Raw genomic sequence first — 237,500 nt, 5'->3', positions numbered from 1 at the left:
TCGATTGATGTCTAGATAGATGTCTAGATAGATAGATAGATAGATAGATAGATAGATAGATAGATAGATAGATAGATAGATAGATAGATAGATAGATAGATAGATAGATAGATAGATAGATAGATAGATAGATAGATAGATAGATAGATAGATAGATAGATAGATAGATAGATAGATAGATAGATAGATAGATAGATAGATGTCTAGATAGATAGATAGATAGATAGATAGATAGATAGATAGATGTCTAGATAGATAGATAGATAGATAGATAGATAGATGTCTAGATAGATAGATAGATAGATAGATAGATAGATAGATAGATAGATAGATAGATAGATAGATAGATAGATAGATAGATGTCTAGATAGATAGATAGATAGATAGATAGATAGATAGATAGATAGATAGATAGATAGATAGATAGATAGATAGATAGATAGATAGATAGATAGATAGATAGATAGATAGATAGATAGATAGATGTCTAGATAGATGTCTAGATAGATAGATAGATAGATAGATAGATAGATAGATAGATAGATAGATAGATAGATAGATAGATAGATAGATGTCTAGATAGATAGATAGATAGATAGATAGATAGATAGATAGATAGATAGATAGATAGATAGATAGATAGATAGATAGATAGATAGATAGATAGATAGATAGATAGATAGATAGATAGATAGATAGAAAGAGTTCAGCAGGATGGGTTTCTGGCGAATACTAATTGGGGTACAAGAAAGAGCTTCATTGACATACACAACAATGGCTGAGCGACACAAAAAAGACTCCTATTATTTCCTCTCGTGTCCTCCTCAGTTGTGTGTCTCTGTGTGCGTTTATGTGTTTGTGTTTGTGTGGGAATCTGTCCACAGCGAGTGTCACAATGTGTCCCTTGTGTCCCCGAGCCAACACAGCTTCCCCTCACTGGGCGGCCATAAAGACGCGTGAATGCCAGCTTCAGCGAAAGCTGACAAAACTGGAACTCACACAAACATAGACAGAAACACACCAATGCACTAAGACAGGACTTGTTGTCCCCTCTTTTTGTCCACCTGTGTCAAAAAACTGCAAGCTCAGCTTTTGTATGACAGAGAAGAGCCATCTTGGGATTCACTCACTATCAAATATTTATAATCCAGCTCGGAACCGACTGTGTCTTTTATAACATCGAGTTTGAAAAGTCAAACTGGGAGGTCGTCAAAGAGTCATGACCAGTATTCCCTCTAAGCTGCGCGCACAAGAAAATCTAGCCAGCGCACAAAAATGAGGGCTCAAAATTACTAGTTAAGAAGCGACTTAAGTCGAAGTTACAGTGCATGAAGGTCAAAATACACAGGTTCCCATGACGTTGTGTCCTAAATTCGGTATTTTGAAGCTTAGTTGAAGTAGAACGAAGTTGAGTAAAGTTAGTAGAGTTTTTCGAGAACCGGCTTCTTCGGCTCGGCTCACTAAAAGGAACCGGCTCTTTTGGGTCCTAAACGGCTCTTCGGGTTGTTTTTGCTTCTTTAATCCCAACATGACCAAATATTATGTAAAATGATGCACAAAATGACTTAAAGGAAGGGGGGAATAGAACAAAAAAGAAAAAAATACCAAAATGAAAAAGTAGTGAAAAGCTGAGAAAATAAGAAACAAAAGGAAGAGAAAAAAAAGAAAGGGAAAATTTAGAAAAAGCCAGAAAAAAAAAAGAAAGAAATGTAGGAAAAAATTAAATAAAGAACAAAAAGAAAAAAAGGAACAGCTCGGAATAAATAAACACCGTGAGATTTTTTTTAAAGGAATTTAAAAAAAAGTAGAAAAAAAACACGGAAAAAATAAGAAAATGTTTGTGTTGCATTCAAATAATGTAACTTGATGTCGAGTTGCCACATTTGGGATTGCCGTTGCTCACTGTTGTTTCAAGCGTTGCTCACCGACTTTGTGTGAACGCTCAGACCCGTAAGGAAAATTACAGGGAACATTGGTCATGACACCATCTAGCCCACAGGTGTCAAACAGGCGGCCCGTGGGCCGGATCAGGCCCGCTAGGGGATTGGATCCGGCCCGCGAGACAACACTCAGAGAAGCGCAAGAGAAAGAGAGCTGTAGGTTGAAATAGGTCCAATGGATGTTACCAAAGCCAGGTGCCTCTCACAAACACGGTACTTGTATTTCTCTCTCTCTAATCTCTCTTTCTCTCTCCCTCTCTTCCTCCATTTTTCTCTCACTCTCTCTATCTCTCTCTCTTTCACTCTCTCTGTCTCGTTTTCTCTTTCTTTATTCCATTTTGTCTCTTTCTCTCTATGTCATTTTTTCTTCTTTTGCTCTCGCTTCATTTTTTCCTTTACTCTCTTTCTCTCTCTCTCTCTTGCTTTCCCTGTCTGTCTTTCCCCTTTCTTTCTTTCTCTCCTTCTCTCTTCTCTCCTCTTTTTCTCTCTTTCTATTTCTCTTTGGATTTCATTCTTTCTCTTTCTTTCCCACACTCTCACTATTTTTGTTTTTATCTCGTTTCTCACGCTCTCTCCCTCTCTTTCTCTCTGTCTCTCTTTCTCTCTTTCTCTTTTTTGTCCCACCCTCTCTACCTTTCTCTCCCTATCTTTCTCTTATGTCTTTCTCTCTTTTTTTCTTTCTCTTTGATCTACTAGTCCCATTTTGGATTTCAAAACTCTGTGTAGGGAAAGTGTATGTGTGCACGCAATTTAAGTCAGGTTAGGTGTTGTGGCCACTTTTCAAGGCAAGGAGGTCTTTCTTTGATAGGGTTTTTTTTTTTAAGGAAACTCTCGGCCGTATGAGAATACCAGTTTCAGAACGCAAACCGTAGTGTCAAGTCAAGTCATGTTTATTTGCGGGGTTGGGTAGGGTTACTTTAACTGGATGACTTTCAATGACTTTTGGATGACTCCAATACCAAATATGCTAATTAAAGACAAAAGAAACTAAATAGGAATAAAATGACTAAATTTGGTGCAGGCTTGGGGAGTAACGGAATACATGGAACAGCAAAAATGATGTTGGAAAGCTCATCTCATCTCATCAGCCGTACCGCTTATCCTCATTAGGGTCGCGGGGGGGCTGGAGCCCATCCCAGCCATCTCCGGGCAGTGGGCAAGGGACACCCTGAACTGGTTGCCAGCCAATCGCAGGACACACGGGGACAGACAACTCACTCACTCATTCACACCTAGGGACAATTTGGACCGGCCAATTCACCTGAAATGCATGTTTTTGTTGGAAAGCTGTTTGGATTTATTTTCATTTTGTTTCTGTCGCATTTTATGTTTGTTTTGTCGGAGATCAAAGAGATCAAAGCCAGGAGAGAAAGCTTACCACGTGTTGTGAGTCATCATTTGATTCATATTTAGTTTCTTTTGTCTTTTATTAGCATATTTGGTATCGGAGTCATCCAAAAGTCATTAAAAGTAATCCAGTTAAAGTAACCCTACGCAACCCTGGTCATGGGGAAGACGATTTAAACTGGGGGGAGATTCCCAGACCAAGGGAATCACTTTGTATCCTGAAACGCCTTTGTAAGAAGAGGCAATAGTTTCCTGTTCAGGTACTTCGTAACCTGAAACCTTTGTATGGTGAGCAGGGTTGGGTAGGGTTACTTTAACTGGATTACTTTCAATTACTTTTGGATTACTCCTATACCAAATATGCAAATAAAAGACAAAAGAAACTAAATATGAATAAAATGACTCAATTTTGTGCAGTAACGGAACACATGGAACGGCAAAAATGATGTTGGCAAGCTGTTTGGATTGATTTTCATTTTGTTTCTGTCGCAATTGATGTTCGTTTTGCCGGAGATCAAAGAGATCAAAGCCAGGAAAGAAAGCTTACCACGTGTTGTGAGTCATCATTTGATTCATATTTAGTTTCTTTTGTCTTTCATTAGCATATTTGCTATTGGAGTAATCCAAAAGTAGTTGAAAGTAATCCAGTTAAAGTAACCCTACCCAACCCTGGTCATGGGGAAGACGATTTAAACTGGGGGGAGATTCCCAGACCAAGGGAATCACTTTGTATCCTGAAACGCCTTTGTAACAAGAGGCAATAGTTTCCTGTTCAGGTACTTCGTAACCTGAAACCTTTGTATGGTGAGCAGGGTTGGGTAGGGGGACTTCAGGAGACCGGAGAGTACTACAGTAGCCTAGATGGTAAGGCGCCCGCTTTGAGACTGGGAGGTCGGTGGTTCGCGCCCCGGCCGAGTCATTCCTAAGACTTAAAAAGTGGTCGGCGGCGCCCTCTGTTGGCTGCGGCTGCATCGGCTCGCTACAACGGGTCAGGTGCAATCGACATTTCGTTCTGTGTACATTGTTACACAGAATGACAATACAAGGAAATTATTATTATTATTATATTATTATTACAGCATTACAGTAATCGAGACGGGAGGTAACAAACGCGTGAATTATAATCTCCGCGTCCGACTGAGACAGCATAGGGCGAATTTTAGCAATGTTGCCAAGATGGAAGAAAGCTGTTCTAGTTATATTCTTCACGTGTGTTTGAAAGGACAGATCGGGGTCAAATATGACACCTCCATTTTTAACTGAGTCACTCTGGGTGATATTACATCTGTCAATGTTCAGAGCTGTTTTTGAGAACAAGTCACTGCATTTAGATGGACCAATAACTAAAATGTCAGTCTTTTCAGAGTTAAGGCGCAAGAAGTTGAGTGACATCCACTCTTTTATCTCAGTGAGGCAGGCAAAACAACACAGAGACGTCACAAACATCCCGCCCCAGTGGTCATTAACATCTGGGAGATAACAATAGCGCTAGTCTGACCACAAGACCAGTTTGAGGAGAGAAAGACACTGGACTGACATGCTTGACAGCAGCTAAACCTTCTCGACTTCCACTGCAACCACAGTACGAATAGACTACACCGGAGAACTTCCTTTTGAGAAGATCCACCTCTGTCAGGTAAGACCATCAAATTTGAGTCCATCCATCCATCTATCCCAGGAGTCGGGGACCTGTTTGACCCAAAGAGAGAGAAAAGAGAGCCATACCATATATTTTAAGACAAAATTCAACAAAACAGTCTAACTCACTCACCAAACAAAAGTTCTCATCTCATTAGCCGTACCGCTTATCCTCATTAGGGTCGCGGGGGGGCTGGAGCCCATCCCAGCCATCTCTGGGCAGTGGGCAAGGGACACCCTGAACTGGTTGCCAGCCAATCGCAGGGCACACAGGGACAGACAACTCATTCGCTCATTCACACCTAGGGACAATTTGGACCGGCCAATGCACCTGAAATGCATGTCTTTGGAATGTGGGACGAAACCGGAGTGCCCGGAGGAAACCCACGCAAGCACGGGGAGAACATACAAACTCCGCACAGGAAGTCTGGAGCTGGATTTGAACCCACGACAGGTTCCCATGACATGAACTGTGCCGCACAAGCGCTAACCACTGCGCCGCCGTGCTGCCCCAAACAAAAGTTAATTTTATCTATTTAGATCAGGGGTGTCAAACTCATTTTAACACGGGGGCCACACAATAGAACAAACATTCTGTCGGGGGCCAGACTAGTAGATTAAAGAGAAAGAAAAAGAGATACAGAAATAAGAGAAAGAGGGAGGGAAAAGGAGAGCGGCCAGGACAAAAAAAGAAAAAGAGAGAGAGGGAGAGAGAGCATGAGAAACAAAAGAGATACAAAGTCGTGAGAGAGGGGGAAAAGAAAGGGAGAGGAAGAAAGAAATCTGGAAAGACAGAAGGAGAGAAAAGAGAAAAGAAAGCGCGAAGAGAAACAGAGAAAAAGAAAAAAGGAAGTTAGAGCAAAAGAAGTTAAAAAGACACAGCGAGAGAAAGAAACAAGGAGCAACAAAGGAAGAGAAAAAGAGAGACACAGGAAGTGAAAGAGACAGAGACAGAGAGTGGGAGAAAAGGGGTGGAAAAGAAAGAGAGAGATAGAGAAAGAAATACAAGTACAGTGTATTTGTTCGAGGCACCAGGCTTTGGCAACATCAAGTTTACATATTTCAACCTGCAGCATGTTTTTCTCTTGCGCTTCTCTGAGTGTTGTCTCGCGGGCCGGATTCAATCCCTTAGCGGGCCTGATCTGGCCCGCGGGCCGCCTGTTTGACACCTGAGATTTAAATGATTTGATAAAATGTATGAAGTTATAATAACACCAGAGCCTGGGTCCCATATCAACAAGTACACCGCTTTAAACATGAAATGAAAATACCTCCCTCCAGTGGTCCCTCTAAGCTGCGCGCGTGCGCAATTGCGCACTGCTGGCACATTCTCAGCGCACAAGAAAATCGAGCCAGCGCACAAAAATCAGGGCTCAAAATTTCTAATTAAGAAGCCAATTAAGTCAAAGTTACAGGGCATGAAGGTAAAAATATACGGGTTCCCCTGACGTTGTGTCCTATATGCGGTATTTTGAAGTCGAGTCAAGTTAGTAGAGTTTGTCAAGAACTGGCTTCTTCGGCGCGGCTCACTAAAAGGAACCGGCTCTTTCGTGTCCTAAACGGCTCTTCGGGTTGTTTTTGCTTCTTTAATCCCAACATGACCAAATATTATGTAAAATGATGCACAAAATGACTTAAAGGAAAGGGGGAATAGAACAAAAAAGAAAAAAAAAATACCAACATGAAAAAGTAGTGAAAAGCTGAGAAAAAAATAAACAAAAGAGAAGAAATTTAGAAATAAAACAGAAAAAAAGAAAAGGAAGAAACAAAGGAAAAAAGTAAATAAAAAACAAAAAGAAAAAAAGTGACAGCCAGGAAAAAATTAACACAATGAGATTTTTTTAAAGGAATTTAGAAGTGGAAAAACAAAATGGAAAAAATAAGAAAAAGTTTGTGTTGCATTCAAATCATTTCCAATGATATCAAGTGAATCTTGTTGCCAACATTGTACTTCCACTAAAAAAATGTGATTAAATACAATTGTGTATCGTGCAATTGACTAAATAAGCCCCCAAAAATGTTAATATTATGCGACAAAAGATACCACGAAAAAAAAGAAATGGAAAATACAGGGAACATTGCCTCCTTCCAACAGTTACTTCATATCTTTGAGGCCAATGTTGACCCTGTTTGTAAATAATGGTCTCAAAACAAAGTGATTTTGTAAATATGTCACCAAAAACTGCAAACAAAAGGTTTACGGATGTATTTCCCTTCAGCGCAGTGGGAGAGGAGCGTGCTGTCTGTGCATAGCTTTGCCCATCCCTACCACATACCTCATCATTGTTCAGTGTGCTTGGATAGGGCTTTTGGGTGATTACAGTTTGTTTTTGGTTTTTAATCATAAAGTGTCTCAACAGTGAACATAAATCATTTAAAGGGCTACCATAAAAAGGATTATTTAGCGATGTCTGGGGTCTGTTGGTGTGACACCTTGACTGTAAACTGTAGTGCAAAGTATGCCCTTTATATATTAGACTGACTTGTGTTGGAATTACCGTTTACCAAATTAATTCGAGTTCGAATTAGTTATCTGACTCCATTAACCAAACACAACCTACGTTCACCCAACAATTTATGCGCGCTTGTTTCCTGAGGGAATAGATGAACAGAAGGCCGACAGTTTAACTAAGTGTTCTCCATCGAAAAGGGCCGAATTAGTGACGTTGGAGTCTCTGGGAAGCCTTTTTCTCAAGTCCTTTAGCTTTCTCCTATTGGCCATCTTCTCCCCGCATAATGGCGTGCCGACTCCTCCCATGGGCGCGCCAAGGAAGCCCCCTGGGCTTCACCATCTCGTAGAAGAGCGTCCCGATGTCTGGGGTACTCAAAACAACACCGAACGTTTCTACGTCATCAGGGCCTTTCTGCGTCAACAGCGTCTGGGTGTGCTGATTATCTTATCAGCCGTAGGTCCCGTTCCCGCCGTTTCTGTAAACAACATTTTCCACCAGGTTGCCCTGACCTCGCACCACAGCACAGTCAGTGAATATCTTTTGCATTAAATATAATTTGTAGTCAATCAAATAAAATCCTTTATAGTCAAATGTATAAAATCCTTCACTTGACAAAGAAGCTTCAGCACTGAGCCATACGACTCATCAAAATAGCCATAGATGGCTCGCGAGCCATAGGTTCTCGACCCCTGATCCATCCATTCTTTTATTCAACCGTCCATTCATCTTTTACCAATGTTTGCAGCCGTTTCTGGAAAAATCCTCAAAGAAAATGCTTGACAGTGGACGGGACATGGACGAAACATCAACAAACCAGGAGACCACTTGAGATGCCTTCGCCATGTAAGATACCTTCATGTTAATAGTCTTTAATACGAGCGCCAAATATCACTTTTTCGTATGCCAAAAGGTGACTTGACTGCGAAGTAGCTTTTCCAACACCATGATTGCCATCTTTATTCTTCTCGTGAGCTGCCAGATCTTCACCCTGGCTCTGCTTTCAGGTAATCTTGCTGGATATAACCAATAAATGTGAATAATAATTATAAATCTTGTTCCATTAACAAATAATTTTGCTAGATATAATAACTTTATACCTTTAATTCATAAATATGACAACTCTTGTGATTTTGTATGGAAAGAATAAATGAAGGCTGTTTGACCCTAACCCTAACCCTAACCCTAACCCTAACCCTAACCCTGTTGTGACGTAGTGTGGTTGTGAAACCGCAAAGCACTGCGTTTTGTAGTGAGTGATGGAGTTTTGGCCAACCACAATTGTTACTGTTCGAGTTTTAGAAGCCACGACCAATCAGAGACAAGTTTTAATATTGGCACAAGCCAATAAACGTGATTCAAAGTTTGCAAGCACTACACTCTGCCACACCCAACGTCATTGAGCTCATTGAGTGTTATGGCGGACTCCGTAAACATAGTCCCAGAGTCAACAACGAGAAGGAAACAAAGCATGCACCGAAGAACGGCGGTGCATCTGTCATGATTGCCGATTGAGCGCACCTGCGACTGCTTAATTGGCGCCAACAGCCTGGACAGCTGATTGGCTGATGCACTCTTTTTAAACCCCCGGCTTCCAAGCAGAAGTCGTCAGATAGTTATGCGAACTGTTGCCCCCAGTTCAGTAAGCCCTTACATCCGACCTGTTCCTGCCCTGCTTTTCTCTGCCTGATCTTCGTTGCCAACCTGTTTCCGGACCTGACTTTGCCCCGTTCTGCCTGCCTGTTACCTGATCTGTTTTGCCCCGTTACCTGCCTGCCTCCTGTTGCAGACCTTGTTTCCGAACTTGACACTACCTTTGCTCTCCAGTCCCAGCCAGCGACTTGTAATTCCCGCCTGTCTTCGAAGTTTCTCTTCCGCATCTCCTGCTCCCCTTGGTCCATCGATCCTCGGATCGTGGAAGCAAGCCCTTCTCCCCTGCCTATCAATAAAACCGAGTAAACGAACGCTACTGGGTCCTGTTTCCGTTCCTGGGTCGTGACAACATCACTTGTTTGGACCTATTTTGGTTTTGACAAAGCGGACGTGGAACAGAAAAAAAAACGTCCTTTCCAGAATTTGCTTTCGCGTGGTTGCTAGGAATTCACTGGGGAGCCGAGGGGGCGCCAGCCTGCAAAAGTTTGGGAACCATTGATTAAGTGGATGCAAGGGTGTGTGCCAGGGATAGATGGGAATGGCTGATATTGACGCAGCTCGAACTGGCTAACCAAGGCCCCCGGGTAGCCTACTTGGGCCAGCGGGTGGTCGGGGTCAAACCATATGATGCAGAGGGGGTAAACCAGTGTATGCCTTCGGGCTGCTCTGCAACTCAACTCAACCCTTTTAGTGCTGTGGGCAAAATGATCAGTGTCAGGTTGGGAAGAGCGAATTTGAATGAATTTTTGGTGAATGTGAGTGTGTTCTTGACTCTAGCCACATCCTAATAGGGGATATGGCTTCGCTATATAAATAGATAGTGACTTGTAGTATCTATGACTTGTTTTTCTAGTTTTTCTACTGATTTCTATTTTTTTCTGCTCATAAAACATACAATTCTTAATAAAGATGGTATTGCTCGTTTCAGTTGTTTTTTTAATCTTTTTATTAATAGTAATTGTAAAATTAAATTGTGTATCCTAATAAATAAATCGAACAAATAAAAAAATAAAATGAAATGATATGATACAAAAGATAATAATAATAAAAAACAAGATTTAACTATAATTAACAAACAACAAAAATGATCAATAATAAAACACTTAATACTTGTTTTTTTTTTATTGTTGCTATCATTTAGGCTTGTTTTTTATGTTTATTTTACTAAAATAAAAAGCAAAATTACAGAATTTTTAGAGTGAATATATACTTTTGAAATAATTTGTTTTCCGCAGCAACAGAAACGCAAACATTTTCTTATTTTTTTTTAGAGAGCCACACCCTACATTTCAAGACAAAATTCAACAAAACTGCCATACATGCTAATTCTTCAGAACATTTTATTTTACCGTGTGATGTTTAAATATTTGATAAAAATGTATGAAATAAAGATAATGCCATATCAATATACATACGCCACTCAAAATTTGTTTCTCTCCTGCAGTTACTTAAGAGTGTTAAGGCTCATCTTGACTGCCATTTTTGTCCTAAAAATGGTTTCAAAACAAGGTGCAAGCAAAGTCCTTTTGTAAAGACGTCACAAAATACTGAAAACAAGGATACCAACGTATTTAGCCTCAGTGCACACGGCGCTGTGTATAGCTCCGCCCATTCCTACAGCTCACCCAATCAAATCGCTCTAGGTGCGTTGCTAGGGCTTTTGGGTTAAAGTTTGTTCTGTGGGTTTTCATCATAATGTGTCTCAACAATGAGCATAGATTTTTAATGAGCTTCCGTATAAAGGATTATTTAGCCATTTACAGCCACATCGGGCTCTGTTAGTATGACACCCGAACTGTAAACTGCTGTAAAAATTGTGTCCTGTATATACACGATTGAACCCTTGTAAACAATATCTATAACAGTTGCAAAAGTTTATTTTATCTCCAAGTCATGTGTACTCATGAAAGGAGACATATATAGCTTGCGAGCCATGGGTTTCCCCACATCTGGGTTAGCTTAACACTAAGAGAAACGAAGACAAATTGATTAAAACATCAAAATACGGGAAAAGAATACAACATGGTTTATGGCATCCATGATTCACCATTGTATAGTAAGGGATCCTGTAAGTAATTTTTCACAAAAAAGGAAAACTTTTCCGCGGTGTGAAGGTTTGTAGCATGCCACCCACATACATGCATCCATCCATCCATTATCTGCACCGCTTATCCTCAGTAGGGTCGCGGGGGTGCCGGAGCCCATCCCAGCTATCTTCGGGCAGTGGGCAGGGGACACCCTGAACTGGTTGCCATCCAGTCGCAGGGCACACACGGACAGACAATTCGCTCATTCACACCTAGGGACAATTTGGACCGGCCAATTAACCTGACAGGCATGTTTTTGGAACGGAAACCGGAGTGCCAGGGAGGAAACCCACACAAGCACAGGGAGAACATGCAAACTCCACACAGGTGGTTCGATCTCATGACCTCAGAACTCTGCCGCACACGCGCTAACCACTGCGCCGCCGTGCTGCCACCCACATACAGTCCCGATAAAAATGAACACGCTATCAAAAAGTGCCTTGTTCTCAAAACAACGCCTGCCGTCCTCCGTCAGAGTCCTGTTATCAAAATTCCCGAGTCAAATTCTGCATTTGGAACAGCGTGATCCGTCATTGAGCTAAAGCCCAGTCAGTGAATATCTTGCGTTAAACTCAATAAACGTAACTTGTATTCAATCGTACAAAATCCTTTATAGTCAAAGGTATAAAATCCTTCAACATGAAAACAAGCGAATGTATCAAGACACCAGAGTTTCTTGTTATGTACCCTTCCCAGGCCAAAGGATCCCACCCCCCACAAGAACCCCTCCGAAGCTAAAGTACCTCTTGGAGCCTCCCGTCTACGCAGAAGTGGTCGGCCGCCGTGGCGAGAACGTCACTCTGCCCTGTATCCTGAAATTCAAACCCGAGGGCTACAAAATCAAGTGGAGCAAACTGGAGCCGGGACGGGTCGGCCCGGAAAACATCGTGATGATATCCGACGCCCGCGGTTTCAGGCGGCACGGTCGGCTCGGCCCTCGGGCATCCCTCCGAGGGGCCCACGATATGGACGCCTCCCTGCTGCTCACGAAACTGGAACTGCGTGACGGCGGCGGGTACCGATGCGAGATCATCGACGACATCGAGGACGAGAATGTGGTGGTCACGCTCAGGATCCAAGGTGAGCTACTGACAGGGTTGGGTAGGGTTACTTTGACTGGATTACTTTCAATGACTTTTGGATTACTCCGATAGCAAATATGCTAATAAAAGACAAAAGAAACTAAATAGGAATAAAATAATGACTCACAACACGTGGTAAGCAATGATCCCTGTAATTTTCCTTACGGGTCTGAGCGTTCACCTAAAGTCAGTGAGCAGCGCTTGAAACAACAGTGAGCAACCGTAATCCCAAGTGTGGCTGGATAATTAATTATCAGACACGTCCAAAACTTGACATTAAGTTACATTTTGCTGAGTTTCCGGCAATGCAAAATTATTTTTGCACTATTGCAAAGGTTGTACGGCCTACAAACGTCGTTTGTTCTTACAATTCTTTCACAAGATATCCTTTTTTCTAATTTCCTGATATATTTTGTCGCATAACATTAACATTTTGGGGGGCTTATTTAGTCGGTTGTAAGATACAGAACTGTACTTAATCTCATTTTTTAGTGGAAGTACAATGTTGGCAACAAGATTCACTTGATAGAATTGGAAATTATTTGAATGCAACACAAACTTTTTCTTCTTTTTTCCGTGTTTTTTTCTTTTAAATTTCTTTAAAAAAATCTCATTGTGTTAATTTTTTCCTAGCTGTTACTTTTTTCTTTTTGTTCTTTATTTACTTTTTTCCTTTGTTTCTTTCTTTTCTTTTTTTCTGTTTTTTTTTTCCTAAAAATGTCCTTCTTTTTTCTCTTCCTTTTGTGTCTTTTTTTCTCAGCTTTTCACTTGTCATGGTCGCCTTGGCGACCGGTCTGCCCGCCCCCTGGACCCAGCTGAAGCAGTTCAACTAATCGAGTGTCTGCTATTTAAGGCTGGATTGTGGGTTTGCGGGTGCGGGCTCATTACATATACACACTCCCGGTCTGTTATGCCTTGTCCTGTTTTAGTTTAAAACATTGTCCGTTCTGTTATGCCTTGTCCGGTTTAGTTGAGTTGGAAGAACCAACTGTTTGTTTTGTCATGTCCCAGAGTTTTGGACAACTTTTATTTTGTTAAATAAAACTTTTGGATCGTTACGCAATTGAGTTCTCCCTTCCTGCCTCCTGCCCCCGTTCTGGTCCGATCATCCCCACTCCACGCCACCACGCCTCGTGACATCACTACTTTTTCGTTTCGGTATTTTTTTTCTTTTTTGGTCTATTCCCTTCTTCCTTTAAGTCATTTTGTGCATAATTTGACATAATATTTGGTCATGTTGGGATTAAATAAGCAAAAACAACCTGAAGAGCCTTTTAGGACATGAAAGAGCCGGGTTTTTTTTGTGAGCCGAGCCAAAGAAGCCGGTTCCCCAAGAAACTCTATTAACTTTACCTAACTTCGTTCTCCTTCGACTCGACTTCAAAATACCGCATTTAGAACACAGTGTCAGGGGAACCCGTGTATTTTGACCTTCATGCACTGTAACTTTGACTTAAGCCGCTTCCTAATTAGTAATTTTGAGCCCTGATTTTTGTGCGCTGGCTAGATTTTCTTTTTTTGTGCGCTGAGAATGTGCGAGCAGTGCGCAATTGCGCACGCGCGCAGCATAGAGGGAACACTGGTGGTAAGCTTTCTCTCCTGGCTTTGATCTCTTTGATCTCCGGCAAAACGAACATAAAATGCGACAGAAACAAAATGAAAATCAATCCAAACATAATTTTTGCTGTTCCATGTATTCTGTTACTCCCCAAGCCTGCACAAAATGGAGTCATTTTATTCCTATTTAGTTTTTTTTGTCTTTTATTAGCATATTTGGTATTGGAGTCATCCAAAGGTCATTGAAAGTAATCCAGTAATCCATTGGACTGATTGACTGCGGTATTTTTCTTCTTCAGGTGTGGTTTTTCCATATCAGAGTCCGAAAGGTCGATACAGGATGACTTACCACGAGGCTGAGGCTGCGTGCGAGGAACAGGACGCCATGCTTGCCTCTTATGAGGAACTCTATAGAGGTAGAATAGAATTATCCATATTTTATTGATAATAACTCAGTGAGCATCGTTTAAAGCAGGGGTGTCCAACTCATTTGAACTCGGGGGCCACACGATAGAACAAACATTCTGTCCGGGGCCGGACTAGTAGATTAAAGAGAAAGAAAAAGAGAGATAAAGAAATAAGAGAGAGAGGGAGGGAAAAGGAGAGAGGGCGGGACAAAGAAAGAAAAAGAGAGAGAGGGAGAGAGCGTGAGAAACAAAAGATAAAAAGTCGTGAGAGAGGGGGAAAAGAAAGGGAGAGGAAGAAAGAAATCCAAAGTGAAATAGAAAGACAGAAGGAGAGAAAAGAGAAAAGAAAGTGCAAAGGGTAGGAAGAGAGAAGGAGAAAAGGGAGAAAAGGAAAAAAGGAAGTTAGAGCAAAGGAGGTTAAAAGACACAGAAAAAGAGCAACAAAGGAAGAGAAAAAAAGAGACACAGAGAGTGAAAGAGACAGAGTGGGAGAAAAGGGGTGGAAAAGAAAGAGAGAGAAAGAGAGAGAGAGAGAGAGAGAGAAGAGAGAGAGAGAGAGAGAGAGAGAGAGAGAGCACTCAAGGGGCAAACAAGGAGAGAGGAGGAGAAACAAAGAGAAAGAAGAGATAGAAAAAGACAGAAAGAACACAAGATAGAGAGTGACAAAAAGTGAGAGACAAAAAAAAACAAGCAGGAGGAATGAAAGAGAGAGAGAGAGAGAGAGAGAGAGAGAGAGAGAGAGAGAGAGAAAGCGGGAGAAAGTGAGAAAACGAGAGAATAAGACATTTTAAAAATATATAAAAAAATGACAGTGAGGTTAAGAAAGAGAAAGAGAAATAAATACAAGTACAGTGTCTTTGTGAGAGGCACCTGGCTTTGGCAACATCATTGACATATTTCAACCTGCAGCTTGTTTTTCTCTTGCGCTTCTCTGAGTGTTATCTCGCGGGCCGGATTCAATCCCTTAGCGGGCCTGATCCGGCCCGCGGGCCGCCTGTTTGACACCTGTGGTTTAAAGAGATTATAAAAGACCATTTTTCTTTTTACAGTGAGCTAACAGGCGCCAAACCAGCCAGGCTTAGCCATCTGCTAAACAGGGCTAACCGGGACCGAGCAGCAGGCTAGCTAGATAGAACGTGTAGTGTCTATCCCCAAAATCATTCAGAAATGTTGCAGCGTGTGTTCCTTTTTTGCTTTCGCCTCCTTTTAGGTAGTTGATTGTGACTTTTGTGTCTTGGGCAGCATGTCTTGCAATTCATATAATATTGTCCTGATAGCTTCCTGTTAGCGTCAAAGCTAAGGATTCCAGTTTTGTTTGGTCCAGGATATGTTTAAAGGGATTATAAAAGACCATTTTTCTTTTTCAATTCGGCACAGAACGTGTAGTGTCTATCCCCAAAATCGTGCGGATATGTTGCAGAATATTCCACACGCCGCAGAAATTTGACTTTAAAGTTCACTGATTTGGGTCATATCCTGTAGAGCTTCTGTAGAGGTCACCATGAACAAGAAATTAGAAACAATGGCTGGCGCCTTTGAAAAAATAATGGAGATTGTAGGAAACAGCAATTCATTTCTGCTTGGAGAAATTGGAATTCTGGGGATTTCTTTCTGTTTTGTCCGAGTTGCGTGCTTTGATCTCCCAAATTTGTGATGTATCTTTACGTGCATGTCGTGTACAGCGTGCGTTCCTTTTTTGCCTTCGCCTCTTTTTAGGTAGTTGATTGTGACTTTGTGTCTTTGGCCGCATGTCCTGCGATTGATATAATATTGTCCAGATAGCTCCCCGTTAGGCTAAGGATTCCAGTTTTGTTTGGTCCAGGATAGCCCTGTTAGCAGTCAGCTAGCTAGCTAGCCTGCTGTGTGCCTGTTGTTTTTATTCCGGCTGGGTTAGGGTTTATTGCTGTGGCTGTTTTTCATTGTAGGTTCTTGGATAGCCTGGCTGCTTACTGCATGTTTTGGGTCCACCAGTCTCCTATTTTTTCGCCAATCAGTCCTGGTTAGCCCTTTTCAGTAGCCGGCTAAGCCCGGCTGGTTTAGCGCCTGATAGCTCACTGTATGTTATTATTAATAATAATAATAATAATAATTTCCTTTGTATTGTCATTCTTTGTAACAATGTATTGCCAGTTCGTCCCATTTTGGCTGCTTGTTATGCCATTGCTGCACGGACCTACGACCTAACGCCGAGGCATTCTCCACAAACACTGCCAAAACTTACCAAAACACTCAAAATCTTTTCGACTAATTAATTTGGACACCAATATGATGACTGGCTTGCTAGGTTGCTAGTGTTCTTCACATCACGACACAGCCCAAGAAGTCAAAGACGAGACATACTGTCTTGAAAATGCATTATCTCGGAAAATAATTGTAATACTGTATTTTCCGCACTATAGGGCGCACCGGGTGATTGGGCGCACCCCCAAAAAATAGTTTTTGGTCCTATATCTTCCATAGATAAGGCGCACTGGGTTATAAGGCGCTACAATGGGAACCTCGACAAAACAGTCAGATGATTCAGTCCAACTTCTTACCCCCTTAACATTCCCAAAGCTTGCAAAGAAGCAAATACGTGTCGTAGACACGTGCGGATGCGGTGTCCGTACGATGTCACTCAAATGCATCGTTTCAAATATCATTCGGAAGGTTAAAGTCTTGGGATTCAAGAAATGCCAACCATTCCTTAGTTTCTATTTTCTTTTTCGCCGAGTTTGAGTTGAATTCACTCAACTCATCACAGCAACATCAAGATCGTTCTAGAACAAGATACCGGGAAAATATAAAGCCGCATAGCTCACCTAAGTTCTCACGTTCAATAATAATACGCAACAATGGTCTTCTTACAACCGTGAGTGAAGTAAATCCAGGAGAGTCAAATATTTACAAATACAGACTAATGAAACATGTTTCTTTATGGTGTAGTTTAGCAAGCTTGCTATTCAGTCATCTTTTTCGGCCAATTGCAGGGTTTGTTTTGGGCCTCTAGCCTATCCGAGGCTCCGAATAACTTCAGCCAATGTTGTGGAAAATAGACTTGCATTTGTAGAATAGATTTGTATATATTTAGAAAGGAATGTAGAAAGACTTGCTTACAGTTGTGAGAGAATGTTGACATCATTTCGGGAAGGTCCTTGGCAGCCTTAAAAGGGCATGGGACCTGCAAGGACTCTCTGAGCAAACTGAGGCGAACAACATGTCCTAATAAGGGTACGACAGCATCTTCCTTGTTGTTACGTGAGATCTCGGCCGCCTCTTGGGTTGTACTCAAATTGAAGCTATAAAAGCATTGTTATGGCTGGAGTTCTCTGAGTTCTTTGGGATGAGGCAATAAAGAGCTCCCCCTCATGGCAAGCCTCCGTGTACTTGATTGAATCACGTAAGAGAAGACTTAAACGAATAACGAACCTGCATTTTCTCCAACACCAATAGCGATCGATTTAGCTGATGATTGACACATCTTTTTCGGCCAATCGCAGGGTTTGTTTTGGGCCTCTAGCCTATCCAAGGCTCCGAATAACTTCAGCCAATAGCGATCAATTTAGCTGATGATTGACACATCTTTTTCGGCCAATTGCAGGGTTTGTTTCTGCCCTCTAGCCTATCCGAGGCTCCGAATAACTTTAGCCAATAGCGATGGATTCAAATGATGATTGACACTTTGGTTAGCTAATGAAACGCCGGTATATAAATCCCAGAATACACCGCGGACTACTCCACGTTCGGGGGAAATTCGAGTCGGCGGCTGTTGCGTAAGTTGCGAGACCTTGCGATTTAATATTGAGCCATATATAAGGCGCACTGTATTATAAGACGCAGGGTCAGGTTTTGAAAAAAATTAAGACTATTACGTGCGCCTGATAGTGCGAAAAATACGGTACTCTTTACCAATGTAGACAACATGCATGTATTATTTTCTCACATTTTGTATGTTTTAGAATATTTGGGTATCCGTCTAAACAAAACTGGACAAAACTTCTATCATTGTTGACTGGGGGCTTTGTTTACGTTTTTTTTTTTTTATATTTTAGAATGTGTATGGCGGAGAAGAAAATCTGTACGGATCATGGATATATATTGAGTGGGGCTAACAAGTATTTAGTCAACCCCTAATTTTGCAAGTTTTCTTACTTGGAAAGATTAGCAAGGCCTGTAGTTGTCAACATGGGTAAACCTCAACCATGAGAAACAGAATGTAAGAGAAAAAAATAAAAATAAAAATTGAAAATGACATTGTTGATTTTAAAGAATTGTTTTGATAATAAAGAAGGGAAATTATCACGGTTGCCATGGCGCCCAATTGGCCCCGCCCGTGTGGTCAGCTTGTTGACAGATTGGCTCCCTGTCAGTATGTAAACTCTGACCTGTCAGTCCCCTTTTGGTCGGTCCGTCTGCGAATCTCTGTTTTTACACGGCAAGCCCTTTTTCGCCCGTTTTTTTGCTCCTGTTTGTCTCCCGCTACGATCTGTTTTGATCTCTCTCCCTCTCTCTTTTTCTTTCCACTTCCGTATTCGGTTTTCGATCCGATTGCATGAGCGGCTTGCTTCCTGCGTCCAGCGAGCATCGGATCACGGGTGCTGCCCTTCCTCTTTCCATCAACAAACTTGTGGTTAGCGCTGCGCATTTGGGTCCTGATCTCGTTCTGGTCATTGCAGTTTACCCATGTTGACGAATACAGGCTTCTCTAATTTTTTTGTGTAGAACTTTCACAATTGGGGGTTGACTAAAAACGTATTTGCCCCAATTTATAACAATTTGATATGCATTTTTAAATTCCAATACTGTACGTCACTGTCTGGCACATCTTTGCTGTTGCTATACACAATTTTCCAATGTTTATAGCCCCCCTCCTCACTTTTTTACAGGGGCATTGAACCTACAGTATGTTCACACATTCTAAAGTGTATCTCTAGCTCGGGTTTACTCAATAACCCAGCAATACACAAAAATTAAATTTTGGTTTTAAATTTGTCACGTTAACCCGTAATGGAAAATGTTGAAGACCGGCTAACGCTGCAAGATTCAAAGTGGGACTAGCATGTCATGCCGCCTAGCTCCCGGATGCTAACGTGGAGCTACCCGGAGCTACCTGGCTTCAGCGTTGTTAGGGACAAAGACACAAAAGCCTGCGGGAAGCGGAGAGGAGGCGGACTCGCTATCTATGTGAACACGAGGCGGTGTAACCCTGGGCGCAAAGATTTCTATCTGCTGCAGGGACGTCGAACTTTTGGCCTAGCGTGTGACGTCATCCACTCCGCTGTTGCTAAACTACGACACAGCACCCGGAGGCCATCCTGTTAATCTGTTAATAAACAACAAAAGGATACTGCTGGAAGTGTGAATTTCCCCACGAAGATGAATTAAGTGTCTATCTCTCTATCTATCTAGCATGGACGGAGGGTCTGGACTGGTGCAAAGCTGGCTGGCTCCAAGATGGAAGCGTCCGCTACCCCATTATCAAGCCCCGACCCCCCTGTGGAGCCCAAACGCACCCCGGGATTCGCCAATACTCCCCGAAGAGCAAGAAAATCGACCGCTTCGATGCCTTTTGCTTCACTTCCATGACTGAAGGTCAGTTTAGATAACACGCGTTAAACAGGCGGCCCGCGGGCCGGATCAGGCCCGCTAGGGGATTGGATCCGGCCCCCACGCTCAGAGAAGCGCAAGAGAAAGAGAGCTGTAGGTTGAAATAGGTCCACTGAATGTCGCCAAAGCCAGGTGCCTCTCACAAACGCAGTACTTGTATTTCTCTCTCTCAAATCTCTTTCTCTCTCTCTCTCTTCCTCCATTTTTCTCTTACTCTCTCTATCTCTCTCTCTTTCACTCTCTCTGTCTCGTTTTCTCTTTCTTTGTTCCTTTTTGTCTATTTCTCTCTATGTCTTTTTTTCTTCTTTTGCTCTCGCTTCATTTTTTCCTTTACTCTCTTTCTCTCTCTCTCTTGCTTTCCCCTTCTGTCTTTCCCCTTTCTTTTTCTTTCTTTCTTTGTTTCTTTCTCTCCTTCTCTCTTCTCTCCTCTTTTTCTCTCTTTCTATTTCTCTTTGGATTTCATTCTTTCTCGTTCTTTCTCTCACTATTTCTGTTTTTATCTGTGTTTCTCACGCTCTCTCCCTCTCTCTTTCTGTCCAACCTTCTCTAACTTTCTCTCCCTATCTTTGTCTTATTTCTTTCTCTCTCTTTTTTCTTTCTCTTTGATCTACTAGTCCGGCCCCCGAGAGAATGTTTGTTCTATCGTGTGGCCCCCGAGCATAAATGAGTTTGACACCCCTGGTTTGGACTAAACTCAACTGAGTTGGAGGCCGCAGATGCTAGGGTCCGGGTAAGGTTGGGCAAATTGAAGTTTTCCACCAAAACAGCGTTAAAAAAAAAACTAATTAGTCTCTTCTTAAAGGGACAGTATCTTATATTTGTTGAGTAGATGTCGCTGTCATGTGTAGTGTAACCAAAAATGAGTCCAGGGAAGGTTACAGACTACGGAGACTGAAAGTGTGCAAAAAGTACCTATTTACTCCCAATTCTACCCAGCCTTTTGTAAATACAGACAAAGATAACGGTTTTTTTCTTTTTTTTGCTTTATTTCAAAGGAACTTGATCCACAGGGAATTCATTTTTTCCCTCAAAATGTGAAATGTTTCAGCCCTCTTGTTCAAGAATTTTAAATGTACTCACTTTTTCTAGATAGATGTCTAGATGTCTAGATGTCTAGATAGATAGATGTCTAGATAGATAGATAGATAGATAGATAGATAGATAGATAGATAGATAGATAGATAGATAGATAGATAGATAGATAGATAGATAGATAGATAGATAGATAGATAGATAGATAGATAGATAGATAGATAGATAGATAGATAGATAGATAGATAGATAGATAGATAGATAGATAGATAGATAGATAGATAGATAGATAGATAGATAGAGACAGATAGATGTCTAGATAGATAGATAGATAGATGTCTAGATAGATAGATAGATAGATAGATAGATAGATAGATAGATAGATAGATAGATAGATAGATAGAGACAGATAGATGTCTAGATAGATAGATAGATAGATGTCTAGATAGATAGATAGATAGATGTCTACATAGATAGATAGATGTCTACATAGATGTCTAGATGTCTAGATAGATAGATAAATAGATAGATGTCTAGATAGATAGATAGATAGATAGATAGATAGATAGATAGATAGATAGATAGATAGATAGATAGATAGATAGATAGATAGATAGATAGATAGATAGATAGATAGAGACAGATAGATAGATAGATAGATGCTTGTCTAGATAGATAGATGTCTAGATAGATAGATAGATGTCTAGATAGATAGATAGATGTCTAGATAGATGTCTAGATAGATAGATGTCTAGATAGATGTCTAGATAGATAGATGTCTAGATAGATAGATAGATAGATAGATGTCTAGATAGATAGATGTCTAGAAAGATAGATAGATAGATAGATAGATAGATAGATAGATAGATAGATGTCTAGATGTCTAGATAGATAGATAGATAGATAGATAGATAGATAGATAGATAGATAGATAGATAGATAGATAGATAGATAGATAGATAGATAGATAGATGCTTGCCTAGATAGATAGATGTCTAGATAGATAGATAGATGTCTAGATAGATAGATAGATGTCTAGATAGATAGATAGATGTCTAGATAGATAGATAAATGTCTAGATGTCTAGATAGATGTCTAGATGTCTAGATAGATAGATAAATAGATAGATGTCTAAATAGATAGATGTCTAGATAGATGTCTAGATGTCTAGATAGATGTCTAGATAGATGTCTAGATAGATATATGTCTAGATAGATGTCTAGATAGATGTCTAGATAGATGTCTAGATAGATAGATAGATGTCTAGATAGATAGATAGATAGATGTCTAGATAGATGTCTAGATAGATGTCTAGATAGATAGATAGATAGATAGATAGATAGATAGATAGATAGATAGATAGATAGATAGATAGATAGATAGATAGATAGATAGATAGATAGATAGATAGATAGATAGATAGATATGTGTCTAGATGTCTAGATGGATAGATAGATCGATGTCTAGATAGATAGATAGATAGATAGATAGATAGATAGATAGATAGATAGAAAGATCGATGTCTAGATAGATATGTGTCTAGATGTCTAGATGGATAGATAGATCGATGTCTAGATAGATGGACCGACGGACGGACAGATAAATATATAGGACACAGATCCCTCATTTTCATTGAAAAAGAAAATTTTCTGAAATGTATGATTTGAAGTATTTTTTTCCCATTCATTTCTGTTTTCTTTTCCCCTTCTTTCCGAGGGCACATTTTTCCTTTTCTTTCATTCTAATTTTCCTTTCCTGTTTTCTTTCTCTCTAAATATGGCGCGTGTCCTGCCCCAGGTTCCGTCTTCTACATCCAGGGCCCCTTCTCCCTGGGAGAGGCCGGAAGGGCTTGCGTCGGCAAGGCGGCCGAGCTGGCCTCGGTCGGCCATCTTTACGCCGCCTGGCGTTTTGCCCGCTACGAGCGATGCGATGGCGGCTGGCTCCGAGACGGCAGCGTCCGTTTCCCAGTCAGGAATCCCAGGACCCGCTGCGGGGGGGTCCCCGAACCCGGGGTCCGCTTTCTCGGCTTTCCCGATAATGCGACCCGGCTCTATGGGGCTTATTGCTATAGGTAATGGGACAACTGCTGAAAACAGGAATTAGCTACAGTTAGAATAGAATAGAATAGAATATACCTTTATTGTCATTCTTACAACATGGGTTGAAGATATTGTGACAACGAAATTGGACGTGGCACTCCAGGTCCACATTTTAAAGTGAGGATAAACAAAACAAAGAGATAAAGGAACAAAAGATGTTTGTACTGTCCTTGTTGCATAGGCTTTGTTTTCCTCCGGAGGGGCGTGTATGAGGGGGTCAGGGTTGGGTAGGGTTACTCTAACTGGATTACTTTCAATGACTTTTGGATTACTCCAATACCAAATATGCTAATAAAAGACAAAAGAAACTAAACATGAATAAAATGACTAAATTTTGTGCAGGCTTGGGTAGTAACGGAACACATGGAACGGCAAAAATGATGTCGGTAAGCTGTTTGGATTGATTTCCATTTTGTTTCTGTCGCATTTTATGTTCGTTTTGCCGGAGATCAAAGGGATCAAAGCCAGGAGAGAAAGCTTTCCACGTGTTGTGAGTCATCATTTTATTCAGGATTGTGATCCCAACACGAAAGTGGATCTTCCGTAGCAAGCGATGGCGGTGTCAGGGACAGAAAAACGGGTCGATAGCCGGGACAGGAGAGCAAAAATGTGGCCGGGGTCAGAAACAGGTCGTAAGCCGAAACGGGAGAACAGACGTGGTACGGATCAAAAATGGGTCGAAAGTCGGGACGGGAGAGCATACGTGTTCAGAATCAAAACATGTCGTAGCCGGAGACAGACGGGAGCAAAAACGGGACAGGTGTGAGTCAGGGTCGAAAAAAGGCTTGCCTAGTATACACTGAGGTTCGCAGACGGACTGACAACTGGGGAAAAACAGGACTGGGTTCAAATAGTGACAGGGAGCCAATCAGAACCCAAATGGCGCCAAATAAGCGGTGATTCGAATCTGTAATCATGACAACCTTTGCCAATCTTCTTATGGTTTGTTTCCTGGTTTATTGCGATAAGAGCAACGTGTCCATGCAAATTATCTGTGCTTTACTGCTAGCTCTGCTAATGCTATCCTCCTATTGAATTCCTGGAAAGTATAGATCTAAAGTTTACGCGAGGTGGGCATTTCACGCCGAAGTTGCGCGAAGCAACGCGTACCAGTTATGAAAACTGGTAAGCATCCAGACTTTTAAAAGCTTTTAGATCAGCACCTGTGTATGGGGATACTCCATTTACAATATAGTGGTACAGATTGTGTGGACTGAAGTCAGTCAGACTGGACAAATTTGTCAAGACCAGGACGGAGACATGACCCAATTGCGTTACGTTTCTCACAAGTTTTATTAAAGGAAAGAAGAAGGGCTGCGCCCACGATCCGGAGTTCGCTAGGCACGAGAAGCAAGTCGCTCTCATACTCAGTTTGTGATCCGAACACGGAAGTGGATCTTCCGTAGCGAGCGATGGTGGTTTCAAGGGCGGAAAAACAGGTCCATAGCCGGAATAGGAGAGCAAATACGTGGTTGGGGTCAGAAACGGGTCGTAATCCAGGACGGGAGAGCAGACGTGGTCGGGATCAATAATGGGTCGTAAGTCAGGACGGGAGAGCAGACGTGGTCAGGATCAAAATGGGTCAACGCCGGAGACAGACGGGAGCAAAAAATGGAACAGGTGGGAGTCAGGGTCGAAAAAGGCTTGCCTAGTATTCCCTGAGGTTCGGAGACGGACTGACAACAGGGGACTGACAGGATTGGGTTCAAATAGTGACAGGGAGCCAATCAGAACCCGCGGCAGCTGAGTCACATCAGTAATCATGACAGATTTGCTTACATCTGTGAATGTGTCAGAGGGGAAATGTATGGGTCAGTAGCTAGCTCTGCTAATCCTATTCTCAATTTCTCTAAATAGCGCTCTAATGCTAATGTGCTTTCCGACATGGAGACCCATCTCATCCGACACCTGCACAATATTGGTTTGACTAGTCTGCCACGGGTTCTAAATGGTTCCTTGCCACTATTTAAACCCATTCCTGTCACTCTCCTTTTCTCAGTCTGTCTGCAAACCTCAGAAAACACTAGGCAAGCCTTTTTCAACCCTGACTCCCACCAGTCCCGTTTTTGCTCCCGTCTGTCTCCGACTACGACCTGTTTTGCTCCTGACACCGTCTGTTCTCCCGTCCCGGCTTACGACCTCGTTTTGTCCCCGACTACGTCTACTTTCCTGTTCTGGCTTACAACTCGTTTCCCACCCCGACCACGCCTTGCTCTCCATGTCCCGGCTACTGACCTGTTTTTCCGTCCCTGACACCGCCATCGCTCGCTACGGAAGATCCACTTACGTGTTCGGATCCCAGTCCGAACCCCGTCCAGCAAACACCGGATCGTGGGCGCAGCCCTTCCTCTTTCTTTCAATAAAGCTTGTGGTAAACGTCACGCAATTGGGTTCTGTTTCTGTTCTGGTCCTGACATCATATATCAAACCAATACAAAGTCATAGCACAAATGCCAGGCCTTAAATGCTTTAATAAAATACACAAAATAAAAACATCATTCATCAATAAAAGCAATGCTAAAAGTTCTCGTTGGCTCCGCTGTATTATTATTTGGGTATCGGCATTTTTTTCAGTGTGTCGACTAAGGTTAGTTTCAGGGCAGGAGACGTTTCAAGAGGAGTGACATTCTGTTTAATGTGCCGGGAGTGGGGAGCTTCTTTGTGTGTGGACTTCTGTGGTGCCCTCCTCCGTCACTGCCGAATGGGGAGTCGGACCCAAACGCAGGTCTGCACGTGAAAAAAGAAAGGGAAAAAAACCTTGAGTCATTCTTGAATGAAATTTCGTTTTTTGGGATCTGTCTTGAAATAAAATCCAACCGTCCAAAGATGGTTTCCTGTCAAATCCAATAACCACAAAATAAACGATGTTTTCAGTGATAGACCATTTTGCTTGATATAATCGTTTCTTGGTATCATATTTGACTTGGTTTTCCATTTTTCGACTTTTTAAATACCGTATTTTCCGCACTATAAGGCGCACCGTGTTGTAAGGCGCACCTTCAACGAATGATATATTTTTAAACTTTTTCCATACATAAGGCGCACCGCATTATAAGGTAATTGTGCAATTTTGTAATTGTAATCCTGTGCAGTCCTTCGAGACATTTTTGTGATTAAGGGCGTCATAAATAAATGTGACTTAACTTGACTTGGCTACTGTAGAGGATGTAGTTACGTTATGCAACCGTTAGATGGTGCCGTGCTAAAGGGAATGTTAACAAAACAGTCAGATAGGTCAGTCAAACTTTTTTAATAGATAACAAACAAGCTTTCCACAACTCCATTCACTCCCAAAATGAAAAAAACAGCCGTTTTATTATTTTCTCTGAGGTAAAGCATTTTCGTGACACATCTTTGAACAACAGCAAGGCATAACATTTTACTTTTCCTCCATTTAGTCAACACGCAAAAAAACATCCGATACTGTTAGGGTAAATTAAACGTTAGTGCAATCGCAATATAGTGACACTCGTAATGTGCAAAAACAACAAGTGCAAAACAATAACAGTAAAGCAATAACATAATAACTGTAAAATGTAAAACGTTGTAGTGGGTTTTACATAATTCACCCATGGAACCATTGTTTAGTTAGCGAGTTCCTAGGGGGACTCTTAATTCTGCCGGCTCGAGCCACTCTCGTGTTCGATTCATTAATGTTGTACTCTCTCGCTTCTGCTCTATTCCCGTGTTCTACTGCGTGACTGATCGCCTTGAGTTTAAACTCTGCGTTGTAAGCGTGTCTCTTAATAGGAGCCATTTCAGGGTCTTTATACAAACGCACAAACAAAAGAGAATCGTTGTTTAATATTTCCCAGTATGCACAGCGCTCTTCTTCTACGCGAAAAATGGAGTTGGTGGCTGCTTACCATAAGTTGCGAGACCTTGTAATTCAATATTGATCCATATATAAGGCGCACCGGATTATAAGGCGCATAGTCAGCTTTTTTTAAAAAAATTTAGATTTTATGTGCGGAAAATACGGTATTTTTTCTCACAAAACAAACAAAATGTTGTGATTCTGCGTTGGACCCGAAAGGAAGCATCGCAAGGTGGTCAAAACATGGCACTTAATGACAAAATATCAATAAAATAACCAAAATTGATCAAAACCACAATTAAACTGTCTAAAAACGGAGAACAAAAACCAAACCTCAGTAACCAGGTGGAACTGCAAAAGAGTGATGCATATTGACAAAAACCTGACTTCAGGTACTGTCCAAGACGTCCTTATGAAGGGTGCGGCTAATTAGGGACAAGTGTGGGGTGATTGGACACACTTGTCCCAATTACAATCCAATTAGGCGCCCCCTGGTGGCGCGCCAGACCCTTATTGAGAGATACCCTCATATAAGCAAAACTAACTTAATGGTATTAATCATTTCAAGTTGTATTTTTTTCATGTTTTTGCAAATACTATTTTTTTAGATATTGTGAAAATTGCATAGTCTGTATAAATCACAAATACAAATAAAGAATACAATTATAAACCAAATGCAAAAACTAAAAAAAAAAAAATTAAGAATAAGTATTTTGAGCAATATTTTTTCATGCTTTTTCAGATATCGTCACAAAAAATGTGAAAAATGTAATAGGTATATAATTAACAAACGAAAAATAAAATTTGCAAAAAACAAAATACAAAGTTAAAAAAAGGCTAAAAATATTGTGTCAAGAGCTTTTTAACTGAAAGAAAGATGAAAAGAAAGAAGGACAGAATTACAGACAAACGGACGGACGGACGGGCGGACGAATGGACGGACAGACAGACAGGCGGACAGACAGACAGACAGAAAAAACAAACACGGAAAGGAAAAAAACACAGAAAGAAAGACAGAAAGAAAGACAGAAAGAAATAAGTACATAATTACAGAAAGAAAGACAGAAGGAAAGAAAGAAAGAAAGAAAGAAAGAAAGACAGAAAGACAGAAAGACAGAAAGACAGAAAGACAGAAAGACAGAAAGAAAGTCAGAAAGAAAGTCAGAAAGAAAGTCAGAAAGAGAGACAGAAAGAAGAAGGAAAGAAAGAAAGAAAGTCAGAAAGAAAGAAAGTCAGAAAGAAAGAAAGAAAGAAAGAAAGAAAGAAAGAAAGAAAGAAAGAAAGAAAGACAGACAGAAAGACAGAAAGAAGGAAGGACATAATTATAGAAAGAAAGAAAGAAAGACATAAAGAAAGAAAGTCAGAAAGACAGAAAGTCAGAAAGAAAGAAAGACAGAAAGTCAGAAAGAACAAAAACAGACAGACAGAAAGAAAGTCAGAAAGAAAGACAGTCAGAAAGATAGAAAGACAGAAAGTCAAAATGGCAGGAAGAACAAAGACAGAAAGAAGACGGAAATAAGAAGGACAAAATTACAGACAGACGAACGGACGGAGGGACGGACAGACAGACGGACAGACGGACAGACGGACAGACAGACAGACAGACAGACAGACAGACAGACAGACGGACAGACGGACAGACAGACAGACGGACAGACAGACAGACAGAAAAAACAAACACAGAAATAAAAAACAAACACAGAAAGAAAGACAGAAAGAAAGACAGAAAGAAATAAGTACATAATTACAGAAAGAAAGACAGAAGGAAAGAAAGAAAGAAAGAAAGAAAGAAAGAAAGAAAGAAAGACAGAAAGAAAGACAGAAAGAAGGAAGGACATAATTATAGAAAGAAAGAAAGAAAGAAAGACATAAAGAAAGAAAGTCAGAAAGACAGAAAGTCAGAAAGAAAGAAAGACAGAAAGTCAGAAAGAACAAAAACAGACAGACAGAAAGAAAGTCAGAAAGAAAGACAGTCAGAAAGATAGAAAGACAGAAAGTCAAAATGGCAGGAAGAACAAAGACAGAAAGAAGACGGAAATAAGAAGGACAAAATTACAGACAGACGAACGGACGGAGGGACGGACAGACAGACGGACAGACGGACAGACGGACAGACAGACAGACAGACAGACAGACAGACGGACAGACGGACAGACAGACAGACGGACAGACAGACAGACAGAAAAAACAAACACAGAAATAAAAAACAAACACAGAAAGAAAGACAGAAAGAAAGACAGAAAGAAATAAGTACATAATTACAGAAAGAAAGACAGAAGGAAAGAAAGAAAGAAAGAAAGAAAGAAAGAAAGAAAGAAAGAAAGACAGAAAGAAAGACAGAAAGAAGGAAGGACATAATTATAGAAAGAAAGAAAGAAAGACATAAAGAAAGAAAGTCAGAAAGACAGAAAGTCAGAAAGAAAGAAAGACAGAAAGTCAGAAAGAACAAAAACAGACAGACAGAAAGAAAGTCAGAAAGAAAGACAGTCAGAAAGATAGAAAGACAGAAAGTCAAAATGGCAGGAAGAACAAAGACAGAAAGAAGACGGAAATAAGAAGGACAAAATTACAGACAGACGAACGGACGGAGGGACGGACAGACAGACAGACGGACGGACAGACAGACAGACAGACAGGCAGACAGGCAGACAGACAGACAGACAGACAGACAGACGGACAGACGGAAAGACAGACAGACAGACAGACAGACAGACAGAAAAAACAAACACAGAAATAAAAAACAAACACAGAAAGAAAGACAGAAAGAAAGACAGAAAGAAATAAGTACATAATTACAGAAAGAAAGACAGAAGGAAAGAAAGAAAGAAAGAAAGAAAGAAAGAAAGTCAGAAAGAAAGTCAGAAAGAGAGACGGAAAGAAGAAGGAAAGAAAGAAAGAAAGTCAGAAAGAAAGAAAGTCAGAAAGAAAGAAAGTCAGAAAGAGAGACGGAAAGAAGAAGGAAAGAAAGAAAGTCAGAAAGAAAGACGGAAAGTCAAAATGGCATAAAGAACAAACACAGAAAGACAGAAAGAAAGACAGAAAGTCAGAAAGAACAAAGACAGACAGACAGACAGACAGAGACAGAAAGAAAGAAAGAAAAAAAGAAAGAAAGAAAGAAAGAGAGGCAGAGCGAGCAAGTCCGGGTGACAAGAGAGAAAAGAGTGAAGAGAGAGAGAAAGAAAGAATCAAACATGCGGGGAAAAAGAGAAGAAAAAAAGTAAAAAGAAAAACATGAGAGAGAAAACAAAAATTCTACGAGAAAACGACGGTAAACTATTTTCAGAAGAGGCTTGAAAGTCGGAGGCCGATGCGCCGGCTCCTTACCCGGGAGGCACAAGATGGCGGGCTCCTCCCAGTGGCCCCCGGGCAAGCAGGAAACCAGGGGGTCCCGTTTTTGCAGGAAGCCCGGCCGGCAGCCGTAGCGTACCTTGGCCGAGGTCTGGTAGCGCGTTTGGGTCTTTCCAAAGACACGGGCGTTGGCAACAGTGGGTGGTTTGCCGCAGGAGGCTGATGGGAATTCACAAGCGAGAGAAGCACAAGAGAAAAATGGGTCAAACAGTGACTCAGATGGCGCCAGTCTCAAATTACCCCCCGATTACCATTAATCGACAGCAAAAAAATCAGTTTTGGCTATGGGGCTGCATGCCCCGACAACCTCGCTCAAGTAGAATGCCCGACAACGACATCAAGCCCGGCAACCCCGGGCCATTATGCTTTCTTTTAAATAAAAGCAAAAAGAAAAAGGCATCGTGGGAGGGAGTTTAGCCAATAGCATAAATGTAACTTCATGATGCTGTGTCTCCAAGTGGGACAAAAAAAGATATCGTGATAATATTTCTGGACATTTTTACAATTAACACTAAAATTCATATTTAGTTTAGTAGTATTACTGTAGTTTTTTTGATTATCTTTGTATTATTTTGGATTTTTTTGTGTATTTCTGTAGTATTTTGTTGTATTCCTGTAGTGTTACTTATGTAGTGTTTTGTAGTGTTTCTGCAGTAGTATTATTCTAGTAAATCAATATTTGTAATTTTGTTGTATTTCTGTAGTATTTTTGGAGTTTTTTCATAGTAGATTTTTAATATAACTTGTATTTCTCTGTTTTCTAGTATTGCCATATTTTTTATTATTTCTGTAGTATTTAGTTGTATTAATGTAGTTCTACTTTTGTAGTATTTCGTAGTATTTTTGTAGTGAATACATATTTGTAATTTTGTTGTATTTCTGTAGTATTTTTGTACTACAATATAATATTTTTGTCGTTTTTTCATAATAGATTTTTTTTATATAGCTGTAGTATTTCTCTTAAAGGTTTCTAATATTTCGATATTTTGAATTATTTCTGTAGTATTGTGATGTATTGTTGTAATTTTACTTTTGTGGTATTTCGTAATATTTTTGTAGTAAATCCATTTGTAATTTTGTTGTATTTCTGTAGTATTTTTGTAGGTTTTTCATAGTAGATTTTTAATATAACTGAAGTATTTCTCTTAAAGTTTTCTAGTATTTCCATATTTTGAATTATTTATGTAGTATTTAGTTGTATTAATGTAGTTTTACTTTTGTAGTATTTTGTAGTATTATTTTAGTAAATCCATATTTGTAATTTTGTTGTATTTCTGTAGTATTTTTGTACTATAATATTTTTGTTGTTTTTTTAATAGTAGATTTTTTTTATATATAGCTGTAGTATTTCTCTTGAAGGTTTCTAGTATTTCGATATTTTGAATTATTTCTGTAGTATTTAGATGTATTATTGTAGTTTTACTTTTGTGGTATTTCGTCATATTTTTGTAGTAAATCCATATTTGTAATTTTGTTGTATTTGTGTTTCATTTTTGTAGTATTTTGTCGTTTTTTCATGGTAGATTTTTTTTTATATAGCTGTAGTATTTCTCTTAAAGGTTTCTAGTATTTCGATATTTTGAATTATTTCTGTAGTATTTTGATGTATTATAGTAGTTTTACTTTTGTAGTATTTCGTAGTATTATTGTAGTAAATCCATATTTGTTATTTTGTTGTATTTCTGTAGTATTTTTGAACTATAATATTTTTGTTGTTTTTTTCATAGTAGATTTTTTTTATATAGCTGTAGTATTTCTCTTAAAGGTTTCTAGTGTTTCGATATTTTGAATTATTTCTGTAGTATTTTGATGTATTATTGTAGTTTTACTTTTGTGGTATTTCGTAGTATTATTGTAGTAAATCCATATTTGTAATTTTGTTGTATTTCTGTAGTATTTTTTGTACTATAATATTTTTGTTGTTTTTTTCATAGTATATATTTTTTATATAGCTGTAGTATTTCTCTTAAAGGTTTCTAGTATTTCGATATTTTGAATTATTTCGGTAGTATTTAGATGTATTATTGTAGTTTCACTTTTGTGGTATTTCGTAATATTTTTGTAGCAAATCCATATTTGTAATTTTGTTGTATTTCTGTAGTATTTTTGTACTATAATCTTTTTGTTGTTTTTTGATTAGTAGATTTTTTTTATATAGCTGTAGTATTTCTCTTAAAGGTTTCTAGTATTTCGATATTTTGAATTATTTCTGTAGTATTTTGATGTATTATTGTAGTTTTACTTTTGTAGTATTTCGTAGTATTATTGTAGTAAATCCATATTTGTAATTTTGTTGTATTTCTGTAGTATTTTTGAACTATAATATTTTTGTCGTTTTTTTCATAATAGATTTTTTTATATGGCTGTAGTATTTCTCTTAAAGGTTTCTAGTATTTCGATATTTTGAATTATTTCTGTAGTATTGTGATGTATTATTGTAATTTTACTTTTGTGGTATTGCGTAATATTTTTGTAGTAAATACATTTGTAATTTTGTTGTATTTCTGTAGTACTTTTGTAGTTTTTTAATAGTAGATTTTTAATATAACTGAAGTATTTCTCTTAAAGTTTTCTAGTATTTCCATATTTTGAATTATTTATGTAGTATTTAGTTGTATTAATGTAGTTTTACTTTTGTAGTATTTCGTAGTATTATTGTAGTAAATCCATATTTGTAATTTTGTTGAATTTCAGTAGTATTTAGATGTATTATTGTAGTTTCACTTTTGTGGTATTTCGTAATATTTTTGTAGTAAATCCATATTTGTAATTTGTTGTATTTCTGTAGTATTTTCGTACTATAATATTTTTGTATCACTGTAGTGTTTCTGTGGGAGTTTTCTAGTATTTCTGTTTTAGAATTTTTGGAGTATATCAGAAGTATTTTGTGGACTTACTGTAGTACTGTAATACTGTCGTATTCATGTAGTTCTTCAGTAGTATCGTACTAAATCAATATTTGTAATTTAGTTGGATTTCTGTATAATTTCTGTAGTATTTTCTTGTATGTTCATTTTTTCTGTATATTTGTATTATTTTCTTGTATGTTGGTTTATTTTTTTTTCTATTTCCATTGCAAAATCTTTGTAGTATGTCCAGTATTTCTGTAGTATTTTGTTGTATTACTCTAGTTTTACTTTTGTAGTATTTATGTAGTAAATCCATTTTTCTTAATACATCAAAATCTTCTCATTTTATTTGTTTAACTAATTTCTTAAAAATAATTATCAATACTGGAATCGATTGATTTGGGTCCATGAATTGAGATTTATCTATTCAAAATATCAACTTATCATGTTAATACTATGTTATTACCAGGTTAGTTATTAAAATTGGGTTAAATAGACTGTACTAAAAAATTTTTTTTACTAGAAAATCTCAATGACACAGCACTGGTGAGATATTTTAATAACAGGTCTGCTGGCATCTCAACTGTCCCTAGGGGGCACCCCGGAGGCGGCAGGCACCACCTTGAGGACTTCTGATCCATACCAATATTTAAATTCCGATTTTCGTATTTTTTGTGTTCGTACGTTGCTTATAGGTTCCGAAACAGCTCAATCGATTTTCGTGAAAATTTACACAGGAGTACTTTGGGCTCCTGGGAGTGTTTTTAGCTAGGTTTGGTGTCAAGACACACCCCCGGTAAACACTGACAAAATCGAAAAACATCTAAATGAATAAAATCAGAACTGACAGAGGCCCTTCTTGCAAGTGAAGGAAAGATGATAGTTGCAAGGCACGTCGCTCCAGCGTCCGCCATCACGCCAAACCATGGCAACGCAATCTTCGCCGGACAGGAAGTAACTGTCCGGCTGTCCTTTGTGCCAGTTGTCATAAATCTGAGATGAAAATAAACGATGTTAACGGAAAAATTCCTGAGAAAAAAAAACATCCTTACCATAAGGTTCCCATCAGACCAGCGAAAGTCCCCCTCGATGGTTTTGTCGTTCAGGCCGATCCACTGGTATTCTTTGTATTTTTCTATCAACAAAAATAGAAAAGGGTAAGGTTTTGTTTTGTTTTTGAGGACTATGTATAGTGTCACGGTTGCCATGGCGCCCAATAGGCCCCGCCCTTGTGGCACCAGCTGCGGCTCATTGACAGATTGGCTTTCTGTCTACTTAAGCTCAGTGCTGTCACGCTTCCTTGGTCAGCCCGTCAACGAATCTCTGCCCCACGAGACGTGGGTTTCGACTCGGTCCTCTTCCTGTTGGTATTTCCTGCCCGGTATTGTTCCCATTTAGGGACATAGGCAGCGAGAGAGAGAGAGAGAGAGAGAGAGAGAAAGAGAGAGAGAGAGAGAGAGAGAGAGAGAGAGAGAGAGAGAGAGAGAGAGAGAGAGAGAGAGAGAGAGAGAGAGAGAGAGACATAGTGAGAGAGAAAAAAGAGAGAGAGAGATAGAACGTGAGAAACAAAAGCAATAAAAGGAGAAATAGTGACAGAGGGGGGAAGACAGAGAGGGAAAGAAAGAAAAAAGTAGATAAAAGAAAAGGAGAGAAAGAGAGAAGGGGAGAAAGGGAGAAAAGAGTGACAAAAGGAAAGTAGGAGGCGAGAACAAAAAAGTTAAAAGACAGAGAGAGAGAGAGAGAGAGAGAGAGAGAGAGAGAGAGAGAGAGAGAGAGAGAGAGAGAGAGAGAGAGAGAGAGAGAAAGATAGAACGTGAGAAACAAAAGCAATAAAAGGAGAAATGGTGAGAGAGGGGTAAAGAAAGAGAGGGAAAGACAGAAATCCAAAGAGAAATAGAAAGAGAGAAGTAGATAAAATAGAATGAGAGAAAGAGAAAAGGGGGGAGAGAGAAAAGAGAGAGAAAAGGAAAAAGGGAGCAAGAACAAAATAAGGTAAAAAATACACAGAGAGAGAGAGAAAGAAAAGAGAGAGAGAGATAAAACGTGAGAAACAAAAGCAACAAAAGGAGAAATAGCGAGAGGGGGAAAGACAGAGAGGGAAAGATAAAAATCCGAAGAGAAACAGAAAGAGAAAGGGAGATAAAAGAGAAGGAGAGAAAGAGAGAAGGGGAGAAAGAGAGAAAGAGTAAAAAGAGAGAGAAAAGGAAAAAAATGGGAAGCGAGAACAAAATAAGGTAAAAAGACGGAAAGAGAGAGAGAGAGAAGAGAGAGAGAGAGAGAGAGAGAGAGAGAGAGAACGTGAGAAACAAAAGCAATAAAAGGAGAAATAGTGAAAGAGAGGGAAAGAAAGAAAGAAATCCAATGAGAAATAGAAAGAGAAAAAGAGAATAGAGAAAAGAGAAGGAAAGAAAGAGAGAAGGGTAGAAAGAGAGAAAGAGAGAAAAGAGAGAGAAAAGGGAAAAAAGGAAGCAAGAAAAAAATAAGGTAAAAAGACACATAGAGAAAGAGACAAAGAGGAACAAAGAAAGAGAAAAAGAGAGACAGATAGCAAAAGAGACAGAAAAAAATACAAGTACAGCGTCTTTGTGAGAAGCACCTGGCTTTGGCACCATCAACTGAACATATCTCAACCTGCAGCTCATTTTTCTCTCACGCTTCTCTCAGCGTTGTCTTGCGGGCCGGATTCAATCCCTTACTGGGCCTGATCCGTCCCGCGTGCCGCCTGCTTGACACCCCTGGTCTATAGTAAGCGAGTCAGGTATCCAAAAGTTAATGCTTATCTGAATAACATTTCAATATCCACATGCTAGCTAGCATACATCAAAAGGCCACCATTGTGACATCCCAGTGTTGGGTTGCATAACATCAGATAGCATCTGAGCTTCCTGAGGTGTAGACCAAACACCAACGGCACCATAGTTCCATCAAAGACAGATGTTGGGTCTCCTGGACAATATTCCCAAAACAAAATCTTCATTTTCAGTACAACTCTGTCACATGCAGAAGTTTGCTGTCGACATTGCTATCGTGGGAGGTATCAGAAGTGGGCAGGAGGAGGAGTACAGGAAATGGATTCAGGACTTTGTCCAATGGAGTGACGCTAACCACCTGCACCTGAACACCACCAAGACAAGGGAGATGAAGACCATGGAGCGGTTGCTGCTACACCACCTGAGGCCACAGGAGGATGCTATAGTCTACATGCTACACTGATCCCTCTCTCACCTGGACAGGGGCAGGAGTGCTGTGAGGATGACTTCTCCAGTGCCTTCAACACCATATAGCCTATGCTACTTAGTGGTAAACCGACAGAGATGGGAGTAAGCTCACACCTTGTAGAATGGATTACGGACTACCTGACAGGCAGACCCCAGTGTGTGAAACAGGGGGGCTGTACATCGGACACTGTGGTCAGAAGCACGGGAGCGCCGCAGGAGACCGTGCTCTCTCCGGTCCTGTTCACCTTGTATACGTCGGACTTTCAGTAAAACTCTGAGTCCTGTCCAGAAGTTTGCTGATTGTACTGCTATCATGGGATGTATCAGAAGTGGGCAGGAGGAGGAGTACAAGAAATGGATCCAGGACATTGTCCAATGGAGCGACACTAAACACCTGCACCTGAACACCACCTAGACTAGGGAGATGGTGGTGGACTTCAGGAGCACTAGACCTCACCCGGACCTGTAACGATCAAAGAGGATATGTAGAGTTTGTCCAGGCCTACAAATACCTGGGTGTGCAGCTGGACGATAAACTGGACTGCCAACACAGAAGCTCTGTGCAAGAAAGGACAATGCCGACTGTTCTTCCTCAGAAGGCTGGCGTCCTTCAACATCCGCAAAAAGCTCCTACAAATGTTCTGTTGTGGCAAACGCCCTCTTCTATGCGGCAGCGTGTTGGGGAGGCAACACCAAGAAGAAGGATGCCTCTCGTTTTAATAAACTGGTGAGGAAAGCGAGCTCTGTTGTGGGCACAGAGCTGGACAGCCTGACAACAGTAGCTGAGAGACGGGCACTGGAAAAGCTGCGGTCAATCTTGGACAATTCATCACATCACTCCACAGCATCATCTCCAAACAGAAGAGCAGCTTCAGCGACAGACTGCTGTCACAGTCTTGTTCCACGGACAGACTGAGGAGATCATTTCTCCCTCATGCCATGAGGCTCTTTAACTCCACCCGGGGGAGTAAAAGCCCACGTTAAACCCCACCCCCCACATTTGCATATTACCCTATTTTTATTACAGTGTGTATTTTCCGGAGAACTATTTAAATATTCTATAGAAAAACGTTATATTGGGTATTTTTGTATTCTGTATCTTTATTTTATTATTTTATTTTTCAACACAAGGATCCATCCATCTATCTAGACATCTGTCTATCCATCTATCTAGACATCTATCTAGACATCTATCTATCTATCTATCTATCTATCTATCTATCTAGACATCTATCTATCTATCTAGACATAGATCTATCTAACTAGACATCTATCTATCTATCTATCTAGACGTCTATCTATCTATCTATCTATCTAGACATCTAGATATCTATCTATCTATCCAGACATCTAGATATCTATCTATCTATCTAGACATCTAGATATATATCTATCTAGACATCTAGATATCTATCTATCTATCTATCTATCTATCTATCTATCTATCTATCTAGACATCTAGACATATATCTATCTATCTATCTAGACATCTAGATATCTATCTATCTATCTAGACATCTAGATATCTATCTATCTATCTAGACATCTAGATATCTATCTATCTATCTAGGCATCTAGATATCTATCTATCTAGACATCTAGACATCTAGATATCTATCTATCTATCTATCTATCTATCTATCTATCTAGACATCTAGATATCTATGCATCTGTATATCTAGACATCTAGATATCTATCTATCCGTCTATCTAGACATCTATCTATCTGTCTATCTAGACATCTAGATATCTATCTATCTATCTGGACATCTAGATATCTATCTATCTAGCCATCTAGATATCTATCTATCTAGACATATATCTATCTATCTAGACATCTATCTATCTGTCTATCTATCGACTTTCTGGACTGGTTTGCAGGCTGGGGGCGTCGTTGATGTCATGCACTTTCCGGACATTTTCAACATCTTACCTAATGTTTACTATTATGTGTACAGTAATGCTAATTGTAATTCACCCTGGTCAATCCTGGAAGGGGGATTACCACATGTGAGGTCCTTTCTCAAGGTTTCTCTTTTCTCCTCACACTGAGGTTTTTGAGTTTTTCCTTGCCCGCATGCTGGTTTAAGATCAGGTCATTGTGTAATTTTGTAACTGTAATCCTGTGCAGTCCTTTGAGACATTTTTGTGATTAAGGGCTATATAAATAAATTTGACTTGACTTGATCTAGACATCTAGATATCTATGCATCTGTATATCTAGACATCTAGATATCTATCTATCCGTCTATCTAGACATCTATCTATCTGTCTATCTAGACATCTAGATATCTATCTATCTATCTAGACATCTAGATATCTATCTATCTATCTAGACCACTAGATATATATCTATCTAGACATCTAGACATCTAGATATCTATCTATCTATCTATCTATCTATCTATCTAGACATCTAGACATATATCTATCTATCTATCTAGACATCTAGATATCTATCTATCTATCTAGGCATCTATCTATCTATCTATCTATCTATCTATCTATCTAGACATCTAGATATCTATCTATCTAGACATCTAGATATATATATATCTAGACATCTAGACATCTAGATATCTATCTATCTATCTATCTATCTATCTATCTATCTTTCTATCTATCTATCTATCTATCTAGACATCTAGATATCTGTGCATCTGTATATCTAGACATCTAGATATCTATCTATCCGTCTATCTAGACATCTATCTATCTGTCTATCTAGACATCTAGATATCTATCTATCTATCTAGACATCTAGATATCTATCTATCTATCTAGACATCTAGATATCTATCTATCTATCTAGACATCTAGATATCTATCTATCTAGACATCTAGACATCTAGATATATATCTATCTATCTAACTATCTATCTATCTAGACATCTAGACATATATCTATCTATCTATCTAGACCTCTAGATATCTATCGATCTATCTAGGCATCTAGATATCTATCTATCTATCTAGACATCTAGATATATATCTATCTAGACATCTAGACATCTAGATATCTATCTATCTAGACATCTAGATATCTATCTATCTATTTATCTAGACATCTAGATATCTATCTATCTATCTATCTAGACATCTAGATATCTATCTATCTATCTATCTAGACATCTAGACATCTATCTCTATCTATTTATGTAGATATCTATCTCTATCTATCTATATCTATCTATCTAGACATCTGTCTAGCTATCTAGACATCTATCTAGACATCTATCCATCTATCTAGACACACATCTATCTAGACACACATCTATCTAGACATCTATCTCTATCCATCTATATCTATCTAGACATCTATCTCTATCTATCTATCTATTTTCGAGGTTGTGAAACAGAAGAATGAGTGAAGCGAAACAATGTTTCAAAGCGATACAGAGGTTGACTTTCGTTCCGTCCCATTAAATGGGGAGTAAAACTACTACGTTACTTTCTCCAAATGTCTCTACCGTTGATGTGGCGTTGCTCCTCAGGGGTCATGATGGACATGAGGTGTCCTCCAATCAACCGGCAGTGTTGTTCCGCTCCCTCCCAGCTCTGCCGTGAGCTCACGTGACGGTAACAGAAGCTTTGGAACTTCTCCCACCCAGCCTCACACACTTCCATATCTGCAAGGGAAAAGGGCAGTAGAACGTGGTCTTCGGATTTGGGTGTGGCGGTCCTTTCCTACCTGACTGGCAGAAGGCGCCACCGTACCCTGGCAAGCAGAGGCACTTGGGCGTGTCGCCGTCGTGGCACGTGCCGCCATTCAGACACGGGCTTTCTCCACATAGTTCTGCAGAGGAAAGTTCAGCCATGGCTGTGGGTTCTTTCCTGGCCAGAGTCTGGTCGCCTGAGGTCTTGGTGGTTTGGTGTTCAAGGTGGCACCCGGAACACTTTTGAACTGAGGCTATGTCAGTGCTGGTCTCCACTAGCCCTCCTTTTGGGTTGGTCCTGGTGGTTCCACTCTTTGCATAAGGAGATCTAGTGCTGGACCACATGCGGAATCTAGTAGTCGTCTCAGATGGAGGAGATGTTCTGGAATCAGTGTCGTGGTCCGGGTTTGACGCAACTTCAGATTTTACTTCTAGACTTTCTCCCGACTGGTGTCTAGATACTTTGGAAGATGTTTCAGTTGTAGCCTTGTCTCCATCTTCATATGGCACTGTGGTGGCTACTTCTTCCTGGCGTCTCATACTGTCTGATATGAAAGCAAACATCTCGAGTAGGGAACTAAATGCCATCCCGGCAGAAGAAGTCCAAGAAGAAGGGGTACTCTCTGAAATGAATTCTGTGGTTTTGTGGACCTCCAGGGTCTGGGTCTCGGGTGTCACTGAGGTCATGGACGCCACAGACAGTTCCTCACCTATCAAGAAAACCGCATTTGTTTTTTGTCTTGCAGTGTGAGTCTACCAACTAGAGCAGTGGTCCTAAAGTGAGGAGAGCAATGGTTCTAAAGTCGGGGTAAGGCAATTTCTTAAGGAACATTTTGTGCATATTTTAAAATCTATATATTTGAGAATTTTGGAGAGGACGTCGTTGGGCGTTGCCACAAAATATTGTTGTGGAAAAGAGACGTGCTGACATCAGACTTTCGGGAAAGTCTTGGCAGACGAATTAGTACAAACAATCCTCCTTAAGGGAAGCCTTTCTGGGAAAATTGAGGGAAAAACCTATATTTCTCCAACAATATACGCAGAGAAGGAGATATGGCAAAAAGGGAACGCTCTTTATTGCATAACGCGGTTCACCTTTCACAGTCTCACCACTTCATTTTCATCATGTGTTGTGTTCTGCCTTGTGATTGGCTAAACAGTAAAAACAATTGTGTTTACAGGTACAGTATATAGTACTTTTATTTGTGAAACAAATATAAATAGTAATCCTGGTTAAAAGGGTTTGTTCTTTGGTTTTAATGTATATAAAAGTACTGTAGACTCCGGTGATTCAATATTATTCTACTCTAGGAGGGGATCACAATGTGAAATTGCCGTGAGGCGGCAAAATGAGAAACCTGTGGTAACTAGCTTTGAAACTTGGTACCCCAGGTAAAAACTTGTGTATACTAAATACTCCTTACATAATATGTAATATGTGTCTCTGATTTAATACGTTTTGAAATAAATACATGTAAAGGAAAATGAAATTGTGTGACATGGGTTGAGCTGGCACAGTGGGGATAGAGGGTGGATGCATAGGCAGTGAATACAGCAGATTAAAAATTAAGATAATTATAAAACTTCCACAGTATTGTTTTTAATGATAGTCCTGATCGCCGATAAGGTTATGGCCATGCAACTCGGCGAGGGTAGTTTATTGTGTGCCTTCTTTGAATTTCGCATATAATGGCTATCTTCGTTTCCATGGTTATCATGATTTTGCCCACCAGTTAAGGCGTGTAAAACTCATTTTAACTCGGGGGCCACACAATAGAACTAACATTCTGTCGAGGCCGGACTTGTAGATTAAAGAGAAACAAAAAGAGGGATAAAAAAATAAGAGAAAGACGGAGGGAAAAGGAAAAAAGAAGAAATAAAGGGAGAGAGGGAGAGAGCGTGAGAAACAAAAGAGATAAAAAGAGAAGTCGTGAGAGAGGGGGAAAGAAAGGGAGAGAAAGAAAGAAATCCAAAGAGAAATAGAAGGATGGAAGGAGAGAAAAGAGAAAAGAAAGCGCATAGGGTAGGAAGAGAGAAAGAGAAAAGAAAAAAAGGAAGTTAGAGCTAAAGAAGTTAAAAAGACACAGAGAGGGAAAGAAACAAAAAGAGGGATAAAAAAAATAATAGAAAGAGGGAGGAAAAAGGAAAAAAAAGAAAAAAAGGGAGAGAGGGAGAGAGCGTGAGAAACAAAAGAAATAAAAAGAGAAGTCGTGAGAGAGGGGGAAAGAAAGGGAGAGGAAGAAAAAATCCAAAGAGAAATAGAAAGACAGAAGGAGAGAAAAGAGAAAAGAAAGCGCATAGGGTAGGAAAAGAGAAAGGGAAAAAGAGAGAAAAGGAAAAAAGGAAGTTAGAGCAAAAGAAGTTAAAAAGACACCGAGAGAGAAAGAGACAAAGGGCAACAAAGGAAGAGAAAAAGAGAGGCATAGAGAGTGAAAACAACAGAGACAGAGTGGTAGAAAAGGGGTGGAAAAGAAAGAGAGAGAGAGAGAGAGAGAGAGAGAGAGAGAGAGAGAGAGAGAGAGAGAGAGAGAGAGAGAGAGAGAGAGAGAGAGAGAGAGAGAGAGAGAGAGAGAGAGAAAAAGAGACTGAGAGAGAGAGAGAGAAATACAAGTACAGTGTCTTTGTTCGAGGAACCTGGCTTTGGCAACATCCAGTTGACATATTTCAACCTGCAGCTTGTTTTTCTCTTGCGCTTCTCTGAGTGTTGTCTCGCGGGCCGGATTCAATCCCTTAGCAGGGCCTGATCTGGCCCGCGGGCCGCCTGTTTGACACCTGTGAGTTAAGCCTTGGCACCCATTGTAAATGAATACGGTACAAAAACATACAGTATTGTATCGTCGATTCGGAAAGCACACGGGATTCTGAACTTAATGAAGAACGAAAAAGGCATAGTGGGAGGTAATTCAGTCATTTCATATATGGTACAGTAATTAACAGGTTTTAGGGATGGGGCATTACATGCAACACAGGTGAAGCAGTTCAAATGACTTACTTGCATGGAAAGGTTGCTTTGAGGAGGTTTCAGTGGTACCTGAAACCGTTGTTAGGATCTTCTCACCAGAACCTTGATGGTCTTCCATTGTGTTGTTAGTGAATGACACAACGGAGGCTGGTTCTTCAGTGTGAGATAACATCAAATCCACATTTCTGGTCCTAGCACCAGAGACGGAATTGTTCTGATGTTCTTCTGAGATGCTGGTGACGCCCTCTGGTCTAACTGTTGTCTTTGTGTTGGAGATATCAATGCTCGCAGGAGTTGCTGATGGACTTTGAGACTCAGTGTGAGCATCTTGTGAGGACCAGAACTCGATGTTCTGTGGGTTTTTTGCCATGGTCTTAACATCCTGATTGGCACTGGTTGTTGTGGAAGAAATCCGACTGACGTGCTCTGGTTTGTGGGTGTGGGGAAATAGCTGAGATTGAAGAAGGTCACCTGAAGAACACACAAAACTTAAGAGTTATTACCTATCTAGAACGGACGTCGCCAATTTTTTTGAAGATGACAGCTACCGTAAATTCCGGATTATAAGCCGCTACTTTTTTCCCAAACTTCCAACCCTACGGCTTATTCAGTGATGCGGCCGATTTATGTCATTTTTCTAACGGCCGCCAGCGGCGCTCGAGTACAAAAGGTAAGATTTAGACCGGTGGAATATATGCGCAGAGGAAGACTGCAACTTCTTGGCTTGTGCATAAATTAAATTAGCGTAAACATACCCTCATCATGCAAAATGCAAAAAGAAAGGCACATGAAGACGATTTACCGTGATTTTTACAAGTACGGTATGTTTTTTTAACAGACCCGTTTACTGTGTTGCTAGCGTGTTGCTACCATTAACTGCCTTGTCACAGGCACCGTTTGGGATGAAAGTTATATTATTATTATTAAAGCTTTGATAACTCTCTCGGTGTACCGTCTTTCTTTGTAAATATGTCTAACCATGTATGATATGTATTTGCAACTGTATATTTTTGTAATGTATCTATTTGTATTTATTTGAGACACTTATTCTGATATGTTTTGCACGAGCGAATGAAAAAGGGGCGGAACAAACGCGGGGTGACGGGAAGTGGGGTAAAGGCGAGACCTGTTTGTGGACGCGGCGGACAATAGTGGATATATATTTTTCCCACCCTTACCTTTGGAAATATACACTTTTTTCCTTGGATTACTTTCAACGGGACCCGGACTCTGCAGGTCTGCATCAAACCTTAAGTACCAGTATCATTTTCCGTTCATTTTGCCGGCTGTGATTTTTAGACCGTGTACTTTAATGAAGGACATTTAGTATCAATCGCAGGACTTGAAGTCGGGTTTGGGTTAATTTTGTGTTTGTGTTATATTTTTGAATGTGGGTGCATGCGGCTTATATACAGGTGCGGCTTGTGTAAGTACAAAATCGGTTTTCCTCTTAAAATGTGGTGGGTGCGGCTTATAATCAGGTTGGCTCTATAGTCCGGAATTCACGGTACTTTTTTTTTAATGGGTTAGCCGCTAAAGTGGCCACTCTACTAGCTAGCTACTCTCATTTGGAGAAATTTGAGATACGAGCTGTCTTTGGAACATACAAGTTACAAAAATATCCAGATGCTACGTGCTTCCGCTAACATTAGCTAGTCCCGGTTAGCATGTGCGTCTCCCACCGTTCACACCTGATCCCGCGCTCTTGTGTTGTGTGTTTCTTTCTTTAATCATGCTCTTTCGTTCTCCATCACTCATCCACCACCACTTATACCAGGGGTGTCAAATTCATTTTAACTCGGGGGCCACACGATAGAACAAACATTCTCTCGGGGGCCGGACTAATAGATTGAGGAGAAAGAAATAATACAAAGAGAGGAAGAGAAAAAGAGAGAGGGTGGGGCAAAGAAAAAGAGAAAGGGAGAAAGAGAGAGTGAGAGAATGTGAGAAACAAAATAAATAAAAAGAGAAATAGTGAGAGAAACAAAGAAATCCAAAGAGAAATAGAAAAAGAGAAGGAGAGAAGGAGAGAAAAGTAAGGAGAGAAAGAGAGAAGGGGAGAAAGAGAGAAGAGGAAAGAGAGATAAAGAAAGAGAGAAAAGAGAAAGAAACGGAATAAAGGAAGAGAGAGCAAAGAACGTAAAAAGACATGGAAAGAAAGAGACAGAGGAAAAAAGAAAAAGAAAGAGACTGAGTGAAAGGGAGAGAGATAGAGAGTGAGAGAAAAAGGAAGAGAGAGAGAGAGAGAGAGAGAGAGAGAGAGAGAGAGAGAGAGAGAGAGAGAGAGAGAGAGAGAGAGAGAGAGAGAGAGAGAGAGAGAGAGAAATAAATCCAAGTACAGTGTCTTTGTTTGAGGCACCTGGCTTTGGCAACATCAAGTGGACATAATTCAACCTGCAACTTGTTTTTCTCTTGCGCTTCTCTGAGTGTTGTCTCAGACATGTATTTCAAGCTAGATCTGAGAACGAATTGATCTCGTATGTGGAGAAGGCCATTGTCACGGTTGCCGTGGCGCCCAATTGGCCCTGCCCGTGTGGCGCCAGCTGCGGCTTGTTGACAGATTGGCTTTCCGTCTATTTAAGCTCAGTGCTTCCTTTTGTCAGTCCTTCAACTAACCTCTGCCCCGCAAGATGTGGGTTTTGACTCGGTCCTGTTTCCCGTTGGTATTTCCTGTCCGGTAAGGTTCCCGTTTATTTTGTCCTGTTTAATATGGGTTTCCAGTTTCGTTCCCGACTATTTATCCTGTTTCATTTCGATACCCTGTTTTGATATCAATCCTGTCTGTCCCGTTGTTTAATATCGGTTTCCAGTTTCGTTCCCGTCTAGTTTGTCCTGTTTCATTTCGATACCCTGTTTTGATATCAATCCTGTCTGTCCCGTTGTTTAATATCGATTTCCAGTTTCGTTCCCGTCTAGGTTGTCCTGTTTATTTTCGATATCCAAAATCATTATCTATCCTGTCTGTCCCGTCCTGTCCAGTATCGACCCCATCTGTCCGATATCTGCTCGGGCAATTGGTATCGATCTCGTCGGCCTCTGGCTTCCGATCACTCCGTGCCAAACTGCTGTCTAACGTGCACGACGTAAAATAAAAGGCTTGTGTGAGAAACGTCACGCATTTGGGTCCTCATCCTGTTCCGGTTCTTGACAGCCCACTGTATTAGAAGATATTTCTATTTTGTTATCAATTTTAGTGGTGATCATGATTTCTCATGTCAGTTAGAAATCACATTTCCTAGGAAACCACAATGACCCGACACTTTTGAACTGTTTTCAGAACGGTCCACGAGCTACTTACAGTGGCTTGCGAAACTATTTGGCCCCCTTGAATTTTGTGACATTTTGCCGCATTTAGGACTTCAAACGTCAATATATAAAACTGTCGTTTCTTGTAAAGCATCAACAATAAGTGGAACACACTTGATTGGATATTTTAAACTTTTTTAACAAATAAAAAACAAAAAAGTGGGTGTGCAAAATGCTTCAGCCCCTTTACTTTCAGTGCAGCAAACAGATTCAATGTTGATCTAAATGACTCACTATGATAAATGGAATCCGACTGTGTGTAATCAAGTCGCTGTATAAATCCACCTGCACTGTGATCGTCTCAGAGGTCTGTTTAAAGCGCAGAGAGCATCATGAAAAACGAGGAACACACCAGGCACGTCCGAGATACTGTTGTGGAGAAGTTTAAAGCTGGATTTGGATACAAAAGATTTCCCTAGCTTTAAACATCCTACAAGCAATAATATTGAAACGAAAGGAGTATCAGACCACTGCAAATCGACCAAGAACTTTCAGCTCATACGAGGAGAAAACTGATCCAATAAAGTGTGTTCCCAATTATTGTTGATGCCCCACAAGAAATGACAGTTTTATATCTTGAAATCCGAAATGTGGCAAAATGTCACGAAGTTCAAGGGGGCCAAATACTTTCGCAAGGCACTGTAGGGTGTTCTTAGAGAGCTACCGGGTGCTCACGGAAACTACGTCTAAGAAAACATGGCAAGTTGATGGATTTTTTTCACACTTCTGAAGCAGTAGACATCATGGCGGGTATGAGGATCAGGGAAGTGCGTTTTGTCTCCAGGTGCCTCCTCACAGCGCCCCCCAGAGGTGGTCTTGGGGCGGCGCACACTGCCGTCCTTCAGCCACCCTGAGCCGCAGTGGTTCAATCCGTGGTTCTGGACTGCGTACAATTGAGCCAGCGTGGCAAGTTGGGCACCTTCACGCAGACAGTATGCTCCGGCCTCCTCCAGGGTGAAACCGTGAGGAGCCAAGCCGTGGAACACCTCACCTGGTAGAAATGTTTGTGGAAATGTTTATCAGGGGAATTTGCTTTTGGATGGAGAAGAATGAGGAGCAAATGATATAAAAAAACCTGCAATGTGGCCGATGTAGCAGAAGACATCAAACAGCTGCTCAGGGTCCATGGTTCCGAAAGTTCTCACTCCAGGAAGTCCTTCTGCGATGCCCAAACAGTCCTCTCTTGGCTTCTGGACAGCATATCTGACCAGATGATGGGATCAAAGAGGTTTCAAACCAAGGTTTGATTACTTTTATATCAAAAGGGTTGATTTACATCAAACTCGCGGCCTGTGAGCCAATTGCGGCCCACGGGGTGATAGTTTGAGGCCCCAGCCTCAATATAAAGTCTAAAGCACAGGCGTCAAACAGGCGGTCCGCGGGCCAGATCAGGCCCGCTGGGGGATTGAATCCGGCCCGCGAGACAACACTCAGAGAAGCACAAGAGAAAACCAGGCTGCAGGTTGAAATATGTCCACTTGATGTTGCCAAAGCTAGGTTCCTCGAACAAAGACACTGTACTTGTATTTATCTCTCTCTCTCTCTCTCTCTCTTTCTTTCTCTCTCTCTCTTCCACCCCTTTTCTCCCACTCTCTGTCTCTTTTCTCTTTTACTCTCTGTGTCTCTCTTATTCTCTTCCTTTGTTGCTCTTTGTTACTTTCTCTCTCTGTGTCTTTTTAACTTCTTTTGCTCTAACTTCCTTTTTTTCCTTTTGATGCTCTCTCTCTCTATCTCTCTCCCTCTTTTCCACCCCTTTTCTCCCACTCTGTCTCTTTCAGTCTCTGTGTCTCGATTTTTCTCTTCCTTTGTTACTCTTTGTCTCTTTCTCCTTCTGTGTCTTTTTAACTTCATTTGCTTTCACTTCCTTTTTTCTCTTTCTCTTTTCTTTCTCTCTTCCTGCGCTTCGCGCTTTCTTTTCTCTTTTCTCTCCTTCTGTCTTTTCTATTTCTCTTTGGATTTCTTTCTTCCTCTCCCTTTCTTTTCCCCCTCTCTCACGACTTTTTATCTTTTGTTTCTCACGCTCCCTCCCTCCCTCCCTTTTTTGTCCCACCCTCTCTCCTTTTCCCTCCCTCTTTCTCTTATTTCTTTCTCTCTCTTTTTCTTTCTCTTTAATCTACTAGTCTGGCCCCCGGCAGAATGTTTGTTCTATCGTGTGGCCCCCGAGGTAAAATGAGTTTGACACCCCTGGTCTAAAGAGACAATGTGTAAGTGCTTCCTGGCAGGAAAAATAGGATTCATTAAAAAAAACGAATACTGATTTGAAGAGTAAGCATAAATACATGAACCTTGAAATACATGTCCATGTTTTAAAATATTCCTAGGTACAGATGTGTCATGGTTGCCATGGTGCCCAATAGGCCCCGCCCGTGTGGCGCCAGTTGCAGCTTATTGACAATTGGCTCCCTGTCAGTATTTAAACTCCGTCCTGTCAGTCCCCTTTTGTCGGTCCGTCTGCGAATCTCCGTTTTTACACGGCAAGCCCGTGTCTTTGCTCCTGTTTGTCTCCCGCTACGATCTGTTTGATTTCGACTACGCCTGCTCTCCCGTCCCGACCTACAACCAGTTTTGATCCCGACCATGTCTGCTCTCCCGTCCCGACCTACGACCCGTTTTGATCCCGACCACGTCTGCTCTCCCGTCCCGGCTTACGACCCGTTTCTGACCCCGACCACGTTTTTGCCCTCCTGTCCCGGCTATCGACCTGTATTTCTGTCCCTGACACCGCCATCGCCCACTACGGAAGATCCACTTCGGATCTTTGCCGCACACGCACTAACCACTGCGCCGCCGAACTGCCACAAATGACCATCCATATCTTACATCATTATTGCTTTTGTCATAAAATGATTTGAGAATAGATTTTTCAGATATTGATTTAAAAACTAAGAGTGGCATAAAATGATTTTACATAGTTTTGGAGACTTTTACATATTTCCTATGGCTTCATATTGTCACGGTTGCCATGGCGCCCAATTGGCCCTGCCTCTGTGGCGCCAGCTGCGGCTCGTTGACAAATTGGCTTCCCTTCTATTTAAACTCAGTGCTCTCACTCTTCCTTTGTCAGTCCGTCAACGAACCTCTGCACTCCGCAAGACGTAGGTTTTGACTCGGTCCTGTTTCCTGTTGGTATTTCCTGTCTGGTATTGTTCCTGTTTATTTTGTCCCGTTTGATATCGGTTTCCAGTTTCGTTCCCGTCTAGTTTGTCCTGTTTAATTTCGAAATCCAGTTTTGATATCAATCCTGTCTGTCCCGTCCTGTCCGGTATCGACCCCATCTGTCCGATATCTGCTCGTGCATTTGGTATCGATCTTTGGCTTCCTGTCGTTCCACGCCAGACCGCTGCCTTACGTCTTCCACCCAGCGATCGTTTGGATTAACGTGCATGACTGTCCAATTTCCCGAAAATAAAAGCTTGTGTGAGAAACGTCACGCATTTGGGTTCTCCTCCTCTTCGGGTTTTGACACATATTTCAAATTCAAATAGTTTATCCACATTTCAATTGATTTCAGATTGCTTTTATATTGATTTTAGCCAATGTTTCAACTGAATAACTAGCTAGCTTCACATTGTTTTTATCATCAAATTAGTTGAAAATATATTTTGGGGAATAAAATGTGATTAAAAAACTGAATTTAAAAAAACCTGTTTTTTTTTACACTTTTCGTATGGTTCTACATTAATTTAACATTTGTTTTAGTTTATTTTCAATTTAGCTTCACACGATTTCAGAATTATTCAGAAATCATTTAATTTATTCCTTGTATCAAAAAATTCCGATTGCTTTTACACTGAAGGATCTAAGTAGTTTCAATTTTTCACTATAACTGTCACGGTTGCAGTGGCGCCCAATTGGCCCCGCCCGTGTGGCACCAGCTGCGGCTCGTTGACGGATTGGCTTTCCGTCTATTTAAGCTCAGTGCTCTCACTCTTCCTTGGTCAGTCCGTCAAGGAACCTCTGCCCAACAAGACATGGGTTCTGACTCGGTCCTGTTTCCTGTTGGTATTTCCTGTCTGGTATTGTTCCCGTTTATTTTATCCTGTTAAATATCAGTTTCCAGTTTCGTTCCCGTCTATTTGTGTCCTGTTTATTATTCTCTCCTGTTTTCGTTCCTGTCGAGTGTGTCCTGTTTAATTTTCTATATCCTGTTTCAATATTGTTCATTGACAGATTGGCTTTCCATCTTTTTAAGCTCACAGCTCTCATTTTTCCTTTGTCAGTCCGTCAACAAACCTCTGCCCCGCAAGACGTGGGTTTTGACTCAGTCTTGTTGGTATTTCCTGTCCGGTATTGTTCCCGTTTATTTTGTCCTGTTAAATATCGGTTTCCTGTTTTGTTACCGTCTATTTGTGTTCTGTTTATTATTCTCTCCAGTTTTCGTTCCCGTCAAGTTTGTCCTGTTTAATTTTCTATATCCTGTTTCAATATTGTTCATTGACAGATTGGCTTTCCATCTTTTTAAGCTCACAGCTCTCATTTTTCCTTTGTCAGTCCGTCAACGAACCTCTGCCCCGCAAGACGTGGGTTTTGACTCAGTCTTGTTGGTATTTCCTGTCCGGTATTGTTCCCGTTTATTTTGTCCTGTTAAATATCGGTTTCCTGTTTCGTTACCGTCTATTTGTGTTCTGTTTATTATTCTCCCCAGTTTTTGTTCCTGTCTAGTTTGTCCTGTTTATTTGGATATCCTGTTTCAATGTCAATCCTGTCTGTCCCGTCCAGTCCGGTATCGACCCCATCTGTCCGATATCTTCTCGGGCAATTGGTATCGATCTCGTCGGTCTCTGGCTTCCTGTCTTTCCACACCAGACCGCTGCCTTGCGTGTATGACTGCCCATTTCCCGTCAAATAAAAGCTTGTGTGAGAAACGTCACGCTTTTAGGTCCTGACAATAACCTGTTTTTTCAAATTGGTTTAAGTGATTCAAAAACTGTTTTAAAAGCGCTATAGAATATAATTGCAATTTCTATTTGCATTCCATCGAGCAGCAAAAAACATTTTGCATTACAACTGGCAGATATCCATTTTCACAGTCTTATGCGCTTGTTTAGGTGATGATGGTCCTGGGGAAGAAACTGTCCCTAAACCTGGTAGTCCGAGTCGAGGTATTTTTAGGTGGTTTTGTCCGATTCTTACCGAACTGAACGGTCCGAGAGCCAGCCTGCACGGCAGTGCTCGTAGCCACTATGGTAAGCCGCCGTTAGCTGCTCCGGCGTGGCCATTTGGGCCCCGATTTCCGCACAAGCCTGTTGGGCCCGCTCGAAGGTGAAGGCGTAGGCGCTTTTCATCGGGTCCCCGAGATGGAACACCAAACCTGATGGATCCGAAGAAACATCATTTTGACACAATGAAAAGAAGTCTGTCAAGAAAGACTGATGAGACAAAGATGAATTGATTTGGGTCAGATGGTGTGAAGCATGTGATGCACAAACATGTTTGTGTCAAGCATGGTGTTGGGAATGTCATGGTTTGGGGCTTCATGAGTGCAACTGGAATTTGGGAGTTGCACTTTTCGTTTGGGAGTTGTAAGATTTCGTTTTCCGAGATCGGCGTGCAGACGAAAACTTGAACCGCGAGACCAAAACAACAATGGCGGATCTGCCTCACGAAAAGTTTGGAGTGCAGTAAATCTTTGTTAAAAAAAAGTAATCGGGTAATAATGACAATTTTGTGGCAAAAAGATTGCGTCCCGGGGACGCACGTTGATTTGAGACTATGCGTCCCCAGCAAAAAGGATGCATCTAGGACGCAGGGACGCGGGCAAACCAGAACACTGAGCAATATCACTGGCCAAAAGTGCATAATAGTTAAATTAACAAACTGGCATCTTGTGCAATCTTCCTTGCAGATGTCTCTCATCTCATCTCATTAGCAGCACCACTTATCCTCAGTAGGGTCGCGGGGGTGCTGGAGCCCATCCCAGCAATCATCGAGCAGTGGGCAGGGGACACCCTGAACCGGTTGCCAGCCAATCGCAGGGCATACAGGGACAGACAACTCGCTCGCTCATTCACACCTAGGGACAATGTGGACCGGCCAATCTACCTGAAATGCATGTCTTTGGAATGTGGGAGGAAACCGGAGTGCCCGGAGGAAACCCACGCAAGCACGGGGAGAACATACAAACTCCGCACAGGAAGTCTGGAGCTGGATTTGAACCCACACAGGAGGTTTCCAGAACTGTGCCGCACACGCGCTAACCACTGCGCCATCGTGCTGCCCTCCTTGCAGATGTCCAATATCAAAAACAGGAACAAACCTACCAGTACGTGGGGACAATTCTAGCTAGTAGTCTACCTCGGACTTCAACCTGGGTGACGTCCTGGCCGTGATCCTGTCCTTGCTGCACGTGGCACCGATACCGGCCGGCATCGCCGTCCCTCAGCCTCTCCAGTCGGAGCGTCAGATCGGCGGGCGAGACGGCGTAACGTGGCAGGTAGGCCCGGCCCCGGTAGGCGCTGTTCACCTGCACGACGTCACCGCGGGTTACCAGAATTTCGGTTTCTTCTTTATCTGGGCCGGCCAGGCTCCACCTGACGCGCGGCAGAGACAGGACGGCGTGCCGGCCCTTGGTGGTCGGTGTCGGCGGCGGACGGGTTAGGGACACGAGACACGGGATTATGAGGGATGCGCCCAGTTCACCCGTCGTGTTCGGGCCCGACGTGATGGTCACGTGAAGCAGGTTTGCATCATCTGCAAAGAAAATATGTGAGTTTTTGATGGTGTGTATTTGTGACACACTTCATTACAAGGACTCTCAAAGGGCTGCACAGATCACAGATTATTGCAAACTACAGACTATAATGAAGGATTTTATACATTTGACTATAAAGGATTTTATACATTTGACTATTTCGAGAAATTCTTGCTTCGCTGTTCGGTCAAAAAATCGGAGTTCGAACGCCGGTAATGCGTGAGTGCCTACGCTAGAGTGCCATGCTGAGCGGCGTACGGGTGTTTTAGCCCCTAATTATGCCTCCGAAGAAAGTCAGTGCAAGCAGCAAAGTTGCTACAGGTGAAAAAAGAAAAGTAGTGCGTACAACTATTGCATTTAAGAAAGAAATAACAGCAAAATATGAAGGAGCGCCTTCTGCTGACCACCACAAAGGTAAGAAATCCTATTCATTACGATAACGCAAACGTACGATTAGCCTGGGTTAGATTTAAGTTTACGTTAAACATTCAGGGTGTTGGAACGGAGCCCAACATTGAGGGTGTTGGAACGGAGCCCCCTTTCCAATAAAGCGCTAGCCACTTGTGGTGCTAAATGACTTGTAAACGACCTGATTTTTTTATTGTTACACGTTTATGCGTCATCAGTTCTGAGGTCGTCGGAACCTCCTGCGTGGGTTCATCTTTCGTACAGAAGATTACGATAACGCGAACGTACGATTAGCCTGGGTTAGCTTTAGTTTACGTTAAACATTCAAGGTAAACATTCAGGGTGTTGGAATGGATTAAAACGATTTACATTATTTTTAATGGGAAAAATGATTTCGGTGATCGAACAAATCGGTTTTCGAACAGGGTTCTGGAACGGATTATGGTCGAGAACTGAGGTTCCACTGTACAGGATTTTATACGATTGACTATAAAGGATTTCATACATTTGACTATAAAGGCGGCAGCACTGCGGCGCAGTGGTTAGCGCGTGTGCGGCACAGTTCTGAGGTCGTCGGAACCTCCTGCGTGGGTTCAAATCCAGCTACCGGCCTTCCTGTGCGGAGTTTGTATGTTCTCCCCGTGCTTGTGTGGGTTTCCTCCGGGCACTTCGGTTTCCTCCCACATTCTAAAGACATGCATTTCAGGTGAATTGGCCGGTCCAAATTGTCCCTAGGTGTGACTGAGCGAGTGAGTTGTCTGTCCCCGTGTGCCCTGTGATTGGCTGGCAACCAGTTCAGGGTGTCCCCTGCCCACTGCCAGATGATTGCTGGGATGGGCTCCAGCACCCCCGCGACCCTACTGAGGATAAGCGGTGCAGATAATGGATAATGGATGCAATTGGTAAATTGACTATATTATAAAGCGCATTAACCAGTCACTGAGTAACTCCAAAGTGCTTTACGATGTACTTCACACAATGCCCATTCACACACCGATAGCGGAGTCATGCAGAGCCCCTACTTGCTGATTGAGGACCTTATGTGTTCAGAGTCTTCCCCAAGGACATTTTGACATTTAACTTGGAGGAACCGGGAATCGAACCTGCGACCACTTTGATCCCACGACAACCGCTCTACCGTCTCCTATTATTCCTATCCTGGCCACTAAGTAATTGCACCCTGGTCATCCTGGAAGGGAGATTACCACTTGTGAGGCCCCTTCTCAAGGTTTCTTTTTTTCCTCATGCTGACGTTTTGAGTTTTCCCTTGCTCGCATGTCGGTTAGAGATCAGGGGACGGTGTCATTGTAACCTGTGCAGTCCTTTGAGACATTTTTGGTTTAAGCACTATCCAAATCAATAGGATTAGACTCAATTGAGATTCATGCATGACATTTTTATTTATATTGTTAATTCATCAACATTGTGCATCGTGTCAATGATGAGGAACACTACTTAAAAAGGAGAAATAATCTTTTACTTTGGATTCCTCAAACGACGTCATCCTACCTGGACGATGCTGGTCTGCAGACGTGAATGGAAGAACAAGTAGAAAGCTGGCCGCCAACATGGAAGTGAGACACACCTGTCTGTCAACACAATAACAACATTAGAGCGGCGCTGCCACGAGCGGCTGCCTTTTCCAGCAGCTGCCCTATTGTTTTATTGTCTGCTCCTATCTTCGGTGTTTTTTCTTCCCGTTTTGATAACTACACTATGGATTACTTCTATCCCATGGACATGGGTGTTAGCGCACAAAAATGCATTTATTCAAGGAATCAACTCCTTGCCCTGAAGAATTCTCCTGCCGGCATGATGAAGGGGCCTATCGTGGGAGAAGAGCCGGAGCTAGCGAAGCGGCTAGCGGCGTTATAAGTCTTCGGTACCATCCGTACTCATGGTAAATGCGAACTCACTACCAAATAAGACCAACGAGTGCGGGTGGAAAACATCGAAGCGCACAGGGAGCGCAGTTGCTGTGTTTTGCGGAAACGTGGCTCACGTTTAGCATTCCGGACGCTAACGTGTAGCCACCCGGAGCTACCCGGAGCAATCCGGCTTCAACGCCGCTATATAGAGACAAGAAAGCCGGGGGGAATCGGAGAGGAGGCGGACTTGCTAACACGAGGTGGGGTATCCCTGGATTTTCACAAAGAAAAGATTTCCATCTGCCGCAGGGATGTCGAACTTTTGGACTAGCGTGACGTCATCCACTCCGCTACAAGCACCCCTAGGGCATCATGTTAATCTGTTAATAAACAACGGGGTAGAATCTATCTATCTATCTATCTATTAGCATACGGCAGTGTCTGAAACTCATGAGAAAAAGTTAGCGGACACCGGGGCAGACAACTCTGAAAAGTTGCCTGTCCAGCCATAAAGTTGCCTGGCCCATTTTTCACAATTTGAAACACAATAAGACGACAAATCGCAAGAAAAAACGTTGTTGCAAAGTATTAAGGATTGATAATCACAATATATAACAGAACAACACTTTTAATTTAAGTTTATTATAATTCTACTTATAACATTCATTGCATGTATATGACATCGCTGTTTTCCATCTGCCATCAGTATGTACCTGTATTGACTCATCTTCATTCGTGCAATATTTGCGTTGCATCGTCTGCTACAAGCCACGTGAACTCCTCTTTCCACGATGCTTTTAATGTACGTTTACGTTTTGTAGCGTCATACATTTTGTTAGCTTCTTTTGAATCTTTTTCTGGGGCTGAGGTTTTTGTTTGATTTCTAACCACTTCTCCATTTTTCTTGTGTTCTCTGTGCAACTACTTTGGGAAATGATATGCAAATGCATGACCTTATAAGGCTCGGGAAAGTCCGGAAGCACGAAGTTATTCGATGCAGGCTTCTGATTGGCTGCTGAGTATGCAAATTGCCAAACGAACCGAGTTTCCAAAATTTCCATTTTCTTTTCTTGGAAAAGTCGTCGGCCATCCGTTTTGTAAGTTGTACGCCCGACTTAAAAGATGCTGCGGTACCTTGATTTTATGAAATTCTGACATGAAAAGGCGATAAACCATACAGACCTACAAACGCCAACCGACTTTTCGGAAAAATGGCGCGGCAGCGTCGGGAGTGTGTGCTGTGAATTCTAATGGTCCGTAAAAGTTCTCAGGAAGAACGAACCGAAGAGTTGACTCGACCGAAGGGCTGACAAAACTTTTACTGAGCTTTTGTTCTTTTAACTCTCGACTTGTCACAGAAAACTTACCGTCAAAGAAGTCTTTCCCAGAAGTACCGACCCCCTCCCCTTTACAGACCCTCCCTGCAGTTTGTTCTCTTGGACTGAAAGAAACTCAACTGCTTCTTTGTGCTTTTGTGCAGAGAAACACATTCATTAGTTGTTGTTTTTTACTCTTACCACTGGTACTAGAATCCTATTTTCAGTGTCATAATATATACTGTATTTATATGTATCTGGTACATAGTTTTTTCAAATTGATTCATATAATCCACTCTTCATAATTTTAATGTGTCTAAATGTAAAAATTCAGTTCTTGGGGAACACAAATAGAACTGAAAAGGTGAACTGACATCAATTTCTTATATACAATACAATACAATACATATCCCTCACTGTAACACGGTTGACATTGCACGGTCTCGCTTCTTTCTAGATTTTTATCATAGATAGCTAGATGTCTAGATAGATGACTAGGTAGATGTCTAGATAGATAGATGTCTAGATGTCTAAATAGATGTCTAGATAGATGTCTAGATAGATGTCTAGATAGATGTCTAGATAGATAGATGTCTAGATAGATGTCTAGATAGATGTCTAGATAGATAGATAGATAGATAGATAGATAGATAGATAGATAGATAGATAGATAGATAGATAGATAGATAGATAGATAGATAGATAGATAGATAGATAGATAGATAGATAGATAGATAGATAGATAGATAGATAGATAGATAGATAGATAGATAGATAGATAGATAGATAGATAGATGTCTAGATAGATAGATATATGTCTAGATAGATAGATGTCTAGATAGATGTCTAGATAGATGTCTAGATAGATGTCTAGATAGATGTCTAGATAGATGTCTAGATAGATAGATAGATAGATAGATAGATAGATAGATAGATAGATAGATAGATAGATAGATAGATAGATAGATAGATAGATAGATAGATAGATAGATAGATAGATAGATAGATAGATAGATAGATAGATAGATAGATAGATAGATGTCTAGATAGATAGATGTCTAGATAGATAGATGTCTAGATAGATAGATAGATAGATAGCACTTACTTACCAACTTATGTACCAACATACTTGCGTACATATTTACTTACGTCCTCACAGACGTACCTACTTACTTACATGCATACTTAACCTACATACGTACATACGTACTTACTTAGGTACCTACTTACTTACATACCTATGTACATACGTATGTACCTACTTAAATTGAACTTACTTACATACGTACTCATTTACTTACTTACGTACGTTCTTACCTAGTTGTGAACTTACTTACTTATTTACCTACATACTTACGTACTTATGTATCTACTTATTTACATACCTACTTACAAACGTACTTATGTACGTGCCTACATACTGTACATACCTACGTACTCACTCACTCACGTACGTACCTACCCACTTACTTACCTACTTATGTACCAACATACTTGTGTGGGTTCTACTTATGTACGTACTTGCGTAGTTGTGAACTTACTCATTTACCTACATACTTACGTACTTATGTATCTACTTATTTACATACCTACTTAAGAACTTACTTATGTACGTACCTACGTACTGTATGTACCTACATACTCACTCACTTACGTACCTACCCACTTACTTACCTACTTATGTACGGAATTACTTGTGTGCGTTCTTACGTACTCACTTAGATACCTACTTACTTACGTACCTATGTACATACGTACTTACTTGCATATGTACTTACTTACATATGTACTTACTTAGATACGTACATACGTACTTACTTACGTACCGACTTACTTATGTACCTATGTACGTACGGACTTACTTACATATCTACTTACTTACATATGTACTTACATACTTACGTACATACGTACTTACTTACGTACCTACTTATTTACGTACCTATGTACGTTCATACTTACTTACATATGTACTGACTTATGTACGTACTTACGTACTTGTGAACTTACTTACTTAATTACCTACATACTTCCGTACTTATCTATCGACTTACTTACATACAGTACCTACTTACGAACTTACTTATACACGTGCCTACTTACGAACTTACTTACATACCTACTTACGAACTTACTTGAGTACGTACCTACGTATGTACTCACTCAATCATTGACTTATGTACGTACTTACATATTTATGAACTTACTTAGTTACTTAGATACCTACTTACTTACATACGTATTTACTTACGTACCTACTTACTTACGTACCTATGTACATACGTACTTACTTGCATATGTACTTGCTTAGATACGTACTTACTTATGTACTTACTTACGTACTTGTGAACTTACTTAATTACGTACATACTTCCGTACTTATCTATCGACTTACTTGCATACAGTACCTACTTACGAACTTACTTATGTACGGATCTACTTACGAACTTTTACATACCTACTTATGAACTTACTTAAGTACGTACCTACGTATATACTCACTCAATCATTGACTTATGTACGTACTTACATATTTATGAACTTACTTAGTTACTACGTTACCTACTTACTTGCATACTTATGTATCTACTTATCTAAATATGAACCTACTTACCAATGTACGTACCTTCGTACGCATCTACGTACGTACTTACTCGCTCACTTGCTTATTCGCTTACTTACTTACTTATATATTTGGGTCAATCTTTACACAATACCTTGTATATATTTAGTGTACTTATTTATGCTAAAATTATTTTGTATTTTATTTATCTCTTTTAAGTATCTTATTACGCGTTTATCCTGGAGTGCCACGTCTAATTTAGTTGTAAATAAGGATCACTGTGTTGTAAGACAATTGTAATACTAATTCTAAAAAGTTTTTTCTTTAATTTCAACGTACTACGCTGTATTTTCTTGCATAATATTTGTTGACAAATAAAGGTTACTGCTTCATGGATTTCATGTATCATGGGATTCCTGTCTTCTCTTTTGGGAGTTAAATCACTAAAATAATTCAGCACATCCAGACCACCGGGTGGCAGTAGTATAGTTATCAAATACCGTAAATTCCGGACTATAAGCCACTACTTTTTTCCCTAACTTTCAACCCTGCGGCTTGTTCAGTGATGCGGCCAATTTATGTAATTTTTCTAGCGTCCGCTAGCGGCGCTCGAGTGTTGCTACCATTAACTGCCCTGTCAAAGCTATATTATTAATATTAAAGCTTTGAAAACTCTCTCGGTGTACCATCTTTCTTTGTAAATATGAGTAACCCATGTATAATATGTATTTGCAACTGTATATTTTTGTAATGTCTTTATTTGTATTTATTTTAGACACTTATTCTGATATGTTTTGCACGGGTGAACGAAAAATGAGGGGCGGAACAAACGCGGGGTGCCGAGTTTAAGTGGGGACCGCTAAAGGTGAGGGACAGACAAGGAAAGAAGAGGGGGTAAAAAGTTGGTTAAAGACAAAGAAGTTGCGTGAGTAAATGTGTTCATCTGATATATTTTTCCCACCCTTACCTTCGGAAATATACACTTTTTTCCTTGGATTACTTTCAACGGGACCCGGACTCTGCAGGTCTGCATCAAACCTTAAGTACCGGTATCATTTTCCGTTCATTTTGCCGGCTGTGATTTTTGGACCGTGGACTTTATATTTAGTTTCAATGGCGGGACTTGAAGTCGGGTTTGGCTTAATTTTGTGTTTGTGTTACATGTTTAAATGTGGGCGCATGCGGCTTATATACAGGTGCGGCTTGTGTATGTACAAAATCGGTTTTCCTCTTAAAATGTGGTGGGTGCGGCTTATAATCAGGTGCGCTCTATAGTCCGGAATTTACGGTACTTGGAAAACAACCCATAAGAATGTCAAAAAGAACCTGAAATAGAAAGAAAGAGATGTCCAACTTGTCGAAATGTCTCTTTTTTTTTTGTTTTAATGAGACAAATGCTGCGAAACGAGGCCCGGTGGTCGCATCCAGGCAACATGGGAGCGCACACAAACATGACGGCAGCTTCAATAGAGCTTTTTGGTAAAAGGCAAAAGGCCAATCGCACATTGCCAAGACGTGTCATGTGAGGACAAATGGGATGAAACAAAATAAAGGAATATATATGACCTCATTTGTACAGTTTAGTATTGCAGTCTTTCTTTGCTAATAGGATTTATTTACACGATGAAGCCGTGTGAGGACAATATAGCGGGTCGCCAAATTTTTAGTGGGTAGCGATTTCTTCATATTTGACAAAAACGACATTTCCTGGAAAACAAACCAAAATAAAACTTCGTATAAATTAGCAGTCGTGGGTTCAAATCCAGCTCCAGGCATCCTGTGCGGAGTTTGCATGTTCTCCCCGTGCTTGCGTGGGTTTCCTCCGGGCACTCCGGTTTCCTCCCACATTCCAAAAACATGCATGTCAGGTTAATTGGCCGGTCCAAATTGTCCCTAGGTATGAATGAGCGAGCGAGTTGTCTGTCCCTGTGTGCCCTGCGATTGGCTGGCAACCAGTTCTGGGTGTCCCCTGCCCACTGCCCGGATATGGCTAGGATGGGCTCCAGCCCCCCCCCCGCGACCCTAGTGAGGATAAGCGATATGGCTGATGAGATGAGATGATGAGATGAGATAAATTAGCAGTGTTCATTTTACCAGAGAAAAGTGATGGGTCCCTGTCAGATTAATTTGGGATATTAATCTCTGGCTGATATGAGAGTCAAGGAAGATGCAGATTTGATATTTCCAGGCGGCCTCCAGTTACCGCGGGGAGGAAAACGGACCCACTGTTCAGGACTGCCTACAACACATAGCTTCTCCATTTCTTATGTTTTTATGATTTTATGTCTTGTTTTTATTTATTATTTTGTTTACAACTTTTTAAATTGTATTTTTTTTTTTTTTTTTTTTTTCTTTCATTGTTTGTACAGTGTCCTTGGGTGGCCTGAAAGGCGCTTTTAAATAAAATGCATTATTATTATTATTATTACTCCTCTGAATGACTCCGCTTTCTCACCGTGGCCCTGTGACGCGATTCTTTTTATTAGAAGTCAAGCAGTTGTAAAAACATACCATGATGAGTTTCCTGTACCCTTCAAAATAAAGACTGAAAGTATGCGTGTTTTTGAACAGAATCATATAAAAGAGTAGAAAAATAGAGAACAGAGAATAAAAAACAGTATGAAAGCAAGTATATTCCATCAGAGCCATTTGTAACGTGAGTAACTGAGAAAATTACAAATAACTCAATGTAATATACCTTACATCTCCCCCCTGTTGTAAATTTCGAAGAACATCAGTGAAAACACACTTTATTGGTAATACAAATCAGTTATCACTTCAAGATTTTTCAGTTCACAACAATATTTTACATTATACAAAATAATACTCCTGAAATAATTATATTAATCTATATTCTTTTGTTTATTCTCTTTTGTCGAATCGTTCGCTTCATGTCAGGTTTTCAATGTAAATCTCTTGAATTTCTCTCTCAAGGTAATTAGCTTGTTTTTATATTACTAAATATAAAAACGTTTCTCATACACACACACACATACAGTAACGTTTCAACAATGAGTGTAATTATATCTCTTGTACGTTTATCAATCTTGTATTCTTTTATTTTGAAGTCATGTTCTTGTCTGTTCTGATTTCTCTGACGCAAAATAAACCACTCCCTCTCTCTGTTTGGGACCTCAGCCAGGAAGGACGTAAGTTCTTTGCTTCCACCATCATGTAGAATTAAACTATATACATGTATTTTATCTGTGCAAATATAGCCACTAAATAGTCTTAATATCGTCAATCCCTGACAAAATGGTGCCGATTACCGGTTTGTTCCGCGTTTTTTGTTCGATTCTACTGGATTGGGATGAAAGAGCACATGGGACCACACGGTTAGCATACCGAGGTTAGCATCCAAAATGCTTTGGAATCGAGTAGGAACGGGCTTCAACGAACCAGAGTGGTGTGCTAAGGTAAAATGCATGTATTTAAATACAAATTTGGAATAATTTTGAGAAAAGCCATAAAATGAAAGAAGACGTTGACAATTGGGGATTTCGTTAGCGAGTTATTAAATTGGTTCGAGGGTGTGCCTCACTAAGTCAAATATGATTGTGTATGTCCATATATATATATATATATATATATATATATATATATATAGGGCAGCACGGCGGCGCAGTGGTTAGCGCTTGTGCGGCACAGTTAATGTCTCGGGAACCTGTCGTGGGTTCAAATCCAGCTCCAGACTTCCTGTGCGGAGTTTGTATGTTCTCCCCGTGCTTGCGTGGGTTTCCTCCGGGCACTCCGGTTTCCTCCCACATTCCAAAAACATGCATTTCAGGTGAATTGGCCGGTCCAAATTGTCCCTAGGTGTGAATGAGCGAATGAGCTGTCTGTCCCTGTGTGCCCTGCGACTGGCTGGCAACCAGTTCAGGGTGTCCCCTGCCCACTGCCCGGAGATGGCTGGGATGGGCTCCAGCCCCACCTGCGACCCTAATGAGGAGAAGCGGTACGGCTAATGAGATGAGATATATATATATATATATATATATGTGTGTGTATGTGTGATACATATATTGACGAGCCGGTATCCTGGTTCGAGGATTCGCCTCACCGTTAACGGGATCGGTAGCCTGTAGGTTTGAGTACTAGTCTCAAACCAACAAAATTCGAAGGCGTGGGCCTCATTTCAGTAGCCGGTAACCGAAAAGGAAACGGCAGTCTATGATATTGCTAGAGGAAATAGCCTCGTAAATCATAGAGAGAGAAGACAGGCTCAATCCCTGACACTTCAACACACGTGTTTTCCTTGCCGCCGCGATCTTCCGAAGAATTTCTCCGCCGTTTTTTCGTGCCAGAATTATTGCCGTTGTTATCACTTTCTGCATAATGTTTCGACTGACACTGAAGAAATTACCGATTTTGTGTCGATTTTCACCTAATACTAAATGTTTTTTCGGAGGCATACTCATACCTGTCAACCTCCACGGCTCCATGCCCTTACTAACTGTCCTATTTTCCCTTACAAAATACAAAAAAATCTTACACCATATTTTTTTTTAAACATGTTTATTTATGTAGTTTAATATGTTATATTGTACATGTGTTTCCTTATATCATATATATTGTTAATGAACATTTTGTTGTGAGACACTGAGTTGCTCGACATGAATGAGCTTTATTATAAAAAAAAAGGTTCAAAAATGAAGTCGCTTAGACGTTCACTGCAGAAGGAAAAAATACCTACAAATATAATTAAGTAGAATAATACATATTCTTATTCAAATTATTTATTTATTTTCTGCATTAAATTGTTGTTGGTAATATACTAATTAAAGGGATAACCTCAAACCTGTCTTTTTTCATTTTCTCCTTTTATACTTCCTTTTTTTCTTAACTTCTTTATACAACATCATCATTCGTAATATAATGCATCAAAGCAAGTGAGCCGTTTGAGAACCGGCTCTCTTTGATGAGTTGAGCCGAAAAAGCCGGTTCTCTAAAAAGAGACGGACTTTCACTACACAACTCAACTGGTTTGACTTGATTGATTTGCCGTTTTCGTGATAGTCGGTGTTTACCGGATGGTACCCATGATTGACAAATTTGCGTTTTTCTTGTACGTCGTACACGTCTTAAAGTGCATAACAAACGTACTTTGTACGGCAAAAACGTACAGGTTGACAGGTATGCATCCTTAACCTTCCCTCGCCGACAAGCACCACAACAATGACGTCATCTCAAAGCAACGACATCTCGTTTTCCGAGATCGGCGTGCAGACGAAAACTCGAACGGCGAAACCAAAACAACAATGGCGGATCTGCCTGACGAAAAGTTTGGAGTGCGGTAAATCTTTGTTAAAAAAAAAAGTAATTGGGTATTAATGAGAATTTTTTGTCAAAAAGAAGGCGTCCTGGGGTCGCACGTTGATTTGACACGATGCGTCCCTAGCAAGAATGATGCGTCTAGGACGCAGGGACGCGGGCAAACCAGAACACTGAATTAGATGACACTGTGATAAATAGATTGAGAACCAAAGTTTCTGTGGGGTGTTCATTTATTTCCCCAATTTCTTTTTAACCAGTGTTCCCTCTAAGCTGTGCGCGTGCGCAATTGCGCACTGCTCGCACATTCTCAGCGCACAAGAAAATCTAGCCAGCGCACAAAAATCAGGGCTCAAAATTACTAATTAAGAAGCGACTTAAGTCAAAGTTACAGTGCATGGAGGTCAAAATATACGGGTTCCCCTGACGTTGTGTCCTAAACGCGGTATTTTGAAGTCAATGTCGAACGAAGTTGAAAAGTAAAGTTTGTAGAGTTTGTCGAGAACTGGCTTCTTCGGCTCGGCTCACTAAAAGGAACCGGCTCTTTCGGGTCCTAAACGGTTCTTCAGGTTGTTTTTGCTTCTTTCATCCCAACATGACCAAGTATTATGTAAAACTATGCACAAAATGATTTAAAAGAAGGGGGGAATAGAACAAAAAAAGAAAAAATACTCAAATGAAAAAGTAGTGAAAAGCTGGGAAAAAAAGAAACAAAAGGAAGAGAAAACTTTAGAAAAAAGCCAGAAAGAAAAAAAGAAAAGAAAGAAACGTAGGAAAAAACTAAATGGAGAACAAAAAGAAAAAAGTAACAGCTCGGAAAAAATAAACACAATGACTTTTTTTTAAAAGAATTTTCAAAAAAGTAGAAAAAAAACACGGAAAAAAGAAGAAAAAGTTTGTGTTGCATTCAAATAATTTCTAATTATATCAAGTGAATCTTGTTGCCAACATTGTACTTCCACTAAAAATGTGATTAAGTACAGTTCTGTATCTTACAACCGACTAAATAAGCCCCCAAAATGTTATATTATGCGACAAAATATATCAGGAAATAAAAAGAAATGGATATCCTGTGACAAGCTTTGCAATAGTACATGAGTCAATTCATTCAAAAGAGAAAAATCATTTTGCATTGCCGGAAACTCAGCAAAATGTAACTTGATGTCAAGTTTTGGACACGTTTGATAATTAATTATCTTGCCACACTTGGGATTGCTGTTGCTCACTGTTGTTTCAAGCGTTGCTCACCGACTTTGTGTGAACGCCCAGACCCGTGGAAAATTAGAGCGAACATTGTTTTTAACACAGACCTTGACAACATTTCTTCATAAAATTAAAAAGCATCATAAAAGAGACTAATAAATGATTTAAGATTCATTTTAGAGATGAATGGATCCTCATTTAGAAAATGTTACATTATTTGACGTACCAGTCTCTGAAAATAATATTGTAACCATGCAAAATAGTACTCACTCCATCCTGTTCAGGTGCAGCCCAAGATCCAGTCCACCGAATGGGAGGGTAGCTTGTTATGCCCACTTGGGCAGCTCTGGCGAGAGGGGATAAATAAAGGAGGTGCAGTTGGGGTGAGGGCAAGAAGGACCACTAAAACTCCTCGCCCACCCCACTCTCCAGCTTCTCATCATTCCTGCATGACTTCTTGCCCGGAAAAAAAAAAAAAATGCAAATCTCTGCTGGTTTACAGGAAGACAGGGGGAGGTCAACTAATCTAGGTGGAAGCAGGGTTGGGTAGGGTTACTTTAACTGGATTACTTTCAATGACTTTTGGATGACTCCAATACCAAATATGCTAATCAAAGACAAAAGAAACTAAATATGAATAAAATGACTCCATTTTGTGCAGGCTTGGGGAGTAACGGAATACATGGAACGGCAAAAATGATGTTGGCAAGCTGTTTGGATTGATTCTCATTTTGTTTCTGTCGCATTTTAGGTTAGTTTTGCCGGAGATCAAAGCCAGGAGAGAAAGCTTACCACGTGTAGTGAGCCATCATTTGATTCATATTTAGTTTCTTTTGTCTTTATTTGCATATTTGGTATTGGAGTCATCCAAAAGTCATTGAAAGTAATCCAGTTAAAGTAACCCTACCCAACCCTGGTCGCCAACAAGCATTTTGGTGGATTTCAAGCACCCGTATGTTTTTGGTGTTGGATTTTATCAAAAAAAATTCCCCCACAATATATATTTTTCCCTTTTTGATTATTTTTGGCCAGTGCGACTTACTCGATTAGTCAACATTGTGGACAACAATTGATGATAAAAATAGTATTATATTTTTGGGAATTTTACATGTGCATTATCTTCTGCAGCAGACAACACACAACAAATGCTATAATGGGAGTAGATCGCCAACAGGGTTGGGTAGGGTTACTTTAACTTGATTACTTTCAATGACTTTTGGATTAATCCAAAACCAAATATGCTAATAAAAGACAAAATAAACTAAATATGAATAAAATGACTAAATTTTGTGCAGGCTTGGGGAGTAACAGCAAAAATGATGTTGGCAAGCTGTTTGGATTTATTTTCATTTTGTTTCTGTCGCTTTTTATGTTAGTTTTGCCGGAGATCAAAGCCAGGAGAGAAAGCCTACCACGTGTTGTGAGTCATCACTTTATTCATAATTGGTTTCTTTTGTCTTTTATTAGCATATTTGGTATTGGAGTCATCCAAAAGTCATTGAAGGTAATCCAGTTAAAGCAGGGGTGTCAAACTCATTTTAACTCGGGGGCCACACGATAGAACAAACATTCTGTCGGGGGCCGGACTAGTAGATTAAAGAAAAAGAGAGATAAAGAAAAAAGAGAAAGAGGGAGGGAAAAGGAGAGAGGGTGGGACAAAGAAAGAAAAAGAGAGAGAGGGAGAGAACGTGAGAAACAAAAGATAAAAAGTCGTGAGAGAGGGGGAAAAGAAAGGGAGAGGAAGAAAGAAATCCAAAGAGAATGAGAAAGACAGAAGGATAGAAAAGAGAAAAGAAAGCGCAAAGGGTATGAAGAGAGAAAGAGAAAAGTAAAAAAGGAAGTTAGAGCAAAAGAGGTTAAAAGACACAGAGAGAGAAAGAGACAAAGAGCAACAAAGGATGAGAAAAATAGAGACAGAGAGTGAGAGAGACAGAGTGGGAGAAAGGTGGTGGAAAAGAGAGAGAGAGAGAGAGAGAAAGAGAGAGAAATACAAGTACAGTGTCTTTGTTCGAGGCACCTTTCTTTGGCAACATCAAGTTGACACATTTCAACCTGCAGCTCGTTTTTCTCTTGCGCTTCTTTGAGTGTTGTCTCGCGGGCCGGATTGAATCCCTTAGCGGGCCTGATCTGGCCCGCGGGCCGCCTGTTTGACACCTGTGAGTTAAAGTAACCCTACCCAACCCTGTGTATAACGAAGTTAAGAAAAAAAAGTATAAAAACAGAAAATGAAAAAAAAGACAGGTTTGTGGGGATCCCTTTAATTAGTCTATTACCAACAATAATTGAATGCAGAAAATGAATTAATAATTTGAATAAGAAAAATGTATTATTCTATTTAATTATATTTGCTGTTGGGACCCATAGATTTTTGAGCATGCGAGTCCCCGGGACCCATCAGGTTTCAGAGCAAGCGTAGGAAAAAGTTAAAATGTTTAGTGTATAAATGTTCTTCCTCCATGAAGTTAATTTGACAAACAATGCGCAACATAAGCACATTCCTTCGAACGAGTAATAAAAAGTGAATTAGAAGCTAATACTGGGCTATACACTACATGTGGTGATTATATTAATCAACCCAGCAGGAATGCATATAGTACTTAAATCGCGTACTTTATTGAACGCAGCAGGCAAGAACTTAATCTGCTTTACTCTCCCCATGAGGGGGAAAATCATCAAAGAACAATTTCTTAAAAAGACACCGAGTGATATTAGGCCACTAGATGTCGCTATATTGTGTAATGCAATTCAAAACGAATGCGCAAAGCACAAGAATTGTCACGGTTGCCATGGCGCCCAATTGGCCCCGCCCGTGTGGTGCCAGCTGCGGCTCATTGACAGAATGGCTTTCCGTCTTTTTAAGCTCAGTGCTCTCACCCTTCGTTTGTCAGTCTGTCAATGAACCTCTGCCCTGCAAGAGGTGGGTTCTGACTCGGTCCTGTTTCCTGTTGGTATTTCCTGTCTGGTATTGTTCCCGTTTATTTTATCCTGTTAAATATCGGTTTCCAGTTTCGTTCCCGTCGAGTTGGTCCTGTTTAATTTTGATATCCTGTTTCAATATTGTTCATTGACAGATTGGCTTTCCATCTTTTTAAGCTCACTGCTCTCATGTTTCCTTTGTCAGTCCGTCAACGAACCTCTGCCCCGCAAGACGTGGGTTTTGACTCAGTCCTGTTGGTATTTCCTCTCCGGTATTGTTCCCATTTATTTTGTCATGTTAAATATCGGTTTCCTGTTTCGTTACAATCTATTTTTGTCCTGTTTATTATTCTCTCCAGTTTTCGTTCCTGTCTAGTTTGTCCTGTTTATTTTGATATCCTGTTTCAATATCAATCCTGTCTGTCCCGTCCTGTCCGGTATTGACCCCATCCGTCCGATATCTACTCGGGCAATTAGAATCGATCTCGTCGGTCTCTGGCTTCCTGTCATTCCACGCCAGACCGCTGCCGACTCCCCATTTCCCCGTAAAATAAAAGGCTTGTGTGAGAACGTTACGCGTTTGGGTCCTGATCCTGTTCCGCTTCATGACAAGAATACAGAGTACGGATCATCAAAGTGATGAAAATCGCACCATTTTTCTTTGCTTCTTTTTTTTCCAGCCTTATACAATGTTTTGGGATTTTTGGCTACCCGTAGCAGCAACATGGCGGACAATGGTGTCTGTCACATCTAAGAGAGACTCATCTCATCTCATTAGCCGTACCGCTTATCCTCATTAGGGTCGCGGGGGAACTGGAGCCCATCCCAGCCTAGGTGAGACTAATGTTACGTAAAAAAAAACACCAACATCCTCGACCTGGTATCGCACGAAACCCAAATAAGGGATTAAGCCAGGATGTATTGTGTTAGCTGAATTTTGACGCAAGTCAATTGCATGAAAGCAAGCTAAATTTAGCTCAGTTGCTATTGTCTTTTTCAGAGAATAAGCAAAATAATATACTAGAGCCCTATTTTTAAGCACTAAAATAGATATCTAGTCTTGTAGTAATTTGGTAGTATTTCTGTAGTTGTATATTTATTGTACACACACACGAGTTCTCATCTCATTAGCTGCACCGCTTATCCTCAGTAGGGTCGCGGGGGTGCTGGAGCCCATCCCAACAATCATCGGGCAGTGGGGAGGGGACACCCTGAATTGGTTGCCAGCCAATCGCAGGGCACACGGGGACAGACAACTCACTCGCTCATTCACACCTAGGGACAATTTGGACCAGCCAATTAACCTGACATGCATGTTTTTGGAATGTGGGAGGAAACCGGAGTGCCCGGAGGAAACCCACGAAATCACGGGGAGAACATACAAACTCCGCACATGAAGTCTGGGGGGATAAAGTTGGCACCAAAAAAAAAAACATTTTCTTAGTCGTACTTTACTTACTACAGTAAAATTTAGATTATAAAGGCGCACCTGATTATAAGCCGCACTCAATAGATTTTTAAAGGAAAAAACATTTGTACATTCACAAGCCGCATCTGACTTTAAGCCACGTGTGCCCTCATTAAAACATGAGATATTTACAAAGAAAGACGGCACACAGAAAGTTTTAAAAATATACAGTACCTTAAACCCATAAGGTTTTGACTTTTGCACATTCTCAGCGCACAAGAAAATCTAGCCAACGCACAAATATTTAGGGCTCAAATTTACTAATTAAGAAGCGACTCAAGTCGAAGTTACAGTGCATGAAGGTAAAAATACACGGGTTCCCCTGACGTTGTGTCCTAAATGCGGTATTTTGAAGTCGAGTCGAAGTAGAACGAAGTTCAGTAAAGTTAGTAGACTTTGTCGAGAACCGGCTTCTTTGGCTCGGCTCACTAAAAGGAATCGGGTCCTTCGGGTTGTTTTTGCTTCTTTAATCCCAACATGACCAAATATTATGTAAAATTATGCACAAAATGACTTAAAGGAAGGGGGAAAAGAACAAAAAAGAAAAAAATACCAAAATGAAAAAGTAGTGAAAAGCTGAGAAAAAAAAAGAAACAAAAGGAAGAGAAAAAAGAAGGAAAAAAATTGAAAAAAGACAGAAAAAAAGAAATGTAGGAAAAAAGTAAATAGAGAACAAAAAGAAAAAAGTAACAGCTCGGAAAAAATACGAAATAAGCCCCCAAAAATGTTAATATTATGCGACAAAATACATCAGGAAGTAAAAAGAAATGGATATCTTGTGAAAGAATTGTAAAAACAAACGCCGTTTGTAGGACGTACAACCTTTGCAATAGTACACGAGTCAATTCATTCAAAAGAGAAAAATCATTTTGCATTGCCGGAAACTTGATGTCAAGTTTTGGACATGTTTGATAATGATTTAGTTGCCACGCTTGGGATTATGGTGGCTCACTGTTGTTTCAAGCGTTGCTCAGCGACTTTGTGTGAACGCTCAGACCCGTAAGGAAGATTACAGGGAACATTGGTCATGCCACATATCATTGGAAAGCTTAAACTCTTGGGATTCAAAATATGACCATTTCAAAATATACTCATCAGAGAAACATCACCATCAGTCTGAAGGTACCTGAAAACCATATAGCCGGCGTAACTCGCCATTACGTCCCCTGGCTGTCTTCGACTTATTTAAATGTCCGCAAAATGGCTTTGTTACATCAAGGACAATCCATAGAATCCAACTTTGTCAAATATTGACTCCAAAACACACGATAATGCCGACAAACGGCTTTGAACATTTACAAATGTAATATCACCCAGAGAGACTCAGTCAAAAATAAAGGTGTCTCGTTGGACCCCGATCTGTCTTTTCAAACACACGTTAGGAATATTACTAGAACAGCTTTTTTCCATCTTCGCAGTATTGCTAAAATTCGCTCTATGCTGTCTCAGTCGAATGTAAAGCTAATTAATGTGTTTGTTACCTCCCGTCTCGGTGACTGTAATGCACTACTCTCCGGTCTCCCGAAGTTCAAACTCAAGAGTCTTCAGCTGGTACAAAATGCCGCAGCGAAGCTTTGAACTAAGACAAGAAAGTTTGATCACATGACTCCGATTTTAGCGAACCTGCATTGGCTCCCTGTTAGCTTAAGATGTGATTTTAAGGTTCTGTTGGTAGTATACAAAATCATGCATGAACTTGCTCCCTCATATCTTTCAGATTTCATTTCGCCCTATGTTCCGGTCCGAAGCCTTCGCTCTGAAAACGCTGGTCTACTAGTGATCCCAAGAGCCAAGAAGAAATCCGCAGGTTGGCATTCTCCATTCGGGCACCGGTCCTGTGGAATGCTCTTCCCTCTGAGATTCGATCTTCAGTGGAAATAGATAGCTAGATACTTTATTCATCCCCGTAAGGAAATTCACACTTCCAGCAGTCTACCCCGTTGTTTATTAACAGATTAACATGATGCCCTAGGGGTGCTTGTAGCGGAGTGGATGACGTCACGCCAGTCCAAAAATTCGACATCCCTGCGGCAGATGGAAAACTTTTCTCTGTGAAAATCCAGGGATACACCACCTCGTGTTAGCAAGTCCTCTTTCTCTCCGATTCCCCCCGGCTTTCGTGTCTTTGTTTAGCGGCGTTGAAGCCGGATAGCTCCGGGTAGCTCCGGGTGGCTACACGTTAGCGTCCGGAATGCTAAATGTGAGCTACGTTTCCGCAAAACACAGCAACTGCGCTCCCTGTGCGCTTCGATGTTTTCCACCAGCACTCGATGATCTTATTTGGTCGTGAGTGCGCATTTACCATGATTACGGATGGTACCGAAGACTTATAACGCCGCTAGCCGCTTCGCTAGCTCCGGCTCTTCTTCCACCATAGGCCCCTTCATCACGCCGGCACGAGAATTCTTCAGGGCAAGGAGTTGAAATTCCTTGAATACACGCATTTTTTGTGCGCTAAAACCCATGTCCCATAGGATAGAAGTAATCCATAGTGTAGTTGTCAAAACGGGAAGAAAAAACACCGAAGATAGGAGCAGACAATAAAACAATAGGGCGGCTGCTGGAAAAGGCAGCCGCTCGTGGCAGCGCCGCTTTGAACTTGTTAAAATGTTAAATGAAATGCTAAAATCTAAGCTTAAAACACACTCCTATTCTATAGCATATGAATAACCTAGATTTTATGTTGACAATATATGAGTATTATTTGCCCTCATGTAGGTTTTAGATCAGGGGATGGTGTCATAATAGTCTGTGGTTTGCAATAATCTGTGGTCTGTGCAGCCCTTTGAGACTCTTTGTGATTAAGGGTGTCACAAATAAACAGGACTTGACTTGACTGTACTTGTATATGTATATGGCGGGCCGGAATGAAAAAGCCTGATGGGCATGTAGCCCGCAGGCCACGGTTTGCCCACACTTGCTTTAAACAATGAATAAGAAGAAAAAAAAAATTTCCTATTTACACATTTTACTACTGAAATCTAGTGACCATATATAAAGTAAAGCTCAACGAGAATCATAACCATTTTTATGATCAATCGAACAATGTAAATTTCTAAAGGAGTGGTGAATTGTATTCACTCTGATAACCTACATCTTAAAATAACGTAAAAAAAATATATTTTTTGTACAGTATCATATCAATGGAGCTAAATATAGAATTCTAAAGAACATTGTTATTTTGCTCCATCTCCTTGTCCATCTTGGCACTATATCAGTGAAAAAAGGTGAGCTGTGATTGGTCTCCTGACAGAAAAATAACCTGACACAAAAGGCAAACTGGTGTTTTTTAACCACTGTGCCACGGCAGAGTAATTCTTTCTCATATTGTGCCACCAATTTGTGCGCCTGTGCGGTCTAGCGAAAGCTATCTTTCTTTTGGATATTGTGTAAAATTATAACTATAACCTTATCCTCCTTGTTTTACAAACCTTATCTTCTTTGCTCCTTTATCTTCTTGTTCTCTTTCATCCTCACTGCTAATATTTGAACCTGGAGTGCCATGCCCAATTTCGTTCACAATATGTTCAAACCATTTTGTAACAATGACAATAAAGGTGTATTCTATTCTATTCTATTCTTCTACTTTAACCGGAATGGTACCGGCACCGGCACCGGCTGGTGGTGTACTACTATTTTTAACGAAAAGAAATGTGCTTTGGCTCAAATAAGGTTGAAAAACACTGAAGTAAACAACCCATCACTGATTCAGTTAATACTTTGTAGCTCCACCTTTTGCTGTGATGACAGCTGCCAGTCGCTCAGGGTATGTCTCTATCAGTTTTGCACATCGAGAAACTGATATTTTGGCCCATTCCTCCTTGCAAAACAGCTCGAGCTCAGTGAGGTTGGATGGAAAGCGTTTGCAAACAGCAGTTTTCAGTTCTTTCCACAGATTCTCAATTGGATTGAGGTCTGGACTTTGACTTGGCGATTCTAAAACCTTGATATAATTTTTGGTGAACCGTTCCATTGTAGCTTTTGCTTTGTGACATTGACTTATTGATCATCCTCAGCCAAATAGGGTCAGTGGTTAATTTTGGAAAAAGTGTGTAATGAAACACTGAGGTCTTGAGTTTTTCCTTGCCCTCATGTCAGTTTTAGATCAGGGGACTGTGTTTTATAAAAGTCTGTACAGCCCTTTGAGACGTCTTGTGATTATGGGCTATACAAATAAACATGACGTAATAAGTCAATCGTCCATTTTTCTACAACAATTTCTCCCACTCGTCCTCAGCGTGCTTGAATAGCTCCATAGTAGCTTGGGCATCTTCGACCGAAGAGTGGCCCTTGTTCCCCGTCTAAGGACAAATAGATCCATCTCTATATCAGTTACTCGATCTCGTCGAATTACCGTATTTTCCAGACTATAAGGTGCACCTAAAATCCCCAAATTGGCCATGATTTTAAATTGTCTTATACTGTAACCCAGCGCGCCCTATATAGTGGCTTGCAAAACTACTTGGCCCCCTTGAACTTTGTGACCGTTTGCCACATTTCAGACTTCAAGATATAAAACTGTCATTTCTTGTGAAGCATCAACAGAAAGTGGGACACAATGATGAAGTGGAACACACATTATTGTATATTTAAAAAAAACAAAAAAAACAAATAAAAAACAAAAAAGTGGGTGTGCAAAATGATTCAGTTAATACTTTGTAGCGCCACCTTTTGCTGCGATGACAGCTGCCAGTCGCTCAGGGTATGTCTCTATCAGTTTTGCACATCGAGAAACTGATATTTTGGCCCATTCCTCCTTGCAAAACAGCTCGAGCTCAGTGAGGTTGGATGGAAAGCGTTTGCGAACAGCAGTTTTCAGTTCTTTCCACAGGTTCTCAATTGGATTAAGGTCTGGACTTTGACTTGGCCATTCTAAAACCTTGATATAATTTTTGGTGAACCGTTCCATTGTAGCTTTTGCTTTATGTTTTGGATTGTCCTGCTCTCTTAACAGACCTCTGAGACTATCACAGTGCAGGAGCATTTATACAGAGACTTTATTACACACGGGTGGATTCCATTCATCATCGTCATTTAGATCAACATTGAATCATTCAGAGATCCTCACTGAACTTCTGGACAGAGTTTGCTGCACTGAAAGTAAAGGGGCTGAATCATTTTGCACACCCACTTTTTCGTTTTTTATTGGTTAAAAAACTTTAAAATATCCAATAAAGTGTGTTCCACTTCATGATTGTGTCCCACTTATTGTTGATGTTCACAAGAAATTACAGTTTTATATCTTGAAGTCTGAAATGTGGCAAAAGGACACAAAGTTCAAGGGGGTCAAATAGTTTCACAAGCCACCGTATACGCAGTATTACGGTATTCTTCGGTATTTGAGCAATGATTGATGTATCGATAATCATCGCTAGCCCAAATCGAAAAAGATTGTATGCAACGGGATTCGAAACCTGGAAGTGTCAGGGAGAGCACCGACACTACCAGTAGTACAGTACCAGTAATACAGATGTCATTCGAAAAAACACGAGAACTTATCGCATTAGCACACTATTTTTACTCTCGTTGCCAGAAACAGTGATTTGCATAGTGCATTCTAATTGGTTAAACAGTCTCTCCACCTCATCACCTGTGCATCAATAACGTAGCGAAAGCCAGAAACAGAAAACAAAAAGTCTTGATACAGAACACTATACAATCTCTTTTACCAACTGAAGGATTTTATATTCTGTACGATCAAATACAAATTACATTTATCGAGTGCAATGAAGATTGTCACTGAGTGAGCTTCAGGTCACGCCGTTCCGAATGCGAAAGTTTTGTTTAGTTCAGTTGATAACAGGACTCTGTCGGAGAAGGCCGAGACGCAGGACGCCAGGCACTGATTTGATAATTGCTCGGGGTCCAGACATCGAGGCGAGATGATGAAGCCACGTGGGGGCTTTTCCTGGCCTGCCCATGGGAGAGTCCGAAACGCCAGCTTGGGAAAAAGGCGTGGGTTGGAAGGACTTCAGAAGAACAAGAGGGACAATCGAGAGAGAGGCTCGACGAAAGCTTGAGCGACAATAATTCAGCTAATTCGATGGAATTCTCTTAGTTTATTATTTAAGAAATTAAATCTGACCCCATGTGGAAATGCCGGTCTCTTGTCTTGTCTTTTCACTTGTCTTTGTTTGGTGAATGAATGTTAATGGAGTCAGATAACTTTGTTACCAGCTCGGTAGCCTAGATGGTAGGGCGCCTGCTCCGAGACTGGGAGGTCGCTGGTTCAAGCCTCGGCCGAGTCATACCTAAGACTTACAACATTGGTACTCATTGCCTCCCTGCTTGGCGCTCGGCATTAAGGGTTGGAATTGGGGGGTTTGGTCACCTAATGACTCCCAACACAGCAGTTGGGTCTAAAATGGCTGCGCCCTGTTTGGCTGCGGCTGCATCGGCTCGCTACAGTTTATCTGTACAGGTCAGGTGTGTCGACATTTCGTTCTGTATGCATGGTTACAAAGAATGACAATAAAAGTAAATTCTATTCTTCTATTCTGTTCTATAACTACAGTGGAACCTCGGTTTTCGAATGCCTCTCAGTTCGGACAAATCGGTGTTCGACCAAAAATTTCGAGAAATTCTTGCTTCGCTGTTCGGTCAAAAAATCGGAGTTCGAACGCCGGTACGCTAGGGTGCGATGCTGAGCGGCGTACGGGTGTTTTAGCCCCTAATTATGAAATGAAATGAAATGATCTGCATTTATATAGCGCTTTTCAAGTCAATGACTTCCCCAAGCGCTTTACAGTGTGCTTCACATTTCCCAATAACGGCCGTGATCTGTGCAGCCATGTAAGGCGCTAACCTGCTTATTGGGGGTATTGGGGGTTCAGTGTCTTACCCAAGGACACTTCGACATGTAACACGGACAAGCCGGGATTCGAACTGGGATCCCTTAATCCTAAAACGATCGCTCTACCTCCTGAGCTACTGCCTCCGAAGAAGGTCGGTGCAAGCAGGACAGGTGAAAAAAGACAAGTTGTTCGTACAACTATTGCCTTCAAGAAAGACATAATAGCTAAATATGAAAGAGGTGTACGAATTTCCCATCTTGCTAGTGAATACAGCATGGCTAAATCTACTATCAGTACGATAGTAAAGAATAAGGAGGCTGTGAAATCGAGTGATGCGGCTAAGGAAGTTAGCGCGATAAGCATGCAACTGCCGCAAGTTTTGGAAGAGGTTGAAAAACTTTTGAGGATTTTTCTCTCCCCACCGTCCACCACAAAGGGAAGAAATCCTATTCATTTTTATTTTTACACGTTCATGTTAGCATAATCTTTCGTACGGAAGATTACGCTAACGCGAACGTACGATTAGCCTGGGTTAGCTTCATGTTTACGTTCATGGTAAACATTCAGGGTGTTGGAACGGATTAAAATGATTTTACATTACTTTTAATGGGAAAAACGATTTGCGGTGATCGACCAAATCGGTTTTCGAACAGGGTTCTGGAACGGATTATGGTCGAGAACCGAGGTTCCACTGTAATTCGAACAATTTGGTAAACGGTATACATTTTAATAGTTTATTTCCCAACACAACTTCTACATATCAAACCAAGACGTTACTGACGCACAGGTAAATAAGTGGAGAAACTGTCCAACCTATCAGAATGCACTATGCAAATCTGTGTTTCTGGCACCGTGGGTAAAAATAGTGTTAACGAGATACGCTTTGATGTCTTTTCATAAGTCATGTGTACCACTGGTGGTCAAGTGGTAAAGTGTCAACACTCTCACTGCCACGGTTCGATCCCCGTTGCAGACAATCTTTTGCAAATTGTATCATTGCTATGTATCAACTGATTAATCATTGCACAATTGTATGTTGTAAGTGTATAAAGAGACAAAAGATTATACACACGGTAGCTCTTACTGTAGACTCAATTTGATGAGCTTTATAGTTTCCATTATAAATCAAAATATATGACAAAAAACATTTTTGAGTGGGGTGCCATTTATAATCTCGTGCACCTTATAATGCCAAAAATACAGTATCGGTCAATTAAGTGCAATTCATACCTGGATGTCACGATTGAAGAGGGCTTTGGTGAGTTTTTTGAGCGAAGCATTCCCGGGCGTCGTAATGCCGGCCCACTTCTTGAGCAGGGGGAAAAGCGAGGTGTCCCGGATCAAGGCGGGTGGATGCTCGTATTCTAGAACTCGAAAGTCCTGGTGGATAGCGTGGCCGACCACCACCTTGCCCGATAGCAGCTTCAAGATCTGTCGGTTGGATTGGGGTTGATGATAAAGGTTTATTGTGGAGAAAAGCAGTCAACGTTGTATTAACTTTAATAAATGTCATACTGTAACCCTTCAATGAATGATGGTGTAACTAACCGATGGAGGTCGAGATGCCCTGCTTGTCAAAATTTGCTGATGTTCTCAGGTTGGAATTCCCTCAGGATGAAATGTTACACAACCAGAGCATGTACTATATCGAAGCCTTGTAATCTGCAGAATATGATTTTCTTTCCTGTGCCATTTTTGTTCAGCTTTTCTCAGTTATTTTTATAAATTTCTGGTAAATTATCAACACAGGCCTAGAGCGCCGTCTTGCAGTTTAGTGTGAAAATAACATGTAAAATGAGTTTCCTCCGCAGGGTGTCTGGGTTTTCCCTTAGAGATAAGGTGAGAAGCTCAGTCATCCGATAGAGCCACTGCTCCTCCGCATCGAGAGGAGCCAGTTGAGGTGGCTCGGGCATCTGATAAGGATGCCTCCTGGGAGGTGTTCCGGGCATGTCCCACCGGCAGGAGGCCCCAAGGGCGACCCAGGACACGCTGGAGAGACTATGTCTCTCGGCTGGCTTGGGAACGCCTCGGGATCCCGTGGGATGAGCTGGAGGAGGTGGCTGGGGATAGGGACGTCTGGGCTTCCCTTTTAAGGCTGCTGCCCTCGCAACCCGACCTCGGATAAGTGGAAGATAATGGATGGATGGATGATGTAATACTGCATTAATAATTTCACACACAAGGTTTGGCGTGAATATAAGATGTGAAATGATATAGTATGTGAATAATTTTACACATAAGTCGCATCAGGGAAAAATTCGCATCCATGGCCAAAAATGAAAAAAAAAAAAAGTGACTTAAAAAGTCCGGAAAATAAGTTAAGGTAAATTATTCTCCCATATTTGGCTGATTTTAAAGCACCAAAACTCAGCTAAATTATTTGGTTGGAACAAAAGTTAAGATATCTTTCATCTTTGGCTGCGAAGTACATGGTGGAGGAGTCGAGTATGCTATCTATTTTCTCTATTAAGTACGTGTTAACAATGTCCAAATAGGAGACCCCATGCTTTATTTTCCATTGCACCCACCCACCCATTATCTGCACCACTTATCCTCAGTAGGGTCACGGGGGTGCTGGAGCCCATCTCAGCTAACTTCGGGCAGTCGGCAGGGGACACCCTGAACTGGTTGCCGGCCAGTCGCAGGGGAAACAGAGACAGACAACTCACTCGCTCTTTCACACCTAGGGACAATTTGGACCGGCCAATTAACCTGACATGCATGTTTTTGAAACGTGGGAGGAAACCAGAGTGCCCGGAGGAAACCCATTCAGGAAGGTTTGATCTCACAACTTGAGAACCGTGACCACACGCGCTAAACACTGCTCCACCGTGCTGCCCTTCCATTGCACCCATCTCCTTTTATTTTACTTTTATCAGAGCTGTTCGGGGTGGACCACATTAAGTTTGATAAATGGGGCCTGGAAGGAATGCTGGAGAGTGCTGTCCTGTTCGTCCCTGCGTGTTTTTTTTAATTTTTATTTGTCAGTGTATTATGAAAATGGTGAACTCAAGTCCAAACGCCAACCCATAACCCCAAAAAGATTGAAACAAAGACTTGTTTTGAGCGCATCTTGGAAATGCAGGTACTTGCACGTGCATCATAAATTAGCTGACTGAGACTGCAATCATGACTTGAAGCCAGCAGAAGGCGGCAGAGACTAACAAAGTTCCAAATTCAGTACAGCTCCTTTAAGAAAAATAGGCTGGCATCAGTTTTTGTCTAAAGAAAATAACCAGTTTGAGTGAAACATTGTAAATATGAATTCTTGCAAGCTTACGATGCAAAATTTGAAAAAAAAAATCCTATTTGAGAGTCAGTGGGCACAATCATAAGCAAGCAAAAATCCAATCTGAGTGTTTTCCCCACCTCTGTTCTGGCCTGGGAGAAGGGTGTAGCCGTCAGAAGGTCACCAGGACGGATGCCACTCCATTTCGTGCGGTAGTCGGTGACAGGCACCGGGGGCTTAACGAATTTGTCATAGACCACGTTGCCCTCGTAGGAGACTATGCTGCAGCGTGCCAGCCTTCCGACCCTTCCTTTGGGACCTGTGCCCACCATCTCGCAGTCCAAGGCGAGGTACTCCAATGATCGGCACTTGCTCACCGAACTTGATTCATAGGTTTGCTTTGAGACTTTTGTAGCAGCGTGTGACGAATTTGACGTGCTGTCCGAGCTTAACTTCCTCTTTTTGCATTTGCTGAATTCATCCGTGTTGGAGCTCGATGCCTGGGATGAAACAGGGTTTGGTGCTGCAGATGGACCCGTTGTAAAAATGGCGGCTCGCTCCAACTTCCTCTTCCTCTTCAACTTTTTGTGTTTCTTGCTTTTGTTTCGAATGAATTTTTGTTTACTGGTTAGATGATTTGTTTTCAATGATCCCGCTGATAAAGAGTCTTTAGGCAAGGAGAGATTTAACAGGATGCCAGACATCTTGACAGCTATTTGGTCATATCACGCCAACTGGAAAAATCAAGGATTTTGAGCTGGAACAAAAACAAAAAAGGAAAATACATAAATACAAGATATCAAATTTCAAATAACAATACACCCTTTGACCACCAGGGGTAACAGAGAGCTCGTTGAAACTTAACAAAGCCTTTTAAGTTTACATTTTCGAAGGTTCGAAAGGCTCAATCCATCTCATAACTGCATTCAGGAATTTATTTATTAATAGCTTTAGAAATAACTTTGACACTTACTTGACTTACTTTGTCAACATGTTGAGATTTTGATGTTTACCAGCACGGCGGTGTTGCAAGCAGACGTAATAACACGTATTATTACAGTATAAATCGTCGGATACGACGTGTGGGTACCCTGGAACCACTCATCATTATTTGTACATAAAGAAAAAACTAATTTGACAGTGTTGATATTAACTAGTAATTATTATAAAAAAGAAAATAGAAACCAAACCTTTAGCATAGTGTGGGTGTCAACGTGGGGCTGCTGCAAGAACACGTTTACTTCCGGGTTGTTTCATTTATTTATTTTTTTACAGTTTTTTTTGCCACATAAGTTTATTAATTTTACTTATTTATTTTTGTGTGTGAGTATTTTGAATATTGTAAATTTAATGAAGTGCTTTAATTGTATCTACTTGAGTTGTATTAAAGTATATAAAAACCATCTACTTCCTGGTTGTGTTGCCTTCAGGATGAATCAAGTAGCATAGACAGTATAGATAGATTAATACCAACTATTGGACGCATGGCGATGATATAAATCAGAAACATTATCATTTAATAAACTATATAATCACTAGACATATTCTACTTGCATTAAACCCCTTATGTTTACCATATCAGCTGAGCCTCTCAAAATTACCTGAAGATCTTGAACACAACAATGTTTGTTTGGGAAAACCTAGCTAGCTAGCAAGTAAAAAAAATCCATCATCGTTATTCTTTCAAATGTTACTTGTCTACTATACATATATATACGAATTTAATTTGAAATTAATGGTTTTAAGTACACCCCAAAATTAAATGCTCGCTTACTTTCAAACTTTCAGCGTTTGTATGTTGGTATTTGCTAGCTTCGGACTGAACACAACCAAAACAAAATGTGGGAGACTTCAAGTCTCAAGCTTTCACCAGAGGATCAAAAAGGACTGGCCGAGAGAATAATTTCCTTTTTATCACAGTACACATACTTGTCTGAGTCTTATATCATTGTGAGTAACATCGATCTGACTAATAAATACTGTGTAGAGGCGCTCCAAATTGGCTACATGCTGTTTTTACTTTGTATTAAAAGGAGTTCTTCACTGAAGATTTGTGGTTCAAGTTGCCTGAGAGCTGGCAGTCTGTTCTGCAGGATTTGTCCTATCCTCAAGTGGCCGAGTTGCTGCTGCTGGATGCTGGACAGGGACAAAGGAGGTAGAAATAAATGAAATGAAAATGAAATGATCTGCATTTATAAAGCGCTATTCAAGTCAAGACTTCCCAAAGCGCTTTACAGTGTGCTTCACATTTTCCCAATAGCGGCCGTGCAGCCATGTAAGTCGCTAACCTGCTTATTGGGGGTTTTAGGGGTTCAGTGTCTTACCCAAGGACACTTCTACATGTAACACGGAGGAGCCGGGATTCGAACTGCGATCTCTTGTGTAACGACCCTCTTTCATGCGCGACACAAGGTTTCACAGTCACTCGGTTTATTGCCTGCATTCAGTAAACAAAACAATACAAAAGTCAGGACATCTGTTCACGACTGCAATTATCTTCAGCGCGGTGCAAATTGGCTGACACTACGGCAAGCGCTGAAGCCCATAAAGTGCCAAACGAAAAAGACAGTCGCAGACGCCCATGACTTAACAATTGAATGAGGTACCGGAATATTAACAGTAATACAACAAAAACACAGATTTTGTGAGAATTCAAAAAAAAACATTCAAAACAATCAAATTCCTACTCTGTTACTCTTGATCCAAAGACGAGCGCTCTACCTCCTGAGCCACTGCCGCCCCATAAAATAAACTATTAAAATGAATCGTTTACCAAATGGTTCGAACGAGTTCGATCTGACTCCATTAACCAAACAACCACCTAACATTGCATGCTCGTTTCTTTTTGTGAAAAGACGGACAAGAGAACGGCATTTCCACACGGGGGAAGATTTAATTTCTTAAAGTATTAAACTAAGTGTACTCCATCGAATTAGTGTCGCTCCAGTCTTCGTCGAGCTTTCTCTCGTTTTTCCCTCTCGATCGATCTTCTCCAATCTTCTGAAGTTCTTCCTCTGCCCACGCCTTTCTTCCAAGCTGGCGTGTCGGCTCCTCCCATGGGCGGGCCAGAGAAAAGCCCCCACGTGGCCCCACCATCTCGGAGAAGAGCGTCGCTATGTCTGTCCTTGTGCGTCTGGCCTCCTCCGTCAGAGTCCTGTTATCAACAGAACTAAACGAAATATTTGCATTCAGACCGGCGTGGCCTGAAGCTCACTCAGTGAAAATCTTCATTGCACTCGATAAATACTTCAAGCTACACCAGGGTTCTCAAATTGATTTCATTTGGATCCCATTGGAGATAGGGTCAGTGTGACCTTAGGCTGCACTGGGTTTCACAATAGAAAATCTCTGGAAACAAAAGAATTAGTAAGAAAATACATCCATCCATCCATTATCTGCACCGCTTATCCTTAGTAGGGCCGCGGGGGTGCTGGAGCCCATTCCAGCTATCATCGTGCAGTGGGCAGGGGACACCCTCAACTGGTTTCCAGCCAGTCGCAGGGCACACAGAGACAGACAACTCACCCGCTCATTCACACTTAGGGACAATTTGGACCGGCCAATTAACCTGAAATGCATGTTTTTGGAATATGGGAGGAAACCGGAGTTCCCGGAGGCAACCCACGCAAGCTATGGGAGAACATGCAAACTCCGCACAGGAAAGTTCGATCTTATGACCTCAGAACTGCACCGCACACGTGCTAACCCCTGCCCCGCCAAGCTGCCCTAGTCAGCAAATCAATCAGTAATAAGGCGGCATTAGCTAGGTAGAGCGCTCGTCTTGGGATCAAGAGGTCGCAGGTTTGATTCCCGGCTCCTCCTATGTCGAAGTGTCCTTGGACACTGAATCCCTATTGCCCCCAATAAGCCCCCAAGTGGCTGCCTTGCATGGATGACTCCCTTTTGCTGTGTGAGTGTGTGTGTGTGAATGGGTAAGTGTGAAGCACATTGTAAAGCACTTTGTGAGGTCTTCATTGACTTGAAAAGCGCAATTTAAATGCATTTACCATTTAATACGTAAATATACTAATAACAGAGCTGGCAATATCCACCCCCTTCCCTGATGACCAGGCCAAAATGGATGTTGCAATAACAAATAATACCCAGATATTGTCAACCTAAAATATAGGTTATTCATAACTCCACACAGGAAGGCTGCGGTAGCTGGAATTGAACCCTGTACCTCCGCACCGTGGGTCTGCGCACTAACCACCCTTATTTTACAGTTTTGTGCAAAAACCAAAAAAATTGTATATTGTATTCTTTTTGCTTTACTATTGTATTGTTCTCAGCTCAGGGATGCTGCTGGAAATGTGAATTTCCCTTCAGGGATGAATAAAGTATCTATCTATCTATCTATCTATCTATCTATCTATCTATCTATCTATCTATCTATCTATCTATCTATCTATCTATCTATCTATCTATCTATCTATCTATCTATCTATCTATCTATCTATCTATCTATCTATCTATCTATCTATCTATCTATCTATCTATCTATCTATCTATCTATCTATCTATCTATCTATCTATCTATCTATCTATCTATCTATCTATCTATCAATCAACAAAAGTGGCAAGATGTGTTTTGTGTGTTTGTTTTTGGTGGTGATGATCCTGGGGTTTAAGCTGATTCTTAGCCTGTTTGTCCTTGTTTTGAGGGACCTGTAGCGCCCTCCAGAGGGCAAAGGCTTATAAAGGTAATGGTTGGGGTCCGCAGTGTCTTTTATAATGTCGATGGCTCTGCTATGCTATCGCACGCCAATGCATGACAAAACTTGGATTTGACCTCCTCGGTTGCAACTATTGTCCCCAAAGAGACAAATCTGAGTAACGTAAAACCGTATCTTCCTTCAGGTATCCTACAGTGTGGCCACTGTCTCTCTTGGCGTTCCAGGCGACCGCTCACTCTCTCGCCTTTCCCAGAAAGTCCCGGCACTCACAAACGTGCCCGAACAATCGGGCAAAACCAGAAGAATTCCATGAGAACCTGAACCAGAGCTCGCTACTGGCGCACGCCTTCCGCAAGCATGTCAAGCCCAAGAAACAGCACGAGATCCGTGAGCTTGGCAAGGTACTCTATCAAAAAACTGTCTTGGAAATCAAGTGCCTCATCGTTTTCTCTGGTTTTTGCATTGTAGCTGGTCAAAGAACTATGTGAGCAGACCGAGTGCCACCAAGTTGTGGATGTTGGTTCTGGACAGGTAGCTTGAATTATTCAAATAACAAAAGCAATGTTCCCTCTAAGCTGCGTGTGTGCGCAATTGCGCACTACCCAGAGAGTTTGCGCGCACAAGAAAATCTAGCCAGCTCACAAAAATGAGCGCTCAAAATTGCTAATTAAGAAGCGAATTAAGTCAAAGTTACAGTGCATGAAGGTAAAAATACAAGGGTTCCCCTGACGCTGTGTTCTAAATGCGATATTTTGAAGTCAAGGTCGAAGTAGAAAGAAGTTGAGTAAAGTCAGTAGAGTTTTTCGAGAACCGGCTTCTTCGGCTCGGCTCACTAAACGGCTCTTCAGGTTGTTTTTGCTTCTTTAAGCCCAACATGACAAAATATTATGTAAAATTATTCACAAAATGACTTAAAAGAAGGGGGGAATGGAACAAAAAAGAAAAAAAATACCAAAATGAAAAAGTAGTGAAAAGCTGAGAAAAAAAAGGAAGAGAAAAAAAGGGAAAAATTCAGAAAAAAAAAAGAAAGAAACAAAGGAAAAAAGTAAATAGAGAACAAAAAGAAAAGGTGACAGCTAGGAAAAAATAAACACAATGAGATTTTTTTTAATGAATTTAAGAAAAACGAAAAAAAACACGGAAAAAGAAGAAAAAGTGTGTGTTGCATTCAAATAATTTCCAATAATATCAAGTAATTGTTGTTGCCAACATTGTACTACCACTAAAAATGTGATTAAATACAGTTCTGTATCCTGCAACCGACTAAATAAGCCCACAAAAATGTTAGTATTATGCGACAAAAGATATCAGGAAAAAAAGTAGAAATGGATATCTTGTGAAAGAATTGTAAGAACAAACGACGTTTGTAGGCCCTACAACCTTTGCAATCGTACATTAGTCAATTCATTCAAAAGTGAATAATAATTTTGCAATGCCGAAAAACTCATCAAAATGTAAGTTGATGTCAAGTTTTGGACAGTTTGATAATGACTTAGTTGCCACACTTGGGATTGCTGTTGCTCACTGTTGTTTCAAGCGTTGCTCACCAACTTGTGTGTGAATGCTCAGACCCGTGGAAAATTAGAGGGAACATTGAACAAAAGTCAACACTGCATAAAGATATATGGTCGTAAATCAACATTTTTTCAAAATTTAAAACAGGGTCACCTGACTCGCTATCTGTCATTCGGTCTCGGCTTGCCAGTGACGGCCATCGAAGCCGACCCCAACCTCGTTGCTATGGCGAATAAGTTCGATGGAGAGCTGATGTGTGCTTTGGAGAAAGATCGGCGGAAAAAACTGGTAATTTCAATTAAATATGTCATGTTTACTGAGTGTAATCAAATTCACTTTTGAGTTTTAACAAAACTACAGTAGACCCCTGGGATACGACCATAATCCCTTCTTAGGTGTGGACTGTCAAAAAGGGAATAGAATCCGACGATAATTAGTCCTTCTTCCCCGGTACCCGACATAAAAACAAAGTAATAAAATAGTATATAGCCGTGTTTTTCAAACAACTGCGCCGCAGATATTGTCAGTTGTGCCATGGGAAGTAATCCAATTTGTATGCCAGTGCGGTCTAGCGCCTGACAGAGTAAGCGCGTAGTATTCTTTAATACCATAAGCGGCATCCGCTGCTTCTCGCCTTATGCTTGGAGACAAGCGAATTAGTGAGAGAAGAAATGAGAACTGTGTCTTCCATCGATTCCTGCCAGGATATCGACTCCGCGTTCATCTAAACAAGCCCGGGTTTCACAATGAGTGAGTATACATATAAAAGATTATAAAATGTTTTATTCTTTGTGTTTTTTTAATTCCTAATTAAGGCATTATCATATAACATTCTTCTTCAATGTTAAAATACTTACTGTAAATTCCGGACTATAGAGCGCACCCGATTATAAGCCGCACCCACCACATTTTAAGAGGAAAACCGATTTTGTACTTACACAAGCCGCACCTGTATATAAGCCGCATGCGCCCACATTAAAACATGTAACACAATCACATAATTAGCCCAATCTCGGCTTTGAGTCCCGCGATTGTAACTAAATGTAAAGTACACAGTCCAAAAACTACAGCCGGCAAAATGAACAGAAAATGATACCGGTACTTAAGGTTTGATGCAGACCTGCAGAGTCCGGGTACCCGTTGAAACTAATCCAAGGAAAAAAAGTCTATATTTCCAAAGGTAAGGGCGGGAAAAATATATATCCACTATTGTCCGCCGCGACAACAGGTCTCACTCACCTTTACCCCACTTCCCGTCAGCACAAAGTTCAAGGGGGCCAAATAGTTTCGCAAGCCACTGTATATATACATGTTGAGGAAAAGTCAAATTTGACTGATCTTTGGTGTGATGTAATTTGAGGCAGTTGAGTGGAGTAGCAAGTGCATATGGGGGCGAGGAGACAACCCCAATGGATTAAAAATGAAACTGATTTTGAAACATCCACTTGCAAGGATATCTTTGCTCATTTACTTCCTAATTTAAATAAATGTCCCAATGATGGATCGATTACGGCCATGCAACTTAGCAAGTGTAGCGATTTGCTTGCCTTCTTCGTATTCCTTAATAATCGCGAGCTTTGTTTCCATGGTTATCATGATTTTGTTTTTCTCTTTAGCGTTACTGCAAACCTTTGGACCCATAGCAAATACAGTCCATAACACAAACAGCAATGTACATTTTCATGACGCACACAAAATTCTGAACAAATGAGAAAGCAAAGAAAGAGAAAGGTCTTTTCATGATGCCAACCAATAGCAGACCACCATTTTATGACTTCATCCAATACCAGACAGGCATCTTAGATGCATAACTAATTTTGAATTTTGTAGATTTTTCGGCAATGCAAAATCATTTGTGTAATAGTGGAAAAAATGCCATCAAGAGGGGCAGAACAAACATCTTAGTCCACACCGTTAAGTGGAAAAATCATAAGCCTGGTATGACGTATCCCTGGGGTCTACTGCACTGTTCAATATAAATTAGGAGAATCCATTCATTTAAAGGAGTTGTACGGAATTTTAACCTTTTCACTCGCGGCTGCCATCTCCTGACTTGTGTCATCATTGCAGCCCCTGTCAAGCTCCTTATGTTGCGCGTGCTAGTGCGTGCATTTATTTAATGCGCTCTAATAAACTCTTCTTTTTTCATATTTCTTTGGGTTTGGTTGGTGTTTGGATTGTACTTGGAGTAGGCTTTTATCACTTACACTATTTTCATGCTACATTAACACATAAAAAAAAAATACGCAAGTCAAACTCCAATACTCCCCCCGCCACCCATTTTTCCTACCTAATGTGTTCCGCTTCAAACGGCTTTTCTGAAAGTAAAAGAAGAAATGGGTGGGGTACAAAAATATTATAAGGGCCCTTTGAACTCAGTTGGGCAATGTGAACACATTGTTAAAGTTCCCATGTGTGATATTAGGTGCCACTTATTTTGGAGAGGACGTCGCCCCAAAATATACGCAGAGACAGAAATATGGCGGAGAGGGAACGCTCTTTATTCAGCATTCGTTCAGCAACGTTCATCGTTTCTCTTTTCACGTGTGCATTTATAGTGTGTTCAAAACAAACTGAATGTTTTTTCCGGCCGGCTTGCTCAGCATAACAACTTCCTGCAATAACATCTTGTCATGACTTCCTACACTCCAGTACACCCCCCCGCCACCCATTCTTCCTACCTAACGTGTTCCGCCTCAAATGGCTTTGCTAAAAGTAAAAAAAAACGGGCAGGGTACAAAAAAAATACTGTAAGAGCCCTTTGATCTCAGTTGGGAATTGTGAACACATTGTTAAAGTTCCCATGTGTAATATTGGGCGCCACTTATTTTGGATACGACGTCGTTGGGCGTCGCCCCAAAATATACGCAGAGACAGAAATATGGCGGAGAGGGAACGCTCTTTATTCAGCATTCGTTTAGCAACGTTCATCGTTTCTCTTTTGCATTTGTAGTGTGTTCAAGACAAACTATGTGTTTTCCGGCCGGCTCGCTCAGCATAACAACTTCCTGCAATCAGATGTCTGCACACAATAGGCTATTGTCAACTCCAAGGCTGCTGACTTACAGTTAATCCACAACAGTATTTAAATCAATGTTTTTGTTTTTACTGGATAAAAAAAAATTTGCACCACTAGGAGGCACTAAATATTACACACTCTCTTTAATATAAAAAATATTCTACTTTCAACTTTGCAAGGACACCTCAAACAATTCACCGTATTATTTTCGTCCTGTGATCTGTCTTCTCAAAAATTGCATCCTTATTAGACGTCTCCATCTGAGTCTCCACCCTCCGTAGCGTCTCCTCGCCACGTGACCGGTTGGGTCGACCCCAAGGCATCCTGGGAGATCTTCATGCAACAACTGGCCATGGACAACTCTGATGGTGAAGGTCCAGTAACTCCCTGCAAAAAAAGACACCGATCCCCAGAAGCGGAGGTCCTCAAGTGGCAGGACACGGTCCTCACTGGTCTTCATGCATGCGGGGACCTCAGCCCCACCCTCCTTCGTCATTTTGTCAAATGTCCACACATACGCGCCATCACTTCTGTGGCATGCTGTTACATGAAGCTGACCACCAAAGAAGAACCCGCCCCACCGGGAATGCTCAGACCCTCCCATCCGTCACAGTTGGACACCGAGACGCTCGTCCGGGACTTCGGATACCCGATGAGCGTCCACGTGAGGGATCTGCCGGGACATCAGTTGTCCTACAAGGCCCGAGAAGCAGCATGTCACGCTATGGAAGACTACGTGGAACGGCTACGTGAGGAAAGCGCTCTTCTGAGGACGCACTGCTACCGTGCCACGCTGGAGGTCTTCATCACCGACTACCGGCCGGATTTGCGTAGGGCTGGAATACAGACGGTGAAGAAAGCTCACTTGTTGAGCTTCAGAGAGTGAGTTGACTAAACACTACCAAATTAAGTATTGATTGATTGATATTTTTCTTTTTTTCCACTGGTCATCATCAGTGTTCTCTCTAAGCTGCTAACTGCTTGCACATTCTCAGCGCACAAGAAAATCTAGCCAGCTCACAAAAATCAGGGCTCGAAATTGCTAATTAAGAAGCGAATTAAGTCAAAGTTACAGTGCATGAAGGTCAAAATACACGGGTTCCCCTGACGTTGTGTCCTAAATGCGGTATTTTGAAGTCGAGTCGAAGGAGAACGAAGTTGAGTAAAGTTAGTAGACTTTGTCAAGAACCGGCTTCTTCGGCTCAGCTCACTAAAAGGTTGTTTTTGCTTCTTTAATCCCAACATGACCAAATATTATGTAAAATGATGCACAGATAGACTTAAAGCAGGGGTGTCAAACTCATTTGAACTCGGGGGCCACACGCTAGGACAATCATTCTGTCGGGGGCCGGACTAGTAGATTAAAGAGAAAAAAAAGAGATAAAGAAAAAAGAGAAAGAGGGAGGGAAAAGGAGAGAGGGCAGGACAAAGAAAGAAAAAGGGAGAGAGGGAGAGAGTGTGAGAAACAAAAGAGATAAAAAGTCGTGAGAGAGGGGAAAGAAAAAGGCAGAGGAAGAAAGAAATCCAAAGAGAAATAGAAAGACAGAAGGAGAGAAAAGAGAAAACAAAGCGCGAAGGGTAGGAAGAGAGAAAGAGAAAAGGACAAAAGGAAGTTAAAAAGACACAGAGAGAGAAAGAGACAGAGAGTGGGAGAAAAGGGGTGGAAAAGAGAGAGAGAGAGAAATAAATACAAGTACAGTGTCTTTGTTCGAGGCACCTGGCTTTGGCAACATCAAGTGGACATATTTCAACCTGCAGCTCATTTTTCTCTTGCGCTTCTCTGAGTGTTGTCTCGCGGGCCGGATTCAATCCCTTAGCGGGCCTGATTTGGCCCGCGGGCCGCCTGTTTGACACCTGTGACTTAAAGGAACAAAAAAGAAAAAAATACCAAAATGAAAAAGTAGTGAAAAGCTGAGAAAAAAAGAAACAAAAGGAAGAGAACAAAAGAAGGACAAATCTAGAAAAAGCCAGAAAAAATGAAAAGAAAGAAATGAAGGAAAAAAGTAAATTGAGAACAAAAAGAAAAAAGTAACAGCTTGGAAAAAGTAAACACAATGAGGGTTTTTTTAAAGTAATTAAAAAAAAAGTAGAAAAAAAAACACGGAAAAAAGAAGAAAAAGTTTATGTTGCATTCAAATCATTTCCAATGATATCAAGTGAATCTTGTTGCCAACATTGTACTTCCACTTAAAAAATGTGATGAAATACAGTTCTGTATCTTACAACCGACTAAATAAGCCCCCAAAAATGTTAATATTATGCGACAAAATATATCAAGAAATAAAAAGAAATGGTAATCTTGTGACAGAATTGTTGTAAAAACAGATGACGTTTGTAGGCCGTACAACCTTTGCAAAAATACATTATTCAATTCATTCAAAAGTGATTTTTTTTTTGCATTGCCGGAAACTTGATGTCAAGTTTTGGACATGTTTGATAATGATTTAGTGGCCACACTTGGGATTATGGTTGCTCACTGTTGTTTCAAGCGTTGCTCACCGACTTTGTGTGAACGCTCAGAACCGTGGAAAATTACAGGGAACATTGGTCATCATATACAAAGTTTTAATGCATTTAAGATCAACAGCTTTAATAAACAATTGACAAATCAAAGGGAAAAGGGGATTATAGAAAAAAAGGCGGGGTCTATCTAATTGACAATCAAAACACTTTTTGCATTAATCACTGCATGTCAGGCACAGTGACGTTCATCATTTGGGACGGCAGTAGCTCAGGAACTAGGTGCAGGTTCGATTCCCGGATCCTCCGAATTAAATGTCAAAGTGTCCTTGGAGCCTGAACGCAGTTTTAAGAAGGAAATGAAATGTTTTTGAGATGAAGTGTTTGAGGAGTATGTTAGGAGTGACAAGATTGGATAGATTGAGAAATGAAATTGTGAGAGACAGAACTGGAGTAGTAGTGGAACTGAGCAAGCGTGTGGATAAGAGAGTATTCGGTTGGTTTGGACACATGGAGAGGATGGATGAGGAGCGAATGTTGAAGAAGATCTACAGAGCAGGAGTAAATGGAAGGAGACCAAGAGGAAAGCCGCGATTGACGTTAATGGATAGTGTTATAAGTGCTCTGCAGGAAAGAGGTCTAAATTAATTGGAAGTTAGAGCTCTTGTTGGTGCAAGGAATGAGTGGAGAGGTGTTGTAAAAGGATAGTGGGATGTTTGGACGCGTTCTAAGGGATGGGCAGGGCACCCGTATGATGCAGCAGGGGTAAACCAGCGAAAGCTGTCGGGCCCTGCTGTTGGACAGAAGAGTGTATTCTGTCACCCTGACCCGAGTGACACGACCACTTTCTAGTGTCTCGTTTCATCTGGAAGGACGAAAGCATGACCAACTTAGGTGCCGAGGTGCCTAACTTGTTTGGGCATTTGGGTTGGCCATGGTCCAGATTTTTTTGTGTGTGTTTTTTGCTATTTTTTTCTTTTTTATTTCCTTTGTTATTGTATGTTTGTCTTGCTGTCCGTCACCCCTCTCGAGGCATATGACCAAGATAGATAGATAGTCCCTAGGCAAGACACTGAACCCCGAATGCTCCTGGTAGGCAGCATTGCATGGTTGACTCTCCTATCGGTGTGTGAGAGTGTGTGTGAATGGGAATGATGGAAGTACATTGTAAAGTGCTTCAGTGACTGGTTAAAAGCACTATAGAAATGCAGTCCATTTATGATTTACTAGTAACTATTTGATTGGCACAGTTGCTTCAGTGCTATATTTTGTATGTTTAAGGTTTATATAAGTATGCTTAAGGCTCGGATACTCTATAAGGAAAAATAAAGTTAAGTTTGACTTACTTTTGGAAGATGGGCTTCAAGAGTTAGGCGACCAACAAAATCCATAATTATCTGCTTTTGTGTACAAGCAACTCTGGAGATGCATGCGGCTATGCGGATCTATGGCACTCCCTATTTGTTTCCCGGTGCTTTTTCAAATAACCACGGCCCCAACAACCTCGCTCAAGTAGAATGCCCGGCCATCATGCTTGTTAGATATCAAAAAAATCATATGTATATACAAACACTCCTTATGGTTCCCTCTATGTTATGTGTCAGGTACGCTCAATTGGGTCTGGCGCGCTTGGGCCTCCCCTCATCACTTCCTTTTGACGAGGAGCGCTTGAATGTCATGCTAGCGCAGCAGGGTCGGGTGGTGATCTTCTTCAGTCTGGCACTGCTACTGGCTCCTGTCGTGGAGACTCTCTTGCTGCTGGACCGCATCATCTACCTTCAGGAGAACCGTGAGCTAGCATAAACGGCTATGTGCAGAAACACGATCAAGTTCTGACTCCTGGTATCGTCTCCACAGAGGTGCAGAGTCAGCTGATTCCTCTGTTCGACCCAAGTTTTTCGCCGAGGAACTTTGTGCTGGTGGCTCGAAAGATTCCATCATAAAAGTCCTTAAATGATTACTGTATTTTCTGGACTTTATGTCGCTCCGGAGTATAAGTCACACCAGCCAAAATATACACGATTAACTCATTCAATGCTAGAAAGTTCTCTCATGGGAAGAGCTGGTGCCAGCCAATTTTTGCCATTTGGCTTATTTTTGAAGGCCTCCCGAAAATTTTGCTCTGTAGCTGTATAGGAATAGGACACCTCAAGAGAAATCTTGAACCCTCTCCTTCATTGAAAAAAAAATGTGCTTCTAGCTTTAACCATTGTGTAGTAAACAACAGTTGAAGATTTCTTGAAAATACTCACTTCCAATAAAACTGAGAAAAACGGCTTTTTTTGGGGGTAAAATAACATTTTATTGCAAGAACCCTCAAACTTCTGGTCGTCTGGGCAGATGTTATTTCAAACACTGCAATACAGCAAACTGGTGTTCCGTTGTCTAACGCTGTGTTTCTCAACTTTTTTTGATCCAGAGCTCACTTTTTTATCAAAACATTTTCGAGGCCCACGCTCCGTGAAAAATGTTTAGAAATAATTTCCCAGCTCAAGTTTCTTGTTTTTTTATTTATCTTATCACCATATTTTTATGTTTATTTTATATTTAAATGTGTTTTTAGTGATCGCATCTTGCTCTATATCTATTTGGGGTTAACTTGCATGGTTTTGTGAGGCCAGGAACGGATTAATTGGTTTTCACTTATTTCTTATGGGGAAAATTCACTCAAAATACAACAAATCCTAGATGCCGGCTCGATCCGGGAATACATCATCATCGTTTGTAGTGGAGCCAAGGTATTTTTGTTAATGTCTTTTTCACATAGGGTCAGATGGGCCTTGTTTTTTTTTGTGCCTCAATAAATGTAACTAACATTTTAAAACTGCATTTCATCATGATTACTGATGTGACTCAACTGTGCCTGCTCTTTTGGCGCCAACCGCCGCAGGTTCTGATTGGCTCCCGATCAGTAATTTAAACCCAGTCCTGTTTGTCCCCTTTTGTCAGTCCATCTGCGAACCTCAGTAAAAACTAGGCAAGCCTTTTTCAACCCTGACAATTAGAAATGTAGTGTTAAGAACACAACTGGCAGTTTGTGTCATGATTACTGATGTGACTCAGCTCTGCACGCTCATTTGGCGTTAGCTTCCGCGGGTTCTGATTGTCTCCCTGTCACTATTTGAACGCAGTCCTGTCAATCCCCTGTTGTCAGTCCGTCTGCGAACCTCTGGTTTTACATGGCAAGCCTTTTTCGACCCTGACTCCCACCTGTCCCGTTTTTGCTTCCGTCTGTCTCCGGCTACGACCTGCTTTGCTCCTGACCGCGTCAGTTCTCCCGTCCCGGCTTATGATCTCTTTTTGTCTCCGACTACGTATACTATCCTGTTTTTGCTTCTGTCTCCGGCTACGAACCGTTTTTGACGTTTTAAAATGCATCATAAACGTACTTTGTACGGCAAAACCGTACAGCTTGACAGGTATGTGCAGACCCCCACCGTTAGCCCCCTAGTTCAAACACTCTCACATGATGCTCTACAGATGTTGCAAGCAGGTTGAAGTCCACCCAGGGAAAGAACCGTTCTGGTGTTGAATGTTTTTCTAGACTTTGTATTCACTCAAAGATGATGCTGCGTTTTTTCCTAGCGGTTTTGGTTTTCTCTCCGGCCTCTCAAGCGGCCTCTGGCTCCAGAGACGATCGCCCGAGTTGCCGGCCCCTGACCGCCTCCTTCTGCCGGAACGTGGGCTACAGCACCAGCCGATACCCGACCGGAGTTTCGGGCTTTACCGCGCAGCAGCTGAGTCCGATCGTGGAGACGGCCTGTTCGCCGGACGTCGCCACGCTGATGTGCCGCGTGGCTTTTCCGGAATGTTCGGAAGATGAGGCTCGAGTGAAGCCGTGCAAGGCCTTGTGCCACAAGGTGAAAGGCGAGTGCGACGCCGCCATTAAAGCAAGGCGATTGGCCTGGCCCAGCAGGCTGCAGTGTGACTCTTTGCCCGAGTTCAACTGTGTGCAGGTTAGTCACCGATGATGCCAAATAGAATAGAATAGAATATACCTTTATTGTCATTGTTACAACATGGATTGAGTATATTGTGACAACGATATTGGACGTGGCACTCCATGTCCACATTTTACAGTGAGGATAAAACAAAGAGATGAAGGAACAAAGATGTTTGTACTGTCCTTGTTGCATAGGCTTTGTTTTCCTCCGGAGGGGGGTGTATGAGGGGGTCAGGGTTGGGCAGGGTTACTTTAACTTAATTACTGTCAATTACTTTTGGATTACTCCAATACCAAATATGCTAATAAAAGACAAAAGAAACTAAATATGAATAAAATGACAAACACATACAATAACATAAAAAATAAAAAAAAAATCATTTCATTTCATAAAAAAGGGAAAAAAAAATAGCAAAAACCACACACAAAAATTTTTTGACCATGGCCAATCCAAATGCCCAAACACCAAAACAAGTTAAGCACCTCGGCACCTAAGTTGGTAATTCTTTGGTCCCACCAGATGAAACAGGACACAAGAAAGCGGCTATGTCACTCGAGTCAGGGTGACACAACACACTCTTCTGTTCAACAGCAGGGCCCGACAGCTTTCGCTGGTTTACCCCTGCCGCATCATACGGGTGCCCTGCCCATCCCTTAGAACGCATCCAAACATCCCACTATCCTTTCACAACACTTCTCCACTCAATCCCATCACCAACAGAGCTCTATCTTCCACTATATTTAGACCTCTTTCCTGCAGTGCACTCATAACACCATCCATCCACGTCAATCGCGGCCTTCCTCTTGGTCTCCTTCCATTGACTTCTGCTCTGTAGATCCTCTTCAACAGTCGCTCTTCATCCATCCTCTCTATGTGTCCAAACCAAACGAGTACTCTCTTATCCACACGCTTGCTCAGTTCCACTACTACTCCAGTTCTGTCTCTCACAATTTCATTTCTCAATCTAACCAATCTTGTCACTCCTAACATACTCCTCAAACACTCCATCTCAATAACATTTAATTTCCTTCTCAAATCTGCGTTCAGGCTCCAAGTCTCTGCACCATACAACACAGTCGGCACAATCACACTCTCATACGGTCCCCTCTTAACATCTAACTTAGTAACACATTGTGTTTAAACACATTGCGTTTAAAATGCGGGGGAAAAATTAGCAGCTTGTAGTCCGGAATGTTGTCAAGTATTTATTTTTCTGTTCCTGCTTTCAGGCTCAAACACAATCCACTCGAACCCCGTCCTCTCCCGCTGCGTTTCCAGGCGGGGCATGCCAGGCCATTACGGTTCCTCTGTGCAAAGACCTCCGCTACACCCAAACGATCATGCCCAACGCTTTGGGCCACGCCACTCAGGAGGTAGCCGGCATGGAGGTGCATCAGTTCTTCCCACTGGTCAAGAGCCAGTGTTCGGCACAGCTCAAGCCCTTCCTCTGCTCCGTCTACGTTCCCGAGTGCAGAGCAGGAAGTCCTGCGTCTCCGTGCAGAAAACAGTGTGAGCAGGCCCGCTCTGGATGCGAATCCCTGATGAACAAGTTTGGCTTCTCCTGGCCAGAATCTCTCAATTGTGACAATTTTTCAACCTATTCTTGTGAGCAGGTGAGGAGTAACTTGTTTTCACAAGTGTCTTTGATACATAAACTGGAAGAAAGCTTCCTTCGCTTTTTGTTTATGCAATAACAGCAAGTACAAACCGAAAATTGCATGTGTCTGAGCAGTCTTACTAAAGTGGATGTCACATACCTGCAGGGTTGGGTAGGGTTACTGTAACTGGATTACTTTCAATTACCTTTGGATTACTCCAATACCAAATATGCTAATAAAAGACAAAAGAAACTAAATATGAATAAAATGATAGATAGATTGATAGATAGATAGATAGATAGATAGATAGATAGATAGATAGATAGATAGATAGATAGATAGATAGATAGATAGATACTTTATTCATCCCCGTAGGGAAATTCACACTTCCAGCAGTCTACCCCGTTATTAACAGATGAACATGATGCCCTAGGGGTGCTTGTAGCGGAGTGGATGACGTCACGCCAGTCCAAAAGTTCGACATGCCTGCGGCAGATGGAAAACTTTTCTTTGTGAAAATCCAGGGATACACCACCTCGTGTTAGCAAGTCCGCCTCCTCCCCGATTCCCCCCGGCTTTCGTGTCTCTGTTTAGCGGCGTTGAAGCCGGATAGCTCCGGGTAGCTCCGGGTGGCTACACGTTAGCGTCCGGAATGCTAAACGTGAGCCACGTTTCCGCAAAACACAGCAACTGCGCTCCCTGTGCGCTTCGATTTTTTCCACCAGCACTCGATGATCTTATTTGGTCGTGAGTTCGCATTTACCATGATTACGGATGGTACCGAAGACTTATAACGCCGCTAGCCGCTTCGCTAGCTCTGGCTCGTCTTCCACGATAGGCCTCTTCATCACGCCGGCACGAGAATTCTTCAGGGCAAGGAGTTGAAATTCCTTGAATACACGCATTTTTTTGTGCGCTAAAACCCATGTCCATAGGATAGAAGTAATCCATAGTGTAGTTGTCAAAACGGGAAGAAAAAACACCGAAGATAGGAGCAGACAATAAAACAATAGGGCAGCTGCTGGAAAAGGCAGCCGCTCGTGGCAGCGCCGCTTTGAACTGATAATCTTATAGTTAAGATAATCCAATATGCCAAGAGGAAACAAAAATAAGAAAAGGTCTTGTGTGACAAACTGAGTCTTTTGAGGTTCCTTCTTTTGGGCAGAGTTTGTGTCAGGAAAAGGGAAAGGGGGGTTTTGTAGCAAGGAATTCCTCCTACAAAGCTATAATAAAACCCCGTACCTGTTTACTCACAGCAAGAAAGACTATACGGGTAATCTCGATATTTGCGTGTCCCAATGCAGGAACCCAACAGCAATTCCGAGACCACCACACCCGGAACCTGCGAGACCATCACAGAGCCTCTCTGCAAAGGACTCCCTTACACACAAACCATCATGCCTAATATCCTGGGTCACAAGTCGCAGAAAGACGTCGGAATCCAGGTGGAGACTTACCAGAGTCTCGTCAACACGGGCTGCTCGCCTCACCTCAAGACCTTTCTGTGCTCCCTGCTCACCCCCGAATGCAAAGGGGGGAAAGCCCAGTCGCCCTGCAGGACCTTATGCGAGCTGGTCCGCTCCAGCTGTGAACCGCTCCTCACGGCATATGGCTTCCTTTGGCCTGAATCCCTCAAATGCGATGCTTTGACCACCTCCTCATGCCAGCATGTGAGAAACCAGAAATGTGATCGTAAAATCCGAACACACTGATGAAATTCGACCTTTTTTTGCAGTTCGGCATAGGCGAAGAGGGTGGCATTTGCGAGCCCCTGACTATCCCCCTGTGCCAAGGTCTGTCCTACAACCAGACCATGATGCCCAACCACCTGGGCCACGAGAGTCAACGGGACGCCGCCGTCAAGATGTCCTTCTTCCACTCCATCGCTCAGACCACGTGCACGGCCGACATCCGACCCTTCCTTTGCGCCGCTTACGCCCCGCGCTGCTCGTACGGCCAACTCCGCCGGCCTTGCCGTCGCTTCTGCCAGAAGGCTCGGGACAGCTGCGAGGCACACTTGGGACGCTATGGGGTCTCCTGGCCCCAAGAACTGCGTTGCGAAGCTTTCCCGCAACATGCTTGCGTCACCGTAAGTACAGTATTTACAGCATTCATGTCAAACCTACGGCCCGCGGGTTGTTTGATGAATAAACATGGCCGACCATAGTATTCTGGGTATAACCCAAAAGAAGTCCCTCGGCCATCTCATCTCATCTCATTAGCTGCACCGCTTATCCTCAGTAGGGTCGCGGGGGTAACGGAGCCCATCCCAGCAATCATTGGGCAGTGGGCAGGGGACACCCTGAACTGGTTGCCAGCCAATCACAGGGCACACAGGGACAGACAACTCGCTCGCCAATCCACCTGAAATGCATGTCTTTGGAATGTGGGAGGAAACCGGAGTGCCCGGGGGAAACCCACGCAAGCACGGGGAGGACATACAAACTCCGCCCAGGAAGTCCAGTAGCTGGATTTGAACCCACACAGGAGGTTCCCAAGACCTTAGAACTGTGCCGCACACGCGCTAACCACTGCGCCGCCGTGCTGCCCTCCCTTCCACAAAAACTACCAAAACTTTGCTTAAAACACTCAAAACCTTTTTGACGAGTTAAGATGTCAACCAATATAGTGACTGCCTAGGGTGCTGGTGTTCTTTACTAGGGTTGGGTAGGGTTACTTTAACTGGATTACTTTCAATGACTTTTGGATGACTCCAATACCAAGTATGCAAATAAAAGACAAAAGAAACTAAATAGGAATAAAATTATGACTCACAACACGTAATTGAAAGTAATCGAGTTAAAGTAACCCTACCCAACCCTGTTCTTTACATGGCCCATTTTTTTTCTTACCTAAAAAAGAATTCAAAGTTTGAGTGTGCATTATATACGAGGTTTTAAATTATGATAATACTGTATTTGTGCAATGATTATTTAGCAAAACAATAGGAATAGAACCCGGGTCCCAGAGGTAAAGGCTCCATATCCTAACCACTAGACCATCAGTAATATAGATAATATGTGAAAAGGCTAGATTTGATCTCATTATCACATTATTGTTACTCATGGTACCAGAGACACATATTAGAAACCGGAGACATTTTCTCCGGTTTCTAATATGTGTATCTGGTAGTCCTGAAAGTGTCACGGTTGCCATGATGCCCAATTGGCCCCGCTCGTGTGGCACCAGCTGAGGCTCGTTGACAGATTGGCTTTCCTTCTATTTAAGCTCAGTGCTCTCACTCTCCCTTTGTCAGTCCGTCAACGAACCTCTGCCCCGCAAGACGTGGGTTCTGACTTGGTCCTATTTCCTGTTTGTATATCGTGTCCGGGGCGGCACAGCGGCGCAGTGGTTAGCGCGTGTGCGGCACAGTTCTAAAGTCTTGGGAACCTCCTGTGTGGGTTCAAATCCAGCTACCGGACTTACTGTGCGGAGTTTGTATGTTCTCCGCGTGCTTGCGTGGGTCTCCTCCGGGCACTCCGGTTTCCTCCCACATTCCAAAGACATGCATTTCAGGTGGATTGGCCGGTCCATTGTCCCTAGGTGTGAATGAGCGAGCAAGTTGTCTGTCCCTGTGTGCCCTGCGATTGGCTGGCAACCAGTTCAGGGTGTCCCCTGCCCACTGCCCAATGATTGCTGGGATGGGCTCCAGCACCCCCGCGACCCTACTGAGGATAAGCGGTGCAGCTAATGAGATGAGATGAAATATCCTGTCCGGTATGGTTCCCATTTATTTTGTCCTGTTTACTATTGGTTTCCAGTTTGGTTCCCATCTATTTTTGTCCTGTCTATTATTCTCTCTAGTTTTCGTTCCCGTCTAGTTTGTCCTGTTTAATTCCGATATCCGGTTTCAATATCAACGTCACGATTTAAGGAGTTCAAGACGAGACAGACTGTCTTTAAAATGCATTATCTCGGAAAATAATCGGAATACCGTATACCAATGGAATATACTGTATATGATATTTTTATGCTAGCAGTGGAATTGATTATACTTGTACAAAAGTAATACTACACAGCGTGTTGTGTTAACTTTGACATTTCTAATCATTTTCTATCTTTTACAGGATGAAGACAGGTCAGAGGTAAACACAAACACGTAAAACATGCACTCAAAGATCAATTATTTGGAACGAAAATATTGTTAAAGTTGCTTCAATAGAGAAGTGAAGAAACTTGAAAATGGTTGAGACACTGAAAGGATGTTACTAAAGTGAGATGTTTGTAAGTACCGGAACACTTACAGGAAGTAAATAAAGCAAATTTGGGTTCTTCAAAAGTAATGGGACACTCAAAGGGGAAAATAAAGAATTTGCAATGTTGGGCCGTCAGGGCCTGCTAGGCCTTGTTTGCTGGCCTAAAAATGATCTGAATCATTTTATGTAAGTATATTTTGTCCATGAATACTTCCAAATCAGATTCCAAATTGTCTGTCAGCTTCCTTCCATTTCTTTCCCCCTTCTTCTTCACTTCTTCCTGTTGTGTGCTATCAAATGTAAGCACCAATCACATTTCAGCCATCACTTGTTGCCTGGGTCACAAATCTACCAGGAGACCTTCATAATCAGCTATGCAGGCCGCAAGGCATAAAATCGGGGCGGTAGTGGCTCAGTAGGTAGAGCGCTCGTCTTGGGATCAAGAGATCGCAGTTCGAATCCCCGCTCCTCCGTGTTACATGTCGAAGTGTCCTTGGATAAGACACTGAACCCCTAATGCTCCCAATAAGCAGGTTAGCGCCTTACATGGCTGCACAGCCGCTATTGGGAAATGTGAAGCACACTGTAAAGCGCTTTGGGAAGTCTTGACTTGAAAAGCGCTATATAAATGCAGATCATTTCATAAAATAAGTGAAGATAAAACTGTCGGTCGAGCGACAGATTCCAAGTTTGCGATCCAGGGCCTGCTAGCAGGCCTTAGGAAACATCACTGTTTTGACAAACTATGATTGGCTAGGAAGTATTACAATGAAAAATTGGGGGGGGGATCCCGTGATCACTGCTTCTGGAACAGACATTTTCACCCCTAAATCGAACAAACATTTATGCCAGAAATAAAACAGGACAGGATCGATAGAACTGAAACGCACAGATAATCTGTACGATCGAAAAATGGAAATGTTCTAGAGCACAGGTGTCAAACAGGCAGCCCGCGGGCCAGATCAGGCCCGCTAAGGGATCGAATCCGGCCCGCGAGACAACAGTCAGAGAAGCGCAAGAGAAAAACGAGCTGCAGGTTGAAATATGTCAACTTGATGTTGCCAAAGCCAGGTGCCTCGAACAAAGATGCTGTACTTGTATTTCTCTCTCTCTCTCGCTCTCTCTCCCGCTCTCTCTCGCTCACTCTTGCTCTCGTGCTCTCTCGGTCTCTCGCTCGCACTCTCTCGTGCTCTCTCGCTCTCTCACTCTCTACTTCTCTTTCTCTCTTTTTCTCTCTCTCTTTCTCTCTCTCTTTCTCTCTCCATCACTTTCTCTCTCTTTCTCTTTCTCTCTCTCTCTATCTCTCTCTGTCTGTGTCTTTTTAACTTCTTTGGCTCTAACTTCCTTTTCTCTCTTTTCTTTTTCTCTCTTTCTACCCTTCGTGCTTTCTTGTCTCTTTTCTCTCCTGTTTTTCTATTTTTCTTTGGATTTCTTTCTTCCTCTCTCTTTCTTTTCCCCCTGTCTCACGACTTTTTACCTCTTTTGTTTCTCACCCTCTCACCCTTCTTTGTCCCGCTCTCTCTCCTTTCCCCCCCCTTTTTCTCTTATTTCTTTATCTCTCTTTTTCTTTGTTTTTAATCTACTAGTCCGGCCCCCGACAGAATGTTTGTTCTATGGTGTGGCCCCCGAGCTAAAATGAGTTTGACACCCCTGTTCTAGAGGAAAGAAATGAGGATGGATTTTGTACACAATTAAAGATTTTTTTCCGTACGTAAAATGTGGCGATGTTCCTCAATATTTATGAGGTTATTATCGATGCCTATTTTTAATGTGTCACAGCCAGGGTTTGGGTAAGGTTACTTTAACTGGATTACTTTCAATTACTCTTGGATTACTCCAATACCAAATATGCTAATAAAAGACAAAAGAAACTCAATATGAATAAAATGACTACATTTTGTGCAGGCTTGGGGAGTAACGGAATACATGGAAGGGCAAAAATGATGTTGGAAAGCTGTTTGGATTTATTTTCATTTTGTTTCTGTGGCATTTTATGTTCGTTTTGCCGGAGATCAAAGAGATCAAAGCCAGGAGAGAAAGCCTACCACGTGTTGTGAGTCATCATTTGATTCATATTTAGGGGCCAATTGGGCGTCATGGCAACCCTGACACTTTCAGGACTACCAGAGACACATATCAGAAACCGGAGAAAATGTCTCCGGTTTCTAATATGTGTCTCTGGTACCATGAGTAACAATAATGTGATAATGAGATCAAATCTAAAGCCTTTTCACATATTATCAATATCACTGATGGTCTAGTGGTTAGGATATGGAGCCTTTACCGCCGGGACCCGGTTTCTATTCCTGTTGTTTTGCTCATAATTTAAAACCTCGTACATAATGCACACTCAAACTTTGAATTCTTTTTTAGGTAAGAAAAATGTAAAGAACAGGGTTGGGTAGGGTTACTTTAACTTTCAATTATGTGTTGTGAGTCTTAATTTTATTCGTATTTAGTTTCTTTTGTCTTTTATTAGCATATTTGGTATTGGAGTCATCCAAAAGTCATTGAAAGTAATCCAGTTAAAGTTACCCTACCCAACCCTGGTCACAGCTTTAGCTGCAATAAAATATGTATATCCCACAAATAGTTATTGAAGGCCTAGGTGAGAAATACATGCTCATTTGGTATATTTACAGCTCAGTTCACCACTGTTCTTTATATATTGCACTCAAAACAATCTTTGGGTTTTATTATTTGCAAAAAGTTTTTGCTATTTTGGTTGTTTTTATTTCTCGCATCAGATGCTGGATGCTGAAGACATAGCGGCCAGGCTGCAGGCAGGAGGACACTCTGTTGGCGGGAGATGTCAGTTCACACATTTACAAGATTTGAATTTTGTTTTTGTGTTTTTAGCACTCATTTTGCTGTTTGTCTTCCCAAACAATAGCGCTGACGCTCAGGACGACGCGTTTACTGCTAACGCTAGCTGATGTATCCTTCACGTTGGCGAGTGACATTTTCAACTTCTGGGAGTGTTTTTAAGTGACTATACTTTCTACTTTTACTCTAGTAGGTATGTGAAGAAGAAACTGTGCTCTTACTCTGCTGTCACGTCCAGAACAAAGAGTAGACCCAATCGCGTAACGTTTACCACAAGTTTTATTGAAGGAAAGAGGAGGGGCTGCGCCCACGATCCGGTGATCCGAGTACGGAAGTGGATCTTCCGTAGAGAGCGATGGCGGTGTCAGGGACGGGAAACCGGTCGGTAGCCGGGACAGGAGAGCAAAAACGTGGTCGGGGTCAAAAACGGGTCATAAGTCGGGACAAGAGAGCAGACGTGGTTGGGATCAAAAAACGGGTCGTAGCCGGAGACAGACGGGGAGATCAGGAACGGACAGGTGGGAAAATGGGAGCAAAAACATGACAGGCGGGAGTCGGGGTCAAAAAGGCTTGCCTTGTATCAACAGAGGTTCGCAGACGGACTGACAACTGGAGAGTGACTGGGCTGGGTTTAAAAAGGGACAGGCAGCCAATCAGAACCCGCAGCAAATGAGTGGGCACAGGTTATTCACATAATCATGACACTCTGCTCCATTAGGCTACTTTGAACCCGTTACTTAAATCCCTTCCACAGAAGTACGAGCATATCCCCTCCGCTTCTTTTCTTCCCTTCTGTGTCCCCTCAGTCAGAGGCTCTCACTGAGAGTCGAGCTGTGCGAACCAAACCCCGCCCCTTTTAAAGGGGCCGCGTCACAGCCAGAAAGGTAGCAAACCTGCGTGTATGTGTGATCCGCCATGGTAAAAAGAGAAAAATAACTGCAAAGAAATCAAACTTAAGCTGTATTAATGAGATGTTACTTACTTTAGCTTTTCAAATGGTTGATGTTAAAACTAAAAGTATTGGGGCTTTAAATTTGCAATTTGTTTATTTATTCTTTTAATTATTCTGTATATTAAAGTACCTCGAATTTACCTTGATTATTTTAGGTTTTTTTCCAATTAAATGTATTTTTCTGTTGATTGGATGGACTTTGGTGATTTAATAATCTGGTTGAATGGTTGTTTAAAAAAAGTAATACTTTACTCACTACTTGAGTACATTTTTCACCAAGTACTATTCCACTTTTACTCAAGTATTTGGATGACTACTTTTACCTCTACTTGAGTCATATTATTCTCAAGTAAGAGTACTTTTACTTGAGTTCAATTTTTGGCTACTCCACCCACCTCTGCTAGTTTGTTGTCGTTTCCTGAAGCGAGCATCTCAGGCAGACAAATCCGGGGACCTGAATGTAGTGGAATTTTTCCAACTGGATCACTATGTGGCGGCGGCCAGACGGGAATACGTGGACAGCTACGAGAGGAGGCAGCCGCCTTCTTTTACTCGTTCGAATATGAACGAGGCCCTTACAGTACGGGGTAATGTTTATTTGTTTTACCGTTTTTTGTCTATTTCCACAAATCAAAAGGTATTTCTAGGTGAAACTGTGTTTATTTTCGGACAGTGATATTAATGTTTATTTACAAAAGTCATCTAAATAGGACATGATCCACCTTCCCTTTGTGATATTTATTTTAATACATAACAAGCATAAAGGCAATGCCGGGGATTCTACTTGAGTGAGGTTGTCGGGGCCGTGGTTTGTTGAAAAAGCGCCATGGAGCCACTAGGGAGTGCCAAAGAGCAGTATGACTGCAAGCAGCTCCAGATTCGCTTGTACAGGAAAGTAGATGTTTATCGATTTTGATGGTAGTTTTTGGGGGTGCCTTGACACAAAATATAACTAAAGACAATCCAAGAGGCCTAAAGTACTATTGTGTAAATTTTCACAAAAATCAGTTCAGCTGTTTCGGAGAATATAAGCCACATACAAACATGCACACACGCAAATCGGGAATCATATGATAGTCTAGAGCTAGAAAGACTACTTGCAAAATCGGAAAAAAATTTAAAATGGGCAATAATCTGACATTTGCAGTGTTATATACTTTTTCTCATTTAGAGTATTGTTTTTTCCTATGATAAAATATTCAAAAAACAATAAAAATAATTTATTGTTAAATATGGTTAAAACAATAAATAATTTATTTTCTGTTATCCACTGTGTCAGAAGATTTTGCTAGTTTTTGCTCACTAGTATTATTTTTTATTATTAAAAATAAAGTATTTTGTGACAAGAAAATTTGTTGAAATATATTTTTAAATATTAGTTTAAAATAGTCAATTTAGCAGCAGGTGAAAAGGGAATTTATTGTTTGCCATTTGCTGTGTCAGATCAATTTGACATTTATTTTTGTACTTTTTTGGTAATATTTTAAAGCAACTAAAGAAATTTAATCTGATATTAAAAAATTAAAACATAGTTTAAAGTAATCGACAATGTAGACAAAATTTGGTAGCAGGCGAAAACATTTTATTTTTTTATTGTATTTGATCTTTTTGCTCATTTCTATTATTTTTTTTACTGATAAATATAGTAAAAAATAATGCAAGAAAAAACAATTTGTTACTAAGAAAAGTAATTAAAACATAGAAAAGAAAAAATGGGAATTTAAATATTCAACTTAAATTCACCAAAAGTAGCAGAAGGTGGAACAAGAAATTATGTTTTGCCATCCAACGTGTCAGATTATTTTGTTCATTTTAACTATTATATTTTACTATTATATACATTTAAAATTAATTAAAATTAGTTAAAATGTAAAAAGAAAATCTACTTAAAAATCAGCAAAATTAGCAGCAGGTTATTTTTTGAAATATTGGCGGTTGATTATGAAAAAGGCAAAGTTTGAAAGCTAAGAGGGCCAAGTTTGGGACACCAGGTTGAACAGTTCAGGAATATACATGTTTTTATCAGCAGGTTATTTTTTTGTAATATTGGCGGTTGCTTATGAAAAAAAGGGCAAAGTTTGAAAGCTAAGAGGGTCAAGTAGTGACCCCTGTGGGACACCAGATTGAACAGTTCAGTAATATACATGTTTTTATCAGCAGGTTATTTTTTTGTAATATTGGCGGTTGCTTATGAAAAAAAGGGCAAAGTTTGAAAGCTAAGAGGGTCAAGTAGTGACCCCTGTGGGACACCAGGTTGAACAGTTCAGTAATATACATGTTTTTATCAGAAGGTTATTTTTTGTAATATTGGCGGTTGCTTATGAAAAAAAGAGCAAAGTTTGAAGGCTAAGAGGGTCAAGTAGTGACCCCTGTGGGACACCAGGTTGAACAGTTCAGTAATATACATGTTTTTATCAGCAGGTTATTTTTTTGTAATATTGGCTGTTGCTTATGAAAAAAAGGGCAAAGTTTGAAAGCTATGAGGGTCAAGTAGTGACCCCTGTGGGACACCAGGTTGAACAGTTCAGTAATATAGATGTTTTTATCTTCCCCACAGGATTTGAGTTGGATAACGACAGCTTAAGGACGCTGTGGTTGGAGTACAACAACCAAGGGAAACTCGAGTACGACGACTTCATCGCTTTGCTGACGCGAATGCAAATCCTTAAAGGTAACAGATACTTTCGTATCGATCATCTGCAAAAGGGAACCCTCCTGGGGCGGCAGTGGCTCAGGAGGTAGAGCGCTCGTCTTGGGATCAAGAGATCGCAGTTCGAATCCCGGCTCCTCAGTGTTACATGTCGAAGTGTCCTTGGGTAAGACACTGAACCCCTAATACCCCCAATAAGCAGGTTAGCAGCCTTACATGGCTGCACGGCCGCTATTGGGAAATGTGAAGCACACTGTAAAGCGCTTTGGGAAGTCTTGACTTGAAAAGCGCTATATAGATGCAGATCATTTCATTTTCATTTCATTTCAAAAGAATTCCACACAAACTCAAATTCCACGTTTTATTCGTCTTTTCATTCTAGATTTCAGAAACACGAATACATTTCATTCCATGAATAACGTTTAACTGTTATCTGCTTACCATTTAGTACATAATGCCTAATTAGCTACTTATTTCGTATGTCAATAGATCGGTTCCGATCGCACCTTCTCAGTTTGCCGTGCGACTGCGAAGTGGCCAGCTTCTCTTTCAAACAGGTGGGTTTACTCTACCCAGACACTTTTTGGCAGTGGTTCCCAAAGTGGGGTCCACAGACCCCAGGGGGTGAAAAACGTCTTTCCAGGGGGTCCGAGACAGAGAACAGTAATAATACCATATTTTTCAAAAAAAAAATTGCGCACTGCTCTCACATAGAAAATCTAGCCAGCGCACAAAAATGAGGGCTCAAAATGACTAATTAAGAAGCGACTTAAGTCAAAATTACAGTGCATGAAGGTCAAAATACACGGGTTCCCCTGACGTTGTGTCCTAAATGCGGTATTTTGAAGTGAAGTCGAAGGAGAACGAAGTGGAGTAAAGTTAGTAGAGTTTGTCGAGAACCGGCTTCTTCGGCTCGACTCACTAACAGGAACAGGCTCTTTCGGGTTGTTTTTACTTCTTTAATCCCAACATGACTAAATATTATGTAAAATTATGCACAAAATGACTTAAAGGAAGGGGGGAATAGAACAAAAAAGAAAAAAATACCAAAATGAAAAAGTAGTGAAAAGCTGAGAAAAAAAGAAACAAAAGGAAGAGAAAAAAAGAAGGAAAAATTTAGAAAAAAGCCAGAAAAAAAGAAAAGAAAGAAACGTAGGAAAAAAAGTAAATAGAGAACAAAAAGAAAAAAGTAACGGCTCGGAAAAAATAAACACAATGAGATTTTTTTTAAAGGAATTTAAAAAAAACAAGGAAAAAGAAGAAGTTTGTGTTGCATTCAAATAATTTCCAATTATATCAAGTGAATCTTGTTGCCAACTTTGTACTTCCACTAAAAAATGTGATTAAGTACAGTTCTGTATGTTAATATTATGCGACAAAATATATCAGGAAATAAAAAGAAATGGAAATCTTGTGAAAGAACAAACAACGTTTGTAGGACGTACAACCTTTGCAATAGTACATGAGTCAATTCATTCAAAAGAGAAAAATAATTTTGCATTGCCGGAAACTTGATGTCAAGTTTTGGACATTTTGCTAATGACTTAGTTGCCACACTTGGGATTATGGTTGCTCACTGTTGTTTCAAGCGCTGCTCACCAACTTTGTGTGAACGCTCAAAACCGTAAGGAAAATTAGTGGGAACATTGGGGAGGATATTCTGTCTGGCTATGTCCCACATCCTATCTATCCTATTTGGAGCCCACCCCAGATGAGTGATTCAGGCAGCACGAAGCCCCAGGCTACAGTGCCGGTAGTTTAGCAGAGAGAGTGAAAGAGAATATGCATGGCACAAGAGGCAGGAGTGAACTTGACTTTGATTGTGGTTTGCCTGGCACGTATCGTTTTGAAGTAACAACTGGAACGTGATTGAAGTGGTAAAGTAAAAGAGAAGCCTGGTCATTGAACCTTTTGGTGCAAAGAGTAAGAACTGTTCCCTAAAACTCGCCGTGGAATACCATGTTAGTACGTACAAGGATGAAGCGGGGTTTTCAACTCTATTAGACGCGAAGACAAAACATAACATGGAGCTACCCGGCTTCAGCGCTGTTAGACAGAGACAAAAAAGCCTGCGGGAAGCGGAGAGGAGGTGGACTCGCTATCTACGTGAACACGAGGTGGTGTAACCCTGGGCAGAAAGATTTCCATCTGCTGCAGGGACGTCGAAATTTTGGCCTAGCGTGTGACGTCATCCACTCCGCTGTTGCTAAACTACAACACAACACCCCGAGGCCATCCTGTTAATTTGTAAATAAACAACACAAGGATACTGCTGGAAGTGTGAATTTCCCCACGGGGATGAAGAAAGTATTTATCTATCTATCTAGCTATGTAGCTATCTATCTATATCTATATCTAGCTGGCTACCCAGCTATCTATCTAGCTGTGTACAGCAATACATTATTGGCCATAGTTGAGGTCCAGGAGCTTTGTGAAGGACTCACTGAGGGTCTGGGCCCAGGTTGACTTTGGGAACCACTGCTTTATAGGTACAGAACATGCAAGTTAGTCCAAACTACAACCTTACTCTGATTGGTCCATCCATATTCCGATGATATGGTTCGTTGAAACTATGACAATGACAAATCGGAAAAAGTATATATCAAAGAAAAAAATAAACCTAATGGTCCCTTTTCATGTACTTTTACTCATCGATACTGTGTTTTCCTATTCCAGTTTATGAAAGCTGCTGTGGTCTGAAGAAACAAGGGTTATAGCACCGAATCTCCATTTAAATGTAAAGTGAGTGAAAACATGAATACAAAAACATGCAATGCATTTATCGTGTGCAGTATATTTGGGTGTTAAAAATAATGGTGAGCAGGGTTGGGTAGGGTTACTTTAACTGGATTACTTTCGATGACTTTTGGATTACTCCGATACCAAATATGCTAATAAAAGACAAAAGAAACTAAATAGGAATAAAATGATGACTCACAACACATGCTAAGCTTTCTCTCCTGGCTTTTATTTTCATTTTGTTTTATGATCGTTTTGCCGGAGATCAAAGCCAGGAGAGAAAGCTTACCACGTGTTGTGAGTCATCATTTGATTCATATTTAGTTTCTTTTGTCTTTTATTAGCGTATTTGCTATCGGAGTAATCCAAAAGTCATTGAAAGTAATCCAGTTAAAGTAACCCTACCCAACCCTGGTGGTGAGATACATGATTGCACAGCAGAACCTCTAAAGTCAAACGTCATATTTCCTTCAAATTCGCACTGCATTTCCATATTCCTTTCAAAAAAATTAAGCAGTACCTTTTGATGCCAAAGGGTGGCGGTAAAGAGTTCATTTTAAATCCGACCTGTTCTTCTTCTGACTATAAACATATATATTTTTAAATTTGGATGAAAAATAAAAATGTCTGACAAGACCGTGGAGGTTTGTGGTTAAAGTAAACTTGTACCTAAAATATTTTTTTATCCTCATTGTAAAATGTGAAACTGGAGTGACATGTCCAATTTTGTTTGTTCAAACCATTTTGTAACAATGATAACAAAGGTATATTCTATTCTATTCTAAAAGCAACTCCTGCTGGTGTTTTTAAGGATTCTAGGAATGTAATGAAATTGTCAAACACGTGTTACTATATTGATTTTAGCAACGGTTGATATTATCAAATTCATTGGCGCCAACTGATTGGCTCTCTGCCACTTTTTAAACCCCCGTCTTTCTGTCACTCGTTGTCAGTCCGTCTGCGAACCTCAGCTCACGCTAGGCAAGCTTTTCGACCCTGACTCTCTCCTGTTCTGGTTCCATCTGACCCATTTTCTGATATCGACCACGTTTTTGCTTCTTTCCCGGCTACTGACTCGTTTTTTTCCGTTCCTGACACTGCTATCGCTCACCACCGAAGTTCCATTGAGCAACCTACTCCCCGCGACCAGCGATCTCCGAATCGTCTGTGCATTCCTTTCCCTTCTTCCCAATAAAACTGTGAGAAACGTTACGCAAGTGGGTTCTGTCCCCGTTCTGGTCCTGACAGTATGGACCGACCAAACAGGTCTGACAGGACAGAGTTTAAATCCTGACAGGGAGCCAATCTGTCAACAAGCTGCGGGTGGCGCCACACGGGCGGGGCCAATTGGGCGCCATGGCAACTGTGACACACGGGCGGGGCCAATTGGGCGCCATGGCAACCGTGACATCAAATAACCATCAGAATTAGTATCCAGTTGATCGTTTTAATTCCATTTTTTTAGTGTTTTGGGGGACTTTGGAAATTCTGCTGTTTTAATAAAGACATTCTAATAAAAAACGATTCCAAGCATGGATAAAAGAGGTTCTTCTTGTGTATCCTTCCTCACATGCTCATGGTCACCTGGATAAACTGGAAAAGGGAGAAAGGCTGAGTTATTACATGTACTGCAAGCTGATTTATTTGCAATTTTCTTATTTCAAATGTAAATTAATATCGCACACGCCTTTTATGTACAAAATGAGGAAATTATTGTACTTTTTATCCTTATTATAGCACATATTTGCATCATGCTTGGACAAAATACACATAGGTGTTGTTCTGCCCTTGCAATTTTTGGCCGCTAGATGGCAACATGACCTCGGTTTAGACCAGGGGTCTCCAACGTTTTTGAGGCCGAGGGCGCGGAAAACACAAAGAGCACCTTAATAACGCGTCACGAGAGGTTTCATCTAATTAATAATATACAGAAACTATTTGGCCCCCTTGAACTTTGTGACATTTTGCCACATTTCAGACTTCTAGATATGAAACTGTCATTTCTTGTGAAGCATCAACAATAAGTGGAAACACACTTTATTGGATCAGTTTTCTCCTCGTATGAGCTGAAAGTTTAGGGGGATGGCCCGATCTTGGTCGATTTGCAGTGGACCGATACTCCTTCCATTTCAATATTATTGCTTGCACAGTGCTCCTTGGGATGTTTAAAGCTTGGGAAATCATTTGTATCCAAACCTAGCTTTAAACTTCTCCACAACGGTATCTCGGACCTTTCTGGTGTGTTCCTCGTTCTTCATGATGCTTTCTGCGCTTTAAACAGACGTCTGAGACGATCACAGTGCAGGTGCATTTATACAGAGACTTGATTACACACAGGTGGATTGCATTTATCTTTGTTAGTCATTTAGATCAACATTGAATCATTCAGAGATCCTCACTGAACTTCTGAACAGTTTGCTGCACTGAAAATAAAGGGGCTGAATCATTTTGCACACTCACTTTTTCGTTTTTTATTTGTTAAAAAAGTTGGAAATATCCAATAAAGTGTGTTCCACTTCGTGATTGTTGATGCTTCACAAGAAATGACAGTTTTCTATCTTGATGTTTGAAGTCTGAAATGTGGCAAAAGGTCAAAGTTGAAGGGGGCCGCATAGTTTTGCAAGCCACTGCAAATTTCTATCCTACTGATATTTTATGTGAGAAATGATTTGTAATGATTAATAATTATTCGGAATGACTCAACAAGGTAGGAAACGGATTCAAGTCATGTTTATTTGTGACAACCTTAATCACAGAGTTATGATTATGACACCATCCCCTGATCTAAAACCTACATGAGGGCAAGGAAAATCTCAAAAACCTCAGGAAAATGAAGAAACCTTGAGGAGGGACGGCACACGAGGTCATACCCCTTCCAGGATGCAAAAGATGTTGCATTAACAAACAATAAAATTAAAAATAAAATATAAAATCATTAAAGTATAAAACAAAATAATATAAAAAGGATGACCAGGTCGCAATGGATGGAAGCATCAACACGGTCAATGAATAACACCAATTACACCAATGCACACCAAGCACACTCCCCTCTGTAAAACCTCAGTGAACATTTTGTTTGCAAGTTTTTGTGACATTTTCACAAAAAACTCTGCTTGTTACTTTTTTTGAAACCGTTATTTACGACAAAAAAAATGAAGGTCAAAATGAGCCTCAATGATCTTAAGTAACTGCGGTTGGGCGACAAGTTTAAAGTGGTGTGTATGTTGATTTGGGACACAGGTTCTGGCATTATTATTTTTTGCAGAAATTTAATCAAATCAATTAACATTACACCGTGAAATAAAATACGGTGGAATTTTTTTGTCGAGAGGTGGTTTGGCAGTTTTGTTAAATTTTGTCTTAAAATTTACAGTGTGGCTATCTAACATAAGAAATTCCAAATATTTGGCTATTATAGCTCTTATATAAATGTCTAGATGTCTAGATAGATGTCTGGATGTCTGGATGTCGGGATAGATGTTTAGATGTCTAGATAGAAAGATGTCTAGATGTCGAGAGATAGATGTCGAGATGTCTACATAGATGTCTAGATAGATATATGTCTAGAGAGAAAAATATATGTCTAGATAGATGTCTAGATAGATAGATATATGTCTAGATAGATGTCTAGATAGATAGATATATGTCTAGATAGATGTCTAGATAGATATATGTCTAGAGAGATAGATATATGTCTAGATAGATGTCTAGATAGATAGATGTCTAGATAGATGTCTAGATAGATAATGTCTAGATGTCTAGATAGATGTCTAGATAGATGTCTAGATGGATAGATAGATGTCTAGATGGATAGATAGATGTCTAGATAGATAGATAAATAAATAGATAGATACTGTGGAATGCTCTTCCCCCTGAGATTTGATCTGCAACCTCAGTGGAAATGTTTAAATCTAGAATTTAAACACACTTCTATTCTATAGCATATGAATAATCTAGATTTTATGCTGACAATATATTTCTGTTATTTGTTATGGTCATCCTGGACGCGGGCTTACTTCATGTGAGGTCCCTTCTCAAAGTTTCTTCATTTTCCTCATGTTGAGGTTTTTTAGCTTTTCATGCCGGTTTTAGATCAGGGGATGGTGTCATTATAGTCTGTAATTTGCAATAGTCTGTATTCTGTGCAGCCATTCAGACTTCTTTTGATTATAGGGTAGGCTTATAAACATGACTTGATGTAACTTGACTGAAGTTTTTGAGTTTTCTTTTGCCCTCATGTAGGTTTTAGATCAGGGGATGGTGTCATAATAGTCTGTAGTTTGCAATAATCTTTGGTCTGTGCAGCCCTTTGAGACTCTTTGTGATTAAGGGCGTCTCAAATAAACAGGACTTGACTTGACTTGAGGTTTTTGAGTTTTTCCTTGCCCTCATGTAGGTTTTAGATCAGGGGATGGTGTCATAATGGTCTATGCAGCCCTTTGAGACTCCCTGTGATCTAGGACGTCATAAATAATCATAACTTGACCTGTTCAAACGATAAAACAGCCCGCTTACATCATCGTAGTTGAAGTTAGCGTTGCCGTTTCGAGATGTGTCACGGCGCTGGAAATGATCTGAAAGGACAGACAAAAATAAGGACAATTTTGTCACCAAGTGATTGTTATGAAATCCAAGACGCGTCGATGAGTTTCTCTCACCGGTCAATCCGCGGAGTCGAACGCAACAGCTCACAAAATCGTCAAAGGGGATTCTTCCGTTGAAACTGTAGCGCTTCATTATCATGTTCATGGCATTGGGGCTCAGGTTGTAACCTAACACATGGTAAATCATCACAAAAGGTACAGAGATGACATTATTTATGTAACCGCCAGGGTTGGGTAGGGTTACTTTAACTGGATTACTTTCAATGACTTTTGGATTACTCCAATACCAAATATGCTAATAAAAGACAAAATAAACCAAATAGGAATGAAATGACTCCATTTTGTGCAGGCTTGGGGAGTAACGGAATACATGGAACGGCAAAAATGATGTTTGGATTTATTTTCATTTTGTTTCTGTCGCATTTTATGTTCGTTTTGCCGGAGATCAAAGCCAGGAGAGAAAGCTTACCACGTGTTGGGAGTCATCATTTAATTTCTATTTAGTTTCTTTTGTCTTTTATTAGCATATTTGGTATTGGAGTCATCCAAAAGTCATTGAAAGTAATCCAGTTAAAGTAACCCTACCCAACCCTGGTAACCGCGGTGTACCTGTCCCACCAAAGATCGTGTCTTACCGTTGGCAGCTCTTTGTAGACCTAAAAAAACCCCACCCCACCCCCCTTTCCTGTCGCAAAGTCTAAAGCCAAACCAAACCTTACCCCATACCAGCAGGTGGCACTGTTGGACTCATCATTGCAGGACACTTATACAGAAACTATACAACATATTTCAGCAGGGATTTCAATAAAACAAAAGTTATTATTACACCCGTTACATTTACACCTTGACACACTTCCTTCCCACTCGTTTGATTTGCTATCTATAGCAGTTTTTTCCAACCTTTTTTGAGCCAAGGCACACTTTTCGCATTCAAAAATATCGAGGCGTGCTGACGGTTGATTTATTTAAAAAATGATTCCATTCTCAGTTTATTTTTAAAGCGACATTTTGAAATCTTCCTTATAGTTTGTGGTCAACGTGCCTCAGGAAGTAATACAGGGGAATCGTTTTGGTTAATAATTTTGCTGTATTGTGGGATTTTATTACATCTTTAACCTGTTTTTCAAGTTTTACTGTAATATGATTCGGTGTTCTGGTTTGCCCGCGTCCCTGCGTCCTAGACGCATCATTTTTGCTGGGGACGCATCGTGTCAAATCATCGTGCGTCCCCGGGACGCAACTTTTTTGACACAGAATTGTCATTATTACCCGATTACGTTTGTTTTTAAGCAAAGATTTACCGCACTCCAAACTTTTCGTCAGGCAGATCCGGCAGATGTTGTTTTGGTCTCGCGGTTCGAGTGTTCGTCTGCACGCCGATCTCGAGTTGTGTAGTGAAAAGTCCGTCTCTTTTTAGAGAACCGGCTTTTTCGGCTCAACTCATTAAAGAGCCGGTTCTCAAACGGCTCACTTGCTTTGATGCATTAAATTACGAATGATTATGTTGTATAAAGATTTTAAGAAAAAAAAGGAAGTATAAAAGGAGAAAATGAAAAAAAAAGAGGAAAAAAAGGTTTGTGGTTATCCCTTTAATCGGTATATTACCAACAATAATTTGATGCAGAATATGAATTAATGATTTGATGATTAAAACTGAATGAATATATAGATTATATATTTGTCACCGATTTACAATTTCAACCTCGATAAGACTAAATTTTGGGGACGCATAGATCTCTGTTGGGACCCATTGATTCTTGAGCATGCCAGTCCCCGGGACCCATCACTTTTCACAGCTCAAATGAACACTGAGGATTTTGTTTTTTCCCCATAAAAATCAGAAATACATAGAAAGCGCAAAAAAAAATTCTTTTTCTTAAAAGCGTAGAATAACAAGATAATAATTGAACAGCCCGAGAAGAAAGATTCAAAAGAAGCCAACAAAATGTATGACGCTACAAAACGTAAACGTACATTAAAAGCATCGTGGAAAGAGGAGTTCACGTGGCTTGTAGCAAACATTACATGAATGAAGAGGAGTAATTACAGGTACATACTGATGGCAGATGGAAAACAGCCATGTCATATCCATGCAACGAATGTTATAAGTAGATTTATAATAAACTTAATTTGAAAGTGTTGTTCTGTTATATATTCTGATGATCAATCATTAATACTTTGCAACAACGGGGTTTTTTTCGCGACAAGTCGAAAAATGGGGCAGGCAAATTTTCAGAGTTGTCTGCCCTGGTGTCCTGTAACTTTTTGTCATGAGTTTCAGACACTGTCTAGAGTCTTTAACAACGCTGAGAAAGGAATTTCAGCCCACTCTTATTGGCCAAACGGTTTAATCTGCCATATTCAAGGGTTTTCTAGCATTAACTTCCCATTTAAGGTCACACCACAGCATCTCAATTGGGTTTTAAATCTAGACTTGACTTGGCCACTACAGAACTTTCATTTCGTTTTTGTTTTTTTATCCCTTTCAGACGTGGATTTGGCTTGTGTGTTTCAGACCGTTGTCCTGCTGCATAATCCTAGATCGCTTGAGTCTCAGAGCACCAACTATCGTTCTCCTTCAGGATCTTCTGCTACATACCAGGATTCATTCAATAACCACGGCAAATTGTCCTGATTTCTAAGACCATCACACTGCCACCACCATGCTTTACAGTTGGCATGTTTTTTGTCAAATGCTGTGCCATTTTTACTCCATTTGCATGAGCTGGAGCCCTTACACAAAATGTAAAATTGGCGCAACATTTGATAAGAAACATGATGCCAACTGTAAAGCATGGTGGTGGCAATGTGATGGGCTGGGGCTGCTGACCAGGACAACTTGCTGTGTTTCTCGGAATCATGAATTTTGAGGTCTACCAGAAGATCATGAAGGAGAACATCCAGTCATCAGTTTGTGTGTTCAGACTTAAGCGCTCTTGGATCATGCAGCAGGACAACGATCTGAAACAAGTCCACCCCAGAATAGCAAAAAATGAAGAAGAAGGCTTTGGAGTGGCCAAATCAAAGTATGGATTTAAATCCAATTGAAATGCTGTGATGTGACCATAAACGGTTAGTTCATGCTAGAAAACCATCCAACAAGGGATTTGAGACACATTTGCAAAGAAGAATGGGCCAAAATTTCCTCACAGCGTTGTAAAAAGACTCATTACCAACAATCGTAAATGTTTGATTTCTGTTAATGCTGCCAAAGGTGGCTAATAGTTTCAGGGGGCAAAGATTTTTGCACACAGGGCCAGATAAGTTAAATATTTTTTGCGCTTTAATAAATGGAATCGGGGCGGCACAGTGGTTAGTGCGTCACAGTTCTGAGGTCATGGGTTCAAATCCAGCTACCGGACTTCCTGAGCAGAGTTTGTAAGTTCTCCCCGTGCTTGCGTGGGTTTCCTCCCACATTCCAAAAACATGCATGTCAGGTTAATTGGCTGGTCCAAATTGTCCCTAGGTGTAAATGAGCAAGTGAGTTGTCTGTCCCTGTGTGCCCTGTGATTGGCTGGCAACTAATTCAGGGTGTCCCCTGCCCACTGCCCGAAGATAGCTGGGATGGGCTCCAGTACCCCCGCGACCCTACTGAGGATAAGCGGTGCATATAATGGATGGATGGATGGATAAATGGAATGGACATTTCAGAACTGCATTATGTATTCCCTTGGGTTGTCTCTGTAAGAAATTTAAATTGGTTTGATGAACTGAAACCTTTGTGAGTGATACATATGCAAAAAACACAAAAAACAGGAAGGGTGTGAATACTTTTGCATACCCAAAGATTTGATGGCCTGTTGCATCTCCTGGCCCTCCACCGTGCCGCTGCGGTCTCGGTCGAAGGACATGAAAATGTTCTTCCAGGCGTTGAGCGCCTGCCACAAGTCTTTGAACTCGGCGAAGCCCATCGTCCCCGACATGTCTCGCTTACGCGCTTCAGTCAAGGACACCGCCGTGGTTATTTTTCGCTCCTGAAAAAGTGCTTACCCTCAGGAAGGATACGTCCAACATGTTGATCATCAGTCTGCACGTGTCCATGTTGAAGGCTTTGTGAAAAAATGGGAAAGACAGTAAAAACATTTTGATAAGTTTGATACGTTTTTAGAAGCATTGTCCCTGAGTGCCAAAAGGTAAAAAACAAAGATTTTTGTCCACACATCATTTCCTAGTGCTGCTTCCTGTATCCAGCGTTTGAGAGTGTGTAGGCGGCCCCCGATTGGGCATAACAAAGCAGTGTGGTTATAAAAGTGAATATATAAAAAAACGACAGACTGAAGCTTCAACATAGCTCTTTCTAAAAAGATGACGTCAGGGCAGAGAGGGTTGACGTTTTGTGCACGTCCGCAGGTTTCGCTTGTTCAATTAAGGCGATGCAAATTATACGTTTGTTAGCGAGCTGGCAAGAGCTTGGAATCACCTTTATTGGAGCAGAGAAACTACAAAAACTAGGTAGGACATGTGGCACTAGAGCCCAGGTTTGGTTTAGATATTGGAGGTATCACAGATGCAAAAAACCACCCTAGTGGAAGTTTTACTTGAATTGCATCCTTTCCAAAAAAGCTGTTTTTCTCAGAGGTTTTCTTGAAAACAAATAGTTTCAAGAAACCGAATTTTTAACTGTTGTTTACTAAACAATGCTAACAGCTAAAAACATACTTTTTCTAATGAAAGATGAGGGCTGAAGCCTTTTGACGTGTCCTTTGGCTTTATTACTACAGAACTAAATCTACTAACTAAATGAGACAAAATGGCAAAAAATGGCAAAAATATTTGAGAAAAAAATCTATCAATGAATAAGTTAAAATTGAAAACCAGCAAAATTTCGTTATTTTGACTAACATTGCACACTGTTGTTCGTTGTTTTAACTATTACACTGCGTCGCTATCGGCCAATGATGTTGCTGTTCATTGATTTCCACACCCCTTACAGATGAACTGCTTTTCATAACCTTGAAGATTTAAAAGAGAGATTTCAGGGGAGGGCTTTCAGAACAGGTTGGATTTCCTTATCTAAAGGCTTCTCTCCCTGTCCTCCTTGCCAGTTCAAAATCCAGCTATGTCTTCTCTCTTTATTATGAGTGTCTACTAGAACTTAAGCATATCATTTTTGGTCCTTTTCATTAAGTTTATAAAAACATTTTCTATGGAGAGAGTTTGTGCGTTGAGCCAACAAACAAGGAGTAAGATTCCTGAGTCGAACTAATTCGATTTCGTAGGAATGCGCGCGAGTGCTCAAATTCCACACAGGAAGGTCAAAGCAACCGCTTATCCACCGTACAGAAATGAAAGATACTGTTATTAAATTCTTACGCTGATAACTGCCGGAGATGCCAGACTGAGTGAGGCACCGCTGCAGCTCATCTGCAGAGATCTGGCCATCCTATTAAGACACATAACAAAACAGCGGATTAAATAATGCTTTCTTAAAGGGACAGTGTGTATTGTTTGACCAAGAGATGCTGGTGTATTACATAATGTAGTGCAACTGAAAACAAATACTAAAAAGTAGAAGGAGGAATAAAAACTGTGGAGACTCAAAGTGACCGCAACATTTTACTTCTCAATGTTTTGTCAAGTCTTTTTGAGGTTTATGGATACCCGTAGCAGCAAGATGACAGACAATCATATCAGTGCCATTCGGTTGAGCCTCATGTTATGTAAAATACAAATTCCTCCAACAAAATGCAAGTTGATATGATAGGCATAGAATACATGAGTTATTTTTCAAATAAATATAGTTGTTTTTTTTAAATCAATGAAGTTTTCTTGACCAGAAAGAGATGCTAAATAATACAAACTGTCCCTTTAAAGTAACATTTTCTATTTCAATTTGCACGGACAATAAAGACAATTCAATCCACTCACTTGCCCGGCGACTGCCACAAAATATCCATAGAGAGGGTCTTGCTGCTGCTACAGAAAACACAATTGAAAAAACTTTGTACCATATGCATATGTATTAAGTAGTAACAAGTATCATTTACTCCAGTAGTAAGTACACTTACTTGAGTAAGTTGAGACATTTTGAATTTCTAGCAGTATTTTTAAATCACTATTTACTTTTACTTGAGTAGATTTGTGAAGAAGAAAGTGTACTCTTACTTCGCTACATTAGGCTACATCGAAGCCGTTTGTTAAATCCCATCCTTCTAAGTCCGCTTCTGTCTCTGCTAAGGCACATTTATTTTGTTAGAGACAAATACATTTAAATTGTGATTTTTATTTTATTACATTTTTTTCATATTTTTCTGTTTGTTAATAGATATTTGTACCTGTTCTGTCTCATGTTCAGGGAATTACTTTCTAAAAAAAGAGAAAGTAAATGCTGCCACCTATCGGTGTGGATGAATGTTACTGTGGGATGATTATGGCAAAAAACTATGTTTTATTTAAAAACTGAGGGATTGTAAACCTTTTACTATAAAGGATTTTATACAAGTTACAATTATTGAATGCAATGAAGAAGGAGGTAGAGCGCTCGTCTTGGGATCAAGGGATCCCAGTTCGAATCCCCGGCTCGTCCGTGTCGAAGTGTCTTTGGGTGAGACACTGAACCACTAATACCCCCAATAAGCAGGTTAGCGCCTTACATGGCTGCAAGGCCGCTATTGGGAAATGTGGAGCACATTGTAAAGCGCTTTGGGAAGTCTTGACTTGAAAAGCGCTATATAAATGCATATCATTTCATTTCATTTTTCACAGAGAAGGCTTAAGTTCAATGACCGGTTACGCCGTTCCGAATGCGAATGTTTTGTTTAGTCCTGTTGACAACAGGACGCTGACGGAGAAGGCCAGGCCCTGATTTGATAATCAGCACTTCCCGGCTCAAGAGGGGCCTTCGTAACGCACCGGTCCAGACGAGGTGGCGACGAGGTGGAGCCCACATGGGCGTTCCTGGCCCGCCCATGGGGGCGGCCGACACGCCAGCGTGGGAGAAAGGCGTGAGCTGAGAAGAAGAACTTCAGAAGATCGGAGAATGAGAGGGACAGTCGAAAAGGTGGCTCGAGCAAGCCTCCAGCGACAATAATTCGGCTAATTCGATGGAATTCACTTAGTTTATTATTTAAGATATTAAATCTGCCCCCGTGTGAGAATGCCGGTCTCTTGTTAATTTTCTCAAAAAGGTGAATGAAGGTTATGTTTGGTTAATGGAGTCAGATAACTAATTTGAAAAAATTGGTAAACTGTACATTTTAATAGTTTAATTCCAAACAATACAAATAAAACAAGAATAAAATTTTAAATTTGGGTAATTTCCTGTGGCACACTAGTCTCACGGCACACTAGTGGAACACTGGTTGAAAAACACTGATTTAGATAACTACCTATTACTTCTTCTTGAGTCAAATATTTTGAAGTAAAAGTACTTTTACTTAAGTAATTTTTTGACTTCTATAATGGTGAAATACATAATCACATACAAAGTGTGTCAACGATAAAGCTGGTAAGTTGGAACAAGCTTATTGTTGATGACTTTTAAGGAGAAAATGAGGAAAATATACATAATAGTAGCATACTTTCGACCCAAAGTGGTTATTCATTTCCGGTAAAACATCGATTGAACGATATCATGAAAAACAAACTAGTGCCATTTTGTTTGATTTAATGCATTTTGTACGCAGAAGAATCTTGCAAGTTTCTACTTCCGCGAAGAACTCGCACACCCACCGAAAACCTTGCACTTTGGTCGAATGTTATGCTTTTTTTCCTCTCCCATTTGAGTCCCCTTACCGTTCCTCCGGGGGCAGCACCATATCCTGCAAAAGCCATGTTCGAACTCCTCCGAAATAAATACAAATTAATGTTGATTTGAACTTGGAAGAATATCTGCAGCCCCTCCCAGTGTTTTCTTTTTCTCCCCAATTTTTCCTCGCAGCGTTCGGTTTCAGCACTGCTCCGTACAGAACACGAGTGACGTCAGAGCACTGGAGCAGCCTGCTAACTAGTGTGCCTACGGGGCGGCCGTATTGGTCGGGTCATGAAGGCAATGTATTGTGATGCCCCTTGATGAGTAATCATGTACTCAGTTGCTAATTTCTATCTATCTATCTAGACATCTGGACATCTATCTATCTATCTAGACATCTATCTAGACATCTATCTAGACATCCACCTATCTTTCTAGACATCTATCTATTTCTATCTAGATATCTATCTATCTAGGCATCCATCTATCTATGTACCTATCAATCTATCTATCTATCTATCTATCTATCTATCCATCTATCTATGTACCTATCAATCTATCTATCTATCTATCTAGACATCTATTTCTATCTAGTTATCTATCTATCTAGCTATCTAGACATCCATCTATCTATCTATCTAGACATCCATCCATCTATCTAGACATCTATCTAGACATCTATCTATCTATCCAGCCATCTATCTATCTAGACATCCATCTATCTATGTACCTATCTATCTATATATATATCTAGACATATATCTATCTATCTAGACATCTATCTAGATATGTATCTATCTATCTAGACATCTATCTAGATATCTATCTATCTATCTATCTATCTATCTATCTATCTACCTATCAATCAATATCTATCAATCAATATCTATCTATCTATCTATCTATCTATCTATCTATATCTATCTATCTAGACATCTATTTCTATCTAGTTATCCATCTATCTAGCTATCTAGACATCTATCTATCTATCTGGACATCTATCTATCTATCTAGACATCTATCTAGACATCTATCTATCTAGACATCCATCTATCTATGTACGTATCTATCTATCTATCTATATATCTAGACATCCATCTATCTATTTAGACATCCATCCATCCATCTATCTAGCTATCTATTATAGGTTAAAAAACAACCAAACATAATATAAGCTGTATAAAAATATTTCAAAAAAAAGAAAAGAAAAATTAAAGGAAGTTTTTCATCTAGTTTTGTCTACTGTATGGTCACTTCCCACATAAAGGGTTGAAATGGTTCTAGAAACCCTAAAAGTGGATCATTTTACAAGGTTTTTATCTTGTGCTTCCACCCTATAAATCAAAGGAAGCGAATCTGGCGATGCGGTGCAGCCTTATTTTCTGAAAAACATTCAAACGATGTAAGCAACCAAGAGGTACTAGAGCTACTGTAGGGCTAAACAAGATTAAATAATAAGGAAATACGAGCCAAAAACATTTTTGCCCATGAAAAGTTATTCCAGCTTTCTGAGACTCTGGTACTGTGGATCTATAGGCAGCACAATGAGCTGGCATTCTCTTGGATTTTATTCGCTTCGTCCACATGTACTGGAAGAGTCTGACAATTTGACCCGACTAGCTTAGACTTGCAGGAGGCACGCTGATCATAGGAGCTTGTTCTAGCTCGTGTCTGTATACAAAGCGAAACTTGCGTGCGCATGCGCAGCTACCTTGTGTTATTTGCTTCTTAACCTACGGCAAAATTTGAATCAAGATACATTATTTACCTCTGATGCATTTCTCCGCGTCTTCCTGTCAACTGTTTTGTTTTAATGTTGTTGCCGTAGTTTCCTCCTCCCGATAAAGACGAATCTGTTGCGCATGCGCATGCGTTCCCTTAGCGCCCACAAATCGTGTATTAAAACCAACCAATGTAAAAGCTAATATAATTTTCTCCTTCGAGGGCGTGTCACGATAAAACATCAACAAAACATCTCAGTTACTCGATAAATCGATATTAAAACTATTAATTTGGTTAACGTTTGGAATTGGTGGACCTTTAATACTCTCAAGAATGACAGAGAAGAAAAACTGACGAAGACCTGTAATTGAACAACCTTCCTGTAGAGGGCGTGCTTAACACCAAACAATGATAATAACACAGAGAGAAGAAGCTTCAGATGTGTGCTGAAAACATGGCTGGTTTTGCATGAACATTAACTAAACATTTTTTTGTATTACGTTTTTACCAAATATGTCAGACTCTTTGGAAATCACAACCCTGCAGGAACGGATGGAACATCTGCAGGAGTTGGTGGATTTTACCGAACAATGCCAAAAGCAAATACAAGAAATGTACGACGCGCTGGGATGGTCACAGGACGACCCGAATCAGGTAAACAGCTTGTTGTTATTACAGCTACTTTTTTAAATAAAAATCACATTTGACTGTTTCCTTGGGATTTTCTAAGTTAACTTGGACATTATTAGAAGTGGCTGCTAAATCAATGCAAAGTCAAGTCAGTTTATTTGTATAGCCCTTAATGACAAAGATGAGGGCAAATAATACACATATTATCAACATATAATATAGGTTATTCATATGCTATAGAGTAGAAGTATGTTATAAGCTTAGATTTCCACTGAGGTTGTGAATCGAATCTCAGGGGGAAGAGTATTCCACAGCACCGGGGCCCGGATGGAGAATGCTCTCGAGCCTGGAGATTTCTTCTTGGCTCTTGGGATCACTAGTAGACCAGCGTTTTTAGAGTGAAGGCTCCGGACCGGAACATAGGGGGAAATTAAATCTGAAAGATATGAGGGAGCAAGTCCATGCATGGTTTTGTATACTACCAACAGAACCTTAAAATCACATCTTAAGCTAACAGGGAGCCAATGCAGGTTAGCTAAAATCGGGGTCATGTGATCAAACTTTCTTGCCTTAGGTAAAAGCCTCGCTGCTGCATTTTGTATTAGCTGAAGGCTCTTGATTTTAAAAAGAATAATTATAATAGGCTCTTAATTTTGGACTTCGGGAGACGGAAGAGTAGTGCATTACAATCATCGAGACGGGAGGTAACAAACGCATGAATTATAATCTCCGCTTCTGTCTGATACAGCATAGGGCAAATTTTAGCATTGTTGCGAAGATGGAAAAAAGCTGTTCTAACATTATTCTTAACGTGTGTTTGAAGGGACAGATCGGGGTCAAATATGACACCTTAATTTTTTGACTGAGTCACTCTTGGTGATATTACATTTGTCAATGTTCAGAGACGTTTTTGAGAACAAGTCACGGCATTTAGATGGACCAATAACTAACATTTCGGTCTTTTCGGAGTTAAAGCACAAGATGTTGAGTGACATCCATTCTTTTCTCTCAGTGAGGCAGGCCTCCAAGTTTCCACAATTTAATGTGGCAGATTCCTCCATCGGAAGATATAGTTGAGTGCAGACATGGGACCAAGTCACACATGTGCAAGTCTCAAGTAAGTCTCAAGTCTTCACCTTCAAGTCCCAAGTAAGTCCCAAGTATTTTTTTCTTGGGCAAGTCAAGTCACAAGTCAAGTCCCGAGTCTTAGATTGCCAAGTCCAAGTCAAGTCACAAGTCATAAAAACAGCGACTCGAGTCGACTCGAGTCCAAGTCACTAAGTCTCAAGTCCCCATGTCTGGTTGAGTGTCATCTGCGTTGCAATGGAAACTGATATTATACTTGTGAATAATATCACCTAATGGAAGCATGAAAATGCTGAAAAGAAGGGGGCCAAGTACTGAACCCTGCGGAACACCACAGGTAACACCAAAGGGCTCAGATGTCATTTCACCATAGTTAACACAGTGAGTCCTATCTGAGAGGTAGGATCTGAACCATAAGAGGACGGTTCCTGAGAGACACATCAATTTTTCCAATCGTTCTTGTAAGAAATTAAGGTTGCAAATAACTAAAATACTTCCCACAATACACCCTTCAGTACGTTTTATCTTAAATGTTAAATGTAAACAAAGGTTTTTTTACATGAACTGTTGGATTGTCTTTTAATCCAGGAACCCATGGAGCAGTGTCCCTATGATCCCAGCCATCGCGTCCCTGTGCGCAGCATGGAGAGACACAAAGCTTCGTGTTTCCTCACAAAGATGGGTTACTCTTCTGAGGAGCAGGTGAAACTATTTTACTTGGTTTGGTGTTTGGAAAAATAACTAATAGCTTGCTTTCAGGCGGAAATGTGCGACACTTCTGCGTCTTATGTGAACACAAGCGTCCGCAGTTTTACAATGGGTGAGTTTTAATTTCCCAGAGCAGAACATTTTAATTGTATCAATAGTAGACCCTTGGGATTCATCTCATCTCATCAGCTGCACCGCTTATCCCCAGTAGGGTTTGCAGGGGTGCTGGAGCCCATCCCAGCAATTATCGGGCAGGGGACACCCTGAACTGGTTGCCAGCCAATCGCAGGGCACACAGGGACAGACAACTCACTCGCTCATTCACACCCAGGGACAATTTGGACCGGCCAATCCACCTGAAATGGATGTCTTTGGAATGTGGGAGGAAACCGGAGTGCCCGGAGGAAACCCGCGCAAGCACGGGCAGAACATACAAACTCCGCACAGGAAGTCCGGTAGCTGGATTTGAACCCACACAAGAGGTTCCCTTGGGATTCAACGCTTATCATTTCTGGGATCAAGTCCAGTTTATTTGTGACGCCCTTTATCACGTCTCAAAGGGCTGCAAAGACCATAGATTATTTTAACTTTTTACACACTGAACAGAATCAAAGTTAAATAAAAAACAATACAAAATCCCTCAAAATGCAAAATTAATATATACATTTTAAATAATAACTCCTCTGTGCTATGAATAAATGATAAAATGCAACAAAATAACAATTTACAATTCTGTTTTTACCAATTTAGCCATAAATCTAGTAAAATACAAAAGAAAGAAATAGATAAAAAAAATAAAACGATAAAGCAAATGATCAGCAGTCCCTTAGATTGAAAGACTGAGATCACTCTGCTGTCTCCCGTATTAAACTCAATAATTACAGCTAAGAGCCCTTTCCTTGTTTGTAAACAAGTGTGACGTAGCTGCGCAAGCATTTTTGAACCAGAACAGCAGAAATGATGTCAGTTTATAGCAGCCCGTTCACACAAAAAGACCCTTGACCGCAGATGGGAACAGCTAACAATGGAGCATATTATGTGGAACAGCAAGATAGTGACTTTATTTTAGTCATCAAAGTCAACAGCAAAAAATGTTCTCTTAATCTAGGCTTGATTTCTTCCTTTGAAGGTTCTGGAAAAACTGAAATATTAGCCCTGAAAGTGCTTGAATTGGGGATTTTAAAGTGAAAATGGCTAATGGGTATAGCAACTGCTGGCAGTTAGCTAATGCCTTCTAATGTCCCGGATATAAACATTAAAATAACAAAGCAGTTTATGGTAAGAACCGTTTCTGTGTCATCAATGTGTATATGATTAAACATTATAAATAAATATATACGCAAAGGAAATTTACCTATTGTAGGACATGACTTAGGGTTGGTTAACGCAAGTGGATGTAGAGATGGCAGCGGTAGATTAAAAATATAATACATCTTAAACCTTCTTTGAAGCCCTTGGAAAATTGATTTGCTTCCTTATTTTTAGAAAAATAATACAGTAAAGGTAGCACAGCAGCTGAGTGGTTAGCACATTTGCGGCACAGTTCTGAGGTCATGGGTTCAAATCGAGTGAACAGCCCTCCTGTGCGGAGTTTGCATGTTCTCCCCATGCTTGCGTGGGTTTCCTCCAGGGACTGCAGTTTCCTCCCACATCGCCAAAACATACAAGTCAGGTTAATTGGCCGATCCAAATTGTCCCTAGGTGTGAATGAGCGAGTGAGTTGTCTGTCTCTGTGTGCCCTGGGATTGGCTGGCAACCAGTTCAGGTTGTCCACTGCCCAAAGATAGCTGAGATGGGTTCCAACACCCTCGCGACCATACTGAGGATTCAGAAAATGGATGGATAATATAGTAGAAAAAATATTGTATTGTGTCCCTGACTCTCAAAGTCTGAATGAAGAAAAAGAAAGGCATTGTGGGAGGTAGTTCAGCCAATAACATATCCGTATTTTCATCTTGCTGTGATGCCAACCAATAGTAGACCAGCTTTTTATATGACTTTTACCTTAACTCAGCACACGCATGAACACTGCCGAGCTATATAATTTGTTGTTGTAGTATAGTAGTGGGAAGCTGTGAAGAGGGGCCGAAAAACATCTAAATATCTATTGTAAAGTGAATTTGTCGTCTATTGCATTTGTTCTATAAAGAGGTGGTTTTCTTTCCAATAGACAAAAACCTTCAAAACCAAGTGATCCTACAGGCCAGGTCTGCTGCTCCCCTTATGAAAATGGAAGGTGTTTTCTGGCAAGGTACCTATCACGCTTTGTTCCCAAAAAGGCCGCTTGATTTTTCTAGAAAGCAATATATTTTCTGATTTAACCAAGTGGTTGTTAAACTTTTCCGAAACACAGTACAGTGGAACCTCGGTTTTCGAACGCCTCTCAGTTCGAACAAATCGGTGTCCAACCAAAAATTTCGAGAAATTCTTGCTTTGCTGTTCGGTCAAAAAATCTGAGTTCGAACGCCGGTAATGCGTGAGTGCGTACGCCAGGGTGCGATGCTGAGCGGCGTACGGGTGTTTTAGCCCCTTATTATGCCTCAGAAGAAAGTCAGTGCAAGCAAAGTTGCTACAGGTGAAAAAAGAAAAGTAGTGCGTACAACTATTGTATTTAAGAAAGAAATAATAGCCAAATATGAAGGAGGTGTGCGAGCGCCTTCTGCTGACCACCACAAAGGTAAGAAATCCTATTCATAAGATTACGATAACGCGTAAGTACGATTAGCCTCGGTTAGCTTTAAGTTTACGTTAAACATTCAGGGTGTTGGAACGGAGCCCAACATTGAGGGTGTTGGAACGGAGCCCCCCTTCCAATGAACCGCTCACCACTTGTTGTGGAGACCCGGGTGCTAAATGACTTGTAAACGACCTGATTTTTACACGTTCATGTTAGCGTAATCTTTCGTACGGAAGATTACGATAACGCAGACGTACGATTAGCCTGGGTTAGCTTTATGTTTACGTTAAACATTCAAGGTAAACATTCAGGGTGTTGGAACGGATTAAAACGATTTACATTATTTTCAATGGGAAAAATGATTTCGGTGATCGAACAAATCGGTTTTCGAACAGGGTTCTGGAACGGATTATGGTCGAGAACCGAGGTTCCACTGTACTAGCTATTCAAAAAGACTTACATAAGATATTCATTTAAATGACTTTGTATAGATGACCAGACGAAGCTTAAAATTGACTTGTGTTCCCATCAGGTCAGTACACTCACGAAGTGTTGGAAGTGCCGCAGAACCACAAGCGAGCCTTGTGCGACCTCACTGTTCCCGACCGATTGGCGCTCTATGACCACGTGATCGGCGTCCTCAACCAAGAGAAGGCCGTCGCCGATTCGGGCAACGAGGAGCTTTATGTCGATCTTGTCTCCAGGCTGAAGAAAGGTAAGAAAGGGCTAAACTGTGAATACCCTAAATTCCAGACGGTAAGTTGCGACTTTGGTCACAAGCTTTCAACCCTGCAATGTATGCAATGATGAGGCTAATTCATGCTGTTTTTTAAATGGCTGCCCTGGGCGCCCAAAGGGTATGAATGAATGAATGAAAACTTGATTTTGAACATTAAAAGAAAAACAGGACAAAAACAATGAGTCAACAACAAAATAATGTCCCATAACATGTTCGAAAAGGGGTAGTATGAAGCTTATTTTGCCTACCCCTTCATCTTCCCTATTAAATACCTTTTACAAATCCTCCTTTCCTCTTGTGTCTAATACAACAAAATCTCATGGATATACTTATTACATCATTAGATGTAGTCAGACATCAATAATTATAATAATTACAACAATCACATATTTTATACACTCATTTTCGTAATACCCATCCCTCAACATCATAATGCGCCTAATTAGCAAATGTCACTGCGGCACCAATGATAATAACAACAATAAAAATAAACATAATATTTATACTAACAGTTCTGATATAGTAATAGCAACAATAACAACAAGGTAACCATAGTTTTAAACGCAGTATTTCCAATCTCACTCATATCCCATTTTCTTCATCCCTGTATTTCGCCAGTGATGCTTTTTTGTATTTAAATTTGAACACATGGATAGTTGGACATTGTTTGATCTCATCTTGTAAATTATACCAAAGTTTGACTCCACACACAGACACACACATACTTTTCCTGGTGGTTCTCACCGATGGGATTTTGAATTGACTACAGCCCCTCAAGTTATAATTTCCCTCTTTCCGAGTGAATAATTTTTGGATGTTTTCTGGCACTATGTTTTTGTTGACCTTAGATAACAGTTGTGAAGTGAAAACTTTTATTAAATCATCCAATTTTAATAATTTGGACTGCATGAATAAAATATTAGTATGATCCTGATATCCTACCCTGTGAATGGTTCTTATTGCATGTTTTTGAAGGATAAAAAGGGGCTTTAGTCAACTTTTGTAATTATTGCCCCAGACTTCTGCACAATATGTTAAAAATGGCAGAACTAGAGAACAATATAATAAATACAACACATTATAATTTAAAAGAAATTTGGCTTTGTTAATTATTAAAATGCTTTTAGATACCTTAGTTTGTATGTGTCTGACGTGTGTTTTCCAACTTAACTTAATTTATTGTCTATGATGACCCCTGAAAACTTAATTTCTGATACAATGTCGATTGCAGCACCATCCATTTTTACTTCTAAATCTTGATTTGCCTTGCAATTACCAAACAATATTACTTTGGTTTTATTTAAATTTAAAGATAATTTATTTATATCCATCCATACTTTTAGGTTACTTAGTTCACAATTAATACAGGTTACCAAATCTATATAGTTATCATTTGAATAGAAAATGTTAGTGTCATCGAAAAATATTACTATTTTTAATAGTTTTGAAACATTAAAAATATCGTTAATATATAAATTAAATAACTTTGGGCCCAGGATAGAACCCTGTGATACTCCACAACAGATGTCCAAGTATTCAGATGACTACTCTCCCATTTTTACATATTGCTTCCTCCCTGTCAAATCACTTTGAATGCATTGCAAAGCCACACCCCTGATGCCATATCTTTCCAGTTTTTTTAATAGTATCTTATGATTAATGGTATCAAATGCTTTTTTTAAGTCAATAAATACCCCGACTGCGTATCTCTTTTTTCTATGCTATGGGTGATTTCTTCTACTGCATCAATAATAGCCATTGTTGCCGATCTGTTTTCCCTTTCATTAATCAATTTATGTTTATCTACAAATTGTTCTAGTCTATTATTGTAAAGTTTCTCTAATATTTTAGAGAAACAGAGATAAAGGTGAGAGACCAGGGTTCCTGCGGTCCCTTGAAAAGTCTTAAAGACATTGAATTCTTTATTCTAAAAATAAGGCCTTCATTGGCTTTAAAATGTCTTAAATCCCATTTTTGAAACTCTTAAAAGTGTAAACACATTAATAAGTTTTATATTTGTCTGAATCATTCACGCATTTACTTTAGTGGCAACATGGCATGACCACAGTAACAGAACTATCACATCGGTGATGTGGTTTCAGTCGGACCTTTCAAAACGGACTCATGTCTTGGGTCTGCCCGCAATACACAGCAGCTTTGGACCATGCCGGGAAATGTCAATTTAACGAGAGGTGTCTGTCCTGCGAACGTTTTCTGGCATGGCTAGAAGCTGTTCCGGGTAATGTGTACGAGGCATGATGTATTGTGTGCAAGAAATTTTTGTGTCATGCCCCTTTCCCTTTCTTCTAATAAAACTTGTGAGAAACATAACGCAAGTGGGTCCTGTCTCCGTTCCGGTCCTGACAGGAGCATAAAATCGGCTGCGGCTCGTACAAAGACAAAATTTAGTTACATTCTTTAATGTGAACATGCGGGTTTTAAATCATGTGCGCTTCAGTCCTGAGTTTACTGTAATTTCACATCTCAGCACACGAGTCAGTCAGTTTAAATTCTTGTCTAAATAACTCTGTTTTATGGCAGCCGAACAGCAAAACGAGCCAAAAACGCATCTGGAGCTAATGGCGGAAATGCGAGACTACAAGAGGCGGCGGCAATCCTACCGCGCCAAGAATGTTCACATCACAAAGAAGTCCTACACAGAGGTACCAATGGCCAAGTGTGAGGTTAGACATCCTGTTTTTGATATTATAACAATGGTTTTGCCTCACAGATCATCAGAGAAGTCATTCAGGTGCACTCGGATGAACTGTCTAGACAGTGGAAGGAAGAGCATGAAGAGGACGTTCAGGAAAAAGTAAAAAATGAGCCCAGAGAGAGAACATCACAAAGGTATTTGTTTTATATATATATATATATATATATATATATATATATATATATATATATATATATATATATATATATATATATATATATGTATATGTGTGTGTGTATAAGGCATCGGCCGATACCAATTATTAGTATTAAGAGGAGGCTGATAACAGTTATTTGGAGCATATATTCATTTGCAGTAAAACATTAAGATTGTTTCGTTTTTATTATAAAAGAAATTGACTAAACCAAAGAATAAATAGCTCTTTGAAACCTTTTACAGTGAATAAATTAGAATTTCTACACAATTAACATGACTTTTGAGTTTTTCCTTGCCCTCATGTTGGTTTCAGATCAGGGAATGGTGTAATAGTCTGTAATAATAGTCTGTGCAATAACCTGTCCAGCCCTTTGAGACTCTTTGTGATTAAGGGCTATACAAATAAAAATGACTTGACTTTACTTATCCTACGCTTAAACAAAAAACTCTCTGTGCAGGAAACAAAATTAGACTTAACGGCAACTGCAGTAAAATTAAAAAAAGCTCCCTGTTTTTTTTTTTTAAATAAATAAATAAAAATGTCTACAACCATCATGACTTCATTAACTTAAAACAAAAAGTGCATGGGAATTTCAATAAAGCACCATTCATCATAAAAGGAGACTGTAGAGAGAGTCCACTCTCAAATTCTTGGGTGTGCTCAACTCCGATGACCTCTCCTGGTCTGCAAACACCGGAGCGGTGGTAGGGAAGGCCCGGCAGTGACTCCATTTCCTGAGAGTGCTCAGGAAAAATCATCTGAAACAGCAGCTGCAGGTGTCCTTTTACAAAGTTACAGTGGAGAGCATTCTAACATACTGCATTACGGTGTGATATGTTGGGTGCACAGCAGCAGACAGGAAAACACTTCAGAGGGTCATCAGCAGAGCCCAGAGAATCGTTGGTTGCTCTCTACCCAGTCTGAAGGTCATTGCCTGCTCTTGCTACCTCAGCAGAGCAGAAAACATCATCAAGGACTTTTCTCACCCCGGCCACCACCTCTTTGAACCGCTGCCTTCCGGCAAGCGCTACAGGTCACACAAAACAAAAACAAACAGACTCAGAGACCGTTTCTTCCCCAGAGCCATAACCACCCTTAACACACACCGCACAAAAAACTGAAACTCTTGCAAACAGACTACCTCATACGGACGTAAAATGGTATTCATGCCTATGTTTCTTTGCACAATGTTGACTATTTTTTGCACTATGTTGACTATTTTTGCACCTAACGCATATTGCACAAACACGATACCAATCTGTATGTAACATCCTACATGCCCACATTTCTTGTGTAAATATTGTGTAAATTATATCTATAACCTTATCTTCTGTGTTTTATAACCTTATCTTCTTTGTTCCTTTTATCTTCTTGTTTTCTTTTATCCTCACTGTTAATATGTGAAACTGGAGTGCCATGCCCAATTTCGTTGTCACAATATGTTCAACCCATTTTGTAACAATGACAATAAAGGTATATCCTATTCTATTCTTTTAGAGCCAGATTGACGAACCGATGTTATGGTAACAGCTAATCACTTCCACTTTAGCATAATATCCTGATCTCATTCAATCACACACGCGCCTGATTGACTACTAATGTTAGAGTAGGAGCTAATATACCAGTCTTATACCAGAACATTCCTCTCTGAAACAAGTTAACCACACTTTTCACGCTCTCTCTTAATGGAAAACATGCTTTTATGTCACCGACACAGTTATGCCAGGGCTAGTTCGCAGAGCTATTGATGTAATAATCCTGCTTTCGTGGCTCCGCCCACGGTCGCCTATCCAATGAGAACGCGTGGGGTGGGTAGCGTGGAGGGAAGTGTGACGAAGAGTGTTTGTCGGACCAAGAGAGATCTGCACCTGTGATTTAATAATAATCGGCAAAAAAATAGCCAATACCGATTGCCGTCAAATTCCCAAATATAGGTGCAGATAATCAGTCAACACAGGGATGTCAAAGTCAATTGCACAAGGGGCCAAAATTCAAAACACACTTAAGGTCGCGGGCCAACCAGGATAAACATTTATTGAACACACTTAAACTGAATGTTTTTGGAACATGAATATGAATAAAAACAGACAAGAATATTAAATTGAAACCCTAAATCACTTATACAGTATTTATTATTTTGCTGTAAATAAAAATATCTTTTTAAATTATACAACTTAGAACTTAACTTAAACAACTTAACATTCAAATAACATTCAAATTCCTTTGCTCCTATGTCAATGTATATATTAAAAAAACTTAAATATCCCAAAAGATTTTGCTCTCCTTAATATATCTCTTGTCAAAAGTAGAAATATTAAAATGCTACACAGATTATTTTGTAAAAACGTCACAACATTCTGCGAACAGGGAGCCTGATGTTCTCACCTTTGGCGCAGACGGAGTAGGGCGAGAGATGGGAGGGAGTGCTTGCACTTTTTGCATAGCTCCACCCATCCCTCCCACTCAGCCAATCGAAAGACTTCTCTTCCGGTGTTTTGGCATATTTACAGTTTGTTCTGTGGATTCATCATAAGGTATCTGAACACTGAGTGAGCTTTTATATAAAGGATTCTTTAGCGTTGTACAGCCAAAACAAGTTTTTTTTGTGTGACACCTTGACTGTAAATGGTAGTGAAAAACGTGCCCTATATATTCTGAAAAGTACTGCTTTTGTCATTCAGTTTTGGTTTGGCTTTGCGTGTATCTGAACAGGATCAATGGCTTAAGTTTCGAACGAGATGGAGAAAATTTGCATGCAATTAAATTTCTCTCTGAGCCATAGGTACTCATAAAGAGAGACATATATGGCTCGCGAGCCATAGGTTCCCGACCCCTGGTATATAGTATAGTATACGTCATATATGAAGGAATAGGTACAGTGACCAAAACGTCAGAATACGATGTCCAGGGATGAGACGGCGTTGTTCATATTGACGGGCCATTAATAACAATAATGGAAAATGGCCTTGCGGGCCAGATATGATTACATGGCGGGCCGGACGTGGCCCGTGGGCCGGGAGTTTGACACATGTTCTCTAACATATATATATACTGGACTGTCTCAGAAAATTAGAATATTGTGATAAAGTTCTTTATTTTCTGTAATGCAATTAAAAAAACAAAAATGTCATACATTCTGGATTCATTACACATCAACTGAACTATTTCAAGCCTTTTATTATTTGAATATTGCTGATTTTGGCTTACAGCTGAAAAAAACTCAAAAATCCTATCTCAAAATATTAGAATACTTCCTCAGACCAAGTAAAAAAATAATTTTATAACAGCAAAACTAAATCAAACATTTGAAAATGTCCATTGATGCACTCAGTACTTGGTTGGGAATCCTTTTGCACGGATTACTGCATCAATCCGGCGTGGCATGGAGGCAATCAGCCTGTGGCATTGCTGAGGTGTTATTGATGCCCAGGATGCTTCGATAGCGGCCTTCAGCTCATTTGCCTTTGTAGGTCTGGTGTCTTTCATCTTCTTCTTAACTATACCCCACAAATTCTCGATGGGGTTCAGGTCAGGGGAATTAGCAGGCCAATCAAGGACAGTGATGCCATGGTCAGTGCACCAGTTACTGGTGGTTTGGGCACTGTGGGCAGGTGCCAGATCATGCTGGAAAATGAAATCCGCATCTCCATAGAGCTTTTCAGCAGATGGAAGCATGTAGTGCTCTAAAATCTCTTGGTACACAGTTGCATTTACTCTGGACTTGATGAAACACAGTGGACCAACACCAGCAGCTGACATGGCTCCCCAAACCATTGCTGACTGTGGGAACTTCACACTGGATTTCAAGCAACTTGGATTTTGCTCTTCTCCAGCCTTTCTCCAGACTCTGGCGCCTTGACTTCCAAATGAAATGCAAAACTTGCTTTCGTCTGAAAAGAGGACTTTGGACCACTCAGCAACTGTCCAGTGCTTCTTCTCCATAGCCCAAGTCAGACGCTTCTTCCGTTGTCTTGAGTTCAGAAGTGGCTCGACCATGGGAATACGGCTATTGTAGCCCATTTCCCGGACACGTCTGTGAACTGTGGCTTTTGATACCTGGACTCCAGCTTCAGCCCACTGTCTTTGAAGCTCCCTCAAATTCTGGAAGCGGCTCTTCTTCATAATTTTGTTAAGGCTGCGGTCATCTCTCTTAGTTGTGCAGCGTTTCCGGCCACATTTTTCCCTTCCAACAGACTTTTTGTGGATATGCTTTGAAACTGCACTCTGTGAACAGCCTGCTCTTTGAGAGATTTCTTTTTGTGTCTTACCCTCCTGATGGAGGGTATCAATGATGGTCCTCTGGACAGCAGTCAGATCAGCAGTGATTTAGTTTACTGAACCAAGCTGAGTGTTTTTAAGGCTCAGGAAACCCTCGCAAGGTGTTTCGAGTTAATTAGATGATTCAGGTGATTAGTTGATTAGCCTACTTGTATACTTTTTCATGATATTCTAATATTTTGAGATAGGATTTTTGAGTTTTCTTAAGCTGTAAGCCAAATTCAGCAATATTAAAATAATAAAAGGCTTGAAATAGTTCAGTTGATGTGTAATGAATCCAGAATGTATGACATTTTTGTTTTTTTAATTGCATTACAGAAAATAAAGAACTTTATCACAATATTCTAATTTTCTGAGACAGTCCAGTATATATATATATATATAAATATATAAATATATAAATGAATAATATTTTTTCTTTTTTTGGTTAAATGGTCGACATATTTGTTTGGTTCCATCAGGTGTCAGCTAGATGAACGGCGATCCCAGTCCTCGGAGTCTCGCCGATCGCGTAGCAGACGCCACCGTAGCCGGGAGAGGAGTCGTGAAAGAGAAAGTAAAAAGAGGAAAAGGAAAAGGTGAACTTGCTTTTTGTGATTTCGACGATGCCAGAATTTGATAACGTTATTCTGCAATTTGTATGTCTGGATTGCCTCAGGCATTCTCGATCCCCAGAGGACAGACACCACAGCAGTAAAAAGAAGAAAAAGAAGAGTAAAGCGGAGTGAGGCAGCAGTGAAAGTTCTTGATTGGAAAACTTCAATAAAGTTTTGCAAATGAAACCGGGACATTGTTTCTTTTTCACATGAAACCATTTTTTATTGAAATACTTGGAATTTTATAGATTTAAAACATATCAAATACTAATCATGAAATATACACTGAATCAGGGTTGGGTAGGGTTACTTTAACTGGATTACTTTCAATGACTTTTGGATTACTCCAATAGCAAATATGCTAATAAAAGACAAAAGAAACTAAATAGGAATAAAATGACTACATTTTGTGAAGGCTTGGGGAGGAACGGAACACATGGAAGGGCAAAAATGATGTTGGCAAGCTGTTTGGATTGATTTTCATTTTGTTTCTGTCGCATTTGATGTTAGTTTTGCCGGAGATCAAAGAGATCAATGCCAGGAGAGAAAGCTTACCATGTGTTGTGAGTCATCATTTTATTCATATTTAGTTTATTTTGTCTTTTATTAGCATATTTGGTATTGGAGTCATCCAAAAGTCATTGAAAGTAATCCAGTTAAAGGAACCCAACCCTGCACTGAATATACTTTCTTGATTCTGCAGTTGTTAATGTGTATGAATAGTGAGCAGCACGACGGCGTAGTGGTTAGGCGCAGTTCTGAGGTCAGGGGTTCAAATCTAGCTACCAGCCTCCCTGTGTGGCGTTTGCATGTTCTCCCTGTGGTGGCTTATTGGTTAGCGCGTCCGCGGCACAATTTTGAGGTCAAGGTTTCAAATCTAGCTACCAGCCTCCCCGTGTGGAGTTTGCATGTTCTCCCTGTGGTGGATCAGTGGTTAGCGCGTCGGCGGCACAGTTCTGAGGTCATGGGTTCAAATCTAGCTACCAGCCTCCCCGTGTGGAGTTTGCATGTTCTCCCTGTGGTGGCTTATTGGTTAGCGCGTCCGCGGCGCAGTTCTGAGGTCAGGGGTTCAAATCTAGCTACTAGCCTCCCTGTGTAGAGTTTGCATGTTCTCCCTGTGGTGGCTTATTGGTTAGCGCGTCCGCGGCACAATTTTGAGGTCAAGGTTTCAAATCTAGCTACCAGCCTCCCCGTGTGGAGTTTGCATGTTCTCCCTGTGGTGGATCAGTGGTTAGCGCGTCTGCGGCACAGTTCTGAGGTCATGGGTTCAAATCCAGCTACCAGCCTCCCCATGTGGAGTTTGCATATTCTCCCTGTGGTGGCTCAGAGGTTAGCACGTCTGCAGTACAGTTCTGTGGTCATGGGTTCAAATCTAGCTACCAGCCTCCCCGTGTGGAGTTTGCATGTTCTCCCTGTGGTGGATCAGTGGTTAGCGCGTCTGCGGCACAGTTCTGAGGTCATGGGTTCAAATCTAGCTACCAGCCTCCCCGTGTGGAGTTTGCATGAAATGAAATGAAAATGAAATGATCTGCATTTCTATAGCGCTTTTCAAGTCAATGACTTCCCAAAGCGCTTTACATTGTGCTTCACATTTCCCAATAGCGGCCGTGATCTGTGCAGCCATGTAAGGCGCTAACCTGCTTATTGGGGGTATTGGGGGTTCAGTGTCTTACCCAAGGACACTTCGACATGTAACACGGACAAGCCGGGATTCGAACTGGGATCCCTTAATCCTAAAACGATCGCTCTACCTCCTGGGCTACTGCCGCGTGGGTTTCCTCTGGGCACTCCAGTTTCCTTCCAAATTCCAAAAACATGCATGTTAGGTTAATTGGCCGGTCCAAATTGTCCCAAGGTGGGAATGAGCGAGGGAATTGTCTGTCTCTGTGTGCCAGTTGAGGGTGTTCCCTGCCCACTGCCTGAGGATAGCTGGGATGGGCTCCAGCCCTGCCGGGACCCAACTGAGGATAAGCAGTGCAGATAATGGATGGATGTGAATAGTGCCAAGGCGTTGCAAGATTGCCCTTTATATATATCATAAAACAATGTACACTCTACAAGTACAAAAAGCAATTGTAGTTCATAGAAATAAACTGGATGACGTTTTCTTTATAAACCACAATCCCTATGGCATCATATTTTAAAAGGAGATTTTTTTGGGAGTTGATTCTAAATTTAATTTTGTCAACAGTGTTATATTATTTCATAAAATTGCTACAGGATTTTTTTCTGAACAAACTTAACAATGGTCAGTTTTTGAGTAATAGCGTCATTAAGGGGTCACAAATACACCGTATATGATTAAATAGGTGTAGTAAATAGGGCAAATATTGTAAAATCTTCACCTCTGAAATGTTATTGTTGTGTCAGCAAATTATTTAACTGGTTTGATTTTCATTTTAACACAATCCACAACTATGTCAACTGCACTTTTGCTACAAAATGCAAGTTTAGTTAAACGGACTGAGAACTAAATTACACACAAATAATGGGGAAGAATGACATCTCTTACAGCATTTTAATTTTCTTTCCTAATTATACATTTAAAAAATAATAATAATATCTCTGCAATCACTGCAATTGGCTGGCAACCAGTTCAGGGTGTCCCATGCCCAATGATTGCTGGGATGGGCTCCAGCACCCCCGCGACCCTACTGAGCTAATGAGATGAGATGAGATCTCTGCAATCAATGTAAATTCTGATAATGGATGTGTGTTTGCAACAGCTCATCAAGACATACTCGTCTAACATTTCCTTGTTTATATATGTATATTTGTTTGTTTGTACATGATTCAACTGTTTGTTTGTTTGTAGATGATTCAAATTGAATCTTTTCTTCCGGCGCCGTCACGAATGGCAGCCACTCCAGCAGCTCCCGTGTTATTTTCGATTGTTCTCGATTGTTCTCAGCTCAGGGATGCTGCTGGAAATGTGAATTTCCCTTCGGGGATGAACAAAGTATCTATCTATCTATCTATCTATCTATCTATCTATTTCTTCCCTATTCTTCTTTTTGTTTGTCTTGTTTAGTTTTTGTTTTTCTATTAGTGACATCGTTTGGACCATTTTTTTGTTATCGTCGAGTGAGTGTTAAAAAAATAAAAATACACTCCATTTTGGCTGTTATCCAATCAGGAAAGATGTTATTAGTTATGTGGAACAAAAATGTACAAGAGATCGAAACATGAGGCGTGTTCAGGAGAGTAATCAGACATGTAGTCGCTTGTTAATCGCTTGCCGCGCACTGCTGAACGTTTTGTAATCGCTCACTGTGATTGCCTTACTGATCCAAAATGGCCGACGACAGTACAATGGATTTCGTTCTACAGCTTGCTTTGAGCGAGTTGGCTGATATGAGCGACAGTTCGCATATTGACACAGTTAAGGTTATCCTAAACGCAGTGGAAGGGTCATACCTGTCTTGCATTGTTCACAAACATTACCAGGCAATGTAAGACGATATATTACATCGCCAACAGCACTCGTCAGGGTGAGATCCTCCATGTTCAGCACTGTCGACGCCATGTTGGAAATCAAAGTAAGCGGTCTTTCTCCCGTGATTACTCGGGCACGCGAGCGCTCAATAATCATTGGCCGTTCAGAAGCTAGCGATAGCTAGCGATAGCAATCGCTCACTCTCCTGAACACGCCTATGGTCTTGCCGTTACAACTCTAAAATGGAAGCGCAATTTCTCCGGTTGACGTTTTTTTAATCATTTTTAATCAAACGTTTTTTGCCAAAATTATTATGACAAAATAAAAACACATGAAACCACTATAATGTGACGAGGCTAACTAGTCTAGTTTAGGTCAATCGCTGCCCCTAGCGGTGGACGACGATCCTACGTCAGGTAATGTTATTTTTTTTACTCATTTATGCACTATTTTTCAACAAAAGTTTCGATACATTTTGTGTATTTTTCACTGAGAGTAAAAATAAGTAATCGTTTAGTTAATCCTCTTACGAAAGGCTAGCGGAGTTTTTAACCTAAACCGCTAAATCCACGGAATTTTGGACTAGCGTGTCACACCGGGTAAGGTTCAAAGGTCACCTTTCATTTGAATTAACTCATTGTTTTGGCGGTATTTTAATAAAACTTATGACTTAAACTTTTCCTATCATATTAATGTTGGTTATATAACTTAAAATATGTGTTACAGTCATGGATATAACCAGCCCGTGTTTGGGGGTGCTAGCACCCCCACATTCAACCCAAGCTCCCCCCAAAATTACCTCCTTTTTAAACTCTATTTTCCTTGATAAAGGACAGGATAGGCTTCGAATATGATGAAAAACCTGAGTTAAAAACAAAACAAAAAGTAAATCAAAACAAAAATGTGAACAATGGAGGGCCGGAAATACTCCACTGCCTTGAAATACTCCCCTGCCTTGAAATGGTTCAGTCCATTTGATTCCTAGCACCGTGTTCCTTATCAGTTGACCATCTTTTCATCCCATTTTGATGAATTGTCTATAAACCATTTATTATTTTAAAAAGTTTTGAATTTATAATGACTTCTATGATACTGAATTCTTATCTTCTTGTGAATAAAACCGTTTGGTGTTTTGTAGATGACGGAATTGATATTTTTAATGACTGAAAAAGGTTCGTAGATAGATAGATACATAGATGGATGTCTAGATAGATAGATAGATATGTATCGGGTGTAATAATGGCTTTTGTTTTGTTGAAATTCCTGCTGAAATATGTTGTGTAGTTTTTGTGTAAGTGTCCTGCAATGATGAGTCCAACAGTGCCACCTGCTGGTATGGGGTAAGGTTTGGTTTGGCTTTTGACATGTGACCGGAAGGCGGGGTTTGTTTGCAGTCTACAACGCGCTGCCAACGGTAAGCCACGATCTTTTGGTGCTCTGCATAAAAAGTAAATTTTAAACATTAAAACCACAGCTGACAAATCTCTCAACATGCACAGTAATGTGATTGATGTTGTCAAGCTGTTTGGATTTGTTTTCGTTTTGTTTCTGTCGCCTTTTATGTTAGTTTTGCCGGACGTTGCATGTTGTGTTAAAATGCTAATTCCCCTTATAGAGATCAAAGCCAGCAGAGAAGCTTACCATGTGTTGTGTTGGGACTCATTCATTTGCAGGTAAATTGTACCTGTTCTTTATACTTGTTATTATTTCTAGTTTCTCATATATAAAAAAAGGATGATGTTGTTTAAAATTCAGTTGAAAGAAAATAATGTTGAATTCATTGTAAACGTAAAAAAAAAACACTATACGATCTCTTGTTAAAAATATCTTGTTAAAATGGATGTAAAAATGTATTGTGATGGTTGATATTCTAAAATGTATTTTATGTAAACTGAAAAGAAAACTCTTTAATATGTTTTGGGCAGTCTAACAGCGTGCTGTCAACGAGATCAAAGCCAGCAGAGAAGCTTACCACGTGTTGTGTTGTGACTCATTCATTTGCAGCAACTATAATAAAAACCTCATCATCCAGTCCAGCGTGAATGTGGATCTTTGGTGGGACAGATACACCGCGGTTACAGATAGATAGATAGACAGATAGATAATATATAAACATTTAAAGTTACAATAAATATCTAGTAAACGTTGGAGTCTCTGAAATAGGATACTGTACAGTAGTTCAGTATCCTAAATAAATGTGCAGTAGTCGGTAAATAATCATAGTTATGAGTACTGTACAGTGGTGGAAAAGTGCAAGAGGACCAGCTGGACAGATGTGCAAAATGGGTAGTAAGGTAAACATGTTCACTATACAGTAACAATAGAATTAAAGAGAAACAAGTCAAGTCATGTTTATTTGTGACGCCCTTTATCACAAGGTGTCTCAAAGGCCTCCAAAGACTACAGACTATTATGACACCATCCCCTGATCTAAAACCGACATGAGGGCAAGGAAAAACTCAAAACCATAAGTAAAATCCTGTGTATTTGTGACGCCCTTAATCACATGGTTCGTCAAGGGGCTGCACAGACCACATATTATTGCAAACTACAGACTATTATAACACCATCCCCTCATCTAAAACCTACATGAGGGCAAGGAAAAACTCAAAAAGCTCAGTCAAGTCATATTTATTAGTATAGCCCTTAATCACATGGAGTCTCAAAGAGCTGCACAGACCACAGATTATTGCAAACTACAGACTATTATAACACCATCCCCTGATCTAAAACCTACATGAGGGCAACGAAAAACTCAAAACTTCAAGTCAAGTCCTGTTTATTAGTGACACCCTTAATCACAGGAAGTCTCAAAGGGCTACACGGACCAAAGATTATTGCAAACCACAGACTATTATGACACCAACCCCTGATCTAAAACCGACATGAGGGCAAGGAAAAACTCAAGACCTCAAGTCAAGTCATGCTAATTTGTATAGCTATTTATCACAAGGAGTTTCAAAGGGATGCACAGACGACAGACTATTGCAAACCACAGACTATTATGACACCATCCCCTGATCTAAAACCGACATGAGGGCAAGGAAAAACTCAAAACCATAAGTAAAATCCTGTGTATTTGTGACGCCCTTAATCACATGGTTCGTCAAGGGGCTGCACAGACCACATATTATTGCAAACTACAGACTATTATAACACCATCCCCTCATCTAAAACTTACATGAGGGCAAGGAAAAACTCAAAACCTCAAGTCAAGTCCTGTTTATTAGTGACGCCCTTAATCACAGGAATTCTCAAAGGGCTGCACAGACCAAAGATTATTGCAAACCACAGACTATTATGACACCATCCCCTGATCTAAAACCTACATGAGGACAACGAAAAACTCAAAACCTCAACATGAGGTAAATGAAGAGACCTCGAGAAGGGACCGCACATGAGGTCATCCCCCAAACAAGAAACAAGAAGAAAATATATATTTTTTTTAAAATTGTATTACTTTTAATTAAAACAATTTAAAAAAGGATGTGTGAAAGCAGCTGTGTAGGCTTGCTATATGTGGGATTGACTGTCTAACAGTTGAATCGCTAGGGGGACAAAGCTGGTACTCCTGCAGTATCTCTTCCCGGAGGTGTATGTGTTGTTGGTGGAAAGGGAGAGCGATAAGACAAAATCAAGAGCCTTCAGCTAGTACAAAATGCTGCAGCGAGGCTTTTAACTAATACAAGAAAGTTTGATCACATGACCCTGATTTTAGCTAATCTGCATTGGCTCACTGTTAGCTTAAGATGTGATTTAAAGGTTCTGTTGGTAGTATACAAAATCATGCATGGACTTGCTCCCTCTTATCTTTCAGATTTAATTTCCCACTATGTTCCGGTCCAGAGCCTTTGCTCTGAAAATGCTGGTCTACTCCTGATCCCAAGAGCCAAGAAGAAATCCGCAGGTTCAAGAGCCTTCTCCATTCGGGCTCCGGTGTTGTGGAATGCTCTTCCCCCTGAGATTCGATCTGCAACCTCAGTGGAAATGTTTCAATCTAAGCTTAAAACACACTTCTATTCTATAGCATATAAATAACCTATATGTCATGTTGATAATGTGTGTATTATTTGCCCTCTTGTAGGTTTTAGATCAGGGGATGGTGTCATAATAGTCTGTGGTTTGCAACAATCTGTGGTCTGTGCAGCCCTTTGAGACTCTTTGTGATTAAGGCCAAACAAATAAACATGACTTGACAAACATAACACTGGGAGTCCAAGCTCTGAACCTAAAATCGCCACCTGGTGACAGTTATGAACGTATAGCATGATAAAGTGGGGAGATATGTGAATCAGAATTCCTTTTAAAAGTTATTCTTAAATATATTTTTAGCTGTATACAAATAAAAATATTAAGCAATATATGTATTCATCCCCAAAAGCTTCATTGAGCAAACACCCGGATGACCCGATACTGCACAATCCCCTAACTTTTGTCTCTACTCCTGCTCTCTGAGATCTACCTCAGGTATTTCTCACCCTGTTGGGAAGAAGACGTATTGGATGAGAGCCACTCGTGAAGGTCCCGCCAGCCTCCTGGGAACCTGAGGGCTCCTGAAGAGACACAGAGACGCCAGCATCCAGGAGGGCGACCGTCCCGGGCGAATCATGCAGTGAGGACCACCCGAGCTAGCATTTGAACTGTTTTGGTTTGGTGCTTTGTTCCTGTCTGCAGCGTGGAGTGTTTCGAGAGGATTTTGGTCCTGCGGCACCATGGGAGCCTCCAGAGACAAGGTGAGCGGTTCGGTGGGGCCTTGTGATCAGGGTTGGGTAGGGTTACTTTAACTGGATTACTTTCAATGACTTTTGGATGACTCCAATAGCAAATATGCTAATAAAAGACAAAAGAAACTAAATAGGAATAAAATGATGACTCACAACACGTGGTAAGCTTTCTCTCCTGGCTTTGATCTCTTTGATCTCCGGCAAAACTAACATAAAATGCGACAGAAAACAAAATTAAAATAAATCCAAACAGCTTGCAAACATCATTTTTGCCGTTCCATGTATTCCGTTACTCCCCAAGCCTGCACAAAATGTAGTCATTTTATTCATATTTAGTTTCTTTTGTCTTTTATTAGCATATTTGGTATTGGAGTAATCCAAAAGTCATTGGATGTAATCAAGTTAAAGTAACCCTACCCAACCCTGGTTGTGATAACCCAGAAGCCCTTCGTTCGTGAAGGACAACGTGTGAGGTTTCAATAAGTTTTGTAAAAATAGCAAACGAGGGTTGCGTGTTTAAAAAGAGAAATGCTTTTAGTGGTTGTAAAACTGAACCATTTTTAGGAGGTTGAGCATGCAAAAGCCATTAGTCGACTAAAATAAATATGCTTTCGTTCTATAAAGGGGGTTAAAAACAATTTTACAGAACACAATCATGTCATAATTTTGCACATGACTAACTGAAACAAAACCAAAGTTATTCAAGCGTTGTAGACCTAAATTCGGATGAAAACCGGCCTTCCCAAATATCTCAAAAACTAGAAATTGGGGCGGCATTAGCTCAAGAAGTCCCAGGTTTGATTCCCGGCTCCTCCACGTTATATGTCAAAGTGTCCTTGGGCAAGACACTGAAACCCTAATGCCCCTGATAGCAGATAGTTGCCGCGCATGGCTGACACTGCTATCGGTTAGTTAGTGTGTAAAAGGGAAAAGTGTGAAGCACATTGTAAAGCGCTTTGGGAGGTCTTCATTGATCTGAAAAGCGCTATATAAATGCAGAGCAAAAAAAACTAGAAATGGAAATGTTGGCAACAAAAGAATGCTCTATTCTGTCACCCCACTGGCCTTGGGGTCCGGCGGGGTCATCAGTGTGTGGGTTCCATTTCAAAAGGGATTCAACTTGAGATCATTTTCTAAAATAAAAAATATATATATCAGTATTTTTTTTAATCTGTTTTATCCAAATCAGCATATTGTATGTCGCAAGATTTTAAAAACCATTGATCCAAGACTCTGACCAAAAAATGGGTTTTCAAATGATTCTTATTACAGATGAATCACAGAAATGTTTTTTTTTCCGCATTTTAAGTCTGATTGAAAAATGCACCAGAATAAGATTCAGCTTGAAACCATTGTAATTATAATCACACTTAGTGGTTGTTGTATTGTAGCCTGGCTTTAAATTTGTCAGCAGTATAAATCTTTTCCTTAGGAAAACCTGTATAAGAGACTCTGCATTTAAAAAGTATTATTCCCAAAATGATTGCCATGTTATCTTATACACGACAATCAAAGTACATTAAAAGTGTTTATGTTAAGGTATAATCAGGGTTGGGTAGGGTTACTTTAACTGGATTACTTTCAATTACTTTTGGATTACTCCAATACCAAATATGCTCATAAAAGACAAAAGAAACTCAATATGAATAAAATGACTCCATTTTGTGAAGGCTGGGGGAGTAACGGAATACATGGAATGGCAAAAATGATGTTGGCAAGCTGTTTGGATTTATTTTCATTATGTTTCTGTTGCATTTTATGTTCGTTTTGTCGGAGATCAAAGAGATCAAAGCCAGGAGAGAAAGCTTACCACGTGTTGTGAGTCATATTTTATTCATATTTAGTTTCTTTTGTCTTTCATTAGCATATTTGGTATTGGAGTCATCCAAAAGTCATTGAAAGTAATCAAGTTAAAGTAACCCTACCCAACCCTGGGTATAATATTTATTATACAAGTTATTTAATTTATATCAGTGTCTGAAATAACATCTGCCCGGACGCCCGGGGCGTGTATATTTTACGTCGGGCATACAACTTACAAAACATCTCCGCCTGGGTGGCCGACAACTTTTTTAAGAAAAAAAATATGTATATTTCCTTTTTCCTTCTTTTTTCAAATCAAACGTTTGCTTTATTTCGGTTTCGAAATCTTACAGTTTGGAAATTTTGGTTCGTTTGGCAATTTGCATACTCGGGAGCCTATCAGAAGCCTGCATCGAATACCTTCGTGCTTCTGGACCTTCCCGAGCGTTATAAGGTCCTGCATTTGCATATCATTTTCCAAGGTAGACTCACAGAGAACACAATAAAAATGAAGAAGTGATTAGGAATCAAGCCAAAACCTCAGCCTCAGAAGAAATATTCAAAAGAAGCTAACAAAATTTATGACGCTACAAAACGTAAATGTCCTTCTTCCCTCTTTACAAGTCATCCCTCAAATCTCAGGGGGGAACCTGAGAATCTTCAGGGGAGACTCATTCAGACTACTTTTTTCAATATATTGACCTTTTAGTCACAATTCAAATTGAAAGAAGTAACCAAGATTGACTTGTCAATTGAAATATACACAATTTTGCTCATGTCCCACAATGAGAAGATATTTGATTATCGTCATATGAATTAGCACCATTATAATTTTGTATTGACTCCCATGCAGTGCTTTTTACGCTCATAGTGATATATGATCCGTCAAACTCAGACTGAGACTGTCATGGTTTGGTGCTCATGTCCTCTTTTTTCCCTAGAAGATGGCAGTCTCTCTGGTGTTTTCAATTAGACAATCAGCCACCTCTGCTATAGATACCCCAGGCTCCCACCTCACCTTGCTTTGATTTGTTTTGACTCCCTCAAATAACATGCTTCTCCTCCCAGGACTTCCTTCTTCGGTTTCCTCCTCGTTCCAAATTCACCCACTCCAAGACCTACCACTCCTACCACCTTTTTCAGTTTTTTCTTTGTCCTATGATTGTCCACTCAAGCCATCTTCCTTAGAGGTACTCCCAAATCTCTCCTTCAAGATTTTTCATCACCCCAAGACCCCCTCACTAGTTTCCTTCACAAGCCTCCTTCTCAAGATCCCCTCTTCAGTTCCACAACCCCTTCTCCCGCAATCTAACCAAGTTTTTATTGCTGTTAAATAAATGTCCCTCTAGTGGGGTTTGAATACATCTCTTGTGTTCTGTCCCCTTGTGTCCTGCATTTGGGTCTGTCCGACACCTCATGACAGAAACCAAATGATTATTGGGGTCTGTTAGCGTTTACAGACAAACACACATTATTAGCAATAAATGATGTAACATTTTTGCAGGTGTCCTCGCCCTGGATGCTGCTCGTCCTGCTGCTGTGCTTCGGCTGTGCTCTCTGCCAGGAGGATTATTCCGGGAACCACTCTGGTCCGATCCGATGCACTTGACGGATGTTGTGTTGCAGATTTATTAACCGATCCCTCGTGTGCGGCAGGTGAGGATCAAACCTTTGAGAACTCCATCCTGGATCGCTATGACCACTTGAGGCCCCCCCAGCCAGGTCAGTCACTACTTTTAGAGTGTATAAAACAGGGGGCGCCAACTATGGTATTTTGAAACCGAGAGCTGCTCTTTTGTTATAGATTATTTAGAAGGGCACCCAGTTTGTTATGTAGTTCTAAAATAATATATCATTTTATTACTATGTTATAACTATGTTACTACCAGTGTTGGGCATGCAACTTTAAGTGAAGTCAAGTCATTTTTATTTGTATAGCCCTTAATCACAAAGAGTCTCAAAGGGCTTCACAGGTTATTACACAGACTATTTTTTTCAGACTATTATTACACAATCCCCTGATCTGGAACCAACATGAGGGCAAGGAAAAACTCAAAAACCTCAACATGAGGAAAATGAAGAAAACCTTGAGAAGTGACCGCACATGTGGCATCCCCCTTTCAGGATTACCTGCAAGTCAAGTCATGTTTATTTGTATAGCCCTTAATCACAAGGAGTCTCAAAGGGCTGCACAGATTAAAGACTATTACAAACTACAGGCTATTATGACACCATCCCCTTTTGCTGTCAACATAAAATATAGGTTATTCATATGCTATAGAAGAGAAGTACGTTTTAAGCTCAGATTTAAACATTTCCACTGAGGTTGCAGATCGAATCTCAGGGGGAAGAGCATTCCACAGCACCGGGGCCTGAATGGAGAACACTCTTAACCTGCGGATTTCTTCTTGGCTCTTGGGATCACTAGTAGGCTCCGGACCGGAACATAGGGGGGAAATTAAATCTGAAAGATATTAGGGAGCAAGTCCATGCATGATTTTGTATACTATCAACAGAACCTTAAAATCACACCTTAAGCTAACAGGGAGCCAATACAGGTTAGCTAAAATCGGAGTCATGTGGTCAAACTTTCTTGCCTTAGTTAAAAGCCTCGCTGCTGCATTTTGTATTAGCTGAAGGCTCTTGATTTTAAAAAGAGTACTTAGTTACAGTTACTTACTGCTTCTTCTGAAAAATTCAACTGATGGTAAAAGTAACTATTTACCAGGGAAAGCAACTATTTCCGTTACTTTAAAAAAAAGTTGTTGTATGTCAAAGAATTGAAAATATTTTGAGTATTCATGTATGTTGAATAGAGAAAAACAGACAGGTAGGGAGAGGTGTTATAGAACCTCGTAATATTTATTGCACAAGCAACAGATGTGTCCTGCACTGGAAGTGCAACAGAAATAAAGAGTAAACAATATAATGTCAAGAACCAGAACAGGATCAGGACCCAATTGCGTGACGTTCTCACACAAGCCTTTATTTTACGGGAAATGGGGAGTCATGCACGTTAGGCAGTCGGTCTGGCGTGGAAAGACGGAAAGACAGAGACCGACGAGATCGATAACGAATAAGGATAACGAAAATTAACAGGAGGAGAAACTAGACGGGGACAAAAACTGGAGAAACTAAAAAACAGGACGAAACTAAAAAACAGACAGAAACAAAACTGGAACCCGAAATTAAACGAGAAAAAAATAAAGGGGAACAATACCGGACTGAAGCTATCAAGAGGAAAACAGGACAGAGTCAGAACCCACTTCTTGTGGGGCAGAAGTTCGTTTGACGGGCTGACAACCAAAGCAAGAAAGCGCTGAGCTTTATATAGACAGAAATTCAATCTCTCAACGCAGCTTGCGCCCCACGGGCGGGGCCAATTGGGCACCATGGCAACCCTGACACACACAAGTGGGGCCATTTGGGCGCCATGGCAACCATGACATAATGAAAAAACAATCAGCATTTACATAACAATGCACAAAAAAACGTACGTGAAAACAAACTTGACGTAAACACACACGAAAACGTACGTAAACACACAGAAAAACATACAGAAACACACACAAAAACTTCGTAAACAGACAGAAGGTACGTAAACAATAAAACGGACGTAAGTACACACAAAAACGTACGTAAGCGCAGGTACGAAAATGGACATAAACAAGCACAAAAACGTACTTAACTCACCGCTTGTAATGACGGAAAAAAATAACTACTGGAAATGTAACTCAAATATAACTCAGTTGCGTAACAGTGTAATTTATAACAGCTTTATTTATAATGGAGACCCTATATTTGTTGGTGCAAGGAATGAGTGGAGAGGTGTTGTAAAAGGATATTGGGATGTTTGGACGCGTTCTAAGGGATGGGCAGGGCACCCGTATGATGCGGCAGGGGTAAACCAGTGAAACCTGTCGGGCCCTGCTGTTGAACAGAAGTGTGTGTTGTGTCACCCTGACCCGAGTGACATGGCTGCTTTCTTGTGTCCCGTTCCATCTGCAGGGCCGAAAGCAGGACCAACTTGGGTGCCGAGGTGCTAAACTTGTTTGGGTGTTTGGGCATTTAAGTTGGCCATGGTCCAAAAATGTTTGTGTCTGTTTTTTGCTGTTTTTTTCCCCTTTTATTTTCTTTGTTATTGTATGTGTTTATCTTGCTGTCGGTCACCCCTCTTGAGGGATATGACCAAGATAGATAGATAGATAGATTTATGATGGCATTATTCCCAACCCTGGTTACTACTTTTCTACTACTGTACATGGTTTTACTTACTAGAAGTTGGGTTAAAACGAGCTAAAATGTTAGAAATTAAACTTTGTAAAAATTCACAATGATTTATATCTGGTGAGCTATTTTCAGAACCAGTCCACGGGATATCAAGTGTTTTTAGGAGGCTAGCAAGTGCCCACGGGCACCACGATGGTAAACCCAGGTATATAAGTTCAATGTGTTTCCAAAATGAATATCCATCCATCCATGATCTGCACCGCTTATCCTCAGTAGGGTCCCGAGGGTGCTGGAGCCCATCCCAGTTGTATTCGGGCAGTGTGCAGGGGACACCCTGAACTGGTTGCCAGTCGCAGGGCACACAGGGACAGACAACTCACTCGCTCATTCACACCTAGAGACAATTTGGACCGGCCATTTAACCCATGCAGGCACGGGTAGAACATGTGAACTCCGCACCGGAAGGCTGGTAGCTGAATTCGAACCCATAACCTCAGAACTGCGCCATACCTGCGCTAACCAGTCAGCCGCTGTGCGGCCCCCCAAATGAATAATCAAATAATAATTCCACACCTTAGAATATAAACCTGATTTAAAAGTCAGGTTTTTCTTCTTTGAATAAAACAATTCTTTAAAATGAATAATCTGATAATATAAACAACGTGTCAGGACCAGAACAGAAGGAAGACCCAGATGCGTAACAGTTACTCACAAGTTTAGTGCTTGCCTTGTGAAAACAGAGGTTCGCTGACAGACTGACAACAGGCGAGTGAAAGGACTGAGATTAAATAGGACGGGGAACCAATCAGGTAACCAGCAGCAGGCACGGGTGAATGTAAAGAGTAATCATGACACAATGTGAAGTTCTTATGAAGCACTCTTCTTTTTACTTGACCACATATTAAAGGAAAACATGTTGTATCTTTCACATAGTTCAGCAACTTGTACTATTTTGATTGAACTGTTTTTACACAGCACTTTAGTCTGCCTAGGTTATTTTTTAACTACTTTTTTTAAAAAAGCTGAAGTTTTATTGCAAGAAAGAGAAAGGACTGCACCCACGATCCGGTGTTCGCTGGACGCGGGAAGCTAGTCGCTCTCGTACTCGGATTGTGATCCGAACACGGAAGTGGATCTTCCGTAGCGAGCGATGGCGGCGTCAGGGACAGAAAAACGGGTCGGTAGCCGGGACTGGGAGAGCAAGGGGTGGTCGGGGTTCGGAAACGAGTCGTAAGCCAGAACAGAAAAGTAGACGTAGTCGGAGACAAAAAGAGATCATAAGCCGGGACAGGAGAACTGACATGGTCAGGAGCAAAGCAGGTCGTAGTCGGAGACAGACGGGAGCAAAAACGGGACAGGCGGGAGTCAGGGTCGAAAAAGGCTTGCCTAGTATACACTGAGGCATTCAATATTAAATATTTACCGTTTACCAAATTGTTCGAATTAGTTATCTGACTCCATTAACCAAACACAACCTGCATTCTCCTAACAATGCGCGCTCGTTTCTTGATGGGAAAATATGGACAAGAGACCGGCATTTCCATACGGGGGCAGATTTAATTTCTTAAATAATTTAACTAAGTGAACTCCATCGAATTAGCCGAATTAGTTTTGCTTGAGTCTACGTCAAGCCTCCTCTCTGGATCTTTCTCGATCTTCTTTTTCCTCCTCTGCCCACGTTTTTTCCACAAGCTGGTGTCCCGGCACCTCCCATGGGCGTGCCAGAAAAAAACCCACATGGGGTCCACCCCCTCACCTCGATGTCTGGAGAAACTCAAAACAACACCGAGCGTTTATAAAAACAATTTCTGACGTCGTTCGTCAGAGTTAATTCCCCAGCCAAAACATTGCGCATTTGGAACGCCGTGACCTGAAGCTCACTCAGTGAAAATCTTCATTGCACTCGATAAATGTAACTTGTATTTAATCGTATAAAATCCTTTATAGTAAAATGTATAAAATCCTTCAGGATCATATCGTGAGGCCAAAGTAGTCACTGTTGAATGAACATCACACTGACATACATCTTCATCTCCACCAGAGTCTTCCAATGGGTACGATGAAGACCAGAATCCCGAAGAGGACGATTACGACCCATACGGGCCGTTCCCCACCCAGGTCACTATGATCACAGAGGATTCTTACCCTTACATCCCCACCCAAGAGTCACACTACGCCAAGAAGGACAAACTAGGACGGAAGAAGGTAGGTGCACCTTAAGAAGGTGGACATTTCACGGCTGTTGATGAGCATTCCGTTACTATTGCCATGTAAACTAGAATCTTTATGAGGTATATAGAAGGTTTGAGGTAAAGAGACATTTTGCTTAGCCAATGAGGAGTAGACCTCTCCTCCCCCAAAAGATCAGGTCTAAGAATATCGGCATCCCCTCTGATCTGTGTGGAATTGATGTCTGGCTCCAGGATGAAGATGATTACTTTAAGGAGGAAGGTATTTTGACACCTAAAACAGTTAGCCTGCTGATCTTACAGAAAGGGGCAGACATAACATATTAACACCTAGAGTAACTATTGACCGTCTCACACCGCTTTTCCGAAGCGTTGACTCCAGCATCATTTTGACTAGAAATAAAATCTCCTCTCAACCAACTTGAGCTGAGTCAGCAAAGCCTTCTTTCATCTCTTAGTCAGTGTGTCTGATTTCTTTCCTGGGGACCTCTGACCAACTTTTTCCATGCATCAAAATACACTACTGATATTGTATTGTAAATTCAAGTCACATTTCAAGTCAAGTCACATTTATTTATATAGCCCTTAATCACAAAAATGTTTCAAAGGACTGCACAGGATTACAATTACAAAATTACACAATTACCTGATCTTAAACCAGATCATGCTTTGCACGCCGAAGGGTCACAGCGTCAGATAAATATGCATGACTGCGCTAAATGTTATATATACCGGAGCCATATCCCCCTAGTGGGAGGTGGCTAGAGTCAAGATTGCATTCCTGACTCTTTCTGGGAGATTGATACAGAGGAGGGGATTCCCAGCCCCCTCGCTCAACCCAACTGATGTGTTGGGAGTCATTAGGTGACCAAACCCCCCAATTCCAACCCTTAATGCCGAGCGCCAGGCAGGGAGGCAACGGGTACCAATGTTGTAAGTCTTAGGTATGACTCGGCCGAGTCTTGAACCAGCAACCTCCCAGTCTCGGAGCGGGCGCCCTACCCCCAAGGCCACCGAGCTTACTATTGTTAATGTATAATGCATTAACTACAAATGTTCCTCATTGCATAGACCCTTACAGTTGAGTAGTATTTCCTTAATTCAGAGAGTCTTATCACCTTGAGAACCACGCAACCTAATCAACTATTTGCCTGAGGAGAACAGCTGCATTTTAGTGTTTGTGTTACTCCGGTCTGTTCGATGTCCCTTGTTTTACGATGGTGTCCCGTAAATCCATCCACCAACCATCCATCAATCCATTTTCTTCTGCTTGGATCGCTGGGGCAGCAGCCTCAGCAGGGAAGCCCAGACCTCCCTATCCCCAGCCACTTCATCCAGCTCATCCGACAGGATCCTGAAGCGTTCCCAGGCCAGCCTAGGGACGTTGTTTTTCCATCGTGTCCTGGGTCGTCCCCGGGGACTCCTGTCGATGCAATATGCCCGGAGCAACTCCTGAGGGAGGCGTCCAGAAGGCATCCGTATCAGGGACCCGAGACACCTCAACTAGCTCCTCTCAATGTTGAAGAGCAGCGGCTCTACACTAAGTTACTCCTGGATGTCTGAGCTTCTCACCTTATCTCTAAGGGAGAGCCTATCCACTCTGGAGAGGAATCCCATTTCAGCCACTTGTATTCAGCATCTTGTTCTTTCAGTCATGACCCACAGTTTATGACCATAGGTGAGGGTAGGAACATAGATCGCCTGGTAAATCAAGAGCTTTGTCCCCTTGATGTTAAACTTCCCTCTACCCAGCAACCCTGTATCTGAATTGTTTGTAGTAAAATATAGAAGCTGCAGAGGTTCTGGATGGACAAGAATCAGGCCTAGAACTGATTGCATCTCCTCATGAGCTAAAATGAATGTCTCTTGTTTCTTATTGTGTATTCTATTCATAGACATAATGTGATAGACCTAAATATTACAATGACTAAACTAGTGTCTGTTGGAGTTTTTATTTTTATAAAAACATGAAATTGTAAAGTAGTCTGAGTTAATTGAGCTAAAACATTCAATTTGATGTTTCACCCCCCAGGAGAGCACAAAAGAATAGTACCTTCAGTCTGCCAAAATGTGCAAAGAATAATGAATTGTTACTGTTTCAGGTCCCTTACAGGCCCCAAGGACCAGAGACAGGGTCCTCGGAAGAATCGGGTGGCGATGCCGCACTCGGCGAGGAGGGGCCTACTGAGTGCGATTGTGAACCTGGAGAGCCAGGGTTTGCTGGATTCGCAGGGCAAAAAGTATTCATGAAATAAAAAAATCCTGATAAATGCTTCTAAAATGTCCTATTGGAAATTTTACCTGGTCTCCTTACTTCCTGTTAGGGCTTGCGTGGTCTGCATGGTAAAATGGGCGCGCCGGGGCTGCAAGGAAGAGAGGTGACTGCAAATTCAGCAAATGCAATACTCTTGCTGCTCGATACAAATAAGTCCATATAAAAATGGAAGCAAAATGATAAATTATTTTGGGGTTCTAGGGCTATAAAGGAACAAAAGGAGTAGAAGGCCGAAGAGGAGACGCTGGCCCTGTGGTGAGGAACTAAAAATCCCTTATTTAAGTGTATTGATTATTACGATTATTCTGCTCTTGCAATAACAGTTAGTAAACTGATTGTAAGATCATTTGAATTCTAACAAAATTATTATTAAATATGACTAAATTCTTAACAATATGGTGTCGTAAAATTGTTACACACACCTTCTATGATGTCCTTCGATTTTTAGGGTGATCCCGGACCTGGAGGCGAAGACGGAGGTTCAGGTTTTACAGGTGGCTGGGTAAGTGATGATGAACCAAAAAAGAGAAGAACAATTAAATTCTTTATATATATATATATATAAAATGTTTTTATTTATTTGCATTTATATTGATATTTTTACCAGGGAGAACCAGGAATTATGGGAAGCCGGGGTGAGCATGGAGAGCCAGGTCTGAAGGTAAAGCACCCAGTGATTAGAAAACAGTTCAGAGTTATTTGACCTTCTGCGGAAGTAGGTCAACTCAGTTTGGACTGAAGTCATTCCGCACCGCCCTTGTGATTTGCCCCCAAATCTTACACAGAATTGTGAAAATCATAAAAAAAATCACAGCCTCACAAAGATTTTAGAATAGCCTATACCAGGCGTCACCAACCCTTTTGAATCCAAGAGCTTCTTTTGTGGATCAGAGTGCAAAACGCTACTGGTTGGATATTTAGTTCTAAAATAACAAGTTATGGTGTTATTACTATGTTGTCAGAGTGATAGCAACATTTTAACCTCTGCAAACAGCCATCTGCTGCAAATATTCTAAATATCCGATGATTTTATCGAACAGCTTGTAGAGGGTTGGAATCTTGATAGCACTAGAACATTACAAGTGTGAGTACTAAGCTCAGAGACCACAATTGTTTTTAATGCACAAAATTATTTTCCTGACCAGGAGTAACTGTAATGTTTATTTTCTTGGCACACTCCTTTCGGATTTTGCAGGATAGTTAGGCTTTCAACAGGTTTAAGATCGACACCATCAACAAGTAAACCAGTTCTAGCATGTGCTTATCTTTTTAAGTGAGTATTCTTAGGCCATGCTTTTTCTGCTCCTCTCACATATTTTCAGTGACCCTGATAGATACATAGATAGATACATAGATAGATACATAGATAGATAGATAGATGGATAGGGCGGCAGTAGCTCAGGAGGTAGAGCGCTCGTCTTGGCATCAAGGGATCCCAGTTCGAATCCTGGCTCGTCCGTGTTACATGTCGAAGTGTCCTTGGGTAAGACACTGAACCCCTAATACCCCCAATAAGCACGCTAGCGCCTTACATGGCTGCAAGGCCGCTATTGGTAAATGTGGAGCACATTGTAAAGCGCTTTGGGAAGTCATTGACTTGAAAAGCGCTATATAAATGCAGATCATTTCATAGATAGATAGATAGATAGATAGATAGATAGGCAGACAGACAGACAGACAGACAGATACTTTATTCATCCCCGTAGGGAAATTCAAACTTCCAGTGGTATCCTTGTGTTGATTATTAACAGATTAACAGGATGGCCTCAGGGTGCTGTGTTGTAGTTTAGCAACGATGGAGTGGATGACGTCACACGCTAGGCAAAAGTTCGACGTCCCCCGCAGCAGATGGAAATCTTTGTGCACAGGGTCACACCATCTCGTGTCCACGCAGGTAGCGAGTCCGCCTCCTCTCTGCTTCCCGCAGGCTTTTGTGTCTCTGTCTGCCCTAACAGCGCTGAAGCCGGGTAGTTCCACGTTAGCGTCCGGGATGCTAGACATGAGCCAGGTTTCTGTAAAACACAGCAAACTGCACACCCGGTACGCTTTGAGGTTTTTCACCAGCACAGCCAGTTCGTCGGTCTTATTTGGTAGAGAGTTCACATTTCCCATGATTACGGACGGTACCAAAGGCTTATATCGCCGCTAGCCGCTTAGCCTTCACCTTAGCTCCGGCTCTGCAGCCACGATAGGGCCCAGAAAATCTGAAAAACATAGGGCATACCCAAAACTCTCCTACACAGGAAAATAATCTGTTTGTCTATAACATTAAACTCATCTATCTGGAGTCACAGAACACCTTCTATTTTTAGGGTGATGCCGGCATGGAGGGACCAAGAGGAGGAGTTGGAGCGCCTGGTAACACTGTAAAGGAAACACAATTCATGAATCCATCTGTTGTTTGTAAAAGCCCAGACTTCTCTTATGTCGTTCCTTTAGGGGTCTCATGGTGATCCCGGCACCCCGGGATCAAGGGGAGGTAAAGGTCCGAAGGTAAAAATCTGATATTGAGGTTTATTTCAAGAACTGCATCACAAACATAGTCTTCTAGGCCATCTTGTAGCAAACAAGCACTTGTGCTAAATTCAAATTCAGAAATGTGTGGAAACTTTAACTTCAGTTTTATGTTTTTCTATCCAGGGATCCCTGGGTGAAGAGGGAAAAGTGGGAACTCAAGGACCCGAAGGACGTAAGGTACTTAAAGAGGAAATTGCATCAAAAATCAAAACATGTCTTAGTGAACGTGAATCTTGTAAATGTTCTCACCATCTCGCCTCGCCATACAGGGTCAAACTGGAGCTCCTGGATTCCCGGGAGATATTGGCGAGAGAGGATACACTGTAGGATTCTTTTCTGTTTTTTATTGGGAATATGTCATCTATTTAGTGCACCTATTTAGAATCCACTTACATCAAATCTGAATCAAAATCATGAACAGCTTTATTTATCGTTCCTTTATGGTGGTTTTTGAATCGGGTCCCTTGAGGACTGAATCATGAACGTATTTTTAAGTCTTCAATTGTTGTTTTTTGTTTGCATTCCTCTTGAAAAATATTCTTGTTTGTCCCCCAAGGGATATTCTGGACAGCCGGGTGGCCACGGGCCTGGTGGACCAAAGGTACCAGCCATTTATTGTATGCTCTCCATTTGTACATGGACTTCCTGTTGTCTGTCTATAATTTGCATTAGTTTCCAAACAAACGAGCTAACTAGATGTCAAACAAAATGTACTTAAGTTTTTAAAGATCTACATCAGTAGTCACCAACCTTTTTGAAACCGAGAGCTCCATTTTTGTTACTTATTTGGATGATATGGATGTCTAAAATGAGAAATTATCATGTTGTTAACATGTTACTATTATCTTATTACCAAGTTGTAATTATTAGAAGTAGGATTAAAATAGGGTGAAATAGGTTATAAATATAATTTCCTAGAAAATTAGAACGACCCGTGGTATACAGAACTAGTCTGCGGGCTACTTATGTCAGGACCAGAACAGAGACAGGACCCACTCGCGTAACGTTTCTCACAGTCTTACTGGGAAAAAGGGAAAGGAGTGCACACACGATCCGGGAGATTGCTGGTTGCGGGGAGTAGGTTCCTCAGACGCGGAAGACGGGACTTCAGTGGCGAGCGATGGCGGTGTCGGGAACGGAAAAAACGGTTCAGTTAGAAGAGCAAAAATGTGGTCGATATCAGGAAATGGGTGGTTATTCGGGACGGGAGAACAGACGTGGTCGAGATCAAACAGATCCTAGCGGGAGAAAAACTGGTGCAAAAACACAGGACAGGCGAAAAAGGGCTTGCCGTGTAAAAACGGAGATTCACAGACGGACCGACCAAAGGGGACTGACAGGACTGAGTTTAAATACTGACAGGGAGCAAATCCGTCCACAAGCTGCAGCTGGCGCCACATGGGCGGGGCCAATTGGGCGCCATGGCAACCGTGACAACTTAGGTGTTTTAAGGGTGTTACCTTGCGCGTCTTTGATGCCTCATCTAAGATGTCTTTTGATTAGTTTCAACCAGGTGTAAGAAAACAAAAAAGAAATGTTTTAAACCTGAATTATATTAGTCAGGTGATGATTTCATTATTGTTTTAATGTCTTTTCATCTTCAATACATTGCACTAACATTTTCGATGAATTCCACCATCAAACAAAAATCGTATAAGATTATGTTAATACATTATTTACCAACATGGTTACTTGTCTTTTTGGTAGGGCAACCAAGGTACTGGTGGGATTCCAGGCAGTGATGGTGACCCCGGGGAAGATGTGAGTGTGTTCCATTCAATTTATGTACTTAAATTGCTCTTATTGAACATCGGCAAATCAATCGGCTTCTCATTTTTGTCATTACAGGGTCCCACGGGTGTCCAGGGATTTATGGGGGAGCCAGGTTCCTTCGGGTCAAAGGTAAGAAAGCCAATTGCTTCACTCATTGAGTTCCTCGTGATGCTAAAGTGTATTGACCGTTGCAGGGCAGCAAAGGAGAGCGAGGCGTTCGAGGACCTCGTGGAAGAGTGGGCTCTGTGGTGAGTAGGCACTGTACTGCAAGTTTGAGGCCAAGTAAGCACATAAACACTGTGGATTCAATTTGTGTAATGTTTTATACAATATTGAGTTATCATTAAACTTCTACCATATATTTGTTGTCCCAAGTCTTATCGATTCTTGTAGGTTTGCCGACAATTTGGTCATAACTTTTGTTATTTTTCTACATTTGCACATATATTCTGAATTTTCTTTATAACTAATATGAATTCCTTCCATCAGGGTCCCAGAGGAGCGCCGGGAGATGCTGGTATACATGGCAAGCATGGACCAAAGGGTCTCCAAGGACCAATTGTGAGTACTGCAAAACTAGCAGTTACTTTAAAAAAGTAATTAGTATTAGTTACTCATGACTTCTTCCAAAAAGATATTAACTGTGGGACTCTATAGTAAAATTATAGTTAAAGTAACTAGTTACCAGGGAAAGTAACTACTTCCGTTACTTTAAAAATTAGTTGTCGTATGGCTGTCATGAACCGGAACAGGAGGGGAACCCAAATGCGTGACGTTTCCCACACAAGCTTTTATTTTATGGGAAATGGGGCAGTCATGCACTTTAACCCAAACGGCAGTGATTCGGCGATCGTTGGGCGGAAGAGGTAAGGCAGCAGTCTGGCGTGGAATGACAGGAAGTCAGAGGCTGACGAGATCGATACCAATTGTTCGAGTAGATATCGGACAGATGGAGCCGGACAGGACGGGATAGACAGGATTGATGTCAAAACTGGATATTAAACAAGACAAAGTAGACGGGAACCAAACTGGAGATCCATATTAAACTGGACAAAATAGATGGGAACAATACCACAGGCACGGAATCGGACCGAGTCAAAACCCACCTCTTGCGGGGCAGAGGTTCGTTGACGGACTGACGACGGATGAGTGAGAGCACTGAGCTTAAATAGAAGGGAAGCCAATCTGTCAACAAGCTGCAGCTGGCGCCACACGGGCGGGGCCATTTGGGCGCCATGGCAACCGTGACAATGTCAAAGAATTGGAAAGTTTCGGAGCAGTAGTCAAATCAGTTGAATAGAGAAGAACAGACAGGTAGTTGTGATATAGAACCTTGTAATATTTATTGCACCTCACCAGCAACAGAATTATCTTACATCAGCGTTGACACAAACACAAACGTCCATAAACATGCACGAAAACATACTTAAACACCCCAGTCACATTTATTTGTAATGCCCTTAATCACAAAATGTCTCAAAGGACCGCACAGGTCATCCCCTGATCTAAAACCGACATGAGGGCAAGGAAAAAATAAAAAAAACTCCGCATGAGGAAAATAGGAAACCTCAAGAAGGGACCACACATGTAGTAGTCCCCCTTCCAAGATGACCAGGCTGCAATAGATGTTTAATTGGGTAACAATACACAAAACGTAGTAAACATCAATAAAAGAAAACTTATATGTTCAATATTCCAAAAAGTCCATGACAGCAACAACGCAGCTTCCCATCTCAGCATCATCCGATGCAGATGACTACATGCTTTAGGTCCAGGTGCTGGTCCGCTGACTCATCCCAATTCATCCATCTCCCTCTTTTCACCACCAACATGGCAGCCGGAAAGGTTAGGAAAAGAAAAGTATGAAGTCAGCGTTAATCATAAACTATAGAATAGAAGTCTTAAGTCTGGATTTAAAAGCTTCCACTGAGGTTGCAGATCTTCTCTCCATAGGCAAAGATTTTCACAGCACTGGGGCCTGGATGGAGCCTGCAGACTTCCTCTTGGCTCTTGGAGTCTTAAGTAAACTAGCATTTTATGAGCGGAGGCTCCGTGCAGGAACATAGGGGGAAATCAAATCAGAGAGATAAGAGGGGGCACGTCCATGAAAAAAAATGCGTATGTTCGTAAGAGAACATTAAAGTCACATTATAAGCAGACTGGAGGCCAGTGCAAGTTAGCTAATATTATAGCGAAATGGTCAAACTTTCTCGTCTTTGTCAAAAGTCTCGCTGCTTCATTTTGAAACAGCAACACACAAAATATACAGAAGCTCATAATTTTCAGGACCATAACATAAACAGGACCCAGCCGGGACTGGGAGATCAAGGCGTGGTCAGGGTCGAAAGCAAGACGTAAGCCAGAATAGGAGAGAGGACGTAGTAGGGGACAAAAAGAGCTGGAAAGCCAGGATGGGAGAGCAGACGTGGTCGGGATCAAAAACGGGTCCTAAGTCGGGACAGGAGAGCAGACGTGGTCAGGATCCAATCGCGTAACGTTCCTCACAAGTTTATTGAGATAGAGAGAGGAAGGGCAGCGCCCGCGATCCAGCGTTCGCTGGATGCAGGCAGCAGGTCGCGCTTGTCCTCGGATTGTGTTCCGAACGTGGAAGTGGATCTTCCGTAGCGAGCGATGGCGATGTCAGGGACGGAAAAAAACAGGTCGGTAGCCAGGACTGGGAGAGCAAGGCGGGGTTGGGGTCTGAATTGAGTTGTAAGCCAGAATAGGAGAGAAGATGCAGTCGGGGACAAAAATGAGTCGTAAGCCGGGACAGGAGAGCAGACGTGGTCGGGATAAAAAACGGGTCGTAAGTCGGGACAGGAGAGCAGACGTGGTCAGGATCCTATCGCGTAACGTTTCTCACAAGTTTATTGAGATCGAGAGAGGAAGGGCATGATGTCATACCTGACACTGAAAACAACACTGACCACCACACAATCTCGACAATTTATGATGATGTGTGTTTGAGTGTGTGTTGTGTTCTGCAGGGGCCTAAAGGAGAAACCGGACCGGACGGCGACATGGTGAGCAGTCTTCTGAAGGAAACTGTGTACTCTGAATTTTCGGTCGAATACGTAATATTATGGATTTTTCATCAGTAGCTGGTTAAAGAAAGAAAGATCGTATTTTGTTTTTTCTAACTTTTAATTTTGGATCACTCTCTTTTATTTGCTAAACATTATATTTCATATCTCAATACAGTGTTCCCTTTCTGTTTTGCGCTTTGGTTTCTGTGTCCTCGATGATCACAGATTTTGTTTTCTATTAATAGTGTTCACGGAAAACTGTACTTAGCCCAAATTCTGTGTTCCTTTATGAGAGCTTTTACTGTCAAATGGAGAACTTCCTTGTATTTTTTGTGAGCTAATTGGAGATACCCAAATGAATCTATTTCCAGACGAGTGACAATCGTATAACCATATTCCACATATAACTTTTAACATGAATTAAAGATAATTTCATTCATGACAACAAATTTAACCAAGTTCTGGCTTTAAAGTGTGCTCTATTGCCCATTTGTTTACAAGGTGTGCTTAAACATGATATGCCAGGAGCATAGACTTACACTATATATGGATGGACATAACGGTGGAATTTTCGCTCTAGGGGTAAAAAATAAAGCACAAATGTCCTGGAGAAATCAAACAATACACATGAGGCTTTTTTAGCGAGTAGGCCGAATAATTCTCATCTGGACTTCAAGTCCCATAATGCTTTGCTGCATAAAAATATCCCAGATGTGGTCAAAGCACGTGCGCAGTAATGCACACAAGTAAACGGATTGTGTTACGCTATTATATATAATATACATATTTGTATCATAAAACAATGAAAATCAAGGAACACTGTATAGAAAATATATAAATCAAATTAGAGTATTAGTAGAGTTGCTTTTGTGATATATAGCCACCACAAATAGAGTTTATTTGCTTTGAGCAAAACAACAAACAGAACAACATATGTATAGAAAGTTTTACTATCTGTTCATCAGTTTTTAAATTGGTGCGGTTTTCAAGAACCAGAACAGGATCAGGACCCAAACGCGTGTCGTTCACACACAAGCCTTTTATTTTACGGGAAATGGGGAGTCATGCACGTTAGGCAGCAGTCCGGCGTGGAAAGACAGGAAGCCAGAGGCCGATGAGATCGATATCAATTGCCCGAGTAGACATCGGACATATGGGGTGGATACCGGACAGGATAGATAATGAATCAGGATATCGAAAATAAACAGGAGAAACTAGACGTGAACGAAAACTGGAGAAAGCAATAAACAGGACAAAAATAGACGGAAACAAAACTGGAAACCGAAATTAAACAGGACAAAACAACAATAACAATACCGGACAGGAAATACCAACAGGAACAGGACCGAGTCGAAACCCACGTCTTGCGGGGCAGAGGTTCATTGACGGACTGACAAGGGAATCGCGACAGCCAACTACCTACTGGGAATTCTGCTCGCTTTGCTTCCTCATTTTTCTCTATAACTATTTTCTCTTCCTTCCATATCCAGGGTGCAAAGGGTAGGAAAGGATTAAAGGGCCAAAAAGGACAAAAGGTAAACTTTAAAATATTTTGAATAATATATATTGCGGAGCATAAAAAAGAAACATCCTGTCACATCTACACAATAGTGAATGTTTGTCTCTTTGAGTGACTTCGATTTATGCTTCCAGGGATCAGGCGGTGATCGAGGTGACAAAGGAGAGGTGATGACACAAGGGTTTCAATAAAACTTAGAAATAAATTAAACTGAATGCGAAGGATGTGGAAAAATTACTGATTTTTTTCTTATTAAGCATACTGTACACTGTACATTGCATTCAAGACCAATGTTCCCTGTTATTTTCCTTTCGGGTCCGAGCGTTCACACAAAGTCGGTGAGCAACGCTTGAAACAACAGTGAGTTACAGCAATCCCAAGTGTGGCAACGAAATCATTACCAAATATGTCCAAAACTTGACATCACGTTACATTTTGCTGAGTTTCCGGCAATGCAAAATAATTTTTCTCTTTTGAATGAATTGACTCATGTACTATTGCAAAGGTTGTACGTCGTTTGTTTTTACAATTCTTTCACAAGATATCCATTTTTTTTCCTGGTATCTTTTGTCACATAATACTAACATTTTGGGGGCTTATTTAGTCGGTTGCACGATACACAACTGTATTTAATCACATTTTTTTAGTGGAAGTACAATGTTGGCAACAAGATTGACTTTGGAAATTATTTGAATGCAACACAAACTTTTCCTTCTTCTTTCCGTGTTTTTTTTTCTACTTTTTTAAAAATTCCTTTAAAAAAATCTCATTGTGTTTATTTTTTCCTAGCTCTTACTTTTTTCTTTTTGTTCTCTATTTACTTTTTTTCCTTTGTTTCTTTCTTTTCTTTTTTTCTGGCTTTTTTCTGAATTTTTCTTCTTTTTTCTCTCCTCTTGTTTCGTTTTTTTCTCGGCTTTTCACTACTTTTTCATTTTGGTATTTTTTTCTTTTTTGTTCTATTTCCCCCCCTTCCTCTAAGTCATTTTGTGCACAATTTTACATAATATTTGGTCGTGTGGGGATTAAAGAAGCAAAAACAACCAGAAGAGCCGTTTGGGACCCGAAAGAGCCGGTTCTCTTTAGTGAGCCGAGCCGAAGCGGCCGGTTCTCGAAAAACTCTACTGACTTTACTCAACTTCGTTCTACTTCGACACATTGACTTCAAAATACAGCATTTAGAAAACAGCGTCAGGGGAACGCGTGTATTTTTACCTTCATGCACTGAAACTTTGACTTAATTCGCTTCTTAATTAGTAATTTCGAGCCCTGATTTTTGTGAGACGGCTAGATTTTCTTGTGCGCTGAGAATGTGCGGGCAGTGCGCGATTGCGCATGCGCGCAGCTTAGAGGGAACATTGTTCAAGACCAAGATTTTTTTCACAAAAACATTCTATTATTGGTCTCCTTTGTCTTCTTAGCATGGACCAAAAGGTTCCATCGGCCGGTTGGGCAATCCTGGCCCGGCGGGTCCTCCCGGAGTGCCGGGAACCCGAGGCGGTCGAGGCTCCATCGGAGACCCTGGTACCAAAGGCCAAGCCGGACCCAAAGGAGTGCAAGGTTCCATTGTAAGTCTTTTCATCGGAATCAGCGTTATTATCATTGCTTTCCTACAACGAAATTATGGTTGCACTCCAGTTGGAAAGAATGTACAATATTAAGACTAATAAACAGAATATAAAGTAATCACATCTGAAATAAAAACTATACGCAATCGGGTTATTGCACTTCAAACTGTAACAAGTCAACATGGCAACTGAAGTACCTTACTTACTAAAGGATATCTTAAAATAAATTGGTTCCTTCAGGACTCTTTTGGCTTGAATGGTGTAAGGTTTTAACATTTCCTATACTGAAATCTGACTCCGAAGACACTTCACGTGTCTTGTCTAATTCCTTACAGTTGGAGCATGTTCTAAAGTCAGGGAAATTATTGAGCCGAGCTCCAAAAATAGTCCACATATTAATTTATTTAGCCGAATCAAAGAGTTGAACAAATCAGGTCTCTGCCTGTGCCAATTTTACAATGGTGTGCAGGAGACGATGGGGGCTTCCAGGGTTGCCCACTCTTATGACACATGGCGATGAAATGTTCACGCCCCATGACCAAGCCGCTGACTGATTGGTCTGCGGTCGTCGATGCAAATTTCCCAACCATGATTGAAGAATGGGAGTAGGGGTGATAGAACGTGCCAGGCATCTACTCCCAACAGTCCAGGCGAGGTGATAAGTCATTGTTATCTGTACAGACTGAAACCCAAAAACACATTCCAAAGCACAGGCGTTTTACGACATCCTTCTAAAAAGTTCCACTCAAGGCTGAGGTCAAACTTAGGACAGGTATTTTGAGTATAAGTGGAATAAAACAGCGTACTAAATAGTATATAACTTCATTGAACATTTTTAGTTAGTAAATGTGACCAAACGGTGCCTTCAGGGTCCCGGGCTGTCGGACGAGCAGGTGCTTCAGCTGTGTCGCAGTGTGGTCACGGCTCAGATCTCGCAGTACGCCGCATCCATTCGGTCAAAGTGCACGCAGGGCTGCCCCATCAACAACCGAACCCTCATTGGACCCCCAGGAGCCAAAGGACCCCAAGGACAAGCCGGAAAACCTGTAAGGATGGATTTCTTGTATTTCTTTTGATATATTATCTATCAAATAATATTATTTTTCGTATTTAATCCGCAACTTTTACTATTATCAATTTTTGGGTATTTTATCTCGAATAGATGTGCAATTTAATCAACTGCCCACTCCCTCACTTAGGGCAGAGCGGGTAGAGCAGGATCCAAGGGAGATCGTGGTGTGCAAGGAGATCGAGGCCTAGAAGGAGACAAAGGAGCGCAGGGTGAACAAGGTCAGTCATTGATTTGGGTTTTGTTTTTGTTCATTTCTAAATGGTGTTTAAAAATTGATAAGTGCCCATTTTTGCAGGCAAAAAGGGTCCGAGAGGAATTACAGGCGATCCAGGAAAAGGCTTCCAAGGACTTGATGGGCCACAAGGGGTCACCGGTGAGCTTATATTTTACTGTTACACCTTCACTTTGGTCACTATCGTCGTGTATATTGTTGGGAATGAATATCAAAATGTACCGTTTACTAAATTATTCGAATTAGTTAACTGACTCCATTAACCAAACACAACCTACAGTCACCAAACAATTTATGGGCGCTCGTTTCTTGAGGGAAAAGATGAATAAGAAAGCCGAAATTTTCACACGGGGGCAGATTTAATTTCATAAACAATTTAATTACCGTAAATTCCGGACTATAGAGCACACATGATTATAAGCCGCACCCACCACATTTCGGGAGGAAACCGATTTTGTACATACACAAGCCGCACCTGTATATTAGCCGCATGCGCCCACATTGAAAAAACGCAATTCAAACACGAAATTAACCAATACCTGATTAAGTTCAAAAAACACAGCCGGCAAATTGAACGGAAAATGATACCGGTACTTAAAATTTAATGCAGACCTGCAGAGTACAGATGCCCGTTGAAAGTAATTCCAAGGAAAAAAGTGTATATTTCCAAAGGTAAGGGTGGGAAAAATATATATCCACGATTGTCGGCCGCGTCCACAAACACGTCTCACCTTTACTCCACTTCCCGTCAGCCCGCGTTTGCCCCGCCCCTTCTTTCTCATTTGCTCGTACAAAACATATCAGAATAAGTTTCTAAAATAAATACATTACAAAAATATACAGTTGCAAATACATATTATACACGGTTAGACATATTTACAAAGAAAGACGGTACACCGAGAGAGTTTTCAAAGCTTTAATAATGATATTATAACTTTCATCCCAAACCGTGCCTGTGAAGGGTAGCAAAACGCTACTAGCAACACGCTCTCAACACAGTAAACAGCTCTGTTAACAAACTTGAAATAAGCACGGTAACCCTTCCTTATCTTCCGCCTTATAACCAACGTCATCAAAGTCGTCATCCTTCAGCATGGGAAAGAGACTTTGTCATATAGACGTCGTCTCACGCTCCCTAATTAAAAAACACGCTTGCATCACGCTCCCAAAGTAAAGTTTCCTTCTATATAGAACTGCTCGATTGCACTTAACTTGAAGGTTGCGTCATGTGCCTTTTTGGTCACAATTAGCATGATGAGGATATGTCTACGCTAACTTAATTTGTGCACAAGCTAAGAAGTTGCAGTCTAAATCTTACCTTTTGTACTCGAGCGCCGCTGGCGGGCGTTAGATAAATGACATAAATTGGCCGCATCACTGAATAAGCCGCAGGGTTGAAAGTTTGGGAAAAAAGTAGCGGCTTATAGTCCGGTATTTACGGTAAATGTACTCCATCGAAAACGGCGGAATTAGTGTCATTGGCGTATGTGGGAAGCCTTTTTCTCAAGTCCTTTAGCTCTCTCCTATTGGCCATCTCCTCCCCGCATAATGGAGTGCCGACTCCTCCCATGGGCGTGCCAAGGAAGCCCCCCTGGGCTTCACTATCTCGTCGAAGAGCGTCGCAATGTCTGGAATACTCAAAACAACACCAGCGTTTCTACGTCATCAGGGCCTTTCTTTGTCTGGATGTGCTGATTATCTTATCAGCCTTAAGTCCCGTTCCCGTCGTTCCTGTAAACAACATTTTCCACCAGGGTGCCCTGACATTGCTCCACAGCCTAGCCAGTGAATATGTTTTGCATTAAATGTAATTTGTATTCAGTCGTATAAAATCCTTTATAGTCAAATGTATAAAATCCTTCAATATCTTATGAGGATGCTTCACTTTTATAGTACTTTCTATACATTCTACAGACATGTTAAATACTTCAACTTACTATTTTGGGGGAAATATTCAAATATGCTTTGATTAGAATCATAATTTTCTTTGTTGTTATCGATAACTACATAGTGAACATACACAGTTTACAATGAGATTAGACATGGCACTTCAGAATGAGCATGTAATACAAGACCTAAAAGAGAAAATGAGATTTTTTTTTTAAATGGGGGATTAGCCAAACATTCCTAGGTTGTCAAGAACCAGAGCAGGATCCGGACCCAAACGCGTGACATATCTCACAACAAGCCTTTTATTTACGGGAAATGGGGAGTCATGCCCGTTGGGCAGCGGTCCGGCGTGGAAAGACAGGAAGCCAGAGACCGACGAGATGGATTCAAATTGCCCGAGTTGATATCGGACAGATGAGATTGATACCGGACTGGACGGGACAGACAGGATAGATAAAAATAAACAGAACAAACTAGACGGGAAGGAAAACTGGAGAGAAGAATAAACTGGACAAAATAGACGGGCGCAATACCGGACAGAGAATACCAACAGGAAAACAGGACCGAGTCAAAACCCCCGTCTTGCGGGGCAGAGGTTCGTTGACGGACTGACCAAGTAAGAGAGAGCGCACTGAGCTTACAAAGACGGAAAGCCAATCTGTTAATGAGCCGCAGCTGGCGCCACACTTGCGGGGCCAATTGGGCGCCATGACAACCGTAGGTAGTGCCTGGAGACTGTCCTGAGTTAAAAGTGTGTCAGCAACATATTTCCAAAATACGACTCAAGAAACAAAAACCTGAATTCAACCTTTTCTGTGCATGGGAGAGATATATTTTTTACACAGTCTTGTGTGCTTGTTTAGGGTGGTGATGCCCTGGGGAAGATTTTTTTTTCTGAGCCTGTTAGTCATTGTTGTTTTGTAGCATCTGTCATGGTGTAGTAGGTCAAAGCGGTAGTGGCCAATGTCATCCAGACTGGGCAGAGAGAGGCCAATGATTTCCTGGACTGTGTTATTTACTTTCTGTTCAAATTTCAAACTTTGTTCACCTATTTTCCCGGTTGTCTCTGTGCCATAACGCATTGGTTTGTGTCCTCAGGGTTTCCAGGTGAGCCCGGCGTGGCCAAAAACGGCATGGAGGGCCCACGCGGGGAACGCGGGTTCCCCGGTCCGACGGGTATCACGGGGATGCTGGGTAATCCCGGCATTCCGGGTTTCTGCGAGGCTCGGGACTGCAGCATCCATGCGCCGGTGATGCGCAAAGAGCAGGGCTTGGTGAAGGGACCCCATCGCTCCTAAACCCTCCCCTAAAAATGTCATCATTTTGCATTATTTAAGCTTCAAGCTGGTGAAAACGTTAGTGGGCCTAGTACCGACCTCAGAGACACTCCACTCCAGAAACACTCTGCTTGGTTTGGTTCAAAAAACATTTGAATTTGTCATCCACTTGAATTTTTTTTGTTCCGATTTGTTAAAAGTAGATGAGATTCAGTGCCAACGTCATCCTCTTTTTGTTATTTCAATTTTTTTTAATTAAAATTCACAACAGTCTGCATTCTTTTTATAGAATGTCGTCAAAGAAAAAAAAACAAAATGTCAAGTTTCCCTGAAAGTGAAAAGAGAGGCGCTGTGAATATTTCACAGGTCTGCGGTAAGTGAATAAATATACCGTGTAAATACAATGTAAAGAATCTCCAATCCATGTACTGTGCTCTGAAGTTTTTCAGATAAACTGCCTGATGTTTTGTTTTATTTGTGTCCTTTTCTCTTTGTTTCCCCAGAATTGATTGCGTTTGCTGTTTATAACGAAAATCACTCATCTGCACATATCAAAAGAACCAAATTCGAGTGATTTCACGACCCAGGGGTCTCAAACCGGGGAAATAGTTTGAGGACCCCACATTTATATGAAGGTTTAATATCAGTGTGGCCCTCGGGAGTTTGATGATGATGCTCCTTCTGTGAAAATGAACCTGGGACCAATTGGTCGGAAAACGTGACCATATCGTGTGGGTAGGAAAAAAATATCCACGAAACGGGAGTTTGCAGTGTGCTTTAATCGCGGTATTTAAAAATCGAATGATTTGCCTGGATGGTCATGTTGAAAGCAGAGATGGAGTAAATTAGAGAGCGCCAAAGTAAGGTAGAGGGAGAAAGTAAAATTTGGAAATCTACATAGGTCCGCTCTGTGATATGACTGGCTAGTGTCAAGAACCGGAACAGGATCAGGACCCAAATGCACGACGTTTCTCACACAAGCCTGTTATTTTACGGGAAATAGGGAGTCATGCATGTTAGGCAGCAGTCTGGCGTGGAATGATAGAATAGAATAGAATAGAATATACCTTTATTGTCATTGTTACAAAATGGGTTAACATATTGTGACAACGAAATTGGGCATGACACTCCAGGTCCACACATTCACAGTGAGGTCAAAAACCCAAGAAGATAAAGGAATAGAGAAGATAAGGTTAAAAAACAAGGAGGATAAGGTTATAGTTTACACAAAATTTACACAAAAAGGAAGCCAGAGGCAGACGAGATCGATACCAATTGCCCGAGCAGATATCGGACAGATGGGGTCGATACCGGACAGGATGGGACAGACAAACAGGATTGATTTCAAAACAGGATATAGAAAATAAACAGGACAAACTAGACGGTAATGAAACAGGAAACCGATATTGAACAACGGGACGGACAGGCTCAGTAGGTAGAGCGCTCGTCTTGGGATCAAGAGATATCAAAACAGGGTATCGAAATTAAACAGGACAAACTAGACAAGAACGAAACAGGAAAACGATATTAAACAAGACTAAATAAATGGGAACAATACCAGACAGGAAATACCAACAGGAAACAGGACTGAATCGAAACCCACGTCTTGCGGGGCAGAGGTTCGTTGACGGACTGACCAAGGAAGAGTGAGAGCACTGAGCTTAAATAGAAAGAACGCCAATCTGTCAATGAGCCGCAGCTGGTGCCACTCGGGCGGGGCCAATTGGGCGCCATGGCAACCGTGACAGCTATGAAAATGAAATGAAATGATCTGCATTTTATATAGCGCTTTTCAAGTCAATGACTTCTCAAAGCGCTTTACAATGTGCTCCACATTTCCCAATAGCGGCCTTGCAGCCATGTAAGGCGCTAACCTGCTTATTGGGGGTATTAGGGGTTCAGTGTCTTACCCAAGGACACTTCGACATGTAACACGGACGAGCCGGGATTCGAACTGGGATCCCTTGATCCCAAGACGAGCGCTCTACCTCCTGAGCTACTGCCGCCCCTATTTCCTGGTTTGGCTCATACATATGCACTTCAACACATCAGAGACTATAATTTTCATCATATATCACTCACAAAATATTTTAAGTTGAAATGCCAAATGACGTACCAGGGGGACATATTGTCACTGCGATTGAAATGAAGCTTGAAGGACAGTGGATCCAGCTTTTATATAACTTTTGGTGGGTTTCTGCATTCGAGTTAAATGTGTTAAAAATAATAACGATACATTGTATTTTAAAGCGCCTTTCATAACACCCAAGGTCGCTGTACATATGAATAGGACACACCAATAAACGAAGAGTAAAACAAGAAAGAAAGAAATAGCCAATAAAACACATTGGAGTTAAAAGGGGCGGTGTGGGGTCCAAGTAGTAGACCATTGACGTGTAGGAGAGCTATAAATAGGCTAACGGTAGAAAAAACACATCAGGCAAAGACTTGTTTGGATTTTATCCCGCTGCAGCCGGGGAGAGAAACAGAGGGGACAAGCAATTCACTCACTCTCGCTCACCCCCCGTCTGCCTATGTGTTTTATTGAAATCACAAGACATGGAAAAGTACTGGTATGTTGAAACAAAAGACAAAAGACCACCCCTCTGGAAAAGTACCAAACCTTTAAACAAAGACAGAAAGACTAGAAATACACACCTTGAGCAAATACGTTTAAGCCTACTTTACAGGCAGTGTGTGAGGCAGATGGTCAAGAATAAGCAAGTCTGAAGAGGTAAGCTTTGAGTTCGGATTTCAAGGTGGACAGGGTCGCAGAATTTCGGAGGTCAGGCGGCAATGAGTTCCAGAGCTGGGGGGCAGAGCGGCTGAAAGCTCTGCTCCAGCACCCGGGCGACCCTACTGAGGATAAGTGGTGCAGATAATGGATATATATATATATATATATATATATATATATTTCCAACCCCTGCTGCCGTACATGGTCACTTCAGTCGACATCAAAACTGGATTAATAAATTCCTTTAACCTTGTTTTTTGTTTTTCAAGTATTTTTATACATACAAGATTTTGCAGTTAAAACAGCTTCCAGTTGCTTCACTTTTTCACAGAGTTCCTGTCCAGTTAGCTTTTTATAGTCAGCAGGTTTCATCAGTGGCAGTGGTTCTTGATATTATTTTCTTTGAAAACCACCTTAGTCTATTGGCATATTAGGCAAACCCAGTTGTTTTGGATATCCCAATTTCCACTTGTCCTGGAAGCGGCGGCCCTCACAGTCAACTTTCCTTTTTTTATTTAGAGTCACCATGTCGGAAATGGGGTGGGCTAAAACTCTCGAAAGGTCAAGGTGGGCAAAGGGATACTGCCATCATTTAATGAAATGGTGACTTTTTAAACTTTTAGGTAAAAATGTATTTTATACTGCGGTCAACATTACTGGAAAAGGCCGCCGGCCAGTAAAAATTTGATCATGGGCCGTTACGGGCCCCCGGGCCAGAATTTGGACATGGATTGCTCAAACTGTAGAACTATTTTGATGCAAAGGATTTAATACACAAGTGTCAAACATGCGTCCCACGTGCCAGATCAGACACGCTAAGGGTTTTAATCCAGCCCAAAAGGAAAATCAGCTGCAGTTTGAAATATGCCCACTTGATGGTGACAAAGCCAGGCGCCACTCGCAAAGCAACTGGAGGTGTATTTCATTCTTATTTCACTATCTGTTTCTTTCTCTCTTTCCTTTTCTCCAGCTCTATTTTATTCTCTCTCTTTGATTTTTTCTCATCTTTCTCTATTCATCTATGTATCCCTTTCTCCCTCTCCCTTTTTCTCTTTCACTCCCTTTTTTATTATTTTACTCACTTTTTTTTATCTCTCTTTCACCATCTTCCTTTCTCTTTTTTTTCTTTATATCACTGTCTCTCTCTCTCTTTATGTCTCTCTCTCTTTTCTCACTCTCTTTCCTTCTCTTTCTTTTCCTTGTCTTTCTTTATACAACTCTCTTTTTCTTTCTGTCTCTCTCTTTCTCATTCTCTTTTTTCCCTTTCTCTTTCTCCCCCCTCTCTCTCTCTCTCTCTTTATTATCTTTCTCTCTCCCTTTCTCTTCTCATTCTCTCTTTTTCTTTTCCTCCCTTTCTCACTACCTGTCCTCTCTTTCTCTCTATCTTTTTCTATCTCTCTGTCAATTTCTTTCTCTCGGTCTTTCTTTCACTCTCTTCCCCTTCCCTCTCTATTTCTTTTTCTCCCTTTCTCACTCCCTGTTCTCTCTGTTTCTCTCCCTGTTCTCTCTTTCTCTTTATCTTTTTCTATCTCTCTGACAATCTCTTTCTCTTAGTCTTTCTTTCACTCTCTTCCCTTCTTTCCCCGCTCTTTATATCACTGTCGCTCTTTTTCTTCCAGCGTCTTTATCATTTATTTTGTAGAGTTTGGATTTAAAATGTTATCTGTAGGGTACCGAATGTGTTGTCGTGGCCGAGTGGTTAAGGCGATGGACTAGAAATCCATTGGGGTCTCCCCGCGCAGGTTCGAATCCTGCCGACAACGTCTTTTTGAGACTTGCAGTCTCAAATGATTAACCCTTTCCCGATAAAGTTACCAAATATCACCATTTAATTTTAGTGTTTATGTTCTTCTCTCGTAATCCAACCATTTATCCTCTGTTCAGTATACTGTATAAAGCAGTGAATTAACTCGTCAAAACAAAAGAAACTCAAGCGTTTAACTTCTCTGAATTTTCAAAGTAAATCCAAGAATGGATTCACTTTCTGTAAAAAGGAGAGGGAAAAGCGAAACAATGGAACAAAAATAACATTCATGAGTCATTAAATGAGATATTTTTTTTAAAATTGTATTTTTCCCGAGCTACACTAAAAGAAACGATAAATATAATTTACTCCGAAGGAATGCCTAAACGGCCCGCTGACGTTACTTAGCAACGCCAAATCCAGGATACTGTATAAAGTAGTGAATTAATTCGTCAAAACAAAAGAAACTCAAGCGTTTAACTTCCCTGAATTTTCAAAGTAGATCCAAGAATGGATTCACTTTCCGTAAAAAGGAGGGGGAAAGCAAAACAATAAAACAAAAATAACATTCATAAGTCATTAAACGAGATATTTATTTAAAATTGTATTTTTCCCGAGCTACACTAAAAGAAACGATAAATATAATTTACTCCGAAGGAATGCCTGAAAGGCCCGCTGACGTTACCTAGCAACGCCAAATGTTATCGTAATGGCGATTTAGTCAGCTAAAGGAAAGCTATAAGCTAATGGCCAAAGATGGACGATAATTTGGACGATTTGTTGGACGAAGTCGAAGAGAAATTTTGTCGCAACGTTTCGGTCACCCTGGCGAGCTCTAAAAAGGATTCAAAGTCCATTAAAGAAAGCGAACACCGGAATGTCGGGTAAATGGAGCTAACGTGGCTAGGCTAATTTGCTAAGTGACGTCAGATACGCACGTACAGATACGCCAACTATAAACATTACATGTTTCCTATTCTAGCTTATTTTATTTCTTTTATCATGTCGAGACTTCCATTAATGATAGGAGTTGATTTTTTGTCCACCAGATGTCAAAAGAAGACAAGCAGCATCACTGAAGACATTGACGCTCTGCTGGAGGAATTGCAAGAGGAAGACCGCAGTGATGCTCCTCGGGCTAAGGTTCATCTCATCTCATTAGCCGTACCGCTTATCCTCATTAGGGTCGCGGGGGGGCTGGAGCCCATCCCAGCTATCTCCGGGCAGTGGGCAGGGGACACCCTGAACTGGTTGCCAGCCAATCGCAGGGCACACAGGGACAGACAACTCAACAATTTTGGAACGTGGGAGGAAACCGGAGTGCCCGGAAGAAACCCACGCAAGCACGGGGAGAACATACAAACTCCGCACAGGAAGTCTGGAGCTGGATTTGAACCCACGACAGGTTCCCATGACATGAACTGTGCTGCACAAGCTGGCTAAGGTTATTTCTTGCAAAACTTTGGATTTTCAAAGTTCATTGTCATGCTTTCAGAGGGCTGCTTCATCTATTAAAGGGACAGTGTGTACTAGTCAGGGTCCCCGCAGAACCTTCAAAAGTCTTAAAAGATTTTGAATTCATGGTTCTAGAAATAAGGCTTACTTGGTATTAGATCTGGCCCGCAGGCCGCCTCTTTGACGCCTCTGGTTTAAAGCATGTTCATAGTATTAAGCCTTGGATGCATAAATGGGATCCAAAACGACCCAGTGGGTTGTTTTTCTTCAAAATCTTAAAAAAAAAGATGTAATACTGTATTGTTCCAAGTATTCTTCATAAAACATGTGTATAACATGACGCCCTTAGTATTTATATTTTTCCCCGACTAATTATCAAGTTAAGTTTAACTTACTTTTGGAAGGTGGGCTTCAAGAGTTGGGCGACTTCCTCCTCCGTGGTAAAAAGTGGCCGAAACAGTGTTCCGACCATTTTCTCAACCGCATCAAGCTTTCTTATTCCACTTTCATTTCAAATGAAACTGCTTGCCTCTTCTTTGCGATTTACACTCGTGATTTTCAACCACTGTGCCGCGACACACTAGTGTGCCGTGAGAGATGGTCAGGTGTGCCGTGAGAAATTATCTAATGTCAGTTTTTAAAATGTTATAAAACATTTATGAATCATTTTTTTGCAAATATATGTCATTGTCAAGTGTTTGTGAGGTAAAAACTGGGGGTATTAGCAATTATTTTGTAATTAAACATACTGTTCAGTGGCATTTTATAACAGTTTTGGTTAGTGGTGTGCCGCAAAATTTTTCCAATGTAAAAAAACGTGCCCTGGCTCAAAAAAGGTTGAAAAACACTGCTTTACACCAACCATATTGAATAGATGCACGAGATATTAAAAAATGAAAATGTCAAATTTCTTAGCGCGCTGGAGATACAGTATAGAATGTTTACACACAAACTAGTGTTGGAATTAAAAATTGTTCAAATTAGTTATCTGACTCCATTAACCAAATACAACCTACATTCACCCAACAATTTATGCGCGCTCGTTTCTTGAGGGAAAGGATGAACAGGAAGCTGACATTTCCACACGGGGCAGATTTAATTTCATTATCAATTTAACTTCTGTGTACTCCATCAAAAACGGCAGAATTACTGTCGTTGGCGTCTGTGGGAAGCCTTTTTCTCAAGTCCTTTAGCTCTCTCCTATTGGCCATCTTCTCCCCGCATAATGGCGTGCCGACTCCTCCCATGGGCGTGCCAAGGAGGCCCCCCCGGGCTTCACCATCTCGTCGAAGAGCGTCGCGATGTCTGGAATACTCAAAACATCACCGAGCGTTTCTACGTCATCAGGGCCTTTCTGCGTCTGGATGTGCTGATTATCTTACCAGCCTTACGTCCAGTTGCTGCCGTTCCTGTAAACAACATTTTCCACCAAGCTGCCCTGACATCCACCACAGCCCAGCCAGTAAATATCTTTCGCATTAAATGTAATTTAACGTTAGAGTCTGTCTGAAGCCTTCTTCTGAAGTCCTTTAGCTTTCTCTTCTTGGCCCACGTCCCCCCGCAAGATGGTGTGCCGGCTCCTCCCAAGGGCGTGCCAAGGAATTGTTTTGCGCCCACCGTTCTCACAACACAGCGCCTCGTTCTCAAAACAATGCCTGCCGTCCTCCGTCAGAGTCCTGTTATCAACAGAACTAGACAAAATATTCTGCATTTGGAGCAGCCTGACCTGTCATTGAACTAAAGCCTACTCCGTGAAAATCTTCATTGCATTATGAGTCAATCGTATAAAATCCTTTATAGTCAAATGTCTAAAATCCTTTATAGTCAATCGTATAAAATCCTTTATAGTCAAATGTATAAAATCCTTCACTAGGAAGAGGAAGCCTAATATCTTCTTCGGGGTGGCTGCTGGGTAAGCTCTCACAGCGCCACCACACGCCGGTAGCGGCGGAAACGAGCACTACAGTAATGTTCTGTACAAAATCGAATTAAAAGCAAACAAACAAAGCATTGTTTGTAACTTGAATCTTTGTAAGTAGGGGAGCGTTTGTAGTTAAACGACGGTATCGTATTTTCTGCACTATAAGGCGCACCTAAAAGTCTTAATTTTTTTCAAAAGCTGACCATGCGCCTTATAATACAGTGCGCCTTATATATGGATCAATATAAAATCGCAAGGTCTCGCAACTTACGCAACAGCCGCCGACTCGATTTTCCCCCGAACGTGGAGTAGTCCGCGGTGTATGCTGGGATTTATATACCGGCGTTTCATTGGCTAACCAATGTGTCAATCATCATTTGAAACGATCGCTATTGGCTAAAGTTATTCGGAGCCTCGGATAGGCTAGAGGGCCGAAACAAACCCTGCAATTGGCCGAAAAAGATGTGTCAGTCATCCGTTAAATCGATCGCTATTGGCTGAAGTTATTCGGAGCCTCGGATTGGCTAGAGGGCCAAAACAAACCCTGCATTTGGCCGAAAAAGATGACCGAATAGCAAGCTTGCTAAAGTACGGCATAAAGAAACATGTTTCATTAGTCTGTATTTGTAAATATTCTACTCTCCTGGATTTACTTCACTCACGGTTGTAAGAAGACCATGATTGCGTATCATTATTGAACGTGAGAACTTAGGTGAGCTATGCGGCTTTATATTTTCCCGGTATCTTGTTTTAGAACGATCTTGATGTTTCTGTGATGAGTTGAGTGAATTCAACTCAATTCCAAGTGTTAATTGTCATATGCACAGTAAAGTTGCGAGCGAAAAAGAAAATAGAAACTAAGGAATGGTTGGCATTTCTTGAATCTCAAGACTTTAACCTTCCGAATGATATTTGAAACGATGCATTTGACTGACATCGTACGGACACCGCATCCGCACGTGTTCTTTGCAAGCTTTGGGAATGTTAAGGGGGTAATCAGTTGGACTGAACCATCTGACTGTTTTGTCCACGTTCCCATTGTAGCGCCTTATAATCTGGTGCTCCTTATCTATGGCAGATATAGGACCAAAAACTATTTTTTGGGGGTGCGCCCTATAACCCGGTGCGCCCTATAGTGCGGAAAATACGGTAATCTACTTTTGTATTTTTGTCTTTCAGACTGAAAGCTTTCCCAAAGGCGACCAGACTCACTCTCAACCTGGAGGGAGAAAGTGAGCTATAAGATTCCATCCGAAAATTCCGAATTCGGGAACACTTCCGGGATTGATGCTTCCTCTCCCTCCATCCGTGAATCTACCCAGGTGCTGTCCCGTTTACATCGGAGGGAGCGGCGTGGCAAAAGGAGTGGGCACGGCAACATCCAAGAGGTGCCCGACGCCTTTGATTCTAACGAGAGCGAAGATCGTTTCGGCAATAAGGCGTGTTTTTACAGGTCATGTGACCATCTGAGGTGTACTTCCTGCGATTTCCGGGTTTTAACCTTCGATGACTTTGAGTGGGACTCGTCGTGCGATTATCTGTTCTTCAGGTAATGCTACGCCTCGTTCTTTAAACGATGCCAGTGGTTCTCAAACAGTGGGGTAGGCCCCTTAGGCGGGGGCACGGGCTCTGTCTAGGGGTCCCCGTGCGCAATTCTCCTCTTCCCAGACCTTTTCAGCACAAGTAAATCTATATATCTCTCCATCTATCTATCGTTATTACCTTCCTACTACCTACCTATCGTATTACCTTTCTACCTACATACCTACCTATCGTAATACCTTCCTACCTACCTACCTACCTACCTATCATATTACCTTCCTACCTACATACCTATCTATCATATTACCTTCCTACCTACCTACCCATCGTATTACATTCCTACCTACCTATCGTATTACCTTCCTACCTACTTACCTATCGTATTACCTTCCTACCTATCGTATTACCTTCCTACCTATCATATTACCTTCCTACCTACCTACCCATCGTATTACTTTCGTACCTACCTACCTACCTACCTTCCTACCTACCTACCTACCCATCGTATTACTTTCCTACCGACCTATCGTATTACCTTCCTACCTATCGTATTACCTTCCTACCTACCTATCGTATTGTATTACCTACCTACCTACTTATCGTGTTACCTACCTACCTACCTACCTATTGTGTTACCTTCCTACCTACCTACCCATCGTATTACTTTCGTACCTACCTACCTACCTACCTTCCTACCTACCTACCTACCTACCTACCTACCCATCGTATTACTTTCCTACCGACCTATCGTATTACCTTCCTACCTATCGTATTACCTTCCTACCTACATACCTATCTATCATATTACCTTCCTACCTACCTACCTACCTATCGTATTACCTTCCTACCTACCTATCGTATTGTATTACCTACCTACCTACTTATCGTGTTACCTACCTACCTACCTACCTACCTATTGTGTTACCTTCCTACCTACCTACCCATCGTATTACTTTCGTACCTACCTACCTTCCTACCTACCTACCTACCTACCCATCGTATTACTTTCCTACTGACCTATCGTATTACCTTCCTACCTATCGTATTACCTTCCTACCTACATACCTACCTATCGTAATACCTTCCTACCTACATACTTACCTATCATATTACCTTCCTACCTACCTACCTACCTACCTATCGTATTACCTTCCTACCTACCTATCGTATTGTATTACCTACCTACCTACTTATCGTGTTACCTTCCTACCTACCTACCTACCTACCTATTGTGTTACCTTCCTACCTACCTACCTACCCATCGTATTACTTTCCTACCGACCTATCGTATTACCTTCCTACCTATCGTATTACCTTCCTACCTACCTATCGTATTGTATTACCTACCTACCTACTTATCGTGTTACCTTCCTACCTACCTACCTACCTACCTACCTACCTATTGTGTTACCTTCCTACCTACCTACCTACCTACCCATCGTATTACTTTCCTACCGACCTATCGTATTACCTTCCTACCTATCGTATTACCTTCTTACCTACATACCTATCTATCATATTACCTTTCTACCTACCTACCTACCTACCTACCTACCTACCTATCATATTACCTTCCTACCTACCTACCTACCTACCTACCTACCTATTGTGTTACCTTCCTACCTACCTACCTACCTACCCATCGTATTACTTTCCTACCGACCTATCGTATTACCTTCCTACCTATCGTATTACCTTCCTACCTACATACCTATCTATCATATTACCTTTCTACCTACCTACCTACCTACCTATCATATTACCTTCCTACCTACCTACCTACCTACCTACCTACCTACCTATCGTATTACCTTCCTACCTACCTATCGTATTGTATTACCTACCTACCTACTTATCGTGTTACCTTCCTACCTACCTACCTATTGTGTTACCTTCCTACCTACCTACCTACCTACCTACCTACCTACCCATCGTATTACTTTCGTACCTACCTACCTACCTTCCTACCTACCTACCTACCTACCTACCCATCGTATTACTTTCCTACCTACCTACCCATCGTATTACATTCCTACCTACCTATCGTATTACCTTCCTACCTACTTACCTATCGTATTACCTTCCTACCTATCGTATTACCTTCCTACCTATCATATTACCTTCCTACCTACCTACCTATCGTATTACCTTCCTACCTACCTACCTACGTATCATATTACCTTCCTACCTACGTATCGTATTACCTTCCTACCTACCTACCTACCTATCGTATTACCTTCCTACCTACCTACCTACCCATCGTATTACTTTCGTACCTACCTACCTACCTACCTACCTATTGTGTTACCTACCTACCCATCTCATTACTTTTGTACCTACCTACCTACCTTCCTTCCTACCTACCTACCTACCTACCTATCGTATTACCTTCCTACCTACCTACCCATCGTATTACTTTCCTACCTACCTATCGTATTACCTTCCTACCTACCTACCTATTGTATTACCTTCCTACCTATCGTATTACCTTCCTACCTATCATATTACCTTCCTACCTACCTACCTACCTACCTATCGTATTACCTTCCTACCTACCTACCTATCGTATTACCTTCCTACCTACCTACCTATCGTATTACCTTCCTACCTATCTATCGTATTACCTTCCTACCTACCTACCTACCTATTGTGTTACCTACCTACCCATCTCATTACTTTTGTACCTACCTACCTACCTTCCTTCCTACCTACCTACCTACCTACCTATCGTATTACCTTCCTACCTACCTACCCATCGTATTACTTTCCTACCTACCTATCGTATTACCTTCCTACCTACCTACCTATTGTATTACCTTCCTACCTATCGTATTACCTTCCTACCTATCATATTACCTTCCTACCTACCTACCTACCTACCTATCGTATTACCTTCCTACCTACCTACCTATCGTATTACCTTCCTACCTACCTACCTATCGTATTACCTTCCTACCTATCTATCGTATTACCTTCCTACCTACCTACCTACCTAGGTCATATCCCTCAAGAGGGGTGACTGACAGCAAGAAAAAGTAAATCTATCCAGTGGAAAAAAATCTGGGCTCAAAATTGCAAAAATAATTCCCTAGAAAATTCAGCCAGAATTACAGTGCATGCGGGTATAAACAACACGAGTTTGTTTTAAACGCAGTATTTTGAAGTCGATATCAACTTGAGATTGAGTAAACACAAGTAAGTGTGGATGAGATCTAGAGCTGGAGAGAGAAGGGTGGGGGGGTTTGTAGAGGTGTGGCGAGTGTATTGGAGGATCTCGTCCCCTCTGTTGAAGTAGTGGATGCGCCTTGTACGAAACTTTCAGTAAGATTGTGCAATGTCTTAAAGTGACAGCTTCATGTATTTGGCTTCAAGCTGTTTGCTGCCAATATTTTTAAACATAGCAAGCACACCGGTCTTTCAAGTCTCCCTCCGTGGTCACAGTGAAGTGCTTTGTCAAACTACATCGTTTTTGTTTGTGTTTACCCCGTCTCTCTTCGCCTGTCTCTTCATCTGTGTTAAATATTTTTTGGGGGGGGTTACTGGAGGGCTTGTTACACTTTGTGTATACACTTCATACTCAATGCCTAGCACTGCGTGGAGGCTAAATATACACAAAACACTGCCAATGAGAGCGCCGCTGAGCCCTAGTGTAACGGAGGTGCAATTGCACTTTATTCTAGGATAGTTAAAAAAAAATCCTCAAAGACCTGCCCCACTCTTTAAGAACCCATGTTATTGTTAGCATTGCAATGATGTCCAAATTATGAACAATATGGTTCCACTTTCGAGTAATACTTTTTAAAACGTGCCATTTGTTTGTATGTGCCTCCAGGAACAACATGCCCAACCGCGGCAAGCTTAAAGCTAAGCTAAGAAAAAAAGAGGGCGTCCGAGCGTACGCTTGCCAGTGCAACTGGTTTACGGCATCGGAAGCTACCGACTTGTTAATGCGACCGCAAGTGAAATGGGCGTGCGCCAAACACACCGACTAAAGACTCCTCGAACACTCATTCCATAAACGCCGCCTCTCCAACCCCATCGATTCGATTGTATTAGGAACTGCTGAGTCAGCAGTCCAACAGTGCAGGGACAAGGGATGGCAGCAGACCTGGCTATTCCCAGTGGAGGTCGGGTGCAGGGGCTTCCTAGCACAGTCTCTGGGGGACACAGCTCTGAGAATAAGTGGAAGGAACAGGAAGGCAGGGACCCATGGGGTGGGGGAAGCCACGGAGAGAGCCTCTTGCTGGCTCTGGAGTAGGAGAGAGGAGTTTAGCTGGGGACCAGGAGAAGTTGCCGGCCCGACAACTCGAGGGCGTTTGGGTTTAGGGTCAAAACGCCCCAGTGACAGTTGGACACCACCTGATGACATCTTCTCCTGGTTGAAGGCTACAGTCAGCACTGTTTAGAAGTGTATGTAATAGTCTGAGCCCGGGGTCGGCCACCCAAAATGTTGGAACTTGAAGGAAACATCTCCTGGATGCAATTTGGACGCATCATCAGTGATGTATCCTGGGTTCATTGAGTGTTTCGGGTCTTGTAACATCAGAAACTCTTGCCCAGGTGGACCAGGTGAAGTTGATCACAACTTGTATCCCAGCAGAAGACCACAGACCTTCCCCTTTTGAGCCATAGCCACCTAGTGGCTTGTTCTGGAGCTTCAGTAGAAGATTTAATGGCTTTCTTCTGAGCTGCCCCTGTCACACCCAACTGTCCTAGATTTCTGCAGAAGGATCTTCCAGCAAAACCTCTACAGCCAACCTGCATTGGCTCAGAAAATTTTCCAGCCCCTGACCTTGCACTCCTCCACCAGCTCTTGGTACCTTGCACGTTTCCTTTCATTGGCTTCCTCAACTCTCTTTTCCCACGGGACTGTGAGTTCCAGGTGTTTTGAAGCCTCAGAGGAGATTATCATGTCTGGTCCTAGCGATGTTGCTGATATATGCTGGGGGAACCTTAGATGTTTTCCAAGGTCCACGTGCAACTGCCAATCAGAGGCAATGTGGAGGAGTCCTGTTGTTGCTCTGGGTTCCTCTCCTGCCTTGATGAAATTGACTGCCTTGCTCGGCGGTTGATGGTTTTTGACTGTGTTGATCCTACCTACCTGCTCTCAGGGTGATGCTCTCAGCAACTGCTTTCAGAACCTGGTCATGGCGCCAGTAATGGCAACCATCAGCCAGGGCCTTTGGGCAGATGCTGAGGAGGTGTTCCAAGGAGCCTCTTCCAGAGCTAATGGGACAAGAGGGTGTCACACTCCTCCCCCATCCATGAAGGTTCACTGGGCTTGCTGGGCACAAGGAACCAAACACGGTGGAAGTCTGCTTGCATGATGTCTGACCAGGCCACTTTGCGCTGTCATGTGTTCTCCCACCTTGTCCATGCTCCCTGCTTCCAGAGTCCGAATGCCTTGCTCTACCCGGAGAAGATGGTGTCTCTCCATTCCTTAGGCCTGGCTCACTTTGGTCTTTGGAAAGAAGCCCAGACCTGCTCTCCCCAATGCCAGGACCCCTTACCAGTGTCTTCTGCCTCAGTTCTGACTCTTTCACCTCCACTTCCATCTCAGCTCTCCACTTTCTTCTGGTTCTCACTTCAACCCCAGCTGATGAAGCCTTGCTGTCCTTGGAATCCCTATACTGGAGAGCCTCTTTAGTAAGAGCCATATTGGACCGAAAACACAAACAAAGATATATCTGGAGTTGTAAAATGGGAAAAGCTTTACACGGAAGGCCATGCTTCATGCATTGGTGTCAAACATCTGGCCAGGAAGCCAGATTCAGCCCGCCAACAGATTGAAACGGCCTGCGAGGAAACGCAGAGGGAAAAACCTTTTTGCGGTTTTAAATTTGTCCACTAGATAGCGCCAAAGCAAGGCCAAGCCACTCACGAAATAACTGAAGCTGTATTTTATACTCTTACTCTATTTTTCTCTCTTCCTCTCCCCATTTATTTCTCTTTTTTCTGACTCAATTTCTCTCTTTTTTTCATTTTCTCTCTCTCTCTTTTCTTTTTCTTTCTCTCTTTCCCTCTTTTTTCCTTGTTCTTTCTATCTGTCCGTTTATCTCTTCTACTTTACTTTTCTGTATATTTCCCTTTCTATTTTTCTGTCTTTTTCTTTCCTCTCTCTCTCTCTCTCTCTCTCTCTCTCTGTCTCTTTTCTTCTCTATCTCTCTGCCTCTCACTTTGTCTCGCTCTCTATCTCTGTCTGTCTGTTTGTCTCTCTCACTTTGTCTGTCTCTCTCTCTCTCTCTCTCACTTTGTCTCTCTCTCTCTCACTTTGTCTGTCTCTCTCTTACTTTGTCTGTCTCTCTCTGTCTCTCACTTTGTCTCTCTCTCTCTCTTTGTCTATCTCTCTCTCTGTCTCTCTCTGTTTGTCTGTCTCTCTCTCTCACTTTGTCTGTCTCTCTCTCTCTCACTTTGTCTGTCTCTGTGTGTGTGTGTGTGTCTGTCTGTCTGTCTCTCTCTCTCACTTTGTGTCTCTCTCTGTTTCTCTCTCTGTGTGTGTCTCTCTCTCTCTCTCACTTTGTTTCTCTCTCTGTTTCTCTATCTTTCTCTCACACACACACTTTGTCTGTCTCTCTCTCACTTTCTCTCTCTTTCACTTTGTCTTTAGATATCTCTTTTACTCTTCTATATTTCTTTTTTCACCTTCTTCTTTTTCTCTCTTTCTCACTCTCTTTCCATCTTTCTCTCATTACTTCTCACCCTCTCTTTTTCTACTGGCCCGTGAGAATGTTTTTCTACCATGTGGCCCCCCCGGCTAAAATAAGTTTAACACCCCTGACAAACTAATATATAAATATTCATTGGAAAACTTGAATTATGTTTGTGTCATCTTTGTCCTCCTACCAAAAACAACAACTCATTTTTCCGAAAACTAACATTTAGCTCCAAAGATCCGCAGGTGACTCCAGACCCGCAGGTTGCCGACCCCTGTTCTAAGCCAAGTTTTATTATGACTTTCTTGATTTATGACAGAGACAACACTCAGAGAAGCGCAAGAGAAAAACAAGCTGCAGGTTGAAATATGTCAACTTGATGTTGCCAAAGCCAGGTGCCTCCAACAAAGACACTGTAACTTGTATTTCTTTCTCTCTCTCTCTTACTCTCTCTCTCTCTCTTTTCCATCCCTTTTTTCCCACTCTCTGTCTCTTTCTCTCTCTGTGTCGCCCTTTTTCTCTTCCTTTGTTGCTGTTTCTTTCTCTCTCTGTGTCTTTTTTAACTTCTTTTGCTCTAACTTCCTTTTTTCCTTTTCTCATTTTTCTATTTCTCTCTTCCTACCTTTCATGCTTTCTTTTCTCTTTTCTCTCCTTCTGTCTTTCTATTTCTCTTTGGATTTCTTTCTTCCTCTCCCTTTCTTTTTCCCCTCTCTCATGACTTTTTATCTCTTTTGTTTCTACCTCTGTCTCCCTCTCTCTCTTTTTCTTTCTTTGTCCTGCCCTCTCTCCTTTTCCCTCCCTCTTTCTCTCATGTCTTTATCTCTCTTTTTCTTTCTTTTTAATTTACTTGTCCGGCCCCCGACAGAATGTTTGTTCTATCGTGTGGCCCCCGAGTTCAAATGAGTTTGACACCCTTGATGTAGAGTGAACCCCTCATTTATCCCGTGATAAGAAAAACCTTTATTCATTTACAATTATTATATGATTAAAAACAAATTATACATTGACACCAATGAAAATATCGTTTTTACATACTCAAAAATCTATTTCACAAATAAACATTTTGTTTCTTTTTTTTCTAATTACTACTGTACTGTCAAAAGCGAATATACTGTTAAGCCAACCACAATGCAGCTTGCACGGTGAAAATCAGTGACGTCACGAAATCGTGAAAACCGAACCGCGTTAGAGCAAGGGTTTACCGTACATACATTTTACTATTTACAAAGAAAAAATCCATTGATGTCAAGTGGGCGTGGCATTCCGGGGTAAAGACGGAATAAACACTTGTGTGTGATATCTGTCCACTAGATGGCACTGTGTTGTCTGTTGCGAGCGGAAACCAGTGCCACAGAGCACAGCGTGGCAGCGGGATGTCAGACAAACATAACAGCGACCAAAGTGGGGATTCTACTGTGTAATAGAAACAAATTTCTCAACCTTTGTACCACTTTAAGGCACTAAACGTTACACGCTGTCCCTTTAAAAGTCAAAAATAGTCAGGATATATACTCCAAAATATTCACAAGGTAATGCCTGAAGCAGGGGTGTCAAATAGGTGGCCCGCGGGCTGGATCAGACCCGCTCAGGGATTTATTCCGGCCTGTGAGACAACGCTCAGAGAAGCGCAAGAGAAAAATGAGCTGCAGGTTGAAATATGTCCACTTGATGGTGCCAAAGCCAGGTGCCGCTCACAAAAACGGTGTGCTTGTGTTTCTTTCTCTCTCTGTCTCTTTTCTTCTCTTTCTTTGTTCCTCTTTGTCTTTCTCTCTCTGTGTCTTTTTACCTTATTTTGCTCTCTCTTCCTGCTTTATTTTCCCCTCTTTTTCTCTCACTTGTGTACCCCTTCTCTCTTTCCCACCTTCTCTCTTTTTTTTCTTCTATTTTATCTCCTCTCTTTCTATTTCTCTTTTGATTTATTTCGCTCTTTCTTTCCCACTCTCTTACTATTTCTCTTTTGTTTCTCACGCTCTCTTTCTCTCTCTTTCACTCTGTGTCTCTTTCTTTATTCCCCTCTCTCTCTCTCTCTCTCTCTCTCTCTTTCTCTGTGTCTTTTTACCTTCTTTTGCTCTCTCTTCCTGCTTTCTATTCCCCACTTTTCTCTCCCTTGTGTACCCCTTCTCTCTTTCCCACTTCTCGCTTTCTTTTCTTCCATTTTATCTCCTTCTCTCTTTCTATTTCTCTTTTTATTTATGTCTCTTTCTTTCCTACTCCCTTACTATTTTTATTTTGCCACTTTTATTTCTCACATTCTCTCTCTCTTTCTCCTTTTTCCTTGTTCCTTCTTTGTTTCTTTGCTCCCTCCCTTTCTCCTATTTATTTCTCTCTTTTTCTTTCTCATTCTACTAGTGTGGCCCCCGAGATCATGTTTGTTCTATTGTGTGGCCCCCAAATTAAAATGAGTTTGACATACCTGGCCTGGGGTCATATTATTTCTTAGCGAGAATGGATTAAGATGTGTAATTGTCATTAATTATTTCTCTTCAAGTTCGTCCGCCTGCTCGCTAAATGGCGCTGTGATGTAGGAGACAAACTCGAATGCGCTTGAAATTTAGACAGCCGGGCCACCGGGTGGCGCTGTAACCCTGGAGACATACCGGAAAACGGTCTACTACAAAAGTCAGCAAACGTGATGGGGGATACCGATTTTGAAGATTTTATCGATGATTGGTTTATCGAATCTTTGAAAACGTAAGTCGATGACATTTTTCAATATTATTTCGATGGGGAATGTTATTTTTACGAAACAAACGCCGCGTGGAAATGCGAAGACAATGGCGGTCTCAAAGTTAGCACGGCTGCTAACACGCTTAGCTCACTATTCCCCCTATGTTTTAAAACTTCTACTCACAGCGATATTTTCTTTTATTACACGAATTTTAAAAGTAGTATTTCTTTTAATTCGGCTTAATTTTCACCTTGATTTTAGGGTTAGTGTAGAGTATATTTGTCAATAATAGCGTAAGAAGAGATGTGAAATACTATATACACACAGAATATCGACAATTGTTTGGACACGTTTTACTGTATGACAGGATTTATGGTTTTATTTGGAAAATTGGTTTCTACTCTATGTTATTGTATGACTTTTCATTGCACTATTATTAGGATGAATTTGTTTTTATTTCATTATTCCCACAATGCACTGCTTTTCATTGCATTGTCCTTACAATGCGTTATATTTCATCGCACTATTACTATAATACATCATTTTTTACAATAGAATAGTATATACCTTTATTGTCATTGTTACAAAATGGGTTAACATATTGTGACAACGAAATTGGGCATGACACTCCAGTTTCACACATTCACAGTGAGGTAAAAGAAGCCAAGAAGATAAAGGAACAGAGAAGATAAGGTTATAAAACAAGGAGGATAAGGTTATAGTTATAATTTACACAATATTTACACAAGAAATGTCGGCATGTAGGATGTTACATACAGTTTGGTATCGTAAGGGTTTGTGCAATTATGTATTTGGTGCAAAAATAGTCTATAGTGCAAAAAAATGGTCAACATTGTGCAAGAGACATAGACATGAGTACCATTTTACGTTCGTATGAGGTTGTGTTTTCATTGCATTCTTATCTATTCCTAGGCCAGTCTCCAAGCATTGCCTTATAAATATGCTTGCCTGTTTATCTTGACATTTTTATCTTATCTTTTCGTTTGTCCTGGAGTGCCACGTCCAATCTTGTTGCAAACAATGTAACAATAATGTATATTGTCATTCTAAGAAGACGTCTGCTGCTATTTTAACCTCTCAAAAACATTGTGCTTGAATTTGACTAAAATAGTGCTTAAGTGGTTGCTTAATATCATTTTACACATTTCCCTCGTATTTTAGACTTTTTTTTTTATTAATTGAAGATTTTGTCCCCGTGACCGTACTGAGGATAAGCTGTCCAGATAATGGATGGGTGGATGGATGAAGATTTTGTACACCTTACAGCAATTTTTTTTGTACTGGAATCGCAAAACCATCTTCCTTACTTTGGCTCTAACCTGTCAAATGTTATACTGTTTGTGTTTATTGGTAAATAAACTACACTTCTTTACGCAAGTTATCTTTGTTTATTCTGCATAGTCTATCTTGCTGATATTTGTAAGGTTCATACCGCTTTATAATGGAAATTGCAATCATTTTAAGGGGAGAAATTGGCTGAGGTTGACTCGTGAGGAGATCATTTCTTCCTCATGCCATGAGGCTCTTTACTTCCACCTGGGGGTGTAAAAGCCCACATTAAACCCACCCCCATATTTGCATATTTTTATTACAGTGTGTATTTTCCGTAGGGCTATTTAAATACTAAAACTATAGCAAAACGTTATATTGGGTATTTTTGTATTAGATATCTTGCGCCCGCTTTGAGACTGGGAGGTCGGCGGTTCGCGCCCCGGCCGAGTCATTCCTAAGACTTAAAAAGTGGTCGGCGGCGCCCTCTGTTGGCTGCGGCTGCATCGGCTCGCTACAACGGGTCAGGTGCAATCGACATTTCGTTCTGTGTACATTGTTACACAGAATGACAATACAAGGAAATTATTATTATTATTATTTATTTATTTTATTATGTTATTTTTCAACACAAGGATACTGCTGGAAGTGTGAATTTCCCTACGGGGATGAATAAATGATCTATGTATCTAAAATTAAATCCTGCTTTGTCTTTTTTATCCCCGCAGGTACAAAGACCTTCACGTTTATCAGTTGGAGTTTCCCACCCGGGTCATTGAGTGGACTTCAGGGAAAAGTGAGTAAATCCATTTACTAAAGAACTTTCCCGGTTGTTCTAAAAAAGATCAAATGGAATGGAACTACGGCCAAGGCGCACCTGGGAATCCCCTAAATCCTTGCAACCCCCCCACCGGCGGACCCATGCCAGGGAATTTTGGGTACGAAATGTCGCCTAATCATCCTCCGCCGGGATTTCCTTGCAACTTCCCACCTCCGCAACATCCCCCTATGGGGTACTTCCCCAATGTTCCACCTGGGTTCCCCCCGTATCCGCCATTGGTCCAGAACTGGAATCCAGTAAAAACGAATTTTCCTGAAGTTCCTGTGGATGAAAAAGCTCTTCAGAAGAAGCACGATGAAGAATGGCTAAGTGGTTTCTTGCGAGGAAAATCCAAACAGACCAAAAAAGCTCGGACGCCGCGATCCGATCCAGATTTCGGAGACGTTTTACGCCACGCTGCCGGTCTGGTAACTCGACTCTCCGAGTCGTGCCGAACCCTCAAGGACAAACTGCGGGAGGACGCCCCCTCCTGGGCGGACTCTTACCAAGATGCCTTGCGTCTAAAGCAGGATCTTCAGGAAAAACTGTCGCGTCTGACCGAGGGACTGGAAGTTAAAAAGCGTCACGTGGCCAGGGTGCGAGGGCGTCATCGGAAAAGCCGGGAAAAAGCGGAAACGCTCCGAGCGGAGCGGGAGGTCCGGCGAGCCGAGAAGGAGAGCGCCGTGGACAAGTGGAGGCTGCGACAGATCCACCAAGCCGAGGAGGAAAAAAAGGAGCGGGAGCTGAAAACGGCCGCCGATTCGGTGCTGTGCGAGGTGCGAAAGAAGCAAAGCGACATCAAACGCATGCAGGACGTTTTGCGCTCGCTGGAGAAGCTGCGGCGCCTCCGCAAGGACGTGGCCGCCCGCCAAGGTGCGGTCGCCGGGGAGGAATGGGACCGGGTTTTCCGGAGCCACCTAGAACACCTGCGCAGCGTGGCCAAGACCAGGACGCTCATCTACACGGCGGAGGAGAAGGCGCTGACGGTGATGTTAGACGGCGTGCAGGAAGAAGAGCGGCAGGCGCTCCGGAAGGATAGGGAACGGCGGCAGAGGGACAAAATGGAATGCGTCCTGTTCGGCCGAGAAGAGCCCGTCGATCCCGAGCTGGTGCCGTTCGTCCGGTATTACGCTCAGGCGGAAACTTCGCTGCCGGCTTTGCTCCATGTGCGGCGGCAGTGGGACGCTTTTTTGGTGCCGGATAATCGCGGTGACGGGACTTGCATCCCGCCGGGATGGGTACTACCTGAGCCGCCCTCCAGCTCGGAATGGGCGGTTGCTTTGGCGGACTAGAAGACCCAGTCATTTTTGTTTTATTTCTTTAACATCAATGTTTATTTATTTTCCTCACGTTGAGGTTTTTGAGTTTTTCCTTGCCCTCATGTAGGTTTTAGATCAGGGGATGCTGTCTTTAGTTTGGAATAGTCTGTGGTCTGTGCAGCCCTTTGAGACTCTTTGTGATTAAGGGACAAACAAATAAACACGGCATGACTTGAGGTTTTTGAGTTTTTCCTTGCCCTCATTTAGGTTTTAGATGAGGGGATGGTGTCATAATAGTCTGTAGTTTGCAATAGTCTTTGATCTGTGCAGCCCTTTGAGACTCTTTGTGATTAAGGGCCAAGCAAATAAACATGACTTGACTTGAGGTTTTTGAGTTTTTCCCTTGCCCTCATGTAGGTTTGAGATCAGGGGACACATTCACCTTGACATTTTCCATTGTGTAGGTGTGATTGCTGGAATTTAGTTTTATTTGAGTTGTTATATTATCAAAAAATATAGCTAACGATATAGCGGCCAAATAATCGATTTGATGTGCGAAAAAATGGTACATATTATTTTTAGAAGTAAAAATCGGGGCCACTTAATCGGCCCAAAAAATTGAGGTAAACATTGATGTGCGCTCCCTTCTCAAGGTTATTGAGTTTTTCCTAGATCAGAGGATGGTGTCATAATAGTCTGTAGTTTGGAATAGTCTGTGGTCTGTGCAGCCCGTTGAGATTAAGGGACAAACAAATAAACACGTCATGACTTGAGGTTTTTGAGTTTTTCCTTGCCCTCATGTAGGTTTTAGATCAGGGGATGGTGTCATAATAGTCTGTAGTCTGTGCAGATCTTTCAGACTCTTAGTGATCAAGGGCGTCACAAATATGACTTGACCTTCATCACAGAACTAAATATTATTTTGATAAGGGATCGGGTCCCTATGTCACAATTGGGCTGATGCCAGCCTAAAATCATGTTAGGGAGTGGTCGGCAGCCATGGGTACCAGGCTGCACAGAAAGACAATAAAATTACCTTTTTTTGTGTTTATACCATATTTGTATATAATGCGCTTTTTTAAATTCGAGCAATGATATTGATCTGTTAAAAAATATCACTTCTTTCCACAACATTGCATGCAACGGGAATCGAACCCGGATCACGTTCGTAAGAGCGCCAAATTTTAACCACTAGGGATGTAGATGACATGGAAAATGCTTTAGAATTTATCACGACACTATTTTTCACACAATACCACGTCTGTGTTTACCATCTATAAACTCTGGCAGGCCTTAGCTCCCTGGTGAATTTCTAAGGTACTGGTACAAATGACTTGTTTCCTCTGGACCTAGCCACTATGCGAAAGCAAATTATTTCTTAAATTCCACGTCCGCTTCGTCAAAACCAAATTAGGTCCAAACAAGTGATGTACCGCCCTTCTACGGTGCAAGCTTGTTTTCTTCTTGTTTGTTGACTCTGGGACTGTGTTTACAGAGTCCGCCATGACACTCAATGAGCTCACACGGTGGGTGTGGCATAGTGTGGTGCTTGCAAACTTTGAATGTTTATTGGCTTGTGCTATTATTAAAACTTGCCTCTGATTGGTTGGCGCTTTTAAAACTCGAACAGTAACAATTGTGGTTGGCCAAAAGTCCATCACTCGCTACAAAACTTTGGAAAAAAAACGCAGTGCTCACATCGCGATGTCGATTAGTTAATCGTGCAACTCTGTGTTGTGTACAAATCGGCTAACAAACGTTCCAACTTCGGACTGCAGCCCCACTAGCGCCCCCTTCTTCCTCACCGCCCCCCCAGATCTTTCCACCGCCCACTTTGGAAACCACTGCTCTAACATAACTGTCAACCATTTTGTTTTCCTCATATCTTATAGTTTTTTGGATCATTTCAAATTGTGTACACCATATAACAATTTTTGTATGTGAAAAAAATTAGAATAACTCGACTGTCCATCCACCGGGGTTTCACAAAATTTTTCGGGAAACAATGCATTTTGTTCAATACGTGAAGCCATGATTAAAAAATGTGAGCGCAATACTGAATACTAAAATAGAATTTACAATGCATTTATTTAATGTCCTTCAAAATCCAATTTATTGCCTTCATTTCTATATTGCAGGACGGCACCTTGACTGAAAATAATGTGATGAGATAAAACCTAATGCCTTTTCCTATGTCATCGACGACTCCTGAGGTTCTTGATTACACACTGGACTTAGGCTTATTGTTATGATTGTTGTTACAGCTGTTGTTACTAAGCCAGGCTGCAGACATTATAAAATGTTGGGGACCACCGTTGTAAGCTACTAATGGAACCTGTTGATACCTACATCTCCCAATACTTTGTGGTTAATTTATTGTATTGAATACCGGACACCTGCAAAGGAGATTTCATAGGATATCAGTTCGTTATTTTGACTGTCATTGCACACTGTCGTTTTTTTTTTTTTTTGACAATGACACCCTGTTGGATCGGCCAATCGTGTTGCCATTCTTTGATATCCACACCCTTAATTTTTGTTACCTGGATCATGTAATAAAAACAAGGGCCCTGTCGGCCTCTATCCCTTTTTAGAATTCCTTATCTGAAGGCGCCTCTCTCTGTCTTCCTGGGAAGTTTAGAATCCATTGATGTCTTCTCTTTGTTTTGAGTGTCTACTAATGTTTACATTTTTCAACAAAGAAATAGTATTATAACATGTAGTAAGGTATTAGTGCAACACGCCGATCCATCTACTGATGCTTGGCTCCTTCTGTTTTAGTAGTTTTGCCACAACGGTGAATTATCCGTTACTTAAGGAAAACAAAAGGTTTTGGTTTTTTTTTAATTGAAATTTGATGTACTATTTGTACACTTGTACTGGCTATTGTTATCAATATCAGTAAATCCAAGAGGATTGAAAATACTTCAAACTGATGTCTGGAAAAAAAATGTCATGTCACACACAACAATTTTAACAAACAATAGTTTCATATCTGTGAGTAGTTTTTAGATCCATGTATCCATTATCTGCACCCCTTATCCTCAGTAGGGTCGCGGGGGTGCTGGAGCCTATCCCAGCCGTCTTCAGGCAGTGGGTAGGGGACACAGAGGCAGACAAGTCACTTGCTCATTCACACCTAGGGACAATTCAGACCTGCATGTTTTTGGAATGTGGGAGGAAACCAGTTCAGGTGTTATTGCCAAGTATCCAAATCTCATATCATTAGCTACGCCGCTTATCCTCAGTAGGGTCGCAGGGGTGCTGGAGTCCATCCCAGCAATCATCGGGCAGTGGGCAGGGGACACCCTGAACCGGTTGCCAGGGACAGACAACTCGCTCACTCATTCACACCTAAGGACAAGTTGGATCAGCCAATCCACCTGAAATGCATGTTTTTGGAATGTGGGAGGAAACCGGAGTGCCCGGAGGAAACCCACGCAAGCACGGGGAGAACATACAAACCCCGCACAGGAAGTCCGGTAGCTGGATTTGAACCCACACTGGAGGTTCCCAAGACCTTAGAACTGTGCCGCACACGCGCTAACCACTGCGCCGCCGTGCTGCCCAGTATCCAAATCAATTTTCACCGAATGAAAAATATTTCTACTACTGGGAGGCAATCATTTACACACTGTCCCTTTAAAATGTTGTAAAACAGTGCAACTGGGAAAAAGTTATCTTCCAACATTTTAACACGCAGGGATCAGAATTTTCCGCGGATTTCCGCTGTTTTTGAACCCCAAAGGCATTCCGACTTTTTCACTTTTTCTCTTGCGTAGCAAACAAATTCAAAATCCGACTGTCTCACTCTTTCCTTTATTGCTCTGGCGCACCCTGGCGGCCGTTAGAAAAATTGGCCGCATTGTCGCACAAGCTGCAGGGACTGAACTGCATTTGAACTTATCTTCCAGTATTTACCAAAAAATCAGTTATGTGGGCAAATTATTTTAATCTTCTAAAAATGTTACTTAAATGATAAATATAAGCATGGTTTTGGACAAGTAAATTGCCTAAAACCCAGGGTTTTTTTTTGGGGGGGGTGGTAGGTGGTGGGGGGGGGGCTCCGCCCCGGTTTATTCCTGGACGCTGGCTATTTCAGCTGAAAATGAAAATCTCCATTCTGATCCCTGAACACGTAATGTCTTCATTTTCTCATTTTTTTGAGGGGCCAATTTGTTGTTGTGGTTTTGATTTGGACCACACGGGGCGCCGTACGCTTTTAAGATGCCCACGTTATTTTTGTTTGTCTGCAGCTTTCTGTGTGGCAGGTTACAACAAGTCCAGGAAAAACGAGATTTTGGAGCTCCGTTTGCCTCCAAAACTCTTCGCTGAAGAAAACAAGGTAATTTAATAATAATGCTGCCTGTGAAATGAGTCATCAAGTGTATCTCGATTCATGTTTTCTATTCCCTTTTGCACTAAGTGGCTTTATCAGAGGGAAAAATAGTCCATTTTATAAGTCTGACTGTTTAGAATTTTACAACTGTTTTTGAAAACATAAACCTTGCATTCAGCCAGGCAACTATTGGCAAACTCCCGCTTCTTTCCAGATCATATTACCTCGTAGCTCGTCTTTGCAGCATCTTGATTTTTAGTTTTAGTACTCTGTTGTTAAAACAGCTTCCAATTGCTTCACTTTTTCACAGCGTTCATATCCAGTTAGACTTTTCTAGTCATCTGGCAGTGCCCCTTGATCTTATATTCTTGGAAAACAACCACAGTCTCTTAGCAAAAAATACTCAAATTTGGAAAGCCAAAAACATGATGGCAGTAGCCCTTTGGCCACCATGTCCTTGAGCTTTATTGTGAGAATTTGAGCCCACCCCATATCCAAGATGGCGATGCACATAAAAAAATGAAAGTTGACTTTAAGGGCTGCTGCTTCCAGGACAAGTGAAAACTGATTTTACAGTGTAAGTGACATTCCTGGGCGGGTCACATACTATTAATTTTACAACAGAGGCTGCGGGCCAGAACAAATATGACCATGGGGCGTAACTGGCCCCTGGGCTGGACTTTGGACACGGCTGCCTTAAGGGCTATGAATTAATTTCATAGCATTTTAGTATGCGATTAGTTGGCTTAAATGCTACAATTTGATAATTAGCAACTATTGGCAACCAGTTCAGTGTGTCCCCTGCCCATTGCCCTAAGATAACTGGGGTGGGCTCCCGCACCCCCCGTGACCCTACTGAGGATAAGCGGCGCAGATAATGGATGGATGTTTTATAATTCACATCTTTAATTTCTCGCTTGAAATGAGAAAAAAAAAATCAATCTGACTTTTGTTCTCCCTTGTTCGTACCAATCATGGTAAATGATGCATTCAGGGTCTTTGTCCTAAACGGGATTTCAAAGTGCTCCACGGTGGATTTTCTCCAGGTCCCGTCAATGTCCTCAAACATGTCCCGGGAACAAGGTAGGCAGGAAGTCGTGACTTGAACCTTTCCCGTCTTGAATATTGACGTGTGCTCGTTTTATTTTGAAAGGCTGATCGTGACCAATGACGGACTGACCTCAGATCTGCAGGTCTGGAATCTTGGAGGCGATGACACTGGTGAGCTCCCCTGTATTGTTTAACCAGTCATTTTTATTTAGTTATTTTTATATACCAATGATCTGCTCATAAAGTTGTACTGGGATGTATATTAAATAACGTATTTGGTTTGATGAAGCTGTTTAAGGGTGCGTTGCAAAAAAAAAGTGCAGGTGGGCGCAAGGCAGCCACTCTCCCCAGGTTGGCACCCTTGAGGGGAAATGTTGTGCAATACCCTGACAAAAATATTGCTCAGTTTAATTATTTTTTCATTATTTAACTAAAATATTTTTTTGCTTTTATTCATTTCAAAAAATATCAAGGATCATTGTGATTTTCTAACTCGCATAATGATTAATTTAGACTGAGCCTATTTTAACCTCTAAACGTTAGCAAACCCTCGTACAACAAATTATAAATACAGTCAAATCCAAAATGTCAGGCAAAATTGTTCATTAGATTAATAATCTGTATTATGTCCTAAAATATTTTAAGACAAATTAGGCACAAGTGGGCGCTATCCAGCCATTCCCCACAAGTTGGCGCCTTCCAGAATGGAATGGTGTGCCTGACTCTAACCCATAATTTAGCTGATTTTAATTTATTTTTCTAAAATGTTATCTTAAATATAGTACAACTTGGAAAACATAGTAATATCCGATATTACAGTAAAATTACTACCCAGAATGAACATTATATTACCTCCCCAGGCAAAAATCTGACTCTTTGCACACAGGAAAACATAACCAGTAACAAAAGGTGCAGATGCCATGATGGACGGCAGCAAACCCTAGAAAACAGTACTCCTCGTGGGTGATGCTAGTAAACAGACAACAAAAGCAAAGTTGTGCTATTCAACATCATTGGCAATGACTAGGCAAACAAATATTGTGCAGCTGACTAATGAGGTGGCTTATCTTGTAGGAAAGAGGGCTATTTCGAGAAACTAAGGATAGCAGGGCTAACTACCTTTCTTCCTTTCGATATATATATATACTCATAGAACCAAATTGTCCTGTCTGCCTGACTTCAGTCTACACAAGGGGTGTCAAAAAGGCGGCCCACGGGCCGGATCAGGCATTCTAAGGGATTGAATCCGCCCCGCGAGACAACGCTCAGTGAAGCGCAAGAGAAAAACGAGCTGCAGGTTGAAATATGTTTACTTTATTTGGCCAAAGCCAGGTGCCTCTCACAAACTCTGTACTTGTATTTCTTTCTCTCTTTCATTTTTTATCTTACTCTTGTCTTTTTCTCTCTGTCTTTTTACCTTTTTTTCTCTTCCTTTCCCTTTCTCGCTTTGGATTTCTTTCTTTCTTTCCCCATCCCTCACTATTTCTTTTTTTGTCTCTTGTTCCTCATGCTCTTTTTCTCTCTCGCTCTTTCTCCTTTTCTTTGTCCTACCCGCTCTACTTTTCTCTCCCTCTTTCTATTTCTCTTGTTTTTTCTTTCTCCTTAGAGAACGTTTGTTCTATCGTGTGGCCCCGAGTTAAAATGGGTTTGAGACCCCTGGTCTACACTCTCTGTTACCACTGTACTGTAAATGGAGTATCCCCATACACCTGTGCTGATCTAAAAGCCTATATAAGTCTGGATGCTTACTAGTTCTTGCTGCCCTGACGGAAAAGCACCTCATAATGACATACGTAAGACACTAAATTTAGCTCTGTATGCTAACATGTTTTGTCCAGGGTGCCATCAAATCTCAAACGATTGGAACAGTTTTTAGTTCCATTCGATTTATCATTTGTGGTCATTTTGAATCGGTCTATGACACGCCCAGCTAAAGTAGCACTAGTTAACTCATCGGTAGCTACATTGAGTGTCTTTGACTTGACTCGTACCTACTTAACATCAATTTGCTCTGAAATACATAAAACGTACCTTGTAAAAATGCTCTCTGCAAATCTTGGGGTACTTTGAGGGTTGCCAGTCCCTCCGATTGATTGCAGGTATGCATCGCCGTCTTCTGTATTCATTAAAAGGGAAACCCTAAAATGCCAAATCGGGCTTAGAACCATGCCGGTTCGCACAGCAAGACATCACCATCGGGAAAAGTCCTGGTTATATTCTTCTGTGGTGGTTATTGATATTTGTTTCACCTTAACTGTAAGCATTTTGAAAACTGTATTCTTTGTGTGCAAAAATCAGACGTCATCACAAAAACCACGAGGGTCCAGGGTCGGAAAGGAAGCACGGGTGGCGTCAAGATGGCGACCCGACTCTCGCCGCAGCCGGAGATTCTTCACGGGTGTCGGGTCGCTGACATCAGGCTGACGCGGCTGAGCACGGGACAGACGCTCTACCGGCTTGGAGAACATTTTGAGGGTCCATCTGGAATCCACGAGGAGCCTGTGAGCAGTTTCCACTTTGTGGGCGAAGCGGTTTTCCTGGTCGCCTGCGCCAACGGCAGCGTTCTCACCGTGGACACCAGGACTTCGGCTCCACCCCGAGCGGCGCCCGCTCCTGCGGCAGAGGATCCTGGGACGTGGCGGGCGGATGCGTCTGAGTCCAGGCTGGTCCGCGTGTCGTCGTCCGGGCGGGCCACTGTTTCGGATTTGAGGAACCCGGACGGCTCCGTGGGTCTGGCTCAGCTAGAAACGGGGGCATCAGGTGACAACCCGGAGGACTTCGAAGTATCGTTGGCGCCGGCGCTGGATGATGTCATCTCCGTGTCAGGTCACTTGCAATTCCCTTTGTACAAATATCTTCTTTGTCCTCACTGTAAAATGTGGACCTGGAGTGCCACGTCCAATTTCGTTGTCACAATATATTCAACCCGTGTTTTAACAATGACAATAAAGGTATATTCTATTCTATAAACTCCTGTAAATTGGGCTACTCTAGTTAGGAGAAATTGCAAATGTCTTTCGAGCAAAAATATTTCAAGATACGCGAGAGTTATAAGAAACCATTGTAGAGGCCGACATTAGTTGCTAACTAAGGAGAGGTACACAATAACTATTGGGCTTACAGTCACAGACTAATAACAGCCTAATATCAGTGTCTGCCCAGACGCCCAGGGCATCCATCTTTTACGTCGGGCATACAACTTACACCTTCATGCTTCCAGACTCTCCCGAGCGTTACAAGGTCGTGCATTTGCAAATCATTTTCCAAAGTAGACGCACAAAGAACACAAGAAAAATGGAGAAGTGGTTAGGGATCAAGACAAAAACTCAGCCCTAGAAGAAATATTCAAAAGAAGCGAACAAAATTGATGACGCTACAAAACGTTAACGTACATTAAAAGCATTGTGGAAAGAGGAGTTCACGTGGCTTGTAGCAAATGTAACTTCATAAATTGTGAGTTTTATTTTGAAATGTTTTGGGGGTATCACTACTGTGTAAAGTTAATGCCATTCTAATTATTATTGACCGCTGCGATCATAGTCTGCAAACCAACTGCAGCACAATGTGTTCCTTTTCTGTACCTGACATTTCCCCAGATTTTTTGGTAAATGTAAGAAATAGTCATGAGTCATGAGTTTTATGGCTGTTTAAGCTTGTTGCCTACATTTTAGTTCTTCCTTTTTTGCACAAGGACAGGGCAGTGGTTAGTGCATGGGTGGTACAGTTCTGAGGTCATGGGTTAAAATCCAGATACCAGCCTTCCTGTGCGGGGTTTGCATGTTCTCCCCATGCTTGCATGGGTTTTCTCCCACATTCCAAAAACATGCCTGTCCGGTTAATTGGCCGGTCAAAATTGTCCCTGGGTGTGAATGAGCGAGTGAGTAGTTGTCTCTGTGACTGGCTGGCAACCAGTTCAGGGTGTCCCCTGCCCACTGCCCGAAGATGACTGGGATGGGCTCCAGCACCCCCGCGACCCTACTGAGGATAAGCGGTGCAGATAATGGATTGATGGAGTTTTTGAAATACTCGCAATTAAAGCAAAATAATATATTAGGCCCCTGTTATGAGCACTAAAGTAGTTTTGTAGTCATACTGTAGTTTTATTTATCTTGTATTATTCATGCAGGCTGATTTTGTCGTATTTTTGTAGCATTTCTGTGGTAATTTGTAATATTTCTGAAGTTTTTTTTTTTAATCAGGCTGTTTTTGTCGTATATCTTTTGTATTTTGTAGTATTACTGTATTGCACTCTGTAGTCCAGAATTGAAGGTTCACAGCATAACCTTGAATTTCATTTATAACTGTAGTTTTATGTTCAATTACAATTTGAAATGTGTTTTTAACGAGCACATCTCATTTCATTACTATTTAAGGATAACTTGCATGACATTGGGAGGCTGGGAACGGATTCATTGGTTTTCAATGTTTTCTTAGGAGGAAATTATATTCGAGATATGACGAATTCACTAACAAACGCATCTCATATGTAGAGGGGCCACTAAATTCAATTTTATTTTTTAGGTTTCAGCGGCGTGGTCCGAATGTACGACACCTCCTCTTGGGGGTCGGAAGTTGTGGACGCCGAGCCGATTTTCGAGCACCGTGGCCACGAAGTTTGCTCGCCATCCAACGAAGTCGAACCCGGCACAGTTACTGTCACGTGTCATGTTTGGCATCCCAAAGAATCAAAGACTCTGGTGTCCGCCGCCACTGACGCATCGCTACACGTGTGGGACTGGATCCCTGCATCCGACAGCAGCTGATATGCGGGTTGCTTACCGTAATTATTAGTGTATTGTAGTGTAAAAAACTAAAGAACTTAACGTTTGGATGCGTATTATACACAAGGGTTTATCCTATTATCGCTAGACATTGGTTGTAACGGGATTCGAATCTGGCTTGTGGTGGTGAGAGTGCCGAACACGAACTACTGAACCTTCAGTGATCTAGATGACAGACAAAAAGGCATAAGGTTTTATCTCATTATCACACGATCATTGTAATATGTGAAACACACAACAGAATTAACATTCAGGGTTTGTACGGGAGCCTTGATAACGTTAAAATTCAAGCATTTTCAAGGTCAGCAAAATGCTTGAATTTTGGGTGAAATGCTCGAAATTGTTGCCAATGCCATGGTTCTTCACGTAAAACTATACATGAAGACATTCCTTTGAATGATGCCAACACGCCTGCTCTGTTGGCATGTCATTGTGGTGTTGTCATGAGAAGCATCATCGCCAATTGCTGGTTGCACCCAAGAGGACAGCTCTATATAGAAAAACAACTTATTTGTCTCGGCACACCGAGAAGAGACAACTCTTTCAGCTGTCAAACAACTCAGATTTTTTTGTTTTTGTATCATCTATACTAATAAAACAATGAAATTACTGATAACTAAAAAATGGTGCATATGTTTTGGAGGGGAGCCCTGGAAAAACACATGAAATATAAATTAAGATATTCACAGATCTACAAAAAATAATTACAAGTCTGCCTTTTACACACCAGATTAAAAGTCAAACAGAAAATTCTTAAATGCAAACTTATAAAATGGTTAAAAATATGAACCAATCTAGACACGCATCCTCTGAAAAGCACACAAAAGATATACATTTAAAGTAGTAAAACAACGTTCTGATTGATGCTGGATTTTTGCCTTTGAAATGACTAGAAAAATGAAAATTAGTCCTTCATAATATTGAAAATTGCTTGAATTTGGGTGTACAAACCTCTAAACATTAGTTTCTGGTACCTTGACTCAAAATAGTGTGATCATATCTATTGCCTTTATCACGTCATCCCGACCACTGATAGTCGAGTCGGTATAATTTAATGCGCTTACCGATTCCCAGTAGTTAAAATCCAGTGCTCTCACCACTACGACCCAGGTTCTATTCTCGTATTGAACCGCAAAGTATGAGCTGAGAAAAAGTGAAACCATATTTTTTACTATTTTTTAATCCCAAATTGTATACGAGTGCGCTTTATGCCTGACTTAATATGGTAAGTGTGCCCTTAAAAACATTTTCATATTGAAATGAAAACTTGTGAGAGTATAACGCAGGCATCCCTCAACTTTAGTTTCACTTTTTCTCTGCTCAAATTAAGTAAGCACTGTAAGTTACCACTGTTGAGAGTTTGAAACCACCCTTCGTGCAATGTATGCCCCGGCGGCAGTGTTGCAGTGTGTGATGTACACACCCACACGGCAAAAACACAGTGGATAGTGGCGGGCACGGACCAGGGTCACTTCGGTAAGGATTAAGGGGCCCTTGGAAACAAAAACCAAGCCGCCACGTAGAAAAAAAACCTTCCCGGATAAATTATTGCGCAGATAATATACTTCAACATCCAAGAGTGTTGTTTGTGTGTGTGTACGAGCTGTAATAATAATAATGAGGCAGAGAACTGATCAAATGAACTGTAATGTACTCGCAAGTGTCACATGACATCACACAGCTCCCCAAGCCTGCACAAAATTTTGTAATTTTATTAGCATATTTGGTATTGGAGTAATCCAAAAGTAATTGAAAGTAATCAAGTTAAAGTAACCCTACCCAACCCTGCACACAACACTGCCGCTGGGGCATACTTTGCACAAATGGGGGGTTTCACACTCCCTTTAACTCCAACACTTGTCACACAAGCCTTCAATTCCAGCTTTGAGGTTGTTGTGGTTTTTTGGTAAAGAATTTAACGCCTTATATTCTCAATGATTACGGAACATTCAATACCATTGGTGGGTTCGAACGCCGAGGTCCCTTTTTTCTCTCTCAAGCGACCGACCACAAATAAAGCAATGAAATTGAAATAAAAACTCAAGGACATTGGGTTTTCACATTTCTCTTTAAAAACCAGGACGCAACACAATTGCTAACTCAAGAACGAATAAACTAGTGATCATCATCGACATTCTGATAAAAGCCCTTTTTCTAAACATTTTCAACCGAGGACAAAAACACGACTCCAAACATAATCAGTCACGTTTTGAAGCCAACCGAAGCGGCTTCGGAGAGATAGGAAATTCGATTGGTGCGGCATTCAAGGAAGCGCGGCAGAAGTTAGTGTATCAACTTGACAATTACAGAAGATGATTTACAAAAAATAAAACAATCAAATGCACTCGTTTACAAAATCGGTTTGATGAGCAGCGCCTTTTAAACCAGCGAGGGGCGTAAGCAATTCAGAGGATAATGGATTATGGAATTTCTCTGAAACACATAAAAAAAAAAAAATCCCTTTCTGTACTAGCTGCTATTCAAAAATGCACCAATTTTGAGTTATATATTAGAACTACATCATTTGGGAAAATTACACTGGAATTACTTTTTTTTCCTCAAAAAATGTTAAGAATAGAATTATTTTTAGAGCACGACATATGTCCTACTTTGAAAAAATGAAATCGTTGTTATTAAAAGCTAAGTCCTAATTCCTTTAAACTATGATTCTTTAGTCTACTTCATTGTTAATTTCACTCTTAAGTTACAGGGCTCTCAGAAAATTATATTAGAATTAAGTTCTTTAGTTTCTGTAATGCATTTTTTTTAAAAAAAGGAATAAGTTTTGGATTCATTTCTAACTGAAATATTAGAAAGTTTTTACTGTTTAAATATACCGATGATAACATACACTCAAACATCCTACCTCAATATAAGGAATAACAGGTAAAGGTATTCGTCAGCTGTTCAACTCATCAGTCATAATAAAATCATAAAAAGCTTGCAATATTTCAGTAGAATGGAATGAATTAAGAATATATGACATTTGTTTTGAATTTGCATTACAGAGAAAAGAACTTTTTCACAATATACAACATTTCTGAAATTCCAGAATATTGTATGATTCTTTAGGGGGGAAAAACAATCTTAAAGATATATAAGTATTTACAGTTGCTTGCGAAACTATTTGGCCCCCTTGAACCTTTGCCACATTTCAGACTTCAAACATCAAGATATAAAACTGTCATTTCTTGTGAAGCATCAACAATAAGTGGGACGCAATCATAAAGTGTAACAAACTTTATTGGATATTTTAAACAAATAAAAAAACAAAAAAGGGGGTGTGAAATAAGATTCAGCCCCTTTACTTTCAGTGCAACAAACTGTCCAGAGGTTCAGTGAGGATATCTGAATGATTCAATGTTGATCTAAATGACTAACGATGATAAATGGAATCCACCTGTGTGTAATCAAGTCTCTGTATGAATGCACCTGCACTGCGACAGTCTCAGAGGTCTGTTTAAAGCACAGAGGGCATCATGAAGAACGAGGTACACACCAGGCAGGTCCGAGATACTGTTGTGGAGAAGTTTGAAGCTGGTATTGGTTACGAAAAGATTTCCCAAGCAGCACTGTGCAAGCAATAATATGGAAACGGAAGGAGTATCAGACCACTGCAAATCTACTAAGATCAGGCCGTCCCCCTAAACTTTCAGCTCATACGAGAAGAAAACTAATCAGAGATGCAGCCCAGAGGCCCATGGTCACTCTGGATTAACTGCTGAGGTCTACAGCTAAGGTGGGAGAATCTGTCCATTGAACAATCAGTCGTATACTGCACAAATCTGGCCTTTATGGTAGAGTGGCAAGAAGAAAGACATTTCTTAAAGATATCCATAAAAAGTGTCTTTTAAAGTTTGCCACAAGTCACCTGGGAGACACACCAAACATGTGGAAGAAGGTGCTCAACACACCATCCCCGCAGTCAAACGTGGTGGTGGCAGCATCATGGTTTGGGCCTCCTTTTCTCCAGCAGGGACAGGAAAGATGGTTACAATGGATGGGAAGATGGATGGAACTAGATATGGGACCATTCTGGAAAAAAACCTGAGACCAGGACGGAGATTTGTCTTCCAACAAGACAATGATCCAAAACATAAAGCAAAAGCTACAATGGAATGGTTCCCCCAAAAACATGTGAAGGTTTTAAACGGGCCAAGTCAAAGTCCAGACCTCAATCCAATTGAGAATCTGGAAAGAACTGAAAGCTGATGTTCACAAACGCTTTTCATCCAACCTCACTGAGCTCGAGCTGTTTTGCAAGGAGGAATGGGCAAAAATATCAGTTTCTCGATGTGTAAAACTGATAGCGATAAAAACTAATACCCCGAGCGACTTGCAGCTGTCATCGCAGCAAAAGGTGGTGCTACAAAGTATTAACTCAATGGGGCTAAATCATTTTGAACACCCACTTTTTTGGTTTTTTATTTGTTAAAAAAGTTTAAGATATCAAGTAAAGTGTGTCCCACTTATTGTTGATGCTTCCCAAGAAATTAGTTTTATATATTTTTATGTTTGAAGTCTGAAATGTGGCAAAAGGTCACAAAATTCAAGGGGCCCAAATAGTTTCGCAAGCCACTGAAACTGTTATTCTGACTTTTATTTCGCAGTATTTCGAGAAAATGTAACTTCATAAATTGTATTGGAGAAACATAATTCCATGACAATCCAAAGTATCTGTAAGTGAGTTTTTTCACCCCCCTCTGAAACATAAATCTAAAAAAAAAAGGTTCTTTTTTTTCCATTACATTTTTTTTCACAAGACTACAGTTTCTTCCCCACAAATAAGCAGCATCCGACCGAATAAGAGCCTCGAGCAGATAAGTAAATATCCTGGGTCATATTACATCATGTAGATTTCACTTATTGATCATTCGATACGAAATTGTGCTTGTGGAGGGGTGTAACCATAGCAACAGTCTCCCAAGCACCAAATGCTTGAGGGTTGGACAAGCGTTTAGTGTTTGGAACGAGGCAACGAGGTGACAAAAATGGAGGCACGAGCGTTTGTCGCATAATGATGACATCTTGTAGGAAATATGCAGAAAAAAATACAGATTTTAAGATTTGACTTTAAAATGTTCAAGTTTTCCTTTTCCAGATAAAACGAAGTATTTGTCGTGAAATTAAGACCGAAAAATAAAGATTAGCTTTTTCGTCGTGAAAAAAATGCCCTTTTATATAGAAATGTCTCAAAAAGTAGGGCTACAAATATATTTCTTATTGTTTTAGAAAAATATTTTTGTCTTGGAAAAGTATCTTCCCCATCATATTAAGTACTTTGTAATTGTTTAAAAAAAACATGTATTGTTAAAATTATATTAAAATGTATTCTAAGTATTACAAATATATATTTTTTACTCTCACAGAAAAATCTAAATTCCTCAATAATAACTCTGCTTGATACAAATGTGAATTTTATGACAAGCAGTACTTTGCGGGCGAGGAATAAAACCACATTTCCGACAAAATCCGCAAAATAGCCACTCTTCCCCCTCTAGGAAAAAAAATAGTACTTTTCCCATGAAACAGAAATACAAGTTCCCTTGGAAAAGACCGTGTGGATATTAAATTTGTAGGAAAAAAATCTGGGCGTCATTTTTTTCCGGGGGCGGGGGATTTCCTGTTGGAAAAAAAAAATAGACACTTGGAAAATAACTTCTGGAACAGGAGTCTCCAATGTGGTAGACCAGGGGGTCAGGTACCTACCTAAGCCTTTTCATGAGCACATATGGCCTTCAAAATAAAATGCTACTTGTGCTGGAGCATTCCAACTCTGACAAGCTCAAAGACGAGTTTGGTGCGTGCACAACCAAAATGTTCGGTCCAGTAAGTAAAGGGGACAGTCAACAGATCCCGTTTTTAGCTGTACATCGCTGAAGAATCCTTTATATGGAAGCTCAATGAATAATCTATGCTCACTGTCAAAACACTTGATTGATAAAAACCCACAGAACCACTAACTACTCGCAACTCGCTCGCCAAGCACACAGAGCAATTTGATTGGGTGTGTGGTAGGAGTAGGCGGAGCTATGCACACATAGTAAGCTCCCCTTTCTCGAGGTCCCTTTTTGTTTGCAGTTTTGTGACATTCTTATAAAAGAACTCTGCTTGCACCTTGTTCCGAAACCATTATTTACGAAAAAATGAAGTCTCTACCATGTTAAGTGGCCTGTTTGTTGAAATGGGACACAGACTGGCAGTATTATGAAAATGATCATTTCATAAATTTGATCAGATCATCGACATCACACAGTGAAATAAATGCACTGGAAAATTAGCGTTTGTCTAAATTAAAATAAAATATATGCTTTGAGCCCCCAAAACACCTGACCATCTTGCATACTGGATCTGAAAATATATCACCAGTGAAGAGTCATTGTGATTTTTCAGGACGTGATTTCTCACTGGCATGTTTTAGTACAGTGATTTTTAACCAATGTGCCGCGGCACACTAGCGTACCGTGAGAGATCGTCAGGTGTGCCGTGAGAAATTATCCAATGTCGCTATTTAAATTTTTCATAAAACATTTATGAATTTTCTGCAAAAACGATGTCATTGTCAAGTGTCTGTGCTGTAAAACTGGGGTATTATAAATTATATTACTGTTAGGTGTCATTTCATAACATTTTTGGTTAGTGGTGTGCCGCAAAATTTTTCCAATGTAAAAAACGTGCCCTGGCTCAAAAAAAAGGTTGAATAACACTGTTTTAGTGGTTGACTGAGCCTATTCTAACTTTTAATCATTATAACCTGGTCATAACACAGTATTAACACGAGAAATTGTCATTTTAGAAATGCATATCGAACCGGTAACCCTGCAAATCGCTAAATAAACGTAGCTCTCGGGTATAAAAGGTTGGAGACCCCTGTTCTAGAATCATTTGTGGATTTTTTTTTACCCCGTGAAACCATTTTGTTTTTAAATTAATGTACCCCTTTTCCTGAAAAACAAAAAACAAAAAATGAGGCTATTGCAACCTCTCAAAAGTTTCACTTGCTTAAAGCATGAATAATGTCTTTGCTGCCATCCAGAAAATCCCTAAGCGAAAATGTCACTTTTTATCCTGTTTAATCTAAAAAAATGGACTTGAAAAAAAAAAAAAGATTTGCCGAGGAAATGCCAGGCCTTTATTGTTGGGAGTTTTAGCTCACCCTGGTGGAGTTCAAACGACACGGGATCGGAACGGGGTGCGTCCTCCCCTCAATCGCTGCTGTCGTCATCGTCATCGTCGTCGTCCGAGACGTCTCGGAAGTCCCCGTGCCGGACCCCCAGCGTATCGTTGCGGCCCCCGGCCATCAGCTCCCCGTAGCAGAACTGGCAGACCCGCACCGGCTTGGAGGACTGGCTGGGCAGCAGGTACTTCTTCTCGGAGCAGGGGCCGCACACCACGAAACCGCATTTGCGGCAGTGGTGGCGCCGACTGACGGGCGTGAACTTGACTTTCTGGCAGCGCATGCAAACGGCCGCCTCCGAGTCGGGCACCCAGACGGCGGCGTGCTCGCCGGCCGGGGCCTTGCCGCTTTTCTGCAGGAGCTCCTGCACGCACTTACCGATGTGGCTCATCCATTCGGATTTCTCGCTGGCGGTGGCGGCGTAGACGGCGAAAGATTTGGTGGGCGTCTTGATGAGCCAACCGTTGCGCAGGTCGCCCTCGTCGGCCACCGTGTCGATGGTGACGCTCTCCAGCGGGATGATGTGCTGCTTGTTGTACTTCTTCTTCTGCAGCACGATGTTGCCGTAGACCAGGATGTCGTTGAAGAGGAAGAACTGGCGGGCTTTGGGTTTCTTGCGGCACAGTTTGGTCAGGACGCCTTCGCCGATGAGTACCCGGCCCGGGATGGCCAGGGGCTGGCCCGCCGCCCCGAAACAGCCCTCCACCACAGAGATACGCTTGGAGTTGGCCTCGCTGTTGGCCAGGCGGTCCACCATCTTGGCCCGGCCTGAAAATACACAACGGGCAGAAGCTTAAAGGGAAACTGTATAATATTTAACCACATGATGTCACTGCATTTTGAAGTAAGACTGAAAAACGAGTAGCATGTTTTCACAAGCATTTTACTATGTCTCTGTAGCTGGTTGTATTTCTGTATTTAACATATCCACAAGGCACACAGCACGATAAGGAGCGGGTGCACTCTGCTGCGGCCGCCTTTTCACAACACAGACAGGCCTACAAGTGTGAGTATTTTAAAATATAGCGGGAGCAAAACAGAGTTTGGTTGTAGATTATTTAAGTGTTGCTTACAAAGTAAAACACATGAATAAAAACTTGTCAAAGTTGGTGTTTTAGATTCCTCCACTTGCAAACCACTCCTCATCCCACGAAGCTCTTTAACTTAAAAGACCACATTAAACCCCACCCCCACATTTGCATATTACCCTATTTTTATGACAGCGTGTATTTTATGCAGCACTATTTAAATACTCTATATCAACACGTTATATTGGGTTTTTAGTCAAGTCATGCTTATATGTATAGCCCTTAATCACGAGAGTCTCAAAGGGCTGCACAGATCAAAGACTATTGCAAACTATTATTACAGACTATTATGACACATTCTATTACTTTTATTTTATTATGATTTTATTTTCAACACAAGGATACTGCTGGAAGTGTGAATTTCCCTTTGGGGATGAATAAAGTATCTATCTATCTATCTATCTACCATCGATTCATTCATTTTCAATACTCGCGCAGCGACACGTTTTCATTTTCTTCCGCGTAGCATAGAAGTTAACATACCATGGAGGACGGAAACACGGAAAGCGAGATTTTGGATTTAATAACTATTTGGGGGGACAACTTGGTTCAGTCTCCTTTAGGATGATAACTTTCAAATTGCTATATGCTCTACAGCGTTAGCATCCATGAGTACTTCCGCAATCAATGGACGCCCTATTCTGCGCAAGCAGGTTGTCTGGTTCACAAAGGACATGCAAAAAAGTCACAGGAGATCGCATACAAGTCTCATTTAGTTGGAAAGTAGAACAATCTAAAAAAAAACTGATTTTGCACAAAAATGTTGTAAGTCTATGACTCAGCCAAGGCTCAAACCTATGACCTCACAGTCTCGAGACGGGCGCCCAACTCTAAGGATACCGAGCTGCTTTACATCAAACACAGGGCACACCGCAAATCTGAGACTCCTATGTGGTCGTGAAAATACGGTATACCCTTTTCACGGCCAAATTCAAGTTCTTGTAAAGGACGGTCAAAGCAAATTTAACCAATTACTCCATTCCTTCTACCATTAAAAGAAGTTTACCACTGGGAAACATTTATTTTTTTACATGGCCATTATAAATGTCTATAATTGATACGTAATACTTGCACTAATGTCATATTTTGTTTGTTTGTTGTACATGATTCAATTGTTTGTTTGTTTGTACATGATTCAGATTGAATCGTTTCTTGTACATGATTCAATTGTTTGTTTGTACATGATTCAAATTGAATCGTTTCTCCGGCGCCGTCACGAATGGCAGCCACTCCAGCAGCTCCCGTGTTATTTTCGATTGTTCTCAGTTATTTTCGATTGTTCTCAGCTTAGGGATGCTGCTGGAAAAGTGAATTTCCCTTCGGGGATGAATAAAGTATCTATCTATCTATCTATCTATCTATCATTTCATGGGAAGCACAGGAGCTGGCCAGCAGAATACCACCTTCCTGTATTTCCAATTAAACGGAGAGAGCCACATCTCCCGTTGTGAATAGTTGGACATTCTTTTAGCATACTCTGCAGTACACTGAGCGCAGATTTGCTCCACGTTTAAGCCAAAGTTTGTATATTCCATTTTCTAATCATTGTTTATGAAAACAGCAGCCTCCCATGATGTACCTGTCCTCTTGGGCACAACGCATTTTTAAGTACACTTGTTTTAATTTTCCTTATTAAATGCAGGGTCTTTCAAGTCAGACTACCCAAAAACATGGCAACAATCTCAAGCATTTACAAGCACGTCACCAAAAATTCAAATACTTTTCAAAACTTCACAAGACATGAGAATTCAAGTGTTTTCAAGGATTTCAAGAACCTTAAGTATTATGAAGCACAAGAAAAAATACAAACTACGGAGACTCAAAGTGACAAAACCGCACCATATTTTCTCTCGTTTCCTTTGCCCAACCATTCTGCAAGGTCTTTGGTTTTATGGTGTACCCAAAGCAGAAAGATGACAGAATTATGTCAGCTCCCTCTCTGTGTTATGTCAAATAATACACATTTCGTGACCTATGCACGTTCGTATGATAGTTCTGCTCAGTATTCAAACTAGTATTTTTTTTTAGAATATTTTTTTAGCACTAGGAGTCGCCAAATAATACAGATTGTCCCTTTAAGCCCGAGTGTCTTAACCAGTGTTGCAGCAAACAAGTGACCCCATGAGACCTTTGTTTAATCACAGGTGATTGGTGACAAAATGTATAGTTTTGAGTCCTTGTGCTATCTTTCAGTAATCAGCAGAGTAACTCTAACATTCATCTATATCAGTAGATGGCAGCAGATTTTTGATACAGCATAAGCGGTATAACTCAATTTTTGTTGGATGAAGACATTTGAGCTTGTCCTGCAAAAAAAGTAAAATGAAAGATTTTTCTAATGGCAGATAATGTCTCAATTTGAATATTTCTTCATTTCCGAAAATTAAATACCAGTTAGAATAGAATAAAAACATTTTTGTTCAGGTAGCAGAAAGTTATACTCATTTTGAGCATCATTTTTATTATTTGCTGGAAATAAAACTTAATATTTAGCAGTTTTCTAGTCAAGTTTAAACTGAAGTCCAAGATCACAGTACATTTAGTGATTTAGTTTCCGAACAGCTTATTCTCACTAAGGTCACAGAGGTGTTGGAGCCCATCTCAGCTGACATTGGTCAGTGAGCAGGGGACACCCCGACTGTTTACAGCCAATCACAGGACACGGTACATTTATTTACCTGTCCAACCAACACAGCCACAACCACTACAAATGAGAACAGCTTTCAATGGTCAATTTAGATTATGCTATTATCGTGTTTCTTAAAAACTTGAGACTGAAATTAGGCTTTTTTATTTTTTAGCCATTCCAACAGAATTTATTTTTAATAAAAATAGTGTGCTTTGGCACCAAAAAGATTAAGTAACACCTCCTTTAGCTGTGAGGCATACGGTCTATATCTCGGCATTGTGGCCACAGGGATCTTTTATGTGACGTCTGACTAGGACCTTTTTCTACGGTGCACATCAATTTGAAGAAATCCAGGCCCCTTTAAATTGTTGGCACTGTTGTTCCCAACATTGCTATGCTAATGAGCGTGTCTGAGTCCGTAGTAACACATAAACGAGAGCGGTGGCCTCACACGAAACACATTTGGATCTTGGTGTGGCCCCAAAAAGACTAAAACAACTTAGTGGAACATACTAGTTGCTAGTCATCCTTTTTAAACTTACATAATTGTGCCATACTTTGTGCGATGGAAAAAAATCTGTAGAAATCTGGTAAAAATATTGTGAGAAAGGCACTCCTTTCCCAGGAGTACTTTCAGAGGGATATGTCCAAGGTACAGGGAGTGCAGAATTATTAGGCAAGTTGTATTTTTGAGGATTAATTTTATTATTGAACAACAACCATGTTCTTAATGAACCCAAAAGTCTCATTAATATCAATGCTGAATATTTTGGAAGTTGGAGTGGGGCTTTTTTAGTTTTAGCTATTTTAGGAGGATATCTGTGTGTGCAGGTGACTATTACTGTGCATAATTATTAGGCAACTTAACAAAAAACAAATGTATACCCATTTCAATTATTTATTTTCATCAGGGAAACCAATATAACAGCTCAACATTCACAAATATACATTTCTGACATTCAAAAACAAAACAAAAACAAATCAGTGACCAATATAGCCACCTTTCTTTGCAAGGACACTCAAAAGCCTGCCATCCATGGATTCTGTCAGTGCTTTGATCTGTTCACGATCAACATTGCGTGCAGCAGCAACCACAGCCTCCCAGACACTGTTCAGAGAGGTGTACTGTTTTCCCTCCTTGTAAATCTCACATTTGATGAGGGACCACAGGTTCTCTATGGGGTTCAGATCAGGTGAACAAGGAGGCCATGTCATTAGTTTTTCTTCTTTTACACCCTTTCTTGCCAGCCACGCTGTGGAGTACTTGGATGCGTGTGATGGAGCGTTGTCCTGCATGAAAATCATGTTTTTCTTGAAGGATGCGGACTTCTTCCTGTACCACTGCTTGAAGAAGGTGTCTTCTAGAAACTGGCAGTAGGACTGGGAGTTGAGCTTGAGTCCATCCTCAACCCGAAAAGGCCCCACAAGCTCATCTTTGATGATACCAGCCCATACCAGTACCCCACCTCCACCTTGCTGGCGTCTGAGGCGGACTGGAACTCTCTGCCCTTTACCGATCCAACCACGGGCCCATCCATCTGGCCCATCAAGACTCACTCTCATTTCATCAGTCCATAAAACCTTAGAAAAATCCGTCTTGAGATTTTTCTTGGCCCAGTCTTGACGTTTCAGCTTGTGTGTCTTGTTCAGTGGTGGTCGTTTTTCAGCCTTTCTTACCTTGGCCATGTCTCTGAGTATTGCACACCTTGTGCTTTTGGGCACTCCGGTGATGTTGCAGCTCTGAAATATGGCAAAACTGGTGGCAAGTGGCATCTTGGCAGTTGTACGCTTGACTTTTCTCAGTTCACGGGCAGTTATTTTGCGCCTTGGTTTTTCTACACGCTTCTTGCGACCCTGTTGACTATTTTGAATGTAACGCTTGATTGTTCGATGATCACGCTTCAGAAGCTTGGCAATTTTAAGAGTGCTGCATCCCTCTGCAAGATATCTCACAATTTTTGACTTTTCAGAGCCAGTCAAGTCCCTCTTATGACCCATTTTGCCAAAGGAAAGGAAGTTGCCTAATAATTATGCACACCTGATATAGGGTGTTGATGTCATTAGACCACACCCCTTCTCATTACAGAGATGCACATCACCTGATATGCTTAATTGGTAGTAGGCTTTCGAGCCTATACAGCTTGGAGTAAGACAACATACATAAAGAGGATGATGTGGTCAAAATACTCATTTGCCTAATAATTCTGCACTCCCTGTAGATAGACTTTCAGAAATATATATTAATTGTCTATTTTTTCTATTTGTTTAACTAACCACATGTGTCACACTCATGGCCCAGGGACAGAATGTGGCTGACCACAACATTTTATGTGGTCCGTGAGATCTTAATACAGGGGTCTCCAACGTAGTCCCCATGGGCAACACGTAGCCCCCTAAGAACACCTGAGTAGCCCGCAGACAGGTTCTGAAAATAGCTCACAAATTGGTTGAAATAGTGTTTTGGCCAAGAACTACATTTCCCACAATGCCTGTCGACTACGATAACTGAAGTAGAGGTAAGACCGGACCTAAAAAATAACTCAATAATATTCGGTCATTCCTAAAGCGATAGCTACATCTCTCGGTGGTTACAATACTTTCATTCACAGGAAGGATTTTTATGTTTTTAAAGTCATTGAGAGAGAAACCCGGCCGAAAACCAAACTTTACGATTGAAACTTTAGGACCAAGCTGACCTGAATTTCAGGTCCGGTTCGGGCTCCGTGCTTAAGATCTTATCCCTACTGCAAAGTGACTGCTCAGCGTCACAGCACGGCAGTGTTTCCAAATCAATGCCAATTTGTGGAATTGAGCCAAAATTCCCCTAAAAATAAATTGTTACATTTAGTTTATAACACATTATATATATTATATGTATATTTTAAATGCAACCGTAAAGTTAGTGACTTAATAATGAATTCAGAGTTACTTTACATTTATTTTATATACCATATTCAATGACATTTAGTTACGTTTATAACTTACATCAGGCCTTTTTAGGACAGCCATGACACTTCTGTGGCTATGATCTAAAACCAACATTAAAGTCCTAAACCCAAATCTCAGTTTAAAGGCTCAACTTAAAATGTTAACTTTTCTTTTTAAACCTACCGCATGTTTGAAAACCAGACTTAGTTGGGACTCTACTTTTACTTTGAAAATCTACTTTGAAACCCACACCGACCTTTCAAACCCCAGTATTCATTAATCATTTGAACTAGCAAACTATGGTAATTGCCTCCTAGCCTTTTGCTTAAACACAGACATAAAATGCAATCATAGAAGCCCACGGACCATAAAACATCAAACACAAGCCCGTTGGTTCACACGAGGAGTGCCGCGCGCATGCTAACAAGGCGCTAGCGTGGACATCCGAGTTGTCAAGCGAGCCAAAGACGCCGCTGTGGAAAGAATAATTAGCAGCTCTGAAGTGAACTCGCCAGTAGCCTTGAAGAGTCTCATAGAGAAAGTCTTTCTGCAACTTTGAACGGCATGTGGTTGGGAGATAACGGCCCCCAGTAATTACTGATTTCCATCGTTTGGCACTTAATAGCGTGCAATTGTTTTAATCCGAAACTGGAACAAAGGAACAGAAAGGATTGCTTTGACTTAAGAGACTACACCGTCGTAATGACGGACTTTGAAGACGTTTTTTAAAATTTTATTTAGAATTAAACATGTTACGTAATTAATTCGTAAGCCCAAGTCACTTTTGGCCTTCTAAGCAGCTCATCCTTGTTTAGTCGACGCTCCGACTTTGATGGTTTATGGCTTGTTACCGCAGCGTCAATCAAAGTCTGCCAATCGATGGCAGCAGAGCATCTGCGAGAACGTGCTGCGCAGTGGAATAATCGGAATTAGCAACACACTCAACAAACCGCAATAATTGACAGGTTTGCTGCATCGGGATTTCTTGCTAACACAGTGGTCCCCAAACTACAACCCGCAGGACGGATACAGCTCGTCACCATGTTTGGTTTGGCCATCTGAACAATCCCAGTTAGCATTTTGACACGCAATTTTTGTTGTTGAAAACAGTCATCAACAGCATGTTCAGAATTCAGCAGTGAGGGGTTTTGGGGTTTTTAAGGGTTATTGTTCTATCTTCGTTATTCATTATCCATTATCGGTCAGTTCATTATACGCTACAAAGCCTAGGAGCCGGGACACTTACTCTCAACCAAAAGGCTAAGCTAAGGTCCTAGCCCTAAAGCCTTGTTGCGATCATTGCGAATGCACCGTTCCCGGAGGTACTGCAATACCGGGCCGATGCGTGGAGTGGACAGAGCAAGCTCTTATTCCATCTCCGGAATGCAAAAATCAAAAGGCTCTCGGCCAAAAAGGCCAAGCTAAGGACCTAGCATCAAGGCCAAGCTAAGGACTTAGCATCAAGCGCGCCAAACTCTTACCACAGACCTACAAGTGATAAAAGACAAAAAAAGGCGTTAGATTTTATCTCATCATCACACAATCTTCAGTCACGGTACCAGGGACGAATGTTAATTATGTTGTGCACTTTACATGTTACGATGACAATAAATTTGTCACTTGCAATGCATGGAATTAGGCTTGGGCCTATTGGTTGAAGATCAGAGGATGGTGTGCAGTCCTTTGAGACATTTTGTGATTAAGGACTATAAAAATAAATGTTAATTGACCTGACTAAAGCGATAATGCTAATTATTGTCATTTAAATTTCGCCGCGAAAAAAAAAAAATCGATAAAGGTCAATAATTCAAAAATTGAAAAAAATAATAAACGACACCACTATAACGCAGTCAAAACAAAAGTTTCAAAACCAACATTCAGAAGAGAAAGTAGGTGACGAGGACCGGACAACCATTTTGCAGGAATAGCTGCTCACAGAGTGAAAGCAAAAGGACAAAATGGTCAAAATGAGCGATAAAGACACAAAGGACAACCAGCAGACCCACTCAAAGCATGCATAAAGAGTCGTAAATAGAAGAGGCCCTCCCATCTTTTTTTGGAGGTATTTGGTTACTTAGGAGTCTGATAACAAACAAAAAACAAGTGGCGACGTGCACTGCAGACTATGCCGACAACATGTGCCAACGAAGACAGGCAACACCAAAAACTTATTCCACCATTCAAAATAGTATTGCCCTCCAGAATACGCTGAAGGAAAATAATTATGTCCCAAATGAGTGTTAGCGGACGTGCAACAAGCACCGGGCCAGTGAGCAACAAACGGCTAGCTAGCAAGGGGCGGCAACCTGCTCCCCCACTAAGAGGCTATTCGGTACAGGTGGGAACACCGTGACCTGTCACAGAGCAGCATTTAAGGATGATACTGTGGATAGACCTTTAAAGCAATGGCTGTTTTGTTGGTTTATTAGTAACGTTTTTGAAACTGAAATTTTTCTTTTGTCTATTTTGTTATAATTGTCTTGACACCTTAAGACTCCATGCACAAAAGGCTTTAACATGTTATCTATCTATCTATCTATCTATCTACCCTGGTCATATCCCTCTCGAGGGGTGACCGACAGCAAGACAAACACATACAAAAACAAGGAAAATGAAAAGGGAAAAACACACACAACATTTTTTGGACCATGGCCAAACCAAATGCTCAAAGACCCAAACAGGTTAAGCACCTCGGCACCCAAGTTGGTCATGCTTTCGTCCCTCCAGAAACGGGACACAAGAAAGCGGCCGTGTCACTCGGGTCAGGGTGACACAACACACTCTTCTGTTCAACAGCAGGGCCCGACAGCTTTCACTGGTTTACCCCCGCCGCATCATACGGGCGCCCTACCCATCCCTTGGAACACGTCTAAAAACCCCACTATCCTTTCACAACACCTATCCACTCATTCCTATCATCAACAAGAGCTCTAGCTTCCACTATATTTAGACGTCTTTCCTGCAGTGCACTCATAATACCATCCATCCACGTCAATCGCGGCCTTCTTCTTGGTCTCCTTTCTATTTACTTCTGCTCTGTAGAACCTCTTCAACATTCACTCCTCATCCATCCTCTCCATGTGTCCAAACCATGTTTAACATGTTACTGGGTGTAAATTAAAACTAGTTTGTGTATATATGGTTATTTAATTTTGGGGGTTGCAGTTCTACCTCAGATTAGGTGCATTTTTTGTTCAGATTACCTAATTTTGTTAACTTTTAATATAGTTTGATGAAAAAAGAGCCTCAAGGAAAATTAAAGTGTAATAAAACATGGGCGTTCTACTGACTTACAAGACATGTTTCAGCTTAACCCTGTTTGTCTTCTCATTTACTGCCGTGAGCATTTTTTTTTCATTCGTGTCAAGTTATAACATAGATCAACAGCCAAGACAGTCTCATTGGTTGACACGAGTCCAAACAAGTCCAATGATCATGAATTGGATTTTAGTATATTGTTGATATCTAATTTTCCGAGATGGCAACCCACAGGCCCCTTCATTAGGCACATTGAGATGCTGTATTCAGGGATCAGAATGGAGATTTTCATTTTCAGCTGAAATAGCCAGGGTCCAGGAATAAAGCAGGGCGGAGCGCCACCCAACCCCCCCCCCACCACACCCCCCCCCCAAGCTCCTGGGTTTTAGGCAATTTACTTGTCCAAAACCATGCTTATATTTATCATTTAAGTAACATTTTTAGAAGATTAAAATAATTTGCCCACATAACTGATTTTTTTGTAAATACTGCAAGATAAGTTCAAATGCAGTTCAGTCCCTGCAGCTTGAGCAACAATGCGGCCAATTTTTCTAACGGCCGCCAGGGTGCGCCAGAGCAATAAAAGAAAGAGTGAGACAGTAGGATTTTGAATTTGTTTGCTACGCAAGAGAAAAAGTGAAAAAGTCGGAATGCCTTTGGGGTTCAAAAACAGCGGAAATCCGCGGATCCGCGGAAAATTCTGATCCCTGTGTATTGGAAATGTTATCATTTGATTGGCAGTCACAATAGCAGTGTTTGAAATAACGTCAGGCGAACAACTTACCAAACTTACCAAAGAAAATTACTAGAACCGCTTTCTTTCATCTTCGTAACATTGCTAAAATCCGTTCAATACTGTCTCAGTCGGATGCGGAAATTATAATTCATGCATTTGTTACCTCCTGTCTCGATTACTGTAATGCACTACTCTCTGGTCTCCCGAAGTCTAGAATCAAGTCTCTTCAGCTGGTACAAAATGCCGCAGCGAGGCTTTTAACTAGGACAAAAAAGTACGATCACATAACACCGATTTTGGCTAACCTGCATTGGCTCGCAGTTAGCCTTAGATGTGATTTCAAGGTTCTCTTAGTATTGTACAAAATCATACATGGACTTGCTCCCTCTTATCTTTCAGATCTGATCTGCCACTATGTCCCGGTCCGAAGCCTACGATCTGAGAGTGCGGGTCTTCTGGTGATCCCAAGAGCAAAGAAGTGTTCTGCTAGTTGGAGAGCGTTCTCCATCCGGGCACCGGTGCTGTGGAATGCTCTTCCCCCTGAGATCCGATCTGCAACCTCAGTGGAAATGTTTAAATCTAAACTTAAAACTCACTTCTACTCCATAGCATATGAATAACCTACTCTTCTCGTCGGCTGAAAAATAGTCTGTGTAATATAGTGTAATAATCTGTGAAGCCCTTTGAGACTCTTCGTGATTTAGGGCTATACAAATGAAAATGACTTGACTTGAAACGTCTCCGCCCGAGGGACCGACAACTTTTTCAAGGAAAAAAAAAGAAACCTTTCGTTTTTATTTTTTTCAAATCAAACGTTTGCTTTATTCCGATTTCGAAATCTTCGTTTGGTTTGGAATTTCGGTTCGTTCAGCAATTTGCATACTCAGAAGCCAATCAGAAGCCTGCATCAAATAAATTCGTGCTTCCGCACTTTCCCAAGCGTTATAAGGTCGTGCATTTGCATATCATTTTCCAAAGTAGATGCACAGAGAACACAAGAAAAATTGAGAAGTGGCTAGGAATCAAACCAAAACCTCAGCCCCAGAAGAAATATTCAAAAGAAGCTAACAAAATTTATGATGCTCCAAAACGTAAACGTACATTAAAAGCATCGTGGAAAGAGGAGTTCCCGTGGCTTGTAGCAGACGACGGAATGCAAACATTGCATGAATAAAGATGAGTAAACACAGGCACATACTGATGGCAGATGGAAAACAGAGATGTCATATACATGCAATGAATGTTATGAGTAGATTTATAATCAACTTAATTTTAAAGTGTTGTTCAGTTATATATTCCGATTATCAATCCTTAATACGATGCAACAACGGGTTATTTTGTGATTAGTCGTCTTATTGCATTTCAAGTTGTGAAAAATGGGGCAGGCAACTTTATGGCTGGTCTCCGCTAACTTTTTGTCATAAGTTTCAGACACTGACAATAATGATTGTTATGACTCATGGCTTTTATTACTACTAAGTAACATATTGTTGTTCCCCGCTGGTCACATTTGTCTGAACGAATAATAAATGTATTATCATGACAACAATACCTTTGAAATACCGAGATGTACTTGGCGGGTGACGGGTAACCCGTAATCTGCAGCCATTTATACACGCTGGAATATTGGATTATGATTACACAAGGAGCTGTGTCGCAAGGGAAAGGGGAGTGTACTGAAAGGGAGAGGGGGCAGGAAAGAAGGTGAGATTATCAAGTGGATCATTGAAGAGTGCCTCGCCCTCTTCACCTGCAGTGCGAGCACTTTCAGTTTCCCCACGACTGTTAACTAACTTTTTGTGCATGCTTTAGAATAGACAGCCCTGAAAAACAACCAAAATTGGGTTCCTCACAACAGAGAAAGAAATAAAGGGATTTTTTTTTTTAAATAAAACTATTGTGAAACTTGTTTTTTTCCTCGTCAATTACAAAGTTGTTGAAGTCAATTAAATGAATAGCAAAGCTACAATTCCCTATTTGTACATCTTTAACCAGAGCAGAAAGGCATTGGCAATTGAATGCTACACACAGGCCACATATACAAATGTAGAGCCCTGAGAGGGAATTTTAAGCATTTCTTAGAATGTTAAAAAAACGTGGAAAAGGTGGGGTGTGTTTGACATTTCCCAATTTCTGTTGCAAGATCATCTAGTAGTCATCACTCATGGTGCCCAAAAAAGTCCAAGAAAAAGCTAGTCAGGTTCAGTTGGAAACACAAGGGGTAATAAATAGAAGTGATTTACGCTCAACACTTCCCTTCAACCCTCTTCGTAATACGCATATTTGTGGATGCTAAGTAGCTTAGCAGACCCTGCCAGCGCTCACTGGGGAACGCAATAAGTTTTTCCCCTCCCAGACGCAACTTGCTGAGCAACAACTTCTCCTTCGAAACAGGAAGACGACTCAGCTGTAGATCGCACTTTAAGATCATTTCCATATTCTGAACAATTAGGTTTAAATTACAATATATTGTGGAATAGAAGTAAGTGAAATGTGTGACTTGAAATGTGACAAGTACTTTAATGTTTACCCAGAATGAAAGTGGATTTTTGCCTGCAAATAATCGTAATCAGAATTGGCATTAATTAATAAGCATCTGTCCAAGCCGGCAAGTGTTAACCACACGAACTGAACCGAAAAATCCAAAAACAAGAGCCTTCAGCTGGTACAAAATGATGCAGCGAGGCTTTTAACTAAGACAAGAAAGTTTGATCACATTACCCCGATTTTAGCTAACCTGCATTGGCTCCCAGTCGGCTCTTAAGATGTGATTTTAAAGTTCTGTTGGTAGTATACAAAATCATGCATGGAGTTGCTCCCTCAAATCTTTCAGATTTAATTTCCCCCTATGTTCCGGTCCGAAGCCTTCGCTCTGAAAATGCTGGTCTGCTAGTGATCCCAAGAGCCAAGAAGAAATGTCCAGGCTCAAGAGCGTTCTCCATTCGGGCCCCGGTGCTGTGGAATGCTCTTCCCCCTGAGATTCGATCAGCAACCTCAGTGGAAATGTTTAAATCTAAACTTAAAACACACTTCTATTCTATAGCATATGAATAACCTATATTTATGTTAACAATATCTGTGTATTATTTGCCCTCATGTAGGTTTTAGATCAGGGGATGGTGGAATAATAGTTTGCAATAATCTGTGTTCTGTACAGCCCCTTGAGACTCCCTGTGATTAAGGACGTCATAAATAAACAGGACTTGACTAGACTAGACGAACTGTAAATCAATAGTGCAAATGTGAGCGCAAAATTGATGATAAAAGTGTGCTTAATTTTTAGTATTTTTATTCGTGTAAATTCTGGATAGCACCTTTAAAGACATGCCTTCAAATGCCAAAAGTATTTTCTTAATTTTGCTTTTACCTAATGGTAATTCAACTTTGCTTTAAATGTCCTATTTTTTTAAGGAGTAGTCAAGTCATGTTTATTAGTATAGCCCTTGATCATAAAGAGTCTCAAAGAGCTACACAGATCCACAGACTATTATGACACATCCCCTGATCTAAAACCTACATGAGGGCAAGGAGTAGACAAAAATGCTTATATTGGCACTCTCCTCATCCATTTATGTATGTTATGTAGCTATTGTTAATGATATAGCTGCAGATTTGAAATGTAAAGACATGTCTTAACTCAAAACTTTGATTCATTTATTTTTGTGAATTGACAGGGAGATTCGAACCTCCGATTTGAATTACGAGGTAAACATGTTAACCACTAACATGCAGGGTTGGGTTACTTTAACTTGATTACTTACTATTACCGTATTTTCCGCACTATAAGGCGCACCTAAAAGTCTTAATTTTTTTCAAAAGCTGACATGCTGGTTTGCTAGTTTAAGATCAGGTAATTGTGTAATTTTGTAACTGTAATCCTGTGCAGTCCTTTGAGACATTTTTGAAATGAAATGAAATGATTACATTTTTGTGATTAAGGGCTATATAAATAAATTTGACTTGACTTGACCATGCGCCTTATAATATAGTGCGCCTTATATATGGCTCAATATTAAATCGCAAGGTCTCGCAACTTACGCAACAGCCGCCGACTCGATTTTCCCCCGAACGTGGAGTAGTCCACGGTGTATGCTGGGATTTATATACCCGCGTTTCATTGGCTAACCAATGTGTCAATCATCATTTGAATCGATCGCTATTGGCTAAAGTTATTCGGAGCCTCGGATAGGCTAGAGGGCCGAAACAAACCCTGCAATTGGCCGAAAAAGATGTGTCAATCATCAGTTAAATCGATCGCTATTGGCTGAAGTCATTCGGAGCCTCGGATAGGCTAGAGGCCCAAAACAAACCCTGCAATTGGCCGAAAAAGATGACCGAATAGCAAGCTTGCTAAACTACGCCATCAAGAAACATGTATCATTAGTCTGTATTTGTAAATATTTTACTCTCCTGGATTTACTACAAGAAATCCATGGTTGCGTATCATTATTGAACATGAGAACTTAGGTGATCTATGCGGCTTTATATTTTCCCGGTATCTTGTTTTAGAATGATCTTGATGTTGCTGTGATGAGTTGAATGAATTAAACTCAATTCCAAGTGTTTATTGTCATATGCACAGTAAAGTTGCGAGCAAAAAAGAAAATAGAAACTAAGGAATGGTTGGCATTTCTTGAACCCCAAGATTTTAACCTTCCGAATGATATTTGAAATGATGCATTTGATTGACATCGTACGGACACAGCATCCGCACGTGTCTACGACACGTATTTGCTTCTTTGCAAGCTTTGGGAATGTTAAGGGGGTAATCAGTTGGACTGAATCATCTGACTGTTTTGTCCACGTTCCCATTGTAGCGCCTTATAATCCGGTGCGCCTTATCTATGGAAGATATAAGACCAAAAACTATTTTTTGGGGGTGCGCCCTATAACCCGGTGCGCCCTATAGTGCAGAAAATACGGTACTCCAATACCAAATATGCAAATAAAAGACAAAATAAACTAAATATGAATAAAATGATGACTCACAACACGTGGTAAGCTTTGTCTCCTGGCTTTGATCTCCGGCAAAACTAACATAAAATGCGACAGAAACAAAATGAAAATCAATCCAAACAGCTTGCCAACATCATTTTTGCCGTTCCATGTGTTCCGTTACTCTCCAAGCCAGCACTAAATTATGTCATTTTATTCATATTTAGTTTATTTTGTCTTTTATTAGCATATTTGGTATAGGAGTAATCCAAAGGTCATTGAAAGTAATCAAGTTAAAGTAACCCTACCCAACCCTGCTAACGTGACATGCTACTGTCATGTTAAGAAACTTCCAATGAGATAATAAGTACTTTTGATGAGAACTTTTGAACTTTACTTCAAGTTTAGTACTTTGACAAATGTGTTCACCCACTATACAACTTTAAAACTGAAGTTCAACTGGTAACCATCTGTTGCTAACATTAGCCTAGCATCCCTAGCTAACCTAGCTTCGACAGAAAGTTAACTCTTCGCCTCTTATCTGTATTTAAACTGACTTTTATCCAAATTGTTTCTTTGAACTCTTCAACCCGAAACCAAACGTTATTGACCCGTTTCCCCCCGGTAGTTATCGGCAGAGCAAAGTTCGCGAGGAAGGTAAACTTACTCCATTAGGGAAAGTCGAAGCTAATCGGCTAAGCTAGTAAACATAGTACACTAACACACGCGACACTAAAGTAACTTTTTTTAGAAAAATACATACCCGGCTCTTTCTTCTCCGTCTCCCTGTTGTGACTATTAAAACGTAATGTGTTTGAACACCGGAGTGAGTTGAACGGCGGGTCCCATCAGAAAGTGTCCGTAAAGAGGAAGCCGCTAAAGTGCAAACTCAACACTGGCAGCCGCCGCCTGCCCGGGAGATGAAGGAGGGGAAAACAACAACATGGAAGCGGGGCGACCTGATGCCTTCACTAGCCACGCTAGAGTCGGAATTCGGGACACTGAGAAGATCAGGCGCGTTCGTGTGACATTTTAAAGTAGGATATTTGAAAACTTCTACCCCTTCTAGACAAGTCAAGTCACATTTATTTATATAGCCTTTAATCACAAAAATGTCTCAAAGGACTGCACAAGATTACAATTACACCATTGCCTGATCTTAAAGGATATATAAATTTGATAAGGGCACTTCTCGTTCTTTGTTCCTCTTTGTCTCTTTCTCTGTGTCATTTTACCTTCTTCTGCACTCTCCCTTTTTCCTTTTCTCTCTCTCCTCTCTCTCTCTCTCTCTCTCTATCTCTCTTGCTCTACCCTTTTCTCTCTCTCCCCTTATCTCTTTCTCTCCTTCTCTTTTCTCTCCTCTCTTTCTATTTCTCTCTGGATTTCTTTCTTTCTCTCTCTTTCTTTCCCCCTCTCTCACTATTTTTCTTTTTATCTCTTGTGTTTCTCACTCTCTCTCTCTCCCTCTCTCTCTCACTTTACCCTTTTCTCTTTCTCCCTTATCTCTTTCTCTCCTTCCCTTTTCTCTCCTCTCTCCTCTCTTTCGATTTCTCTTTGGATTTTTTTCTTTCTCTCTCTTTCTTTCTTCCCCTGAGATCCGATCTGCAACCTCAGTGGAAATGTTTAAATCTAAACTTAAAACTCACTTCTACTCCATAGCATATGAATAACCTACTCTTCTCGTTGGCTGTAATAATCTGTGAAGCCCTTTGAGACTCTTCGTGATTTAGGGCTATACAAATAAAGATGACTTGACTTGACTTGACCCTCTCTCACTATTTGTCTTTTTATCTCTTGTGTTTCTCACATTGTCTCTCTCTCTCTCTCTCTCTATCTCTCTCTCGCTTTACCCTTTTCTCTTTCTCCCTTCTCTCTTTCTCTCCTTCTCTTTTCTCTCCTCTCTTTCAATTTCTCTCTGGATTTCTTTCTTTCTTTCTCTCTCTTTCTTTCCCCCTCTCTCACTATTTGTCTTTTTATCTCTTGTGTTTCTCACATTTTCTCTCTCTCTCTCTCTCTCTCTCTCTCTCTCTCTCTCTCTCTCTCTCTCTCTCTCTCTCTTGCTTTACCCTTTTCTTTTTCTCTCTTCTCTTTTCTCTCCTCTCTCCTCTCTTTCGATTTCTCTTTGGATTTCTTTCTTTCTCTCTCTTTCTTCCCCCCTCTCTCACTATTTGTCTTTTTATCTCATGTGTTTCTCACATTATCTCTCTCTCTCTGTCTCTCTCTCTCTCTCTTTCTCTCACTTTACCGTTTTCTCTTTCTCCCTTCTCTCTTTCTCTCCTTCTCTTTTCTCTCCTCTCTTTCGATTTCTCTCTGGATTTCTTTCTTTCTTTCTCTCTCTCTCTTTCTTTCCCCCTCTCTCACTATTTGTCTTTTTATCTCTTGTGTTTCTCACATTCTCTCTCTCTCTCTCTCTCTCTCTTGCTTTACCCTTTTTCTTTTTTTCCCTTCTCTCTTTCTCTCCTTCTCTTTTCTCTCCTCTCTTTCGATTTCTCTCTGGATTTCTTTCTTTCTTTCTCTCTCTTTCTTTCCCCCTCTCTCACTATTTGTCTTTTTATCTCTTGTGTTTCTCACATTTTCTCTCTCTCTCTCTCTCTCTCTCTCTCTCTCTCTCTCTCTCTCTCTCTCTCTCTCTCTCTCTTGCTTTACCCTTTTCTTTTTCTCTCTTCTCTTTTCTCTCCTCTCTCCTCTCTTTCGATTTCTCTTTGGATTTCTTTCTTTCTCTCTCTTTCTTCCCCCCTCTCTCACTATTTGTCTTTTTATCTCATGTGTTTCTCACATTATCTCTCTCTCTCTGTCTCTCTCTCTCTCTCTTTCTCTCACTTTACCGTTTTCTCTTTCTCCCTTCTCTCTTTCTCTCCTTCTCTTTTCTCTCCTCTCTTTCGATTTCTCTCTGGATTTCTTTCTTTCTTTCTCTCTCTCTCTTTCTTTCCCCCTCTCTCACTATTTGTCTTTTTATCTCTTGTGTTTCTCACATTCTCTCTCTCTCTCTCTCTCTCTCTTGCTTTACCCTTTTTCTTTTTTTCCCTTCTCTCTTTCTCTCCTTCTCTTTTCTCTCCTCTCTCCTCTCTTTCGATTTCTCTTTGGATTTCTTTCTTTCTCTCTCTTTCTTCCCCTCTCTCTCACTATTTGTCTTTTTATCTCGTGTGTTTCTCACATTCTCTCTCTCTCTCTCTGTTTCTCTCTCTCTCTCTCTCACTTTACCATTTTCTCTTTCTCCCTTCTCTCTTTCTCTTCTTCTCTTTTCTCTCCTCTCTTTCTATTTTTCTTTGGATGTCTTTCTTTCTCTCTCTTTCTTTCCCTCTCTCACGATTTGTCTTTTTATCTCTTGTGTTTCTCACATTCTCTCTCTCTCTCTCTCTCTTTCTCTCTCTCTCTCTCCCTCTCTCTCACTGCCACTCTCTTTTCTCTCTCTTTCTCTCTTTCTTTTTCCCTCTTTTTCTTATTTCTTTCTTTTTTGATTTCAATGATCAGAGCTTGCCTAGCTGGAAGCATAGGTTCGCAGACGGTCTGACAGCTTCCTTTTGGAAGTCGAGGGTTTAAAAAGAGTCCATGAACCAATCAGCGCTCAGGGCTGTTGGCGCCCACAGGGCAGTCGCAGGTGCCCTGAATCAGCAATCATGACATGGTTCTGTAGGTGGAGCATAGTTGAAGGTGCCAATGACCCTGCCAGAAAGGGAAATACCTCAGTGTCTCAATGCAGGTATGCTCTAATCGTGCACAACCAGTCTTGTTATCTCTGTGTCTGGCTTTTGGATTGGCAGGCAACCAGTCTGGGTGTCCTCTGCCTGACATCATCTGGGACAAACTCCTTACCTTAGTGAGGAAAAGTATTAGAAAATGAATGAATTCATATTGATAGCACCTCAAGAATCCTGAACCAGCCTGATAATCCGCGCCACATATATAATCTTTCCCTCGTGGCTGTCGTTTGAAAAGTAAACAGTCCACAAATCCACGTGCAGCTGATGCAGCATCTCTCACAATCCAACTCTCTTCTCCATCCTCCTCCTCCTCCTCCCTCCGCTCGCCTGCTTTCTTGCTCGGGCACGCAAATCCGAAAAAAGATGACATCACTGCACACACCAACGTGACTCAGAGGCCAGCCAGTGGACCGTGAGTTTGCTCGCAAGCACATATACACCCATCTGTCCGGCTCCGCCAGCTCGACCGCACCCCCACTTCTCCGAGCCACCCCCAGGGACTCACCCAGCTGGGGTGATGATGATGATGAGAGCGGCCTGCAGACAACAAGCAAAGCATGTCACAGTCACAGCGAATTAGTGCCACCTTCTTTGGTGGCGTGCGGGGAATCGAACGGCAGTGCGTGCCACGCAAGCCGCTGTGTCATCATCAAAACCCCCTCTACCCCCTCTCCAGTTTCTTCTCTTCATCGCCCAGCACAGCTGCAACAGACACCATCGGCACGCCATAGTCAGGCAATGATGCTGCAATGTCGTGGTTGTTATCGTCGCCATGTTCTGCAGCAGCATGCGCACAAATTGTTTGTATTCGATTTTTTTTAAATGATAATTCACTGCACAACTGCTATTTAAGGTCAACAAAAACACAGTTCCAGAAAACATCCAGAAATGATTCATTCGGAGAGAAGGAAATTACAACGTAAGAGGCTGTAGTGAATTCATAATCCCATCAGTGAGAACCACCAGGAAAAGTATGAGTGAGGGGGCTGGGAATCCCCTCCTCTATATCAATATGTGTGTGTCTGTGTGTGGAGTCAAACTTTGGAACAATTTACATGACAAGAACTTCTACAGTATTTCGTCGAAAAGACATTTTGTTTTCTTCATTCTCTACCATTCGTCACTGGCTACATGAATGAAAATATTGTGATCATGAGAAAGTGTAATGCCTACTCGTTTGTCAGCTGTACCACTGGTTGTCTCGTGGTAAAGTGTACGGTAAGGGCTCTCACCGCCATGACCCGGGTTCAAATCCTTTTGCATACAATGATTTGCAATTATAGTCAGTTATGGTGATGGTCACTACCGTAAAACCTTGTGAAGTAACGCACACCAATAAATATTGTATGCATTTTCAATCTTATCCATTGTATTCAGTGGTATATAAGGTGCCATTTCAAATATCTGGCAAAATAAAGATTTTTAGGAGCTCCTTATAATCCGGAAAATACGGTAATCGAAACATGGTATAAGTCTGTCAAGTAAGCAGGTTTGAAGTGAATCTTGTATAGCTTTTCAGAATATTCATAAACAATAGGCACCAGGGTACTTCTCGGAGGCAGTGATTGGCTGCAACTTAATACCATAACAAAAATGTGTTGACATAGCCAAGTGTATTTTTTTGTCTGGGCTTAGTTATTGATTAGTTTGTTGATTAGCAGCACGATTAGCAATCGCTTGAGCTTTTACCACCTGGAAGTACATGCGACATCAAGGTAAAAGTGTGCATCATGCTAATGCATTAGCGCGATTCAAACAATGTCCAACTATTCACTTGTTCACTTCACTTGATTTTTTAAAAAAAATGATAATTCACTGCACAACTGCTATTTAAGGTCAACAAAAACACAGTTCCAGAAAACATCCATAGATTATTCATTCGGAGAGAGGGAAATTATAACGTAAGGGGCTGTAGTGAATTCAAAATCCCAAAGGTGAGAACCACCAGGAAAAGTATGTGTGTGTCTGTGTGTGGAGTCAAACTTTGGAACAATTTACATGACAAGATCAAACAATATCCAACTATTCACTTGTTCAAATTTAAATACAAAAAAAAAAACAGTACTGGCGGAATACAGAGATGAAGAAAATGGGGTGTGAGTGATACGAGAGATTGGGAATCATCCGTCTAGTTAACTTTGTGTTATTGTTGTTATTTTTATATCATAACTGTTATTACTCATGTCATTACAATTGTTGTTATATCATTGGTGTATTGGTGGGGAAGATGAAGGGGTAGGTAATATAAGCATTTGCTTCTTACTACCCCTTTTCGAACATATTATGTCACGTTATTTTGTTGTTGAGTTATTGTTTTTGTTCTGTCTTTATTTTGACGTTCGAATAAAGTTTTCATTCATTCATTCATTCATAATTTTTGCAGAAGCATACACACGAATACAGTACATTTTCAAGGGTTTTATTTGGAATATGCATCATGCAATGAAGTGTTAAACGAATACCGTGATTTCACAACCATAGGGTGCATCGTGTTAAAAGGCGCAGTTGTCAGAACCAGAACAGGAGGAGGACCCAGATGCGTACCGTTTACTCACAAGTTTATCGAGAAATAGAGGAAAACAAACGCCAGCGATCCGGTGCTCGCTGGACGGGGGAAGCAAGCCGCTTATGGGATCGGAGCGTGATCGGAATGCGGAAGTGGATCTCCTGGAACGGGAGATGGTAGCGGAGTCAAACGGGCAAAACGTGTCGTTAGCCGGCGCGGGGGATCAAGACGTGGTTGGTGGTCAAAAACGGGTCGTTTAGCCGGAGCGGGAGAACAGAGCGTGTTCGGTGGTTAAAAACGGGGAATCAGGAACAAACGATTGGTGTACGGGTGAAAACGGGACAGACGGGAGCCAGAGTCAAAGTGATTGCCTTGCGTATGCAGAGGTTCGCTGACGGACTGGCGTACTGGGTATGAATAGGAAGGGAATTAATCAGGAAACGAGCAACAGCAGTCTCTGTAGCTGGTTCAAATTCTGTATTTAACACATATACGATAGAGCGCGGGTGCCCTCTGTTGCAGCCGCTCCCCTTCGCATAAACTATGCTTCTCAGGCCTGCGGTGTTGGTGGAATCTCCGTGGGCAGAGCATTCCACAGCACCGGGGCCCGGATGGAGAACGCTCTAGAACCTGCGGATTTCTTCTTGGCTCTTGGGATCACTAGTAGACCAGCATTTTCAGAGCGAAGGCTCCGGACCGGAACATAGGGGGAAATTAAATCAGAAAGATATGAGGGAGCAAGTCCATGCATGATTTTGTATACTACCAACAGAACTTTAAAATTACATCTTAAGCTAACTGCAACCAGATCATGGGCGTAACCAGCCAGTTTTCTGGGGGTGCTTTATTTTTGCTCATTATTTAAATCAATATTCCTTTCTTTTTTCTTTTTTAAAGAGTAAGATTTTACCACCCTAGGAGTCACAGTCTGATAATAAAGACTGATTGATGGATTTTCATATACATTTTTAAAAATATTTAGATCTTATTTAGTGTAGGGAAGTAATTTTTCTAGGCAAACCTTTTTGTGGAAAAGACCCTAACTCTGGCTGTCCCTAGGTTAATTGCAGGGTTGGGTAAGGTTACTTTAACTGGATTACTTTCAATTACTTTTGGATTACTCCAATACCAAAAATGCTAATAAAAGACAAAAAAAAACCTAAATATGAATAAAATGACTAAATTTTGTGCAGGCTTGGGGAGTAACGGAATACACGGAACGGCAAAAATGATGTTGGCAAGCTGTTTGGATTTATTTTCATTTTGTTTCTGTCGCATTTGATGATCGTTTTGCCGGAGATCAAAGCCAGGAGAGAAAGCTTACCACGTGTTGTGAGTCATAATTGTATTCATATTTAGTTTATTTTGTCTTTTATTAGCATATTTGGTATTGGAGTAATCCAAAAGTAATTGAAAGTAATCCAGTTAAAGTAACCCTACCCAACCCTGGTTAATTGGGTCTGAGACCCCTGCTGTAGTCGGTTTGCCGTTCTGATCAAAGTCCTAAACTACTCTGTTTTGAATGACAATTTTGCTATCGGAATCCAATGAAATGAGGTAACAATGCATTTGACAAAAGCTTTGTCCTTTGGGTTCCAGGCCTTGTAGCTCAGTGGTTAGAGCACTGGTCTCGTAAACCAGGGGTCATGAGTTCGATTCTCATCAGGGCCTTTCTTGCTCAATTTAAAACTTGAATGTGTAGAAATCATAGAAGATCATGCATAGGATCCATTTGCTCGGAAATCTGTATGATTTCACAAAAACATTAGATTTTACCCCAAAATCAGAATTGAGCATTAATCTTTGCAGTGTGAACCTAGCCTTATGTATGCGCCCACCCAGTCCCTAACTCCGGCTGTCCATAGGTTAATTGGCTTTAAGACCCCTGCTGTAGTTGGTTTGGCCTAAATGACAATTTTGCTATCAAAATCTAGTGAAATGAGGTAAATATGGATGTTCCAAAAGCTTCAGAGAGTAAATGTCTGGCCTTGTAGCTCAGTAGTTAGAGCACTGGTCTCGTAAACCAGGGGTCATGAGTTCAAATCTCATCAGGGCCTTTCTAATTCTATTCAACACTTCAATTTGTAGTGGTCATAGAAGATCATGCATAGGATCCAGTTGCGTGGAAATCTATATGATTTCACCAAAACTTTGGATTTTACCCAAAAATCAGAATTAATCATTAGGTTTTGCAGTGTGAACCTAGTCTTATGCAGGGTTGGGTAGGGTTACTTTAACTTGATTACTTTCGATTACTTTTGGATTACTCCCATACCAAATATGATAAAAAGAGACAAAATAAACGAAATATGAATAAAATGATGACTCACAACACGTGGTAAGCTTTCTCTCCTGGCTTTGATCTCTTTGATCCCTGGCAAAACTAATATAAAATGCGACAGAAACAAAATGAAAATAAATCCAAACAGCTTGCCAACATCATTTTTGCCGTTACTCCCCAAGCCTGCACAAAATGGAGTCATTTTATTGATATTTAGTTTCTTTTGTCTTTGATTAGCATATTTGGTATTGGAGTAATCCAAAAGTAATTGAAAGTAATCAAGTTAAAGTAACCCTACCCAACCCTGGTCTTATGTATGCGCCCACCCAGTCCCTAACTCCGGCTGTCCCCAGGTTAATTGGGTTTAAGACCCCTGCTGTAGTTGGTTTGGCCGTACTGATCAAATTCCTAAACTACTCTGTTTTGAATGACAATTTTGCTATCGAAATCTAGTGAAATGAGGTAAATATGGATGTTCCAAAAGCTTTAGACTATTAATGCCTGGCCTTGTAGCTCAGTGGTTAGAGCACTGGTCTAGTAAACTAGGGGTCATGAGTTCAATTCTCATCAGGGCCTTTCCAATTTATTTTAAACCCAAATGCATAGAAGTCACAGGAATTCACGCTTAAGTTGCATTTGCCGAATTCTTTAACTGTGAGAGTCAAAGAGCCACACCACGCACTGACCTGCCATGAAAGACAGACAAACACACACAATTAAAAACATATTATTTCCCATAACGAACTCCTCTCCTTACAATACAAGTATTGTTCTTGCGTTGATTTCAAGGAAAGTGTCCACCCTCAATACACACACAAAAAAAACCTAAACATGAAACACGGCAAAGAGCCACAGTCAATGTTCCCTGTAATTTTCCTTACGGGTCTGAGCGTTCACACTAAGTTGGTGAGCAACGCTTGAAACAACAGTGAGCAACCATAATCCCAAGTGTGGCAAGATAATTGATTATCAAACATATCCAAAACTTGACATCACATGACATTTTGCTGAGTTTCCGGCAATGTAAAATTATTTTTCTCTTTTGAATGAATTGACTCATGTATTAATGCAAAGGTTGCAGGGCCTACAAACGTCATTTGTTTTTACAATTCTTTCACAAGATTTCCATTTCTTTTTTTTCGTGGTATCTTTTGTCGCATAATATTAACATTGTTGGGGGCTTATTTAGTCGGTTGCACGATACACAACTGTATTTAATCACATTTCTTAGTGGAAGTACAATGTTGGCAACAAGATTCACTTGATATCATTGGAAATTATTTGAACGCAACACAAACTTTTTCTTCTTTTTTCCGTGTTTTTTTTCTACTTTTTTTTTTAATTCCGTCAAATGAATCTCATTGTGTGTATTTTTTCCGAGCTGTTACTTTTTTCTTTTTGTTCTCGATTTACTTTTTTTCCTACGTTTCTTTCTTTTCTTTTTTTCTGGCTTTTTTTCTAAATTTTTCCTTCTTTTTTTCTCTTCCTTTTGTTTCTTTTTTTCTGAGCTTTTCACTACTATTTCATTTTGGTATTTCTTTCTTTTTTGTTCTATTCCTCCCTCCCTTCCTTTAAGTCATTTTGTGCATAATTTTACATAATATTTGGCCGTGTTGGCATTAAAGAAGCAAAAACAACCCGAAGAGCCGTTTAAGCCCTTTTTAGTTAGCCGAGCTGAAGAAGCCAGTTCTCGACAAACTCTACTAACTTTACTCAACTTCGTTCTACTTCCACTCGACTTCAAAATACCGCATTTAGGACCCAACGCCAGGGGAACCCGTGTATTTTTACCTTCATGCACTGTAACTTTGACTTAAGTCGCTTCTTAATTAGTAATTTTGAGCCCTATTTTTGTGCGCTGGCTAGATTTTCTTGTGCGCTGAGAATGTGCGAGCAGTGCGCAATTGCGCACGCGCGCAGCTTAAAGGGAACACTGGCCACAGTATATAGAAAATATGATGAAGCAAAGAGCAGCATTCTTGCCACCCCTGCTCTAGAATCTTTATATGATAAATGCCTGGCCTTGTAGCTCAGTGTTTAGAGCACTGGTCTCATAAATCTGGGACCACGACTTCAAATCAGGCCCTTAATTGAGTTTCGAAACCCCTGCTGTAGTTGGTTTAGCCAAGAGCACCATACTCTGATCAACGTCCTAAACTACAGGGGTCTTAAACCCAATTAACCTGGGGACAGCCGGAGAAAAAAGAAACTAAATATGAAGCAAATGATGACTCACAACACGTGGTAAGCTTTCTCTCCTGGCTTTGATCTCTTTGATCTCCGGCAAAACTAACATAAAATGCGACAGAAACAAAACGAAAATAAATCCAAACAGCTTGCAAACATCGTTTTTGCCGTTCCATGTATTCCGTTACTCCCAAAGCCTGCAAAAAAATTCGTCATTTTATTCATATTTAGTAGCATATTTGATATTGGAGTAATCCAAAAGTCATTGAAAGTAATCCAGTTAAAGTAACCCTACCCATCCCTGGTTTTGAACGACTATCTTGCACTGGGAAACTAGTTGAATGAGGT

At 41.1% G+C, this 237,500-nt stretch overlaps 12 protein-coding genes, 4 non-coding genes and 1 pseudogene across 19 annotated transcripts; 12 read left to right on the top strand and 5 right to left on the bottom strand.

The window, feature by feature from the left end:
• Positions 1-8,189: 8,189 nt before the first annotated feature.
• hapln2 (hyaluronan and proteoglycan link protein 2) lies at positions 8,190-24,178 on the top strand. Its single transcript, XM_088327558.1, has 6 exons — positions 8,190-8,221; positions 8,289-8,382; positions 11,812-12,195; positions 14,054-14,170; positions 19,550-19,732; positions 22,577-24,178. The coding sequence occupies exons 2-6, from the start codon at positions 8,322-8,324 to the stop codon at positions 22,852-22,854; spliced, it is 1,023 nt and encodes a 340-aa protein (XP_088183684.1). The 5' UTR covers positions 8,190-8,221; positions 8,289-8,321; the 3' UTR covers positions 22,855-24,178.
• Positions 24,179-25,329: 1,151 nt separating this feature from the next.
• On the bottom strand, positions 25,330-65,766 carry bcan (brevican). Its single transcript, XM_088327557.1, has 13 exons — positions 65,625-65,766; positions 54,643-54,722; positions 52,329-52,724; positions 51,168-51,345; positions 47,110-47,237; positions 46,759-47,025; positions 42,759-43,199; positions 39,802-40,476; positions 39,581-39,739; positions 33,945-34,027; positions 33,741-33,885; positions 30,020-30,202; positions 25,330-25,605 (listed from the first exon to the last, which is right to left on the bottom strand). Exons 1-13 carry the CDS (start codon positions 65,627-65,629, stop codon positions 25,511-25,513), a joined length of 2,835 nt encoding a protein of 944 aa, XP_088183683.1. The 5' UTR covers positions 65,630-65,766; the 3' UTR covers positions 25,330-25,510.
• A 7,587-nt stretch (positions 65,767-73,353) lies between these two features.
• Positions 73,354-80,996, bottom strand: isg20l2 (interferon stimulated exonuclease gene 20-like 2). 4 transcript variants are annotated; one of them, XM_088327555.1, is made up of 5 exons: positions 80,952-80,969; positions 80,735-80,852; positions 79,902-80,518; positions 77,763-77,963; positions 73,354-74,039 (listed from the first exon to the last, which is right to left on the bottom strand). In XM_088327555.1, exons 3-5 carry the CDS (start codon positions 80,463-80,465, stop codon positions 73,947-73,949), a joined length of 858 nt encoding a protein of 285 aa, XP_088183681.1. In that variant the 5' UTR covers positions 80,466-80,518; positions 80,735-80,852; positions 80,952-80,969; the 3' UTR covers positions 73,354-73,946. The 4 variants fall into 4 exon arrangements, with proteins under 4 accessions (XP_088183681.1, XP_088183679.1, XP_088183680.1 ...); XM_088327553.1 differs by having other exon boundaries at positions 80,735-80,996; XM_088327554.1 differs by having other exon boundaries at positions 80,744-80,996.
• Positions 80,997-81,199: 203 nt separating this feature from the next.
• mettl25b (methyltransferase like 25B) lies at positions 81,200-93,709 on the top strand. The gene is made up of 8 exons (XM_088327552.1): positions 81,200-81,711; positions 81,795-81,916; positions 84,622-84,838; positions 84,906-84,968; positions 86,100-86,240; positions 89,222-89,853; positions 93,036-93,220; positions 93,289-93,709. Exons 1-8 carry the CDS (start codon positions 81,601-81,603, stop codon positions 93,372-93,374), a joined length of 1,557 nt encoding a protein of 518 aa, XP_088183678.1. The 5' UTR covers positions 81,200-81,600; the 3' UTR covers positions 93,375-93,709.
• A 1,201-nt stretch (positions 93,710-94,910) lies between these two features.
• LOC148373034 (uncharacterized) lies at positions 94,911-110,375 on the top strand. The gene is made up of 11 exons (XM_088327551.1): positions 94,911-95,387; positions 96,605-96,988; positions 98,278-98,643; positions 98,709-99,062; positions 101,041-101,058; positions 103,917-103,980; positions 104,063-104,106; positions 105,384-105,534; positions 107,505-107,618; positions 108,087-108,154; positions 110,274-110,375. Exons 1-11 carry the CDS (start codon positions 94,995-94,997, stop codon positions 110,295-110,297), a joined length of 1,980 nt encoding a protein of 659 aa, XP_088183677.1. The 5' UTR covers positions 94,911-94,994; the 3' UTR covers positions 110,298-110,375.
• A 289-nt stretch (positions 110,376-110,664) lies between these two features.
• sri (sorcin) lies at positions 110,665-122,836 on the bottom strand. The gene is made up of 8 exons (XM_088327550.1): positions 122,675-122,836; positions 120,809-120,856; positions 120,254-120,323; positions 118,946-118,989; positions 118,722-118,869; positions 114,995-115,108; positions 114,852-114,910; positions 110,665-111,929 (listed from the first exon to the last, which is right to left on the bottom strand). Exons 1-8 carry the CDS (start codon positions 122,711-122,713, stop codon positions 111,903-111,905), a joined length of 549 nt encoding a protein of 182 aa, XP_088183676.1. The 5' UTR covers positions 122,714-122,836; the 3' UTR covers positions 110,665-111,902.
• Positions 122,837-124,506: 1,670 nt separating this feature from the next.
• snrnp48 (small nuclear ribonucleoprotein 48 (U11/U12)) lies at positions 124,507-138,125 on the top strand. Its single transcript, XM_088328137.1, is given in 9 exon segments — positions 124,507-125,006; positions 126,657-126,770; positions 126,828-126,888; positions 128,947-129,027; positions 129,986-130,168; positions 132,734-132,855; positions 132,924-133,042; positions 137,805-137,921; positions 138,002-138,125. Coding segments are annotated over 9 exon segments (1,029 nt in total). The 5' UTR covers positions 124,507-124,865; the 3' UTR covers positions 138,093-138,125.
• A 3,525-nt stretch (positions 138,126-141,650) lies between these two features.
• Positions 141,651-171,922, top strand: LOC148373031 (uncharacterized). Its single transcript, XM_088327545.1, has 27 exons — positions 141,651-143,048; positions 145,832-146,108; positions 149,407-149,491; positions 149,559-149,624; positions 154,174-154,337; positions 156,424-156,561; positions 156,646-156,699; positions 156,798-156,851; positions 157,045-157,098; positions 157,204-157,257; positions 158,909-158,962; positions 159,036-159,089; positions 159,237-159,290; positions 159,383-159,436; positions 159,670-159,714; positions 160,821-160,874; positions 160,962-161,015; positions 161,081-161,134; positions 161,376-161,447; positions 163,874-163,909; positions 165,403-165,447; positions 165,566-165,598; positions 166,850-166,996; positions 167,866-168,042; positions 168,196-168,286; positions 168,364-168,441; positions 171,289-171,922. The coding sequence occupies exons 2-27, from the start codon at positions 146,088-146,090 to the stop codon at positions 171,486-171,488; spliced, it is 1,992 nt and encodes a 663-aa protein (XP_088183671.1). The 5' UTR covers positions 141,651-143,048; positions 145,832-146,087; the 3' UTR covers positions 171,489-171,922.
• A 3,963-nt stretch (positions 171,923-175,885) lies between these two features.
• Positions 175,886-175,967, top strand: trnas-aga (transfer RNA serine (anticodon AGA)). Its single transcript has one exon. It is a non-coding gene; the product is annotated as a tRNA-Ser (tRNA).
• Positions 175,968-176,624: 657 nt separating this feature from the next.
• Positions 176,625-187,680, top strand: cfap418 (cilia and flagella associated protein 418). Its single transcript, XM_088327544.1, has 6 exons — positions 176,625-176,832; positions 176,998-177,091; positions 180,504-180,556; positions 180,647-180,712; positions 180,778-180,873; positions 184,699-187,680. The coding sequence occupies exons 1-6, from the start codon at positions 176,705-176,707 to the stop codon at positions 184,856-184,858; spliced, it is 597 nt and encodes a 198-aa protein (XP_088183670.1). The 5' UTR covers positions 176,625-176,704; the 3' UTR covers positions 184,859-187,680.
• Positions 187,681-190,061: 2,381 nt separating this feature from the next.
• On the top strand, positions 190,062-203,772 carry wdr73 (WD repeat domain 73). The gene is made up of 7 exons (XM_088327547.1): positions 190,062-190,210; positions 192,206-192,273; positions 197,813-197,901; positions 198,890-198,978; positions 199,049-199,116; positions 201,244-201,771; positions 203,467-203,772. Exons 1-7 carry the CDS (start codon positions 190,152-190,154, stop codon positions 203,706-203,708), a joined length of 1,143 nt encoding a protein of 380 aa, XP_088183673.1. The 5' UTR covers positions 190,062-190,151; the 3' UTR covers positions 203,709-203,772.
• pdcd7 (programmed cell death 7) lies at positions 192,267-193,900 on the top strand. Its single transcript, XM_088327546.1, has one exon. The coding sequence runs from the start codon at positions 192,327-192,329 to the stop codon at positions 193,587-193,589; it is 1,263 nt and encodes a 420-aa protein (XP_088183672.1). The 5' UTR covers positions 192,267-192,326; the 3' UTR covers positions 193,590-193,900.
• Positions 203,773-210,835: 7,063 nt separating the features above from the next.
• On the bottom strand, positions 210,836-227,436 carry plekhf2 (pleckstrin homology and FYVE domain containing 2). Its single transcript, XM_088327548.1, has 2 exons — positions 227,241-227,436; positions 210,836-211,671 (listed from the first exon to the last, which is right to left on the bottom strand). Exon 2 carries the CDS (start codon positions 211,658-211,660, stop codon positions 210,932-210,934), a length of 729 nt encoding a protein of 242 aa, XP_088183674.1. The 5' UTR covers positions 211,661-211,671; positions 227,241-227,436; the 3' UTR covers positions 210,836-210,931.
• LOC148373026 (U2 spliceosomal RNA) lies at positions 218,849-218,977 on the bottom strand (annotated as a pseudogene).
• A 6,846-nt stretch (positions 227,437-234,282) lies between the features above and the next one.
• On the top strand, positions 234,283-234,355 carry trnat-cgu (transfer RNA threonine (anticodon CGU)). The gene has a single exon. It is a non-coding gene; the product is annotated as a tRNA-Thr (tRNA).
• Positions 234,356-234,668: 313 nt separating this feature from the next.
• Positions 234,669-234,741, top strand: trnat-cgu (transfer RNA threonine (anticodon CGU)). Its single transcript has one exon. It is a non-coding gene; the product is annotated as a tRNA-Thr (tRNA).
• Positions 234,742-235,468: 727 nt separating this feature from the next.
• On the top strand, positions 235,469-235,541 carry trnat-agu (transfer RNA threonine (anticodon AGU)). The gene has a single exon. It is a non-coding gene; the product is annotated as a tRNA-Thr (tRNA).
• The last annotated feature ends 1,959 nt before the right edge of the window (positions 235,542-237,500 follow it).

This window comes from Urocampus carinirostris, chromosome 2, assembly GCF_059441175.1.
Source record: "Urocampus carinirostris isolate Australia breed hairy pipefish chromosome 2, RoL_Ucar_1.0, whole genome shotgun sequence".
Lineage (NCBI taxonomy): Eukaryota > Metazoa > Chordata > Actinopteri > Syngnathiformes > Syngnathidae > Urocampus > Urocampus carinirostris.
The sequence above is the reverse complement of the archived record's forward strand: the minus strand, read 5'-3'. Positions and strand labels throughout refer to the sequence as shown.

Bases quoted from the DNA above. Each gene is read 5' to 3' on its own strand.
- hapln2 (XM_088327558.1), top strand. From the start codon at position 8,322: ATGATTGCCATCTTTATTCTTCTCGTGAGCTGCCAGATCTTCACCCTG. The intron at 14,171-19,549 runs GTAGAATAGAAT...CTATCTATCTAG, and splicing joins TTATGAGGAACTCTATAGAG to CATGGACGGAGGGTCTGGAC. The intron at 19,733-22,576 runs GTCAGTTTAGAT...GTCCTGCCCCAG, and splicing joins CTTCACTTCCATGACTGAAG to GTTCCGTCTTCTACATCCAG.
- bcan (XM_088327557.1), bottom strand. The intron at 51,346-52,328 runs GTAGACTACTAG...CGGATCCATCAG, and splicing joins CACCCAGGTTGAAGTCCGAG to GTTTGGTGTTCCATCTCGGG. The intron at 40,477-42,758 runs GTAAGTCATTTG...TTTTCTTGATAG, and splicing joins AAAGCAACCTTTCCATGCAA to GTGAGGAACTGTCTGTGGCG.
- isg20l2 (XM_088327553.1), bottom strand. From the start codon at position 80,465: ATGTCTGGCATCCTGTTAAATCTCTCCTTGCCTAAAGACTCTTTATCA. The intron at 77,964-79,901 runs GTGGGGAAAACA...TCCAACCGACAG, and splicing joins TCTCCCAGGCCAGAACAGAG to ATCTTGAAGCTGCTATCGGG. The intron at 74,040-77,762 runs GTATGAATTGCA...ATTTGTCCTTAG, and splicing joins TCTTCAATCGTGACATCCAG to ACGGGGAACAAGGGCCACTC.
- mettl25b (XM_088327552.1), top strand. From the start codon at position 81,601: ATGTGGGAGACTTCAAGTCTCAAGCTTTCACCAGAGGATCAAAAAGGA. The intron at 81,712-81,794 runs GTGAGTAACATC...TTGTATTAAAAG, and splicing joins TGTCTGAGTCTTATATCATT to GAGTTCTTCACTGAAGATTT. The intron at 81,917-84,621 runs GTAGAAATAAAT...ATCTTCCTTCAG, and splicing joins GCTGGACAGGGACAAAGGAG to GTATCCTACAGTGTGGCCAC.
- LOC148373034 (XM_088327551.1), top strand. From the start codon at position 94,995: ATGATGCTGCGTTTTTTCCTAGCGGTTTTGGTTTTCTCTCCGGCCTCT. The intron at 96,989-98,277 runs GTGAGGAGTAAC...GTCCCAATGCAG, and splicing joins CAACCTATTCTTGTGAGCAG to GAACCCAACAGCAATTCCGA. The intron at 107,619-108,086 runs GTAACAGATACT...GTATGTCAATAG, and splicing joins GCGAATGCAAATCCTTAAAG to ATCGGTTCCGATCGCACCTT.
- sri (XM_088327550.1), bottom strand. From the start codon at position 122,713: ATGGCTTTTGCAGGATATGGTGCTGCCCCCGGAGGAACG. The intron at 118,870-118,945 runs GTATCCTTCCTG...GAAGCGCGTAAG, and splicing joins TGATGATCAACATGTTGGAC to CGAGACATGTCGGGGACGAT. The intron at 114,911-114,994 runs GTGAGAGAAACT...CTGTCCTTTCAG, and splicing joins TCGACTCCGCGGATTGACCG to ATCATTTCCAGCGCCGTGAC.
- LOC148373031 (XM_088327545.1), top strand. From the start codon at position 146,088: ATGGGAGCCTCCAGAGACAAG. The intron at 163,910-165,402 runs GTGAGCAGTCTT...TTCCATATCCAG, and splicing joins CCGGACCGGACGGCGACATG to GGTGCAAAGGGTAGGAAAGG. The intron at 165,448-165,565 runs GTAAACTTTAAA...TTATGCTTCCAG, and splicing joins AGGGCCAAAAAGGACAAAAG to GGATCAGGCGGTGATCGAGG.
- cfap418 (XM_088327544.1), top strand. From the start codon at position 176,705: ATGGACGATAATTTGGACGATTTGTTGGACGAAGTCGAAGAGAAATTT. The intron at 176,833-176,997 runs GTAAATGGAGCT...TTTGTCCACCAG, and splicing joins AGCGAACACCGGAATGTCGG to ATGTCAAAAGAAGACAAGCA. The intron at 180,874-184,698 runs GTAATGCTACGC...ATGTGCCTCCAG, and splicing joins TGCGATTATCTGTTCTTCAG to GAACAACATGCCCAACCGCG.
- wdr73 (XM_088327547.1), top strand. From the start codon at position 190,152: ATGGGGGATACCGATTTTGAAGATTTTATCGATGATTGGTTTATCGAA. The intron at 190,211-192,205 runs GTAAGTCGATGA...TTATCCCCGCAG, and splicing joins TTTATCGAATCTTTGAAAAC to GTACAAAGACCTTCACGTTT. The intron at 192,274-197,812 runs GTGAGTAAATCC...GTTTGTCTGCAG, and splicing joins TGAGTGGACTTCAGGGAAAA to CTTTCTGTGTGGCAGGTTAC.
- pdcd7 (XM_088327546.1), top strand. From the start codon at position 192,327: ATGGAATGGAACTACGGCCAAGGCGCACCTGGGAATCCCCTAAATCCT.
- plekhf2 (XM_088327548.1), bottom strand. From the start codon at position 211,660: ATGGTGGACCGCCTGGCCAACAGCGAGGCCAACTCCAAGCGTATCTCT.